Source organism: Bufo gargarizans, chromosome 6 (genome assembly GCF_014858855.1).
Source record: "Bufo gargarizans isolate SCDJY-AF-19 chromosome 6, ASM1485885v1, whole genome shotgun sequence".
NCBI classification, from domain to species: domain Eukaryota; kingdom Metazoa; phylum Chordata; class Amphibia; order Anura; family Bufonidae; genus Bufo; species Bufo gargarizans.
Genome location: NC_058085.1, coordinates 36327090 through 36604364, shown reverse-complemented (window position 1 = coordinate 36604364; position 277275 = coordinate 36327090). Strand labels below are relative to the sequence as shown.

The following is a 277275-nucleotide window of genomic DNA, read 5'->3' as shown; positions in this document are numbered from 1 at the left end:
TTCCAGCGTTCTGAGTGCAGGGACAGACGTGAGAAGGAGCTAGGGACAGCAGTTGGAAAAAGCAAATTGTGAAAAAAAAAAAATGAAAAAGCTATTTATAAGTGCAGGAAAAGGATAGGGAGGAATTATCTCACAGCATCTTAGTGCAGGGAAAGACGTCAGAAGGCGCTAGGGACAGTGCCAGAAAATCGCTTTACAAGTGCAGGGAAAGATAGTTTGGGGATCCAAATAGCCATTATACAGCTCTGTTATTCCAGCAATTTGTTCTTGGGGTGCAAGTGCTATGTTAAAAAGCCTTTTGTGGCTTATATCTGTGGAATTTTTTTTATATACGCAGTTTACTTCTGCAGTTACAGTATATGTGGTAAAAGCGTTAAGTGGCCTATTTCATTACAAAAAGAAAAATATATACGCAGTTCACTGTTGCCGTTATTTGCAGTAAAAGCATTCAGTGGCTGATTTCATTACAAAAAGAAAAATATATATGGCACGCAGTTCACTTCTGCAGCTACAGTACAATCTACAAATTGTAGATTCACACTGAAGGCATCAAAACTATGAATTAACACATGTGGAATTATATACATAACAAAAAAGTGTGAAACAACTGAAAATATGTCATATTCTAGGTTTTTCAAAGTAGCCACCTTTTGCTTTGATTACTGCTTTGCACACTCTTGGCATTCTCTTGATGAGCTTCAAGAGGTAGTCACCTGAAATGGTTTTCACTTCACATGTGTGCTCTGTCAGGTTTAATAAGTGGGATTTCTTGCCTTATAAATGGGGTTGGGACCATCAGTTGCGTTGTGGAGAAGTCAGGTGGATACACAGTTGATAGTCCTACTGAATAGACTGTTAGAATTTGTATTATGGCAAGAAAAAAGCAGCTAAGTAAAGAAAAACGAGTGGCCATCATTACTTTAAGAAATGAAGGTCAGTCAGTCAGAAAAATTGGGAAAACTTTGAAAGTGTCCCCAAGTGCAGTCACAAAAACCATCAAGCGCTACAAAGAAACTGGCTCACATGCGGACCGCCCCAGGAAAGAAAGACCAAGAGTCACCTCTGCTGCGGAGGATAAGTTCATCCGAGTCACCAGCCTCAGAAATCGCAGGTTAACAGCAGCTCAGATTAGAGACCAGGTCAATGCCACACAGAGTTCTAGCAGCAGACACATCTCTAGAACAACTGTTAAGAGGAGACTGTGTGAATCAGGCCTTCATGGAAGAATATCTGCTAGGAAACCACTGCTAAGGACAGGCAACAAGCAGAAGAGACTTGTTTGGGCTAAAGAACACAAGGAATGGACATTAGACCAGTGGAAATCTGTGCTTTGGTCTGATGAGTCCAAATTTGAGATCTTTGGTTCCAACCACCGTGTCTTTGTGCGACGCAGAAAAGGTGAACGGATGGACTCTACATGCCTGGTTCCCACCGTGAAGCATGGAGGAGGAGGTGTGATGGTGTGGGGGTGCTTTGCTGGTGACACTGTTGGGAATTTATTCAAAATTGAAGGCATACTGAACCAGCATGGCTACCACAGCATCTTGCAGCGGCATGCTATTCCATCCGGTTTGCGTTTAGTTGGACCATCATTTATTTTTCAACAGGACAATGACCCCAAACACACCTCCAGGCTGTGTAAGGTCTATTTGACCATGAAGGAAAGTGATGGGGTGCTGCGCCAGATGCCCTGGCCTCCACAGTCACCGGACCTGAACCCAATCGAGATGGTTTGGGGTGAGCTGGACCGCAGAGTGAAGGCAAAAGGGCCAACAAGTGCTAAGCATCTCTGGGAACTCCTTCAAGGCTGTTGGAAGACCATTTCAGGTGACTACCTCTTGAAGCTCATTAAGAGAATGCCAAGAGTGTGCAAAGCAGTAATCAAAGCAAAAGGTGGCTACTTTGAAGAACCTAGAATATTACATATTTTCAGTTGTTTCACACTTTTTTGTTATGTATATAATTCCACGTGTGTTAATTCATAGTTTTGATGCCTTCAGTGTGAATCTACAATTTTCATAATCATGAAAATAAAGAAAACTCTTTGAATGAGAAGGTGTGTCCAAACTTTTGGTCTGTACTGTATATATACAGTATACTGTCCTCTGTAAGATATATACACAGTATACTGTCCTCTGTAGTATGTATATACAGTATACTGTCCTCTATAGTGTATATATATATATATATATATATACACACAGTATACTGTCCTCTGTAGTATATATATATATATACACACACAGTATACTGTCTTCTGTAGTGTATATATATATATATATATATATATATACACAGTATACTGTCCTCTATAGTATATATATTGTGGGGATTTGCTCTGGTAGGCAGGTTAGCGGACGCAGTATAGATGCAAAGGACCAGGTTGTAAACCACTCTTCAGTGTTTATTCACACTTATAACATAACACAACAGTCACTTTTCAGGCTTGGTGCTTGTTCACACACAGAAAAACATAAAGTTCACCTGGTATCCTGGGTGTCAGTTCACACCTGGCTGAATGCTCAGCCTCAGAAAGTCAACTTGCAGGCTTTAGGGCGGCCTGCTCGCCTGACACACAGTCCTCAGACCTCAGCACAGAGATCTCCAGAGCTCCACTGTCAGAGGGAGGTAATCCACACCACCTGACAGTGCTGGCTATTTTTTATAAGCCTGCCAAGACCCGGCCTGGAACATGGGGCGTAGTCACCCACCCAGCACTTTGACTACTCACAGTAAGAGCCGTCCGGGATCAGCTATTTACAGCCATACTAAATAGCAAAGTGTTAATCAGCATTAGCTGCTGCTGACACATGAAAATACCAGATCTTACTTCAACGAGGCGAGGAACTTTGGTGACACATACCTACCATCAATGGTAACCCCTTGTACCTTCCTATATACCTCCCCCTTTGTTTAACCCTGAGGGGGTGAACACACATCAAACAGTGTACCCGGGACAGGGCATCCGTGCTTCCCTGTAACTAGCCTGCCCTGTGTTCCACCAAAAACTAAGTTTTGTAAAGAGAGAAACCAGCCGGTGACCCAGGCATTTCTGTCCTTGGCCTGGCTCATCCATTTGAGAGGGGAGTGGTCGGTCAACAGACGGAACTTTCTCCCCAACAAATAATAGCGGAGAGATTAGAGTGCCTGCTTGATAGCCAAGCACTCTCTCTCCACTATACTGTACCTGGTCTCGGCTGGGGTAAGCTTACAGCTGAGGAAAACAATGGGATGCTTCGTAGGCATCGGTCTGTACTATAAACTTCCTTTTGAAGTCGGGCGTCACCAAAACCGGGGACCCACATAGGGCCGACTTTAAATCGGAGAAAGCCTCTTCCGCCTGATCATCTTAGTGGACCATCACTGACTTGCGTCCCTTCAAGAGCCCTGTCAATGGTGAGGCCACCGTAGCAAAATGGGGGACAAACCTCATATAATATCCCACCATTCCCAGGAACGACTTTATTTGCCTAGTAGTGACAGGTCAGGGCCAATTCCGTATCGCCTCTATTTTGTTCACTTGGGGTTTGATGACTCCGCGCCCAATGACATACCACAGGTATTTTGTCTCCTCTAACCCTATTGCACTTTTTTGGGGGTTAGCTGTTAGTCCAATCTTTCGAAGGGAGTCCACTACAGCCCGTTCATTTGGTTGGTGACTTTCCCAGTCGGTACTGTGAATGACAATATCTTCCAGGTAAGCGGAAGCATACTGATGATATGGACGCAGCACAATGTCCATGAGCCATTGAAAAGTGGCGGGGGCGCCATGCAGACCAAAGGGTAACACCTTATATTGGTACAGCCCCTCTGGTGTGCTGAAGGCAGTTTTCTCTTTGGCAGCCTCCATCAAGGGTACCTGCCAGTACCCTTTGGTGAGGTCCAAAACAAAAAAATACCGGGCTTGGCCTAACCTCTCAATAAGTTCATCAAATTTAGAAATCTCATTTCGTTTGCGGAAATAGTTACAGAACCGCAACGTCCCGTCCGGCTTGGGTATTAAGACTATAGGACTGGCCCATTCACTGTTCGACTCCTTAATGACGTCTAGTTGTAGCATTAAAGGTAAATAGATAGACGGCTCTACCGCTTGGGCAAATGATAGAGGTGCAGGACTGCTTAATCTGACTCACCCAGTCAGGAGCATACAATTATAGGGAAAACAAGGGTAAGCAAGGGTAAACAAAGGACTACCTCATCATATAAGATATCTTTTATCAATTTTATCTTTTAAACAGTGGCCACCATCATATGGAAAACAGTTTATGAAAGACTCTATAGACTCATTTTTTCCAGACTAAAATTTTTCCAAGACTTCTTTTCCAGATTTTTTTCTTGATTTTTTCTTGATATATTTTTTCTTGATATTTTTTAGGGTACTCATTACCCAGTGGTGATCACCCACTATTCTATTAAAAGACTATTCTTTTAACTATACTTCTATTTTTAACTTTCTTCATTTCCACACTTATTTTTATACTTCCACCCATCTTATTACGAGAACTATAAATAAATTATTTAATTGTACCCAGATTTGAGTGTGCCTGCTTACCCTTGTTTTCCCTATAGTTGTAGCATTAGCTGCACTTCTTCCGAGATGGCTTGTCGCCGAGACTCAGGTACCCGGTATGATTTCAACTGGACTCTGGCCTGAGGCTCAGTGACAATGTCATGTTGGATGGTAGAAGTGCATCCAGGGGGGTCCGAGAACACATCCGTGTTCCTGCTGACGAACTCCCTGGCCTCCTGAGTCTGTTTAGAGGAAAGGCTGTCAGCAATCTTCACTGTGGCAACTGCTTCCCTTGTATCAGGGTCGCCCGTACTGGTCTCCCTATCTTTCTAAGTTAAGTAAATTCACATGGTACACATGCTCTGGATTTCGCCACCCTGGCTGGTGTACCTTGCAGTTTACCTCACCAACTTTTTTGAGTACTTCGTAGGGTCCCTGCCACCTAGCCAGGAACTTACTGTCCACCGTCGGTACCAGAACCAAAACCTGATATTCCGGGTTAAAGACCAGGACCCGAGCCTGCCAATTATAGACCCTACTCTGGGCTGCCTCTATATGTTCCCCAACATGCGGCAACACTGTCTCCATCCGCTCTTGCATCTGAGTTACACATTCAATTACACTTTTATACAGTGTGGGTTGTTGTACCCACACCTCTTTGGCTATGTCCAACAGACCACAAGGATGTCGGCCGTATAGCAGTTCAAAGAACAAGAACTCAGTAGAGGCCTGGGGCACCTCTCGCACTGCGAACATGAGATCTGCAGAAGAAGGTCCCAGTCCCTCCCATCCTTAGACACCACTCTTTTTAACTTGTTTTTTAATGTTTGATTAAACCTCTCTACCAGGCTGTCTGTTTGCGGATGATAAACGGACGTCCGTAGCTGTTTTGTGTGCAGTAACTTACAGAGTTCCCTCATGACCTTTGACATAAAAGGGGTCCCCTGGTCGGTCAGAACCTCTATAGGTAGTCCCACTCTGGAAAACATCTCCATTAACTCCTTAGCTATGAGTTTGGCCAATGTATGTTGCAGGGGCACCGCCTCCGGGTACCGAGTGGCATAGTCTAGGACGACCAAGATGTGTTGGTGCCCTCTAACGGACTTCGGTACTGGGCCTATGAGATCCATAGCAATTCGCTCGAACGGAACCTTGATAATCGGGAGAGGTACCAGGGGACTATGGAAATGTGGCTGGGGGCTAGTGATCTGGCAGGTTGGGCAAGACTTACAATATTCTTCCACCTCTCTGAACACACTGGGCTAGTAAAACCACTGTTGAATCCGGTCCTGCGTTTTCTGCCATCCCAGGTGTCCCCCAAGAACATGTTGGTGGGCTAGTTCCAACACGAGCTTGCGATACTCCTTGGGCACCACCAGCTGTTCAATATGCTCACCCCATAGTTGGTTTACCCGATACAGCATCTTCTGATGAACTACTAAATGGGGAAACATCGACTTGGCCCCCGGTTGTTGAGGTTCACCATCAACTATTACAACATTTTTCCAGGCTCAAGATAGTGTTAGGTCCCGGTGCTGTGCCAAAATTTTCCCTGAGACGTTGAGGTCTGCCAACTCAGGACCCGGCGGCAAAACCTCCATATCTCCCACCATTACACTCAGCGGGGTTGCCTCCCCCTCTTCCACCGCAGTGGCGACCACCCCTACCGCAGACCATTTGGTCTCAGGTTTTCAGGGTTCCGGTTCCCCCCTGAGCAAGGCCACTCTACTGGGGTTACACCTATCTCATGGGTATCAGTAACTTTCATATCAGGCCACAGTGCTGGGAAACCCGGGAAGTCTCTCCCAATTATAAGTTCATAATGTAAATTGGTGGCGACAGCCACCTCATGTGTCCACCTGCTGGCCACCGTGGACAGAGACACCAGGGTGGTGGGATAGTCCTTTATGTCTCCAAGGATGCACACGATCCCAGTATACTTGGCGGGCAGCTATTACCAGGGACCCCAGACTCCCTGAATCCAGCAGAGCCACCGCCAGAGTGTCTCCCACTTCCACCTGGCATAAGTGGCTATTGTCTATAGTCTCAGGGGTATCTGTTGCACACAGCTTCCTGGCATACAATGAGTGGCGGTAGCCATAGTTAGTATCCATGGGTTCGCCCCAATGGTGACAGTCGGCTCTTATGTGGCCAGGCCCCTGACACCGCCAGCAAACCATCAGAGCTGGGTTTACAGGGGTTACATCCCGTGCGGGTTTTGTTGGCATCAGCCGCCGGGTCTGGGGTGGAGATTTTCGGGGGTTTGACTGCCCTCCTCCCAAAAGAACCCTGTAGATTCCTGGTAGCTTCATAGCGCTCCATCAGGTTGACCATCTCAAGGGCATTACCAGGAGACACCTGGCTGATCCAGTGCTGGAGAGGGTATGGCAAAGCCCTCCAGAATACGTCAGCCAACAGATGGTCCAGCATAGCAGTGTAACTGAGCACGTCAGGCTGCAGCCATACAGAATACTGAGGTCTCGCAGGTTCAGCCGGGTTAAAATCCCAGCCGGGTTAAACCCCCAGTCTTGCCAGAATCTCACCCTTTACTGTCGTGTAATCGGCCACTTGATCATCCGGTAAGTCGAAAAACACCTGCTGGGTCTAGATGCCAGGAACGGAGCGACGACCTCAGCCCATTGATCTCGGGCTAGCTTCTCCCTTACGGCCACCTTTTCGAACACTGCCAGATAGGTCTCGACGTTGTCCGAGGGGGTCATCTTAGGGATCGCCACACGGACCACTTTCCGGGCATCTTAGACGTTCTGGGACGCTCCTGACGCTTTTAAAGCCATCACATGCTGCAATAGCAGCTGGTTGGTTTCCTGCTGCTGCTTATTAGCCTCCCACTGCTGCAAGTTAGCCCCTACGAGGGCTTTCACCACAGCCTCCATTTTGTCAAGGGACACGGGTTGTAATCTCGCTGGTTTGATATAAGACATACAACCGTACCTGGAAAAACAAAAAAAATGTCGGCCTTCAGGTCAGCCTCACTGCGTTGCCCACATCCTCCACCAATTGTGGGGTTTCCCTCTGGTAGGCAGGTTAGCAGATGCAGAATAGAGGCAAAGGACCAGGTTACAAATCACTCTTCAGTGTTTATTCAAACTTAAACATAACACAACAGTCACTTTTAAGGCTTGATGCTTGTTCACACACAGAAAAACAAAATAAAGTTCACCTGGTATCCTGGGTGTCAGTTCACACCCGGCTGAATGCTCAGCCTCAGAAAGTCAACTTGCAGGTTTTAAGGCGGCCTGCTCGCTTAACACACGGTATTCAGACCACAGCACAAAGATCTCCAGATTTCAGAGGGAGGTAATCCACACCACCTGACAGTGCTGGTTGTTTTTTACAAGCCTGCCAAGAACCGGCCTGGAACGTGGGGAGTAGTCACCCACCCAGCATTTTGACTATTTCCAGTAAGAGCCGTCCCGGATCAGCTATTTACAGCCATACTAAATAGCAAAGTGTCAATCAGCATTAGTTGCCACTGACACAAGAAAATACCGGCTTACTTCACCAAGGTCAGGAACCTCGGTGACACATACCTACCATCAATGACGACCCCTTGTACCTTCCTACAATATACTGTCCTCTGTAGTGTATACATAAATATATATGTATACAGTATACTGTCCTCTGTAGTATATATATATATACAGTATACTGTCATCTATAGTGTATATATATAGTATACTGTCCTTTGTAATATATATATATATACAGTATACCTTCCTCTGTAGTATATATACAGTATACTGCCCTCTGTAGTGTATATATATGTATTGTGAGACAGTGACAGGTCTCACGCAGGTTGGAGGTAAGGAAGGGGTGGATAGTGTGGTCCACACCCCTGTTCCACCACAGGTGAGAGAAGCTGGAGGTAATCAGCCTGGCATAAGGCACCTCCCAGAGTGTCAGAAAGGGGGGAGTGTGCCTGTGGACAGAGGCCTGGAGGCTCTGTGTGGTCCAAGCCAGGAGGGCTGAGAGACCACTATTCCCCATGTGTGCTGAGACACTGGACTGGAGGCAGTGGGCGTACTGTGCTCTGTACAGCCAGGAGGCTGTGGGACATTGGCTGAGAAAGCCGCTTGTGTTCACAGGGTGTGAACAAGGACTTAGGCGAGTCAGGAAACTCTGTGTTAGTTAGAGCCTAGCCGGGCAAGTGTTTATTATTTTATGTGGATGTCACATGTGTTAGGTGAAGCTGCGACTTCATGATAACCTGTATTGGTTGGAGTGTGCACAATAAATGCACGGTTTGGACCTGAAACCTTGTGTCCTAAAGTCGTATCTGTGAGAATGACCCCCAAATAAGAGGCGATCCCTTACAATTGGTGTCGGATGCGGGCAAGTTGTCCATGAGAGAAGGGCAGCGGTCGGTTGCTAGGGGCAACACTGAGACTGCAGGTGCTGCTAAAAGCTGTTTTTTGCCGTGTGTGGCGTTAAAGGAACGGAAGTTTTTTTTTTTGTCCAGTGGAGCAGGTGCTGCTCATAAGAGTGTGAACTATTTTGCTGTGGTGCAAGTAAAACTGCAGTGAATTAAAGGGCCAGTAGCCCAGCAAAAGTGGACTTGCGGCTGAAAGCTTTTCCTGCTACCATGGGTCTCGGGGAAGAGTACGTCCGGCAGCGCTGACGCATACAGCAGGCAGAAGAAATGGCCATAGCAATTGGCTACACTAAAAATGAATTGGCGAAATTTGATGCAGAGCGAGAGGCTTTGGAGGCACAGTTGCAGCTGGCCTTGAGAAATGGGTTCTCAACACTGTATGGACCCTGTACAGAAAGATCCTGCGAGTTGGTGATTGGGGGAATCCCGCTGGGGGTCACTCTAGATGCCCGGCAGCAGGTGTCTTGCGTCAGGCCTGAAGTGCTGGACTTTCTGGAGAGAGGGCCAGAGACAGATGTCACCGTGTCTCTGACCTTTATAACAGACTATGGCCCTGTGCAATGGGAGCTCTTAAAATGTGAGACCCTGGAAGTGGAGTTTGTGCTTGGCAAAGATTTCCCATTATTTTGGCAGCTGTGGAGCGGAGAAAATGCTACAAATTGTGTACCTGGAGAATCCGATGAACAGCAGATATATTCCGTTGCCAAGGGCAACCGTCGGGAAGACAAAGAGGTGGAGAGCAGTGCGGTTCTCAGGAGTGCATATCTTCCCTGCGACTGTGCCCGGAGTCCTAGAGAGGAAGTGCGGAGGTGCAGTAAAGCTGTTTCTAGGAGCAACCACAACCTTGATGAGTCCGCGGGAGAGAATGTCACTGCTTTACCAGAATGGTTGATTACAAAGGGTAAGACTGTTCCTGTTATTAACTATGTGGCAGAGCCAGTGACAGTGAGCCGGCGGCAGGGGATACCTGCTGGGCCGGTAGGTAATAAGTCACACAGAGAAAAAACGGTGTCTGGACAGGCGGATAAGCCGGCTGTGATGGCTCCCTCGCAGAAACCTGCAGGGGTGAAGGTTTCTGTGTTACCTCAGTTGCCCATGACCAAAGCTAGTTTTGGGATGACAAGGATCCGGGATCCCATGCTTGCCCGGGTGAGAGGTAGCACAATATTGAAACCAGAGACTGATAAAATATTAAAGGTGCTGGACAGTCGTGCGGAGAAGGACTATCCACTGATTTTCACTGAGCGTGAGACTCCAATGAGAACAGAGACTGATGAACTTGATGTTACAGATAAGCTTATGCATGAGGGAGTGTTGGGGTGTACGTTTCCCTTATGCTGGGAGTTGTGGAGTAATGGAGACACTTCTGCAGAGAGTGCAAAAACTCCTGCAGAACCTGTACCTGTCCCTTTAAGGGAGCTGCACTTTGACCTGCATGGGGAAAGAATATTGACCATTGGAAACAATGGTGCTGGTCAAATGCAAAGTGATGGTGACAAAAGTGCGAAAATGCATAAGGAAAATATGATGTCATATGAAATATGTGATAATGACATGCCTTTTCCTTTGCAGGCTGTGATTGGGGAAAAAGCTCCCCCTGTTGGTAAACATGTGTCTGATATAAAAGTGTTGATAAATGTTGAAGAAACACCGCTAGGAGACCCCATTGTAGACAATGTGGCGGGGCTAGAGGGTGTACCACACGGACCAGAGGTGGATGTGCAGTCTCCACAGGTTTCTATGATTAATAAAATGTCCCAGGTGGGGATTGACTCAGGGGTGCCCTTAGAGGCCAGGGTTAATAATGATTTGAGCAGTATAAGTGGCCTATGTGCCGTGACAGTTAGCAACTCCGAGAGTGAGACTACCATGTCAAGACCCAGCAAAACTAAAGTGGTTACTAGTAGCGAGTCTAGCGACCAGATGACAGTTATATCTGACGAGACGAGAGTTCAGTTGGGTGACAGCCTAGTGTCTGAAGCTCATATCCTGACAGTTGTAGATGACCTGACAGGACAGTACAGCTACAAACTTGAAGATGTTTTCGCTCGCTCTGCACAGTCCCTAGATACACTAGAGATGGGGCTAGCGGTTCTCGCAGAGCAACTGCAGGAATCTCCAGAGGAGTCACAGAAAGAGTTAAAGGAACTAGAGTCACTAATAGAAGCGGAAATTCTCCAACTTCAAGAGGAACTTGCAGCTTCTGAGCGATCCAGACTTCATGCAGAGCAGGAAAGAGATGAGCTGGCTGATGAGGTTCTAAACAGCGCCTCAGAAAAATCTGCTCTTTTGGAGGAGAAAAGACATTTGGAAGCCAGGATGGCTCAACTTGATCAAGAGTTATGTGATCGCAAGGTGGACCTGGACCACCAGAGACAAACTGTATCTAGATTGGAGAAGAAACAAAAGAAGTTTGACCAGCTCTTGGTTGAGGAGAAATACATATCGGCTCGATATGCCGAAGAACGTGACCGAGCGGAGGCTGATGCTCGGGAGAAAGAGTCCAAGGCCCTCTCCTTGGCTAGAGCCCTTGAAGAAGTGCTTGAGGAGCGAAATGAATTAGAGAGGCTGAACAAGCAACTCGGAGCAGAGATGGAAGCTCTCATGAGCTCAAAAGATGCCATCTATGAGGCGGAGAAGCCTAAGCGAGCTCCTGCACAGCAGGTGGAAAAAAGTGAGAAACCAGAAGAGGAAGATCCTCTGGAAGGTGCCAATAAGTCAGAGCCTGGGTCTGGAAATGGTGGTGCCAGGGTGCTGGCAAAGGCAGAGAAGGTGGAAAAGGTATCGGCTGAACCAGTTGATGGGGCTGATGTCGATGCAGAGGCCAAGAGTCTCATGACAGTGTGTAACCAGGACCAGGTCGCAAAAGACGTCCCCTCCGCCTACAAGGCCTTCCAAGTAGCCAGCTGCCTGCTGGGGAAGAAATATGAGGAGATGGACGACCAGTATGCAGATCCGGGCTATTATGATGGGCTGTCTCTCCTGACTCCTCCCCAAAAGGAGATCAGTGTCCAGGGTGAGCCTCTGGAGAAAATGACAGAAAACGAGGAGTCTGCTGAAGACCCTGGTGCCTCCTGCCTCGATGAGAAAGAGGGGGAGGGGTTAACAGGGCAAGTGTATGGTGCCATGTCCGAGAAGGATGAGAAGGCGGTCAAAGAGACTTCAAGAAGACAAAGACTGAAAAAGTTAAGGCCGATGTGTTGGTTGACATGAAGTCTCCTGGTGCTACAGAGACAAAGTTAAGCCAAAGGGAGCCGCGGCCGAAGAGGCAAAAGCCGCTAAAGAAGCAGAGGTCTCTAAAACTGCCATAGTAGCTGGGGTAACTACTGCTGGAAAAAAGGAAGTGGCCCAGATGCACGTAAAAGAAGCAAGTAGGGGCAAGCATTCTCTGCTGAAGGAGCCCTGCAAAGCAAAGGAGAAAGTGTCGGGATATGACCATGACTGGGAACAGTTCAGGCAAGAGCTGCAGCAGTCCAAGAAAGGACGTGAGGCGCATGTACAGAAGCCAGAGGATCTAAAAAGAGAAAGAGATCAAAAAAATACGACAGCGCATCATTATCACTCGGGAAAAAGTAGGAAAAGAGTATCTAGTCATGAGATGGGCATATGAGGCCTTTAGGCAGTTTCAGTTAGGCAAGATGTTGGTTTTGGTGATAAACCAAGCTCTGCTGGCGTGGGTCTGGCAGAACAAAGGGAAGGTACGTGTCACCGAGGTTCCTGGCCTCGGTGAAATAAGAACCGGTAATTTTCTGTGTCAGTGGCAGCTAGTGCTCACTGGCACTGTGTTACTTAGTGTGGCTGTAAAGCCAATCTGGCCCGGTTCTTATTGGGAGCAGCCAAAGAGCAGGGTGGGTGGCTGTTCCCCACGTCCAGGCCAGGTTGATACCCTCTCACCAGCCTCCCGTGGTTATGCAGGTGTTCACCCTCACGGGCTTGAACAAAGGGGGGGGGGGATATGTGAGACAGTGACAGGTATCACACAGGTTGGAGGTAAGGAAGGGGTGGATAGTGTGGTCCACACCCCTGTTCCACCACAGGTGAGAGAAGCTGGAGGTAATCAGCCTGGCATAAGGCACCTCCCAGAGTGTCAGAAAGGGGGGAGTGTGCCTGTGGACAGAGGCCTGGAGGCTCTGTGTGGTCCAAGCCAGGAGGGCTGAGAGACCACTATTCCCCATGTGTGCTGAGACACTGGACTGGAGGCAGTGGGCGTACTGTGCTCTGTACAGCCAGGAGGCTGTGGGACATTGGCTGAGAAAGCCGCTTGTGTTCACAGGGTGTGAACAAGGACTTAGGCGAGTCAGGAAACTATGTGTTAGTTAAGCCTAGCCGGGTAAGTGTTTATTATTTTATGTGGATGTCACATGTGTTAGGTGAAGCTGCGACTTCATGATAACCTGTATTGGTTGGAGTGTGCACAATAAATGCACGGTTTGGACCTGAAACCTGGTGTCCTAAAGTCGTATCTGTGAGAATGACCCCCAAATAAGAGGCGATCCCTTACAATACATATATACACACACACAGTATATTGTCCTCTGTAGTATATATAGTATATTGTCCTCTGTAGTATATATACAATATACTGTCCTCTGTAGTGTATATATATAGTATACAGTCCTCTTTAAGATATATATATATCTACAGTATACTGTCTTCTTCCATGTTAATTACTTTACACAGTTTAGTGTCATTGCCCAAAAAAATTATTTTTCTATGCAAGTCTTCTACAAGATCATTAATAAATATATTGAAAAGAATAGGGCTCAATACTGACCCCTGAGGTACCCCACTAGTGACAGTGACCCAATCTGAGTGTGTACTGTTAATAACCACCCTCTGTTTTCTATCATTGAGCCAGTTACTTACCCACATACAGACGTTTTCTCCCAGTCCGAGCATTCTCATTTCATATACTAACCTTTTATGTGGTACAGTGTCAAATGCTTTGGAGAAGTCCAGATACACGACATCCATTGATTCGCCGCTGTCAAGTCTAGAACTTACCTCCTCATGGAAACTGATTAAATTAGTTTGACATGACCGATCCTTCATGAAGCCATGCTGATATGGCGCTATTTGCTTATTTACGTTGAGGTCCTCCAAGATAGCATCTCTTAGAAAACCTTCAAACAGTTTACCCACAACAGATGTTAAACTTACCGGCCTATAGTTTCCAGGCTCTGTTTTTGGACCCTTTTTGAATATTGGCACCACATTTGCTATGCGCCAATCCTGTGGGACACTCCCTGTCAATACACCAATATCTAACAAAAGTGAGTACACCCTCACATTTCTTGTAAATATTTTATTCTAGTCAGTGTACAGCTTGTATAACAGTGTACATTGGACGTGCCCTCAAACTAACTCAACACACAGCTATTAATGTCTAAACTGCTGGCAACAAAACTGAGTACCCACCTAAGTGAAAATGGCCCAATTAGCCATTTTTTCTCCCTGGTGTCATGTGACTCATTAGTGTTACAAGGTCTCAGGTGTGAATGGGGAGCAGGTTTGTTACATTTGGTGTTATCGCTCTCACATTCTCTCACACTGGTCTCTGGAAGTTCAACATGGTTCCTTATGGCAAAGAACTCTCTGAGGATCCCCAAAAAAATTAATTGTTTCTCTATATAAAGATGGCTGAGGTTATAAGAAGACCGCCAACACCCTGAAACTGAGCTGCAGCACGGTGGCCAGGACCATAAAGCAGTTTAACAAGACAGGTTCCACTCAGAACAGGCCTCGCCATGGTCGACCAAGGAAGTTGAGTGCACGTGCTCAGCGTCATATCCAGAGGTTGTATGAGTGCTGCCATCGCTCACTAAGGGTCTGCCTATGACATTACTTTATTCTCTTAGGATACGCCCCTATGGGGAATTTACTTTTACATTCTGCACATAATCAGTGAATACATTGGAGAAAGAAATATTTAATACATTCACTTTCTCCTCCTCCCCCCTCATAGGGCCGACACCTTCAGATCTATACTTTTTACCATTTATATAATTGATGAACATTTTAGGGTTAGTTTTACTCTCTTTGGCAATGAATCTCTCTGTCTCCAGTTTGGCTGCTCTTATTTGTCTTTCACAAATTCTATATTTTTTTTCCCCCTTTTTCGGTGCTTCCTCGCTCCCCTCCTATTTTAGTGATTTAAATGCTTTCTTTTTGTCATTTATTGCTTTCTTTACAGTTCTATTTATTCACATAGTTGTTTTTTGTTCCGTAACTTAATCTTTAATTCTTCTAAGGTATGTACTGCTCACAATTAGATTTTAGGATGCTTTAAAAAATATCTTATTTTGTGGCTGCATTTTTTTTTTTTTGAGGACTTCGTCTCAATTAGTTAGGCCTGTGGCCAGTCTTAGCTGATTAAATTTAGCTTTTTTGTAGTTTGGTATTTTAGTGCCTCTTGAATGACAATTGGAAGGTTATTACTTTATGGTCACTATTTCCCAGGTGTCCCCCAACCTGCACGTCTGTTGTTCTGTCAAGCCTATTGGTTAATACTAAGTCCAGTATGGCCGTCCCTCTAGTCGGGTCCTGAATCGGTTGGGAAAGGTAGTGGTCTCCATCATGAGATCTAGAGGTTTCAGTTTCCCAGTCTATATCTGGGTAGGCGAAGTCCTCCTTATTAATGACCTCATTATGATTTGCCGCTTTATTTAGATTTACACACTACCGTATGTATTTTTCAGTATTTTGCGGTCTGTTTTTAATGGATACGTCGTTACGTTTTTCTGTTGTGTTTCCATTTCCGTTCTGTAGTTCCGCAAAAAATCTCTGTATGGTTTCCGTATGCGATCTGTTGTTTGCGTATCGCAAACAGAAACATCATTTTTTTTAATCAGTTATGTAATGTACAGTAATGTGTTTTAACAGTATAAACATGGGCAAAGTGGGCATAGATCTGCAAAAAACGGATGACATACGGATGTGTTCCGTATGCATTCCATATTTTTTGCGGACCCATTGACTTGAATGGAGCCACGGAACATTATTTGCAGGCAATAAAGGACAAGTTCTATATTTCAGCGGAACAGATATACGGAAACGGAATGCATAGGGAGTACATTCAGTTTTTTTGGACGCAAAATGTAAAAAATAAACGTTTGTGTGCAAGAGGCCTTAGGGTGCATTCACACGACCATATAATTTTATCTGCGTCCGATACGCATCCGTTTCGCATTTTGGGGAATAGATGCGGATCCATTCATTCCTATGGGTGAATAAAATGTTATGTTGTCCGCATCCGTGTTTCCGCATTTCTAGTCCGCAAAAATATGAAGCTTGTACTACTATTGTCCGCACAGATCGGTCCGCAGCCCCATTCAAGTCAATGGATCCGTAAATTGAGGATAACATACGGAATGATTTCTGTATGTCATCTGTGTTTTGCAGATCCGTTTCCGTATTATTGAAGGCCTTAATAAAAAAAAAAATTCTCTTTTTTTCCTTCCGTTTTTTGCGGATCATAAAAAAAACAGAAGACATACGGAACACAAACAGAAGTAATTTGTCCGCAAAATGCGGACACATGGTTCCGTTATTTGCGGACCGCAAAACGGAAAGTATTACACACAGTCATGTGAATGTACCCTTAGTAGTAGATTTTCTGTGGACTGGTATATTAGGGGCTTATAACAAACTCCTATTAGTATTTTACTACATTAAGGGTCCATTCACACGTCCGTAGTGCATTGCGGATCCGCAACACACCCGGCCGGCACCCCCATAGAACTGCCTATTCTTGTCCGCAATTGCAGACAAGAATAGGACATGTTCTATTTTATTCGGAAGCCGCGGACCGCAAGATCGGGGCCGCGCTCCGGAAATGCGGATGCGGACAGCACACTGTGTGCTGTCCGCATATCTTCTGGCCCCATAGAGAATGAATGGGTCCGGATTCATTCCGCAACATTGCGGAACAGACCCGGACCCATTCTATGGACGTGTGATGGACCCTTATTTCTACCCACAGTGACTCCACATGTTCATTCACCTCACTTATATCTGCTCGGCTGCCGGTCTACACTTGTGTTCCATATGGCTGCTGCCACTTTGCCCCTCAACCCCCCCTTCATTAGACTGTGTGTGTTTAAACATCTTCTGCCCCGGGTAAGGGACAATTTTTGGAAGCTTTGAAACCTGAAAAACATCTCCCGACACGCTGCATGTTAACGCCATCAAATGTGTTTACCCATAGCTATGTGTGTCAGTGTCACTCAGACATCATTTACTATTGCTGTACAGAGAGACAGCTCTGCTACATACACATCACACAGGGACAGCTACGCTACATACACATCTCACAGAGACAGCTCTACTACATACACATCACACAGACACAGCTCTGCTACATACACATCACACAGAGACAGCTCTGCTACATACACATCACACAGAGACAGCTCTGCTACATACACATCACACAGAGACAGCTCCGCTACATACACATCACACAGAGACAGCTCTGCTACATACACATCACACAGAGACAGCTCCGCTACATACACGTCACACAGAGACAGCTCCGCTACATACACGTCACACAGAGACAGCTCCACTACATACACATCACACAGAGACACAGCTCCTCTACATACACATCACACAGAGACAGCTCTGCTACATATACATCACACAGAGACAGCACCGCTACATACACGTCACACAGACACAGCTCTGCTACATACACATCACACAGAGACAGCTCCGCTACATACACGTCACACAGAGACAGCTCCGCTACATACACGTCACACAGAGACAGCTCTGCTACATACACATCACACAGAGACAGCTCCGCTACATACACATCACACAGACACAGCACCGCTACATACACATCACACAGAGACAGCACCGCTACATACACATCACACAGAGACAGCACCGCTACATACACATCTCACAGAGACAGCTCCGCTACATACACATCACACAGAGACAGCTCCGCTACATACACGTCACACAGAGACAGCTCCGCTACATACACATCACACAGACAGCTCCGCTACATATACATCACACAGAGACAGCTCCGCTACATACACATCACACAGGGACAGCTACGCTACATACACATCTCACAGAGACAGCTCTACTACATACACATCACACAGACACAGCTCTGCTACATACACATCACACAGAGACAGCTCCGCTACATACACATCACACAGAGACAGCTCCGCTACATACACATCACACAGAGACAGCTCTGCTACATACACATCACACAGAGACAGCTCCGCTACATACACGTCACACAGAGACAGCTCCGCTACATACACGTCACACAGACACAGCTCTGCTACATATACATCACACAGAGACAGCTCTGCTACATACACATCACACAGGGACAGCTACGCTACATACACATCTCACAGAGACAGCTCTACTACATACACATCACACAGACACAGCTCTGCTACATACACATCACACAGAGACAGCTCTGCTACATACACATCACACAGAGACAGCTCTGCTACATACACATCACACAGAGACAGCTCCGCTACATACACATCACACAGAGACAGCTCTGCTACATACACATCACACAGAGACAGCTCCGCTACATACACGTCACACAGAGACAGCTCCGCTACATACACGTCACACAGAGACAGCTCCACTACATACACATCACACAGAGACACAGCTCCGCTACATACACATCACACAGAGACAGCTCTGCTACATATACATCACACAGAGACAGCACCGCTACATACACGTCACACAGACACAGCTCTGCTACATACACATCACACAGAGACAGCTCCGCTACATACACGTCACACAGCGACAGCTCCGCTACATACACGTCACACAGAGACAGCTCTACTACATACACATCACACAGAGACAGCTCCGCTACATACACATCACACAGACACAGCACCGCTACATACACATCACACAGAGACAGCACCGCTACATACACATCACACAGAGACAGCACCGCTACATACACATCTCACAGAGACAGCTCCGCTACATACACATCACACAGAGACAGCTCCGCTACATACACGTCACACAGAGACAGCTCCGCTACATACACATCACACAGACAGCTCCGCTACATATACATCACACAGAGACAGCTCCGCTACATACACATCACACAGACAGCTCCGCTACATATACATCACACAGAGACAGCTCCGCTACATACACATCACACAGGGACAGCTACGCTACATACACATCTCACAGAGACAGCTCTACTACATACACATCACACAGACACAGCTCTGCTACATACACATCACACAGAGACAGCTCCGCTACATACACATCACACAGAGACAGCTCCGCTACATACACATCACACAGAGACAGCTCTGCTACATACACATCACACAGAGACAGCTCCGCTACATACACGTCACACAGAGACAGCTCCGCTACATACACGTCACACAGACACAGCTCTGCTACATATACATCACACAGAGACAGCTCCGCTACATACACATCACACAGAGACAGCACCGCTACATACACGTCACACAGACACAGCTCTGCTACATACACATCACACAGAGACAGCTCCGCTACATACACGTCACACAGAGACAGCTCCGCTACATACACATCACACAGAGACAGCTCTGCTACATACACATCACACAGACACAGCTCTGCTACATACACATCACACAGAGAGACAGCTCTGCTACATACACATCACACAGAGACAGCTCCGCTACATACACATCACACAGAGACAGCTCTGCTACATACACATCACACAGAGACAGCTCTGCTACATACACATCACACAGAGACAGCTCTGCTACATACACATCACACAGAGACAGCTCCGCTACATACACGTCACACAGAGACAGCTCCGCTACATACACGTCACACAGAGACAGCTCCGCTACATACACAGCACACAGAGACAGCTCTCCTACATACACATCACACAGAGACAGCTCCGCTACATACACATCACACAGAGACAGCTCCTCTACATACACGTCACACAGAGACAGCTCCTCTACATATACGTCACACAGAGACAGCTCTGCTACATACACATCATACAGAGACAGCTCTGCTACATACACATCACACAGAGACAGCTCCGCTACATACACATCACACAGAGACAGCTCTGCTACATACACATCACACAGAGACAGCTACGCTACATACACATCTCACAGAGACAGCTCTGCTACATACACATCACACAGAGACAGCTCCGCTACATATACATCACACAGAGACAGCACCGCTACATACACGTCACACAGACAGCTCCGCTACATACACATCACACAGACACAGCTCCGCTACATACACATCACACAGAGACAGCTCCGATACATACACGTCACACAGAGACAGCTCCGCTACATACACGTCACACAGAGACAGCTCTGCTACATACACGTCACACAGAGACAGCTCTGCTACATACACGTCACACAGACAGCTCCGCTACATACACATCACACAGAGAGACAGCTCTGCTACATACACATCACACAGAGACAGCTCCGCTACATACACGTCACACAGAGACAGCTCCGCTACATACACGTCACACAGAGACAGCTCTGCTACATACACGTCACACAGACAGCTCCGCTACATACACATCACACAGAGAGACAGCTCTGCTACATACACATCACACAGACAGCTCCGCTACATACACGTCACACAGAGACAGCTCCGATACATACACGTCACACAGAGACAGCTCCGCTACATACACGTCACACAGAGACAGCTCTGCTACATACACGTCACACAGACAGCTCCGCTACATACACATCACACAGAGAGACAGCTCTGCTACATACACATCACACAGAGACAGCTCCGCTACATACAGGTCACACAGAGACAGCTCCGCTACATACACATCACACAGAGACAGCTCCGCTACATACACATCACTGATCACAACTAGCACAGCAGCATCACCTGGTCATGTTATCCTAGACTCCATCCATACATGATCACATGGTCATGACCTCATCAAAGGTCCTTTATCTCCTTCATAACTACAACTTGACTCCTCCCACACACGGTCACATGGTCATGACATCATGAAAGGTCCTTTACCTTCAGTACCACAACTTAGATTCTGACTCCTCCCACACATGGTCATGACATCATGAAAGGTCCTCTAGCCCACTAGTCTTCCCCATATGTGTAGTGTAGAACTCGTTCACCTCCACATACAGCACTCACCTGCACTGATGTTTCCTCTGTAACCTGGGAGGCTCCGCCCATTACGCCAGACATTTCCTCATCTTCCTATGACAACATACCTACTGGGAGCAAGTCTATTCTAGTCACCACTGTGGAGGTATGTGTACAGTCACCGCCATTGTCAGGATTACTGGGGAGAGGTCATTAACCCCTTTACTACCAGCTCTCTGATCTAGAGTCTCCACCTGGTCACTATTCACACCAGGGGTTCTCCGAGCACAAATAGCCGGGCTCCCATCAATTGGCCAGCATGGCCTGACCGGCAGCCTGTGAAATGCCATACACGGCAATAGTATTCTACTGCAGTCTGTGGTACAAGTGATCAGAAAATCCCAGGTATAATTCCCCCAAGGGGACTAGAAATTACAGTGAAAGAAGTAAAAATGTGTAATGCTGTGTGCAAGAAGTAAACATGTTTTGTGTGCGATAAACACAGATATGGCGGCAGTTTTTGTTTTTTAAAGTAGTGAAACATGGCTGAATAGATTTTTATTTTTTCATTTCAACCCACAAAGAATTTATCCTGTTTTACAAGCTGTGATCAATTCAGTGGTAAAAATAAAAATACCAAATTGCACCGCAAAACAATATTACAGGAAATTAAAAAAGGTTATAGCTTTTGGAAGATACAAAAATTGACGGCGTCCTTAAAGGGATAGGCCGTTTTGCTATATTGATGACTTATCCTAAGGATAAATCATCGATATCAGATCATCGGGGGTCCGATTACTGTCATGATATGTGCAAGAAGTAAAGCACTTTTTATTCAATCGTCACACGCGTCCAACAGCCAACGCAGGGTCCCTTCTTCTGGCCGACATAGTGACCTGACTCGAGGTCTGTACGCTGTATGGAGTTCAGGTGAGCTTTGGTGACCTTTCAATAAATGGTTAATAACTCGAAAACGAAAGGAGATAGAATTGAGATTTAAACGGCACAAACCAGCACAAACGTAGCACTAACCATCCAGCAAGTGTCATGTCTTTTTGGTGTTGTAGGGGGGCTGGTGATGTCATCATCTTGAAACAAACCATTGCTATTAACTTTAAAATAAAAGCAGCACAAATGTTATTTTTTGCAGCCCAAACGTAGCACTAAAGAAACATACTGGAGTTTTTGTTTGTGCCGATTGAAGGGGGGCCAGCTTCGCCCAGCTACGCAGCGCTCGTGAAAGCCATGGCTGAAGAAGCTGCTTGTCGCGGTGTTTATCAGTAGATGTGAAGATAGAATATGTATCGGAGCCTCAGGTGTGTTATGTAGAAGACGAGATGGAGGCATCTCATGGTGGAGACTTGTAGGATGGTGTTGTTCGCTGTGTGGTATCCGACTATAAAACTGTTACTTTATTAATCAGAAAAACAAAAGGGAAGGGGGACTAACCTATATTAAAATTCTAGGACACCATCCATTCAGTATCGGGTCGATATGAGGACCTATAAGCCGCATACACGGTAAATGCAGCTGCGGATGGGGTCACTAGAAATGCCGCAGGCTAGTGCTATACTGCAAGTGAAAGCAGAGGGCCATGGGGCCGTGCTAATTGATTCCACAGAAGTAAGCACTAAGGTGCGGTCAGTGTGCTCTGAATCACTACCAGCTCATGGATCCCTCGACTAAAGTTATGGATAGACTAATCCAGTGATAAACATCTGCCTGCAGAAGCCGATCTCAATTGAATCCATCCGTTCATGTGAAACGGATGTCTAAGAATCGGCCCTGCAGACACGAATCACTGGATCTAAGCTAAGCTGGGTGAAACAGGCAGATCTGGATTGCTGTTGCTCATCTAACTGCAGAGGGCTGAGAACCGCAGACCTCAACTGCAGTGTGAGCGCAAAGCAGATACAAATGAACATTGATTCATCCCCACACCACACTCAACGCGTTTCGCCATAAGGCTCGTCAGGAGCGTGTATCTGTGGTTCGCAGGATAAATATTCAAAGCTGCTGAGCCTCCATTACAGAGGCTGCAGCTGTAAGTACGAGGTGGCCGAACGCGGCCGCTCAGGTGCACAGAATATGAGGAGAGTCCTCCTCCCCTCAACTGAGCCCCGCCTGCAGAACGGCCAATGAGGACGCAGGAGGCACGGCATCGCCGCATCATCCATCCCGCCCCCATTGTGCCGCCCCCTCGATGAGACCGGCCCAGATGAATGTAATAACATTCTACATTAAAGTTAGAGTAAATATATACGGCGACTTACTACCCTGGCAACGTTTGTATAGCTCCGATCGGGACAGGGATCATGAAGTGGTATGAACTGCATTGTATTTTATTTATTTTATTTATTTTATTTAATTAATTGAGGACATCAATCGGTGGTGGTGGAGACAATACAGGAGGGTCAGGAAGGACCCAGCAGCATTTTTACTAGATGGCAATACTGTGATCAGGCTGATTTAAAGGGGCAGTGTATGGTATAATGTGGTATAAGTAATCCACAACCAATAATTACACTATCACACCCCTGGTATCTCCTAGCCCCCTCAATTGCCTAGGTGATCTAATGACATAGAGTCATTAGTAGTCCATGCCGCTGAGACACACGGATCGTGGGCAGTATGTCATCACCCCTAATGTTCCCCCGTTGCACCTCAGCTCCAGGGATCTAGAGAAAACACACAAAGGAATTATACTCATTTAGTCCCTGGGGCTGGAGCGCACATAGGCGGTAAATCCACTGTGTCTCTTTTTGCAATAACCGCCTATCAAAGTCGCCTCCTCTTGGCGCTCTTCTGACCACCTCCACAGCCTGAAATTTGATGACATCCACATCACCGTTGTGCATGGTCGATATGTGTCTAGCAATCGGGGTATCCGCCCCTTTGCGGATGTCATTTAGATGTTCTGCTATTCTTCTACGGAATTCTCTTGTGGTTTTACCCACATATTGCTTTCCGCAAACACAAGTGGCCAAATATACCAGGCCTCTTGTTTTGCAATTGACAAATGATCTGATAGTAAATCTCTGTTCAGGTGACGCTACAGATAAATGTAGCGCCAGTCTGGATTGCAGGGCAAGCCACGCAGCTGCCACAGCGGAAGGTCCCTTTGAGGTTGGTACTCAGCCATGTGGATGTAGTCGGGCCCTGAAAAAAGCTGTGCACCAGGCGATCTCTCAAACTACGTCCACGTCTGTACGTGATTAGAGGTACATCGCCTATCATATCCCCAATATCTGGGTCTGATTTAAGAATACCCCAGTAGGTCGTCAGCAAGTCACGCACTGTGTTGTGTGCTTCATCATATGTGGCTATGATGCGCAACTGGTCCATTCCAGCCGATCCCGACCTAGGGGTAAGGAGGGCATCCCGGTTTTGTGCCAGTGAATGCTGGTACGCTTTAGTTAGTACATGTTGTGGGTACCCCCTACTCCTAAATCTGGTTCGTAGATCACTGGATGCCGTTCTGAAATCCGACATACTGGAGCAGTTACGCCTTACCCGAAGGTATTGCCCTTTTGGAATTCCCCTCTTCAGGGGCAGGGGGTGGCAACTGTCCCAACTAAGGAGGCTGTTTGTTGCAGTCTCCTTGCGGAACAGCCGTGTGCCAATATTGCCCATCCTGTCCCTGAAGATGGTTAAATCCAGAAAGTTGATTTGAGATTCCTGGATCTCTGATGTAAAAAATAATCCCATAGTGTTTATGTTCAGGTCTGAAACAAACCGATTGAAGTCCTCAACACTCCCAGACCATAAAATCAATACATCATCGATGAAGCGTAACCACAAATTAATGTGGTCAGCCCATCTCTGATTATCCGCGAACACAACTTCACGTTCCCACCAGCCCAGGTAGAGATTGGCGAAGGTCGGGGCACAGGGGCTCCCCATCGCCACTCCCCTGAGCTGGTGGTACATGCGATGATCAAAGATAAAACAGTTGTGCTCAAGGATAAATTTCATTAGTTCAAGAATAAATTCGTTATGCTGCCAGCAATGGGTGCCACGTTGACTAAGGAACGAGGCCACAACTCCACACCCCCTATCATGGGGTATGGAGCTGTACAAGGCCTCAACATCCAGGCTGGCCAGCATAACGTTCTCACCAAGATGTATTCCTTCCAATTTTTTGATTACATCCATAGAATCACGTACATACGAGGATAGGGACACCGCAAATGGTCGTAAAATCCTATCCACGTATGTACTGATTGGATGTGTCAAACTCCCAGTCCCTGACACAATAGGACGTCCCTTTAAGGGGTAAGTCCCTTGTGCACCTTGGGTAACCCATAGAAACAAGGGATCTGGGGATGTTTGGGAAACAAAAACTCAAATTCAGATCTACTGATAAGGGCATGATCGTGTGCTGTGTCCAAGAGGTCCTTCAATTGCCTCCTGAACATCTCAGTAGGATTTGATTCCAGCACACGATAACATGATTTATCACTGAGAATGTTCAGACACATGATCTTATATTGGTCACAGTTCATTACGACAATATTCCCTCCCTTGTCCGATGGTTTAATGACAAGGGAGTTGTCGCGTTCCAGTGAAATTAGGGCCTCAATCTCCCTTTTCCGGAGATTGGACTCAGTCCCCTTCAATGTGTCGAGCTTTCTCAGTTGGTCTGTGACGACCTTGAGAAAAATGTCAGGTGGTGTGCCATCACTAAGGGGCGGGTTTTTAGTAGAGGACAATTTGAGGTCCGTAAATGGACCCTCACCAATCTCCCTACTCCCTTCCTCCATAAGGGATGCCAGTAGTTGGATATCCGGCAGGTCATTTATGTCCACACCCAATTCATTGCACTGTTGTTGATTATGTGTAGCAAAGAATTTTTTCCATTTAAGTTTCCTCACGAATAAGGTCAAATCCTTGACCCATTCGAAGGAGCTAAAGGAACAGGTGGGAACAAATGATAGGCCCTTGCTAAGTAGTTCCAGTTCTACCTCCGTAAGTGACCTATCAGACAAGTTAATAATTTGTAACTTGTCCCTGGACCTGTTTTTTCCTAGAGGGTTTACAGTCTCGTAATCAGCTGCACCCATTCTATGATGGTGTACTATTGGTTCTTGCTGTTTCTGAGACTGTAGGACCTCGTAGTTTGGTTCCCTAAAAAACCTCCCCGTGATCTGGGGTTCCTACCTCTGCCTCCCCTTCCTCTAGATCCCTTATTAGAGGGTTGGAAGATGGGGTATTGGCTATTCTGGTAGGAGGTACCTTCCAATTCAGTTTCCCCCTCAGAGGATGAGGGTTCTGTCTCAACCTCAAGGGTCCTTGCAGTTTTAGTCGCAAAATCGAGAATGCGCCCTTCTTTAAAATCAGCTTTATCTCTCAAAAATTGAGAGTGCTTACGTTCTTTAAGCTGGGCCGTAAACCGTTCCACCGTCTGTTGCAAAAAGACCTCCTTACGCGTAAACTCAGAGTTACTGGAGAATTTGCTCACTTCTGCAATTTGCTCCTGCAACAATGTGGTGTTTTTAGTGTGCAGGGCCTTTTCCTCCTCCAGCAACAATGCCATAAGTCTGAGGGAGCTCTCAACGGCCTCTTTTTCCCACTTCTTACGGAACTCTGGGGACTGAATTCTGTTGGACGGAAGGAAGGGAATCCGCATACCCCTGGGGACTATTTGATGTTGGATATAGGTTTCCAGGGTTTGAATTTCCCACCACCCTCTGACTTGGTCTTTGTAAATTTTGGTGAGTAATTTAAATGAACCAGTGATACTTAATGCACGGTTGCTTGAGAGTAATGGCAGGCTTTTTGGCGGCAGGTATTTGCAGTGATAAATGGGATGAGGAAGCTAGAGTGGTTTTTTCTGAGGCAGATCTACCCCCAACCAACCGTGCATTAAGTATCACTGGTTCATTTAAATTACTCACCAAAATTTACAAAGACCAAGTCAGAGGGTGGTGGGAAATTCAAACCCTGGAAACCTATATCCAACATCAAATAGTCCCCAGGGGTATGCGGATTCCCTTCCTTCCGTCCAACAGAATTCAGTCCCCAGAGTTCCGTAAGAAGTGGGAAAAAGAGACCGTTGAGAGCTCCCTCAGACTTATGGCATTGTTGCTGGAGGAGGAAAAGGCCCTGCACACTAAAAACACCACATTGTTGCAGGAGCAAATTGCAGAAGTGAGCAAATTCTCCAGTAACTCTGAGTTTACGCGTAAGGAGGTCTTTTTGCAACAGACGGTGGAACGGTTTACGGCCCAGCTTAAAGAACGTAAGCACTCTCAATTTTTGAGAGATAAAGCTGATTTTAAAGAAGGGCGCATTCTCGATTTTGCGACTAAAACTGCAAGGACCCTTGAGGTTGAGACAGAACCCTCATCCTCTGAGGGGGAAACTGAATTGGAAGGTACCTCCTACCAGAATAGCCAATACCCCATCTTCCAACCCTCTAATAAGGGATCTAGAGGAAGGGGAGGCAGAGGTAGGAACCCCAGATCACGGGGAGGTTTTTTAGGGAACCAAACTACGAGGTCCTACAGTCTCAGAAACAGCAAGAACCAATAGTACACCATCATAGAATGGGTGCAGCTGATTACGAGACTGTAAACCCTCTAGGAAAAAACAGGTCCAGGGACAAGTTACAAATTATTAACTTGTCTGATAGGTCACTTACGGAGGTAGAACTGGAACTACTTAGCAAGGGCCTATCATTTGTTCCCACCTGTTCCTTTAGCTCCTTCGAATGGGTCAAGGATTTGACCTTATTTGTGAGGAAACTTAAATGGAAAAAATTCTTTGCTACACATAATCAACAACAGTGCAATGAATTGGGTGTGGACATAAATGACCTGCCGGATATCCAACTACTGGCATCCCTTATGGAGGAAGGGAGTAGGGAGATTGGTGAGGGTCCATTTACGGACCTCAAATTGTCCTCTACTAAAAACCCGCCCCTTAGTGATGGCACACCACCTGACATTTTTCTCAAGGTCGTCACAGACCAACTGAGAAAGCTCGACACATTGAAGGGGACTGAGTCCAATCTCCGGAAAAGGGAGATTGAGGCCCTAATTTCACTGGAACGCGACAACTCCCTTGTCATTAAACCATCGGACAAGGGAGGGAATATTGTCGTAATGAACTGTGACCAATATAAGATCATGTGTCTGAACATTCTCAGTGATAAATCATGTTATCGTGTGCTGGAATCAAATCCTACTGAGATGTTCAGGAGGCAATTGAAGGACCTCTTGGACACAGCACACGATCATGCCCTTATCAGTAGATCTGAATTTGAGTTTTTGTTTCCCAAACATCCCCAGATCCCTTGTTTCTATGGGTTACCCAAGGTGCACAAGGGACTTACCCCCTTAAAGGGACGTCCTATTGTGTCAGGGACTGGGAGTTTGACACATCCAATCAGTACATACGTGGATAGGATTTTACGACCATTTGCGGTGTCCCTATCCTCGTATGTACGTGATTCTATGGATGTAATCAAAAAATTGGAAGGAATACATCTTGGTGAGAACGTTATGCTGGCCAGCCTGGATGTTGAGGCCTTGTACAGCTCCATACCCCATGATAGGGGGTGTGGAGTTGTGGCCTCGTTCCTTAGTCAACGTGGCACCCATTGCTGGCAGCATAACGAATTTATTCTTGAACTAATGAAATTTATCCTTGAGCACAACTGTTTTATCTTTGATCATCGCATGTACCACCAGCTCAGGGGAGTGGCGATGGGGAGCCCCTGTGCCCCGACCTTCGCCAATCTCTACCTGGGCTGGTGGGAACGTGAAGTTGTGTTCGCGGATAATCAGAGATGGGCTGACCACATTAATTTGTGGTTACGCTTCATCGATGATGTATTGATTTTATGGTCTGGGAGTGTTGAGGACTTCAATCGGTTTGTTTCAGACCTGAACATAAACACTATGGGATTATTTTTTACATCAGAGATCCAGGAATCTCAAATCAACTTTCTGGATTTAACCATCTTCAGGGACAGGATGGGCAATATTGGCACACGGCTGTTCCGCAAGGAGACTGCAACAAACAGCCTCCTTAGTTGGGACAGTTGCCACCCCCTGCCCCTGAAGAGGGGAATTCCAAAAGGGCAATACCTTCGGGTAAGGCGTAACTGCTCCAGTATGTCGGATTTCAGAACGGCATCCAGTGATCTACGAACCAGATTTAGGAGTAGGGGGTACCCACAACATGTACTAACTAAAGCGTACCAGCATTCACTGGCACAAAACCGGGATGCCCTCCTTACCCCTAGGTCGGGATCGGCTGGAATGGACCAGTTGCGCATCATAGCCACATATGATGAAGCACACAACACAGTGCGTGACTTGCTGACGACCTACTGGGGTATTCTTAAATCAGACCCAGATATTGGGGATATGATAGGCGATGTACCTCTAATCACGTACAGACGTGGACGTAGTTTGAGAGATCGCCTGGTGCACAGCTTTTTTCAGGGCCCGACTACATCCACATGGCTGAGTACCAACCTCAAAGGGACCTTCCGCTGTGGCAGCTGCGTGGCTTGCCCTGCAATCCAGACTGGCGCTACATTTATCTGTAGCGTCACTGAACAGAGATTTACTATCAGATCATTTGTCAATTGCAAAACAAGAGGCCTGGTATATTTGGCCACTTGTGTTTGCGGAAAGCAATATGTGGGTAAAACCACAAGAGAATTCCGTAGAAGAATAGCAGAACATCTAAATGACATCCGCAAAGGGGCGGATACCCCGATTGCTAGACACATATCGACCATGCACAACGGTGATGTGGATGTCATCAAATTTCAGGCTGTGGAGGTGGTCAGAAGAGCGCCAAGAGGAGGCGACTTTGATAGGCGGTTATTGCAAAAAGAGACACAGTGGATTTACCGCCTATGTGCGCTCCAGCCCCAGGGACTAAATGAGTATAATTCCTTTGTGTGTTTTCTCTAGATCCCTGGAGCTGAGGTGCAACGGGGGAACATTAGGGGTGATGACATACTGCCCACGATCCGTGTGTCTCAGCGGCATGGACTACTAATGACTCTATGTCATTAGATCACCTAGGCAATTGAGGGGGCTAGGAGATACCAGGGGTGTGATAGTGTAATTATTGGTTGTGGATTACTTATACCACATTATACCATACACTGCCCCTTTAAATCAGCCTGATCACAGTATTGCCGTCTAGTAAAAATGCTGCTGGGTCCTTCCTGACCCTCCTGTATTGTCTCCACCACCACCGATTGATGTCCTCAATTAATTAAATAAAAAAAAAAAAAAAAAAAAAAATACAATGCAGTTCATACCACTTCATGATCCCTGTCCCGATCGGAGCTATACAAACGTTGCCAGGGTAGTAAGTCGCCGTATATATTTACTCTAACTTTAATGTAGAATGTTATTACATTCATCTGGGCCGGTCTCATCGAGGGGGCGGCACAATGGGGGCGGGATGGATGATGCGGCGATGCCGTGCCTCCTGCGTCCTCATTGGCCGTTCTGCAGGCGGGGCTCAGTTGAGGGGAGGAGGACTCTCCTCATATTCTGTGCACCTGAGCGGCCGCGTTCGGCCACCTCGTACTTACAGCTGCAGCCTCTGTAATGGAGGCTCAGCAGCTTTGAATATTTATCCTGCGAACCACAGATACACGCTCCTGACGAGCCTTATGGCGAAACGCGTTGAGTGTGGTGTGGGGATGAATCAATGTTCATTTGTATCTGCTTTGCGCTCACACTGCAGTTGAGGTCTGCGGTTCTCAGCCCTCTGCAGTTAGATGAGCAACAGCAATCCAGATCTGCCTGTTTCACCCAGCTTAGCTTAGATCCAGTGATTCGTGTCTGCAGGGCCGATTCTTAGACATCCGTTTCACATGAACGGATGGATTCAATTGAGATCGGCTTCTGCAGGCAGATGTTTATCACTGGATTAGTCCATCCATAACTTTAGTCGAGGGATCCATGAGCTGGTAGTGATTCAGAGCACACTGACCGCACCTTAGTGCTTACTTCTGTGGAATCAATTAGCACGGCCCCATGGCCCTCTGCTTTCACTTGCAGTATAGCACTAGCCTGCGGCATTTCTAGTGACCCCATCCGCAGCTGCATTTACCGTGTATGCGGCTTATAGGTCCTCATATCGACCCGATACTGAATGGATGGTGTCCTAGAATTTTAATATAGGTTAGTCCCCCTTCCCTTTTGTTTTTCTGATTAATAAAGTAACAGTTTTAACAGAAATGTAGCGTTCCAAACGACAGTGATTTGATTTTGATAGGTGGAACGTATACCATATATCAGTTATACCAGTGAAGTATCCGACTATAATCAGCTGTAACTTATTATTAGTGTTAAGCAAATCAAAGTCAAACAAATTGACTTTGATCCGAATTTCAGGAAAAAATGGATTCACAGCAAAGGCAAATTTCCTCGCTCTTTGTGGTAACGAATCAATTTTCCCTGAAATGGTGGTAAAAAAAATAAAAATCATACTCGCCTCATCCATTTGAGCAGGAAGAGGCTGTCGCTGCCTTCTTGATTAAAAATACCGCCCGGTGTCTTCAATCAAGATGACCGCCATGGCCTCTACATGATCAAATGGATACAGTGATAATTTTTTTAATTTTTTACCCTGATTAGCCTCTGAAAGGCCTAAATGGTAGCCTCAGATGCTGCGATCAGCAATTAACTCGGCATCACAGGGGTTCAATGATGGGGGGGCGGTTCATTCGATGTCCCACGTCATTGCGCCCACTACATACAAACAAATGCGCTTTGTGACCAAGTAATTTGTCACAAAGCGAATTTCTTTCTGAAATTTGGCGAAGCAGCCAAATCGAATTTTCCAAATCTTCTTTCATCTCTTGTGATTATAGGCTTATGTGAAGGTGTGACAGATTTGTCCTGATTTGTGGGTACTATCTCTCCTTGGGGAGAAAGAGCATTAATCGGTGTGAGGAGACTTATGGGCCATACATGCTTCTCTGGAATTCCAGGAAGAAAGGGCTGCAAATGAGCTCTTAACAATCTCTGCTTCTAATGCCACCAGATGTAAGGCAGCTATCCTATAGTACTCCCCAAATCCTGCCTTCTGGCCTCTCACCCAGTTAAGCCATTACTCTCTGCTCTGCACTGATAAGGGGCAATCGCCCCGAAATAGTGGTCTGCAGATGAGATGCTGGCTTAATTTAATATCCGAGTCATGTCTCAATGCCTATTTAAAGGGTCGAACATTGACTTATAGGATAGCTGCCTTAGATCTGGTGGCATCAGAGGCAAAGCTTGTTAAGAGCTCATTTCCATCCCTTCTTCCTAGCTTTGTCTTGAAACCTGGAGGAACTGCCTTCACTAGATATTCAGCATCTACACTTTATTATCTCCTCCGATGTCTCCTTATTATCTCCAGTAATTGTATTTTACATGGGATTTGTCTCATCTTCTCTCAATTCAGGTTCCTACAATATATGATCCGCTCAGTGGATATCTTCTATATAAGATCCTTCTCCTGATTGACCCATCAAGGATGGATAATGACAGGGAGAAGATGGCGGAGAGTATAATAAATCTCACCCTAGAGATCCTCTTCCGGCTTACTGGAGAGGTGAGAGATTCTGATGATGTCACATTACATCGTCTTATCTATGTTACTAACAGATGGACATGACTGGAGAGGTGAGGGACTCTGGAGATGTATGGAGTGATATTTATTACTATGTCTCTCCATCACTAGGGCTACACAGTAATGAAGAAGACCTCTAGTGGGCGCTGTGACAAGGAAATCAATAGAGAGAAGATTCTAGAACTCGCCAACAAGATGATTGAGCTGCTGACTGGAGAGGTGACACTGCTGGGACATTATACAGGAACGCTATGAAGGGATCTGGGTGATGACTGTATCATTGTGTTGTCAGGTTCCTATAAGGTGTCAGGATGTCAGCGTCTATTTCTCCATGGAGGAGTGGGAGTATTTAGAAGGACACAAGGATCTGTACAAGGTTGTCATGATGGAGGATCACCGGCCCCTCACATCACCAGGTAATAGACATGACTAAATACACATGTCCTCTTATTATCTGTATGTAAGGAATGAATTCAGACACTGGATGTGTTTCCTACAGTTAAGGAAGAGAGAAGAACACCGGAGAGATGTCCCAGTCCTTTTCTTCCTCGGGATGGGTCAGAAGAACGTCACAATGTTCCACTGGATGATCAGGTAGATGGAGCAAAGGACGTCATGATGGAGGATCACCGACCCCTCACATCACCAGGTAATAGACACGACTAAATACGCACGTCCTCTCATTATCTGTATGTAAGAAATGAGTTCAGTGTCTTTTCTACAGTTAAGCAAGAGAGAAGAACACCAGAGAGATGTCCCAGTCCTCTTCTTCCACGGGATGGTTCAGAAGGACTCATTTTACTGTCAGGTACTGGTGGAAGTTTGGTGGTGGTGGGGCTTCTTTCTGACAGATCCCCTTTACTAGTACACAGCTGCATGGGGTCCTGCAGTATTGACCAGAAGTTTAGGTTTATCATCTATCCTTCTAACGTCTATGAACCTTCTTCCAGCAGTACTTAGAGGCTTCACTTACACTTCTAAATCAGTATGAGCCTTATGGCAGAGCCATTACCACCGGGGCAGGGTAAGCAGGGGGAATAGAAAGATCCACCGCTGATCATTAGCAGCTGCCTGTCTGTCAGTAAAGATATCACAGTGTCCTGGAGTAAGGAAGTAATCACAGGAAAAACAATCCCCAGTGGTCAGTGACAGCCTGCTGTGGTGTTCTGCTCACCCCCTCCTGCTAAAGACTTCAGCGCTATATAAGGCCTCAAAATATCTGATGGCGGCTGTCTAATGGACTCCTTGTAGACACCTCAGGGAGCACATTGTGAGGATAGTCATGGTGTGACATGACAGCATATAGAATGATTGTATGTAAAGAGCGGTTTTATAGCTGAGCAGTTCTATATTTGCTGTGTTACTGAAATCCTGGACATAAATTCTAAACCCATTGGTGTTCTCCGGTTCTCACCCAAACAGGGAGGGGGAAATATTGCAGCCACCTACAGACTCCATTCTGTATCCAAAAATAACAAATAGTTGTCTTGATTTACTTTTATTTTTTTATTCAGATAAAAATGTTTTATAATTGTGTCACTGTATTACAAGTGCAACCATTATTAATAACCCATGAATCACACAAACCTTGTCGGCTACCTCAACAAATTTCACAGACTTTTCCATGTCCTCGAGGATCTCCGCACAAAACAATCTGTCTTGCACTGTCTTTTTAACACAGTTGCAGCCAATCGCAAATTACTAGACGTGAGCTTATTTCTTGATAGGTAGATTTGTCAAATTTATGAAAACATTTGATTCGTGGCTAATTTCTTTTTTACGTAACTTGATGTTGTTCCAATTGCCTTGAAAATTGTTATAAAGCACCTTTTTTTAGTAAAAGATGGATAAAAATGGATACAGCAAGCAACGAAACAAAAAAAGTCTAAATGGCCAATTCTTTGTTTTTTGTTGCTTCATCTCCCACAAAAAAATTATATTAAAAAAATTATCAAAAAGATTTAAACCCCCAATGGGACCAATAAAAAGTACAGATCCGCTGCAAAAAAAAAAAAAGAGCCCTCACACAACTACATACACACAACTACAAACAAGTTCTAGGGGTCAGAATATGGCGATGAAAAGAAAAAAACTTTTTTTCATATGTAGTATCGCCGTAATCGTACTGACCTGAAGATTGAAATTAACAGGTCAGTTTTACTGTAAACAGAATGCCGTAAAAAAATAAAATAACATTCAACTTTTGCAAAATGGCATTCCCCCCCCCCCCCCCCCCCCAATTTTACCCCATTTGGATTTTTTTCCAGCTCCCCATTACATCCTATGCAATATTAAATGGTGGAATTAGAAAGTGCAACTTATCCAGCAAAGAACAAGTCATGACACGACTATGTAAACAGAAAAATAAAAAGTAATGAGTGAAAAATGAAAACGCAAAAAACGGAAAACCCTCTTGGACTGAAAGGGTTAAAAAAGGGAAATTCCTCAGTGTTTGCAGCCAAATGTATTCTATCGGGTTGCCTATGAACTGTAGAAATATTTTTACAAAAAAAAAGGTGGCCAACTGCTCATACAGAAAAATGAGTTTTTGTAATGCAGAACGTGACATGAAACCACAGAGGCTATTATGACCGGCCATTCTACATCCATAAGCATTAATGAGGAGTTGTCTCTCCATTTGAAGTTAAACCATCTTACACTCTTCTGGGAAGGCTTTCTATGAGATTGTTCAGTGTCGCTGTGGGAATTTTTCCCATTCATCCATAACAGCCTGGTGACCTAACATCATGGTCTCCTGGTCATGGCTACTGGTAGATTGTGATCTGTTTTCTCACCACTGTCAGTCGATGATTGGATTTTGCTCCATGCTTTGTAATTTAAAACAAGGAGAGATGTCGAGCTTCCCATAAAAATGTGATAGCCTTTATTCTTTAAAGCGATAAAATATCCAATGACAAAGTAGCATGACTCATGTCATTTTAACATCTGAAACACATAGACACTAACACTGTGTGTCTGTACTGTGTCATTGGATATTTTATCACTTTTTTAAGGTAAGCTGGATGTCTCTCCTTGTTTTGGATTATACTCTGTGCCTGGTTCTAAGCTAATCTGTGCCTCCCCAAGTGATTGCAGATAAGCTGAGCCTTTTACTGCTGTTGAACTTTGTAATTTGTATGGAATTTTAATAGAAATATTATAATATATTAATATAATGTTATCTTTTTATTATTTTAAAATAAAAAGTAGTTTTATTCTTGGCAGATGACTGTACCAGGAGCTCAGAGAAACATCCGAAAGCTTCAGACTTTAAAGCAGATAATCATGGTTTCAAGCAAGATACATATGAAGAGCATGCCATTATCTCAGATAAACTCTCAGCCTTTAACAGCAAAGATCCATCATCTGATCCTTTGGATCAGTTCCAATCTTCTGATTCATCACTGCAAAATAAAAGTAACAGAAGGAGTGAACATGAAAGAACTCACACTGGGAAGAAGTCATTTTCCTGTTTAGAATGTGGAAAATGTTTTAACTATAAATCAAATCTTGTTAAACATGAGAGAATTCACACAGGAGAGAAACCATATTCATGTTCAGAATGTGAAAAGCATTTTAGCCGTAAATCAGCTCTTGTTATACATGAGAGAATTCACACAAGAGAGAAGCCTTATTCATGTTCAGAATGTGAAAAGAATTTTAGCCGTAAATCAGCTCTTGTTATACATAAGAGAATTCACACAGGAGAGAAGCCATATTCCTGCTCAGAATGTGAAAAATGTTTTCACCAGAAATCAGATCTTTTGAAGCATGAGAGAATTCATACAGGAGAGAAGCCCTATTCATGTTCAGAATGTGAAAAGCATTTTAACCGTAAATCCGCTCTTGTTATACATAAGAGAATTCACACAGGAGAGAAGCCATATACCTGCTCAGAATGTGAAAAATGTTTTCACCAGAAATCTGATCTTTTGAAACATGAGAGAATTCATACAGGGGAGAAACCATTTTCCTGTTCACAATGTGGGAAATTTTTTAATCGGAAATCACATCTTTTACAACATGAAAAGGTTCACACAGGTGAGAAGCCATTGTCATGCGCAGAATGTGGAAAATGTTTTAACTATAAATCAGATCTTATTATACATGAGAGAATTCACACAGGGGAAAAACCATTTTCCTGCTTAGAATGTGGGAAAAGTTTTAATCATAAATCTAATCTTGTTGCACATCAAAGAAATCACACAGGGGAGAAGCCATTTTGCTGTTTAGAATGTGGGAAATGTTTTACAGATAAATCACAACTAGTTAGACATAAGAGTGTCCACACAGGGCAGATGCCATTTTCCTGCTCAGAATGTGGAAAATGTTTTAGCTATAAATCAAATCTTATTAAACATGAGACAATTCACACCGGGGCAAAGCCATTTTCATGTTCAGAATGTGGAAGATATTTTAACTCTAAGTCAAATCTTGTTAAACATGAGAGAATTCACACAGGAGAGAAGCCCTATTCATGTTCAGATTGTGAAAAGCATTTTAGCCGTAAATCACATCTTGTTACTCATCAGAGAATTCACACAAGGGATAAGTTATTTTCCTGCTCAAATGTTGAAAAAGGTTTTAACCAGAAATTGGATCTTATTAAAAATGAGAAAATTCACACAGGGGAGCAGCCATTTTCCTGTTCAGAATGTGGGAAATGTTTTAAAAGTAAGTATTATCTTGATAGGCATGAGAAAATTCACACAGGGGAGAAACCATTTTCGTGTTCAGAATGTGAGAAATGTTTTAACCGCAAATCAAATCTTGTTGAACATGTAAAAATTCATAGAGGGGAGAAGGCGTTTTCTTGTTCAGAATGTGGGAAATGTTTTAACCGGAAATCAAATCTTGTTATACATCAGAGAATTCACACAGGGGAGAAGTAATTTTGCTCTTCAGAATGGGGAAAATGAATAAAAATCCTTCTCAACTCCAATCAGGCAATCAGAATAACTCCCTGGATCAACGACCCCTCTCTAATAACTATAAGCTGTAATATTATTGCACTCCAGAAATACATCTAGGCCACTATTGAACTCTTAGTGAATTGGCCTTCACCACCACCTCAGGCAGAGAGTTCCATATTCTCACTGCTCTTACCGTAAAGAATCCTCTTCTTTGTGTACAAACCTTCTTTCCTCCCCTCATCACAGTCCTGGGGATAAATAGATAATGGGAGAGATCTCTGTACTGACCCCTGATATATTTATACATCCTTATTAGATCTCCCCTTAGTCATCTTTTTTTCTAAATTAAATAACCCTAATTGATACCAAAAGGATCTCTTTTGGTGTCATCTCACCACATGACCTACTCCCATGCCTCCTCTGGATCATCCAGATGGTTATTGGCGAACTGCAAATGGGCCTGGGCTTGTGCTGGCATGAGCAGGGGGATTTTGCGTACCCTGCAGGATTTTAATCCATGATGGCATAGTGTTACTAACGGTAATCTTTGAGACTGTGGTTCCAGCTCTCTTCAGGTCATTGACCAGGTCGTGTAGTTCTGGGCTGATTCCTGACCTTTCTCTGAATCATCCTTACCCCATGAGGCGAGATCTTGCATGGAGCCCCAGAATGAGGAAGATTGACAGTCATCATGTGTTTCTTCCATTTTCTAATAATTGTGCCAACAGTTTTTGCCTTCTCACCAAGCTGCTTGCCTATTGTCCTGTAGCCCATCCCAGCCTTGTGCAGGTCTACAATTTTGTCCCTGGTGTCCTTAGACAGCTCTTTGGTCTTGGCCATGGTGAAGGGGTTGGAGTGTGTTGACAGGTGTCTTTTATACAGGTGCAATTAATACAGGTAATGAGTGCAGGGTAGGAGAGTTTCTTAAAGAAAAACTAACAGGTCTTTGAGAGCCAGGATTCTTGCTGGTTGGTAGGTGATCAAATACTTATTTCATGCAATAAAATGCAAATTAATTTTTTAAAGATCATACTTTTTTTTTTTTTTTTTAGGTTCTGTCTCTCACAGTTGAAATATGCCAACATTAAAAATTACAGACTTTTCCATTCTTTGTAGGTGGGAATACTTGCAAAATCGCCAGTGTATCAAATAGTTATTTTCCCCACTGCATAGAGTATACTGTCCTCTGTAGTATATACAGTATACTGTCCTCTGTAGTGTGTATATGTATATATTGTGATAGTCCGTTATTTAGCTTACCTTTCCAGAGGTTAAAAGGTAGTGGGATTAGTCCGATTATTTTGCACAAGGAGACCTCAGGGGACAGAAGTGCATTTCAACTGGCTTCCTGCCAGCTTTATTTCACAGGTTGCATTAAAACACAAAAACATAAACGGAACACCTAGCCTTGTCCAGGCTCTAACTAAACCAGGGGTGCACAACCTGCGGCCCCCAGAGCCATGGTTTGCGGCCCCCACCCTACTGAGCAGAAACACAGCTGATCCTGCAATCAGCTGTGTTTCTGCACAGAGCACCGCACAGCAGATGGATCACAGGTTTTGCTCCTGCACTGTAGCAGGAGCAGAAAGGGTCCCCGGCTATTAGTGAGAGCGGGGAAGCAGAGGAGAAGACAGAAGCGCTTTATTACTGCTTCTGCCTTCTCCTCTATGAGCACTCTGCAGTGTGGACCCAGCGATCATGTGATCGCTGGGTGTCTCGGGAACAGAGGAGCGCTGCCCTGGTACAAAGCCTCCGCAGCAGGCTGGTTTCCCTGTAACTGGGACTCCTTTGGATGCTCCAGTTACAGTGGTAATAGTACAAAAAAAAGTCACTTATTGTCTCCCAAAGGTCTTTCAGTGACCTCTTGGGGACAAATTATGTGGTAAAAATATATAAAAAAGTTAAAAAATTATTCCCAAAAATGTGGAAACTAAATAAATTAAAAAATAAAATAAAAAGGAAAAAGTGCTTAATAAAAGAGTGTTCAGTGTCCCACCACAGTCTTTTTATGAAAAAGTGCAAAATGTAAAAAAGTGACAGTGTGCCCCAAGGTCTTTTTATGACCTCTTGGGGGACATATTATGTAGCAGAAATATATTAAGTAAAAAAAATATATATACATAAAAGAAAAAACACCCACACCAATCAAAACAGTCACCATTACAGCTCCATTCACGTGAAACTTTTCATATTCTATAACAAAACGGCCTACACAAAATAGAGAACTAATTATAATAATTTATTTTGGTGTCAGTTTGCATATTTAAAGAATAAGGAGCTATAGTTTAAAAAAATATACTTTTTAAAAACGTTTTGTACAGTTTCCCCTAAATAAAAATAGTTGCAAAAATTATCTTGGTAGTCCAACAAATAAGATAGTTACAACCATTTGAACCACCACACGCGCTAAATCACAAAAAAGTGTTTGGTCCTTAAGGCCTTTTCGGGCCTGGTCATTCAAGCGTTAACCAATAGGCGCCTTCCCTACTAGCAAGGTAATGTGCTTACTGGTTACTGCAGGGCGCCTATAACTGGATTAGCAGGAGATGGTAGTAACCAGTGAGCTCCGTCCTCTGCAGTGAAGGAAAATGCTGATTTATAAATAGGAGGCAGGATGGAAGGAAATGTCGCCACTTTTCTGGTAAAAATTATTTTTAACAAGTTCCTGCAGCATGGCCTCTGAAATAGAAAATTCATAATTACCTGCTCCACTCCACTCTGGTCCTCTGCGCTGCCCCCGCTGCCTCCATCTTCCGATTCCTGCTCTGTTTACACCTGTCAGTGCATGGCCATGGTCACTTGCACAGCTCCAGTCAATGACTGGCTTCAGCAGAGACATGCTGCTTGTGGCCACATCACCGCCTAAGCCAGTCATTGTCTGGAGTGGTGTATGACCATGTCCATGCACTGCCAGGTGTAAACAGCGGAGGCAGTTCGAAGAACCGGAGAGGCGGAGAACAGGTAAGTATAACTCTTCGGTTCCAGGGGCTATGCTGCAGCACGATATTTGGGACAATTACTGGGAGCAAGTGTTCATAAGGAGCGCTCATATCTTATTTCTGGCCGGTATAATCGTGCAGCTGATCAGTCGATAAACAAGGAATTGCTCATTTGTCGACTGATTTGCATATTTTATCAGGATGAAAGATGTCCCATTATCTGCAGCACGACTGTGGCAGTGATCACTCCTTCCCAGTCACTTTGCACTGGCTTGTGTAATAGGCAGATGAGCGCCAATCAACATTTTTTTTATTTGCGGCCACTTGAAATAGAGCGATGTGACAATGCGCTCCCCAGACCAAAAAAGGTTGTGCACCCCTGAACTAAACAATAGGTCCCTCTCTAGGACTAAGATAAGCACACTGAAAAGGTAGGAGGCCACAGCAGCATATCCACGAAATCCTCTTTATTCAAATGAGCGCCTCACGACAAGGCATAAAATTAACAGCGACGTTTCGGCTATGACTAGCCTTTATCAAACATCATGTTTGATAAAGGCTAGTCATAGCCGAAACGTCGCTGTTAATTTTATGCCTTGTCGTGAGGCGCTCATTTGAATAAAGAGGATTTCGTGGATATGCTGCTGTGGCCTCCTACCTTTTCTATATACCTTTGGATCACGTTGGATCTGTGACCCCTTGCCCAGCTATTGCAAGACCACTAGATCGCCCTTCACAAGCCGTCTGCTGTGCTGCTCCTGACCCAATTTCTTAAGATAAGCACACTGTCTGAACAGCAACCTGTGCTACTTGCAGTTTGCAGGCTCTGGACCTTCAGGGTCCCTCAGTGAGATGTGGCTTCACTCACTCCCAGGAAGTTCTGAGCAAGTGTGTTGACAGCCCAGTTATCTAGCAACTCCCCAGGTGCAGCTCATCAGGACCCAGGCTTAGTTTTCTTTTTAACCCTTTCTTAAATAACTTTCTTCAGCATATGCTAAGAACCTGGGAGACACATATATCCCCCCAATTACTTCACCCTGTGAGATACCACAATAAATATACAGTACACTGTCCTCTGTAGTATATACAGTATACTGTCCTCTGTAGTGTGTATGTGTATATACAGTACAAACCAAAAGTTTGGACACACCTTCTCATTCAAAGAGTTTTCTTTATTTTTATGACTATGAAAATTGTAGATTCACACTGAAGGCATCAAAACTATGAATTAACACATGTGGAATTATATACATAACAAAAAAGTGTGAAACAACTGAAAATATGTCATATTCTAGGTTCTTCAAAGTAGCCACCTTTGGCTTTGATTACTGCTTTGCACACTCTTGGCATTCTCTTGATGAGCTTCAAGAGGTAGTCACCTGAAATGGTTTTCACTTCACAGGTGTGCCCGGTCAGGTTTAATAAGTGGGATTTCTTGCCTTATAAATGGGGTTGGGACCATCAGTTGCGTTGTGGAGAAGTCAGGTGGATACACAGCTGATAGTCCTACTGATTAGACTGTTAGAATTTGTATTATGGCAAGAAAAAAGCAGCTAAGTAAAGAAAAATGAGTGGCCATCATTACTTTAAGAAATTAAGGTCAGTCAGTCCGAAAATTGGGAAAACTTTGAAAGTAAGGGGTATTTGACCATGAAGGAGAGTGATGGGGTGCTGCGCCAGATGACCTGGCCTCCACAGTCACCGGCCCTGAACCCAATCGAGATGGTTTGGGGTGAGCTGGACCGCAGAGTGAAGGCAAAAGGGCCAATAAGTGCTAAGCATCTCTGGGAACTCCTTCAAGACTGTTGGAAGACCATTTCAGGTGACTACCTCTTAAAGCTCATCAAGAGAATGCCAAGAGTGTGCAAAGCAGTAATCAAAGCAAAAGGTGGCTACTTTGAAGAACCTAGAATATGCCATATTTTCAGTTGGTTCACACTTTTTTGTTATGTATCTAATTCCACATGTGTTAATTCATAGTTTTGATGCCTTCAGTATGAATCTACAATTTTCATAGTCATGAAAATAAAGAAAACTCTTTGAATGAGAAGGTGTGTCCAAACTTTTGGTCTGTACTGTATATATATATATATATATATATATATATATATATAGTACACAGTCCTCTGTAGTATATGTGTGTGTGTATATATAGTATACTGGGGCATCAGGAAAAAGGCTTGTCCGGAGAAGAAAAGATGAGCGCTAGCATCAGTCCTGTGTCATGCCAACAGTAAAGCATCCTGAGACCATTCATGTGTGGGGTTGCTTCTCATCCAAGTGAGTGGGCTCACTCACAATTTTGCCCAAAAACACAACCATGAATAAAGAATGGTACCAAAACACCTTACAACAGCAACTTCTTCAAACAACAGTTTGGTGAAGAACAATGCATTTTCCAGCACGATGGAGCACCGTGCCATAAGGCAAAAATGATAACTAAGTGGCTCATGGACCAAAACGTTGACATTTCGGGTCCATGGCCTGGAAACTCCCCAGATCTTAATCCCATTGAGAACTTGTGGTCAATCCTCAAGAGGCGGATGGACAAAAAAAACCCCACTAATTCTGACAAACTCCAAGAAGTGATTATGAAAGAATGGGTTGCTATCAGTCAGGAATTGGCCCAGAAGTTGATTGAGAGCATGCCCAGTCGAATTGCAGAGGTCCTGAAAAAGAAGGGCCAACACTGCAAATACTGACTCTTTGCATAAATGTCATGTAATTGTCGATAAAAGCCTTTAAAACGTATGAAGTGCGTGTAATTATATTTCACTACATCACAGAAACAACTGAAACAAAGATCTAAAAGCAGTTTAGCAGCAAACTTTGTGAAAACTAATATTTGTGTCATTCTCAAAACTTTTGGCCACTACTGTATACAGTATACTGTCCTCTGTAGTGTATATATACAGTATACTGTCCTGTGTAGTGTGTGTATATATATATATATATATATATATATATAAAAATATATACATAAATATATATATAAAAACTTTTGGCCACTACTGTATACAGTATACTGTCCTCTGTAGTGTATACATACAGTACACTGTCCTCTGTAGTGTATATATATATATATATACGCAGAAAAAGTAGGACTGCACTCCGAAATAGTGGTAAAGCACAAAAGTTTTATTCCCCCATGTGGCAAATCTTGCTACAAGATTTGCCACATGGGTGAATAAAACTTTTGTGCTTTACCACTATTTCGGAGTGCAGTCCTACTTTTTCTGTGCATTCTATTGGGGATTGCCGTTACCCCACCTTGGACCCTGCACCCACACCTTGGCTGGTGCTCCTGCTGGACTTTTCCTTTCTATATATATATATATATACACACACACACACACAGGATACTGTCCTATTCAGTGTTAATTACTTTATATCATGACTTCTCTGCAAATCCCTTTAGTCAGAAATCAGCTGTTGTAGACCATCAACTAACTAACAGAAAGGAGCAGCCATTCTGATGTGCAGTATGTGGGAAGTGTTTTAGCCAATAGTCCACTCTAGTTGGCCATCAAAGAACTTTATGTCCACAATGTGGGAAATGGTTTAACCTATAACCACATCTTATTAAATGTTACCCCCTTAAGGACCAAGTCAGATTTTTTTTAAATATGGTAGCTTTCCAAGATGTTTGGTACAACCTCACTGCCGTGTTCGTAAAATAGAATGTACAAACTGTGTGTCAGTGTATCTAGAAGAATTGGTGCTAAGGGCATTGTATGGTCACATCAAATATTTATTTGATTTCTCTTCTGTTTGTTTGTTTGTATGTTTTCTTTTTTATTAAATAGAGCTATTTGAATTATTTCTATAGAGTTTTTTTTATGCCATTTGGTCTCTCTCATGGCATAGTATGGTCAACCCCTTCCATATTCTTTTCGTATTCTTGGACACATAAAGGTTTTGAGATGGTGGTGGATGCTCCACGCTCTGGGACAGGGCTGCTGGCATTGTTGGGAAGGACAAGGACAACTTTTTTGTTATGTCGTGCCCTGCTTTCAACGCTTGTGAGCTTTTGCTCAAGAAAGGTTTTTGGGAGACCTCTTTGGTTTTGCTCAACAGTGACATTGGCCATGCATTTTTTTTTCTAACTAGGCACTTAAGAAGGGGGACACTTATTGGTGGATACAGAGGAGCCCATACTATTTTAGCATTTGTATCAAGAAAGAAAGGGCACTCTGAAGGTTTATCTGTGTATCATGGTCTTCATATGAAACATTTTGTGTACAGTTGGATTGACTTGAAAAAAATTATATATTTTAATGTCATCATTTTTAATTAATATGGGTAATACGGGTTCTGATTTTGCATTGTCTGCCAAAGTTTGGGTTGTCTGTAGGTGGACATTGTTCATTGTCACTGAAATGTAGGAATTTGAAAATTGCCTCAAATCACCTTCTTGGCATAACAGTACGATATAATGAGATGCCATAGAGTACATCTGTGGACCAACAGGACCTTATAGATGGATTTTTTATAAAGCCTATACTAAGGTGCTCAACAAATGTTTCAGCTGCATTTGTTGAGCACCAGGACTGGGTCATGCCATCATGGGATGCAGCGTTACTAGCTATAAATTGTTAAACATATACATTTGTTTCTGCTACCACTAAATTGATCAAATACATTTTATTTTTTCAATTTTCTGAAACCCGGTTGTATTTGTTTTACATGAGTGAAGTAATTGGTGAGACATTGTCAATTCTTGAAACTGAATTTGGCTTCAGTTCCGACTCATATCTCGGATCCGAAGCCAAGTTTGGTTTCAAGTTTTAAAGTGGTTTTCCATTTTAAAAATCAACTACCGAAGTTATTCAATGAAGTCACGCTCGACTTTGTGAATAACTAACTTCGGCTCATTGGAGCCTATACATTCTAATACTGTACGGAGACGAATACTGAAGTTTTGAACAAAGTGGCATTGGATAAAGCATCTGAAGCTCGTTTCACTCAACACTAGTTATGTTATCTGGAACTTTGTAGTGTTTTTTTGCTCATGTTATTTTCAAATATTTTTTATTTATTTGTAAGTTGCTAAGCCTGTCAATAAGTCTGTCACACTAATACACTTATATATATGGACCTACATCACTAAACCTGTCACACTAAGCTTATGCAAAAATATTGATTAAAATTACTGTAATTTTTCATTAAAACATACAATTTTTAGCAAGAAAAAAATTTGCCAAAATGCCTGTGACTTAGCCTACATGCAAGTGACATTGTAAAATGGCCCTGTGGCAGCATTTTTTTTATGGCTGTCACTTGGCCATTTCCAGAACCATTGCAGTCTATAGGGCTATTCACATGGCAATTTTTTTTTAACAGCCAGTGAAAAGCAGCCATAAAAAAAAGGACATCCTAATTTTGGTCGTTTTCATAGCCAGGTAGTTGTTTTTAGCAGGAAACTAAAAATCCACTTGCATATGCAGTCCCTCCTTTTTTGATTCTAAAAGACCTGCCATAGGACCTGCTCTCATGCGTGATCATAGATGGTCCTTCAGAATTGAGAGAGGAGCGACTGCCTCTGTACGTTCAAGTGGATGAGGTAAGTAGTTTTTTTAACAGCTATTTAAAACTGATGCAAACCGGCCAGACGTACAGAAAATAGATGATCTAATGGTTTAAAAAATATCCATTAAAAATTAGTTTGTCCCTTTTTAACAGCCTTTTTTTCCCACTGCCGTGTGCCTGTAGCCTTATAGTCTGCAGTCAGTGTGATGCAGCAGTGCCAGACCTCCCTGACTGCTCACATAACACTAAGAGTTGCAGCTGGCAGGGAAGTGTCCTAGCAGAATGTCATTCTGTGCTGGACTGTGAATGAGGGTGGTTGGATCTTACAGTGTCTGCCAGAAAAACAATCTTAGGGAGTCAGGGACTCTGAAAAAACAATTAAACTTGTAGTATTCTACTGCAAGGGAAAGTGAAGGGAAGGAATAGAATTACAAAGAAGAAGAATTGTGTGTACAGAATAGGGATAGTAGGAAAAGCTGTCAGCCAGGAAGGAAGAAGTGAGGATATGAGGCTAATTTTAACAGAAACCCTTTTTTTTTTTTTTACAACACGTGTTCTACCATCTTTCTAGCATAGCCTATTGAATACTGGTGTGAACTCTGTGTCAGGACATGTCACATAGTTGATTTCATTCTTTTTAAGTTTGAAAAACCATATAAAATATGCAGGATAGAGCACAAAAGCATCAGTGATTAATAACGTAATATTAGGGCTAAATCTGTTTATTTTTATTAGCTCCACACAGTTCACAAGCATAGTTACCTGTGAGTGATAACATGATATTAAGCGTCAAGCCTCAAACATCCATTTCTGTTTATTTCTTTCTCTACACGGTTGTAATTTTATTCTATTTTTTTCGGGGGGGGGGGGGGGGCGTTCAATTTAATTAAACCAGCATATAGGTGATCACTACACTAAAACACTGGGTAGTGCACCAAATTATCTGTAAGTGATTACCTGATATTAAGCTCCAGGCCTCTATCATCCATTTCCATTTATTTATTTCTCCACACGGTTGGAATACATTTTTTGGAGGGGGGTTTTAATTTAATTAAACCAGCATATAGGTGATCAGTACACCGATATACAGGGTATTGCACCAAATTATTTGTGAGTAATAATGTAATATTAAGCGCCAGGACTCAATCGACCATTTCCGTTTATTTGTTTCTCTAAACGGTTTAAAAATTTTCTTGGGGTTGTTTAATTTAAAGGGTTTCTACCACCAGAGATTTTTCGCTGACACTAGCGATCTGCTAGTGTCTGCACTACCTAACAGTGCTCTTGTATCACCTTTGTCTGCTGCCGTTAAGCTTAAAAACATACTTTTATTGATATGCAAATGAGGCTCTAGGTGCTATGGGGGTGTCTTTTCAGCACCTAGAGGATTTATGATTAACGGAATTTAAGGATTTAGGATTTATGATTAACGGAATTTAAGGAGATGTTTTAGTTAAATTCATGGGTCCCGAGGTGATTTCATATATATATTAAATGTAAGGAAGAAGTAATTTTTGGCTGCGCTCTCCTGGCGACATTAGGGCAACAACGAGCATATCAAATCAAACGGAAGTAATAGGGAAGGACAAAGACCATTAGGTTGAAACGTTGCTATACAAGGTGTAATAAAGAAATTGATTGGAATCCCTCTGGAGTGCCGTGGCTCATTCTACATTGTTCAGTAATAGGGAGGGGGGATTAGGGTTTAAAAATGTATGTTAATGTACATTATGAATGATAACTTTTTTTATTGTATTATACAAATGAATTGATTGTAAATATCAAGTAATGTATGAAAAATTTTGCTAAAAAAAAAAAAAAACACCGTGATAATCCCACAGGCAACTTCAGAGGAAGAGGAGGATGGCGGCAGCAATAAAGAGCAGAGGCCATGTACTTCCCAAAGAAATCTGCCCAAGGAAACGGTCTCAATAAGTTACACTCCAGTAGTTAAAGAGTCAGGCAGACTTAGTGTGTTCTCTTTTGTCCCAGAATGTAATTTGGTCAAGCGTATGAAAGGTAAAACAGCAGTGGAATGTTGTGAAACAATGAAAGTAAGTGATTAAACTAAGGTTTGTTGGTTATGAATTTTCTTTATTTTGTTTAATACAGATTATACACATGAAGAAACAGAGTGAAGATTAATTATTTCTTTCCCAGGCAAGTTGTTATTTATTAGGGAGGAATAAGTGATTTTAACCTTTTGAATACCGGAGGTTTTTACATTTTCATTTTTCTTCCCTGTCATCCCGGAGGCATAACTTTTTTATTTTTTGTTCACATAGCCATATGAAGGCATGTTCTTTTCCTGGAACGTGCCTTCATATGGCATAAAATCTTTCCCCTCTTTAAAATGGCAGACCTGTTTCACTGCAGGAATTCTTGTGCTTTTATTTCAGGTTCCACTCTTCGGAGGTTTGGATGCTGTCTGATCTGTAGACCGCTCTCCATAATGCAGCAGGAAAAAGCATTTTTGAAATCTGAGATTTGTAAATTAACTTTTAAGCAAACTCAAGCTGAGAATGTTGCAATGCCACTGCCACAGAGGCCCCCTATAAATGGAAGATGGGTTACTGCAGGTTCTGGTAGACTGAGAGTTGTTGATAGAAGACATGCCCCACAGTCTGTGGCTCTCCATAATTCATTTGCAGCACTTTCAGAGCGCAAGACCAACATGGAGGATCGTGCAGGCACAGTGGATGAAGAACAATCATCTCCCATGCCTAAAGTATGCAAGACTGCAGCCAAAGACAAAAAGGATAAGGTGAGGATAGTAAGCAGCTGTTGGTGGGCGATTCTATCATAAGAGGTGTGAAGTTTGAGGAAAATGGTTTTGTGAGATGTCTCCCTGGTGCTACCGCTAGCAGGGATAGACGGCGTATCCTTAATATTGTTAGGCAAGCAAAGCAGGAAAGGCAGGTGGATGTTATTGTCCATCTTGGGACAAATGATCTGGCTTGCAATGATGTTTCAAAGGTGAAGGAAGCTTTTCACACACTTGGAAATGATATACGGGAGGTTGCATCAACTGTTTCATTCTCTGCAGTTTTGCCTGTGCATAACCTTCAGCATGACAGGAAGATGCACATTAAGGAATTCAATGTATGGCTTGGTGAATGGTGTCTGAACCAGGGGTTTGGCTTTGTGTCTCATGTTAGCTCTCGTTGGAATGGAAAAGAACTGTACAAGAAAGATGGTTTGCATCTTTCTCTCAAGGGAACGAATGTCCTCAGTGAACAGTTCAAAGTATTTGCTAAGGAGCATTTAAACTAGGAAAGGGGGGCAAAAAAAGTGGTAATCCAGCAGTCCGACTGCCCCCCCGGAACAATGCCAGAAGATGCCAGTAGCACATAGGTTAAATAGGTTAAAAAATGACAAGCTCAGAGTCTTGTCTACAAATGCTCGCAGTTTAGGGAATAAGATCAATGAACTTGAGTCTATAATGGCATCTGAGAATATAGATTTAGTGGCTGTTACTGAGACATGGTTCAATGGGAGTAATGACTAGGATATAACAATACCAGGGTTCTCTCTATATAGGAAAGACAGAGAAGGCAAGAAAGGGGGAGGGGTGGCCCTGTATGTGAAAGATAGCATAAAATGTAATTTAATACAAGTTATCAAGACCAATTTAGAGCCAGTTTGGGTTACCTTGCAGCTTGATAATCATAAGGTAACTTGTGTAGGTGTGATATATAGACCACCTAGCCAAGTCAAAGAATTAGATGATCTACTAGTTGAGGAAATAGCTAAAATGACATTGAAAGGGGAAGTTATCATTATGGGAGACTTTAATCTTCCTGATCTAAACTGAAAAACCAAAATAGTTCTGCCAGGAGTACAAATATTCTAAATTCCCTACTGTGATTATCTCTAATGCAAGTAGTTGAGGAGCCAACCTGGAAGGAGGCCATTTTAGATTTAGTATTCACAAATGGGAATTTGGTATCTGATATTACTGTAGGGGAAAGCTTGGGATCTAGTGATCACCAGTGAGTGCGGTTTACTATAAGTATAGTGACTGAGTCACACCACACAAAAACAAAAGTTTTAGATTTTAGAAAAACTGACTTTTCTAAAATTAGATTAGTGGTATACGAGTCCCTATCCGATTGGAACAGTTTTAATGGAGTCCAGGAGAAATGAATGAAAAGGATCTCAGTTAGGAAGGACGACTAATGAATCTTTTGATGCATGTGTCTTTACAGCGGAAGAGGTTCTAAGTCAGCTGTCTAAAATTAATACAAATAAGTCACAGGGGCCTGATGGGATACACCCAAAGCTATTAAAAGAGCTTAGCAGTGAACTAGCAAAACCATTAAAGGGGTTGTCCGAGTTATGAAAAAAATAATATAGCACTGAAAATTTGATGGGCAGCAATATATACTAAGCTAAGCAAGTTTTATGCTAAAAAATATATATCTATTTCCTCATTTCCCTGGTTCTCTTCTGGCCCTTTGTTTACATGCAATAAAAACAATCTCTGCCCCTCCCCCTGCTCTGCTAAGGGAGTGGATACAAGAGCTGCCCTGAGTGCTGGGAGAATCAACAGCAACTTGTATGTATAGAACTACAAGTCCCACTTGTATAAGGACACTGCTAATACACACAGGACCTTCCCCCTACCTTCTTGTGCAATGCTCTCTCTAGTCTGTCAGCTCATGTGCCCAGAATTGTCACTGCTGCAGCTAGCCAATATGTGCAGCTGAAGGGGTTAAGAATCCTAAGAGAGAGAGAGCAGACTGCAGTGAAGGGGGCGTGGCCAGCACAGTGACGTCTCGTTTACAGGCTTGTAAACGACCTTTATTAGAGCAGGGAGAGAAGCTGACATTACAGGTCATGTGACCCTCAATCAAATCTGAGAAACCAGCCACTGGAGATAAAGTGAGTTAATTGGAAAGCTGTTACATTTGCTTAGTTAGGAACATAGAAAGAATAAAAAAATAACTCGGATAACCCCTTTAACAGATTTATTTAACCAATCACTGGTAACAGGAGTAGTCCCAAAAGATTGGAAATTAGCAGATGTTGTGCCCATTCACAAGAAAGGTAGTAGGGAGGACTCAGGCAACTATAGGCCAGTAAACCTGACATCAATAGTGGGGAAATTTATGGAAACCATACTTAAGGAGAGGATTGTAGAACATCTAAAATACCATGGATTGAAAGATGGAAAACAGCATGGGTTTACTTCAGGGAGATCATGTCAAACTAATCTTATAGATTTTTTTTATTGGGCGACTAAAATAATAGATGGCGGAGGTGCAGTAGACATTACTTATCTAGACTTTAGTAAGGCTTTTGATACTGTCCCACATAGAAGGCTTGTCAATAAATTGCAGTCTATGGGCTTGGACTCCCATATTGTTGAATGGATTAGGCAGTGGCTGAGGGACAGACAACAGAGGGTTGTAGTCAATGGAGTATATTCAGACCATGGTCTTGTTACCAGTGGGGTACCTCAGGGATCTGTTCTGGGACCCATATTGTTTAATATCTTTATCAGCGAAATTGCAGAAGGCCTCAATGGTAAGGTGTGTCTTTTTGCTGATGATACAAAGATTTGTAACAGGGTTGATGTTCCTGGAGGGATACACCAAATGGAAAAGGATTTAGGAAAACTAGAGGAATGGTCAAAAATCTGGCAACTAAAATTTAATGTTGATAAGTGCAAGATAATGCACGTGGGGTGTAAAAACCCAAGAGCAGAATATAAAATCAGTGATACAGTCCTAACCTCAGTATCTGAGGAAAGGGATTTAGGGGTCATTATTTCAGAAGACTTAAAGGTAGGCAGACAATGTCACAGAGCAGCAGGAAATGCTAGCAGAATGCTTGGGTGTATAGGGAGAGGAATTACCAGTAGAAAGAGGGAGGCGCTCATGCAGCTCTACACAGCACTAGTGAGACCTCATTTGGAGTATTGTGCAAAAGTTTTACTTTACTGAGAGAGTAGTGGGTGCATGGAATAGCCTTCCTGCAGAAATGGTAGCTGCAAATACAGTGGAGGAGTTTAAGCATGCATGGGATAGGCATAAGGCCATCCTTCATATAAGATAGGGCCAAGGGCTATTCATAGTATTCAGTATATTGGGCAGACTAGATGGGCCAAATGGTTCTTATCTGCCGACATATTCTATGGGCCAGATTTATCATTAGCTCAAGTCAGAATAATGGATTGAAAAAGTCGCAAATTTTTGCGCAATCGATTAAACTGCACAAAAATTTGCGACTTTTTTCTGCTCTGCACTATGCTCGCCAGTTTTCTGAAAGTGGGCGTGTTTTCTTATGTAAATGAACCTCTAGACAGATTTACTATTGGGACTATTTAAAAAGTCGCAAAAAAGTCGCAACTTCACTCCAGTGAGGACCATGCTTATCTTATGAGACTTTTTAATTGAACATGCGACTTTTTCATAAAAACGTGCGACTTTTGTAAAGCTGCTTACTGACGGATAAACTGCTACTGTCAAACCACATTTATTACAGTCTTAAAGGGCCGATCATAAATCTGACATTGGCTAAAACTGACTTTAGCCATATGTGAAAGTGGAGTGAGCTGTCAGAGTCGTGATAAATCTGGCCCTCTATCTTTTCTAAAATACGTGATCTCTGACCAGGGCCTGCAAATGGACCCAGAGAAACTGTCTGTTGTGCTCAAATGTTCTCATTTAACGCTTCTTGGGATTTACAAATAATATTGTGAGTTTATTCACCACCTCTTTTCTCTTGTCATACCTATTAATGCGCTAACCAAGAAACCTTAAGAACTGGACTCCTCAAGCTAAAGCCACCTTTCTAGATTTCCTGACACCACTAAGCCCTCCTTTATGGAAATGTATGCTTATTCTATATGTGTTGGGGCATTCACAAAACAGGAACAACCCTTAACTTTGGTTTCTTCTCTAAAGTATTTTTCTAGCAGAGTGAACTGATGACAGTCAAGTTGTTCCTGGAAGATTGAAGACACCTGAAGTTGCTAATCACCAAGTGACCATCTTCACAGACCAGAAACATTCACTATATTTGCAGTCCAGTCATCTATCACCACTCACAATGTGAATTTCCACTGACAGTTTGCCATGTTTCCAATTCATCTCTGCTATGAGTGCTCAATGACTCTACTATGTTACCTGACCACAGCCAGTTAGGCAATGAAAATTGACTCTATGGCTATTTTGAAGAGGCATTTTGTTCTAAGTTACCCAGATATTTATTAGATCGGTGGGGTTCCAACTGTTTCTAATTCAGACGGGGCTTAAAGGGGTTTTCCCATCTCAGACAATGGGGGCATATCGCTAGGATATGCCCCCCATTGTCTGATAGGTGTGGGTCCCACCGCTGGAACGCGCACCTACAATATGAACGGAGCGCGGAAAAGAACAGAGGGCGCACTGTGCAGCCACCCTCCATTCATTTCTATTGAGGCCGCTAAAAATAGCCAAGCCCTGGCTTGGCTATTTCCGTCTGTCCCAAAGAAATGAATAGGAGCAGGGGCCGAACATGCGCGGTGCACTCCCATTCACTTCTATGGGAGCAGCGCTTGGTGGGGGACGAACCCCAGGAAATCCAAGGTCCTCCAGCCACAGCTCTCCCCGCTCGGTTCTCGTTGTAGGTGTGGGTCCCAGCGGTGGGACCTGCACCTATCAGACAATGGGGGCATATCCTAGCGATATGCCCCCATTGTCTGAGATGGGGATCCCCCTTTAAATGGTGCTCAGGTTAATCTTGAGAGGGATAGAAATCTCAAGTCTAGGTCTCATCTGTCACTGTAAAAGACCTCATTAACCATGGATGTTAAGCTATTTTTCATGAAAAGCACTGAGGGCAGATATTTGATCTCCCAAGGTTTTAGGTCTGATGCCCTCATTAAACCCTTTCTGCAGGAATTTAAGAAGAACAGAAGTAGCTGTGTTCAGAATTAAGCAATCACATTCAAAATCATGTTAAATATGAGTCGGCATACACCTGCCATCATTTAAAGTGCCTCTGATTAACCCCAAATAAAGTTCTGCTGCTCTAGTTGGTCTTTCCTGAAATTATCTTAGTTGCATCCCGCAGCAGAAGCCATGGTCCACAGAGAGCTTCCAAAGCATCAGAGGGATCTCATTGTTAGAAGGTATCAGTCCGGAGAAGGGTACAAAAGAATTTCCAAGGCATTAGATATACCATGGAACACAGTGAAGACAGTCATCACCAAATGGAGAAAATATGGTACAACAGTGACATCATCAAGAACTGGACGTCCCTCCAAAATTGAAAACATCCAAACCAGGCTACATTTTGCAAAAACACATCTGAAGTCTTCCAAAAGCATGTGGGAAAAGGTGTTATGGTCTGATGAAGCCAAGGTTGACATTTTTGGTCATAATTCCAAAAAGATATGTTTGGCCCCAAAACAACACTGCATATCACCAGAAGAACACCATACCCACAGTGAAGCATGGTGGTGGCGGCAGCATCATGCCAAGGGGCTGTTTTTCTTAAGCTGGAACTGAGGCCTTAGTTAAGCTAGCGGGAATTATGGACAGTTCCAAATATCAGTCAATATTGGCACAAAACCTTCAGGCTTCTGCTAGAAAGCTGAACATGAAGAGGAACTTCATCTTTCAGCTGTTACGACCAGAGGATGTGGATCCTCTGTGTCAGCTGATAGAGGACTGGAATTAGTCCAATATCGCAGACTGCTGACTCTCAGAGACAGGACCCTGGTGTCTGCACCTGTTACCTTGAATGCAGCTACCTGCAGTAGTGTGAACAGAGTCCAACAAAGGCAGAATAAAGTAACAGATGGTCTTTACTGGCAGACAGTATTCAAAAAGTCACTTGACAGATACAGGCAACACAAAGTTCAGAGCAATATAGCATGCAGATATAAGCAGTCTCAGAGGCAGCGCAGGGTCTGGATCCAGGCAGACTTTACATGGGCAGATGCATAATCAGGCAGTGCAGATATAAGCAGTCTCATAGGCAGCGCAGGGACTGGATCCAGGCAGACTTACTGGAAGAGATGGACTGATGCGTTGTCAGGCAGTGCAGAGGTCTATAATCCAGGAGGTCCAATAAACAGACAGCAGGCAGATGTGTAGTCAAATGAAGCGGAGGTCAGAATCCAGGAAATCCAACGAACAGACACAGTGGAGTGCTTCAGCGGGAGTCCAGAGGTACAACAACCACGCTTGGGCACTTCATGATGAGTGAAGCTGCCTTAAATACAACTAGTCCCGCCTTTGGGTGGGGATGGTAATCAGGAACCAGCTGCCTACTCCTATAAGAAAGGGAGAGGTGCGCGCGCGCGTGCTATAGCTCATCAGATGACACCTGGCAAAGAGGACGGTATGCTGGCGGGCACCTGCGTCTCCTACAAGGTAAGCCAGTACTGGGACCCATAGTGCTGCAATGTGTAGACAGCGATCTGCCACCCTGCAGTGGAGATGCAGATCCCATACTGACAGTACCCCCCCCCCTCTTACGCCCCCTCCTCCACACGGCTGACCTGGATAGAAATTTCTTCAGCAACAGAGGGGCATGAATATTCTCTGCAGATTCCCATGACCTTTCTTCAGGCCCGTAGCCCTTCCAGTCCACCAAATAGAAGGTCTTACCTCTGATAATCCTCCTGTCTAGAATGTCCTTAACTTCAAACTCATCATCCATAGTGACAGGAGGAGGGTTCTGTGAAGTGCCTTTGCAAAACCTGTTAAAGACAGCTGGCTTAAGTAATGAAACATGAAATGAGTTGGGAATCCGCAAGGTAGCAGGTAGTTTGAGCTTGTAGGAAACAGGATTAATTTTCTTGATCACAGAAAAAGGTCCCAAGAATCGCGGAGCCAGTTTGTAAGAGGGAAGTCTGAGACGGATATTCTTAGAAGAAAGCCATACCTTGTCTCCAATGGCAAACTGAGGAGGAGGTCTGCGCCTCTTATCCGCAGACCTTTTCATCTGGTCCGCTGTTCTCCGAAGCGATACTTTAGTGTCAGACCAGACCCGAGACAGCTGCTCCACACAGGAATCTGCCGCAGGAACTCCAGAAGAAGGCCGCACAGGAAGAGGAACACTTGGATGTCGTCCATAGACCACAAAAAAATGGGGATTTACCTGTGGCTTGGTTGACTCTATTGTTATGAGCAAATTCTGCCCAGGGAAGATGCTTCACCCAGTCATCCTGATGGGCATTGGTGAAATGTCGCAGGAAGCTGACCAATATTTGGTTCATGCGTTCCACCTGGCCGTTAGTCTGTGGATGATAGGCAGAAGAGAAGTCCAAAGAGACATTCAGAGACTTACATAAAGATCTCCAGAACCGGGAGGTGAATTGTACTCCTCTATCCGAGACGATATGGAGGGGAAATCCATGAAGGCGGAAGATATGTAAAATAAATAGCTCAGCAAGACGAGGAGCAGATGGCAGACCTGGAAGCGGAATAAAGTGCGACATCTTAGAAAAACGGTCAACGACAACCCAAATGACTGTACAGCCCTCAGAGACAGGTAAATCGGTTATGAAGTCCATACTAATATGCTGCCAGGGGACCTCAGGCACCGGAAGAGGCAATAATAAACCTGCAGGTTTCAGTCTGGGAGACTTATTCTGGGCACACAAGGTACAGGAAGCCACAAAGTCTACAATATCCGCTGTTATGGATGGCCACCAGTAATGTCTGGAGATGAGATTCAAGGTCCCCCGTTGACCTGGATGGCCGGCAATCTTGGATGCATGCCCCCACTGTAAAACCTTCCTTCGTTTAGATTCCGGAACAAAGATCTTACCTGGGGGAACCTTGGACAGGTTAACTGGAGCCACTGGGACTACTTTATTTGGTTCAATGATAAACTGGGGTTAGTCTTCTGAATCTGTGGTTTCAAAGGACCTGGAGAGAGCGTCCGCTTTGATATTTTTGTCAGCGGACCGAAAATGCAATTGAAAATTAAATCGGGCAAAGAAGAGAGACCAACGGGCCTGACGAGGATTAAGTCGTTGAGCTGTCTGCAAATAGGTGAGGTTCTTATGATCGGTGTAAATTATGACTGGTAGGCTAGAACCCTCCAGAAGATATCTCCATTCCTCTAGAGCCAACTTAATTGCTAGGAGTTCCCTGTCCCCAATAGAATAGTTTTTTTCGGCAGCGGAAAATAACTTAGAAAAAAAACCACAAGGAGACATACGACCTGAGGCATTCTTCTGTGATAGGACGGCCCCGGCTCCCACAGAGGATGCGTCCACCTCCAAGAAGAACTGTTTGTTGGGTTATGGGCGTCTAAGGACTGGAGCTGAAGAAAAGGCTTGCTTGAGGGAGGAAAATGCTGTCTCAGCTTCAGGGGACCACAGTTTGGGATTGGCACCCTTCTTGGTCAGGCCAGAAATAGGAGCTGTTAGGGTAGAAAAATTACAGATGAATTGACGATAATAATTGGCAAAGCCCAGGAACCTTTGTATTGCCTTCAGGCCGGAGGGACGGGGCCAGTCGAGCACTGCTGCCACCTTTCCAGGATCCATTTTGAGACCATGATCCGAGATGATGTATCCCAGGAAGGGCAGGGACGACTTTTCAAAGACACACTTTTCCAATTTAGCGTACAGACGATTCTCTCGTAAGCGTTGTAAGACCATCTGCACATGCCTGCGATGAGTTCTGATGTCTCTGGAAAAAATAAGAATATCATCCAAATAGACAACAACACAAGAATAGAGCAGATCTCGAAAAATGTCATTGACAAACTCCTGGAAGACAGCAGGGGCATTACTGAGCCCGAAGGTATTCATAGTGGCCATCCCTGGTATTAAAAGCTGTCTTCCATTCGTCACCCTCACGAATCCGTATTAAATTATATGCCCCCCGCAAGTCCAACTTAGAGAAGATCCGAGCCCCACGCAGTCTATCAAATAATTCAGAAATTAACGGTAAAGGGTATTTATTCTTGATGGTGATCTTATTCAGGCCACGGTAGTCTATACAGGGGCGAAGAGACCCATCTTTCTTTTTCACAAAAAAGAATCCTGCCCCTGCAGGTGATGAAGACTTCCTGATGAAACCCCTCTCAAGGTTCTCCTTAATGTAATCTGCTGTTGCCTGCGATTCGGCAGGGGACAGAGGATAAACACGACCCCGAGGAGGAGAAGTCCCAGATAGTAAATCAATTGGGCAGTCATAGGGGCGATGGGGAGGTAGTGTCTCAGCCTCTTTTTTATCGAACACATCCGTAAAGGAATGATAGACCACTGGCAAGGCCTCCAGATTTTTAGGGGGGATATAGAGACCCTTCGTTGAATGGAACATAAGCACTTGCCTTGGCACAGCTGTCCCCATTGAAGAACCTCTCCAGAGCTCCACTCGATTACTGGATTGTGCATCCTAAGCCAGGGCAACCCCAGCAAAAGAGAATGGGACAGTTCAGGGAGCACATATAGAGAAATCTTTTCAACGTGTAACCACCCTACCTGCAGTTCCAACGGCTCAGTGATGAACCGGACTGGATCCGTCAGTACTTGTCCACTGACGGCAGTCACCAGCAGGGGATTTTGAAGCAGGCGTACAGGAATGTGGTATTGACTCACCATAGCTTGGTGTATGAAGTTCCCCGCAGACCCGGAATCCAAGGAAGCAGATATGGAGACCTTGATGCCCCCAAGAACCAGAGTCACAGGAATTTGGAGAGTGGAGCAGTTTTCGCCTAGAGCCGCCTCTCCCAAAGACCCTAAGCATTGGAGTTTCCCGACTTCTGGGGACAGTTGCGGACACGGTGACCCGAACCACCACAGTAGAGGCAGAGTCCAGAAGACATGCGAAGACGACGTTCCTCATCCGAGAGCCGAGTGGAATTCACCTGCATGGGTTCAGGATCCGAAAAGGAGGTGCGTAATGGAGGTTGAGACATATTAGACTTAAACAGTTGTTGTGTGTGGAAGTCTTTTCTCTTGACGGGCCTCCCGAGCTCGCTCCGAAAACCGTATGTCGATTTTAATAGCCAGAGAGATCAGAGCCTCAAGGGAGGTAGGCACATCACGACCTGCAAGTTCATCCTTAATACGTCCAGACAACCCTTCCCAAAAGGCCGCCACCAAAGCCTCCTCATTCCACAAAACTTCAGACGCTAAGGTGCGGAACTGAATGGCGTATTGGCCCACCGACCAGCTTCCTTGACGGACGTGCAGCAGAGAGGAAGCCGCAGAAGAAGCTCGACCTGGCTCCTCAAACACCTTCTTAAAAGAGCCCATGAATAGTGCCACATTATTGGTGATAGGACCAGATCTCTCCCATATTGGATTTGCCCAGGCCAGAGCCTCACCCTCGAGATGAGAGATAATGAACGCCACTTTGGCGCGGTCTGATTGAAAGTGATGAGGAAGCAGTTCAAAGTGAATTGTACACTGGTTAAGAAACCCACGACAGGCTTTCGGGTTGCCGCTGTAACGGGGCGGAGCAGATAAACGTGGTCCGGAAACGCTTGGCAGTGCTGCAGCCGCAACAGGGACAGCAGGAGCAGTAGGAGCCTGTGCAGACTGTGCTGTAGCAAGGGAGTCCAGGCGAGCAGCTACATGCTGCAAGTAATTTATCACCTGTTTCTGGGTGGTACGCTGTTGTTCAAGTTCATGTAGTACTTCAGACATTCCTGGTTTAGAGCCAGCGGGATCCATGGCCCAAGCGTACTGTTACAACAAGAGGATGTGGATCCTCTGTCAGCTGATAGAGGACTGGAATTAGTCCAATATCGCAGACTGCTGACTCTCAGAGACAGGACCCTGCTGTCTGCACCTGTTACCTTGAATGCAGCTACCTGCAGTAGTGTGAACAGAGTCCAACAAAGGCAGAATAAAGGAACAGATGGTCTTTACTGGCAGACAGTATTCAAAAAGTCACTTGACAGATACAGGCAACACAAAGTTCAGAGCAATATAGCATGCAGATATAAGCAGTCTCAGAGGCAGCGCAGGGTCTGGATCCAGGCAGACTTTACATGGGCAGATGCATAATCAGGCAGTGCAGATATAAGCAGTCTCATAGGCAGCGCAGGGACTGGATCCAGGCAGACTTACTGGAAGAGATGGACTGATGCGTTGTCAGGCAGTGCAGAGGTCTATAATCCAGGAGGTCCAATAAACAGACAGCAGGCAGATGCGTAGTCAAATGAAGCGGAGGTCAGAATCCAGGAAATCCAACAAACAGACACAGTGGAGTGCTTCAGCGGGAGTCCAGAGGTACAACAACCACGCTTGGGCACTTCATGATGAGTGAAGCTGCCTTAAATACAACTAGTCCCGCCTTCGGGTGGGGATGGTAATCAGGAACCAGCTGCCTACTCCTATAAGAAAGGGAGAGGTGCGCGCGCGCGTGCTATAGCTCATCAGATGACACCTGGCAAAGAGGACGGATGCGACGGTATGCTGGCGGGCACCTGCGTCTCCTACAAGGTAAGCCAGTACTGGGACCCATAGTGCTGCAATGTGTAGACAGCGATCTGCCACCCTGCAGTGGAGATGCAGATCCCATACTGACATCAGCATGACAACGACCCAAAGCATACATCCAAATCTACAAAGGAATGGCTTCATCAGAAGAAGATTAGAGTTTGAAATGGCCCAGCCAGAGCACAGACCTGAATCCGATTAAAAATCTGTGGGGTGATCTGAAGAGGGCTGTGCCCAGGAGATGCCCTCGCAATCTGACAGATTTGGGGGGTTTTTGCAAAGAAGAGTGGGCAAATCTTGCCAAGTCCAAATGTGCCATGCTGATAGACTCATACCCCAAAAGACTGAGTGCTGTGATAAAATCAAAAGGTGCTTTAACAAAGTATTAGTTTAAGGGTGTGCACACTTATGTAACCATATTATTTTTATATTTTTTCTTCCCTCTACCTAAAAGATTTCAGTTTATTTTTCAATTGAGTGGTACAGTTTATAGGTCACATTAAAGGTGGAAAAAGTTCTGAAATGATTTATCTTTGTTTCATTTTTTTACTTCACAGAAACCTGACATTTTAACAGGGGTGTGTAGACTTTTCATATCCACTGTATATGCTGGATGAAAGCTCCAAGGTTGTCCCAGCGCATCTTTCCCTGAGTTCTTGTCCCTCTGGTCTAGAGAATTTCTTCTGGATGAAAATAAATCTATTTCCAGGGTTCACCATTTCTGAGTCAGGGTCTGGTAAACCATCTGGTTGAGACTCCATGCAACTGGATCAGCCCGTCTCCTGTTCAATATGTCTACCTTTATGTTGTCCAGACCTTTATATGGACTCCAGATAGAGACATCACATTTACTTCTCCCGAGCAGAGAATTGTGTTTGTCAGGAATTGAAGTTGCTCCATGATCCTCCCTAATGATTTATATGTGATACTACAGTAATGTTGTGTATATTGTACAGTGCAGAGCTGTGTGTATAATGTACAGTACAGAGCTGTGTGTATAATGTACAGTGCAGAGCTGTGTGTGTATAATGTACAGTGCAGAGCTGTGTGTATAATGTACAGTGCAGAGCTGTGTGTGTATAATGTACAGTGCAGAGCTGTGTGTATAATGTACAGTGCAGAGCTGTGTGTGTATAATGTACAGTGCAGAGCTGTGTGTATAATGTACAGTGCAGAGCTGTGTGTGTATAATGTACAGTACAGAGCTGTGTGTGTATAATGTACGGTGCAGAGCTGTGTGTATAATGTACAGTGCAGAGCTGTGTATAATGTACAGTGCAGAGCTGTGTGTATAATGTACAGTGCAGAGCTGTGTGTATAATGTACAGTGCAGAGCTGTGTGTGTATAATGTACAGTGCAGAGCTGTGTATAATATACAGTGCAGAGCTGTGTGTATAATGTACAGTGCAGAGCTGTGTGTGTGTGTATAATGTACAGTGCAGAGCTGTGTGTATAATGTACAGTGCAGAGCTGTGTATAATGTACAATGCAGAGCTGTGTGTGTGTGTATAATGTACAGTGCAGAGCTGTGTGTATAATGTACAGTACAGAGCTGTGTGTATAATGTACAGTGCAGAGCTGTGTGTGTATAATGTACAGTGCAGAGCTGTGTGTGTATAATGTACAGTGCAGAGCTGTGTGTATAATGTACAGTGCAGAGCTGTGTGTGTATAATGTACAGTACAGAGCTGTGTGTGTATAATGTACGGTGCAGAGCTGTGTGTATAATGTACAGTGCAGAGCTGTGTATAATGTACAGTGCAGAGCTGTGTGTGTGTGTATAATGTACAGTGCAGAGCTGTGTGTATAATGTACAGTGCAGAGCTGTGTATAATGTACAATGCAGAGCTGTGTGTGTGTGTATAATGTACAGTGCAGAGCTGTGTGTATAATGTACAGTGCAGAGCTGTGTGTATAATGTACAGTGCAGAGCTGTGTGTATATAATGTACGGTGCAGAGCTGTGTGTGTAATGTACAGTGCACAGCTGTGTGTATAATGTACAGTGCAGAGCTGTGTGTGTATAATGTACAGTGCAGAGCTGTGTGTGTATAATGTACAGTGAACAGCTGTGTGTATAATGTACAGTGCACAGCTGTGTGTATAATGTACAGTGCAGAGCTGTGTGTGTATAACGTACAGTACATAGCTGGGTGTGTATAATATACAGTGCATAGCTGTGTGTATAATGTACAGTGCAGAGCTGTGTGTATAATGTACAGCGCAGAGCTGTGTGTATAATGTATGGTGCAGAGCTGTGTGTATAATGTACGGTGCAGAGCTGTGTGTGTATAATGTACAGTGCAGAGCTGTGTGTGTATAATGTACAGCGCAGAGCTGTGTGTGTATAATGTACAGTGCAGAGCTGTGTGTGTATAATGTACAGTGCAGAGCTGTGTGTGTATAATGTACAGTGCAGAGCTGTGTGTGTATAATGTACAGTGCAGAGCTGTGTGTATAATGTACAGTGCAGAGCTGTGTGTGTATAATGTACAGTACAGAGCTGTGTGTGTATAATGTACGGTGCAGAGCTGTGTGTATAATGTACAGTGCAGAGCTGTGTATAATGTACAGTGCAGAGCTGTGTGTGTGTGTATAATGTACAGTGCAGAGCTGTGTGTATAATGTACAGTGCAGAGCTGTGTATAATGTACAATGCAGAGCTGTGTGTATAATGTACAGTGCAGAGCTGTGTATAATGTACAATGCAGAGCTGTGTGTATAATGTACAGTGCAGAGCTGTGTGTGTATAATGTACAGAGCAGAGATGTGTGTGTATAATGTACAGTGCAGAGCTGTGTGTATAATGTACGGTGCAGAGCTGTGTGTGTATAATGTACAGTGCAGAGCTGTGTGTGTATAATGTACAGTGCAGAGCTTTGTGTATAATGTACAGTGCAGAGCTGTGTGTATAATGTACGGTGCAGAGCTGTGTGTATAATGTACAGTGCAGAGCTGTGTGTATAATGTACAGTGCAGAGCTGTGTGTATAATGTACAGTGCAGAGCTGTGTATAATGTACAGTGCAGAGCAGTGTGTGTATAATGTACAGTGCAGAGCTCTGTGTATAATGTACAGTGCAGAGCTGTGTGTGTATAGTGTACAGTGCAGAGCTGTGTGTGTATAATGTACAGTGCAGAGCTGTGTGTGTATAATGTACAGAGCAGAGCTGTGTGTATAATGTACAGTGCAGAGCTGTGTGTATAATGTACAGTGCAGAGCTTTGTGTATAATGTACAGTGCAGAGCTGTGTGTATAATGTACAGTGCAGAGCTGTGTGTATAATGTACAGTGCAGAACTGTGTGTGTATAATGTACAGCGCAGAGCTGTGTGTATAATGTACAGTGCAGTGTGTATAATGTACAGTGCAGAGCTGTGTGTATAATGTACAGCTGCAGAGCTGGTGTATAATGTACAGTGCAGAGCTTGTGTATAATGTACAGGTGCAGAGCTGTGGTGTATAATGTTACGGGCAGAGCTGGTGTGTATAATGTACAGTGCAGAGCTGTGTGTGTATAATGTACAGTGCAGAGCTGTGTGGATAATGTACAGTGCAGAGCTATGTGTTGTATAATGTACAGTGCAGAGCGTGTGTGTATAATGTACAGTGCAGAGCTGGTGTGTATAATGTACGTGCAGAGCTGTTGTATAATGTACGGCAGAGCTGCTGTGTATAAGGTACAGTGCCAGAGCTGTGTGTGTATAAGGTACAGTGCAGATGCTGTGGTATAATGTTACAGTGCAGAGCTTTGTGTATAATGTACAGTGCAGAGCTGTGTGTGTATAATGATACAGTGCAGAGCTGTGTGTACTAATGTACTAGTGCAGAGCTGTGTGTATAATGTACAGTGCAGAGCTGGTGTTGGTATATGTACAGTGCAGAGCTGTGTGTTGATATACTGTACGTGCAGAGCTGTGTGTATAATGTACAGTGCAGAGCTGGTGTGTATAATGTACAGTGCAGAGCTGTTGTGTATAATTTACAGTGCAGAGCTGTGTGTGTATAATGTACAGTGCAGAGCTGTGTGTATAATGTACAGTGCAGAGCTGTGTGTGTATAATGTACGGTGCAGAGCTGGTGTGTATAATGTACGGTGCAGAGACTGTGTGTATAATGTACAGTGCAGAGCTGTGTGTAGAATGTACAGTGCCGTAGCTGTTGTATAATGTACGCTGCAGTGCTGTGTGTATAATGTACGGTGCCAGAGCTGTGTGTATAATGTACAGTGCAGAGCTATATGTGTATTAATGTACAGTGCAGAGCTGTGTGTATAATGTACAGTGCAGAGCATGTGGTGTATACTGTACAGTGTAGAGCTGTATGTGTATAATGTACAATGCAGAGCTGTGTGTATAATTCACAGTGCAGAGCTATGTGGTGTCTAATGTACATGCAGAGCTGTGTGTATACTGTACAGTGCAGAGCTGTGTGTATAATGTACAGTGCAGAGCTCTGTTGTATATGTACAGTGCAGAGCTGTGTGTGTATAGTGTACAGTGCAGCGCTGTGTGTATAATGTACAGTGCAGAGCTATGTGTGGTATAATGTACAGTCAGAGCTGTGTGTATAATGTACAGTGCAGCAGCTGTGTGTATAATGTACAGTGCACGAGCTGTGTTGTATAATGTACAGTGCAGAGCTGTGTGTGTATAATGTACAGTGCAGAGTCGTGTGTATAATGTACAGTGCAGTGCTGTGTGTGTATAATGTACAGTGCAGAGCTGTGTGTATAATGTACAGTGCAGAGCTGTGTGTATAATGTACAGTGCAGAGCTGCGTGTGTATAATGTACAGTGCAGAGCTGTGTGTGTATAATGTACAGTGCAGAGCTGGTGTGTATAATGTACAGTGCAGAGCTGTGTGTGTATAATGTACAGTGCAGAGCTGTGTGTGTATAATGTACAGTGCAGAGCTGTGTGTGTATAATGTACAGTGCAGAGCTGTGTGTATAATGTACGGTGCAGAGCTGTGTGTGTATAATGTACGGTGCAGAGCTGTGTGTATAATGTACAGTGCAGAGCTGTGTGTATAATGTACAGTGCAGAGCTGTGTGTATAATGTACAGTGCAGAGCTGTGTGTGTATAATGTACAGTGCAGAGCTGTGTGTATAATGTACAGTGCAGAGCTAGTGTGTATAATGTACAGTGCAGAGCTGTGTGTGTATAATGTACAGTGCAGAGCTATGTGTGTATAATGTACAGTGTAGAGCTGTATGTGTATAATGTACAATGCAGAGCTGTGTATAATCTACAGTGCAGAGCTATGTGTGTATAATGTACAATGCAGAGCTGTGTGTATAATGTACAGTGCAGAGCTGTGTGTATAATGTACAGTGCAGAGCTGTGTGTATAATGTACAGTGCAGAGCTGTGTGTGTATAGTGTACAGTGCAGAGCTGTGTGTATAATGTACAGTGCAGAGCTATGTGTGTATAATGTACAGTGCAGAGCTGTGTGTGTATAATGTACAGTGAACAGCTGTGTGTATAATGTACAGTGCACAGCTGTGTGTATAATGTACAGTGCAGAGCTGTGTGTGTATAATGTACAGTGCAGAGCTGTGTGTGTATAATGTACAGTGATGAGCTGTGTGTATAATGTACAGTGCAGAGCTGTGTGTGTATAATGTACAGTGCAGAGCTGTGTGTGTATAATGTACAGTGCAGAGCTGTGTGTGCATAATGTACAGTGCAGAGCTGTGTGTATAATGTACAGTGTAGAGCTGTGTGTATAATGTACAGTGCAGAGCTGTGTGTATAATGTACAGCGCAGAGCTGTGTGTATAATGTATGGTGCAGAGCTGTGTGTATAATGTACGGTGCAGAGCTGTGTGTATAATGTACGGTGCAGAGCTGTGTGTGTATAATGTACAGTGCAGAGCTGTGTGTGTATAATGTACAGTGCAGAGCTGTGTGTGTATAATGTACAGTGCAGAGCTGTGTGTGTATAATGTACAGTGCAGAGCTGTGTGTGTATAATGTACAGTGCAGAGCTGTGTGTATAATGTACAGTGCAGAGCTGTGTGTATAATGTACGGTGCAGAGCTGTGTGTGTATAATGTACAGTGCAGAGCTGTGTGTGTATAATGTACAGTGATGAGCTGTGTGTATAATGTACAGTGCAGAGCTGTGTGTGTATAATGTACAGTGCAGAGCTGTGTGTGTATAATGTACAGTGCAGAGCTGTGTGTGTATAATGTACAGTGCAGAGCTGTGTGTGCATAATGTACAGTGCAGAGCTGTGTGTATAATGTACAGTGTAGAGCTGTGTGTATAATGTACAGTGCAGAGCTGTGTGTATAATGTACAGTGCAGAGCTGTGTGTGTATAATGCACAGTGCAGAGCTGTGTGTATAATGTACAGCGCAGAGCTGTGTGTATAATGTATGGTGCAGAGCTGTGTGTATAATGTACGGTGCAGAGCTGTGTGTGTATAATGTACAGTGCAGAGCTGTGTGTGTATAATGTACAGTGCAGAGTTGTGTGTATAATGTACGGTGCAGAGCTGTATGTATAATGTACAGTGCAGAGCTGTGTGTGTATAATGTACAGTGCAGAGCTGTGTGTATAATGTACAGTGCAGAGCTGTGTGTATAATGTACGGTGCAGAGCTGTGTGTGTATAATGTACAGTGCAGAGTTGTGTGTGTGTATAATGTACGGTGCAGAGCTGTGTGTATAATGTACAGTGCCGGCGGCACGGTGCACTAGCGGCCAGAACAGCCTGCCAGAGAAGTGCTAGTGCTAGTGTGAGAGTAACCTTACCTGCTCTTGAAGAAACACAGCCTGGAGCCTGACTCCTCCCACACATGCTCACATGGTCATGACATCATCACAGGTCCTTCTTTTACCTCCCTCAACAACACAGCCTGGAGCCTGACTCCTCCCACACATGGTCACATGGTCATGACATCATGAAAGGTCCTTTAGCCCACTATCTCCCCTTCTCCCATCCATGTAGTGTCCAGCGGTGGAGGTGGAGGTATGTGTACAGTCACCGCCATTGTCTGCCAGGATTACTGGGGCAGAGGCGTAATTAACCCTTTAATTACCAGCTCTCTTCCCTTTCCCTTTGAGGCAGACACTGTCCTCCAGCCCCTTCCTTAGTCTTTCCAGCAGTGATGGAGCAGTGGTGACCTGTATACACAGTGACCACCACCAGCTTTACTCACTGGATATAGACTGGTGGTGAGCTCCAGATCTATGACATCATCTACCAAATGAAAGCTTTATAATGACATCACTGCTGCTATCTATAATTGACTATAGTGGTAATGTGTGTGTGTGTGTGTGTGTGTGTGTAAGGGAGGGGGGGGGGGGGGGCATGCTTAGTCCTGAAGCTGCCTTTACTGGATATTCAGCATCTACACTTTATTATCTCCTCCGGTGTCTCCTCTTATTATCTCCAGTAAATGTATTTTACATGGGATTTTGTAGGATTTTACATCGTTTCATCTTCTTTCCATTCAGGTTCCTACAATATAGGATCCGCTCATTGGATATCTTCTTTATAAGATCCTTCTCCTGATTGACCCGTCAAGGATGGATAGGGACAGGAACAAGATGGCGGAGAGTATAATAAATCTCACCCTAGAGATCCTCTTCCGGCTTACTGGAGAGGTGAGAGATTCTGATGATGTCACATTACATCATCTTCTCTATGTTACTAACAGATGGACATGACTGGAGAGGTGAGGGACTCTGGAGATGTATGGAGTGATATTTATTACTGTGTCTCTTCATAACCAGGACTACACAGTAGTGAAGAAGACCTCTAGTGGGTGCTGTCAGGTCCCTGTGTCTGAAGGATGGAGAAGAACCCTGAGCCCAATCACAGGGCCTATACCTCACCCCCTGATACATGAGGAAATCAATAGAGAGAAGATCCTAGAGCTCATCAACAAGATGATTGAGCTGCTGACTGGAGAGGTGACACTGCTGGGAATGCTGGGACATTATACAGGAACGCTATGAAGGGATCTGGGTGATGACTGTATCATTGTGTTGTCAGGTTCCTATAAGGTGTCAGGATGTCACCGTCTATTTTTCCATGGAGGAGTGGGAGTATTTAGAAGGACACAAAGATCTGTACAAGGACGTCATGATGGAGGATCACCGGCCCCTCACATCACCAGGTAATAGACATGACTAAATGTACATGTCCTCTCATTATCTGTATGTAAGTAATGAATTCAGTCACTGGATGTGTTTCCTACAGTTAAGAAAGAGATAAGAACACCGGAGAGATGTCCCAGTCCTCTTCTTCCACAGGATGGTTCAGAAGAACATCACAATGTCCCACAGGATGATCAGGTAGATGGAGATAAGGTCTCATGAAATGTTCCCTATGATCTGTAGAAGGCTGTGAAGGTCTTGTGTTCAGTCTTGTTTTATCCACCAGTATTATATGTTTTATCCTTGTATAATGAGAAAGGTGGAGATGGCAGGAGTACATGGACATTACAAGTTGTCTGGATCTTCTCACAGTTTTCTAGTTATGGAGACTGCTGGTCGGAATAAGGAACCAACAGGTTGGATTTATACAAAAGATCTGAAGATATCTCCTGCTGTCATTTAATCACTGGTTGTTCTGCTAATTACTGATCTTTCTTATCACATAAAACATTCCATACGACTTCTCCAACCGCCTGATGACTTCTACAATATTTCTTTCACAGCTTCTGAATCCGGGTGAAGATCTGAACATTATATATGTTACAGAGACACATCTGAGGGGAGAGGAGCAGAGTATAGGGGACATTCCTACAGATAACCGCCCAGGTGAGTAGTAACCACTAAATAAAGCAGAGAAGACTCACAGATTCTGCTCCTTCACTGGATACCGATTCCTCATTCCACTGTCAGGTACTGGTGGCAGTTTGGGGGGCACATACTTTCTGACAGGTTCCCTTTACTAGCACACACTTTTTAGCACTACATGGAGTCCCACAGTATTGATCAGAACGTTGTAACTTCTATGATCCCTCTTTCAGCAGTAACTAGAGGATTTACTTACACTTCTGAATTTTTGGGAAATTTGGAAGAGCATTATGGCAGAGTCACTACCGGGAAAGGGTAAACAGGTGAAATAGAAGGATCCATCCCTGAGCTTTAGTACCCGTCTCAGTAAAGTTATCAGTGTCCTGGAGTAAGGAAGTAATCACAGGAAACCATCCCCAGTGGTCAGTGACAGCTTGCTGTGGTGTTATGCTCACCCACTACTACTGAAGACTTTAATCCTATCCTCCATCTTACTCCAGGGCTTTGCCCAATCTCACAAAATATCTGATGGCAGCTGTCTAATGGACCCCTTGTAGACACTTCAGGGAGCACATTGAGGATAGTCATTGTGTGACATGACAGCTGTGGGGGTTTAGCTCTTCTCCGGGGGTCATTCTTACAGGTTACTTCACCAGACACGGATATACTGTCCAAACTTTGCATTTATTGGGCAACACCAGCAACAACAAACAATAATATAAAACAAATACCTGCCCTGCTGGGCTCTAACTAAACATAGGGTAGAATCCCTGACTCACTTATAGAGTGCTGTTCAGACACAGTCATAACATGCGGCTTTCTTAGCTAGCCCAGCAGCCTCCAGGCTGTAGCAACCGCAAGTCCCTTTGGGGGATTGTGGTCCAGCAGTTCTCCCGACTCTGACCTTGTGGCCCTTGTACCGCAGGCATCACTGTGTCCCCACGTCCAGGCCAGGTCGATAGCCTCCCATGGTTATGCAGGTGTTCACCCTCACGGGCTTGAACAAAGGGGGGGGGGGATATGTGAGACAGTGACAGGTCTCACGCAGGTTGGAGGCAAGGAAGGGGTGGATAGTGCAGTCCACGCCCCTATTCCACCACAGGTGAGACAAGCTGGAGGTAATCAGCCTGGCATAAGGCACCCCCCAGAGTGTCAGAAAGGAGAAAGTGTGTTACCTGTAGACAGAGGCCTGGAGGCTCTGTCTGTGTGGTCTTAGCCGGGCTAGGCTGAGGGACCACGAGGCTAAGGGACAGTCTGGAATTTGGGGGATGCAGTGACGCCTGCGGCACAAGGTCAGAGTCAGGAGGACTGCTGGTCCACAATCACCCAAAGAGAATTGCATTTCCTACAGCCTGGAGGCTGCTTGACTATTGGGCTGAGAAAGCCGCATGTTATGACCGTGTGTGAACGGTCCTTTAGGTGAGTCAGGTTATTATATGTTTAGTTAGAGCCCAGCCAGACAGGTGTTTATTTTGTATCATTTATGTTTGGTTTGCTGAGGTGCCAAATAAAGTGATGTTTGGACCTGAAACTTGGTGTCTGGCGACGATACTTGTGTGAATGACCCCCGGAGAAGAGCTAACCCCCTACACAGCATATCGAATTATTGTATGTACAGAACGGTTTTATATGTTTCATTAATGCTGTTTTATGTGGTGACAGAGTCCCTTTAACTTTTATTATTGCAATGAAAATGTTTTATAACTGGGTATATTATACATAAAGTGCAACCATTATTAATAATCCATTACACACAGACATTGTTCGTGAACCCAACATATTTCAGAGAATTATGGGAGTGCTCAGGGATCTGCACACGGCAGTACGTCTGACACCGACCTTTCCACACGACTGCGGCCAATCACAAATGACCACAGAGAGACAAAAGAATGAGGATAACTTATAAGATGTATTGGTTTCTGATTTAAAAAAAATAATGGAAATCTCCATCAGATTTTACAGACACAGCGGCTACATTATCAGCAGATCCAACAATCACAGTCCTGTGCAAAGTAATTGGGACATGAAAGTGAATGTCATTGATTCTCATCGAGACGCTCATTGTGTTTTCCAAGATTTTTACTTTCTGGTGTAGAGATGGACATCACTCCCTTAAATGGCTCCATAATTTTTACCTTGAAAGAAAATACTGAATAGACGATTTAGGAAATCACAAAACTCGTTGTTGTGGGGAAATTGAGTGTTTTAAAAATTGTGAAACTGCAAAAAGAGCCAAGTACAGCATAGCCTTTCTAGAAAGTGCGCTGTGGAAGAAACAGGAATATAACTCCATGAGATGATGCTGTATCAGGAGAGAAATGGCATCCCATGGATTCGATGTCCATGCCCTGTGCGCTGGAATGTGGCCGCAGGGTTAGATAACCTGTCAAGAAGCCATTTTAAACTGCCACATTAACAGGTTGTAGTGGACATATGAACATTGATTGAATTGTCAAAAAGTGGCAAAATTTTCCTGATAGATCTCACTTTGAACTGCAATTACATCAATAAAAGTCCATTTGAGGCTCACCAAGAGATCCACTTCGACCTGACGCTATCTAACAAGTCCCAAATCACCCACCCAGACTGATGTATTGGGAGTGCTTTACAATTGCTGGACCAGAGACACTCCACCTCACTGAGGACCCGATGAACAGTGAAAAATATGTGCTTGTTCTGAAACTGCTAACAACACTGCAGACGTAGGTTTTCAAGACCTCAAGACCAGGCACCCTGCCAGGCAACCCATGGAGCACGTATAGGATTGAACTGGAAACTCGAAGAATTAACTGTAGAAAACCAGTGGGTTATTATGAAGTCATGGATAAGAAACATGGATTGTGCAACAGAAAAAAATTGCAGCTGTGATGAAAGTTACATATTTGTTAAGGTTGGAAAAAGACAAAAGTCCATCAAGTCCAACCTGTAATCCTGCTATATTGATCCACAGAACAAATCCCCTGGATCAATGTCCACCTTCCTTTTAAAAAGGGGTTGGGCCAAAGGGAAAGGGTGTGTAGAACAAGATTTCTATACATTGTTAGAAGCCTCAATGTTATTTTGAATTAAAAAGTCATCTAAACCTTTTCTGAAGCCATCTCCTGTATTTGCTGTGATCAGCTCCTGCGGCTATTCCAGAGATTCACAGCTCTTACTATAAAGAAAGCTTGTCACCTCTTATGACTGAATCTTTTTTTCTCCAGGCGTAGGGAGCGGCCGCTTGTTTTTTGAGTGGGTTTAACACAGAATAGCTTCCCTCGATATTTTTTTGTATGGTCCATTTATATAATCATGTGTGATCAGGTGAATTATTAACTGCAGCACGAAAGGAATTATCTATGTGGCCATGTGTAGCTGCGAGAAATGATATGTTGGGAAGACCACACAAGAACTATGTCAAACAGACTTTAACATATGAACTTATGGAAATTCCATAAGGTGGCGCTTGTAGAAGGTCACATCTTATATGAGCTACTGCTCCTGTCCCACATAGTGAGCTACAGGGCGACCTCCAGGTGCACCTGCTGGTATGATAAGATGTGGGCAAGGTCGTTGTTCATCCCGTAGTCCTGGCGACTGACAAATAACATGGCCTCCTCAAAGGGCCTGAGAAAACGGCAAGTGTCACGCATGAGCTGCCACTGTCTAACATCGAAGTTACACATGGGAGTACTCCTGTCCGCTTGGATCATTAAGAAATTGTTTATGGCCTTTCTCTGTTCGTATAGTCGGTCCAACATATGGAGGGTGGAATTCCAATGGGTGGAAACGTCACATATCAGCCTATGTTGGGGATGCCGTTCTGCCGCTGCAGCTCAAGGAGGGTGTGCTTTGCGGTGTACGAGTGGCTAAAGTGCATGCAAAGTTTCCTGGCTATTTTTAGGATGTCTTGCAGATGGGTGGAAGACTTCAGGAACCGCTTGACAACCAGATTGAACACGTGTACCATGCAGGACGCATGGCTCAGCCTTCCTTGACGCAGTGCCGTCCACACACGTTGGCGCTGCCGTGCACTTTGGCAGGCACCGACAGGCTCAAGGACTGGCCCACCTTCTGTTCTACGTACGTCTCCCGGCTGGTACTGACTTTTTGGCAAAGAAATGACGGCTTGGGACTCTCCACCTCGGCTCGGCACAAGGTGCTGAAAGGTGCAGAGTCCACCACTTAGAAAGGGAGGTACTGCAGCACCAGCAACTTGGCCAGGAGCACATTCAGCTTCTGCGCTGTTGGATGCGTGCACGCATGACGGAATGACTGATGAGGAGCAGGAGCATCAGGACCAGCAGATGATGGGAAGGACAGACAGCTCCCTTTAGCTGAGGTGGTGGAGTCTTGACTGCCTGAAATTGGGTGTGTGCCACTGGTTGATGCAGTGGTTGCTGCTGCAGGCCGTACCACCACATTGGAGCCACGGTTCTCCCAGGCCACTTTATGGTGACGCTGCATATGTTGACGCAGGGCCGTGGTGCCAGCATTGGCACCCTCGCCAAGCTTCACCTTCTGCCCACATATTCTACAAATGTCCATGTTCACCTCCTCCGGCGGCTTAACAAAAAACTGCCACACCGCCGAGTAGGTGACTTTACCCCTAACACTCCGCACTGACTGACTGCTACTGCTTTCGTGAACCCCTGCACCACTACTTTCTGGGCAGGTAGTGGGTGGTCTACCCCGGGCACGTTTGACTCGCGACCTCCCACTGCTGCCACCCTGCTGACTCCTGGCCATGCTAGCAACTTGCTGGCTCCACTGCTGCCTCACGGGCAAGCTGCCATTCTCTTCTCCCGATGATGATGAAGTCCCTAATTACCCCGGCTCCCAAGTGCGATCAGCTACATCATCATCATCATCAAGTACGGTCTGCACGTCACTGATGTCCTCCTCAATGGTCTCTGGGTCAGGAGCCTGACTGCTCGCAACACCAGCTCCCACGCCACTCTCCTCATCACTACTTGCCCACCTACCGGAGGAAGCGGCGGATGTCTCCTCCACATCTTGGCTGGCCAGTAGCTGCTGACTGACCTCTAGTAGCTCGTCCTCGCTGTATAGTGGAGCTGAGCCCACAGCATATAATACTTGTCTGGCTGAGGGAACAGAAAAGGACAGGGAGGCAGGTTGAGGACAGGTGAGGGCACAGGGCCTGCTCCCTGGGCCATGCCAACTAAAGGTTGTGTCTGGCGAACTCACCGACTCTTGGCTGGTGGTGTCTGATGTCACTTAGGACAAAGTAGATAACCGAGTCAACCATTCAAGAACTGCTGGGTTGCTGGTCAAGACACCACCGCTAGATGAAACTGGGAGCTCAATCCTCTCGCTGTGACTTCTGCTGCCAAGTCCCCTTACTCTGCTGCGACCTGTGCCTGCGCCAGAAACATTAAGGCCTCTCCCCTGTGCAGGGCCTGGCACTTCTCTGTCTGACATACTGTTAGATCAAATAAATAAAAAGGAAATTAAAACACCCCAAAAAAGTCTGTAATTTTCTAACTTCACCACACAATGCCCCCCCCCCCCCCCCCCCCCACTAATACATGGCAAAAAAGGCTTAAGAACATATAAATGCTCTTCTGAACGGCAAATAGGCCCTTACTTTTTTCCAATTATACACTCCACAAAAGGCTTTAGAACATATTATTGGACAGCTGAACGGCAAATAATATATATTTTTTTGCCACTAATACACGCCAAAAAGGGCTTTAGAACGTATAACTGCACCACTGAATGGCAAGTAATATATATTTTTTTTGCCACTAATACATGCCGAAAAGGGCTGTAATTTTCTCACTTCACCACACAACAGCTAATAAGCCCCTTTTTCCCACTAATACAAGCAAAAAAATGCTTTAGAACATATATCTGCACTGCACAAATGCAAATAAGACAGGCATATTTTCTTCTAATAAACCCTGTATCCTTTCCCTGAACTTCTAAACAGCAAAATAAAAGTTTTAAAGTATTTTCTAGCACTGTCCCTAGGTCCCACTGACATCTCTCCCTGCACTTAGTACACTGGAAAATGGCAGAACCCAAGATGGCTGAGGCTATTTATAGGGCTGTGAAATCACAGGGCTGGCTGGCTGCTGATTGGCTGCATGCGTGGCATTGTGGGTGGTCCCTTGTTCCCAAAGTTCCTTGCTCCATAGAACTCCAGAACTCCCATAGAAATGAATGGTGCGACCGCACGCATGTGCAATCGGCCGCAGGGGTTATGGGGCCTCCGTTCTCGTGATCTAGTAGGAATCCCAGTGGTAGAATCCCCACCAATCTAATAGTTATCACCTATCCTGTGGATAGGGGATAACTTGTACCTATCGGAATACCCCTTAGATGCTTTCTTTTTGTCACTTATTGCTCCCTTTACATTTTTATTTATACATATGATTTTTTTCTTGTTCCAATAAGATATGTACCTCTTACAATCAGGATGTAGAATGTTTTTAGAAATATCCAATTTTTAGGCTACATTTGTATTTTTGAGGACAATGTCCCAGTTAATGACACTAATGGCCTCTGTTAGCTGGTCATATTTAGCTTTTTGGAAGTTTGGTGTATTTGTACCCACCTGAAGAAATGTATGTGGCTCATAAAAGTATTCTGATTGCTAAGAAGTGTTTGCTTACTGAGTGGCTCTTAGCTGCACTCCATATTTATGTAAAATATCTGAAGCTGATAATCCATTGTTACATTTGCTCCAAAGTTGTGACTTCTTTGTACAGGACCATATGGATCCTTTCCTCTGCCCTGATCTGTGCTAAATGTATGTAGATGCCAGTGTGTGAGAACGGACCCCACTTAATAACACTGACTCACAGGTCCCGTCTTGAGTCTTCAATGATTATTTCACTAGAAAACAGTGGTGGTAGACACATTGAAACGTGAAACTATAAAGATGCTGGCTTCAACACAACTGTGGAAAAATATATGGGACAGCTTGATGACACAGCATCATGATCTACTGGTTCTGGCTACTGGTCTGCTTTCCCACCCGGATCAGGTGTTGAATTTTGTTCCATGCCTTGTAATTTGTGCAGACTTTTTATATAGAAATGTTATAAAATATCAATATAATGTTAAGGTTAGATTATCTAAAAATAATAAAAATCTGTTTTATTCTTGGCAGAGAGGAGCACAGAGGATACATATGAAAAGCATGTCACCATCTCAGATGTATTCTCGGCCTTTAACAGTAAAGATCTATCATCTGATTTTTTGGATCGGTACCAATCTTTTGATTCATCACAGACTGTTAAGCAAAATGAAAGTCACAGAAGGAGTGAACATCAAACACATTACACAGGGGAGAACACTTTTTCATGTTTACAATGTGGACAATGTTTTAACAAAAAGTCAAATCTTGTTGCTCATGAAAGAAATCACACAGGAGAGAAGCTGTATTCATGTTTAGAATGTGGAAAACAGTTTAACCATAAATCAAACCTTGTTAAACATGAGAAATTTCACACAGGGGAAAAGCCATATTTATGTTCAGAATGTGGGAAACGTTTTGTCTATAAATCAGATCTTATTACACATCTGAGAATTCACACAGGGGAGAAGCCATATTCATGTTCAGAATGTGAAAAACACTTTAACCGCAAAGCACATCTTGTTATACATGAGAGAATTCACACAAGGGAGAAGTCATTTTCATGCCCAGAATGTAGGAAATGTTTTATAGATAAATCAGCTCTTGTTACACATCAGAGAATTCACACAGGGGAGAAGCCATTTTCCTGCTTAGAATGTGGAAAATGTTTTAGCGATAAGTCAGCTCTTTTAAGACATAAGAAAATTCACACAGGAAAGAAGCCTTTTTCATGTTCAGATTGTGGAAAATCTTTCTACCAGAAGACAAATCTTGTTGCACATCAAAGAAGTCACACAGGGGAGAAGCCATTTTCATGTTCAGAATGTGGAAAATCTTTCAACCGCAAATCAAGTCTTGTTACGCATCACAGAATTCACACAGGGGAAAAGCCATTTTCATGTTCAGAATGTGGGAAAGCTTTCAACCAGAAAGGAGATCTTGTTAAACATCAGAGAGTTCACACAGGGGAGAAGCCATTTTCATGTTCAGAATGCAGTAAATGTTTTAACCATAAATTTGATTTTGATAAACATCAGATAATTCACACAGGGGAGAAGCCATTTTCATGCCCAGATTATGAGAGCCATTCTGATGTGCAATATATGGGAAGTGTTTTAGCCAATAGTCAGTTCTAGTTGGCTATTAAACAATTTAGAAAAATATTTTATGTCCACAATGTGGGAAATGTTTTATCCATACATCACATCTACTTAAATATTAAAGGGGTTATGTGAGCCTGGAAATGACCCCCCCCCCCCCCCCCCCATATGCCCAGGCCCTCACACTGACTCTACTTACCTGGCGCCCAGCGTTGCTCCTGGTCCCAGCATGGATGGCACCGCTTCTCCCCATGCGCGGATGAAAACATCCAGTGTTGGGGGCAGTTAATGGCAGGCGGTGATGGGGATGACGCTAGGGAGGTTCATCCCTGTCACTGCCTGCCATTGGCTAGCCCCCCCCCCCCCCCGATACTGGATGAAGCAGCGGCCGTGCAGGGAGCAAGGTAGGTAGAATCAGTGTGAGGGGCCCGGGCATGCGGGGGCATTTCCAGGCTCGGATAACCCCATTAACCCCTTAAGGAACAAGACAGATTTTGTAAATCTGATATGTCTGAATATATCAGGAGATGATTCTGTAACTGTTTTGTACATCTACAGTAAGTAATCCTTATTTTTTTTACATTGGGTAACATAGTTTTTTAAGGCTGACAAAAAACCCTCCATCTATCCAGTTCAGCCTGTTATCCTGCAAACTTAAACGAGAAAAAGCAAAAAAAACTTGGGGTAGAAGCCAATTTTCCTTATCTTAGGGGAACAATTCCTTCCCGATTCCAATCAATCAGAATACTCCCTGGATCAATGACCCATCTCTAGTAACTATATTATTACACTCCAGAAATATATCCAGGCCCCTCTTGAACTATTTTAGTGAGTTCACCATCATCACCTCCTCTGCCAGAGCGTTCCATAGTCTCACTGCTCTTACAGTAAAGAATCTCCTATTTTTGTGTAGAATCCTTCTTTTCTCTAGACTTAGAGGATGTCGCCTTGTCACAGTCCTGAGTAGAAATGGGAGAGATCTCTGTATTGACCTATGATATGTTTATACATGGTTATTAGCTGTACCCTTAGTCATTTTTTCTTCTAAACTAAATAAGCCGGAATTCGATAATCATTCTCGTTCTTTCGTTGTTAAAATATGTTTCTATGGTTTGCATTTATAAAATCTGAGAAATTGACCAAAATGTTTTTAAAAAAATAGTTTATATTGATTTTTAGAGAGGACCTGTCACCACAAAATGCAGTGCAATCTGCAGGCAGTTTGTTATAGATCAGGAGGAGCTGAGCAGATTCAGTACTAAGAAGATTCAGTAGAACTTTTTACATTTATATCTCTGCTGTTTCTGATTTAACTGTGCACAGGGAGGTGTCATCAGTGACTGACAGCTATCGCTGTATACATACTTACACATACAATTCTATCAATCACCGATAACAGCTCCTCTGGTCGTTCCATCCCTATACTGCGCATGCAGCAACTGCACAATATTTCTCCCTGTCATTTGGGTATGAAACTGAAGACACCACTAGGTTCATAAATTACATTTATGATTTCATTGTGCACAGGGAGGTGTCATCAGTGACTGACAGCTATCACTGTATACGCACTTACACATACAGTGCTATTAATCACTGATAAACACTCCATGAAAAATAAAGGCAAAAATAGCAGAGATATAAATTTATACATTTAAAGTTTTACTGAATCTTTTCCCACAATGATTGCATTGCATTTTGAGGTAAAAGGTCCTCTTTAAATGTAATCAGTACTGCAGTACTTCATAAATACTGTTGCAGATAAGGAGTCCAGATTATGTTTTTTTTTATTTTCCTACTGTCTCCCTTTCCCCCGCTGTGAGCACTCAAAGCTGTGTTGAAATACATTGGCAGGACTGCAGTGCATGCGCATGAGTCCGCTCGATTATGTTGACACTGCACAGCAGTCCGGACTCCAGACTGTGTATTTCAGTGCAGCTTTGATTGCCGATAGCGGGCACCTGGGGCAGTAGAAAATAAGAAATAGAGACTGGAGTCCTCACGTGCAGCACTTCTCATGTATTACTGCAGATAATCGTCCAATATCCTGGTGACAGATTTTCTGTAACAGCTATATGCCAATCATATATGTATATACTGTAGATTTAAAGTTCTGTCAAAGAGTTTTGGGCAGGTGTGGAAGGAACGGTGCACAAAAATGGAAGAGTTATGAGTTCACATTTGGTTAATTGATAAAAATAAAGCGAATGAGCAAAACAGAAATCTAAAATTAGTGTGACTGTCTTTTGCCTTCAAAACAGCCTAATTTCTTCTAGGTACATTTCTGAAGGAACTCGGCAGGGAGATTGTTCTATACATCTTGTAGAACTAACCACAGATCTTCTGTGGATGTAGGCTTGCTCAAATCAGTCTGTCTCTTCATGTAATCGCAGACAGACTTGATGATGTTGAGATCAGGGCTCTGTGGGGGGCCATATCATCACTTGCACAACTCCTTGTTCTTCTGTACGCTGAAGGTAGCTCTTAATGACTGTGTGCTTGAGGCTGTTTTCCTGCTGCAGAAAAAATTGGGATATAATAATATTCGCAAAGACAGGTGCACTCTGCGGTTTAGTTAAGACCACAGAGTGCACCTGTCTTTGCTAATATTATTATATTGTTAGACTGGTTATCACATCCACATAATTGCTGTCTTATGTAGGATGTCTATTGTGGTACTTGTGGTCCGTGGTCATCCTCCACAGTATGCATTTTTGCTGGGGATCGCCATTAGCAACGGGCCGCAAGTGCAGGAATTGCTCCCCTGTATATACACGCACAACTGCATATGGGTTTGAGCACTTCCTGCCTATTTAACACCACACCATTTTTTCTGTTTGTTTGTATATAGAAAAAATTTGGAGCCAATCGGAAGCCTCTCTGATGGTATTGCATGATGAATAAGTATCCACAAAGATGATAAAGTTTAGTCAAAGAATGGTATCTATAAGGACACCACATGTCACTGGGCCTTTACTTGAATGATTAATTTTATTTTCCATGATATTCTTCTCACCATGCCCATAACAGCCTCGCTAATTTTATTGTAATTTTTTTCATTACTGTTACATCGGCGTCTCGTGCCTGACACTACCCCACTACTTTGGGCAGGCACAGAAACCGCTCAATGAATCCTGTGTCTGTTACAGTTCCAGCACTTTGGCAGCAACCCTGGGCCAGCAACCTTGGAACATTCTTCATTGAACCTCACCTCATGCTGCAGGACTGCAAGGGTTAAACTCTCCTTTGATCTGTGTTCAGCTGCTATGCTTTTTCTGTTCGACTGATGGCTTGTGTCTACCGCTGTCCTGCTTTTATCCTTTTTTCACTCTCCATGTGTGTATTGGGACTAGTACTGAGTGACCTTCCTTTCAGAGCTGCAGGAGTTTATCCTTTACTCTCTGTCCAGCTGCTTATTAAGGTGCTGATCAGCCTTCCTATTTAGCTGGGCTGGTGGTTCCAACTCCTTGCCTGAACCTTAATGTTTTCTACAATTAACGAGCGAATATATGATTTCTTGTCTGACGACCCGTGTACTGTTCCTAGCCTGTCTACCAATTCTGTTCTTGATGCCTGCCCCAACCTTGGAATTTCTATCTGGATTATGCACATACTCAGCCTGCCCTGACTTTGGAATTATTTGGAATGTACTCGTACTCGGTCTGCTCTTACTTTGGACTGTTTTCATATTATGCCTTTTGCGTGATCCAATCCATTAGTGCTTTGCCCTAGTGTCTCTGATCCCCTCATGGGTTAGCAGCCAACTACACCAGGACTACCCCAGGAGGTAGTGACATGGTTGTTTCCCAGCAGCGAAGTCCAGATCCCTGTAGAGGTGTTAAAAGGTGAATACCAGGGAACAACTAGGACAATGCTTTTAGGTTTAGCCCCAAATCAGACTTGTTAGTTTGCACAGTGGGTCCACATCCACTGTCCATTACAGTAAGCTCAGGCCATGACTTTAACTAAAAAGGCCTCTGAGAATTATTTCAAAACATGGCTCAGCTGTGTGAAAGCCAGGAGCAAATACTTATATAATGGCAATGCCAGTCTGAATACCATGAGCCCTCTGTGGCAGCTGCAGTATCTGTATGAAAATCACAGGCTGTTTCCATAGGGATCCCAAAAAATACCGTAGGTTTATGAACCAGTGCACCCTGCATTTCGAGTTGCTGTCTCACCAGTTTCCGACCGACCGCTCCAAAGTTGCCTTTGTGATGTTTCTGGAGAAAAACTGGAATTGATAAACCCATTGTAGGAGAGAAACCTGGTCACTAATAGCCTCAGTAAGTTATTTTTTTCTCCTCACCTGTGCACTCATCACTCTCATATACGCACAGTTCTTCAGCGGTTAAAGATGTCTTTTTAAGAAGTCTTCCCTCTCTTTTCTTGGCTACATAATTTCTGAACAAGGCTTACTAATTGAATCCGAGAAGTTGCATGTCATGTTGAAGTGGCCTCACTCATCAGGATTGCATGCCATCCAGCATTTTCTAGGTTTCAGAAAACTACAATAGGCAGTTCATACTTTACTTTTCCATCTTGAGGGCCCCTATTTATGAGTTGACTTGAAAGGGAGCCATTGCTAAGAAGTGGACTCTAGAGGCAGAATTTGCCTTTCAGACCCTGAAGCAGGCCTTCACTTAATCTCAAAACCTTCATCGCCCTCACTAAGAATACTAAGACTAAGAATTAGTGGCCATCAAAATGGCTCTGGAGGAATGGTGTTACCTGTTGGATGATGAATGAAGCTACTAATCCTGTAGTGATCTATAATGATCACAAAAATGTGACCTACCTGACAGCACAGTGACTTAATCCATGACAATCCTAATGGCCCTCGTTCTTTGCCCGATTTGATTTTTTTTCTCCATCTCCATTGTGCAGATAAAAATGTTAAAGCTGACACTCTGTTGAGATCAGCAGGAAAAAAAGCAATGCCTCATTGATCCTGTCAAAATTGTAGCTGTGGCTCCTGTACAGGTGAGAGACATCCCCCTGGTAATACATTTGTATATATGTGTCCTGGGTACATCATTCCAAAGTAGCTGGTCACCCTAATCAATATAAAACCTAATTTAATCTCTTGGTATTTTGTTCATGCAAGCACCACATATGCTCAGAACAGTATTGATATTGCCTATTCCCAAACAACACGCCGCCATGCACTTTGTTATAGACTTGCTCTTGTCCAGTGGTTGTCCGGTAATTTGGATAGACATAGATCGTTTCTCCAAAATGCCTCATTTTGGTCCCATGTCTGGTTACCCTCCATTAGTCTGCTAAAAAAATCAATCATATCTTCTGAATCCATGGACTTACACTACATATTCTGGGTTCCATGGGTGGAGTTTTCTTATAAAAATCATGCCAGTGAGTCCACTGGCAAGTGTTTTTGTTATTGTTTATGACCGTCAACTCCAATTTTTTTTCTGGAGTTCCAAGAGCAGTCTCTTCACATGAAAATGTTTCCAAGGTCTGACAGGGTACTAAAGCTGCACTTGAAAGAGCCTCTGTTTGGAAGAAAAGGTTTGCTGATCTTACATAGTTACATAGTTAATATGGTTGAAAAAAGACACAAATCAGTCAGGTTCAACCAAGGGATAGGTGAGGACGTGAATCCCAGCAGGAAGTGAGACTCAGATTTCTACACATTTTGATAAGCATTAATTGTCATTTACTTTTAAAAATTCATCTAAACCCTTTTTAAAACTGTCCACTGTTCCTGCTGTGACCACGTCCTGAGGACGTCTATTCCACAGATTCATAGTTCTTACAGTAAAGAAGTTTTGACACTTCTGGAGACTGAACTTTTTCTTCTACATTCGGAGACAGTGCCCCCTTGTCTTTTGAACTGCATATTCCAGATGAGGCCACACGAGTTACATCCCTGCCCCGCGAGTCTATGCCTCGTTTAATGCGTGACAATATCCTGGTGGCCTTAGAAGCAGCTGATTGACATTGTATGCTATTATTTAATCTACGATCTACAAGGACACCCAAATCCTTCTCTATAAGTGACTCTCCCAGTGTTACATCCCCTAGGACATATGAAGCACAGAGATTATTACTACAAAGATGCAGAACTTTACATTTATCCACATTGAACCTCATTTGCCAAGTTGATGCCCAATCACTCAGAGTGTTCACGTCAGCTTGTAGTATATGGACATCTTCCATAGACTGCACAGTACTACATAGATTAGTGTCATCTGCAAAAATAGAAATGGTGCTATTAATCCAGTCCTCAATATCATTAATAAATAAATTAAATAATAGAGGGCCCAGCACTGAACCTTGGGGTACACCACTTATAACCCGGGACTATTCTGAATAGGAATCATTGACCACAGCTCTCTGGACACGGTCCTTCAGCCAGTTTTCAATCCAATTACAAACTATACTTTCCAAGCCTATAGACCTTACTTTACCTATTAAACGTCTATTTGCAAAATCCAGAAACACTACATCCACAGCCGCCCCTCTGTCCAGTCTTCTACTCACCTCCTCATAAAAAAAAATCAGGTTAGTCTGACAACTTCTGTCCTTTAGTAAACCCATGTTGGTTATTACTTATAATATTATTCACAGTCACATACTCCTGTATATAGTCCCTTAAGAGTCCTTAAAACATTTTTCCCACAATAAAAGTTAAACTAACAGGTCTAAAATTACCTGTGGAGGACCTGGATCCTTTTTTGAATATGAGCACCACATTTGCCTTGCGCCAAATGCCTTTTCCTTATCTTCTGTGACTAACCCCTCTTTACCATTATTTAGGGGACCTACCTGCTCAGACCTTGGTTTTTTAGCATTTATATATTTAAAGAATTTTGGGGATTTGTTTTGCTCTCTTTTGCTACCTGCTGTTTGTTTAGTATTTTTGCAAATTGTATCTCCTTTTTCAGATTTTGTTAAGCCCTTTGTACAGTTCAAAGGCTACATCCGACCCCACAGATATGTATTTTTTAAATGCTCTTTTTTGTCATGTATTGCCCCTTTTACAGTAGCTATAAGCCATGGGGGGGGGGGTTTAGTTTTAGTCATTTATACTTGTTACTAGAGATGAGCGAACTTCTGTTTTAAGTTCGGCGTCTAAAGTTCGGGTTTGGATTAGCGGAGAATCCCGATCTGGAACCGGATATGGATTCCGACTTCCGTTGTGGTCCGTGGTAGCGGAATCAATAATCGGCCATTATTGATTCCGCTACCACGGACCACAACGGAAGTCGGAATCCATATCCGGTTCCAGATCGGGATTCTCCGCTAATCCAAACCCGAACTTTAGACGCCGAACTTAAAACAGAAGTTCGCTCATCTCTACTTGTTACCTGAAGGAATAAAAAAATTTGTGCAATTACTCAATGTGGATTTAAAGCTCTCCCATTTATCCTCAGTATTATTATGTGACAGTGGCTGCTCCAAGTCTATGCCCTGAAATGCTGCCCTCAACCCAGGGAAATTAGCCTTTTTAAAATTCAGTGTCTTTGCTCTACCTGACAGAGTTTTCTTCTTATAGTTTAGGGGGAATATAATTATATTGTGGTCACTATTACCTAGTGTTTTTCGAACAGTAACATTACCAACAAGCTCTGCATTATTAGAGATTACCAGATCCAACAGAGCATCTCCCCTAGTAGGAGCTTCTACAAACTGGCCCATAAAGTGGTCCTGCAGCAAGCTGAGGAATCTTCTCCCCTTTGGGGTTGAGGCAGAGCCATGACCCCAGTCAGTGTCTAGGAAGTTAAAATCCATTATGACCACTGTACCAGCCTGTGAAGCCCGCTTTTTTTTTGTTATACAGTTGAGCTTCTATCTCCTCTGTGATGTTAGGGGGTCTAGAGATTACACCAAGTATTATTTTTTCAGTGTTTATATCCCTTTGAACTTCCACCCATAAGGTTTCCAGATCCTCACCATCCGCACCCACAATTGCCTCTTTCACACTTGTCTTCAGATCACTCCTCACATACAGGCACACACCACCGCCTTTTCTATTGACCTTGTCTTTCCTATATAGTGTAAAATCTTCAATATTAACAGCCCAGTCATGTGAAGAGTCCAACCATGTCTCAGCCACACCAACGACATCTATGTGTTCTTCTAGTACCATAGCCTCCAGCTCCCCTATTTTATTAGCTAGACTTCTGGCATTTGTGAAAATACATTTAAAATTAATATTACCTGTAAAGTGAATCTCTGCGATTTTTGGGTTACCTTGGTTGATGTTTGTATGTAACAGGCATGTAACAGGTTCTTGTTACCAGCAGCTCTATTTTTCATCGGTGTACAGTTCTGCCCAGTCTTTACTTACTAACCCCAGCCCCCACTAAATCCCCACTGTCCCCTCCTATATCCCACTCTCTATCTACATTATCTAACCCCTTATTAGTATGACCCCCCCACACCCTCCCCCCAGATCCTAGTTTAAAAGCTCCGCCAGCCGTCTAACCATTTTTCCCCCAGGGCAGTTGCTCCCTCCCCATTAAGGTGCAGCCCGTCCCTACTGTAGAGCCTGTAACCGACAGAGAAGTCGGCCCAGTTCTCCATTAACCCAAACCCTTCCTTCCTGCACCAGCTTCTGAGCCACTTATTTAACTCCCTAAGCTCCCATTGTCTCTCTGGTGATGCTCGGGGCACTGGTAGTATTTCTGAAAACACTACCTTGGAGGTCCTGGACTTGAGCTTCTCTCCTAGTTCCCTAAAATAATTTTTAAGGACCTTCCATCTCCCCCTGACTTTGTCATTGGTGCCAGTGTGTACCATGACCCAGCCCTACCCAGCAATCTGTCAATCCGATCCGCAATATGCGGAATCCGAGGACCTGGCAAACTTACTTTATATCCTTTAGCATTTTTATCAAAATCACTGCTGAGTTCTACAGTCCACTAACTATAATGCACGTACTCTCGGGTCTTGAGTTATTGTAAGAAAGCAAAGTAAGTGACCGGGGGATCGAGGCTGTAATCGGGGGATCCGTCACGAGTTCAGACTTTATATAACTGACTCAGAACATGTTGTACCAGTCGTTAATAAATATCAGTTTTTTGGACCAATGTCTCTTCTTTAGATGATGAGATTTTGCCTCAGAACCCCTGGAGATGAGGGAAAGCTGGGTAATGACTCGTCGTCAGTGTACTTCAGGTTAGTTATAAGATTGGAGCTGCTTTGTTAACTTATGCAAAATTTATGAAGCGCACACAGCTCTATTACCTGCTCATGAGGAAACACAGCCTGGAGCCTGACTCCTCCCACATAATCACATGGTCATGACATCATGAAAGGTCCTATACCTCCTCCAAAAGCACAACCTGAAGACTTGACTCCTCCTACACATTGTCACATGGTCATGACATCATCAAAGGTCATTTACCTCCTCCAGCAGCACAGCCTGTAACCTTACTCCTCCCATACATGATCACATGGTCATGACATCATGAAAGGTCCTTTACCTCCTCCAGCAGCACAGCCTGTAACTTTACTCCTCCCATACATGATCACATGGTCATGACATCATGAAAGGTCCTTTACCTCCTCCAGCAGCACAGCCTGTAACCTTACTCCTCCCACACATGGTCATGACATCATGAAAGGTCCTTTACCTCCTCCAGCAGCACAGCCTGTAACCTTACTCCTCCCATACATGATCACATGGTCATGACATCATGAAAGGTCCTTTAGCCCAGTATTCCCCCCTCCACTATACATGTAGTGTCCTGCAGTACAGATGAAGGTATGTGTACAGTCACCGCCATTGTCTGTCAGGATTAGGCCAAGTTCACACTTCAGTTATTCGGTCAGGTATTTCTATCAGTTAGGGCTCATTCAGACGGCCGTATGCTGTCTGCAAAAATACGGATCCGTTTTTTGGCAGACAGTTCAGCATGTCGTAAAAAAAACGGATTGCATTCTGTTTTTTTGCTGATCAATATACTTCAATAGGGCCATATCCTGATTTTCACTGACAAGTCTAGGACATGTTTCATTTTTCTGCTGAGCCTTGCAATGGAAGAAAAGGGCCCGATAGAAGTAAATGGGACAGTATCTAATCTGCAAAAAAACGGATCTGCGGACGGTGTGGCAAGAGATTCCTTATTGGACATTCGATGTGGGTTCTCACCATAATGCCCAATGTACGTTGTGGCTGTACAGAATTTTTGTTGCAGCAAAAAAATAAAAAAATTAAATACACATGCAATTTTTGAAACAATAGACCTGCGTGTATACTGTGTTTTCCTCCAGCAGACTTAAAGGGAACCTGTCATGTGGATATTTGATTATAATCTAACTAATTAATTATATACAGTCATTAACTGCTAAAAAGTACCTTAAATGTATTCACTTACTGGTGTGACAGATGGTTACCTCATAATATACACACAAAGATGCCGCATGCTAATGAGCTGATTTGAGTCCAGCGTGATGTCATTGAGTCCAGCATTTATTTAATTCAGAGCTATAGCCACTCCCCTGCCCACCTGCTGCTGATTCATATGGAAAATAACTGTCAATCAGCAGCCGGTGGGCGGGGAGAGTCAGGAGCTCATGAATATGAGCTGGAGCTTTTCAATACAAGATGTTGGCAGATTGACTGGGTCAATTAAAGAAAGTGACCCAGCATTTTGCTAAGAGAATCAATTAGTTAGGACACCATAATACTGGTGACAGGTTCCCTTTAAAGGGCATCTGTCAGCAGATTTGTACCTATGACATTGGTTGACCTGTTACATGTGCACTTGGCAGCTAAAGGCATCTGTGTTGGTCCCATGTTCATATGTGCCCGCATTGCTGAGAAAACTAGTGTTTTAATATATGCAAATGAGCCTCTAGGAGCAACGGGGGCGTTACCATTACACCTAGAGGCTCTGCTCTCTCTCTGCAACTGCACGACTTCTGCACACTGATTGACAGGGTCAGGCAGTGAAAATGTTGTCCAGCCTGGCCTTTTCATAAAGTTAATCAAAGTGCAGAGGGAGGGGCAGACCTTCTAGGTGTAGCGGTAACGCCCCCATTGCTCCTAGAAGCTTATTTGCATATAATAAAAAAAATACTTTTTCTTAGCAATGCGGGCACATATGTACATGGGACCAACACAGATACCTTCATAGGTACAAAACTATTGACAGATGCCCTTTTAATGACATTAATGTAATTCAGTTTTGCACTGTGTGATTAGCTTTTTTGCCTTTGCTGGAAGAAAATGCTCCATAAATGCAGGTCTGTTGTTGCAAAAACCATATCTGTAATATAATGTGTTTTTTTTGTTTCTTCTTTGCTGCACCAAAAACAAAGCACAGCCACAACATTCAGATTTTTGGATGCAGTTTTTTTAAAAAGGCTATGTACACCTTTGGGGGCATTTTTTTTATTATTGCATTGTATTCATTTTGAGCTAAAATATATATTTTTTTATTGGTCTTTATTACAAATATGGAGCCCTTTTCTCTTTACAGGGCTGAGATGCTCTAATAGAGAGATGTGAATTTTCTCTCTGCTTCATCAGCCAGCTCATCTGACGGCTACTTATCTCTGATCTCTGACGATATAAACATTCATTATAGTTCAGTTCTTATCTTACTGATAAGAATGTGGTTTAAATAAGTGTTTATGACCTCTTAGTAAATTAGAGATAAAGTTTATTAGATGACCAGCACAAAGTGAAAGTACCAGTTATACAGTTAGAAAAACTGTTAACCCTTTGTGACAGGCTAAATATTTTTAATAAAGACTGATTGAAAAAAAAAGATTTTAGCCCAAATTTAGTAAAATGCAATTATTAAAATAATCAGCCTCTGAAGGTGTACATAGACCTTTAAGTCAAAATCAGGAGTTGATCATAAAATGAGAGAAAGGATTAAGAAGAGATACAACTTTCTTCACTCCTGGTTTCAGTTTCAAAAACTGCTTAAAGGAGAATGTGTTTCAGCACCCCTATACTGGCATCACCTGTAATTGACTAAAGTGTCGTGTGAAGGGGGATATGCTTTGTCCTGAAACATGGAGGATCTGCCTTAACTAGAAATTCACATCTACATTATCTCCACTGATGTCTCCTCTTATAATCTCCAGGGATTTGGGGATTTTGAAGGATTTTACATCGTCTAATCTTCTCTTTATTCAGGTTCCTACAATATAGGATCCGCTCAGTAGAGATCTTCTATATAAGATCCTTCTCCTGATTGACCCGTCAAGGATGGATAGGGACAGGGACAAGATGGCAGAGAGTATAATAAATCTTACCCTAGAGATCCTCTTCCGGCTTACTGGAGAGGTGAGAGATTCTGATGATGTCACATTACATCATCTTATCTATGTTACTAACAGATGGACATGACTGGAGAGGTGAGGGTCTCTGGAGATGTATGGAGTGATAGTTATTACTGTGTCTCTCCATAACCAGGACTACACAGTAGTGAAGAAGACCTCTAGTGAGCGCTGTCAGGACCCTGTCTCTGAAGGATGGGGAAGAACACTGAGCCCAATCACAGGGCCTCCATCTCACCCCCAGATACATGAGGAAGTCAATAGAGAGAAGATCCTAGAACTCACCAACAAGATGATTGAGCTGCTGACTGGAGAGGTGACACTGCTGGGAATGCTGGGACATTATACAGTAACGCTATGAAGAGATCTGGGTGATGACTGCATCATTGTGTTGTCAGGTTCCCATAAGGTGTCAGGATGTCACTGTCTATTTCTCCATGGAGGAGTGGGAGTATTTAGAAGGACACAAAGATCTGTACAAGGACGTCATGATGGAGGATCACCGGCCCCTCACATCACCAGGTAATAGACATGACTAAATACACTCGTACTCTCATTATCTGTATGTAAGGAATGAATTCAGTCACTGGATATGTTTCCTACAGTTAAGGAAGAGAGAAGAACACCAGAGAGATGTCCCAGTCCTCTTCTTCCACAGGATGGTTCAGAAGAACATCACAATGTCCCACAGGATGATCAGGTAGATGGAGATAAGGGTATCATGATGGAGGATCGCCGGCCTCTCACATCACCAGGTAATAGTCATGACTAAATCCACATGTCCTCCCATTATCTGTATGTAAGGAATTAATTCAGTCCCTGGATGTGTTTCCTAAAGTTAAGGACGAGAGAAGAACACCAGACAGATGTCCCAGTCCTCTTCTTCTTCAGGATGGGTCAGAAGAACATCACAATGTCCCACAGGATGATCAGGTAGATGGAGATAAGGGTATCATGATGGAGGATCGCCGGCCTCTCACATCACAAGGTAATAGTCATGACTAAATCCACATGTCCTCTCATTATCTGTATGTAAGGAATGAATTCAGTCCCTGGATGTGTTTCCTACAGTTAAGGACGAGAGAAGAACACCGGACAGATGTCCCTAGTCCTCTTCTTCTTCAGGATGGGTCAGAAGAACATCACAATGCCCCACAGGATGATCAGGTAGATGGAGATAAGGTCTCATGAAATGTCCCCTATGATCTGTAGAAGGCTGTGAAGATCTTGTGTTCAGTCCTGTTTTATCCACCAGTATTATATGTTTTATCCTTGTACAAAAAGAAAGGTGGAGATGGCAAGAGTACAGTTGACCATAGACATTACACATCATCTGGATCTTCTCACAGTTTTCTGGTTACAGAGATTGCTGGTCTTAATAAGGAACCAACAGGTTTAATTTATATTGGAGACCTGCAGTTATTCAGGGCAGATAACTGCTACCGACATTTTATTTGTTGTCATGATAATAATTGATCTTTTTATCTAAAACATTCCACATGACTTATCCAACCGTCTGATGACTTGTACTATATTTGTTTTACAGCATTTCAACAATATTACTGCTAGAAAGACATATGTGAGGAGTGATGAGCAGAGTATAGAGGATGTTCCTACAGATAACCGCCCAGGTGAGTAGTAACCACTAAACTAAGCAGAGGAGACTCACAGATTCTACTTATTTACTGGATACTGATCACTCATTCCACTGTCAGGTACTAGTGCCAGTTTGGGGGGCACATACTTTCTGACAGACACTAGCACACGATTATTACCACTGTATTGGGTCCAACAGTATTGATCAAGAGGTTCTAACATTTATGAACCCTCTCTCAGAAATAGGTTTCACTTACACGTTAGAATTTTTGGGAATTTGGAAGAGCCTAATGGCAGAGCCACCACCGAAATAGAAAGATGCACCACTGATCATTAGCAGTCATTAAACATCTCAAAATGTCCCGGAGTGAGTGGAGTAAAGAAGTAATCACAGGAAACCATCCCCAGTGGTCAGTGACATTTGCTCTGCTATTCTGCCTCCCCTTCCTGCTAAAGACCTCAACACTATCCCTCATCTTCCCCTGGGGCTCTGACCAATCTCACTATATGGGGCCCCAAAATATCTGATGGCCGCTGTTTAATGGTCCCCTTGCTGACACTTCAGGGAGCAGATTAGTGAGGATAGTCATAGGTGTGACATGACAGCATATAGATTTATAGTATGTACAGAGCAGTTTTATAGCTGAGCAGTTCTATATTTGCCGTACATCATGTGTTACTGAATTCCTAGAAATAAATTCTAAACCCAGTGTTTCTCACCCATCTATTTAGGGGCTCATTTTATGTGAAGTGAGCTGTAGTTTTTATTGGTACCATATTTGGGTACATATGACTTTTTGATTGCTTTTTATTTCATTTTTTAGGAGGTGAAGTGGGCAAAAATTGCAATTTTTTATTTTTTATAGGGTCCTACGTGTGGTATATTTGATGATAATTTTACCACTTTTATATAATTAAATCACTTTTTATAAAAATATAGTCAATGTGATCACTTTATAGATACGCTTGTTAAGGATGCAGCAATACCAATTATGTGTAGTTTATTTAGTTTTTTCATTTTTATTAATCAATTTTAAATGAGCAGGGTCTGTTAGGCTTAGATACATGGCAAGCCCAGACGCCATTGAAAGACGTCCAGTTGCCATGGTAACCATTGGGCTGCTACTATTACCGCGCAAGGCCCGATGGGGGAGAGAGGGAGCTTTATGTTACAGCTGACACTCTCTGCTGATGGCAGCGGAACTGAGACATTGGCATAAAACCTTATTGCCGCACAGAGGTGGGGGGGACGAAGGGGGAGACAGATAAGGGCACAGTATATTATGCTACATGGGGGGCACAGGGGCACAGAGCATTACCTCCTTTCTTGCTCTGATCTCCATGGACAGGAGATCAGAGCCTGCAAACATACTTACGCTCTTTAGTACAGACTAACCAATCAGAGAGATCGCTGACAAGGGACCGCTTTGATTGGTCCCTTGCCAGCAGCCCTCGTGTCTCCTCTGTCAGGGAGAACGGAGGCTCCGGGACTGTGACACTTTATAGTGTTACAGCCTCCTGTAAAAGGTTGGGTGTAACTGTATGCCCAGGTGTGCGAACATAGTGCTCACCTGGATGTATAGTTACACCGAGGAGTGTGAAGGGGTTAATATGGCACAGCGAGATAACATTTCTCCTAGAAATGTCTCAGACTGGACTATTGGCTTTCCTCTGCCTCCATATTCCACAGAGTGAAAGAAGTTTCTATCCTCCCATCCATCATCTCAGACTTCTTCCCAGACTCCTCATCTAAAATGTGTTGGGTGGGGTTGAGGTAGCAAGTTCTTCCACACCAAATTCACCCAACCATGTCTTTATGGACCTTGCTTTGTTTTCTGGGGCACAGGTATGCTGGAAAAGAAAAGGGTCTTCCCCAAACTGTCACCACAAAGTTGGAAGCACAAAATTGTCCAACATGTATGTTGATTCCAGTAGTGGCGTGCTTTACTCCATTTCAGATTTTTTCTATTAAAGTTGGACGTAGATTATACAGTATTAGGTACTTCTCCTGAATTAATAAATGCATATAAAAAAAAATAATCTAAAACTGATAATCTATTGTTACTTGATCCAAAGCCGTCACGGCTTCTTTGTTCATGACCATACTGATCCTCTGTCGTGCTCTGTGCTGAAATGCATGTAGCCATCAGTGTGTGAGATGGACACCACCTAACAGCACTGACTCACAGGTCTCTTCATGATCCTCCACTGACCATTTCATTAGAAAACAGTGGTGGTTGACACATAGAAACATGAACCTATGAAGACGCTTCAAGACAAGAGTGGAAAATACAAGAGAACAGCCTGGTGACCTAACATCAAGATGTACTGGTCCTGGCTACTGGTCTGCTGTTAGGCTCCTTTCACACTAGCGTTCGGCTGTCCGCTTGTGAGTTCCGTTTGAAGGGGCTCACAAGCGGCCCCGAACGCATCCGTCCAGCACTAATACATTCTGAGTGGATGCGGATCCACTCACACTGCATCAGTCTGGCGGCGTTCAGCCTCCGCTCCGCTCAGTAGGCGGACACCTGAACACTGCTTGCAGCGTTCAGGTGTCCGCCTGGCTGTGCGGAGGCAAGCGGATCCGTCCAGACTTACAATGTAAGTCAATGGGGACGGATCCGTTTGAAGATGACACACTATGGCTCAATCTTCAAACGGATCCGTCCCCCATTGACTTTCAATGTAAAGTCTGGACGGATCCGCTCAGGCTACTTTCACACTTAGAATTTTTTTTAACAATATAATGCAGACGGATCCGTTCTGAACGCAAGTGTGAAAGTAGCCTTAGATTGCAATCTCTTTTCCTACCACTCTCAGTCAGTTGAAGATTGAATTTCGCTCCATGCCTTGTAACTTGTAATTCTATGTTAAAAGGCATCTGTCAGCAGTTTTGTACCTATGACACTGGCTGACGTGTTACATGTGCGCTTGGCAGCTGAAGGCGTCTGTGTTGGTCCCATGTTCATATGTGCTCACATTGCTGAGAAAAATAAAGTTTTAATATACTGTATTTTTTGCTTTATAAGACGCACCTGATGATAAGGTTTGTGAGGAGAAAAATAAGAAAACATTTTTGGGAACCAAAAGGTGTGCTTTTGGTGGGTTATGAACTAATGGTGGTCTGTGGATGACACTGTTATGGGGATCTGTGGATGACACTGTGATGGGGGATCTTTGGATGACACTGTGACGGGGGATCTGTGGATGACACTGTGATGGGGGATCTGTGGATGACACTGTGGATGACTTACTGTTATGGGGGATCTGTGGATGGTACTGTTATGGGGGATCTGTGGATGGTACTGTTATGGGGGATCTGTGAAGGACACTGTTATGGGGGCATCTGTGGATGACACTGTTATGAAGGGGATCTGTAGATGACACTGTGATGGGGGATCTGTGGATGACACTGCTTTGGGGAATCTGTAGATTACTTACTGTTATGGGGAATCTGTGAATGGCACTGTTATGTGGGCATCTGTGGATGGTACTGTTATGGGGGATCTGTGGATGACACTGTTATGAAGGGGATCTGTGGATGACACTGTTATGAAGGGGATCTGTGGATGACACTGTTATGGGAAATCTGTGGTTGACTTACTGTTATGGGGAATCTGTGGATGGCACTGTTATGGGGGATCTGTGGATGACACTGTTATGGGGGCATCTGTGGATGAGACTGTTATGGGGGATCTGTGGATGACATTGTTATGGCAATATCTGTGGATGACACTCTTATGGGGGATCTGTGGATGACTTACTGTTATGGGGAATCTGTGGATGGCACTGTTATGGGGCATCTGTGGATGAGACTGTTATGGGGGATCTGTGGATGACATTGTTATGGAAATATCTGTGGATGACACTCTTATGGGGGATCTGTGGATAACACTGTTATGGGGATATCTGTGGATGACACTGTTATGGGGGGAACTGTGGATTACACTGTTATGGAGGGATCTGTGTATGACACCTTTATGGAGGGATCTGTGGATGACACTGTTATGGGGATATCTGTAAATGACACTGTTATGAGGATATCTGTGAATGACACTGTTATGGGGGGATCTGTGGATGACACATATATAGCATCTTATGCTATACATGTGTCATCCACAGATCCTCCCCCATAACGGTGTCCCTGTGTAAATAGTGACCCCCAATACAGGGACTGGAGGCCGGCAACTAGTGTTGGAATCACGGCAGGGCCCGATGCAGTCACTGTGCTCTATTACACCGGGCCCCACTCATAGTAGTCTTTATATGTAAGTGTAGTTGTGGGTATCGCAATCCTCTGTAGTACTCACTAACTACCGTAGCAGGCAGGCCGGCAGCGTAACGTCACTCACTCCGTCACGCGCCTGCTCCACCTGCTTCATTAATAAAGTAGGAGGAGCAGGCGCATGAGGGAGTGAGTGATGTTATGCTGCCGGCCAGCCTGCCTGCTACGGTAGTTAGTGAGTACTACAGAGGATTGCGATACCCAAGACTACACTTTATATATGAAAACTGCTGTGAGCGGGGCCCGGTGTAATAGAGTACAGTGACTGCCACGATTCCAACACCTGTTGCCGGCCCCCAGCCCCTCCTCCCTCCCCGTTGATACATTGCAGGCCGCGCTGTGCATCATAGTGGCTGACGATGTATCAGCGTCACCAGAGTAAAAATGTGAGCGTTCACTTTATAAGACACACTGCCATCACCCCCCCCCCCAACTTTTGGGGGAAACAAAGTGCGTCTTATAAAGCAAACAATACGGTATGTAAATCAGCATTTGGAGCAATGGGGGGTTGTTGCCATTACACCTAGAGGCTCTGCTCCCTCTGCAACTGCCACACCCTCTGCACTTTGAGTGCATAGGGAGCGGCAGTTGCAGAGAAAGCAAAGTCTCTAAGTACAATGGTAACTCCCCTGTTGCTCCTAGAGGTTCATTTACATATATGAAAACTTCATTTTTCTCAGCTACCCAGGCACATATGAATATGGGACCAACACGGATGCCTTCAGCTGCCAAGTGCACATGTAATAGGTCAGGCAGTGTCATAGCTACCAATATTCTGACAGATGCCCTTTAAGGTTATACTATTTAAAAATAATAAAAATCACTTTTATTCCTGGCAGATGACTGTACCGGGAGCTTTGAAGAACATCTGATATCTTCATATTTTAAAGCAGATGATCATGGTATCAAGCAGGATACATATACATATGAAAAGCATTCTGTTATCCCATATGGACCCTCCGCCTTTTACAGTAAAGATCCATCATCTGATCTGTTTCATCAAGTCCAATCTTTTCATTTATTACAAACTGTTAAGCCAAATAAAAGTAAAAGAAGAGGTGAACATCAAAGAACTCACACAAGAGAGAAGGCTTATTCCTGTTCAGAATGTGGGAAACATTTTAACTATAAATCAGCTCTTGTTATGCATCAGAGAATTCACACAGGAGAGAAGCCATTTTCATGTTTAGAATGTGGAACACGTTTTAGCAAAAAATTTGCTCTTGTTAGACATCAGAAAATTCACACAGGGGAGAAGCCATTTTCATGTTCAGAATGTAGAAAATGTTTCAACCAGAAAGCAAATCTTGTTACACACCAGAGAAGTCACACAGGGGAGAAGCCATTTTGGTGTTCAGAATGTGGAAAATGTTTTATAGATAAATCACATCTTGTTACACATCAGAGAATTCACACAGGGGAGAAGCCATATTCATGCTCAGAATGTGGGAAATGTTATATAAATAAATCAAAACTTGTGAAACATGAGAGAATTCACACAGGGGTAAAACCATTTTCATGTTCACAATGTGGGAAAGGTTTTAACTGTAAATCAGAAATTGTTATACATGAGAGAATTCACACAGGGGAGAAGCCATTTTCATGTTCAGAATGTGGGAAAAGTTTTAAATGTAAATCACATCTTGCTAGACATGAGAGAATTCACACAGGGGATAAGCCATTTTTATGTTCAGAATGTGGAAAACATTTTAGCTGTAGATCACATCTTGTTAAACATGAGAGAATTCACACAGGGGAGAAGCCATTTTCATGTTCAGAATGTGGGAGGCGTTTTAACCAGAAAGCCCATTTTGATAGACATCAGAAAAGTCACATAGAGGAGAAGCCATTTTCATGGCCAGATTATGAGAAATGTCTTACTCATAAATCAACCTGATCATCAAATAATTCACAGAGAGGAGAAGCCATTCTGATGTGAAGTATGTGGGAAGTGTTTTAACCAAAAGTCAGCTCTAATTGCACATGAAAGAACTTACAGGGACGGAAAAATGTTTTCATGTCCAGAATGTGGGAAATTATTTATTCACAAATTATAAAGGGCACCATGTCAGTAGATTTGTACCTATGAAACTGGCTGACCTGTTGCATGTGCACTTAGTAGCTGAAGGCATCTGTGGTGGTTCCATGTTCATATGTGCCCGCGTGGCTGGGAAACATGATGTTTTAATATATGCAAATGAGTCTGTAGGAGCAATGGGGGCGTTGTTGTTACACCTAAAGCAGGCATGGCTAACCTGAGGTTCTCCAGCTGTTTCAAAACTACAACTCCCAGCATGCCCAGACTGCCTACAGCTAGCAGCCTACAGCATCGCATAGTGGGAGCTGTAGTTTTACAACATCTGGAGAGCCGCAGGTTGGCTATTCCTGACCTAAAGGCTCAGCTCTTTCTGCACATGCCACACTCTGCACTTTGATTGACAGGGTCAAGAAGTGGAAAGTCATTACAAAGTGCAGCGGGCGTGGCAGTTGCAGAGAGAGCAGAGCCTCTAGGTGTAAGGGCAACACCCCTGTTGCTCAAAGAGGCTCATTTGCATATATTAAAACTTTATCTTTCTTAGCAATGTGGACAGATATGAACATGGGACCAACAAAGATGCCTTCAGCTTCCAAGGGCACATGCAGCCAGTTTCATAGGTACAAATCTGCTGACAGATGCCCTTCAAAGGGATTTTTTCCACAAAAAATATTTTATAGTTTTTAAACCAGCGCCTAGATCTGAATACATTTGTAATTGCATGTAATTAAAAATTTATAATAGCTACTGAGTTATTCAATTAAATCTATCTGTATAGTGTCTCCTGCGGTTGGCTATTTCTCTGTCCTGCTTACTGAGAAGGAAGCACATGCTCCGTTCGATCCTTCAACAGCCACCAGCTGCAGCAGAAAGGGCACAACCCTGGGAAAGGACATGCCCTCTGAGCTGCCAGCTTGAAATTAATTTCGCAGAACAATTAGAGCAAAAATAAAATAAAATAAATAGCAATAAAAGAAATAAAAATGTGCAGTCTTTGATGAGAATCCTATTCCTTGAAGAAACCATATGATATTTCCTCATATACCCATAAATCTGCCCACCAGGCTTAAATTGTATCTAAATAGTCTTTCCTCAAATTTTTTTTTTTTCCAGAACCTAAGTCCGCGGCCCAGAGACTTTCCATTCCCTCAGCTCCCTAACTTCACAATTCATATCTTAAATTTGCCCAAGGAACCCTTGAGATCGGCCTGGCAGACCCATTAAGTGTCCTGAAAAGATCTCATAAGTTTCAGTATATCTGAACAGGAGTAGTGGGTTTCAATAAAGGATTTCCACTTATCAAAAAACTTCTATGGGGGGGGTGAGTCGAGGTCCAACCATTTATCTAGCAAGCTTCTAAGGGCTACCAGCCAGATAACATGAATGAGTGTATGATAGTTGACCTTGGGTTTGTCATGACCGACGGGGGTTCTTAGTTGGTGGAACAGTAGTGTTTGGGGAGTACACAGCAATTATAGTTGTCAAAATTTCTTGATGTAAGCAAAAATATCTTGCCATTAAGAATGGGTAGTTGTACCAGTCCATATTCCATGCCATAAATCAATTAAAGGTGTGTTACAATTAGGATAAGCTATCTGGGAAGGCCGAATATGGCAAAATGTTGAACCCATAAATTGTTGCGTGCATACGTTTAAAGTAAATTTCCCTTCACTTGTTGGGGTTGTTTTGAGATGCCATACTGAGTCTGTATTACTTGTGTGTGTGGTTTTGTATATGAATTTGGATGTATGTCCTGCTTTACTTGACTATATCTTGCTGCTTTTATTGTGTCATTTATGGCCACGTATTTGGTACCTCATCTGTGGTGTGTGTCAATACCTTATATTCGTTTTTTAATCGTGCATTATAATAAAGTATTTTAATTTTTACAATTATGTATGTAGAGTGCGTTCTTTTTCGGTGTTGCGAGTTTGGTATGTGCATCTGCATTGATTCCAATGAGCCCTATGTTTATGAGTATTCACAAGATCAGTTGTACCAGAAACCCCTGTTCTCTTTTGCCGTGGTGTTGAAACATCAGTGTTCAGAAATTGATTTCTAAATCTGTTATACAGGGAGTGCAGAATTATTAGGCAAATGAGTATTTTGACCACATCATCCTCTTTATGCATGTTGTCTTACTCCAAGCTGTATAGGCTCGAAAGCCTACTACCAATTAAGCATATTAGGTGATGTGCATCTCTGTAATGAGAAGGGGTGTGGTCTAATGACATCAACACCCTATATCAGGTGTGCATAATTATTAGGCAACTTCCTTTCCTTTGGCAAAATGGGTCAAAAGAAGGACTTGACAGGCTCAGAAAAGTCAAAAATAGTGAGATATCTTGCAGAGGGATGCAGCACTCTTAAAATTGCAAAGCTTCTGAAGCGTGATCATCGAACAATTAAGCGTTTCATTCAAAATAGTCAACAGGGTCGCAAGAAGCGTGTGGAAAAACCAAGGCGCAAAATAACTGCCCATGAACTGAGAAAAGTCAAGCGTGCAGCTGCCAAGATGCCACTTGCCACCAGTTTGGCCATATTTCAGAGCTGCAACATCACTGGAGTGCCCAAAAGCACAAGGTGTGCAGTACTCAGAGACATGGCCAAGGTAAGAAAGGCTGAAAAACGACCACCACTGAACAAGACACACAAGCTGAAACGTCAAGACTGGGCCAAGAAATATCTCAAGACTGATTTTTCTAAGGTTTTATGGACTGATGAAATGAGAGTGAGTCTTGATGGGCCAGATGGATGGGCCCGTGGCTGGATTGGTAAAGGGCAGAGAGCTCCAGTCCGACTCAGACGCCAGCAAGGTGGAGGTGGAGTACTGGTTTGGGCTGGTAACATCAAAGATGAGCTTGTGGGGCCTTTTCGGGTTGAGGATGGAGTCAAGCTCAACTCCCAGTCCTACTGCCAGTTTCTGGAAGACACCTTCTTCAAGCAGTGGTACAGGAAGAAGTCTGCATCCTTCAAGAAAAACATGATTTTCATGCAGGACAATGCTCCATCACACGCGTCCAAGTACTCCACAGCGTGGCTGGCAAGAAAGGGTATAAAAGAAGAAAATCTAATGACATGGCCTCCTTGTTCACCTGATCTGAACCCCATTGAGAACCTGTGGTCCATCATCAAATGTGAGATTTACAAGGAGGGAAAACAGTACACCTCTCTGAACAGTGTCTGGGAGGCTGTGGTTGCTGCTGCACGCAATGTTGATGGTGAACAGATCAAGACACTGACAGAATCCATGGATGGCAGGCTTTTGAGTGTCCTTGCAAAGAAAGGTGGCTATATTGGTCACTGATTTGTTTTTGTTTTGTTTTTGAATGTCAGAAATGTATATTTGTGAATGTTGAGATGTTATATTGGTTTCACTGGTAAAAATAAATAATTGAAATGGGTATATATTTGTTTTTTGTTAAGTTGCCTAATAATTATGCACGGTAATAGTCACCTGCACACACAGATATCCCCCTAAAATAGCTAAAACTAAAAACAAACTAAAAACTACTTCCAAAAATATTCAGCTTTGATATTAATGAGTTTTTTGGGTTCATTGAGAACATGGTTGTTGTTCAATAATAAAATTAATCCTCAAAAATACAACTTGCCTAATAATTCTGCACTCCCTGTACAGTTGGGAGATAGGCCAACCTTCCCGTAAAGTTACTATAATATCATCGAAACTTCTTGGGCTATATTTAAGGCTCTGGTTTTTCAAAAACGATGTATTTAGAGAAGTCTGGCAATTAGAATTGAGCTTTGATTTCTGTCCGTGACTTGTCTAAGGCCTTTCTCCTGCCATATACATATTTAGTTTCTGAGCCAATCTTGTGGACCATCCAGATGTCCCCAAAGTGACATATGTTTTAAAATCAAAAACAGTAGTTTTAAAAAATGTCCTAATTTCTTTCCATTTCATTTTCCATCGTGTCTTGCAAAAAGACCTAGGACCTCACCTGTGATAGAAGCTTTACATATCACGTATGAAGCAGAGCCTTAAGATCCCAAGCTCCTTCTAAATCCTTCACTAGCTCACGATTAGAGTATATGCATGCATCATGCATCCAATCCAAAACATGTCGAAATAGAGTAAATTATTGAGTCGGGGTGATGCAATGGGGGTACCAATTACTTTGGGTACTTCTAACACTACTTTCTGGGTATTAAAATTTTTCATTTTTCTTTTTTTCAGGCAAATCTCCGGCATCCTTGTATAATCTTAACTATCCACCCCTCATACAGAAAAATGATCCTTCAAGTGAAAAGATGGCACCACTTACCACTAACCTTTTTGAGTCTGTGTAATTTGGTTAAGATGCTTAACTTCCCCAAATTGTTATATCCCTTGCAAACCTTGCCCTTTTAACACATGTTGACATCCAGCGTCTTCAGTCAGCATTCACTACATTTATTTGGTCTGGGAAAGGGCTGAGAATTTCATTAAAAAAAAAAAAACTGACAGGGGGGTTAAACTTTCCAAATATCTGAGGTTACAATTTAACCGCTTTTTTCTACATTTACTGGCACCCGGTCAGCTGGCCAAATAAGTGAAAAGAGTTTTTGTGATGCATTACCAGATTATTTAACCACCTCAGCCCCCCTAGCTGAAACACCCTTAATGACCAGACCACTTTTTACACTTCTGCACTACACTACTTTCACCGTTTATTGCTCGGTCATGCAACTTACCACCCAAATGAATTTTACCTCCTTTTCTTCTCACTAATAGAGCTTTCATTTGGTGGTATTTCATTGCTGCTGACATTTTTACTTTTTTTGTTATTAATCGAAATTTAACGAATTGTTTGCAAAAAAATGAAATTTTTCACTTTCAGTTGTAAAATTCTTAAAAAAAAACGACATCCATATATAAATTTTTCGCTAAATTTATTGTTCTACATGTCTTTGATAAAAAAAAATGTTTGGGTAAAAAAAAAAATGGTTTGGGTAAAAGTTATAGCGTTTACAAACTATGGTACAAAAATGTGAATTTCCACTTTTTGAAGCAGCTCTGACTTTCTGAGCACCTGTCATGTTTCCTGAGGTTCTACAATGCCCAGACAGTAGAAAACCCCCACAAATGACCCCATTTCGGAAAGTAGACACCCTAAGGTATTCGCTGATGGACATAGTGAGTTCATAGAACTTTTTATTTTTTGTCACAAGTTAGCGGAAAATGATGATTTTTTTTAATTTATTTTTTTCCTTACAAAGTCTCATATTCCACTAATTTGTGACAAAAAATAAAACTTCCATGAACTCACTATGCCCATCAGGAAATACCTTGGGGTGTCTTCTTTCCAAAATGGGGTCACTTGTGGGGTAGTTATACTGCCCTGGCATTTTAGGGGCCCAAATGCGTGCAAAGTAGTTTGAAATCAAAATCTGTAAAAAATGGCCTGTGAAATCCGAAAGGTGCTCTTTGGAATGTGGGCCCCTTTGCCCACTTTATAATAACCTTTGAACAGAACATATAAACTTTATTTAACTTTTTGAACTGGACGTTAACTTTTTTGCTTACTGGTGATTTTTTTTTTGTTTTTTGTTTTTTACCTTTTTAGGACAAACCTCTCCTTCCCCATGGGACAATGTGCAAAGCGCAAATTGCCCAAAGATGTGGCGAAGTGCATTATGCACTTTGTCCCAGGTGAAAGGAGAGGTTTGCAGCAGCTGTGTGTGAATGGGCCCTAATAGCCCTGTGTGCCTGTCCTGGTGAGATGTGATCCCTTTGCTAAGTGTACCTGTGTGTGGTAATTCCGGAAACATTCCCCTAAGCATAGGGCAGGGTGGTCAGGGCAGTCAGGACAGAAATAGCGGGTGTCACGCCTTATTCCACTCCTGCTACAGACACGACATTTTTTTCGGGGTTGCGGTCGGTTTGAGGTACCAGGAGCGACACTGGGGAAATGTCGCTCGTGTAGACGGCTCACTACACTGGTGGTTGGGGCCACGGAACCTCCTGGATGCAGGAGGTTCTCGATGATCTCTTCCTGAAATTTGAGGAAGGATCCTGTTCTCCCAGCCCAAGGCTACATTCACACGACCGTTTTTAATCCGTTCCGTTTTGCGGCTCCGCAAAAAACGAAAGAGTGGCTTCCGTATGTCATCCGCAAAAAACGGTCCGTAAAAAACGGATGAGTTTAAAAAAAAGGAGGAGAGAATAAAATATTATAATATATTCATAGTTGTCTAGGAAACTAGAAAAGTCACATGCTCAGAAATTCAGGTGCCATTTTATGTGCTTTTCTAGTCGGATAGAGCAGTGTGTAGCTTGTGCCTTGCTGGTATTGGATTCTCACTGTTTTCTGTGCGCTAACGATGGCAAATTACTTTGAACGTGAACTGCTTCTACGCTGGCTACTTTCTCGGCGCTTTGGAAGTAATTCGCAAATGCTGGAAGAAGAACCAAGGAGGAGACGGAGGCAATGGGTGCATCCTATTGTCTCACAAAGGCTCCAGAAGGGACACTTCCATTCTTTATATGCAGACCTGCGGCAGGACCCTATGAAATTTCACCAGTTTTGTCGTATGTCTGTGGAGTCTTTTGATCGCCTGCTTGCATCTCTTCGTCCGTACCTAACCTTTCAGGATACGAACATGAGGCGCAGCATTGGACCTGAGGAAAGACTCATTGTCACTTTGAGGTAAATTAATTAATTTTTTGTTCTCGAACTATTGTTTTTAATTAGTATTTTATTAAATTTTCCTTTTTTAAACTTAAAAAAAAAAGGGAATAGGTTTATGATATAATACTTTAAAAATATTCCTAGGGTACCGTGTACTTGAACACTTGAGGCAGAGTGATCCCACAAGCAGTTAATTTGCTGGAACTGGCTGCTGGATTCCGCAATATGCTGGCAGACATAAAGCATTTGTAGACTGATCCGGATATGGATCCATCTCACAAATGTATTGCAAATGCGGACCTGTCTCTCCGCTTCTCATGTGGACAGATAGGCATGCCAGATCTCTCATTGTAGTTTTTTAAATGTGGCATCTGGCACCTGCACTTTAAAAAAACTTTAATTTTTAAGTCTGTTATGTAGTGTGAATGTGTATTCCAAAAATAATGTTGTTTTTTTTTAGATAAATTGGTTTTTCACATCTCAAACAATGTGGGCATATAGCTAGGATATGCCCCCATTGTCTGGTGGGTGTTGATCCCACAGCTTGGACCAACAACTATATTGAGAACATAGCACACAAAGTGAAGGAGGGCGCACAGCGCATGTGCACCCACCATCCATTACTTTAATGGTCCTGACAAATATAGCCAAACCCAGCTCAGCTATTTCCATCAGCTGATATAAAATTTTTAAGGAACATGGGTAACACGCTCCAATTAAGTTTTAAGGAAAAGATGTTGTTAAGAGCTTGGTGGTGGACCTTTCTCGATATTGGTGTGCTTTCAAGAGGTGGGATCCGCAACTATCATACTATGAGATGAGAATAGCCCTTAATACTTTATGATACATTTTTGACATACATTTTTTTTTTTATCTTACAGATTTCTGGCAACTGGAAACTCCTTTGCTTCGCTGCACTTCGAGTTCCTGCTGGGAGTCTCTACTATCTCTGGGATAGTCAGCCAAACGTGTGAAATCATATGGCAACATCTCAGGGAAGCGGTGATGCCCACCCCCAAGGCGGTAGATTGGCTACGTATCGCCGAGGGTTTTCAAGATTCTGCGCAGTTTCCAAACTGCCTTGGGGCACTTGATGGCAAACACATACGTGTTAAGAAGCCTGCTCACTCAGGGCCCCGGTACTTTAATTACAAGCAGTACTTTTCTGTGGTGCTGTTAGCCTTGGCGGACAGTAATTACAAGTTTGTAATTGTCGATATCGGGGCCTATGGAAGTACATCAGACTCCCGCATCTTTTGTGCCTCCAGAATGGGTGAGCGACTTCGCGCCAATCAGTTAGCCCTACCAGAGCCCAGAACACTACCCGGATCAGCAGGTCCCCCGGTTCCATTTGTAATTGTGGCTGATGAAGGGTTTGCATTATCACCCAATATGATGCGGCCCTTCCCCAGACGCGATTTAGACAACCGAAAGCGCATATTCAACTACCGACTGACTCGTGCCAGACGGTTTGTTGAGTGCGCCTTTGGTATACTTTCTGCTAAGTGGAGAGTATTTATGTCGTCAATGCAAATGGATCCGGAAAATGTCACCTTGGTGATCCAAGCTTGTGTCGTTTTGCACAATTTCACCAGGATCCACGATGTTCCCTTGGATGCAGAACAGCTTCAAAATTTGACGAACACACCTGTCAATTTTGAACCAGTCCGACATGGAAGACCTGGAACAGCTGGACTAGCTGTTCGGGAACGCTATGCGGACTACTTTTGCAGTCCAGAAGGTTCATTGCCGTGGCAGATGGATGCCATCCGTGGTGGTCGTTGATTTGATCTGGTCTCTGTGAAAAAATTTCTAAATTTTGAATTTTTTTTTAGCTAGTTAGTTCCCTTTTAAATTTTTTTAGATAGTTTAGGGACTCGCAAGACAATGTGGACCCTTGACGTGGGCTTGCGGGCTGGGGTATTTTTTGTAATATTAGCGTTTAAAATATTTATTTAAACTATTAATGGCCTATATTTACTTTTTTAATTTATCTACCAATATAGACCATGTAATATTTTAAAATGAATTTGACTAGAATGTTCAAAAAATTACAGAAATACCCTCTAATACCACATTTCCCAACCTATTTTTTTGGGGGAATTTTAATTGAAACCCTAAAAAACTCATTTTATGTAAAGTGAAGTCCCAATTTTTTTTGTGATTATTCCTAAAATACTAATCTTTTATTTTTTAGAAAGCGCGTGTCATATATACCTTTATTGGCTATTGACTACACTACTTCTCCCAAATTCACTAAATACTAAAATATTACTAATATAATCATTCTCCCAGAGACACAACCAACCCCATACTGGAGGGTATATGAGATTGTGTAGAAAACCTAATTTGGAGGAGTACACTAATACCGGTGTGACCCTCCCTAGAAGATCCAGACCTTTGAATTTTGTCTTAAAAATTTTTTTGGGGGAAAATTAATATTTCAAGATAAATAAAAATAATGACACAACATAGCAAATTTCAAATAACTGTTTATGAAAATACAAAGCAAAAACAACAAAAAAATTATAAATCAAAAAGCTCCCTTGTGTAGGGACCTGTTCCCCTGAAAACTATTTGCGGGGTGGAAGAGCTGCCAGGAAGTGTGGGTCCTGGACCTTGAATATGTGCCACACTCTCTGAAGGTGCCATTGGTGACCTAATTTGTCCCCGCATATGGGCTTGCCTTAGTTTCTCCTTGTCGATATATTGAATAACATCAAGGGGAATACTATCCCCCTCAAAAAGATATAATAATGAGGCAACGGAAGACAGCATCAAAGAATGCCTTTCTGGAGGCACTCTCGACAACGCAGGAGCCAGGCTTCGCAGAATTTTCTCCTCCGGGGTCTCAGCTTTGTTTTTATTCAGATACTCAAAGACCTGGGAGTCTATCAAATCCCTCCGAGCCATCTGCGCAGCTTGTTGGCCAGAAGATCCTCCCCTCCTTCGCGAACTTTGGCGCCTGGATGGCTGAGGCGGAGAAATCTCCTGCTGGCTTTCCTCCTCTGGCCTTTCCTCAGCCTCTGAAGGTCCAGCATGAGGTATGAAAGATGCAGCAGGGGTACTCGGCTCATCCAGGTTTGTGGACGAGGAATCTTCTTCCGCCTGCAGATTGTCCACTGTCCTGAAATAGATCAAAAGTACTTGTAAGTATTTTATACATAAAAAAGCTATTGATAGATCTACCCCAATCCACACTATTCAGCTGTTTGACAAGGCCGTGACACTTCAGCCTTTTCTATGTTTCACTATTGTCTAATGTTGTAATTACTATGAGGTCAGATTTAATAAAGTAATATGTCATCACGCTACTCTAGTGACTTTTTAAAAAACTGAAGAATATCATATGGGAATGATCTATGCAGATAGGGTAACAATAGATCTGCATCAATTTTTAAGCCAAACGCAAATGACCTTTGAACACGGATGTGAGTGGCCCTTGGTATTCCAACCTGTGATCCTACATAGAGCAGGACAGCATGTTGGTTTATTGTTTTCAATAACGCCATGCGCTTCGTGAGCCCCCTGCAGTACAGTAATACACTCGTATATATCACTCGTGTATTAGTGTACTGCAGCAGTTGCACAAAGCGCACAGCATCATGGAAAACAATGACGCTGTGCGCTAAAACTCTCAGCAGGATGCCAGGTTAGGATTCGATGGACTCCTTACAGCCATGTTCCCCAGTTTCCATACAGTAACTGAAAACTTACGGTCGCAGGTCCATTACAGGCAGGAGGAACTGCAAGTCCTTAGTGTACATATACGGCTTCTTCCTGGGCTTGCCGTCTCCACTATGCCCTTTGCTCGCATTAAATTCCCGTCGGAATTGATCCCGACAGGAGTTCCATTTCGTCTTGATTTGTTTGACTGCCAAAAAAAAATTTACATTTTTTAATTTTCAATGATTTTCATGGTTTACAATATTTAAAAGACATCTTCCATTTCATACAACTTCTAAGGATAGAAAATTGAGCTCCATCATTGCAGACATGTGCACAAGAAATAGCAAATTTTTAAAATGTGTAGAGATGCATGAGGCTACTTTCACTCTTGTGGCAGAACGGATCCAACAGGCTGTTCACCATGTCGGATCCGTCCTTCCGCTATTTTTTCAGACTGCCGGTCTGTCCCTATTGACTTAATGGGGACGATCAGAGCTCTGGCGCAGCCCGGCGGTGCACGGCATAAGGCCACAGGACTAAAAGTACCGCATATCCAACTTTTTAGTCCTGCAGCTTTTGCCATCCACCGCCGTGCTGTGCCCGAGCTCCACCCCCGTCCCCATTATCGTCAATAGGGACAGAGCGGCGGTCTGCCAAAATAGCGGAAGGACGGATCCGACATGGTGAACAGCCTGTTGGATCCGTCCTGCCGCAAGTGTGAAAGTATCCAATCTAAAAAGTTATAGGCCTCAAAGGATTTAAATTTTCAAAAAGTCTGCTATGTCACTTTGCAAGGTCACTTTGCACCATAGCTATACCCATAGTTCCCCATGATTACTTTTGCAAGGTCAGTGCTCCATCCTTGCAGACGTGTGCACAAAGGCCAGGCAAAGTGACACAGGACAGTTTGCAAATGTGCAGAGATGCATTTTTTTAAAAGTGATAGGCATCAAAGGATTTTGCAAAACAAATAAGTCGGCTGTGTCACTTTGCAAGGCCCAATGTACATTTCAGAAACCCATCTGTGATTACTTTGCAGAAAGTTCATATGAGACAGAACCATAGCTAGTCCGATAGCAACCCCTGATTACTTTTGCAAGGTCAGGGCTCCATCCTTGAAGACGTGTGCACAAGACATAAACAAAGGCCAAGCAAAGTGACACAGGACAGTTTGAGAAATGTGCAGAGATGCATTACATAAAAAGTGATAGTCACCCTTGGATTTTGGATAAAAAAGTCTGGTGTGTCACTTTGCAAGGTCACTTTGCACCATAGCTATTCCCATAGTTCCCCCTGATTACTTTTGCAAGGTCAGGGCTCCATCCTTGCAGACGTGTGCACAAGACATAAACAAAGGCCAAGCAAAGTGACACAGGAAAGTTTGCAAATGTGAAGAGATGCATTACATAAAAAGTGATAGACATCAAAGGATTCTGCAAATTAAAAAAAAAGTCTGCGATGTTACTTTGCAAGGCCCATGCTAATTTCTAGTGCAGACGTCTGAACACTGCACTAGAGATTGCAATCAGGGATGCTACAGGACTTGATTTTATACACAGAATGATATTACATGAATATATTAAAATGTACACTTACTAATTCCAGATCGCTTTTCGGATCTGCATCTGGCCCAATCTTCAGCCATCAGCTCCTGCGCCACCTCTTCCCATGCCCGGTCCTTCCGTACCCGATCATGGTACTGATCTTTTCTGGAATCCCAGATTTCTGGCCTCTCTTGGATAAGGACAATCAATTTGGACACATCTACCCTAGGCATGTTGTTTTTAGGGGGCTCCCAAATCGTTATGGCTAGGTAGATATGAATTTTTAAGCCACCACCCCAGAGGGCAGAGCCTACAATAAATTATGTTAATAAAAAACGGAAACGGATCCGCGAAAAACGGAACACATACGGAAATGTTTCCGTTTGTCTTCCGATTTTTGCGGATCCATTGACTTGAATGGGGAATCGGACCAAGATCTGCGGTCAATAGTAGGACAAGCTTCATATTTTGACAGAACATAAAAACGGTACAACGGAATCGGACAACATACTGAACGTTGTCCGTACATAATTTTAGACCATTGAAATGAATAGATCCGCATGTATACCGCGAAAATCGGAAACAGATGCGGATCGGAAACGGAAAAAAAAAACGGTCGTGTGAATGTAGCCTTACTGTAGAGAACAAAACTATTATATGCAGCCAATTGAATTAAATATACAGACACCTTCTTATACCAGCGTCTGGTCCTGCGGGAAAGGAGATAAGGAGCCAACATCTGGTCATTGAAGTCCACCCCTCCCATGAGCAAATTATAGTCGTGGACACAGAGGGGCTTTTCAATGACACTGGTTGTTCGTTCAATTTGGATTGTCGTGTCTGCGTGAATGGAGGAGAGCATGTAAACGTCACGCTTGTCTCTCCATTTCACCGCGAGCAGTTCTTGGTTACACAAGGCAGCCCTCTCCCCGCTTGCAAGACGGGTGGTAACGAGACGTTGAGGGAAGCCCCGGCGACTAGGTCGCGCGGTGCCACAGCAGCCAATCTCAATCTGTTCTAGGAACAAATGCCTGAAGAGGGGCACACTTGTGTAGAAATTGTCCACATAAAGATGGTACCCCTTGCCAAATAAGGGTGACACCAAGTCCCAGACTGTCTTCCCACTGCTCCCCAGGTAGTCAGGGCAACCTACCGGCTCCAGGGTCTGATCTTTACCCTCATAGATCTGAAATTTGTGGGTATAGCCTGTGGCCCTTTCACAGAGCTTATACAATTTGACCCCATACCGGGCGCGCTTGCTTGGGATGTATTGTTTGAAGCCAAGGCGCCCGGTAAAATGTATAAGGGACTCGTCTATGCAGATGTTTTGCTCAGGGGTATACAAATCTGCAAATTTCTGGTTGAAGTGGTCTATGAGGGGCCGAATTTTGTGGAGCCGGTCAAAAGCTGGGTGGCCTCTGGGACGAGAAGTGCTGTTGTCACTAAAGTGCAGAAAACGCAGGATGGTCTCAAATCGTGTCCTGGACATGGCAGCAGAGAACATGGGCATGTGATGAATTGGGTTCGTGGACCAATATGACCGCAATTCATGCTTTTTGGTTAGACCCATGTTGAGGAGAAGGCCCAGAAAAATAAATAAATTCGGAAACTTGGACGGGTTTCCACCGGAAAGACTGGGCATAATAGCTTCCCGGGTTGGCGGATATAAATTGAGTGGCATATTGGTTTGTTTCTGCCACAACTAAGTCCAAGAGCTCCGCAGTCAAGAACAGCTCAAAAAATCCCAGGGCCGAACCGATCTGAGCTGTCTCAACCCGAACTCCAGACTGGGCGGTGAAAGGGGGAACTAATGGTGCGGCTGAAGTTGGGGACTGCCAATCAGGGTTTGCCAGCACCTCAGGGACTCTAGGGGGTCTACGGGCCTGTGTGTGCGGTGGCTGCGACGGGCAAACTATTGCACATGCCACCGTACCAGCTTCAACTGCCCTTCTGGTGCTCGCCACTTCACCATGTTGTACGGCAGTGCTGGTACTAGGTCCAGGATGGGCTGCGCTGCTGGTGTATGCCTCACCACGTAACCTGACAGCGCCATCCCCACTCTGCTGCCCTTGAAGCGGATCCTGCGCAACCTGTGGTCTAGCGACATGGGGCCGGGTACGCCTGGTGCTATCAGGGACCTCAACCTCCTCGTCCGAACTTTGGGTCAGACTGCCACTGCTTTCTACAGGTTCATATTCTGACCCGCTAGATTCATCAGATGAGGGTTCCCATTCCTCATCCGACTGGGTCAGAAGCCTGTAGGCCTTTTCAGAAGAATACCCCATGTTTGACATTTGGGCTACTAAATTTAGGGGTATTCCCTGAGACTACCCAAGAAAAAAACCAAGCCTGTCTTACAAATGGCAGGCTAGCGAAGTACCGGTGGCTGCTGCGATTGATAAATATCAAAACGGATTTTTTTTATCGCCGCATCGCTTGTAAAGTGATTGTGCAGTGATCAAAAAAATAATAATTTTTTGTCACTGCGGCGGGGCGGGTGTGGGTGAACGCACGTGTGGGCAACCGATCAGGCCTGATCGGGCAAACACTGCGTTTTGGGTGGAGGGTGAGCTAAGGTGACACTAATAGTATTATAGATCTGACTGTGATCAGTTCTGATCACTTACAGATACTATAAAAGTACAAATGCTGATTAGCGATACGCTAATCAGCGAATCAGTGACTGCAGTGCGGTGGGCTGGGCGCTAAACGATCGCTAAACTACCTAACCAAGGGGCCTAAACTATCCTAAAACTATCAGTCAATACCAGTGAAAAAAAAAGTGACAGTTTACACTGATCACTTTTTTCCCTTTCACTAGGTGATTGACAGGGGCAAGAAGGGGTGATCAGGGGGTTAATTGGGGTGCTGGGGGGTGATCTGGGGCTAAGTGTAGTGTTTGGTGGCTACTCCCTGTGAAGCCTGCTCCTCTGCTGAGACCAACCGACGAAAAGGACCAGCAGAGGAGCACAGCAGCCATTTAACACTTTATATTTACAAATATAAAGTGTTAGCTGGCTTGTGATTTGATTTTTTTAAAATCACCAGCCTGCCAGCCACGATCATTGGCTGGCAGGCTGGTGACGAAATACTCCTCTAACTTTTGCCGACCCTAGATGCGCATGCGCGGGTCGGCTTTGACCGAAATCTCGCGTCTCGCGAGAGGACGCGCCGGCGCGTCCAGGAGGAATAACAGGGCCGCCGCCAGGACGGTCCTATAGCGGTTAAGAAATGGACATCATCCACAAACAACACCATTTTGACTACTTTCTGTCCTATCTGAATCCCAGAATAAAGATCAGAGTCTTCGAAGTACCGTGCCATGGGCTCTATAGCAGGTCAAACAGAAGAGGGGATATGGGACACTCTTGTAACGTTCTTTTTGACAGCTCAGATAGAAAGCCTGGTAAATGAATTCTGGCTATAGGATCCGAATAGAGTCCCTGTAGATAAGCCCATAAAAGCCCAGTGAAATTCATGGTGACTAGTACTGACCCCAGCCAACTCCAGCGCACATAATCAAACACTTAAACAGGATCTAACATTAATAATATGGGAGCTTCATGTCTGATGGGATTACATTTGACCCTATGCAGTACTGTTAGCACCTTCCTTATATTTAGTACTGCTATTCTCCCTCTGATATACCCCCTTGTGAAAATCAGCTGCTTCCAAGTGAGTTTTATTGTAATAACACTATGTCCGGGTGCAGACATTTTAGATGTCGTAGGATCCCGGATCATTTATTTGGAGACCTAAGCCCCTGTCACATTCCACGTGATACTATTCATAGTTTTGTTTTAGGAGGAGATCGCTGATCCCTGACAGCACTCAGGAGAATTCTGGGTCGGGCTTGTAATAGTAACATGTTGGCGGATAACAAACCTATTAGAGAACAAGCTTGGCAAAGACAATTGCACATCAGAAAAGAAAAAAAAGGATAAAAAAAAGAAGAGAACATTGAAACACAGAAATTGCAATTATAAACAGAAAAGAAAACATAAGCACTAGAAGGTGATAACCCTAAAAACAGTCACCCAATGGAGGTGTAGAGCTCTCTTTGTTCCAAGATAGTGAGGCCGTCTCTCTCCCTCCACCCAGCCATCAAAAACAACTCTCATGGAAAAGGCATATAGTCCTCAAAAACATGTCATATAACTTTGTTAAGGTGATAACTCCTGTCCCTACATCACATCAATAACACAAACAAAAATACTCAGTGGCATAAAACTTAGCGAGTCTCGTAAACATCTTGTCTGTGTAGGAAGAGTCCAGTTTTCCTTCTGGTAGATACTTCATCCTGTCTGGTAGATCTTCTTTGGCTGTGTTTGCCAGGTGGACGTTTGGTGCCAGATTACCGTGGAGAAGGTGGGAGCTGCTGATGATCAGTTCCAGAGACATGCTGGGTCTGTGACTGAGCTTTCTCTGTCACGTCCGCAGATGTGAAAGAAGACAACTTCCCATTGTAATGGAAGATTTTAAAAATCACTGGGTATTGTAATTGAAACCATTTTTTTGGCTTGGAATAAGAAAGTGAACACCTTTCTGAAGGTGGTCCGTCTCCTTGCTACTTCAGCTGAAAAGCTATAAAAAAAAAGACCTTAGTCCCTTTCAAGGTGAGAGTTTCGGTTCTCTTTCTGTATGATTTCGCGGAACCATCCCTAATCTATGTGGTCAACCCCACCATTCTCAAGTTATTTATGCGTTTGCGATTTTCTATGTCGTCCACTTTATCATGCAACCAGGTGTTGTCTTTAAGAGCCTGTTTCAAGTGCTGTCTTATAACATCATAATCATCCTCCAAAAAGTATAATCTTTCAATGCTAGCGGTGTTGTTCCACGGAGTTGGGTGACGAAGCGACGCCTGGGAGGGTCGCAGGGCTATAGTCAGGCGGACTACTAATCCCCAATCCCCCACAATAAACACTGAACTGTAGACAGTGGGCGTACTGGACTCTGTACAGCCAGAAGGCCGTGGGACATTGGCTGACAAAGCCGCATGGGTTCACAGGGTGTGAACTGCGACTTAGGCGAGTCAGAAACTTCATGTTTAGTTAGAGCCCAGCCGGGCAGGTGTTTATTTTGTATTATTTATGTTTGGTTTGCTGAGGCACAATAAATGCACTGTTTGGACATGAAACCTGGTGTCCTGAAGATGATTCTTGTGAGAATGACCCCCGAATAAGAGACGATCCCTTACACTAGCAACTTGTAATCTATGATAATAGTACTTGGATTTGGGGAGTGTGGGGAAGAGAGGGTTGCTTCCTCCATAGTTAGCCCTGGAGATGTGCTCATGATTGGACTGTGTGGGGCCTCAGAGCCTCTGGAGAATTCAACACTGCGAGCCTGGGAACAAGAATCGTCTGATTTTTGACTGCTGCAAAACAAGTATTGCTCCATTGACTTTAAGGGAGAGAGAAAATAATTTAAGTATGATGAGTATTTAAAGTACACAACAATTGAAAGTATCAGCGGGAAAGCTAAAGCACAGAGTATAAAGATATAAAGTTCTCTCACCACAAAGACTCCCTGTTTTACACAGCAGATACTTATGATGCACACTCAGATGTGGTGTTAGGTGTCCACTTTTCCCACCTTGTAAACGCTGCCGTCCCAATTGATTATGGCAGCACACCTTGAAACTGGAGGCCTCTGGTCTTGCATTCCTGGAGGGTGCCAAGTGATAATAGCCCTCCTTGTGTCTTCTGCCACATGCTGTGTATGGTCTGGGCGTGTGGTATTCGACGGACTGTGAGCCGAGCAGGCCCATCAGTTAACAAAGTGGGCATGCTGCCAAATGTTAAGATGGAGGCTTCTCCTCCTCTCCTTCATGCAATGGAAGTGTTTTTTTCTCCCCTATTTTTAAAGAGTACCTATCACCACAAAATACAATCTGCAGGCAGTGTGTTATAGAACAGGAGGAGCTGAGCAGATTGATATACATTTTTGTGGGAAAAGATTCAGTAAAACTTGTAATTTAGACATTTATCTCACTGCTATTTCTGCCTTTATTGTTCAAGGGGAAAAGTTTTAGACAGGTGTAAAAAAATGCTGCTTCTAGGTACACTTACACACAGTTTTTAAGGAACTTAGCAGGGAGGTCTTTCCAAACATCTTGGATAACTAACCACATATCTTCTGTGGATATAGGGTTGCTCAAATCTTTCTGTCTCTTCATGTAATCCCAGACATACTCGATGATATTAAAATCTCAGGGATTTGTGGTGGTCATATCATCACTTCCAGGACTCCTTGTTCTTCTTTATAATGAATATAGTTTGTAATGACATTGTGTCACGGACGGTGTACAGGAAACAAGACAAAGCAACATGCATATATGACTGAGTGGATCCAAAGCTAAGGAACCAAAAGGGAGACCCCTGCACAAGACCTGAGACTTTCCCTGGCTGCTCAGCCTATGCAAAGATCCCAGAGGTGGAAGGTTGCATATCCACGTACCTCGACTATATAACCCCTGAACACCCTACAATAGTGAGGGGACACGACCACCGGCTCCCTACACCAGACACGGAGGGAGTCAGGGTCACCTGGGATCCAGCAAACAGAAAATAACAGATAAATGTTCAGCACTTAACTTTGTAGCAGACTGGAAAACAAGATCAGCATGCACACACACTCACTCCAGGAAGTAGTATAAGCCGCCCAGTAATGCACCATGGGGAGGAATTTAAAGGGAAGCAATCAGTCCAACTCCATGACAGCTGAGAGAGGCTAACGAGATGAGGAACTGAACAGCACAACAAAGAGAACTCAAGGAGGAGGTTCTGAAAGGCCTCTGTCAGAGCTTCTCAGCTGTCTGGTTGTGACACATTGGCTGTATGTTTGGGGTTGTTGTCTCGCTGCGCAATACATTTGGAGCCAATCAGACGCCTTTCTGATGATATTGCAGGATGGATAAGTTTCTGCTTGTATTTCCTGAGGACACCGTTAATCATGATGAAATTCCCAACTCCGCTTGCTGATATGCAGCCCTAGATATGCAAGGAACTTCCTCCATGCTGCACTGCTACCTTCAGACACTCAATATTGTAGCACTTTACAGCCCTTAAGTGAAGAAACTGCCTTCTATAATTTTGACTTATCAGTCCTTAGCACCTGTTGCTATTTATTTACACCCCAGTTCCTTTATTTGTATGCAGTGTTAAATCTCTCGAACTTGTTTCCATGTCCATGTTCAAGATGTGGCTTTTTGGCCACAATTCATCAATGAAGACCACTGCTGGTAAAACTTCTCGAATAAGTAGATGTGTATACCTGGGTCTCACTAGTTTCTGCCATTTCTGAGCTAAGGCACTGCTGGACATCTTCCAGTTTCAAACGGAATTAAGCAGGATATTCCTTTGTTTTGTTTTTTGGCATCTACAGTAATGAACATGGTCAAGTAGCCTACTCAATGCTGAGAAATACAGGCAGATAATTATCCATCATACAATGCCATCAGGGAGGTCTCTGATTGGCTCCAAGTTTATTTTGCAGCTGGACGACTCCAACCATCCAGCCAATGTCATTAAAAACAAGGATTCCTGGAAGTGATTAAATGGCCAACACAGAGCCCTGATCTCAACATCATCGAGTCTGTCTTGGATTACATGAAGAGACAGAAGGATTTGAGCAAGCCTTTATCCTGCATTTGTTGTTAGTTCTCCACAATATTTGGAACTACTTCCCTTCTGAGTTTCTTCAAAAACTGTGTGCAAATGTAACTAGAAGACCTGATGCTGTTGTGACGGCAAAGGGTGGTCACACCAAATATTGATTTGATTTAGATTTTTCTTTTGTTTATTCACTTTACATTTTGTTTTTGAATTGAAGCATCATTTGAATTAGGTGCACAGAAAGTTTTTCCATCATCCTCTGTTCTTTCTCATGGTGCGGTATGGTTTAATTATTTGATCAAATCAACCCCTCCCATATTATTATTGTATTCTTGGATACATACACAAGTGTGGTACTATGTTAGCCAGTAGAAAACAGGTTTATTTGTCTCATTAAAGGGAACCTGTCACGTTGAAGATGGTTTCTGAGCTGAAGACAGCATGTTATAGAGCAGGTGGAGCCGAGCAGACTAATATATAGTTTTAGGGGAAAAGATTCAGTGAAACTTGTAATTTATTCATTTTTTTTCATGCTTATTCTGTCAAGGAGGTGGTCCTATCAGTTATTGACAGCCTTCTCTCTATGACTGTGTATACAGAGACATCTGTCAATCACTGATAGGACCGCCTCCTTGACTTCAAAATCCATAATGATAAGGTACATAAATTACACGTTTTACTGAATCTTTTCTCTCAGAATTTTTTTCCTACTGAAAACTATATATCAATCTGCTCAGCTCCTCCTGCTCTATAACATCCTCCCTGCAGATGAATTTGCATTTTGATGGTGACAGGTTCCCTTTAAGAGAAACAAAAAAGAGTCTTGCAGGTCTGATACCCTTTAAAGGGAGTCTGTCACCACATTTTAGCATGTTAGACCGATCAAATAGGGTTATGTGATCCACCCAGAACATAAAAACGGTACCTTTGTTGTAGAAAACTGACTTTTCTTTTTGCCGAAAATGAACTTATAAGATTATGTTCTGAGCCCTCTCAAGTGCCCAGGGCGGTCTCTCAATCCTCGGAGCCCCAGGCAGCACCTCCTAAACGGCTCATAACCCCGCCCTCCGTGCGCCTCTGCCCGCCCGTTTACTCCCCTCCCCTGTCCTTTTCCACTGTGGCTGTGCGGTCCAAATCGTAGCGGGCGCATGCGCAATGCGATGCCCGCTCCTGGCAGGGCATCGCAATACCTACTGCGCATGCGCCCGCTACGATTTGAACCGCACAGCAGCAGTATATATACAGTATATATATTAGGCAAGTTAAGTATTGTGTGTGTATATATATATATATATATATATATGTATATATATATATATATAGTATATACAAAGGATAGAAAACTTACATCACTGATTGAGTTAAAGGGGTTGTCTCATCATGGACAATGGGGGGCATATCGTTAGGATATGCCCCCATTGTCTTATAGGTGCGGGTCCCACCACTGGGGCCCGCACCTATATCGAGAACCGAGCCCCGCAAGGTGGTGGCTGGAGGACTCCGATCTGGCCACCACCAAGCCAGCTCCCCATAGAAGTGAATAGGAGCGTACCGCGCATACGCGGCCCCCCCTCTCATTCATTTCTATGGGGCCGACGGAAATAGCCGAGCCAATGCTTGGCTATTTTTACGGCCCCATAGAAAATGAATGGAGGCTGCATGCGCAGTGTGCCCTCCTTCACTTGCAGGGCTCAGTTCTCGATATAGGTGCGAGACCCGCACCTATAAGACAATGGGGACATATCCTAGCGATATGCCCCCATTGTCCATGATGAGAAAACCCCTTTAACATCATCTGACAGGGACACATCAGCTGGGGAGTCCGTTTCAGTGACAGCGGTCAAAGTCTCAATCGGGAAAACATTTGTACGCAAACTGTCCTTTTGTAGGTGAACTTCCACGGCTGACTGAAAAGTTCCAGCTTTTCTACTGTTTTAATCAAAGATCTTCACCCCATTGCGGAATTTAGCCAGCTTATATAATCTATAATGGTCACTGTGTATATCTTGTTTATCTGTTATTATTCTGGACCTTGGAGGCCGATTCACAAAGACACCCTATTACCATCTAGTATCCTAAGTTATATTACAGTAGGGAGGAGGTACATCTAATTAAACATGCAAGAAGTTACCTTTGGAAGCATACTGACAGGAATTTCAGTCATTATTTTATCAGAGTAAACAGGTCATGGGAGTAAATTGGGTATTCCAATGTTTGCTTTACCTACACCTATCCATGTCATGGCTATTGATGCTACTCCCCTGATTGGTGGTACAGTGAGGTCATGTAACTCTGAAATTTCTCTAACCATGGGTCTGTGTCACTCTGAGAGATGTTCTCTTTTAGCCCTGGAGAACCTACCGGTTGAGGTGGTACTAGGGTTGCCTTGGCTCCGTTTACATAACCCCACAATAGATTGGTCCAAAGGAGAGTTGGTGAAATGGGGACCTATGTGTGACTCATGCTTGTCCGTGGTCCAGGCTGGGGTTTCAGTAAGGTCTAATACATTACCCTCAGTTATTAAGGAATATTCTGATGTATTCTCATCCTCTACTCCAGAGGTTCTACCCCCCCCATAGACCTTATGATTGCGCCATAGAGCTAATAGAGGGTGCCAAATTTCCTAAAGGGCGAATTTATAATCTTTCTAAGCCCAAACGCAAGGCTATGGAAGATTATATTAAGGAGAGCCTTGCTAAAGGGCATATTAGACCTTCAGTCTCTCCTATAGGAGCTGGGTTTTTCTTTGTTAAGAAGAAGGATGGTGGTCTTAGGCCTTGTATTAATTACCGGAGATTAAATAAAATCACTGTCCAAAATAGATACTCTCTCCCATTGATTCCGGATTTATTAAACCGAGTTCTGGGGGCAACCTGGTTTTCAAAGATTGACCTAAAAGGGGCATACAATCTAATCCGAATCAAGGAGGGAGACGAATGGAAGACAGCGTTCAATAATCCGATAGGACACTTTAAATATCAGGTGATGCCTTTTGGACTCAGCAATGCCCCAGCTGTGTTCCAAAACTTAATGAACGATCTTCTTAGGGAGTTCTTAGGTAATTTTATTATTGTCTATCTTGACGACATTTTGATCTTCTCTCCTGATTTCGAATCTCAAGTGTCTCATGTCAAACAAATATTAGAGGTGTTAAGGGAGAACCAGCTATCCGCTAAGCAAGAGAAATGTGTCTTTGGTGTACAGGAGATACTGTTTCTAGGGCATGTGCTGACTCCTCACGCCTTTAAGATGGATCCTGGTAAGGTTTTGGCAATTAAGAAATGGGTAAGGCCTTCATCCTTAAAGGCCTTACAACGTTTTTTGGGGTTTCGCTAATTACTATCGTAAATTTATCATGAATTTTTCTGTAATTGCTAAACCATTGACCGACCTTACTAAGAATGGAGCGGATTTGGAGAATTGGTCTACCAAGGCCATTTCTTCATTTGAAACATTAAAAAAGGCATTTAGTAGCGCTCCCATTCTGATCCAGCCTGATCAGGAGAGACCCTTTATTGTGGAGGTGGATGCGTCCGAGGACAGCGCAGGAGCAGTCCTTTCACAAGGTCCTGCTAGCCTCACTAACCTGAGACCATGTGCCTTCTTCTCCAGGAAATTCTTTCCCACGGAGAGAAACTACGACATAGGGAATAGGGAGCTGGCGGCTATTAAATGAGCATTTGAGGAGTGGAGGCATTTTTTGGAGGGGGCAAGGCATCGGGTAACTGTTGTCACTGACCATAAAAACCTAATGTTTCTCGAGTCTGCTAAGAGGCTGAATCCCCGGCAAGCCCAAAGGGCTCAGTTTTTTGCCCGTTTTAATTTCTCCATTACGTTCAGGCCGGGAAGTAAAAATGTGAAGGCAGACGCATTAGCTCGGAGCTTCCATGCTTTTCAACCCACTGAGGCACCGCCTGAATCCATCCTACCAGCAAACATCTTCTTAGCGGCTCTAACCCAGGATATCTCGGCTCGCATTAAGGCTGAACAACATCTGGAACCGGCATCCACCCCAACAGTTAAGTTGTTTGTTCCCGTACAATTTCGTCTCCAGCTGTTGGGGGAGTGTCACGATTCTGCCTTTTGTGGACATCCTACGTGTCAGCCTGTGAGGTTTGTGCCAGGTCTAAGACACCTAGGACTAGCCCTGCTGGTAACCTACGACCCCTACCCATTCCCAGTTGCCTGGTCCCATATCTCGATGGACTTTATAACTGACCTACCGCTGGCGGAGGGTAAGACTGTGGTTTGGGTAGTGGTCGATAAGTTTGGCAAGATGGTTCATTTCAATCCCCTGTCTAAACTTCCGAATGCAAAAACCCTGGCGTCTATTTTTGTGAGAGAGATTGTTCGTTTACATGGCATCCCGGAAAATATTGTTTCTGACAGGGGTGTGCAGTTTGTGTCCAAATTCTGGAGGGCCTTCTGTCAAAGATGTAAAATTGAATTGTCTTTTTCTTCCGCCTACCATCCTGAGAGTAATGGGCAGACTAAACGCCTTAATCAGTCTGCGGAACAATTTCTTGAGGTTGTATGTTGCTGATGACTAGCAGTTACGGGTCAAATTCCTTCCGTTGGCTGAATTTGCTTTGAATAACTGTGTCAATTCTTCTGCTGGGGTCTCCCCTTTCTTTTGTAACCATGATTTTCATCCCCGTTTTCATTCTGGGTCGTCCGTCTCCTCCTCTAACCCTGAAGTGAATAAACTCTCCTCCGAACTGTGCACAGTTTGGGCCCGGGTTCAATCGAACCTAGAAAAGGCTCAAAGTTCTTAAAAACTGAAGGCCAATAGGAGACGTTCAAGGGGGGTAAACTTTAAGGTTGGGGATAAAGTATGGTTGGCCTCCAAGAATCTATCTCTCAAGGTAGCTTCTCGAAAATTTGCTCCTCGTTTTATTGGACCGTATAAGATCACGGAGGTGATTAATCCGGTATTGTTTAAGTTGGAGCTGCCCGCGTCCATTCATAATGTATTTCATAAATCTCTACTTAAAAAGTATTTTGAACCTGTTGTACCATTGAAAGCCTCGCCTCCACCGGTTCTTGTTAGTGATGCTGTCGAGTATGTGGTGTCTAAGATAGTGGATGTCAGGAGAGTGTGTAATTCCTTACAGTACCTGATTCACTGGAAGGGGTATGGACCCGAAGAGATAGCTTGGGTACCCGCCAGGGAGGTTCATGCTCCTAGACTTGTTCGAAAATTTCATTTAGAACACCCTGAAAGACCATTGCCTGAAGTCTTGGGTCCAGTGGCCCCTCGTAAAAGGGGTGTACTGTCACGGGGCGCCAAAGGTGCACTCGGTCTCCCATCAGCCACAGACCTGCTGCTGAGCTTCGGGAGCGAGGATCTGTGTTTGGCCTCATTCCCATGACGGCTTTGCTAGCTGGGAGGCTCCCTGCTCCTAGGTCTGCCTTGAGCGCTGAGCTGATCACTCGGTGCTCGACTTGTCTGTCTGTCGGTCATGTGATGCTGGCCACGTCACATGACCCTCAGACCTCACTATAAATTCTGTCAGCCTGCTGGCCACAGGTTGCCTGTTAATTCTAGGTTCCTGGCTATTTGTTGGACTACTGAATACTCACCTGATCCTGTTCCCGGACGATCCTTTGCCTGCTCCTCCTGGTATTGTGACCTCGGCTCCTACCTAACTACTCTTTGCAGACTCCTCTGGTACTTCTCTACTCCTCTGGTACTTCCAAGGACAAAAAAGATAAAGTGAAGTCTCAAAGGAAGCAGCTGTTCCTGGGTGATTCAATCATAAGAAGTGTGGAGCTTAAAGAAAATGGTTTTGTGAGATGTCTCCCTGGGGCTACTGCTAGAAGAGATAGAAGACGTATTATTAATATTGTTAAGCAAGCAAAGCAGGAAGGGGACGTGCATGTTCTTGTCCATCTAGGGACAAATGACCTGGCTTGCAAAGAAGTGTCAGAGGTGAAAACATCTTTTATCACACTTGGTAATGACGTACAGGATTTTGCATCCACCATTTCATTTTCTGAAGTTCTGCCTGTGCATAATGTTCAGAATGATAGGCAGAGGCGCATAAAGGGGTTCAACATATGGCTTGGTAAATGGTGTCAAGAGCAAGGATTTGGCTTTGTTTCTCATGATAGCTCTACTTGGAATAGAAAGGAACTGTACAAAATAGATGGTTTGCATCTTTCTCTCAAAGGAACAAATGTACTTAGTGAACAACTCCAAGAATTTGCAAAAGAGTATTTAGTATTTAGTATTTAGGAAGGGGGGGGCAAAAGAGTGAAAATAAAAGAGTCCAATTGCCCCCCGAAACAAGGTCAGAAGCACAGAGGTTAAGAAATGATAAGCTCAGAGTCCTGTCTACAAATGCTCGCAGTTTAGGTAAAAAAATCAATGAACTTGGGTCAATAATGGCATCTGAGAATGTAGATTTAGTGGCTGTTACGGAAACATGGTTTAATGAAAGAAATGACTGGGACATAACCATACCAGGGTACTCTTTATACAGAAGAGACAGAGAAGGCAAGAAAGGAGGAGGAGTGGCCCTGTATGTGAAAGAAAGCATTAAATCTAACCTAATACAAGTTGGTGAGTCCAACATAGAGTCAGTTTGGGTTACGTTGCAGTTTGCTAATCATGCAGTAACTCGTGTAGGTGTGATATATAGACCACCTGGTCAAGTTAAAGAACTAGATGATCTACTAGTTGAAGAAATAGCTAAAATGACAATGAAAGGAGAAGTTATCATTATGGGAGATTTCAATCTTCCAGATATAAACTGGAAAACCAAAATAGCAAGTTCTACCAGGAGTACAGATATTCTAAATTCCCTACTGGGGTTATCCCTACAACAAATAGTTGAGGAGCCAACCCGGAGGGAGGCCATTTCGGATTTGGTATTCACAAATGGGGATTCGGTATATGATGTCATTGTAGGCGAAACCTTGGGATCTAGTGATCACCAGTCAGTGTGGTTTAATATAAGAACTGTGAAAGAGTCCTACCACACAAAAACAAAAGTTTTAGATTTTAGAAAAACAGACTTTTCAAAAATGAAATTAGTCATAAATGAGTCCTTATCAGACTGGAACGGATTACATGGAGTCCAGGAGAAATGGGACTACTTAAAAGGTGCATTATTGAAGGCAACAGAAAATTGCATTAGACTTGTCAGTAAAAGCAAAAAAAGGAAGAGACCACTGTGGTACTCAGCAGAAGTGGCCCAAATCATTAAAAAATAAAAAGCTAGCATTTTGTAATTATAAAAAAGAGCAATGAAGATAAGGAAATCTACAAGATTAGGCAGAAAGAGGCCAAGCAAGTTATAAGAACTTCTAAAGCGCAGGCAGAAGAAAAACTAGCTCAGTCTATGAAAAAAGGGGATAAGACATTCTTCAGATATATAAATGAAAAAAGGAAATTAAAACAAGGAATAACTAAATTAAAAACAAAGGACGGAAGGTATGTAGAAGAGAATAAAGGGCTAGCCGACTGCCTTAATGAATACTTCAGTTCAGTTTTTACAAAAGAAAAAGAAGGAGAAGGACCTCCACTAGAAAGGATGACTAATAAATTGTTTGATGCATGTGTCTTTACAGAGGAAGATGTTCTAAGTTTGCTGTCTAAAGTGAAGACAAATAAGTCACAGGGGCCTGATGAGATACACCCAAATTATTAAAAGAGCTTAGTGGTGAGCTGGCAAAACCGTTAACAGATTTATTTAACCAATCATTAGTAACAGGAGTCGTCCCGGAAGATTGGAAATTGGCAAATGTCGTGCCCATTCACAAGAAAGGTAGTAGGGAGTAATCGAGCAACTATAGACCAGTGAGTCTGACATCAATAGTAGGCAAATTAATGGAAACCCTATTAAAGGATAGGATTGTGGAACATCTAAAATCCCATGGATTGCAAGATGAAAAACAACATGGGTTTACTTCAGGGAGATCATGTCAAACAAATCTTATAGATTTTTTTGACTGGGTGACTAAAATAATAGACGGTGGAGGTGCAGTAGACATCGCATATCTAGATTTTAGTAAGGCTTTTGACACTGTCCCACATAGAAGACTTATCAATAAACTGCAGTCATTGAGCATGGACTCCCATATTGTTGAGTGGATTAGGCAGTGGCTGAGTGACAGACAACAGAGGGTTGTAGTCAATGGAGAACATTCAAAACAAGGTCATGTTACCAGTGGGGTTCCACAGGGATCTGTACTGGGACCAATTTTGTTTAATATCTTCATAAGTGATATTGCAAAAGGCCTCGATGGTAAGGTTTGTCTTTTTGCTGATGACACAAAGATATGTAACAGGGTTGATGTTCCTGGAGGGAAACGCCAAATGGAAAAGGATTTAGGAAAACTAGAAGAATGGTCAGAACTCTGGAAACTGAAATTTAATGTGGATAAGTGCAAGATAATGCACCTGGGGCGTAAAAACCCAAGGGCAGAATATAGAATATTTGACACAGTCCTGACCTCAGTATCTGAGGAAAGGGATTTAGGAGTAATTATTTCAGAAGACTTAAAGGTGGGAAGACAATGTAATAGAGCAGCACGAAATGCCAGCAGAATGCTTGGCTGTATAGGGAGAGGTATAAGCAGTAGAAAGAGTGAAGTGCTTATGCCGCTGTACAGAACACTGGTGAGACCTCACTTGGAGTATTGTGCGCAGTACTGGAGGCCATATCTCCAGAAGGATATAGATACCTTTAGAGAGAGTTTAGAGAAGAGCTACTAAACTAGTGCATGGATTGCAGGATAAAACTTACCAGGAAAGGTTAAAGGACCTTAATATGTATAGCTTGGAAGAAAGAAGAGACAGAGGGGATATGATAGAAACTTTTAAATACATAAAGGGAATCAACTCGGTAAAGGAGGAGAGCATATTTAAAAGAAGAAAAACTACCACAAGAGGACACAGTTTTAAATTAGAGGGGCAAAGGTTTAAAAGTAATATAAGGAAGTATTACTTTACTGAGAGAGTAGTGGATGCATGGAATAGCCTTCCTGCAGAAGTGGTAGCTGCAAATACAGTGAAGGAGTTTAAGCATGCATGGGCTAGACATAAGGCTATCCTTCATATAAGATAGGGCCAGGGACTATTCATAGGATTCAGATATATTGGGCAGACTAGATGGGCCAAATGGTTCTTATCTGCCGACACATTCTATGTTTCTATGTTTCTTACTCTCCTGGCTTCTCCTGACCATTCTTTGCTTAAGGGCGTATTACCTGTGAAAGAACCATCGCAGCGGTACATGGCCATGTACTAAAAGTTCATCCACCTACTCACGTAAGACCAAGAAGCGCTGTGAAATTCACGTAAGTGAAACAGCTGACATAGGTCTCCCACGAGAGTGCAGACGGGATCCACACAGACAACTGGACCCGACACTAATACAGCGGGGAAAGACTGAAGCGTGGGACGCCACGACAGAAAACCTCCCGCAGACCTAACCGAGTGAATTCACACGGGAAACAGTGAGTAACATTAACTCAAGTGGAACCATACTGAACCGCTGTACGCAAGGCGGTATATGCACGGCGACATCAGACGTGCTGGACTAGTGACTTTCCCACCTCCAGTTTACTCAGAAATTGAGATCACTATAGGTGATGGATAATTGAACTCAGCTCACCTTTAAATACCTTTTCTCTACCCCATACGGTGGCACAAGTTTTTATTTACATGCATTTAAGCTTATGTGAAATTTATATGTGAATAATACCTGCGACTATTCCAAGCACAATATTCAACAAGTTCTGTGTAGCTCCGTCACGGACGACTGTGATCCAATAGCCTACCCAATTGGGGGGACACGGATGCAGCCCTCTGTGCGTAGCACTTCAGACCTCTGTGCCTTAAGAATACTCCACTCGCTTGACTAACATTGAGATATATGCTTTTTATTATATTTTTTATATATTTTATATGAATTTTACCTTGGTGCATCCAATATATAGTGTTGATTGTTTAATAAATTTTTATTCAACTTCCACATGCAATCCGATTGTTTTGAGTGCCGGTTCCATCCAGTCTATATTACATTGATCAGAATCAGGGGGTTCTTCTTTGAACCTGTGCACCTGTCGTGTCGAATCACAGTGAGCCACCTGCACAGCATCCTTTGCAAACATTCTTTGCTTAACTCTTTGTACTGTGTAGCTCTCTTGGTTCTGACCCGGTCCGTTCACGTTCCGTATTTTGTCTTGTCTGTCTTCCCTGCACATATCCTAAGTAAGGGACTGTCGTCCAGTTGTCCCCTGTCATCAGGACTCGTGAGGCAAGTAGGCAGGGCCAGGGGTGAGGGTGGAGCGCAGTGGTCACTATCCTTCCCCCTGTGTGTGTGTGTGTGGACGTGACCGTTACACCCGAATAGCAATTATAGTAACTCCATGATCACCATGTAGTTCATGCATGTCATACTCACATATCCTAATTAGATGATTTATTCATATAATTGTGTAATAGAGAACTATATAATATTTCATTATGCACTTGTATTTGCATACTTTCTTCCATATACCAATACATATTGACACTCAAGTTTACTAAGTTTGACTATTATTCTTAGACTTTAACTTTTGGGAGACATGAGTATGCCTTGACCATCTTTGGTCATCACTCCCGTATAAACAAAACATGAGAGGTCTACCATAAAGTAACTTAATAATCTTGAAAACCTTACAAATTTAGTAGGAATACATATAATATTCATTCACATTAAGACCAAAATAGTACTATCATGTATAAAATATATCATATCTTCCTATATATGAGGATATAGTTCTATATGTGTGTGTAGTATCAATAATAAATCATTATTTATAAATATATAGAACCTAGAACCACTTTCGAAAAAACAAAAATAAAACAATCTTATAAAAAGTAAATCCCATAAAAATATTACCATAAAACATTTGTAAATTAAATTGAAACATTTACCTGTGGATCTTTATGATTCTATATACTGGATCATCAAATATTTAACTTAATCTAACATAATGTTATAGAACCTTCAACCTGTAACACTAGGATCAAGTGTCTTCTTGTACATGTGTGGCAGAAACTGAAAAGAATGGGGTGGTATTAAACAAGCAGGAAGTGCTCAAACCCACATGCAGTTGTGCATATATACAGGGGAGCAAATCCTGCACTTGTGGCCCGTTGCTAATGACGATCCCCATCAAAAATGCATACAGTGGAGGATGCCCGCAGAAAACCACAAGTACCACAATAGACATCCTACACAAGATAGCAATTATGTGGATGTGATAATCTATATAACAATATAACAAAATAATAGCAAAGATAGGTTCACTCTGCGGTCTTACTAAACCCTCAAACTGATTTTAAAATTGAGAGATTAGCCAACATGTCCTACGGTGTAGGACATGTCTGAGCCCGAGCACCGCGTCAAGGTTTCTCAAGTAGCTCGGGACCTAACACTCACTCCCATTGCTAGCATGGTTACAATGGAGGTAATTGGAGGTAACTGGTGAGTTGTCAGTGAGTCGGCCTCATGCTCCTGTAATTTGCCCACTGGCTCCTGGTAATGCCCGTACGGCACAGATAGGTGAGTGTTAGGTCCCGAGCTACTTGAGAAACCTTGGCGCGTGTTCGGGCTCAGACATGTCCTACACCGTAGGACATGTTGGCTAATCTCTCAATTTTAAAATCAGTTTGAGGGTTTAGTAAGACCGCAGAGTGCACCTGTCTTTGCTATTATTTTGTTACATGTGTGGCACATTACTATTATAAGGTCTCAATATTATCCATATTCTTAACACTATTTAGACAAATTTCCTTTATCTTATTTCCAGTATAAATGTTTAGATATATAATTGGTTAACACAAATAATGAAATATGTTATATAATCCTACAATATATCTAATATGTAATTATAAATAATATGACCTCTTTTAACTACTTAAAGAGGATCTTTCACCTGGCAAAAAATTGTGAACTAAATATGACATATACAGCGGCGCCCAGGGATCTCACTGCACTTACTATTATCTCTGGGTGCCGCTCCGTTCTCCCGCTATGCCCTCTGGTATGTTCTGGGACTTGGTTATAGTAGGAGGAGTCTGCCCTGGTTCTCCTAGGCGTCTCCTCCTCCTAGGCTTGTAGCGCTGGCCAATCGCAGCACAGAGATCACAGCCTGGGAGAAATGAGCATTATAAAAGAAATTTCAGTTATAAACCTGAAATACTTCATTTGTGGACCACAAATAAACAATAATTTAGTATTTTGCTTAAACTTAAGATCTTTGAATTTCTAGAATTTGGCCTTTCCATACCATTAACCTATTCTTAGACAAAAGATCACCAATGTCATTATGTGCTCCTGTCCATCAACTGAACACAAGAACCATGCTTCACAATGTAAGTTCAAACATTTTATTTTCTTATATTTAGTGTTATTCTGGTAGTCAAAAATTATTACATGGATTAACAGTTTCATTACTAGACATTCCATACAATTCTGAAAGTTATTTAGTAATGTGGAGAAAATAGCTATGAAAGGAAAATTTTGATGTCAGTCAAATGCTGCTTTTCAAGAAAATTTCCACTGGAGAAAATATAACAATTGAAAATAACATTAGATACAACAGAAACATATTTCCCAACAATATTATCTGTATAAAGAATATACAAAAATCTTATTCTTCTATTCTCTGACCTCCTGCAGTATAGAGAGAGGATTGTCTTTAGACAAAATAGAGAATAGGATCCTGTTACTTCTATAATTAGCTTCTGTCTTCTATACCATAGAATTCCAGCTACTAAAACTTTATACATTTTATTTCTTGTTGCCTTTAACATATATATATAGAATCAACCTCTACGTGTCCTTGTACAAAAATAGAAAAGAGAGGATGGAGCCATACTTTAAATGTTTTATCCTACAATGTGCTAATCTTACAAGAAGAATCACATTCCTCTGTATACTGTACACTTATGTATACCATATAATAATTATGCCATACATTGTCTAATAACTAATTATAACTTTTATGTAGCTAACTGTAATGGGAAAAATGAAATCTTATCCTTATCCAGGCCAAAACCATCACCAATATGTCTGTCTTTAATAGACTTATTTCTAGCCAATGCTTAAACCTCTTCTTATAACTTCTCTGTTGATGAGATCCCGGAATATCCTGCTCAATGTGACTGTTTTAGAAATTTCTAAAACTTTTAGTTCATTTAAGAAATCCATTGACTGCATTTTCTTAAATTTTTCATCAATAATGGCAGGATAATCACATTTAAAACCCATCTGGTTTTCAATGTCTTTACCTTTGGTCTCTAGACTTATATTTCCCTTAGATATCTGAGCCCTCTGTAGATCCTGCTCTGGAGTCGGTCTATTTGTAGATGGCTGACACTAAGAGTTATGTTCATTTACAGTTGGCATCTGTGTATTTGTATCTGTGACTGGTTTTATCATATGACAGGGTTTAAACATTACATGTAATTTTCTGCATTTATCATAAAAAGTATCTTTGCTTTTTTAATATGTATATGATATTTGAGTCTTCTTAGGCCGGATTCTGATTTTTACATCTACCGGTGTTCTATCTATACTTCTGATATGTGATGGAGACATGTTCTGCCTCATTTGTTTCCTCATAATGTCCAGAAACTTTGCAGCCTGAAATAATGATTGTTTCTCTGAAGCCAACATTAATATAGAAGGCTCTAAAATGTTTTACTTTCTGACAAACATGTGGATGATATATGAAGGTTTGGCATTCTCAATCACCACTTTGTATGTCCGTTCAAACATGGACATAAATCCAAATGTGGATTCCTTTCTGCCAATTTTTAATTCCTTTAGAATTTCATATGTGGGCATGCTGTCACTACTAGTGCACCAAATAAACTCTTTTAATCTTTGAACATCATTATGAAAAATCCACAAGTTTGAATCATTATCATCAACCTGCTTCATTGTACTCTAATGTATATCTTGTACCTATATACCATGCATGGAACCATAACACAAACCCCTATGTAAACACTAGAACACCACACAAAATGGTAAGCAAAAACTTTATTACATCATCCAACATGTGGACATATACATATAACATGAATAATAAAAAAACATATACTGAACAGAGTGCGAGGATTTGGAGGATAGATCCCTCCAACCACAGGGACAGATATTCATCAATAATGAGGCTCAACAGTCACAGTAGTGCATGATAAACACAGGCCCACAATGCTGAAGTTAAAAGGTGCCAGCAGGCATCCTCCGAAAAAACATATCACTGAAGATATCAGCAATAAACCCACAATGGGAACTGCCAAGTCAACCAAATATAGACTAAGAGCTATAATGCAAAAGATAACACAGACCCAGGTTGGAGGGAGCAGCCCAATGTCCGTTTCACAGTTGCACTTTTTCACAGGGCCCTGTGAAAAAGCGTGACTGCGAAACGGACGTTGGGTCGCTCCCTCCGACTTATTAAAGCTTGATAAATCTTTTTGAGTTCACTCTTTCCCCTCTTCAAGTTTTATATAGCAGTATTGTGGCTCGCCAATTGTAATATCATGCAAAATGTTATATAATTATGTATGAAAAATATAAAACTCATTTGATAATTCTCTCCAAATCTAGAGAATTTTGAGTAAGGAACACCCGGAGGACTCATTCACCAGGATTCAACTAGAGTTCTATAAAAAAAATAATACGATTTATTTTCAGTCTTCATAAACGTTGATTACTTACAAAAATAGTTTAGGAAAAGTCTAAATCTATTGTCCATGTGTGAATATGAAAGTCCATAGGCCAGAAATCCTCTTCCAAGGCTCCACGTGTTTCCCCCACCATCCTCAGCAGCAACCACCCCCAACAGAGTGAGTGCAAGAAGACGACCCCCTTGTCTGTCTCTGTCAATCATTTATACCATAGATACAGGCGTGTCTTACTAATGTATGGGCTTCACATTGTCATATATGGAGACTACAAATATAGGTCTTGACATCCTCATACAGTCCTCCCATCGCCCTTGTGTATCACTATAGATGGTGTTAGAGTGTAGTGCAATAAATCCTTTATATTAAATACCAATTAATTTTATCACATATTATTTAACAAAATGCCACAGTCAACACCGACCACAGCATCTAAGGGTCAAATGGCTGGGATTTAGTACCTATGTGATCACCTTGACTTTCAGGTATGCCGTTTGGTGAGAAATCCTTTCCCGTACATGCACATAGAAAAAGGATTAACCAATAATACATGGACAGATTATACTGTATATATAGTGCATCCGATACACGTGAAATGTGCGTGTGTGTATATACAGACACGCAGACACGGAACCCTTGCGGTCGTGGGCATAAGCCCTTAGTTAGTAACTTCATGGTTGTTCAGCTTTCTGTCTCTCCCAGCAGTCTACAAAACCGGCTTATTTACAATGCTGATCTTGCCCCTACACAGGGATAACATACCCTGACAGCCATAGTTTATGCATTCTTTGCAATCAGGAGGTGGGAGATGAAAGTGTGCCGGTCTCCAGCGTCATACACAGCAGTTAGAGGCATGCTGGTGAAAGACGTACCGGGAAGTTGATACATCATGTGCGCTGATCTGATCGGTCATGCAGAGCCCCTCTCGGCTGATTCACTCCATGCTCTCTGCCCTCATCTTCCTGCTCTGAGCTGTTGTCATCGGTTATGTAGTTACAGTTAGTCATAGCAGATCTCCAGGCTTAGAACCAAACTGTTCATTCATTTATGATACCCCTGGCCAGTGCAGGGAGAATGACGTAGTGCTGCTAGGTATACCGAGAGCTTCCTGCTCAGCTGTCTGGTGGCGACTCTTTCGGAGGAGTTGGCTGATTAGCATATGATGCCAGGACATTGTAATTACCCTGTTTTCTTTTTTTCTTTTTTTTCTTTTTTATTAATTATATTCAGGAAGGTTCTTATTTGTTTAATGGCCTTTAGTTAGGTCTCTTTAACTCTCTTCCACAAACATTTCAGACTTTAAGTCTTTGTTAATTTACAGGTCATAAGAATTCTAGCAATACCCGGCACAAACATTTCAGACAAGTCTTCATTAACAGGTCAGGATAGCTTTATTAGATACAGTAAAGTCCAGAGGATCAGATCACTGCATCTTTACACTTTAGATAGATACCTGTGTTAACCTCCTCATGGAAGTATCCAGTGAAAGGTATAGCTGCAAGACCACAGAAGCGCAGCACAGAAAGAGTTGATACAAACTGAAGGTAAAAGTGTGAAGAGGAGCAGAACATTCACTTAGGAGGCCTGTAGGGTGATAATTATCAATGACATCAGGCGCTTGTACTGATCACCAGACAACAAGGCACGACGGACATGGGGGCAGTCCTGTAGGCTAGGTTGTAACCACAGCACTCGTCCGTTTATGGCTCTAATGGGTGCACGTCTCTAGGTGGAAATCCCTCTATCTTGGGGATCAGTGAGTATCCTTATCACAGTATTCGAGACAGCACGCCAATGACGTATTTTATTGCTTGCTTTATTAGTACATTTCAACACCAGTGGCACATATTAGTGCTTAGTGCAACGTTTCGGGCCCAAATCTGGTGCCCTTCTTCAGGCTGTCGACAAGGCCGACCATGTGTGGAGCTACAGACATGGGGGCAGTATTAGTGTGCAAAGGGGTGGAGCACTGCTTATGACAGTTACCACTACTCCACATCAAGAAGACCCAAAAGGTGTACCCCAGGAGCAGCCGATGCTGGAGATTTCACCACTTCCTAGATTTTGTGCAGAGCTGTGTAGAGCAGGCAGCATAAATGTTGAGATCTCCTTAACCACCTCAGCTCCCCTAGCTTAAACACCCTTAATGACCAGACCACTTTTTACAATTCTGCACTACACTATTTTCACAGTTTATTGCTCGGTCATACAACTTACCACCCAAATGAATTTTAACTCCTTTTCTTCTCACTAATAGAGCTTTGATTTGGTGGTATTTCATTGCTGCTGACATTTTTACTTTTTTTGTTATTAATTGAAATTGACCGAAATTTTTGCAAAAAAATGTCATTTTTCACTTTCAGTTGATTTTTTTTCAAATAAAACTACATTTCTGTATATATATTTTTCTCAAAATTTATTGTTCTACATGTCTTTGATAAAAAAAATGCAATAAGTGTATATTTATTGGTTTGCGCAAAAGTTATAGCGTTTACAAACTATGGTACAAAAATGTGAATTTCCGCATTTTGAAGCAGCTCTGACTTTCTGAGCACTTGTCATGTTTCCTGAGGTTCTACAATGCCCAGACAGTAGAAACATCCCACAAATGACCCCATTTCCGAAGGTAGACACCCTAAGGTATTCGCTGATGGGCATAGTGAGTTCATGGAAGTTTTTATTTTTTGTTACAAGTTATCGGAAAATGTTTTTTTTTTTTTTCTTACAAACTCTTATATTCCACTAACTTGTGACAAAAAAATAAAATTTTACATCAACTCACCATACCCCTCACGGAATACCTTGGGGTGTCTTCTTTCTAAAATGGGGTCACTTGTGGGGTATTTATACTGCCCTGGCATTTTAGGGGCCCTAAAGCGTGAGAAGAAGTCTGGAATCCAAATGCGTAAAAAATGCCCTGTGAAATCGTAAAGATACTCTTTGGAATTTGGGCCCCTTTGCGCACCTAGGCTGCAAAAAAGTGTCAAACATGTGGTATTGCTGTACTCAGAAGAAGTAGGGCAATGTGTTTTGGGGTGTATTTTTACATATACCCATGCTGGGTGAGAGAAATATCTCTGTAAAAGTCAACTTTTCACATTTTTTATACAAAGTTGTCATTTTAGAGAGATATTTCTCTCACCCAGCATGGGTATATGTAAAAAGACACCCCAAAACACATTGCCCAACTTCTCCTGAGTACGGCGATACCACACGTGTGACACTTTTTTGCAGCCTAGGTGCGCAAAGTGGCCCAAATTCTAAAGAGCACTTTTAGGATTTCACAGGGCATTTTTTACGCATTTGGATGCCAAATTACTTCTCACGCTTTAGGTCCCCTAAAATGCCAGGGCAGTATAAATACCCCACAAGTGACCCCATTTTGGAAAGAAGACACCCCAAGGTATTCCGTGAGGGGCATGGCGAGTTCCTAGGATATTTTTTTTTTTGGGCACAAGTAAGCGGAAAATGATATATTTTTTTTCTTACAAAGTCTCATATTCCACTAACTTGTGACAAAAAATAAAATTTTACATGAACTCGACATGCCCCTCACAAAATACCTTGGGGTGTCTTATTTCCAAAATGGGGTCAATTGTGGGGTATTTATACTGCCCTGGCATTTTAGGGGACCTAAAGCGGGAGAAGTAGTTTGAAATCAAAATGCGTAAAAAATGCCCTGTGAAATCCTAAAGGTGCTCTTTAGAATTTGGACCCCTTTGCGCACCTAGGCTGCAAAAAAAGTGTCACACATGTGGTATCACCATACTCAGAAGAAGTAGTGTAATGTGTTTTGGGGTGTATTTTTACATATACCCATACTGGGTGAGAGAAATATCTCTGTAAAAGACAACTTTTCCCATTTATTTATATATAGAGATATTTCTCTCGCCCAGCATGGGTATATGTAAAAAGACACCCCAAAACACATTGCCCAACTTCTCCTGAGTACGGCAATACCACATGTGTGACACTTTTTTGCAGCCTAGGTGCGCAAAGGGACCCAAATTCCAATGAGTATCTTTTAGGAGGGCATTTTTAGACATTTGGATTTCAGACTTTTTCTCACGCTTTAGGGCCCCTAAAATGCCAGGGCAGTATAAATACCCCACATGTGACCCCATTTTGGAAAGAAGACACCCCAAGGTATTCCGTGAGGGGCATGGCGAGTTCTTAGAAGATTTTATTTTTTGGCACAAGTTAGCGGAAAATGATTTATTTATTTTTTTCTCACAAAGTCTCCCTTTCCGCTAACTTGGGACAAAAAGTTCAGTCTTTCATGGACTCAATATGCCCCTCAGTGAATACCTTGGGGTGTCTTCTTTCCAAAATGGGGTCATTTGTGGGGTGTTTGTACTGCCCTGGAATTTGAGGGTCTCCGCAATCATTACATGTATGGCCAGCATTAGGAGTTCATGCTATTCTCCTTATATTGAGCATACAGGTAATGAGATTATTTTTTTCGAAAGAAAAAATGAACGGTACAGATTTTTTCATTCGCGTCGATCAATGTGGATGAAAAAATCTCTGCCCAAAAATGTGCAAAAAAAAAAAAAGGAAGGGAAAGGCGTCTGCCAGGACATAGGAGCTCCGCCCAACATCCAAACCCACTCAGCTCGTATGCCCTGGTAAACCCGATTTATCCATTCACATCAATCAATGTGGATGAATAAATCATTGCCTGAATATTATTATTTTTCTTTATACAAAGTGTTTGCCAAAACATATGAACACCGCCCCTCAGCTCATAAGCCTCGGCAAGCGTATCTTTTTTACTGCAGAGGAGAAATCTCGTCTTGCAGCGCCGCATACACCGACTTTTGTGTAATCTGACAGCAGCGCAATGCTTCTGTCAGAATGCACATCAGTGCTGCAGCTGGTTCATCGGTTTGTCCACCTAGAAGGTAAAAAAACAAAACAGGCCACAATGCAATAAATTTATTAACATTAACATTATATAACATTTGAAACAGAACATTAACTTTTATCAACTTTATTGAACTTTTGGAACATTAACTTTTTTGCTTACCTGTGATTTTATTTTATTTTTTACCTTTATAGGACAAACCTCTCCTTTCCCATGGGACAATGTGCAAAGCGCAAATCGCCCAGAGATGTGGCGAAGAACATTATGCACTTTGTCCCAGGTGAAAGGAGAGGTTTGCAGCAGCTGTGAGTGAAAGGGCCCTAAGACCCCTGTGTGCCTGTCCTGTGTCACGCAATCCCTACACTAAGTGTACCTGTGTGTGTTACCTCCAGAAACACTCCCCTAAGCATAGGGCAGGGTGGTCAGGGCACTCAGGACAGAAATAGCGGGTGTCACGCCTTATTCCACTCCTGCTACAGACACAACATCTTTTTCGGGGTGACGCTTGGGTTGAGGTACCAGCAACGACATTGGGGAAATGTCACTCGTGTAGACGGCTCACTACACGGGTGGTTGGGGCCACGGAACCTCCTGGATACAGGAGGTTCTCGATGATCTCTTCCTGAAATTTGAGGAAGGATCCTGTTCTCCCAGCCTTACTGTAGAGAACAAAACTATTGTACATAGCCAATTGAATTAGGTATACAGACACCTTCTTATACCAGCGTCTGGTCCTGCAGGAAAGTAAATAAGGAGCCAACATCTGGTCATTGAAGTCCACTCCTCCCATGAGCAAATTATAGTTGTGGACACAGAGGGGCTTTTCTATGACTCTGGTTGCTCGTTCAATTTGGATTGTCGTGTCTTCGTGAATGGAGGAGAGCATGTAAACGTCACGCTTGTCTCTCCATTTCACCGCAAGCAGTTCTTCGTTACACAAGGCAGTCCTCTCCCCCCTTGCAAGACGGGTGGTAACGAGCCGCTGGGGGAAGCCCCGGCGACTAGGTCGCGCGGTGCCCCAGCAGCCAATCTGTTCTAGAAACAAATGCCTGAAGAGGGGCACACTTGTGTAGAAATTTACCACATAAAGGTGGTACCCCTTGCCAAATAAGGGTGACACCAAGTCCCAGACTGTCTTCCCGCTGCTCCCCAGGTAGTCAGGGCAACCGACCGGCTCCAAAGTCTGATCTTTACCCTCATAGACATGAAATTTGTGCGTATAGCCTGTGGCCCTTTCACAGAGCTTATACAATTTGACCCCATACCGGGCGCGCTTGCTTGGGATGTATTGTTTGAACCCAAGGTGCCCGGTAAAATGTATCAGGGACTCGTCTACGCAGATGTTTTGCTCAGGGGTATACAAATCTACAAATTTGGTGTTAAGGTGGTCTATGAGGGGCCGAATTTTGTGGAGCTGGTCAAAAGCTGGGTGGCCTCTGGGACGAGAGGTGCTATTATCACTAAAGTGCAGGAAACGCAGGATGGTCTCAAATCGTGTCCTGGACATGGCAGCAGAGAACATGGGCATGTGATGAATTGGGTTTGTGGACCAATATGACCACAATTCATGTTTTTTTGTCAGGCTCATGTTGGGGAGAAGACCCAGAAAAGTTTTAAATTTGGAAACTTGGACAGGTTTCCACGGAAAGACTGGGCATAAAAGCTTCCCGGGTTGGCGGCTATAAATTGAGTGGCATACCGGTTTGTTTCTGCCACGACTAAGTCCAAGAGCTCCGCAGTGAAGAACAGCTCAAAAAACCACAGTGCCGATCCGATCTGAGCTGTCTCAACCCGAACTCCAGACTGGGCGGTGAAAGGGGGAACTACTGATGCGGCTAAAGTTGGGGTCTGCCAATCAGGGTTTGCCAACACCTAAGGGACTCTAGGGGCTCTACAGGCCTGTCTGTGCGGTGGCTGCGATTGGGGAACTACTGCACGTGCCACCGTACCAGCTTCAACTGCCCTTCTGGTGCTCGTCACTTCACCATGTTCTACGGCAGTGCTGGTACTAGGTCCAGGATGGGCTGCGCTGCTGGTGTATGCCTCACCATGTAATCCGACAGCGCCAGCCCCACTCTTCTGCTCTTGAAGCGGATCCTGCGCAACCTGTGGTCTAGCAACACGGGGCCGGAATTTAAGTCAGACTGCCACTGCTTTCAACAGGTGATCCGCTGGATTCGTCAGATGAGGGTTCCCATTCCTCATCCGACTGGGTCAGAAGCCTGTAGGCCTCTTCAGAAGAATACCCCTTACTTGCCATTTGGTCAACTAAATTTAGAGGGTATGCCCTGAGACTACCCAAGAAAAAAAGCAAGCCTGTCTTACAAATGGGAGGCTAGCGAAGTACCGGAGGCCGCTGCGATTGATAAAAAATATCAAAACAGATTTTTTTTTTATTGACACAGCACTTGTAAGGTGATTGTGCAGTGATAAAAAAAATAAAAAAATTTGTCACTGCGGCGGGGCGGGCGTGGGTGAACGCACGTGTGGGCGACCGATCAGGCTTGATCGGGAAAACACTGCGTTTTGGGTGGAGGGCGAGCTAAGGTGACACTAATACTATTATAGATCTGACTGTGATCAGTTCTGATCACTTACAGATACTATAAAAGTACCAATGCTGATTAGCAATACGCTAATCAGCGAATCAGTGACTGCGGTGCGGTGGGCTGGGCGCTAACCGATGCTAACTACCTACTAAAGGGGCCTAAACTATCCTAAACCTAACAGTCAATACTGGTGGAAAAAAAATGTGACAGTTTACACTGATCACTTTTTCCCTTTCACTAGTGATTGACAGAGGTGATTAAGGGGTTAATTGGGGTGATGGGGGGTGATCTGGGGCTATGTGTGGTGTTTGGTGTACTCACAGTGATGTGTGCTCTCTGCTGGGACCAACCGACGAAAAGGACCCAGCAGAGGAGCAGAGAAGCCATTTAACACATTATATTCATGTGTTAAATGGCTTCTGATTCGATTTTTTTTAAAAGTCTCCAACCTGCCAGCGCTGATCATTGGCTGGCAGGCTGATGACGAACTTCTCCTGCGACTTTTCCCGGCCCGCATTGCGCATGTGCGGGCCGGCTATGCTCGAAATCTCGTGTCTCGCGAGATGGCACGCCGATGCGTCAAGGAGGAACAAACCGACCTCCCGCAGGACGCATCCCTGCGTTAGGCGGTCGGGAAGCGGTTAAAGACAACAGCTATGTATGGAGACTTCTTGGAAGTGCTCCATGGTATGGAGTCTTACAGGTAATAACCCATGGTAAAATAATCTGCAAAGAGGCAGTGTCAGACTGAGGTGCCTAGGGCCCACCAGTGAAATTCATTCTGGGGGCCCACTATAAAGCTACATGCATATACTACCTGCCCATACTAACCAGTTTTTATATGGACATAGGCAATGTAGTGTATAGCATCTCAGCCAGCCGAATTATATGTCAGTCTACTGTGCCACTTGTGCAGGGAGTGGGGGACTACGGGCTCACCTTGCACAGGGACCCATCGGGGGATTCACCTGTGCCCCTGTGGGCCAGTCCGAGCTTGCAAAGAGGTATCTCCCAAGGAAAGAGAACCATCTCACTAGTGCCACCCTGTGGAAGTGGCTCCCTATGAGTTAACATGACAAAAGGCAAGCACCACAAAACAGCTGTCCACGGATGGATATCCGCCATGGCTTATTAAAAAATTGGATTCTGACTCATAGGGAATCATTTCCACAGGGTGGCGCTAGTGAGATGGATCTCCTTCCTTGGGAGAGACCTCTGTGTATATCAGGCTCATGAAGCGCAAGGATCTCTATTGCCTGCTCATAAGGGAACAGAGCCTGGACTCTGACTCCTCCCACACATGATCACATGGTCATGACATAATGAAAGGTCCTTTAGCCCACTAGCCTCCCCGTCCCCCATACATGCAGTCTCCAGCTGTGCAGATGGAGGTATGTGTACAGTCACCGCCATTGTCTGTCAGGATTACTGGAGGCGTCATTAACCCCTTCACTACCAGCCCTCTCCCTGGATCCGCTCTCCCTCTGGGGCTGACACTGCCCTCTAGTCCCTTCTTCAGGCTCTTTCCAGCAGTGAAGGTGCAGTGGTGAGGCTGCCTCCCAACTGTCCCAGATCCGGTGGGACAGTCCCAGAACGGCTGAGGTATGTCCTGCTGACAACTGTTTCTGTGCCGCAGTGCGCTATCCTCCCGTCTGGTCTTCTCCCTCATCAGGAAGTGAGGTGAGATGTAGACATGGCAGAACATTCCTCAGACAACCATTAATAACCTCACTGATAGCGGCCGAGGTGTGTAAGTGCGGGGATTTCTCCGCCTGGAGCTCATACTCCATACTGAATACATCCAGAGGTTTTGAATATTTAGTTTCCATTTTTTCTCATTTGCATATCATTAACATATCTGTCCATCCTGTGATTTCCAGAATTCCACCACTTTTCCTTCTTGGTGTGACAATCTCAGTGCTGAGGAGTCTATGTATAATAAGCCCAGGACGATCTGTATTTGGGGTAAATCCTGAGATCCCAGCTGATAGGATGAGGGTAGTCTCAGCTCTGGATCTATGACGTCACCTACCAGATTACAGGTAAGGGTGCTGACTTCACGGTTGTGCTGCATTTTCTTCCAACAAAAGAAATCACAGCAGACATAAATAACATTGATCTAATTCTATTTTATAATTAATGTCATTCAGTTTTGCTGTGTGTGTGGTTTGCATGATCTCTTTTTGCTGGTAGAAAAGATGCCATAAATGCAGGTACGTTGCTGCTAAAAACACATTTTTTTATGTGTTTTTTGTTGGTGTACCAAAAACGAGCAAAGTGGCAACATGTGGCAGCATCCTTATCCTTGCATCACCGTTGCTAGCGGCAATTGACTATAATATGTAGTATGGAGGTGTAACATGCTTTGTCCAGAAACCTGGAGGAACGGCCTTAACTGGATATTCAGCATCTACACTTTATTATCTCCTCCGATGTCTCCTCTTATTATCTCCAGCAATTGTATTTTACATGGGATTTTGTAGGATTTTACATTGTCTCATCTTCTCTCCATTCAGGTTCCTACAATATAGGATCCGCTCAGTGGATATCTTCTATATAAGATCCTTCTCCTGACTGACCCGTCAAGAATGGATAGGGACAGGGACAAGATGGCGGAGAGTATAATAAATCTCACCCTAGAGATCCTCTTCTGTCTTACTGGAGAGGTGAGAGATTCTGATGATGTCACATTACATCATCTTATCTATGTTACTAACAGATGGACATGACTGGAGAGATGAGGGACTCTGGAGATGTATGGAGTGATATTTATTACTGTGTCTCTTCATAACCAGGACTACACAGTGGTGAAGAAGACCTCTAGTGAGCGCTGTCAGGACCCTGTGTCTGAAGGATGGGGAAGAACCCTGAGCCCAATCACAGGGCCTCCACCTCACCCCCTGATACATAAGAAAATCAATAGAGAGAAGATCCTAGAACTCACCAACAAGATGATTGAGCTGCTGACTGGAGAGGTGACACTGCTGGGAATGCTGGGACATTATACAGGAACGCTATGAAGGGATCTGGGTGATGACTGTATCATTGTGTTGTCAGGTTCCTATAAGGTGTCAGGATGTTACCGTCTATTTCTCCATGGAGGAGTGGGAGTATTTAGAAGGACACAAAGATCTGTACAAGGACGTCATAATGGAGGATCACGGGCCCCTCACATCACCAGGTAATAGACATGACTAAATCCTCACGTCCTCTCATTATCTGTATGTAAGGAATGAATTCAGTCACTAGATGTGTTTTCTACAGTTAAGGAAGACAGAAGCACACCGGAGAGATGTCCCAGTCCTCTTCTTCCACAGGATGGTTCAGAAGAACATCACAATGTTCCACAGGATGATCAGGTAGATGGAGATAAGGTCTCATGAAAGGTTTCCTATGATCTGTAGGGGGCTGTGAAGATCTTGTCTTCAGTCTGGTTTTATCCACCAGTGTTATATGTTTTATCCTTGTATAATAAGAAAGGTGGAGATGGCAGGAGTACAGCTGACCATAGACATTACATGTTGTCTGAATCTATTTACAGTTTTCTGGCTATGGAGACTGCTGACTGGAATAAGGAACCAACAGGTTGGATTTATACAGGAGACCTGCAGATAATTGTGTGTAACAAAGCGGATGTGGATCCGCTTTGTCTCTTACAAAGATTTGACTAGGAGCAACTCCTAAAGGCATTATCCAAGTGGCCCCCTGGTTTTCACCCTTTAACTCCTGTACAAGGATCTGGACTCTGCTGCAGAGGATCCACCAGGACTCTAACTCTTGAATTAGTTTCTGTAAAAGTGCCCCCACTGTGGTCAAGGGACACTTGTAGAACCATAGTCAGGGAGAGGCTGAGGGCAGGCAGAGTACATGCAATACGGTAAACAGTCAGATGTCAAGGCAGGCAGCTCAGGGTCAGAACTGAGATCAGGCAGGGGTCAGGTCAGACAGCTAAGGGTCAAATCTAGAAGTCAGGCAGAAGACCATAGAGAAAACAGGCAAGCAAGCTAATGTCTCAACTTTAGTTTACTAGAAACTATTGCTCAGGTGCCTTCCCATGGCTGTGAGAGATTATTGTGCATGTGTGCTTAACCTTTATGAGTTGGTGAAAACATGTGCATGTGCCTTATGAGCAACAAGTGCCACTGTCATCAGGAAGCAGACATCAGCCTATATGGGAGGACAGCGTTTCTCCAGCAGCCAGAACCACTAGGCAGGGGGAGAGGAACTCCAGTGGGACAAGACTCTAGAGCCGTGAAGCTTTAAATTGGGTGAACAGGGCAGCAGGCATGCCCACCAACAGAGGAGTGTCTGTAAGCATATACTGCAACCATAACAGAAGACTGCTGTCATTTTGGTTTTCTGGTCATATAAAACATTCCACTCAACTTCTCCAAATGTCTGATGACTTTTACAATATTTATTTAACAGCTTCTGAATCCGGGTGAAGATCTGAACAATATTAAGGCTACAGAGACATATGTGGGGGGTGATGAGCAGAGTATAGAGGACATTCCTACAGATAACCGCCCAGGTGAGTAGTAACCACTAAATAAAGCAGAGAAGACTCAGAGATTCTACTCATTCACTGAATACTGATTTCTAATTCCACTGTCAGGTATTGGGGGGGGGGGGGGAGTTTGGGGGGCACATACTTTCTAACAGGTTCTCTTTACTAGCACATAATTCTTACCACTACATGGGGTCCCACAGTATTGATCAGAAGTTTGGGTTTATCATCTATTATTCTAACTTCTATGAACCCTCTTTCAGTAGTACTTAAAGGATTCACTTACAATTCAGAATTTTTGGGAATGGGGCAGAGCCTTATGGCCTTGGGTATAGGGCAGAGCCCCCCGCCACCGGGGCAGGGTAAACAGGGGGAATAAAAAAGATCAACCGCTGATCATTAGCAGCTGCCTGTCTGTCAGTAAAGATCTAACAATGTCCTGGAGTAAGGAGATAATCACAGGAATCAATCCCCAGTGGTCAGTGACAGCTTGCTGTGGTGTTCTCACCCCCTCCTGTTAGATTTCATTGCTATCCCCCCACCCTCCTTCTGTGCTCTGACCAATCTCACTATATGAAAATATCTGATGGCAGCTGTCTAATGTCCCCCAGATGACACCTCAGGGAGCACATTGAGGATAGTCATGGTGTGAAATGACAATCATATAGAATTGCTGTATGTACAGAGCAGTTTTATAGGTGAGCAGTTCTATATTTGCCATCCACCATGTGTTACTGAAATCCTAGAATAAAATTCTAAACCCAGTGATGTCATCGGGCTATCACCCAAACCGGGTGGGCATGCTGGGGGATCTATAATAAAAAAATAAATATGGAAATCTGCATCAGATTTCACAGAAATGGGGGCTACATTATCAGCAGATAACATTACAGTCGTGTACATGAAAGTGATTGTCACTGATTCTCATTGAGATGGTCATTGTATTTTCCAAGATTTTTAACTTCTGGCGTAGAGATGGATATTACTTCCTGAAAGTGCTCCAAATGTATTACCTTGAAAGGAAACACTGAAAAGTTGATTTGGAAAATCACAAAAGTAGTTGTGGGGAAATCGAGTGTTTCTTTAATTGTGAAACTGCATAAAGAGCCGAGTACAACAAAAGCTTTCTGGAAAGGACGCTGTGAAAGAAATAGGAAATCAATTTCATAAGATGATGCTCTATGAAGAAAGAAATGGTTTCACATGGGGTCAATGTCCATGCCTCGTGTACTGGAATGTGGCCAGAATGGTAATCATAGACAAGAAAACTTCAAGACTAAACTATGAAAAATATATTTTTTTCTCTTGACAAAACTCACTTTGAGGTGCAAGGGCGTAAATCAAAGTTCATTTGAACTTCAACCTCACCACATCCAACAAGCCCCAAAACACCAACCCACCAAGCTGATTTGGGAGTGCTTTACAACTACTAAACCAGTGAACACCAATTGAGGACAAGATGAACAGTGAAAAACTGTTACCAACACTGGTAGAAGTGGGTTTCTAAATGATGATATGGAATCAACACCAGGTGCCCTTCCAGATACATCAAACAGTTTTTGAGCAAAAACAAGCTTGGAAACCTTGGCATGGAAAGTCAAAGGATACCAGTGGGGTATGGTGGCATTATGAAGGCATGGATAGGAAACATGGATTGTGTAACAAAAATTATTGCAAGTGTGATGAAAGTGCAGTTCCAGAATTAAGAGATTAAAGATGTGCAGAAAACTGGTGGAATTGATGCATAAGAGTCCAACAATTTACAAATTCAATGGATATAAAGATCTGTATTATCAGGTAGATTATTAACTGCAGCACGAAAGGAATTATCGGAGTGGCCATGTCCAGCTGTGAGAAATTATATGTTAGGAAGACCACACAAGAACTGTCGAAGAGACTTCAAAAACTATACTATATGGAGAAAAGTATTGGGACACCGACACCTCCAGGATCTAATATGACATCCCATTCTAGATTTATAGGCATTTTTATGAAGGCGTTTTCCCCTTTGCAGCTAAATTAGCTTTCACACTTCTGGAAAGGTTATCTACAAGATTTTGGAGTGGAAATTTTTGCCCACTCATCCAGAAGAGCATTTATGAGGTCAGACAATGATGACGGCTCGAGATCTTCATCAGGGCTGTGTGTGGCCAGTCAAGTTCTTTTAAACCAAACTCGCCTAACCATGCCTTTATGGACCTTACAATAATAATTGCCAAAACTCTCAATAAAACAGCAATGGACATGGGTTACTAATATTGTATACAAAAATATTTATTATGTGGGTCTTAACATAGTTGCTGTTTACACCTTTAGACCTGCATTTTGTATGTAATGGTTTTCACTACAGAGCAGGATATCTTTACGATAGAGTGGGTATTACATCCATTCAGGCAGCTTAAGCAACATAAAGTACCATCGGTGTCAGTGCTGAGAAATCAGAGACAACACTACGAGATGCTAAGCCAAAGACCTGCAGTCTGGGAGCTATCCTAAGGTGAAGAGCCGTGCCATAAGCTGTAGGACCATATAGTAAATGCACAGTGTGGTGAGAAGCGCTGAGCACTGACATGTTTGTACAGTAACTTAATAATATGGCATATCGAAAGCTATTTATTTTCACCTTATGTGAGCTCGTATGACCACGCAAGAACTGAGTGGCCAGGGATGCTCTTGTGCTGGTATACTTGCTTAATACTATACAACAGCAACAATATTGATTCTCGGTATTGCTTTTGTGCTGGTACAGTTATAACAAGATACAGCGTCTGGAATTTATTATCAGTTCTCATTCACTGCCAAGCTGTATGTCGCGTGTTTTATGAGCTAGGAGATCTTGCTTATAGAAAAAACAGGCACAATTTATGGTGGTTTAGACAGCTGATTGTTGAGCAGATTATCAGGGACAGATGTTCCTACAAACACTTGTTCTCGATAGTCTACCTATCTAAAGGTGCAGCCAAGGAATGAGATTGTTATTTAAAAATAATAAAATATGTTTTATTTCTGACAGATAACTGGACCAGTATCTCAGAGGAACATCTGATATCTCCATATTTTAAAGCAGTCGATCATGGTGTCACAGAGGATACATATGAAGAGCATGCCAATATTCGAAATGTGCCTTCGGCTTTTCACAGCAAAGATCTAACATCTGATCCTTTGGACCAAGTCCACTCTAATAATTCATTACGGACCATTAGGCAAAATAAAAGTCAGAGAAGGAGTGTTCAACATCATAGAACTCACACAGGGAATAAACCATTTTCATATTCACAATGTAGGAAATATAGTGCTAAATCAACTCACAGAGAGTTGACACAGGAGAGTACTCACACAGGGGAGAAGCCATTTTCCTGTTCAGAATGTGGAAAACGTTTCAACTATAAATCACATCTTGTTAAACATCAGAGAATTCACACAGGGGAGAAGCCATTTTCCTGTTCAGAATGTAAAAAAGGCTTTATCCAGAAATCAGATCTTGTTAAGCATGAGAGAATTCACACAGGGGAGAAGCCATTTTCCTGTTCAGAATGTGGAAAATGTTTTAACCAGAATTCACATCTTGTTGTACATCAGAGAATTCACACAGGGAAGAAACTCTATTCATGTTCAGAATGTGACAAATCTTTTAACCGCAAATCAGATCTTGTTAAACATCAGAGAATTCACACAGGAGAGAAGCCATTTTCATGTTCAGAATGTGGAAAATGTTTCACAAATAAATCACATCTTGTTACACATCACAGAATTCACACAGGGGAGAAGCCATTTTCCTGTTCAGAATGTAAGAAATGTTTTGCAACTAAATCACATCTTCTTAGACATGAGAGAATCCACACAGGTCCAAAACCATTTTCACGTTCATAATGTGGCAAATGTTTTAAACGCAAATCATATCTTGTTAAAGATCAGGGAATTCTCTTATGTTCTTACATGCAGCACAATTTCCACCCCTGTGTTCTAGAAGTACAGATGGAATTTTTTATTTAATCAAATTAATTACTAGATAATCAAACCCCTGAGACTATTTAAGGATACCTAGCCCCTCCTACCCTATGTTTTTTTTTAATGTCTTTTGTGGATTTTGACAGATGATTAGCTTCTGGTTTTCTTGTCATGTTTCTGTTTTTATTCAGTATGCTGGACTTCCTAGATTCTGGGAGGTGTTGAAGGGGTTGCATTAACCTTATACTGGTTTTTGAACTTTGAGAGATGCAGCTGCCTTCTATTGAGTATTTAGTTTGTACTAATACACTTACATTTCCTAGCCTCTAGGCAGCCTGATTTAGCGTCCCTGTTGGGGTGAAAGCAGCATTTCTCAGATAAACATTACTGAGAAGATCGGTGTGTGTCTGTATTGTTAAAAATGCCTATCAATCTGGGAACTCCGTTTTCTTTGGTGAGCATGCTACAAGTGAAGCTTCGACACTCTAGCTCCTGTTCACACTGTATACACTACTTCTTTGAGGGCAGTTTATACTTAGTTTTATAATTTTATACGTAATTTTATTTTCTTGGTATACATTTGACATTAATAATTTGTTTTCAGCATGCCCTGGTGAGGTTTGGAGGGAAGGAAAGCAACTTCCAAATGAAGGCATCTTGCTGCATCGATTATGATATATTTCTGTCTAATAGCTAATTTCTAAAGCCCTCGAATGTCACATTTGTGATCTTTCTATGGACCATCTCTGCATTTTTGACTGATTTTAAAACCCAAAATGACAGGAGTCAGTCTCCATTCTTTCAGGAAAGAGGGGCATATTCATTCTGAGGGACGAAAACAAAAATAGAAAGTGTCGATGTCCATCAGATCAAGGGACCAGGAAGTTGACTAGAGGAAGCTCAGATCTCCACCTCTAGGGGCCTAGGGCCTTCAAAGTGATTGAAGCTTTGAAAAAAAGCTGTAATGGCAGAATGGAAATATCCTGGAAAAGATCATTACTAACCGATTTAGTCCAGATTCACTATGGACACCATCTTAATTCTTAACAGGTCTAGCTCTGCCTAATGTGGGAAGCCAAGCATAGAGGGCCTGTAATCTGGTCTAGATAGGGGATCTAAACCTCTATTAAGCAGATGTGGTACTTGAGAGAAAAGGCCAGAAAGTCATCTGCTCACTTTTCTGTGGTGTAAGTGTATACTTCATCAGATCTTTCTTCTGGCTAAAGTGAATCATCTATTGAGGTGAATGTGTCTGCCCTTATTGGAGTGCAAAGTACAAAGCTTGAGGCCTGTAAAGCACAACTTAGCGGGGTCCTTCTAATATTTATACATCTATAGCCAGATTATCCTGGAATTCTATTGCACCTGCTGGGGGGCTAAGAGTTTGATGCTTCTCTGTGGGTCGCTTCTCTGAGCTGAGAGTGCTCTTAGAGAACCCTACCTTCAAGTTCCTATGATTGCTTATAATGACTCCAAAGCCATAAGGGAATGAATCCTTCAGGTCTACAGTTCTAGCTATGATACATTTGCATTGATGAGCTGTCAGCAAAATCTTTGGACTAGATTACCATTGGTAACTTTCTCTCTGGCTTAGACCAGTTAAAATTCTTCCAGGTAAACATCTGTAGGTTAGAGTAATAGTCAAGTAGACACTCTGAACCAGGGTCAATTAGACTTTTTGGTTCAAAGCTGGATAAGATACTGTAATGGAGATCTTATCTGATATGAATTGAGAATCATACAGGGAGCATACAGTCAGCGGGCTTTTGGAGTCTCTTGAAAGGTCTTAAACCTTAAAGAATTTAATGCTATAGAATATGCTATCTCACCCCACAGACTCAAGGGAAGCAATCTGTGTGAGAATGGACAACATTACAAGCAGAGAATCAGAAGGTCAGAATTCCTTAAGGAAGTGGGAAGGATCATGGCATGGACAGATTTGAATCTGACTATCTGTCTACTATACTTATTTGAGGCTCCCTCAACATGGTTGCTGACCGACATGGTCAAGTTCTAACAGTTCCAGAAGAATGGTCTCTGAATCTAGAGATCTTCAAGCAGATTGCCAAGTTTTGGAGGTACAAGAGATTTATCTCAAGGCAATCAAGTTTCATGCTAAGATGGAAACATTCCTTTCCCTTTATAAGGAGGACAATCCCTTGGCAGCAGATCCCCTGTACATTTCTCGGAGGTTCAGACTGGCCTATATTTTCCCTCAGGTTTCCTTGATACCTAGGATACTGATAAAAATCAGGCTACACCAGGCCACTGTACAGCCATCATACCATTTTGGTCTGAAGAGGTCATGGTTCCCAAATCATTCAGATGAGTCAAGAGTGTTACTGAGACTTCCCCCAGTGCAGATCTTGGGTGTCTAGGGCACTCAACTATGCCAAGATCTAATAATTCAGTCCGACAGCCTGAAGGTTGACTAAACTCTATTACTACATAGAAGCCTCTCTGATACAGTAATAAAGACCTTGTCACACTTTGGGTCTCAATCTACCAAAAGGTCATGTTTCCTAGCTCATTCTGATAAGTCAACGGTTCATCTGAAGACTTCTCCCAGTGCAAATCGTGTGTGTCTAAAGAATTCAACTCTGCCAGGACCTGGTGAACTGGACAGCCTCTATAACAATGTATAGGCCTCTTGGACGTAGTCATGAAGAGCTTGTCATAGCCAGGTCTCAATGCACTTAAAATGCTTACACAAGAAGTGGATAGTTCCAAACCACAGATTAGCAGCCTCGTGGGCTTCCTACAGAAATGACTTGGAAATAGCTTGGGTGTATTGACTTAAAAAGTCTGAACTGCTTAGGTTTATTCAAGTTTATCCTTGTCACAAAAGTCCTTGATTAAAGGGTTTCTGTCATCAGTAAAATCGTTAAGCAGCTGGCTGACATTAGCGATGTGCTAATGTCAGCAGAACATAACTATATGACTTATATCTTCCTGCCTGCCGCCGTTCGCGCTAAATAATGACTTTTATAATATGCAAATGAGCCTCTAGGTGCTAGTGGGGAGTTGCTGCAGCACCTAGAGGCTCTGTCCTCTCACCATTTGGCATGCCCTTGTAAAGGTGATTGACATCCTCGGTCTCCTCTGTGCCCTGCAAATCCCGTGCCTGCGCCATCCATTTTAGTATTATGCGCAGGGGCAGTGAGTGAAGGATGCTCGCCTGCTGCTGTCCTTCACGCACTGCGCCTGCGACTAATCATAAAATGGACGGCGCGGGATTTGGGGGGAACGGAGGAGACCAGTAGCACCTAGAGGCTCATTTGCATATTATACAAGTCATTCTTTAGCGCGGCAGACAGGGAGATATAAGTTATACAGTTATGTTCTGCTGACATTAGCACATCGCTAATGTCAGCCAGCCACATAACCATTTTTCTGATGACAGAAACCCTTTAAAAGGTTCTTGAAAGGTTTGCTATGCTCAGATCTGTGTCAAAATAGGACTTGGCCTCAGTCCTTAAAGTTTTAACCTCATCTACCTTTGAAACTCTGGATGAGGACCCACATAAATACCTAGCCTAAAAAGGTTACCTCCATCTGGCTATGACATCTGTCATGAGAAGAGAAAGATCCTCAGTGGATCTGTTCTTCAGATTTTTCTCTGACAAGGTTTCTGCCTCACCTACTAGCTGCAGAGAGCCTAGCCTGATTCGGCCCTCACAGCTTGAGGAGTTGGCCTCCGGAAATGACTCCAAGACACTGGCTCCTGATATAAGAGAGACGTTAACTGACACTTGGTCCGTGATTTTGCAAAAACTCCATAATGCAGTGGCACAGCCCCATCCATAGTAGTAATGCCCATTGCGATCCTGTTATAGTAGTAATGCCCTCTGTGACCCTTTACAGTAATACTGCCCATTGTGCCTTCTTTGTATTAGTAATGCCCTCTGTGCCCCCTCCATAATAGTAATGCCCATTATGCCCACTTTATAATAGTAATGCCATCTGTGCCCTTTTACAGTAGCAATTCTGTCTGTGCCCCCTTAATAGTAATAATACCCTTTGCACCCCTTTGTAGTAGTAATGCCCCCTGTGTCTCCTTCACAGTAATAATGACCATTGTGCCTCCTTAATAGTAATAATGCCCTCTGTGCCCCTTTGTAGTAGTAATGCCCTCTGTGCCTCTCCAAAGTAATAATGCCCATTGTGTCCCCTTAATAGTAATAATGCCCTTTGTGCCCCTTTGTATTAGTAATGCCCTCTGTGCCCCCTCCATAATAGTAATGCCCATTATGCCCACTTTATAGTAGTAATGCCATCTGTGCCCTTTTACAGTAGTAATTCCCTCTGTGCCCCCTTAATAGTAATAATACCCTTTGTAGTAGTAATGCCCTCTGTGCCTCCTCCATAGTAATAATGCCCATTGTGCCACCTTCAAAGTAATAATGCCTATTGTGCCCCCTTAATAGTAATATTGCCACCTGTGCCCCGTGTAGTAGTAATGCACTCTGTGCCCCCTCCATAAAAGTAATGACCATTGTGCCCCTTCCATAGTAGTAATGCCCATTGCTATTGCACCCACTTTATATTAGCAATGCCCTCTGTGCCCCCATTATAGTAGTAATGCCCTCTGTGCCCCTTCACAGTTATAATGCCCATTGAGCCCCCTTTATAGTAGTAATGCCCTTTGTGCCCCCTTTGTAGTAGTAATGCCCTCTGTGCCCCCTCCACAGAAATAATGCCCTTTGTACCCCTTTGTAGTAGTAATGCCTTCTGTGACCCCTCCAGAATAGTAATGCCCATTCTGCCCTCTCCATATTGGTAATGCCCATTGCACCCCCTTTATAGTAGTAATGCCATCTGTGCCCCATTTATAGTAGTAATGCCTTCTGTGCCCCTTTACAGTAATAATGCCCATTGAGCACCCTTTGTAGTAGTAACGCCCATTGAGCTCCCTTTATAGTAGTAATGCCCTCTGTGCCCCTTAACAGTAATAAAGCCCTCTATGCCCCTTTGTAGTAGTAATGCCCTCTGTGCCCCCACCATATTAATAATTCCCATTGTGCCCCATTCAAAGTAGTAATGCCCATTGTTCCCCCTTAATAGTAATAATGCTCTCTGTGCACCTTTGTAGTATTAATGCACTCTGTGCTTCCTTCATAATAGTAATGCCTATTGTGCCCCCTCCATAGTAGTAATGCCCATTGCACACCCTTTATATTAGCAATGCCCTCTGTGCCCGCGTTATAGTAGTAATGCCCTCTGTGTCCCCTCCATAGTATCTGTATTGTTAATGGGTGCGCGTTGTTGAGATGAAGTGTGGCCGTTAACAATGCAGACTGACTAAACACTGCGATCTTCATTCGTTTAACAAGAACCAACTGCAGACTGGTTGCAGGATACTTGCGTAGCTGAGTTGCAACCACGACGTGACTGTACCATGTGGTTATCCTCTTAAATGCCACAGTCAACACCGACCACAGCATTTAAGGGTCAAATGGCTGGGATTTAGTACCTATGTGATCACCTTGACTTTCAGGTATGCCGTTTGGTGAGAAATCCTTTCCACGTACATGCACATAGAAAAAGGATTAACCAATAATACATGGGCAGATTATACTGTATATATAGTGCATCCAATACAGGTGAAGTGTGTGTATATACAGACACGGAACCCTTGCGGTCGTGGGCATAAGCCCTTAGTTACTTCATGGTTGTTCAGCTTTCTGTCTCTCCCAGCAGTCTACAAAACCTGCTTATTTACAATGCTGATCTTGCCCCTACACAGGGATAACATACCCTGACTGAGGTGGGAGATGAAAGTGTGCCGGTCTCCAGCGTCATACACAGCAGTTAGAGGCATGCTGGTGAAAGACGTACCGGGAAGTTGGTACATCATGAGCGCTGATCTGATCGGTCATGCAGAGCCCCTCTCGGCTGATTCACTCCATGCTCTCTGCCCTCATCTTCCTGCTCTGAGCTGTTGTCGTCGGTCATGTAGTTACAGTTAGTCATAGCAGATCTCCAGGCTTAGAACCAAACCGTTGATTCATTTATGATACCCCTGGCCAGTGCAGGGAGAATGACGTAGTGCTGCTAGGTATACCGAGAGCTTCCTGCTCAGCTGTCTGGTGGCGACTCTTTCAGAGGAGTAGGCTGATTAGCATATGATGCCAGGACATTGCAATTACACAGATTTATTTTTATTTTTTATTAATTATATTTAGAAATGCTCTTATTTGTTTAATGGCCATTAGACCCCTCGAGTCTTCACAGTACCCCTGATGGTGGGAATAGATTTTCCCGAGGGGAACACCAGGTCGCTACGTCTTGAGGAGGATAGGACATGAGACAGCTGGTCCAGGCGGACCAGGAAGTATCTGAGAAAGGTACCAGAAGTACAAGCGATGTCAGCAGGCAGGGTTGTTACTAGAAGCAACAGTGCACGACCGAAGGATAAGGAAGAGGTATAGTCAGACAGGAAAAAGGTCAGGGCAGGCGCCACAGGTACAGGTCAGGCAATCTGGGCAACAGGAGAGTCAAGGCAAGCAGGCAGGAATCAGATGGGTAGCAGAATCCAGGAACACAATACGAGTCAGGAACCCAGGAACACAAGTGGCTATCAGGAACTAAAGCAGGACACAAGGACCTTGACACTGAGGCATCTGTGAAGGGAGCTGGGCCACTTATGTATGTGCAGCAGGGCTAGGATTGATCAGCGAGGTCACATGACCTCACCCATAAAGCCCAGGAAATGAAGCGCTCCGGCCCTTAAGGAAGTGCTGCAAGAAGCAAGCAGCCAGCATACTGTAGCCAGGGCTGAGAGGAAACTGTGGAGCGGATCCCAGAACCACAGTACCTACAGCAGGCATGTCCAAACTGCGGCCCTCCAGCTGTTGCAAAACTACAACTTCCAGCATGCCTGGATAGCTTACAGCTATTAGGGCATGCTGGGAGTTGTAGTTTTGCAACAGCTGGAGGGCCGCAGTTTGGACATGCCTGACCTACAGAGACAGAGCCCAGGACTGCAGCGGTGAATGGGAAGCACTGGCCTCAGATCACCGCTGAACACAGTGCCCAGGACTGCAACGGTGAGCAGGGGAACAGCGGCGCACAGCAGCCGCTGTTACAATTAGTGCTTAGTGCAACGTTTCGGCCCCAAATCTGGTGCCCTTCTTCAGGCTGTTGACACGGCTGACCATGTGTGGATCTACGGACATGGGGGCAGTAATAGTGTGCAAAGGGGTGGAGCGCTGCTCATGACGGTTACCACTACTCCACATCAAGAAGACCCAAAAGGTGTACCCCAGGAGCAGCCGATGCTGGAGATTTCACCACCTCCTACATTTTTTGCAGAGCTGTGTAGAGCAGGCAGCATAGATGTCAAGATCTTCTTAACCTGTTGGGGACACATGACGTACCGGTACGTCATGATGCCCTGGTACTTAAGGACACATGACGTACCGGTACGTCATGTGTATTTATGATCACTGCCGCGCACGGTTATCAGAAAAGAGTGCCTGCTGAAATCATTTGGCAAGCACGCTTGACAATGCCGAGGGGGGTCCTGTGACCCCCCCGTATCGGCGATTGCAGCAAACTGCAGGTCAATTCAGACCTGTGGTTTGCTACGTTCCCGGGTTATTAGGGTCTCTGGTGACCCGATAACCCGGAATAGGATGGCAATCGGTGGTGTGATAATACGCCGCCAGGCGGAGCATAGGGACTGCCATGCCAGGGACCCTGTGGCCCACACTAGTACGAGCAGTTCTGGGGCTTGTACTAGTTTTCCGGCCCACCAGATAAGTCCACCTGAGAACCCTACCGGTGAACTTGCATGGTGTACCCCAGAGGATTTTGAGCCAGTGATTCCTAATTTTGTTGGCCAACCAGGAATCCAGATTCCCAACAGTGGGCTTCACTGAATATGACTATTTTAGTATTTTTTTCAGTGACCACTTTGTGAATCTGATGGTGGAGCAAACTAACTTGTACGCCCAACAGTTCATTGCTCAACACCCGGGCTCCTTTTTGGCTAAGGCCGGTGGCTGGACTCCGGTCAGTGCAGCCGAGATGAGGACGTTTTGGGGCCTCGTGCTGCACATGGGCCTAGTCAAAAAACCCAGTGTCAGGCTGTACTGGAGTGGGGACGTCCTCTACCAGACCCCACTTTACAGTACGGCCATGACACGCTCCCGTTTTGAGGCCATTCGGAAATGCCTGCATTATGCAGATAATGCAGCATGTCCCCCCCAAGGTGATCCTGTCTATGATCGCCTGTACAAAATCAGGCCAGTCATCGATCACTTTGGGGCCAAACTTTTGGAGGCCTATGTACCTGGGAAGGTAGGTCGCGTTTGATAAGTCTCTCATTGCTTTCAAGGGGAGACTCATTTTCCACCAGTATGTTCCCTCTAAGCAGGCGAGGTATGGCGTGAAGCTGTACAAACTTTGTGAGAGTACCTCAGGGTACACTTAAAAGTTTTGTGTGAAGGAGGGGCGAGATTCCCGTATTGAACCCCCAGAATGTCCCCCCACTCTGGGTGCTAGCAGGAAACTTGTGTGGGACCTTATGCACCCACTACTAGATAAGGGTTACCACCTGTACGTAGATAACTTTTATACTAGTATCCCCTTGTTCCAGTCCCTCGCCGCCAGATCCACGTCCGCTTGTGGGACCGTGCGGAAAAATCTATGCGGCCTCCCAGTGCCCTTACCAGTGGAAACCTGTTGCTGGTCAGATAGAAGAACAAGAGGGATGTCCTTGTACTGTCCACAATTCACGATAATGGCATCACCTGTGTTCCTGTGCGAGGTACTGCGGCAACGGACCTCAAGGTATTATTGGTGGCCCCGGCATTATTGGTTGCTTCAGGGAGTACCACACTTCCATGGAGTACTACATTTATAATCCCCTTCCCCAATTCAAATTCCATTTAAACACTAACAATTAAAAAAAACTATGGTTCTCAGACTTGAGACACCAAAAAAAAACAAAAAACTTTTTTTTTTCAAAAATGATATTTTGTAAAACTAAAATAAATATTAAATTTTACATATTAGATATTGCCACGTCTGTAAGAATCTGCTCTATAACAATACCCCATGACCTAACCCCTCAGATGAACACGGTAAAAAATAAAAAAAAAACTGTGCCAAAACAGCAATTTTTGGGCAAATTTTCCATTTTAATCCATTTTTTCTAGTAACAAAGCAAGGATTAACATAACAGCCAAACAAAACTTAATATTTATTACCCTGATTCTGCAGTTTAAAGAAACAACCCATATGTGGTTATAAACTGCTGTATGAACAAACGGCCGGGCGCAGAAGGAAAGGAACGCTATATGGATTCTGGAAGGCAGATTTTTTTTTGGCACCATGTCCCATTTGAAGAACCCCTGATGCACTCTAGAGTAGAAACTCTATAAAAGTGACCCATCTAAGAAACTACACCCCTCAAGGTATTTAAAACTGATTTTACAAACTTTATTAACCCTTTAGGTGTTCCTCAACAGTTTATAGCAAATGGAGATGAAATTTCAGAATTTCTATTTTTGGTAACCTTGCCTCACAAAAATGTAATATACAGCAACCAAAAATCATATGTACCTTAAAAATAGTCCCAACAAAACTGCCACCTTATCCCATAGTGGTCCCTTTTATGGAGTTTCTACTCTAGGGGTGCATCAGGGGGGCTTCAAATGGGACATGGTGTAAATAAACCAGGCCAGCAAAATCTGCCTTCCAAAAACAAAACGGCGCACCTTTCCCTCCGTCTGCCCGTACAGTAGTTTACGGCCACATATGGGGTGTTTCTACAAACTATAGAATCAGGGCAATAAATATTGAGTTTTATTTGGCTGTTAACCCTTGCTTTGTTACTGGAAAAAATGGATTAAAATGGAAAATTTGCCCAAAAATTAAAATTCTTAAATTTCATCTCCAATAACTCTTGTGGAACACCTAAAGGGTTAACAAAGTTTGTAAAATCAATTGTTGTTTTTCAACAATAATCTTTATTTGAGTTTTCTGAGTTTGTCAGTAAGCATAAATGCACCAAAAATAGAGCAACTACAATGTAATAAGTCGGCAACACAGTGCCTGTACAAATCATATACAGTTATCACATGTAGTAAGAGTACTGTCGCAGGGAAATGATGAAAATGGAGATTTGATCAAATCCCTAAGGGAGATTATGAATTTACGGAAAATGTTTAAAATAACATCTCTGTGGGGTGATTTCCCTAAAGAAAGTAAGTGATTTGGTTCAAGTAGAGTCCTAGAAAAAAAAGAAAGCAGTCGAAGGACCTTTGATTACCTCATAGACATGTGACCAGTAATGTGACCAGTAATATTGCTATGTTACTAGTCACATGGTGATGATGTCATCAAGGTCCTTTATCACATAGCTCTCACAGTTGCTGATAAAAGGCCCTAGCGACCCCCTGATTCTAGGTATATACTATTTTGGCAGGGGGACACCGCCAGGCATATCTCTGTGGGGGCACACTCCTGGTTGTGTTTCAATAACTATTGTTGTATTACCTACTCTACATTTATTAATGCATGGTTGACTAAATAAATACTTTTAATATCTACACAATATTATTTCATATTATTATATTATCAACAATATTAAACTTTTCACTAAAACAGTTAAGGGATTTGATGATCAAATCACTTACTTTCTTTAGGGAACATCATCTTCTGTGAATTGATCATGTCCCTTAGGGATTTGATCAGATCTCCATTTTCATCTTAGGGATTTGATCAGATCTCCATTTTCATCATTTCCCTGCGACACATATACTACCTGCCCATACTAACCAGTTTTTATATGGACATAGGCAATGTAGCGTATAGCATCTCAGCCAGCCGAATTATATGTCAGTCTACTGTGCCACTTGTGCAGGGAGTGGGGGACTAGGGGCTCACCTTGCACAGGGGCCCATCGGGGGATTCACCTGTGCCCCTGTGGGCCAGTCCGAGCCTGCAAAGAGGTATCTCCCAAGGAAAGAGAACCATCTCACTAGTGCCACCCTGTGGAAGTGGCTCCCTATGAGTTAACATGACAAAAGGCAAGCACCACAAAACAGCTGTCCACGGATGGATATCTGCAATGGCTTATTGAAAAATTGGATTTTGACTCATAGGGAATCATTTCCACAGGGAGAGACCTCTGTGCAAATCAGGCTCATGAAGCACACGCATCTCTATTGCCTGCTCATAAGGGAACAGAGCCTGGAGCCTGACTCCTCCCACACATGATCACATGGTCATGACATCATCATAGGTCCTTTACATCCTCCAGCAGAACAGCCTGGACTCTGACTCCTCCCACACATGGTCACATGGTCATGACATCATGAAAGGTCCTTTAGCCCACTAGTCTCCCCCTCCCCCATCCATGTAGTGTCCAGCAGTGCAGGGTGGAAGTGGAGGTATGTGTACAGTCACCCCCATTGTCTGTCAGGATTACTGGGGGCAGAGTCGTCATTAACCCCTTCACTACCAGCCCTCTCCCCCAGATCCACTCTCCCTCTGGGGCTGACACTGCCCTCCAGTCCCTTCTTCAGGCTCTTTCCAGCAGTGAAGGTGCAGTGGTGAGGCTACCTCCCAACTGTCCCAGACCCGGTGGGACAGTCCCAGAGTTTGGTGGTTTTCCTGCAGTCCCAGAACGGCTGAGGTATGTCCCGCTGACAACCGTTTCTGTGCCGCAGTGCGCTATCCTCCCGTCTGGTCTTCTCCCTCATCGGGAGGTGTGGTGAGATGTAGACATGGCAGAACATTCCTCAGACAACCATTAATAACCTCACTGATAGCGGCCGAGGTGTGTAAGTGCGGGGATTTCTCCACCTGGAGCTCATACTCCATACTGAATACATCCAGAGGTTTTGAATATTTTGTTTCCATTTTTGCTCATTTGCATATCATTAACATATCTGTCCATCCTGTGATTTCCAGAATTCCACCGCTTTTCCTTCTTGTTGTTACAATCTCAGTGCTGAGGAGTCTGTATAATAAGCCCAAGACGATCGATTTGGGGTAAATCCTGAGATCCCAGCTGATAGGAGGAGGGTAGTCTCAGCTCTGGATCTATGACGTCACCTACCAGATTACAGGTAAGGGTGCTGACTTCACGGTTGTGCTGCATTTTCTTCCAACAAAAGAAATCACAGCAGACATAAATAACATTGATCTAATTCTATTTTGTAATTATTGTCATTCAGTTTTGCTGTGTGTGTGGTTTGCATGATCTCTTTTTGCTGGTAGAAAAGGTGCCATAAATGCAGGTACGTTGCTGCTAAAAACACTTTTTTTTAATGTGTTTTTTGTTGCTGTACCAAAAACTAGCAAAGCTGCAACATGTGGCAGAATCCTTATCCTTGCATCACCGCTGCTAGCGGCAATTGACTATAATATGTAGTATGGAGGTGTAACATGCTGGAGGAGCTTCCTTCACTGGATATTCAGCATCTACACTTTATTATCTCCTCCGATGTGTCCTCTTATTATCTCCAGTAATTGTATTTTACATGGGATTTTGTAGGATTTTACTTCTTCTCATCTTCTCTCCATTCAGGTTCCTACAATATAGGATCCGCTCAGTGGAGATCTTCTATATAAGATCCTTCTCCTGATTAACCCATCAAGAATGGATAGGGACAGGGACAAGATGGCGGAGAGTATAATAAATCTCACCGTAGAGATCCTCTTCTGTCTTACTGGAGAGGTGAGAGATTCTGATGATGTCACATTACATCATCTTATCTATGTTACTAACAGATGGACATGACTGGAGAGGTGAGGGACTCTGGAGATGTATGGAGTCATATTTATTACTGTGTCTCTTCATAACCAGGACTACACAGTAGTGAAGAAGACCTCTAGTGGGCGCTGTCAGGACCCTTTTTATGAAGGATGGGGAAGAACCCTGAGCCCAATCACGAGGCCTCCACCTCACCCACAGAAACATGAGGGAATCAATAGAGAGAAGATCCTGGAACTCACCAACAAGATGATTGAGCTGCTGACTGGAGAGGTGACACTGCTGGGAATGCTGGGAAATTATACAGGAACGCTATGAAGGGATCTGGGTGATGACTGTACCATTGTGTTGTCAGGTTCCTATAAGGTGTCAGGATGTCAGCGTCTATTTCTCGATGGAGGAGTGGGAGTATTTAGAAGGACACAAGGATCTGTACAAGGACGTCATGATGGAGGATCACCAGCCCCTCACATCACCAGGTAATAGACATGACTAAATCCACACGTCCTCTCATTATCTGTATGTAAGGAATGAATTCAGTCACTGGATTTGTTTCCTACAGTTAAGGAAGAGAGAAGAACACCGGAGAGATGTCCCAGTCCTCTTCTTCCACAGGATGGTTCAGAAGAACATCACAATGTCCCACAGGATGATCAGGTAGATGGAGATAAGGTCTCATGAAATGTCCCCCATGATCTTTAGAAGGCTGTGAAGATCTTGTGTTCAGTCTTGTTTTATCCGCCAGTATTATAGGTCTTATCCTTGTATAATGAGAAAGGTTGGGATGGCAGGAGTACAGCTGACCATAGACATTACATGTTGTCTGAATCTATTTACAATTTTCTGGCTATGGAGACTGCTGACTGGAATAAGGAACCAACAGGTTGGATTTATACAGGAGACCTGCAGATAATTGTGTGTAACAAAGCGGATGTGGATCCGCTTTGTCTCTTACAAAGATTTGACTAGGAGCAGCTCCTAAAGGCATTATCCAAGTGGCCCCCTGGTTTTCACCCTTTAACTCCTGTACAAAGATCTGGATTCTGCTGCAGAGGAACCACCAGGACTTTAACTCTTGAAGTAGTCTCTGTAAAGGTGCCCCTACTGTGGTCAAGGGACACTTGTAGAACCATAGTCAAGGAGAGGCTGAGGGCAGGCAGAGTACATGCAATACAGTAAACAGTCAGATCTCAAGGCAGGCAGCTCAGGGTCAGAACTGAGATCAGGCAAGGGTCAGGTCAGACAGCTAAGGGTCAAATCTAGAAGTCAGGCAGAAGACCATAGAGAAAACAGGCACGCAAGCTAATGTCACAACTTTAGTGTACTAGAAACTGTTGCTCAGGTGCCTTCCCATGGCTGTGAGAGATTATTGTGCATGTGTGCTTAACCTCTAAGAGTAGGTGACAACACGTGCGTGTGCCCTATGGGCAACGAGTGCCACTGTCATCAGGAAGCAGACATCAGCCTATGTGGGAGGACAGCGTTTCTCCAGCAGCCAGAACCACTAGGCAGGGGGAGAGGAACTCCAGTGGGTCAAGACTCTAGAGCCGTGAAGCTTTAAATCGGGTGAACAGGGCAGCAGGCATGTCCACCAACAGAAGAGGAGTGTCTGTAAGCATATACTGCAGCCATAACAGAAGACTGCTGTTATTTTGGCTTTCTGGTCATATAAAATATTCCACTCGACTTCTCCAAATGTCTGATGACTTTTACAATATTTCTTTCACAGCTTGTTAATCCGGGTGAAGATCTGAACATGATATATGTTACAGAGACATATGTGAGGGGGGATGAGCAGAGTATAGAGGACATTCCTACAGATAACCGCCCAGGTGAGTAGTAACTAGGGTTGAGCGAACCCGATCTGTAAAGTTCAGGTTCATACCGAACTTTAGGATTTTTGGACCCCGGACCCGAACCCAAACTTTTCCGTAAAAGTTTGGGTTCGGGGTTCGGCGCTTTCTTGGAGCTTTTTGAAAGGCTGCACAGCAGCCAATCAACAAGCGGTTAACTGTCTGACCTTAGAAGCTACTAATGCATGGCTGTGATTGGCCAGAGCAGCATGTGACCCAGGCTCTATATAAGCTTGAGTCACGTAGCGCTGCACGTCACTCTGCTGTTACAAGTGTAGGGAGAGGATGCTGCTGAACTTGTGATTTCAGGGAGAGAATAGGAGAGAATCTAACTCAGCGATCTACAGAGAAATAGTTGTGTGGGTGCAGGACATTCATTTTACCCTGCCCTTAGGCCATTGACCAAAAAAAACAACTTTTGTAATTCTGTTGTTAGTTAGGTGGGTGGTGGCGGCCATTTTATGCAAGCTCATTGCACCAGCACTTCATCTGAGCTTTTGGGACATTGCAAATCACCATTTTTTGGGCAAACTACAACATCTGGATTAGTCAGTGTCCAATTTAAGCTAGAAATACACCCATCATTTTCTGGGGTTTGAAAAAACACTTTTTTTTTTTTTTACAAAAAACACTATTTTCAGGCCTTGCAGCATCAGCACGTGTGAAATTACAGGCTTATATACTGCTGTCAAATTCAGTTGTTAAAACAAACACTCGTTTGCACAAAAAATTTAGTTGGCAGCATTTGATGCAGATGTCATTGTGAGATACACCCTTAATACATTTGGGTTAAATTCAGAGATTTTAAATACCGCAATTTGGTGCGCCAATATTGAATTCAGGCCTGCACTGGTTCAGGCCCTGTGAGATACACCCTCTACATACAGGGATCTGAAATACAGCCATTTGAAATGCAGCCATTTAGGGCAAAGAAATATTTAGTTCAGGCCTACACTCGTTCAGACCGTGTGAGATACCCCCTCTACATACAGGGGTTTGATTTAGGTATTTGAAACACAGCCATTTTGGGCAAAGAAATATTTTATTTAGGCCTACACTGGTTCAGGCCTTGTGATATACTCCCTCTACATACAGGGGTTTGAATCAGGCATTTGAAATACAGCCATTTTGGGCAAAGAAATATTTACGTCAGGCCTACACTGGTTCAGACCATGTGAGATACCCCCTCTACATACAGGGGTTTGATTCAGGGATTTGAAATACAGCCATTTTGTGCAAATAAATATTTAATTCAGGCCTACACTGGTTCAGACCGTGTGAGATACCCCCTCTACATACAGGGGTTTGATTCAGGGATTTAAAATACAGCTATTTGAAATGCAGCCATTTAGGGCAAAGAAATATTTAGTTCAGGCCTACACTGGTTCAGACCGTGTGAGATACCCCCTCTACATACAGGGGTTTGAATCAGGCATTTGAAATACAGCCATTTCAAATACAGCCATTTTGGGCAAAAAAATATTTAATTTAGGCCTACACTGGTTCAGACTGTGTGAGATACACCCTTTATACACGGTCTTTCTATTCTACTATTATGTAAACACCCATTTATGGCAAGATCCTAAATTTGAAAAATATGAGGAGAGCGTCAAATAAAGGACGTGGCCCAGGTCGTGGTGCTGCTGGTGGAGCTCCTGTTGCAGGGAGAGGACGTGGTCGATCTGTGCCAGCTACACGCACAAGTGAAACCCCTTCCTCAGGTGCGAGTAGGCGACAAAACCTGCAGTGGTATTTGGTCGGGCCTAATGCTGCTCTACGAATGGTGAGGCCTGAACAAGTACAGGCGATAGTAGATCCAGTTCCTTCACGTTGTCTCCCACCCAGTCTCCTGCTGAAAGACCACAGTTGGCACCTGCAGCCGATGTCCATCAGTCTTTCACCTCACACCCTTGCAAATCAGCCAAGCAGTCTGAGCCCCAAGTCATGCAGCAGTCTCTTCTGCTTTTTGATGACTCTATAAGCAGGGTTTCCCAGGGCCATCCACCTAGCCCTGCCCCAGAAGTGGAAGAGATTGAGTGCACCGATGCCCAACCACTTATCTTTCAAGATGAGTACATGGGAGGACCATCGCAGCATGTCTCGGATGATGATGACGAAACACAGGTGCCAACTGCTGGGGCTTTCTTAAGTGTGCAGACCGACAAGGAAGGCAAGGGTGAAGACTGGGTGGAAGATGATGTGGAGGACGCTGAGGTCCTCGACGCCACATGTAATTAAGGTCATGTGAGTGACCTATGTAGTTCGGAGGAAGAGGCGGTGGTCGCACAGAGCCACCAGCACAGCAGAAGAGGGAGCAGGGTGCAAAAGCTGAGCGGCCGTCCTCTAGACAATACGCCTCCTACAAGGGACCGAGCACACCAAAACCAGCTCCAAGGAGTTCCCTGGCGTGGCAGTTCTTCAGACAATGTGCTGACGAGAAGACACGAGTGGTTTGCACTCTGTGCAATCAGAGCCTGAAGCGAGGCATAAATGTTCTCAACCTGAGCACAACCTGCATGACCAGGCATTCAATTTTATAGCACGAGCTGCAGTGGAGTAGACACCTCAAAAACCAAGAAAGGTCTCTGGCTTCTCCTGCTTCCTCTTCTGCTTCAGTCGCGGCCTCTTCATCCACCTCTGGAGTGACAGTGCCACCTGCCACCCCGCAAACAGAGGATCTGCCAGCAACACCAACACCTGGGTCACCAATAATCTCCACAATGCCCCACGCAAGCGTTCAGCTCTCCATATCCCAAATGCTGGAGAGGAAGAGGAAGTACCCGCCTACCCACCCGTGATCCCTAGCCCTGAATGCCAGGATTTCTAAATTACTAGCCTTTGAAATGCTGTCATTCCGTTTGGTGGAGACGGATAGTTTTAAAGGCCTTATCGTGGTGGCTGTCCCACAGTACATTGTGCCCAGCCGTCACTACTTTTCAAGGCGAGCCATCCCTTCCATTCACAACCAAGTAGGGGAAAAAATCAGGTGTGCACTGCGCAATGCCATCTGTGGCAAGGTGCACCTGACTACGGATACGTGGACCAGTAAGCACGGTCAGGGCCGTTATATCTCCATAACAGCACACTGGGTAAATACAGTGGCGGCTGGGCCTGAGGCGGATAGCAGTTTGGCGCATGTCCTTCCACCACGGAGGATTGCAGAGCACTTCAGTTTGCCTCCTGTTGCTTCCTCCTCCTACTCTGTATCCTCCTTCTCTACCAGCTCCTCATCCGGTCAGCGTAACACCTTCAGCACCAACTTCAGCACAGCCAGGGGTAAACGACAGCAGGCAGTTTTAAAACGTATCTGTTTGGGGGACAAACCCCACACCACGCAGAAGCTGTGGACGGGCCTTGAACAACAGACCGATGAGTGGTTTGTGCCAGTCAGCCTCAAGCCCGGCCTGGTGGTGTGAGATAATGGGCGAAATCTCGTAGCAGCTCTGGGACTCGCCGGTTTGACGCACATCCCGTGCATGTGCTGAATTTGGTGGTGCAGATATTCCTTAAAAATTACCCCAATATGTCAGAGCTGCTGCATAAAGTGCGCCGTCTGTGCGTGCTTTCAGCGTTCTCACCCTGCTGCTGCTCGTCTGTCAGCGATGCAGCGTAACTTCGGCCTTCCCGCTCACCGCCTCATATGCGACATGCCCACAAGGTGGAATTTCAGCTGCATCACGCACGGGTGAGTCGCTCGGCGGACAGCACCACTTCACCACCAATGACTGGGCCTCCATGTGAGACCTGTGTTCCTTGTTGCGCTGTTTCGAGTACTCGACCAACATGGCCAGTGCCGATAACGCCGTTCTCAGCGTTACTATCCCACTTCTATGACTCCTTGAAAAAACGCTCCTGGCGATGATGGAAGAGGATGTGGCACAGGAGGAGAAGGCGATAGAGGGATCATTTCGTAGGGTTTCCAGCCAGTCATTCCCAAGTGGCTCCGAGGGTGGGTTCCTGCACCCACAAACCCAAGGTACACAATTGTCCAGCCAGGGCACAGTTCTGGAGGATGAGGAGGAGGAGGAGATGCAGGAGGAGGAACCATGTTCACAGCAGGGTGGCACCCAGACCAGCTCATGGCCATCACTGGTGCGTGGATGGGGGGATACAGAGGAGACAGACGATACACCTCCCACAGAGGACAGATTTTCGTTGCCTCTGGGCAGCCTGGCACACATGAGCGATTACATGCTGCAGTGTCTCTGCAACGACCGCCGAGTTGCCCACATTCTAACTTGTGCTGATTACTGGGTGGCCACGCTGCTGGATCCCCGTTACAAGGACAACATACCGTCCTTAATTCCATCACTGGAGCGTGATTGTAAGATGCACGAGTACAAGCGCACGCTGGTAGACGCGCTGCTGGTGGCATTCCCACCTGACAACGGGGGCACAGTGGAAGCACAAGGCAGAGGATGAGGAAGAGGTCGCCAATGCAGCTGGGGCACCGCCAGCACCTCAGAAGGCAGGGTTAGCATGGTCGAAATGTGGAAAAGCTTTGTCAGCATGCCACAACAACCAGCACCACCAGCTGATATGGAACGTCTTAGCAGGAGGCAGCATTTCACCAACATGGTGGAGCAGTATATGTGCACACGCCTACACGTACTGAATGACGTCTGCCTCCTTCAACTTCTGGGTCTCCAAATTGTGCACATGGCCTGAGCTTGCCCTTTACGCCTTGGAGGTGCTGGCCTGCCCTGCAGCTAGTGTATTGTCTGAACGTGTGTTTAGCATGACTGGAGGGGGTTATCACAGGTTATATTTCCCAATGTTTTGGGGTGTACCCTAATTTTAAAAATAAGATTTAAAAACAAAAAGCAGTGTAGGCTACCTCCTCCTCCACTGCTGCTTTCACCTACACCACCACATCCACCGCCTCCTCAATCTCCTACTACATATGGACCTGGTCCTCCTAGATCAAGATTTTTTTTACGCATTTTATGTTAGTTTAAGTCATTTCCCTATCCACATTTGTTTGCAGAGCACTTGCCATGCTCTTAACCACATTTTGACGCCATTTGCAGCCCTTTAGCCCTTTCCATTACATTTTTACAGCCATTTTAGTGCTCAAAAGTTCGGGTCCCCATTGACTTCAACTTTTTTCCGAAGTTCGGCCGAAACCCGTCAAACCCGAACATCCAGGTGTCCGCTCAACTCTAGTAGTAACTACTAAATAAAGCAGAGAAGACTCACAGATTCACTAAATACTGATTCCTCATTCTACTGTCAGGTACTGGTGGAAGTTTGGGGGGCACATACTTTCTAACAGGTTCTCTTTACTAGCACATAATTCTTACCACTACGTGGGGTCCCACAGTATTGATCAGAAGTTTGGGTTTATAATCTATTATTCTAACTTCTATGAACCCTCTTTCAGTAGTACTAAAAGGGTTCACTTACAATTCAGAATTTTTGGGAATCGGGAAGAGCCCTATGGCAGAGCCACCACCGGGGCAGGGTAAACAGGGGGAATAAAAAAAGATCCACCGCTGATCATTAGCAGCTGCCTGTCTGTCAGTAAAGATCTAACAATGTCCTGGAGTAAGGAGATAATCACAGGAATCAATCCCCAGTGGTCAGTGACAGCTTGCTGTGGTGTTCTCACCCCCTCCTGCTAGACTTCATTGCTATCCCCCCACCCTCCTTCTGGGCTCTCACCAATCTCACTATATGAAAATATCTGATGGCAGCTGTCTAATGGTCCCCCAGATAACACCTCAGGGAGCACATTGAAGATGGTGTGACATGACAATCATATAGAATTACTGTATGTACAGAGCAGTTTTATAGGTGAGCAATTCTATATTTGCCATCCACCTTGTGTTACTGAAATCCTAGAATAAAATTCTAAACCCAGTGATGTCCTCGGGCTATCACCCAAACAGGGAGGGGTAAATATTGCAGCCACCTATAGACTACATCCAGTATACAAAAAAACTATTCATCTCTAACTGTTGTCTTGCATGAAAATGTAACTTTCATTATTCTAGTAAAAATGTTTCATAACTGTCTGGTATATTACATATAAAGTAAAATCATTATTAAAAATCCAATAATTACACAGACACACTCAGCTAAGGGTACTTTCACACTAGCGTTTTTCTTTTCCGGCATAGAGTTCCGTCACAGGGGCTCTATACCGGAAAAGAACTGATCAGGAATATCCCCATGCATTCTGAATGGAGAGTAATCCGTTCAGGATGCATCAGGATGTCTTCAGTTCAGTAGTTTTGACTGTTCAGGACGGAGATAATACCGCAGCATGCTACGGTTTTATCTCCGGCGAAAGAAAACTGAAGACTTGCATGAATGAAGGATCCGGCATTTTTCCCCATAGGAATGTATTAGTGCCGGATCCGGCATTCAAAAAGATCCGCGCTGATCAATAGCAGCTGCCTGTCTGTCAGTAAAGATCTAACAATGTCCTGTAGTAAGGAAGTAATCACAGGAATCAATCCCCAGTGGTCAGTGACAGCCTGCTGTGGTGTTCTGCTCACCCACTCCTGTTAGACTTCATTGCTATCCCCCCACAGTGGCGGATCCAGAGCCTGGTCTCGGGAGGGGCACTTTCAGATTATTTTCTGTCCGCCGCCACAAAACAATGGTACTTATAGAACAGACTACACAGTGTAGCGGTATACTGTACATTGTGGGGCACAGTGTAGCGCTATACTGTATATTGTCGGGCACAGTGTATGCTATATGTGTATAACAAACATATTTCACATGAAAACTTACAATTACTTGACTTGACCCTTGGGGATCTCGGACGCCACTTCCACACTTTGGCCGGGGGCTCGGCGGAGCTGATGTTGTGTTTTATCTTAATGAGAAAGATTTCATAATAAGGATTTGGAGAAGGGGCAGAGGGATAGGCCGGTGCTGCTACTAGGGGGTCATACCATGGGGGAGTAATAAAGCCCACCATAATGCCCCCCAGTAGAAATAATTCGCCTTATAATGTGACAGTGCAAAAAATACCCCCTTGTAATGCCCCAGTTGAGCTAATGTCCCCATAGTGCCCCCATAATGTGCCAGTATAAAATACCCCTATATAGTGCCCCTAGTAAATGACCCCATAGTGCTCCACACCCAGTAATAAGAGCCCCCCTGTGCCAGTAATAACAGCCCCCAGTGATAACAGCTTCCCAGTGATAACAGCCCTCCTTTGCCAGTAATAACAGCCCCCAGTAATAAGAGCCCCTCTGGGCCAGTAATAACAGCCCCCAGTGATAACAGCCCCTCTGTGCCAGTAATAACATCCCCCAGTAATAACAGCCCCCCTGTGCCAGTAATAACAGCCCCCCTGTGCCAGTAATAACAGCCCCCTGTGCCAGTAATAACAGCCCCCAGTGATAACAGCCCCCTGTGCCAGTAATAAGAGCCCCCAGTGATAACAGCCCCCCTGTGCCAGTAATAAGAGCCCCCAGTGATAACAGCCCCCCTGTGCCAGTAATAAGAGCCCCCAGTGATAACAGCCCCCCTGTGCCAGTAATAAGAGCCCCCAGTGATAACAGCCCCCCTGTGCCAGTAATAAGAGCCCCCAGTGATAACAGCCCCCCTGTGCCAGTAATAAGAGCCCCCAGTGATAACAGCCCCCCTGTGCCAGTAATAAGTGCCCCCAGTAATAAGAGTCCCCATTGATAACAGCCCCCCTGTGCCAGTAATAAGTGCCCCCAGTAATAAGTGCCCCCAGTGATAACAGCCCCCCTGTGCCAGTAATAAGTGCCCCCAGTAATAAGTGCCCCCAGTAATAAAAGAGCCCCCAGTGATAACAACCCCCCTGTGCCAGTAAAAAGTGCCCCCAGTGATAACAGCCCCCCTGTGCCAGTAATAAGCGCCCCCAGTAAAAGTATTGTATATAATAAAAAATAAAAAAAACACATACTTACCTCCATGTCAGCGATGCGATGCAGCCTCTTCTGGCCTGTGTCTCACGCTGTATGGCGCAGGCAGCGCGATGACGTCATCGCGCCGCCTGCGCCGGCCTCTGATAGGCTGCAGGCACTTGGCCGGCAGCCTATCAGAGGAAGGGAAAGGGACACGCCTCTCCCTCCCTGCCGCAGCACAGGCAGGCATCTGTATTGCTGTCCTGAGGACAGCGATACAGATGACTGGAGATGAGCGCTTCCACAATGGAAGCGCTCATCTCCCTGTGCCCAGCCGCCGCAGCCCGCCGCCAGCTCGGGGGGGGGGGCAATTGCCCCGTTGCCCCCCCCCCTGGATCCGCCACTGTCCCCCCACCCTCCTTCTGGGCTCTCACCAATCTCCCTATACAAAAATATCTGATGGCAGCTGTCTAGTGGTCCCCCAGATGACACCTCAGGGAGCACATTGAAGATGGTGTGACATAACAATCATATAGAATTGCTGTATGTACAGAGCGGTTTTATAGGTGAGCAGGTCTATATTTGCTGTTACCTTGTGTTACTGAAATCCTAGAATTAAATTTTAAACCCAGTGATGTCCTCGGGCTATCACCCAAACAGGGAGGGGAAATATTGCAGCCACCTATAGACTACATCCAGTATACAAAAAACAATTCATCTCTAACTGTTGTCTTGCATGATAATGTAACTTTCATTATTTTAGTAAAAATGTTTTATAACTGTCTGGTATATTACATATAAAGTAAAATCATTAATTACACAGACACTGTCGGCTAACCCAACTTATTTTGCTGAATTTTCAGCATGCTGGGGGATCTATAATAAAAAAAAATGGAAATCTGCATCAGATTTCACAGAAACAGGGGCTACATTATCAGCAGATAACATTGTGTCCCACAATTACAGTCGCGTACATTAATTGGGACATGAAAGTGATTGTCACTGATTCTCATTGAGATGGTCATTGTGTTTTCCAAGAATTTTAACTTCTGGTGTAGAGATGGATATCACTTCTTGAAAGTGCTCCAAAATTATTACCTTGAAAGGAAACACTGAAAAGTTGATTTGGAAAATCACAAAAGTAGTTGTGGGGAAATCGAGTGTTTCATAAATTGTGAAACTGCATAGAGAGCCGAGTACAACAGAAGCTTTCTGGAAAGGACGCTGTGGAAGAAACAGGAAATCAATTTCCTGAGATGATGCTCTATGAAGAGATAAATGGTTTCACATGGGGTCAATGTCCTTGCCTCGTGTACTGGAATGTGGCCAGAATGGTAATCATAGACGAGAAAACTTCAAGACTGAACTATGAAAAAGGTTTTTTTTTTTCTCTTGACAAAACTCACTTTGAGGTGCAAGGGCGTAGATCAAAGTTCATTTGAACTTCAACCTCACCTGATCCAACAAGCCCCAAAACACCAACCCTACTAAACCAGTGAACACCCATTGAGAACAAGATGAACAGTGAAAAACTAAATGATGATATGGAATCAACACCAGGTGCCCTTCCAGATACATCAAAGAGATTTTGACCGAAAACAAGCTTGGAAACCTTTGCATGGAAAGTCAAAGGATACCAGTAGGGTATGGTGGCATTATGAAGGCATGGAGAGGAAACATGGATTGTGTAACAAAAATTATTGCAAGTGTGATGAAAGTGCAGTTCCAGGATTAAGAGATTAAAGATGTGCAGAAAACTATATTTGGAGATGTAATATGTATATACATTATGCTCCCTTTTTATGTATTTGTATATTGCTCCTCCTGGTGAAAAAAAATAAAATAAAGAAACTTGGAATAAATAAAAAAAAGATGTGCAGAAAACTGGTGGAATCGATGCATAAGAATCCAACAATTTACAAATTCAATGGATATAAAAATCTGTATTATCAGGTAGATTATTAACTGCAGCACGAAAGGAATGATCTGAGTGGCCATGTCCAGCTGTGAAAAATGATATGTTAGGAAGACCACACAAGAACTATGTCGAAAAGACGTAAAAAAATATACTATATGAAGAAAAGTATTGGGACACCGACACCTCCAGGATCTAATATGACATCCCATTCTAGATTTATAGGCATTTTTATGAAGGTGTTTTCCCCTTTGCAGCTAAATTAGCTTTCACACTTCTGGAAAGGTTATCTACAAGATTTTGAAGTGGAAATTTTGCCCACTCATCTAGAAGAGCATTTATGAGGTCAGACAATGACATCGAGATCTTCATCAGGGCTGTGTGTGGCCAGTCAAGTTCTTTTAAACCAAACTCGCCTAACCATGCCTTTATGGACCTTACAATAATAATTGCCATAGCTCTCAATTAGACAGCAATGGACATGGCTTACTAATATTGTATACAAAAAATATTTATTATGCGGATCTTAACATAGTTGCTGTTCACAAAATCGAAAATAGTCTGAGTGGCACTGCATTTAGCTTCCTCCGCCTATACTTGCTATGTCATTTTTTGCAATTGGGGTATTTACTCTAGCAACCTGGCGAAAGTAAACTTGAAAAGATACAAAAAGAAAATGTGTAGGCGGCACTCACCAATCAGTGCAATCTTCTTTTATTTCCTCCAGAGCTGGGTACATCATAGCTGAATACATCATTGCTGAATACACACGGCGGCGGACGGTGATAAGACGACGGCCGTTTCGCGCCTAAGCGATTCTTCAGGCCAAACAACATAGTGGCAAGAAATGAGTGGCCAGGGATGCTCTTGTGCTGGTATACTTGCTTAATACTACACAGCAACAACAATATTAATTCTCGGTATTGCTCTTGTGTTGTAACAGTTATAACAAGAAACAGCGTCTGGAATTTATTATCAGTTCTCATTCGCTGCCAAGCTGTATGTTGTATTTTTTATAAGATAGGAGATCGTGCTTATAGAAAAAACTGACATAATTTATGGTGGTTTAGACAGCTGATTGTTGAGCAGATTATCATGGACAAACATTCCTACAAACGCTCGTTCCCGATAGTCCACCTATCTAAAGATGCAGCCAATGAATGAGATTATATTATTTAAAAATAATAAAATGTTTTATTTCTGACAGATAACTGGACCAGGATCTCAGAGGAACATCTGAAAACTCCAGATTTTAAAGCAGGCGATCATGGTGTCACAGAGAGTACATATGAAGAGCATGCCAATATTCGAAATGCACCTTTGGCCTTCAACAGCAAAGATCTATCATCTGATCCTTTGGACGAAGTCCACTATAATGATTCATTATGGACCATTAGGCAAAATAAACGTGACAGAAGGAGTGTTCAACATCAAAGCACTTGCACAGGGAATAAACAATTTTCATTTTCAAAATGTAGGAAATATAGTGCTAAATCAACTCTGGTTACACATCAGAGTACTCACACAGGGGAGAAGCCATTTTCATGTTCAGAATGTGGAAAATGTTTCAACTATAAATCATATCTTGTTAAACATGAGAGAATTCACACAGGGGAGAAGCCATTTTCCTGTTCAGAATGTGAAAAAGTTTTTATCCAGAAATCTGATCTCGTTAAGCATGTGAGAATTCACACAGGGGAGAAGCCATTTTCCTGTTTAGAATGTGGAAAATGTTTCAACTATAAATCACATCTTGTAAAACATGAGAGAATTCACACAGCGGAGAAGCCATTTTCCTGTTCAGAATGTGAAAAAGTTTTTATCCAGAAATCAGATCTCGTTAAGCATGAGAGAATTCACACAGGGGAGAAGCCATTTTCCTGTTCAAAATGTGAAAAAGCTTTTATACAGAAATCAGATCTCGTTAACCATGAGAGAATTCACACAGGGGAGAAGCCATTTTCCTGTTCAGAATGTGGAAAATGTTTCAACTATAAATCACATCTTGTTAAACATGAGAGAATTCACACAGGGAAGAAGCTATTTTCCTGTTCAGAATGTGAAAAAGGTTTTATCCAGAAATCAGATCTTGTTAAGCATGAGAGAATTCACACAGGGGAGAAGCCATTTTCCTGTTCAGAATGTGAAAAAGGTTTTATCCAGAAATCAGATCTCGTTAAGCACGAGAGAATTCACACATGGGAGAAGCCATTTTCCTGTTCAGAATGTGGAAAATGTTTCAACTATAAATCACATCTTGTTAAACATGAGAGAATACACACAGGGGAGAAGCCATTTTCCTGTTCAGAATGTGAAAAAGGTTTTATCCAGAAATCAGATCTCATTAAGCATGAGAGAATTCACACAGGGGAGAAGCCATTTTCCTGTTCAGAATGTGGAAAATGTTTTAACCAGAATTCACATCTTGTTGTACATCAGAGAATTCACACAGGAAAGAAACTCTATTCATGTTTAGAATGTGACAAATCTTTTAACGGCAAATCAGATCTTGTTAAACATCATAGAATTCACACAGGGGAGAAGCCATTTTCATGTTCCGAATGTGGAAAATGTTTCACAAATAAATCGCATCTTGTTACACATCAGATAAGTCACACAGGGGAGAAGCCATTTTCATGTTCAGAATGTGGAAAACGCTTTAGCAAAAAATTTGTTCTTGTTAGACATCAGAGAATTCACACACGGGAGAAGCCATTTTCCTGTTCAGAATGTCAGAAATGTTTTGCAACTAAATCATATCTTCTTAGACATGAGAGAATTCACACAGGACCAAAACCATTTTCATGTTTATAATGTGGCAAATGTTTTAAACGCAAATCAGATCTGGTTAAACATCAGGGAATTCCCTTATGTCCTCACCTGCAGCATAATTGCCACCCCTCTGTTCTAGAAGGACAGATGTAATTTTTTATTTAATCAAATTAATCACTAGATAATCAGACCCCTGAGACTATTTAAGGATACCTAGCCCCTCCTAACCTATGTTTATTTTTTTATGTCCTTTGTGGACTTGGACAGAATATTTGCTCCTGGTTTTCTTGTCATGTCTCTGTTTTTATTCACTATGCTGGACTTCCTAGATGGAGGAAGTTTAAGGGGTTGCATTAACCTTATACTGGTTTCTGATCCTTGAGAGATGCAGCTGCCTGCTATTGAGTGTTTAGTTCGCACTAATGCACTTACATTGCCTACCCTTTAGGCAGCCTGATTTAGCGGCCCTTGGGACTTTACACATGTTGGGGATAAAGCACCCTTCATTTTCAGCATTTCTCAGATAAACATTACTGAGAAGATCACTGTGTGTATTGTTAACCACTTCCAGACCGTGCCATTTATCCCCTTCCTGACCAGGCCTAATTTTGCTAATCTGACATGTTCACTTTATGTGGTAATAGCTTTGGAACACTTTTATTTATCCAAGTCATTCTGAGATTATTTTCTCATGACACATTGATAGTCATAAATTTGAGCCAATATATTTCACCTTTATTTATGAAAAAATCCCCCCCAAAAAAAAAAAAGGAAATTCACAATTTTCTAAGTTTTAATTTCTCTTCTTTTAAAACAGAAAGTGATACCTCATAAAATATTTATTACTTAACATTCCTCATATATCTACTTTATGTTGGCATAATTTTGTAAATGTTATTTTATTTTTTTAGGACGTTAGAAGGCTTAGAATTTTAGAAGCAATTGTTAAAATTTTTAAAAATTTCCAAAATCCACTTTTTAAGGACCAGTTCAGGTCTGATGTCACTTTGTGGGGCTTACACAGTGGAAACCCCCCATAAATAACCCCATTGTAAAAACAACACCCCTCAAGTTACTTAAAACTAATTGAATTTTGTTTGCCCTTTAGATGTTCCACAAGAATTAAAGGAAAATCTAGAAGAAATTCTAGAAGAAATTTCTAAATTTCACTTTTTTGGCAGATTTCCATTTTAAGTCATTTTTTTCTTTATCACATCAAGGGTTAACAGCCAAACAAAACTCAATATTTATAACCCTGATTCTGCGGTTTACAGAAACAACCCCATGTGGTTGTAAACTGATGTAAGGGCACACGGCAAGGCGCAGAAGAAAAGGAGCGCTATATGGGTTTTGGAAGGCATATTTTGCTGGGCTGGTTTTTAGATGCTATATCCCATTTGAAGCCCCCCTGATGCACCCTTGCAGTAGAAACTCCCTAAAAGTTACCCATTTTGGAAACTAGAGTATAAGGTGCCAGTTTTATTGGTACTATTTTGGGTTACATATTTTTTACAACATTCATCTGACAGGGTAGATCATGTGCTATTTTTATAGAGCAGGTTGTTACGGATGCAATGATATCAAATATGTCTACTTTATTTGTTTGTTTCAGTTTTACATAATAAAGCATTTTGGAAAAAAAAATATGTTTTTGTGTCTCCATTTTCTGAACGCAATATTTTATTTATTTTTCTGCCGATCGTCTTGTGCAGGGGCTTGTTTTTTTGCAGGAAGAGTTGATGTTTTTATTGGTACCATTTTTGAGTACATAGGATTTTTTGATCATTCATTATTACACTTTATGGGGCAAGGTGACCAAAATATTTGTTGTTTTAGCACAGTTTTTATTTATTTCTACAGCGTTCACCTGAGGGGTTAGGCCATGTGACATTTTTATAGAGCAGATCACTACGGACGTGGAAATACCTAATATGTATACTTTTTCTTATTTAAGTTTTACACAATAATAGCATTTTTAAAACCAATAAATTATGTTTTAGTGTCTCCCATAGTCTGAGAGTCATTATTTTTTTTTTTTTTTGGACCGATTGTCTTAGGTAGGGTCTTATTTTTTTGTGGGATGAGGTAACTGTTTGATTGGTACTATTTTTGGGGGGCATATGCCTTTTTGATCACTTAGCTTTGCAATTTTGGTGATGTAAGGTGACAACAAAAGGAATTTTTTTGTCACTTTTTATTTTTTTTACGGTGTTCACCTGAAGGGTTAGGTCATGTGATATTTTTATAGAGCTGGTTGTTACGGACGTGGCAATACCTAATATGTATATTTTATTTATTAATTTCACCTTTTTTAACAAATATCTTTTTATTTGTTTTTCACAAAGAAATTATATGCGACACTTGCAGCGTTACAAAAAAGAGAAGAATTACATGTTCAGATTCACATAGTTGCTAATGTAACACCATGTATAAAGAGTTACTTGCATAACAATCGTATAACAATATAAGTTCTTTGATAATATAGATGAATATTGGACCCGTATATTATTATCACACTTGGACCCGTACGGGTCTTAAACTGCTCAAATATCACGGTTGTTGTTATATTTAGACTAAAGATCTTTGTCACAAGATGACAGTACAGGGAGTGCAGAATTATTAGGCAAATGAGTATTTTGACCACATAATCCTCTTTATGCATGTTGTCTTACTCCAAGCTGTATAGGCTCGAAAGCCTACTACCAATTAAGCATATTAGGTGATGTGCATCTCTGTAATGAGAAGGGGTGTGGTCTAATGACATCAATACCCTATATCAGGTGTGCATAATTATTAGGCAACTTCCTTTCCTTTGGCAAAATGGGTCAAAAGAAGGACTTGACAGGCTCAGAAAAGTCAAAAATAGTGAGATATCTTGCAGAGGGATGCAGCACTCTTAAAATTGCAAAGCTTCTGAAGCGTGATCATCGAACAATCAAGCGTTTCATTCAAAATAGTCAACAGGGTCGCAAGAAGCGTGTGGAAAAACCAAGGCGCAAAATAACTGCCCATGAACTGAGAAAAGTCAAGCGTGCAGCTGCCAAGATGCCACTTGCTACCAGTTTGGCCATATTTCAGAGCTGCAACATCACTGGAGTGCCCAAAAGCACAAGGTGTGCAATACTCAGAGACATGGCCAAGGTAAGAAAGGCTGAAAGACGACCACCACTGAACAAGACACACAAGCTGAAACGTCAAGACTGGGCTAAGAAATATCTCAAGACTGATTTTTCTAAGGTTTTATGGACTGATGAAATGAGAGTGAGTCTTGATGGGCCAGATGGATGGGCCCATGGCTGGATTGGTAAAGGGCAGAGAGTTCCAGTCCGACTCAGACGCCAGCAAGGTGGAGGTGGAGTACTGGTTTGGGCTGGTATCATCAAAGATGAGCTTGTGGGGCCTTTTCGGGTTGAGGATGGAGTCAAGCTCAACTCCCAGTCCTACTGCCAGTTTCTGGAAGACACCTTCTTCAAGCAGTGGTACAGGAAGAAGTCTGCATCCTTCAAGAAAAACATGATTTTCATGCAGGACAATGCTCCATCACACGCGTCCAAGTACTCCACAGCGTGGCTGGCAAGAAAGGGTATAAAAGAAGAAAATCTAATGACATGGCCTCCTTGTTCACCTGATCTGAACCCCATTGAGAACCTGTGGTCCATCATCAAATGTGAGATTTGCAAGGAGGGAAAACAGTACACCTCTCTGAACAGTGTCTGGGAGGCTGTGGTTGCTGCTGCACGCAATGTTGATGGTGAACAGATCAAAACACTGACAGAATCCATGGATGGCAGGCTTTTGAGTGTCCTTGCAAAGAAAGGTGGCTATATTGGTCACTGATTTGTTTTTGTTTTGTTTTTGAATGTCAGAAATGTATATTTGTGAATGTTGAGATGTTATATTGGTTTCACTGGTAAAAATAAATAATTGAAATGGGTATATATTTGTTTTTTGTTAAGTTGCCTAATAATTATGCACAGTAATAGTCACCTGCACACACAGATATCCCCCTAAAATAGCTAAAACAAAAAACAAACTAAAAACTACTTCCAAAAATATTCAGCTTTGATATTAATGAGTTTTTTGGGTTCATTGAGAACATGGTCCTCAAAAATACAACTTGCCTAATAATTCTGCACTCCCTGTATTAGTGACACAAAAAATAACTTCTGGAGGAATATAAAACCTCCAAGGAATGGAAAAACAGAACACATAACATGGGCTGTTCCCAGATCCGTTACCTATTGGACTATGAGATGTGTTTTGTAGATTTTTGATTTGTATATTTGTATACCATGACTGACAATTTCAACTCACGTATGGAGGAGTATTTGTTCTCATTACATTTTACATTTTATACCAGAGAGGCGTTCACAGAGATAGGTGGGACCGTGAAAGATGCGTGTCTGTATGGAATGTGTATCAAATCTCAATTCAAGGGCCTATCAGTATCCATTAAGTTTATATTTTTCTGTATTCGATCCATGATTTCCACAATCGGAGGAATATGGAATGTGAGCGGTTGGCCCAGCTGCTAAGTTCTTCCATGAGATAAAGTTGGTCTACTTTGGCCTTCCACTGGGAGATGGTAGGAGGATCTGGGTCAAGCCATCGCAGCGGTATAAGTGACCTAGCTGCTTGGACTAGCCATGTGGCCAGATCAAAGGATTTAGGGGACCAACCCTTCGATGGTAGCCATAGTAGCACTGAAGTAGGGGTAAGCTTAAGGGTGGTGCCGCATATACTATTTATTTCGGTCTCAATAAGCGACCAAAATCCAATGAGTTTTGGCCATGACCACATTATGTGGCCTAGGGTACCTTCACTTTGGAAACAGCGCCAGCACACGTTTGTCTTTGATAAACCCATTTTTTGGAGTTTGCTAGGATTGTTATACCACCGAACCATTGTTTTGTAGGAATGTTCTTGGATTTTTACACATCTAGAGAATCCATGGGATCTTAAATGTATTTGGTCTATCTCCTCTGCACTGAATGATACTCCCAGATCCTTCTCCCATCGGGCAATGCAGTCTGGTTTATTCTGTTTGCTTAAATGCAGTAGATTCCTGTAAATATTGGAAATTGTGTGTTTAAGAGTCTCTTGTCCTTGCACTATTTTTTCAAACCAGGTTGTTTCCTTGTCTGTCATGTATTTGTCGTGCAGTTTAGAGCACGTATCTTTAAACACTTTTATGTCTAAAAAGTTATCCTGTTTCACATGGAGGGAGCTTAGTGCATCCCTTGCTATTGTTGTATTTGTCTTATCCAGTAGTTCCCTAACAGTTATGTCCTTAAATGAGTTCCAGAAATCTGGGGGGTTTGTGATGTTAGGATAAATCAGGAATGGGCCCAACGGAGAAGGAAGAAAACTGGGGGGTTCAGAGAGCAATTGTGTGTGCTTGGATAGAGTATTGAAAGTCAAAAAAATCCCTTTAGTCAACCCATCGATTGGGGAAATAGATTTTTTTATGCCCCATAAACTTGCTAGTTGGCACTTAGTTAGGGAAAGGAGCTCTATGTCGGAGCCTAAGATTCTAAATTTAGGGATGCACAGTTGCAACCACCTTTTTAATTGGATTACTCTGTAGTAAGTCTGGGCATCAGGTAGACCCATACCTCCTTGTGATCTGTCTCTAATCAATTTATCGTATGCTAGGTGTGATTATTTTCCCTTCCAGAGGAAGGAGGAGAATAGTGAGCGTGTTGTAACAAAGAAGGATTGCGGCAGGTGGATGGGGACCATTTGAAGAAGATATAACGGTTTAGGCATAATATATGTCTGAAGGAGATTTTTCCTGCCTAGCCATGATACAAAGGGAAGAGATAATGAATTCAGCTGATCCCTGATTTTTTTCAGTAAGGGAATGTAGTTCCTGGAGTAAAGAGTCTTCGTATCATTTGTTAAGAAGATACCTAGATACTTAATTTTTTCTTGCTGCCATGCGAATGGGTAGGAAGAACGTAGTAATTGGACTTGGGATGATGGGATGGAAATATTGAGTGCTTCTGATTTAGAGTAATTCATTTTAAAATTAGACAACGTTCCGAATTGTTCAAATAGAGTCATCAGTGGTGGGAATGCTTGGATGGGATTTGTAATCAGGAGTAGAAGGTCATCCGCAAAAGCGGTGCATTTATGCTCTTTTAGGCTGGTTTTTATTCCTTTAATCAGTGGGTTATCTCTTATTGCCTGCAATAATGTTTCCATGGTATGGTGATAATGAAAAGAGTGGGGGACAACGGGCAGCCCTGGCGTGTACCATTGCTTATGCTGAATGAGTTTGATAAAGTGCCGTTGACCCTCACTCTTGCACTAGGATGATGGTAGAGGGACATGATCGCAGTAATGAAGAGGGAGGGTATACCAAACCTATACAGAACCCTTTGCATGTATAACCAATCAACACGGTCAAACGCCTTCTCGGCATCTGTACTGAGAAGGATGAGAGGGTGTTTTTTAGTCTTTGCTAACTTAATTGCCCTCTCTACCTTTCACAAATCCAGCTTGATCTTGGTGAATTATTTTTGGGACAATTTTATTAAGTCTATTCGCTAGGATCTTCGCCCATATCTTAACGTCTAGATTAAGAAGAGAAATTGGTCTATAACTACCGCATTCCGTCTCTTTTTTGCCCTCTTTCGCTATGACTGTAATAGTAGCTTCTAAAGTTTGTTTTGCAGGGCGAGTACCTGACATAAGTGCTTGGCACCATGCTGTAATATGAGGGAGTAGTACCGGGAGCAATTTTTTATCGTATCCAGCGGGTAGTCCATCTGGGCCTGGAGCTTTCCCATTAGGGAGTGCTTTGATAATATCCGTGAGTTCATTCACGGTCATAGGAGCTAACAAAGATAGACTATCTTCTTCGGGAATGGTGGGAAGATTAAGTTTGAAAAGAAATGCATCAATTTTTTGTAGTTTCATGTCTGTTTGTGTGTTCAAGGTGATGTTATACAATTGGCTATAAAAGTAGCTGAATTCAGCAGCAATGTCCCTCGTGTCATTAGCCAGGTTGCCTGAGTGTGTTTTAATACATTTAATGAACTGGGCATCTTTCCTTTTTTTGATTAGGTAGGACGTTAGCTTGCTCCCCCTGTCTCCATGTGCATAATGTTTGAATTGTGCATACTGGTACGCTTTGGCAAATCTAATGTTGAGCAGTTCTTTTAATTTATTGCGGAGTGAAATCAGGTCTTCTTGCATGATTTTTGCTTTGGAATGTTTCTGGATAGATTCCAGAGACGCTATTTGTGACAAAAGGGAATTTATCATTTTTTGTCTGTCATTTTTGACTTTTGTACCAAGGGCTATTAGTTCTCCCCTAATGAAAGCTTTGTGTGCCTCCCAAACTATGGTCTGAGAGGTGTCTGACGATTTGTTTTCTTGAAAATAAAGGGACAATTTTTTAGATAAATCTGTCAAGGAGCAGTCTGAGTCCAGCAAAGTCTCATTTATCCTCCACGTCCATTCCCTCACTGGAAGGGAGGAAAGGGACATGCACGCCGAGACTGGTGCGTGGTTTGATATTGTAATAGACCCAATCTCTGCCTTTTCAAGGGTGCTTAAGTGAGTATCTGAAATGAATATGTAGTCTATTCTTTGGAAAGAGTGATGGACTTGTGAAAAATAGGAGTAGTCCTTAGCTGAGGCATTAAGGGTTCTCCATGTATCTATTAAATGGGTTTTAGCTAAAAGTATTTGAATGCTTCCAAGAGTTCTTTGTGATAGAGCTGATACACCTTTGGAGGTATCCCAACTTGGATTAAAGGATATGTTCAAGTCCCCTCCTATTAACATTAGACCTTCTGCAAACATTTGGAATTTTTCAAGTGTGGTTTTAAGCCACAGATATTGATTTTTGTTTGGTGCGTAAATGCTTGCTAGAGATATTAAGGTATGTCCTATCCTACCTTTGAAAAAAATATATCGTCCCTCTAGATCTGAGAGTGTTAAGATGGGTTCAAAGGGTATGTGTTTAGCTATTGCTATGCTAACTCCTCTGGCTGCTTTTTTTGTATGTGGAGTGGAACTATTTGTCAAAATGTATGTGTGGTAAGTTAGGGATTCTATTCGTTTTTAAATGGGTCTCTTGAAGAAAGCAAATGTCCGAATAGTAAGGGAGGGATATACGGCTGGGTGGTTAGGGGGGGTGATCTCTTAGGGGAGATGTAGGAATGGCTTCTTAATGGTGGAGTAGAATTAAACATTTAGTGTTAATAATTATTCACTTCGATGGTGATCAGCAAGAGGTCCTGGTATACCCGAATCGTAATATACTAGTGCATGACCTTTGTGCTTGGATATACAAAAAGGTAAAGACACCGATAAATCTATTGCCAACTGTGACTATATGTGCTGCAACAAGTGGATCTATTACATGTCACCTATCGCAGACATACATAATTCTGTAGCAAGTAGCTATAAAATTATGTTGGATCTATGGCAAGGCATGAGATATCAATTACAGAAAAGAATTACAGATAAGAATTAAGAGATAAGTAAAGGTAGAAACAAGTAAGTGGGCGAGAGTGTAGTGGTGTAGCTGAAGAAGTACAGTATATGAGATAGAAGGATTAAATGGGGGGGGGGTCAAAAAACTGAAATCATTAAAGTGAAATCATTAAAGTGAGAAGATGAGAAAAGGGGGGGGGGGGGAGCGGAGATAAGGAGAAGAAGAAGGGAGGGAGAGAAATAAAAGAGATAAGAGATGATAGGGTAGTAGAAGATGAAAAGACATCAGATGAGAGAGGAGAGAAGAGAGCGCAGTATGTGAGCGATATTGCTTTTACAGCATTGTAGGAAGAGGAAGATTAGCAGCGAATGTATTGACAGCTTCACTAATCAGGAACGCAATACTCATTCAAGCTGGTATTCTTGGTAAGTGTCCTCTCCTGAATCCGGAGCATGTCTCATCTTCTGCCGGATCTTGAATTTCTGTTTCTGGCAGGGGTCGACCACGGTTCCATTCGTGGTAGTGGGGACAACTGTCTAGTAGAGCTGTCCACAGGCATCCATGAGTCCACTGGTATAGGATCAATGCCGAGGTGATCCCATATTTCAGGTAGGTCCGCTGGGGTTTGGATCGTGTAGCGTCGGCCATCTTTGCTGAAAGTGAGACCGAAAGGAAAAAGCCACCTATATAATATCTTCTGGTCTCAAAGGTAGTCCGTTAGTGGTTTCAGTAGCCTTCTTTTGTACAGCGTGGACGGGGCTATGTCTTGATATAAGGATATTTTCGTACCCTTGTAACGCAGCTCCTTCCTTTCTCTCGTCGCTTGTAGTAGGGCCGCGGTGCTCTTAAAGCTGAGTAGGCCGCAGATAACGTCGCGCGGCGGTTCCCCTTTCTTTGGAACTGGGCGCAGGGATCTGTGGATCCTTTCGATAGTAATGTCCTGAGCTTTGTCTGCCCCCAGTATGTCAGTAAATAATTGCTCAGCAACAGCTTGAAGGTCCGCACTATTCACTGATTCTGGTAGTCCTTTGAATCGGATTCTTTTTCTCCTGCTCCGATTCTCCTGGTCCTCAATTAACATCAAAGCAGTATTAAGCGATTTTGCTTGCACATCCAGGAGATCGGATACTGCAGACGCTCGATTAGTCAGCAGACTCTGGTTCCCTTCCAGGGATTCGACTCTGTGGCCTAGGGATTTCATGTCTTCCCTCATGTCTCTCACTTCCTGGAGCAGCGGCGCCATTGCTTGAGCTAAAGAGTCTTTGAGGAAGGATCTCGTGAGGATGGTGTTGTTGTCATCCGATTGTACGGTGTCGACCTCTTCTCTTCCTCCCTCGGCACCCACGTACTCCTCTCCGTCATCCTCCTCTGAGTCTGGTAGCGAGGGCTGCGGCGCCATTTTACTCAGTCGCGCCGGTGAGAGCGCCAACTTCTTTCTTATAAAACGGTCCATCCCCGTCTGCCCCTTTTTGTGTTTAGGGGTTGCCTGATGGTCTCTGGGCTTATCTCTTCCAATTTTGACCATATTTGTCAGGGTCTGGGTGTCTTTATGTGCTGAAACACGGGTCTAAACGGCAGGAGCTCTGTCTCAGACCTCCATCACGCTCAGCGGTCAGGCTCCGCCCCCTATTAATTTTACTTTAACACAATAATAGGATTTTTGAAACAAAAATGATGTTTTAATGTCTTCATGTTCTGAAAGCCATATATTATTTTTAGCGATTGTCTTATGTAGGGATTTATTTTTTGTGGAATAAGGTGACTGTTTTATTGGTACCATTTTGTGGGAGACACGTCTTTTTGATCACTCGGTGTTGCCCTTTTTGTCATGTTAGGTAACAAAAATGGCTTTTTTTTTAACACCGTTTTTTATTATTATTATTTTTTATGGTGTTTATCGGATGGGGTGGATAATGTGATATATTTATAGAGCCGGCCGTCACGGACACGGCAATACCAAATATGTCTATTTTATTTTATTTTTCTATTTTAATTTTTTTTTGTTTATTACTTAATTGGGTATTTTTTATTAAATTTTTACATGTGAAACCTTTTTTTTTTATTTAATAAAGCACTTTTTTTTATTTTTTATTTTTTATTTTACACTTTGCATCCCACACAGGGTCATACAATACCTCTGGGGGACATTAACTTAATTTTTTTTTTTTCACTATTGATTTCTCCTGTAACTGGGGCTGACATAGTAGCCCCAGTTACATGGGAAATAAACCCCCAGAGAGGCTGTACAGCAGTATACTATGCTGTACAGCCTCAGTGCAGGGCTAATTGAGTACTGTGGAAGACCCGACAGCTCCTGCACTCTCCCGGCCCCGACGGTCACATTACCACCGGGCCGGGAAGCGCATAGCGCTTCCTGATCTGTATACACAGCGCTTGTTGAGCTCTGTGTATACAGCGATCTAGAAGGCTGGAACACCGAGGAACGGTCCCTGCCTTCTTCTTGGGCTGCCCTGCTGTCACTGACAGCGGGCCCCCCGCTCAGCAGCTGCACGATTAGCGTGCAGCTGCCATCTCTGAATAGACGTTCTAAAACGTCCATTCAGAGTTAAACAACCGCCCATAGGACGTTTATAGTCTATGGGCAGTCATGAAGTGGTTAAAAATGCCTATGAATCTGGAAACTCGGTTTCCTTTAGTGAGCGTGCTGCAAGTGAAGCTTCACCACTCTAGCTCCTGTTTACACTGTCTACACTACTTCTTTGAGGGCAGTTTATACTTTGTTTTATAATTGTATATGTATTTTTCTTTTCTTGGTATATACAGGTCCTTCTAAAAAAATTAGCATATTGTGATAAAGTTCATTATTTTCTGTAATGTACTGATAAACATTAGACTTTCATATATTTTAGATTCATTACACACCAACTGAAGTAGTTCAAGCCTTTTATTGTTTTAATATTAATGATTTTGGCATACAGCTCATGAAAACCCAAATTTCCTATCTAAAAAAATTAGTATATTTCATCCAACCAATAAAATAAAAGTGTTTTTAATACAAAAAAAGTCAACCTTCAAATAATTATGTTCAGTTATGCACTCAATACTTGGTCGGGAATCCTTTTGCAGAAATGACTGCTTCAATGCGGCGTGGCATGGAGGCAATCAGCCTGTGGCACTGCTGAGGTGTTATGGAGGCCCAGGATGCTTCGATAGCGGCCTTAAGCTCATCCAGAGTGTTGGGTCTTGCGTCTCTCAACTTTCTCTTCCCAATATCCCACAGATTCTCTATGGGGTTCAGGTCAGGAGAGTTGGCAGGCCAATTGAGCACAGTAATACCATGGTCAGTAAACCATTTACCAGTGGTTTTGGCACTGTGAGCAGGTGCCAGGTCGTGCTGAAAAATGAAATCTTCATCTCCATAAAGCTTTTCAGCAGATGGAAGCATGAAGTGTTCCAAAATCTCCTGATAGCTAGCTGCATTGACCCTGCCCTTGATAAAACACAGTGGACCAACACCAGCAGATGACATGGCGCCCCAGACCATCACTGACTGTGGGTACTTGACACTGGACTTCAGGCATTTTGGTATTTCCCTCTCCCCAGTCTTCCTCCAGACTCTGGCACCTTGATTTCCGAATGACATGCAACAGTCCAGTGCTGCTTCTCTGTAGCCCAGGTCAGGCGCTTCTGCCGCTGTTTCTGGTTCAAAAGTGGCTTGACCTGGGGAATGCGGCACCTGTAGCCCATTTCCTGCACACGCCTGTACACGGTGGCTCTGGATGTTTCTACTCCAGACTCAGTCCACTGCTTCCGCAGGTCCCCCAAGGTCTGGAATCGGTCCTTCTCCACAATCTTCCTCAGGGTCCGGTCACCTCTTCTCGTTGTGCAGCGTTTTTTGCCACACTTTTTCCTTCCCACAGACTTCCCACTGAGGTGCCTTGATACAGCACTCTGGGAACAGCCTATTTGTTCAGAAATTTCTTTCTGTGTCTTACCCTCTTGCTTGAGGGTGTCAATGATGGCCTTCTGGACAGCAGTCAGGTCGGCAGTCTTACCCATGATTGCGGTTTTGAGTAATGAACCAGGCTGGGAGTTTTTAAAAGCCTCAGAAATCTTTTGCAGGTGTTTAGAGTTAATTAGTTGATTCAGATGATTAGGTTAATAGCTCGTTTAGAGAACCTTTTCATGATATGCTAATTTTTTGAGATAGGAATTTTGGGTTTTCATGAGCTGTATGCCAAAATCATCATTATTAAAACAATAAAAGGCTTGAACTACTTTAGTTGGTGTGTAATGAATCTAAAATATATGAAAGTCTAATGTTTATCAGTACATTACAGAAAATAATGAACTTTATCACAATATGCTAATTTTTTTAGAAGGACCTGTATACTGTCCTCATACACGTTAGCACGGTGTGTAATCTGACATGTAGCTAAACCGTCTCTGTCTTGATAAGAAGAGAAAACTGTACTGCTTTACATTTCTCTTTATTGATAGTAGATTGACAGAAAAGGTGACACTAGAGAATAAAACAGTAGTATTTTAGAACATAAATATCCATGGTACAGACAGAATAATCTGCTATACATTCAGTTCATGAGATAATACAATGATAGTGAGTTATCAATACAAGAAACATATGCTTGAAAACAGGTTGAATAACAGATGATGGGGCAGGAAACCAGTAAGAGAGTGTGGATCCTGAGACACAAGATGGTTGTTGCTTGCAATATACCAGCACAAGACTAGAAAGAACCAGGAACTATCCACAATGCCCTGGGACTCCCATAATGCATAGGAAAAACAGGCTGGATGAGATACATGAACTCATCAGTAGATGGTGCTGTTACCATACAATAATGCACATGAATTACAACACAGGTAATGCAATGTCAAACTGTTAACACACAGAAAGAACTGGATCTGCATCTGGGGACAGAAAACTCCCCGCTTGACGTCAATCGACGTCACTATTGTATTCGTTGGGTGCAAACAGTAAAACGAGTTTTCCTACTGATCTGAAGAACAATTTGGTCTCTCCCTGTCTCCGTATTTTCAATTCTACTTTCCGTATAATTCCGTCCTTACTTGGGAATGTCTTAGTCACAAGACCTAACGGCCACTCGTTTCTTCGTGACTGGCAGTCTTTCATTAGGACTACATCGCCGGACTGGAGGTTAGGCTTGCTGGTTTGCCACTTTCTCCTCGGTTGCAGAGTGGGAATATATTGCTTCCACTTGTCCCAGAATGAGTTTGAGAGACTCTGTACTTGTCTCTATCGATTCCTGTAAAGATCTTTGGAACTAAATTCTCCAGGTGGAGCACAAATTTGTTCAGTCTTTTGGATAAACAGTGTGGCGGGTGTGACAACTGTTGGGTCTACTAGTTCGAACATGGTAGTTTCTGCTGTGTTGGGCGTCGGCTTATACAAAAAGGTGGGGCCATCCAAGTGGTTCTTTCCTTCAAAGAAAGGGGAGTATCCTAGTTAGACCCTTCTCTGATGAAGTCTCTTAACATAGCTTTACCTTCGATGAGTATAGGAGCTGCAAATCCCAGTGCGTCATATAAACTGCTTATGGCCAACAGTACTCCTCTGCGAGTAAAGGGTTTTTCTTCTCTGCTAACTTTTAAAATGAAAGTATCAGCTTTTATGCCCCATAGTAGGCCAAGGCTCCGTTGCATCGGAGGTGAGTCACAGCCTAGATCTAAATCCTTTAAGTCTTCTGAATGGTCCTGAGAAGGAAAGGCTTCCATCAATTTCTGGCTGTTAGAAGCGATCTTGTGTAGCCTCAGGCTAGACAGAGACAGCATCTCCTGGGTTCTCCTAAGAAGACTGATTGCAGTCTCATCTGACTGCATTTATTTCAGACAGTCATCCACATAGAAGTCCTTCTCTACAAAGAGTCTGACATCCGCTCCGTACTTTTCTTCTACTTTCTGAGCTGTGCGTCTTAATTCATAGATGGCAACTGCAGGAGAAGGACTATTGCTAAAGATGTGAACTTTCATATGATACTCTGTAACATCTTTAGAGGAATTGTTGTCCTTGAACCATAGTAATCTCAAGAAATTTCTATGTTCCTTCTTAACTAGGAAGCAATGGAACATCAGCCGTGAATGCAATGGAGTCTGTGAAAACGGAGAAGCACTCCTATGAGTTTGTTGTTTAGATCCGGGCCTGACCGCAAAACGTTGTTCATACTTGGCGCTTGAGTCAAACACCACTCTGATCTGACCTGGCTTCTTTGGGTGATACACCCCAAACATGGGCAGGTACCAGCGCTCTTCCGAGTCCAAAAGTACAGGTGCTAGCTCTGCATGACCATTCCGGAATATCTTTTCCATGAAGGTAAAGAAGTGATCTCTCATCTCAGGCTTTCTTCGTAAGTTGTGCCTGAGAGAGGCTTAAAGGGTAGAGGTGCAACCCAGCTTCTTGTTTCGTCCTGCACCATTCCCTGCTCCATTATATCTAGGAACAGCCTATCTTCGAATGACATCGCCATACGATTGTCCTCTTTAGTCTTGTGGAAGACTGTGGATCCCAGGTGGTCTTGATTGCCATCACAGATAAGGTCATCGTAGGCAGGACCTGCAAGGGCACCTGATGATGAAGTGCTTTGAGGCAGTTCCTTAGTGAAGAAGTGATTTTCGCATGGTTGGAGACGAGATGGGCATCCATTCTGAAGTGTACTGGTAAGCATGCTGTTGGTTTGTGTACACCTCCGAAAAAGTGGACAATATTCCTTTATAGATGAACTTCACTATAAATCAATTACAATAGCACAAAAATAGTGATTATTGGTTATATTAAAACATAACATTTACTAATGAATGAAATTAAAAGATAGGCCCAAAATGTAAATATAATAAAATTAAGAGAGTGGCGGTATTACAGGTCAATGTGCACGGCGGCACCCAAACAATTGATGAATAAAGGTAAAGTGCTCAGCGGCACCTGAAATGAAGGTGCCGCTGAGTCGTCAACACCCAGGGTGGAGGATGCAGGGTGCATCCTGATGACACCGGAGTGAATGTCTCCAAACCGGACGCTCAGCTGCTGGAAGCGGCGGGGTCGAAACAACCCTGATTTGACCTTATGGTATAGTCTGAGGCTTGCCCTAATAGCTAATTAGGGGTAGCAGCCTAACCACAGGGCACTCGTCCTTAAAAAGGCGACCCTGCCAGGAACCTCTCCCTGTGAACTGGCCCTGTGTGCCCCTAATCGATTAGGGTGCTACCCCTAATTAGCAGTAGGAGTACGGTTTTCATTTCAGGTGCCGCCGAGCACTTTGCCTTTATTCATCAATTGTTTGGGTGCCGCTGTGCACATTGACCTGTAATACCACCGCTTTCTTAATTTTATCAAATTTACATTTTGGGCCTATCTTTTAATTTCATTAGTAAAAGTTATGTTTTAATATAACCAATAATCACTATTTTTGTGCTTTGTCTACACCTCCCAAACAGACTTCTCCTACAATGACCCATCCTAGGTCAAGTCTCTGGGCATATGTAGCGTTGTGAGGTCCATTGATCTGCTGTCTAACCTTGTGGACCTGTAGGATATCCCTCCCAAGGAGTAAGACTTCAGGATCAAGGTTCGGGATCAGGTGTCTTATACTCTTCAGGTGAGGCTAATGCGCTGCTACTTCTGGCGTGGGTCTCTTGGACCTATTGTCGGGAATCTGATTACATTCCAGTATAGTTGGTAAAGGCAGATGCACTTGACCTTCGCTGGACTCAACTATGTAGCAGCTTGCCCTCCTTCCGGCTGTTTCCACAGTACCAGCACAAGTTCTTAGAGAGTAGGGGGCATCGGGTCCTCTGATGTCAAAGCTATCAAAGAAGACTTTGCTAACGGCTTGTTACTTTGATCGTCTAGAATTGCATACACTTTGATGGCTTTAAAGAAAAAGGGGGTCAGTCAGCACATCCCAATGCGCAGGGGCACGTTGCTAATGCTGAAAACAACACTGTGAAACTAAACATGCAATGCAACAGCTCTCTGCAAACCAAATAAAGTACAAAAATGCATAATTATTGCTATACTTATAAATTAGAGATGCTTTGCAAATACATTTTATACAAAATTATTCAAGCCCGTCTGCCGCACGCCAAGGCGATCTCTGAAAGAGGGCTCCTAACACTAAATACTACCCTTTATGCGCCATGACGGCTACCATACAATTCAGGGAGTGTAGGTCCCACATGCATGCTGGGCCTGCTTTAATTTCTGTCATCTATGGTGCCAAAATGGCGTCCATTATATCCAAGGAATGCAGGTACCAACATGCATGCCGAGCCCACTCCACACCTGGCCTATTGGGCTCGGCATGCATGTTGGTACCTGCATTCCTTGAATTTTATGGTAGCCATCATGGCACATAAAGGGTAGTATTTAGTGTTAGGACCCGTCTTACAGAGATCGCCTTGACATGCGGCAGACGGGCTCAAATAATTTTGTACAAAATGTATTTGCCAAGCATCTCTAATTTAAAAGTAAAGCACTAGCAATTATTATGCATTTTTGTACTTTATTTGGTTTGCAGAGAGCTGTTGCATTGCATGTTTTGCTTTACAACTTTGAGGGCTTTGCTTCGATCGTCTGCTGGGTAAACCTTCACTAGGGAGATTTTAGAGCAGGATCTGGCTCCTCTGAGGTCTCTGCAAACCTCTGTACATTAAGAAGTAACTGCCAAAGTGTCAGTATTTGTGTCCTTTCGCTCCCCGCTATGCTCTTGGGTTTTGGGTGAAGCCCACGGTGCCGGCCCAGGGTGTAGAGCTGTGTTATGATCTGTGCTGTCACATTCGGCACACTTTGCATTGATAAATATATTTTGAACCAAAATCACAATTATAGGATTTCTGTGCAAATTGTGTTACCCCATGTGGTCACTCAGGTTTGGTATAATTCTTGAGCAAAAGTCAATTGTAGATGTGGTATCCCGTATTTTCATTCAGGGTTGGTGAAAAGGGTTAGTAAAAAAAAGTTAAGGTTAGTGTATAGATCTTGAGCATAAGTCAATTGTACTTTGTATCCACCTAATAGAAGTCCCAATTGATGGGTAGAATAGCAAAATAGTATTGGTATCGAACGTCTCTACTCACAAGAGACTTTTGTATTTTCGGCTGGAGTCGGGGGCGTCCCACCCGCTACACAGCCACTCATCCGTCCTGATGTATCTGCGCCGGCTCTGTGTCTTTCCGTCTAATAGTTTTGTGTAGCTGGCCTCGCTACACTGACGGCGTCTCACGTGATTTCGGGTTGCTCATGTGATAGTACGATAAGTCACGTGTTATTCCTTATTCGCAAGATTCCGATTTTTTTGTTATACTTGTAACAGAGTATTCGAATTGTTTGAAAATTACATAGTCTCTGACTTTAAAGGGAACCTGTCATCGGGATTTTGTGTATAGAGCTGAGGACATGGGTTGCTAGATGGCCGCTAGCACATCCGCAATACCCAGTCCCCATAGCTCTGTGTGCTCTTATTGTATAAAAAAAACTATTTGATACATATGCTGCTTATTTACAATGCTGATCTTGCCCCTACACAGGGATAACATACCCTGACAGCCATAGTTTATGCATTCTTTGCAATCAGGAGGTGGGAGATGAAAGTGTGCCGGTCTCCAGCGTCATACACAGCAGTTAGAGGCATGCTGGTGAAAGACGTACCGGGAAGTTGGTACATCATGAGCGCTGATCTGATCGGTCATGCAGAGCCCCTCTCGGCTGATTCACTCCATGCTCTCTGCCCTCATCTTCCTGCTCTGAGCTGTTGTCGTCGGTCATGTAGTTACAGTTAGTCATAGCAGATCTCCAGGCTTAGAACCAAACCGTTTATTCATTTATGATACCCCTGGCCAGTGCAGGGAGAATGACGTAGTGCTGCTAGGTATACCGAGAGCTTCCTGCTCAGCTGTCTGGTGGCGACTCTTTCAGAGGAGTAGGCTGATTAGCATATGATGCCAGGACATTGTAATTACCCTGTTTTCTTTTTATTTTGTATTAATTATATTTAGGAATGTTCTAAGGCCTCTTTCACACTTGCGTTGTCCGGATCCGGCGTGTACTCCATTTGCCGGAATTACACGCCGGATCCGGAAAAACGCAAGTGAACTGAAAGCATTTGAAGACGGATCCGTCTTCAAAATGCTTTCAGTGTTACTATGGCACCCAGGACGCTATTAAAGTCCTGGTTGCCATAGTAGTAGTGGGGAGCGGGGGAGCAGTATACTTACAGTCCGCGCGGCTCCCGGGGCGCTCCAGAGTGACGTCAGAGCGCCCCATGCGCATGGATGACGTGCCATGCGATCACGTCATCCATGCGCGTGGGGCGCCCTGACGTCACTCTGGAGCGCCCCGGGAGCTGCACGGATGGTAAGTATACTGCTCCCCCGCTACACTTTACCATGGCTGCCAGGACTTTAGCGTCCCGGCAGCCAAGGTAACCATTCAGAAAAAGCTAAACGTCGGATCCGGCAATGCGCCGAAACGGCGTTTAGCTTAAGGCCGGATCCGGATTAATGCCTTTCAATGGGCATTAATTCCAGATCCGGCCTTGCGGCAAGTCTTCAGGATTTTTGGCCGGAGCAAAAAGCGCAGCATGCTGCGGTATTTTCTCCGGCCAAAAAACGTTCCGGTCCAGAACTGAAGACATCCTGATGCATCCTGAACGGATTTCTCTCCATTCAGAATGCATTAGGATAAAACTGATCAGGATTCTTCCGGCATAGAGCCCCGACGACGGAACTCTATGCCGGAACAAAAGAACGCAAGTGTGAAAGAGCCCTAATTTGTTTAATGGCCATTAGACCCCTCGATTCTTCACAGTACCCCTGATGGTGGGAATAGATTTTCCCGAGGGGAACACCAGGTCGCTACGTCTTGAGGAGGATAGGACATGATGCAGCTGGTCCAGGCGGACCAGGAAGTACCTGAGAAAGGTACCAGAAGTAAAAGCAATGTCAGCAGGCAGGGTCGTTACCAGGAGCAACAGTGCAGGACCGAAGGATAAGGCAGAGGTATAGTCAGACAGGGAAAAGGTCAGGGCAGGGCAGGCGGCACAGGTACAGGTAAGACAATCCAGGTCAGCAACAGGAGAGCCAAGGCAAGCAGGCAGTGATCAGATGGGTAGCAGAATCCAGGCCCACAAGTGGTTATCAGAAACTAAAGCAGGACACAAGGACCTTGACACTGAGGCATCTGTGAAGGGAGCTGGGCCTCTTATGTATGAGCAGCAGGGCTAGGATTGGTCAGTGAGGTCACATGACCTCACCCATTAAGCCCAGGAAATGAAGCGCTCCGGCCCTTAAGGAAGTGCTGCAAGAAACAAGCAGCCATCATACTGTAGCCAGGGCTGAGAGGAAACTGTGGAGCGGATCCCAGAACCACAGTACCTACAGAGACAGAGCCCAGGACTGCAGCGGGAAGCACTGGCCTCAGATCACCGCTGAACACAGTGCCCAGGACCGCAACGGTAAGCAGGGGAACAGCGGCGCACAGCAGCCGCTGTTACAATTAGTGCTTAGTGCAACGTTTCGGCCCCAAATCTGGTGCCCTTCTTCAGGCTGATGACACGGCTGACCATGTGTGGATCTACGGACATGGGGGTGGAGCGCTACTCCACATCAAGAAGGCCCAAAAGGTGTACCCCAGGAGCAGCCGATGCTGGAGATTTCACCACCTACATTAGAGCTGTGTAGAGCAGGCAGCATAGATGTCAAGATCTCCTTAAAGACAACAGCTATGTATGGAGACTTCTTGGAAGTGCTCCATGGTATGGAGTCTTACAGGTAATAACCCATGGTAAAATAATCTGCAAAGAGGCAGTGTCAGGCTGAGGAGCCTAGGGCCCACCAGTGAAATTCATTCTGGGGGCCCACTATAAAGCTACATGCATATACTACCTGCCCATACTAACCAGTTTTTATATGGACATAGGCATGTAGTGTATAGCATCTCAGCCAGCCGAATGATATGTCAGTCTACTGTGCCACTTGTGCAGGGAGTGGGGGACTACGGGCTCACCTTGCACAGGGGCCCATCGGGGGATTCACCTGTGCCCCTGTGGGCCAGTCCGAGCCTGCAAAGTGGTATCTCCCAAGGAAAGAGAACCATCTCACTAGTGCCACCCTGTGGAAGTGGCTTCCTATGAGTTAACATGACAAAAGGCAAGTACCACAAAACAGCTGTTCACGGATGGATATCCGCCATGACTTATAAAAAAAATGGATTCTGACTCATAGGGAATCATCGCCACAGGGTGGCGCTAGTGAGATGGATCTCCTTCCTTGGGAGAGACCTCTGTGCAAATCAGGCTCATGAAGCGCAAGCATCTCTATTGCCTGCTCATAAGGGAACAGAGCCTGGAGCCTGGAGCCTGACTCCTCCCACACATGATCACATGGTCATGACATCAACATAGGTCCTTTACATCCTCCATTAGCACGCCATGTAACTAGACTCCTCCCACACATGATCACATGGTCGTGACATCATCATAGGTCCTTTACATTCTCCCTTAGCACGCCCTGTAACTAGACTCCTCCTCTCACACATGATCACATGGTCATGACATCATCATAGGTCCTTTACATCCTCCAGCAGAACAACCTGGACTCTGACTCCTCCCACACATGATCACATGGTTATGACATCATGAAAGGTCCTTTAGCCCACTAGCCTCCCCGTCCCCCATACATGCAGTCGGAGGTATCTGTCAGGATTACTGGGGCAGAGGCATCATTAACCCCTTCACTACCAGCCCTCTCCCTGGATCCACTCTCCCTCTGGGGCTGACACTGCCCTCCAGTCCCTTCTTCAGGCTTTTTCCAGCAGTGAAGGTGCAGTGGTGAGGCTGCCTCCCAACTGTCCCAGATCCGGTGGGACAGTCCCAGAGTTTGGTGGTTTTCCTGCAGTCCCAGAACGGCTGAGGTATGTCCCGCTGACAACCGTTTCTGTGCCGCAGTGCGCTATCCTCCCATCTGATCTTCTCCCTCATCGGGAGGTGAGGTGAGATGTAGACATGGCAGAACATTCCTCAGACAACCATTAATAAGCTCATTGATAGCGGCCGAGGTGTGTAAGTGCGGGGATTTCTCCGCCTGGAGCTCATACTCCATACTGAATACATCCAGAGGTTTTGAATATTTAGTTTCCATTTTTTCTAATTTGCATATCATTAACATATCTGTCCATCCTGTGATTTCCAGAATTCCACCGCTTTTCCTTCTTGGTGTTACAATCTCAGCGCTGAGGAGTCTATGTATAATAAGCCCAGGACGATCTGTATTTGGGGTAAATCCTGAGATCCCAGCTGATAGGAGGAGGGTAGTCTCAGCTCTGGATCAGCGATGGCCAGTTCGCATTGTTCGCCCGCGAACACGTGCGGGCTGCCATCTTTTCTCACAAGTCCAGCGAGGCACAGGTAAGCCCTTACCTGTGCCCGAGCCGATCTGTAACAAATGCGGTCACAGGGAGCAGGCAGTTCCGAGAACAGCAACCGGAGGCCTTCATCGGGCTGTTCTCGGAACTGCCTGCTCCCGGTGACCGCATTTGTTTTCACACCGGCTCGCGGCACGGGTAAGGGCTTACCTGTGCCTCGCCGTACTTGTGAGAAAAGATGGCAGCCCGCATGTGTTCGCGGGCAAACAATGCGAACTGGCCATCGCTGATCTGGATCTATGATGTCACCTACCAGATTACAGCTAAGGGTGCTGACTTCACGGTTGTGCTGCATTTTCTTCCAACTAAAGAAATCACAGCAGACATAAATAACATTGATCTATTTTGTAATTAATGTCATTTAGTTTTGCTGTGTGTGTGGTTTGCATGATCTCTTTTTGCTGGTAGAAAAGATGCCATAAATGCAGGTACGTTGCTGCTAAAAACGCTTTTTTTTAATGCGTTTTGTTGCTGTACAAAAAACGAGCAAAGCTGCAACATGTGGCAGAATCCTTATCCTTGCATCACCGCTGCTAGCGGCAATTGACTATAATGGTAGTATGGAGGTGTAACATGCTTTGTCCAGAAACCTGGAGGAATGGCCTTAACTGGATATTCAGCATCTACACTTTATTATCTCCAGTAATTGTATTTTACATGGGATTTTGTAGGATTTTACTTCTTCTCATCTTCTCTACATTCAGGTTCCTACAATATAGGATCCGCTCAGTGGAGATCTTCTATATAAGATCCTTCTCCTGATTGACCCGTCAAGGATGGATAGGGACAGGGACAAGATGGCGGAGAGTATAATAAATCTCACCCTAGAGATCCTCTTCCGGCTTACTGGAGAGGTGAGAGATTCTGATGATGTCACATTACATCATCTTATCTATGTTACTAACAGATGGACATGACTGGAGAGGTGAGGGACTCTGGAGATGTATGGAGTCATATTTATTACTGTGTCTCTCCATAACCAGGACTACACAGTCGTGAAGAAGGCCTCTAGTGAGAGCTGTCAGGACCCTGTGTCTGAAGGATGGGGAAGAACCCTGAGCCCAATCACAGGGTCTCCACCTCACCCCCTGATACATGAGGAAATCAATAGAGAGAAGATCCTAGAACTCACCAACAAGATGATTGAGCTGCTGACTGGAGAGGTGACACTGCTGGGAATGCTGGGACATTATACAGGAACGCTATGAAGCGATCTGGGTGATGACTGTATCCTTGTGTTGTCAGGTTCCTATAAGGTGTGAGGATGTCACAGTCTATTTCTCCATGGAGGAGTGGGAGTATTTAGAAGGACACAAATATCTGTACAAGGACATCATTATGGAGGATCACCGGCCCCTCACACCACCAGGTAATAGACATGACTAAATACACCTGTCCTCTCATTATGTGTATGTAAGGAATGAATTCAGTCACTGGATGTGTTTCCTACAGTTAAGGAAGAGAGAAGAACACCGGAGAGATGTCCCAGTCCTCTTCTTCCACAGTATGGTTCAGAAGAACATCACAATGTCCCACAGGATGATCAGGTAGATGGAGATAAGTTCTCATGAAATGTCCCCCATGATCTTTAGAAGGCTGTGAAGATCTTGTGTTCAGTCTTGTTTTATCCGCCAGTATTATAGGTCTTAGCCTTGTATAATGAGAAAGGTTGGGATGGCAGGAGTACAGCTGACCATAGACATTACATGTTGTCTGAATCTATTTACAGTTTTCTGGCTATGGAGACTGCTGACTGGAATAAGGAACCAACATGTTGGATTTATACAGGAGACCTGCAGATAATTGTGTGTAACGAAGTGGATGTGGATCCGCTTTGTCTCTTACAAAGATTTGACTAGGAACAACTTCTAAAGGCATTATCCAAGTGGCCCCCTGGTTTTCACCCTTTAACTCCTGTACAAAGATCTGGATTCTGCTGCAGAGGAACCACCAGGACTTTAACTCCTGAAGTAGTCTCTGTAAAGGTGCCCCTACTGTGGTCAAGGGACACTTGTAGAACCATAGTCAGGGAGAGGCTGAGGGCAGGCAGAGTACATGCAATACGGTAAACAGTCAGATGTCAAGGCAGGCAGCTCAGGGTCAGAACTGAGATCAGGCAAGGGTCAGGTCAGACAGCTAAGGGTCAAATCTAGAAGTCAGGCAGAAGACCATAGAGAAAACAGGCAAGCAAGCTAATGTCACAATTTTAGTTTACTAGAAACTGTTGCTCAGGTGCCTTCCCATGGCTGTGAGAGATTATTGTGCATGTGTGCTTAACCTTTAAGAGTTGGTGAAAACACGTGTGTGTGCCCTATGGGCAACGAGTGCCACTGTCATCAGGAAGCAGACATCAGCCTATGTGGGAGGACAGCGTTTCTCCAGCAGCCAGAATCACTAGGCAGGGGGAAAGGAACTCCAGTGGGACAAGACTCTAGAGCCTTAAAGCTTAAAATCGGGTGAACAGGGCAGAAGGCATGCCCACCAACAGAAGAGGAGTGTCTGTAAGCATATACTGCAACCATAACAGAAGACTGCTGTCATTTTGGTTTTCTGGTCATATAAAACATTCCACTCGACTTCTCAAAATGTCTGACTTTTACAATATTTCTTTCACAGCTTGTGAACCCGGGTGAAGATCTGAACAATATTAATCCTACAGAGACACATGTGAGGGGCGATGAGCAGAGTATAGAGGACATTCCTACAGATAACAGACCAGGTGAGTAGCGACCACTAAATAAAGCAGAGAAGACTCACAGATTCTACTCAGTCACTGGATACTGATTCCTCCTTCTACTGTCAGGTATTGGGGGGAGTTTGTGGGGCACATACTTTCTAACAGGTTCTCTTTACTAGCACACAATTCTTACCACTACGTGGGGTTCCACAGTATTGATCAGAAGTTTGGGTTTATCATCTATTATTCTAACTTCTATGAACCCTCTTTCAGTAGTACTTAAAGGGAACCAGTCACCAGGATTTTGTGTATAGAGCTGAGGACATGGGTTGCTAGATAGCCGCTAGCACATCTGCAATACTCAGTCCCCATAGCTCTGTGTGCTTTTATTGTGTAAATAAACCGATTTGATACATATGCAAATTAACCTGAGATGAGTCCTGTATGTGAGATGAGTCAGGGACAGGACTCATCTCAGGTTCATTTGCATATGTATCAAATCGGTTTATTTACACAATAGAAGCACACAGAGCTATGGGGACTGGGTATTGCGGATGTGCTAGAGGCGATCTAGCAGCCCATGTCCTCAGCTCTTTGCACTAAATCCCGGTGACAGGTTCCCTTTAAAGGTTTCACTTACAATTCAGAATTTTTGGGAATCGGGAAGAGCCCTATGGCAGAGCCACCACCGGGCAGGGTAAACAGGGGGAATAAAAAGATCAACCGCTGATCATTAGCAGCTGCCTGTCTGTCAGTAAAGATCTAACAATGTCCTGGAGTAAGGAGGTAATCACAGGAATCAATCCCCAGTGGTCAGTGACAGCTTGCTGTGGTGTTCTCACCCCCTCCTGTTAGACTTCATTGCTATCCCCCCACCCTCCTTCTGGGCTCTCACCAATCTCACTATACGAAAATATCTGATGGCAGCTGTCTAGTGGTCCCCCAGATGACACCTCAGGGAGCACATTGAAGATGGTGTGACATAACAATCATATAGAATTGCTGTATGTACAGAGCGGTTTTATAGGTGAGCAGTTCTATATTTGCTGTTACCTTGTGTTACTGAAATCCTAGAATAAAATTCTAAACCCAGTGATGTCCTCGGGCTATCACCCAAACAGGGAGGGGGAAATATTGCAGCCACCTATAGACTACATCCAGTATACAAAAAACAATTCATCTCTAACTGTTGTCTTGCATGAAAATGTAACTTTCATTATTCTAGTAAAAAATGTTTTAACTGTCTGGTATATTACATATAAAGTAAAATCATTACACAGACACTGTCGGCTAACCCAACTTATTTTGCAGAATTTTCGGCATGCTGGGGGATCTATAATAAAAAAAATCTGCATCAGATTTCACAGAAACAGGGGCTACATTATCAGCAGATAACATTGTGTCCCACAATTACAGTCGCGTACATTAATTGGGACATGAAAGTGATTGTCACTGATTCTCATTGAGATGGTCATTGTATTTTCCAAGAATTTTAACTTTTTAACTTCTGGTGTAGAGATGGATATCACTTCTTGAAAGTGCTCCAAAATTATTACCTTGAAAGGAAACACTGAAAAGTTGATTTGGAAAATCACAAAAGTAGTTGTGGGGAAATCGAGTGTTTCATAAATTGTGAAACTGCATAGAGAGCCGAGTACAACAGAAGCTTTCTGGAAAGGACGCTGTGGAAGAAACAGGAAATCAATTTCATGAGATGATGTTCTATGAAGAAAGAAATGGTTTCACATGGGGTCAATGTTCATGCCTCGTGTACTGGAATGTGGCCAGAATGGTAATGATAGACAAGAAAACTTCAAGACTGAACTATGAAAAAGTATTTTTTTTTCTCTTGACAAAACTCACTTTGAGGTGCAAGGGTGTAGATAAAAGTTCATTTGAACTTCAACCTCACCTGATCCAGCAAGCCCCAAAACACCAACCCTACTAAACCAGTGAACACCCATTGAGGACAAGATGAACAGTGAAAAACTGTTACCACCACTGCGAAGTGGGTTTCTAAATGATGATATGGAATCAACACCAGGTGCCCTACTAGATACATCAAAGAGTTTTTGACCGAAAACAAGCTTGGAAACCTTGGCATGGAAAGTCAAAGGATACCAGTGGGGTATGGTGGCATTATGAAGGCATGGAGAGGAAACATGGATTGTGTAACAAAAATTATGGCAAATGTGATAAAAGTGCAGTTCCAGGATTAAGAGATTAAAGATGTGCAGAAAACTGGTGGAATCGATGCATAAGAATCCAACAATTTACAAATTCAATGGATATAAAGATCTGTATTATCAGGTAGATTATTAACTGCAGCATGAAAGGAATGATCTAAGTGGCCATGTCCAGCTGTGAGAAATAATATGTTAGGAAGACCACACAAGAACTATGTCGAAAAGACTTCAAAAAATATACTATATGAAGAAAAGTATTGGGACACCGACACCTCCAGGATCTAATATGACATCCCATTCTAGATTTATAGGCATTTTTATGAAGGTGTTTTCCCCTTTGCAGCTAAATTAGCTTTCACACTTCTGGAAAGGTTATCTACAAGATTTTGAAGTGGAAATTTTGCCCACTCATCTAGAAGAGCATTTATGAGGTCAGACAATGACATCGAGATCTTCATCAGGGCTGTGTGTGGCCAGTCAAGTTCTTTTAAACCAAACTCGCCTAACCATGCCTTTATGGACCTTACAATAATAATTGCCATAGCTCTCAATTAGACAGCAATGGACATGGGTTACTAATATTGTATACAAAAAATATTTATTATGTGGATCTTAACATAGTTGCTGTTCACAAAATCGTGATAGAAAATACAAACTGGATTCCAAAAAAGTTGGGACAGTAAACAAATTGTGAATAAAAACTGAATGCAATGATGTGGAGATGGCAAATGTCAATATTTTATTTGTAATAGAACGTAGATGACAGATCAAACGTTTAATCCGAGTAAATGTATCATTTTAAAGGAAAAATACATTGATTCAAATTTTCACGGTGTCAACAAATCCCCCAAAAGTTGGGACAAGTAGCAATAAGAGGCTGGAAAAAGTAAATTTGAGCATAACGAAGAGCTGGAAGACCAATTACACTAATTAATTAGGTCAATTGGCAACATGATTGGGTATAAAAAGAGCTTCTCAGAGTGGCAGTGTCTCTCAGAAGCCAAGATGGGTAGAGGATCACCAATTCCCACAATGTTGCGCAGAAAGATAGTGGAGCAATATCAGAAAGGTGTTACCCAGCGAAAAATTGCAAAGACTTTGCATCTATCATCATCAACTGTGCATAACATCATCCAAAGATTCAGAGAATCTGGAACAATCTCTGTGCGTAAGGGTCAAGGCCGTAAAACCATACTGGATGCCCGTGATCTCCGGGCCCTTAAACGACACTGCACCACAGACAGTAATGCTACTGTAAAGGAAATCACAGAATGGGCTCAGGTAAACTTCCAGAGACCATTGTCAGTGAACACAATCCACCGTGCCATCCGCCGCTGCCAGCTGAAACTCTACAGTGCAAAGAAGAAGCCATTTCTAAGCAAGATCCACAAGCTCGGGCGTTTTCACTGGGCCAGGGATCATTTAAAATGGAGTGTGGCAAAATGGAAGACTGTTCTGTGGTCAGACGAGTCACGATTCGAAGTTCTTTTTGGAAATCTGGGACGCCATGTCATCCGGACCAAAGAGGACAAGGACAACCCAAGTTGTTATCAGTTCGCTCAGTTCAGAAGCCTGCATGATTGTATGGGGTTGCATGAGTGCGTGTGGCATGGGCAGCTTGCATGTCTGGAAAGGCACCATCAATGCAGAAAAATATATTCAGGTTCTAGAACAACATATGCTCCCATCCAGACGTCATCTCTTTCAGGGAAGACCAGAGCTGGGTACATCATAGCTGAATACATCATTGCTGAATGCACACGGCTGAGTACATGATGGCTGGATACATAAAAGCTGAGTACATAAGATGGTTGGAGGCGGACTTGCATACATGCAGTGCTGACACGGGTGATAATGCGATGGACGTTTCTCGCACCTAAGCGGTTCTTCAGGCCAAACAACATTGTGGCGTCACTGCACCAGCCTTTGAATACCGGGGCTCTTCTCACATGCGTGACGGCACCAGCGGCGCTGGGGTGCAGCGCCCGCTGATGACGTCACCACGAGCCCAGCATTCCTTACCATGTTACAAAACACACAATTTTAAAAACAAAACCCTGCATTATGACATACTAAATACTATAGAAACACTCCCATATCGATTTTTTTCATTTAAACTTAGGGCGCCCATTGCGCATGAGCGCAGAATCCACTTGCTCTCTCTCCTGAGAAGCTCTTTATGTCTGTCTCCCCATTGTGGGGGGTGCGGTATAATTTCTATGCCTGCAAACTTTAACATATCACTGTTTCCTCCATGTTCAATATTGATATGGTTAATAAGGCGTGGACACCCCTTTCCTGTAGCAATTGAATTTATGTGTTCACTGATTCGTACAGACATCTGATAGTTTTCCCTATATAAAATCTACCGCATATACACAATATCAGGTAAACCACAAATTTGCTTTTACTTGTGATCAAAGTGTTGACATGGTGTTGTAACCCAACAAAGGACAGAACTTTCCACTGGGGGTTAAACTTACAACAAGAGCGGGGGGGCGGAGCCAGCGCCGGTCTGAGATGGCCGCTTTGTTCTGAGCTCCGTGGAAAGCCTAGACACAGCACGAGCAATCAGTAGCTACAGACCCCAAAATGGTTAAAATCGGCAACCCTAAAGCCGGGGAACATCCGAACTCTACCAAGAACCCTGTTCCAGGCGGTGAGATGGATAAGTTTATTAGAAAAGCGGCTTCCTCGTTCGTTGCACGAGATCCCAAGATGGCGCCGGCCCCTCCACAGAAGGCCGCACCGCAAGATAAATCGGAGGACGACAGTGAACCGGAGGAGACGCAGGGCAGGGGAGCGCTGCCGATTACCAGGAACTACCTGAAGTCCACACTAAGCAAGGCCCTGGAACCGCTCCTAAGTGAATTCGCTGCGCTGCGACAAGACATGAGGCAGGTGGGCGACCGGGTGGAGGTACTGGAGACGCATCAAGTACAAATACTGGATCACCAAAGAGCCGTTACATCCTCATTTCAGAAGTGCAGTGCCTACCTGAACGATCTCCACACAGCATTTGAGGACCAAGAAAACAGGGGGCGCCGGAACAATCTGCGCCTCAGAGGGATTCCAGAGACCGTCCCACCGGGTGACATCCCAGCGGCAGTCATCTCCCTCTGCACCATGCTGTTAGGCCCTGAGTTCCCACTGGAAATTGTCATTGAAAGACCTCACAGAGCCCTGCGCCCGAGGCCCAAGCCAGAAGATCCCCCTAGGGATATTATCTGCAAGTTCCTGAACTTCCAAGTAAAGTCGGCCGTTCAAGAAGCTGCAAGGAACAGATCCGACATCATTTTTGAAGGGGCACAAGTGTCCGTCTACCAGGACCTAGCCCCCTCCACCCTGAGAAAGCGTAAATCGCTTAAGCCTCTGACGGAATGGCTGCGCTCCAACAAAATCTTATATAAATGGAACTTTCCCTTCGGACTTTCGTTTTCTCATGGAGGCCGCCGTCTCAACATCACTACTTATGCGGACTTAGAAGCTGTCTATGAACACCTGCAGATACCCCCCATGCAGATTGATAATTGGGACTTATTCCAGGACCTCGCTTCGCTGCCAGAAGTCCCCACTGTGGCTGCCTTCACTGTGCTGCATACTCCCAAAGCACACAAAGTGGGTAAGAGGAGCAGGCATCTGACTCCCAAGAGACTCTCTCAAGATTGAGGACTTCACAGGATCAGGTCTTCCACATGTTAGCCCCTTTCCTGAGGTCCTATTTTGTCTCACAGTCTCTTCCCATCACATGTTTGTGTCTGTCTCAAGTGATGTAATCCTTATGGTGATGGGCCCTGAGGTCTGTGCATAACCCAATTGCCTACTAGCTCTAGATCTCTATTGCTCCCTTTTCTTTCTGTTCTTTCTGTTCTTGTTCTCCTTCTGCTCATCGTCTCTGCCTCATCTGCAACCCTCCCCCCTTGTCATTACTTACATGCTTTGCCTCCCCTTGTCTTCTTGCCTCCCCCTCCTGGGCCTCGAATGTGTTTTTCTTACTATCCTGCCTCCCCTGGCTTCAGACTAAGCTTTAATTTGAGTTTACATTGCATACTCAGCCCTCACGGGTTATTATATACAATGCTGTCTGGCTTATTCTCTGGTCCATTGGCCACACTACCCCTATGTTCTATGGTATTGTGCCGAGATATTCACAATACTATTTTTTGGTTACATATCTCAATCCCAGTTCCTCCCCTATCCCTTTGTTTTTGTTCAGGTACCAGATACGAACGCTTGTACTAGCTGATACAGGTTTCCAGGAACCAGTGACCTTTGACCTCCCTCCAGACGTGACCAGTTCATCTCAAACTGTAAGTGCCCTCCCCTGGGGGACCAGCACACCACACCCTTTTGCTCTACATTACTTTTTGCCATGGTTGATATTAAGGTAGCTTCCTATAATGTAAAGGGCTTCAACTCACCCTCCAAAAGAAGCCAAATATTTTCTATCTTACGTAAAGAGGGTTCAGATGTGCTGCTCCTCCAGGAGACACACTTTAGGTTTAACCATTATCCCAACTTGAAATTCTCACATTATCCGCTCTGGTTTCACTGTGGTGGGAATTCTGCTTCGTCTGGGGGTGTGAGCATCGGTTTTAAAAGAAAGGTTCCTTTTAAGTATGCCACGCACCTACAAGACCCAGAGGGGCGATATATTATGGTAAAGGGATCTATTGGTTCCCAAACATATACCATCATTAATCTCTACGCGCCTAACCACAGACAGGTTCCTTGGCTTTCGTCCATAGCTCAGACTATCTCCTCATTCAAGGAGGGTATAGTTATTTTGGGAGGGGATCTCAATGTAGCCCTGAATCCTCGTGTTGACTCATCCTCACATAAATCCTCTCATTCCAACCGCTCTTTAAAGCATGCCAGAAGCATCCTGTGGGATCTACACTTAATCGATGTCTGGCGAACACTCTGCCCTGACACTTTGGACTATACTTTTTACTCCCATGTCCATAACACGTATCACCGCATAGATTACCTTTTTGTTTCCAAGGAACACCTCCAGTTATGTTCTGAAGCAACAATAGGCTCTATCCACATTTCAGATCATGCCCCAATCTATCTTAAAATTTCTTCTCCTATACAGGGTTTTAATTGGAGGTTGAATGAATCTATCCTGGGACATACGGACTCTATCAAGAAAATAACCCTATCCCTGGAGGAATACTTTAAAATGAACACACTCCCTGACCTTTCCCCTCAAACTATATGGGATGCTCACAAACCCTTTATTAGGGGTGAATTTATAAGTATTGGCTCACATTTAAAAAAGACTAGAGAGAAACACATAAATGAACTCCTACTAAAAATAAACAAGTTAGAGTCAGACCACAAACGCGCCCATTCTACATCCCTATTACAAGAGCTTTCTAATGCTAGAGCGGAGCTAAAAACCTTGCTGCAAGCTAAATCAGCCAAATATTACCTCAACTCACAGTTTAAATATTATGCCCATGGCGACAAGGCCACAAAATTTGTTGTGAACAGAATTAAAAATAGAAGAGCGGATAACTATATACACCAGTTATCCTCCCCTACAGAAGGCCTGATATTTGCCTCATGCAAAATTGCTAGGCAGTTTAGAGATTTTTACGAAAATCTATACAATCTCCCTTCCCCTTCACCATCGGATGTGCACTCCCCCTTAATAGCGGAGTTCCTAGCCTCTGCTTCTTGCCCTTCGCTATCGTTAGAACAGAAACAATCCTTGGAGGCCCCATTCACCATGGACGAACTCTCTTCAGCCCTTTCCCAGATACCCCTGGGTAAGAGCCCGGGCCCGGATGGTCTGCCCGCATCCTATTATAAAACCTTTAAAGCTCAGCTACTCCCACACCTCCTCTCTGTCTGCAATCAAACCCTATTGGGTTCGCCCTTATCTAGAGACATGACGATGGCCCACATAGTAGTGATTCCTAAGGAGGGGAAAGACTCAAAATCTTGCGCAAATTATAGACCCATATCCCTCCTAAATCTAGATCTCAAACTTCTGGCTAAACTGTTGGCTAATCGCCTAGCAAAGCTCCTCCCTTTACTGGTGCATATGGATCAGGTAGGCTTCGTCCGCAATAGAGAAGGTAGAGATAACACAGTAAGGGTCTTAAATGCTCTCTGTTATGCTAGACAAGCTTCTTCCCCGTTGCTACTCCTAAGCACAGACGCTGAAAAAGCGTTTGATCGCATAGATTGGAATTACTTAAGCCTTGCTCTAGAAGCTTTCGGCCTACCTGATCCATATATTAAGGCAGTCTTTGCTATGTATACACAGGCCACAGCTCGAGTCATGGTGAATGGGGACCTTTCCTCCCCTTTTCAAATCCATAATGGAACGCGTCAAGGCTGCCCCCTTTCCCCCCTTTTATTCATACTAGCTTTGGAAGCCCTTCTGTCCACATTGCGCTCGGACCCTGGTATCAGAGGATTAGACATTGGGAGTCACACCCACAAAATTGCAGCATTTGCCGATGATGTCATGATAATGACTACTAACCCCAAAACCTCCCTCCCTAAAATTCAAGAACACCTGAAGACCTATAGTGCACTTTCCAATTTTAAGATTAACGAAAATAAATCCATCATTTTATGCGCAGGTATCTCTCCCCAACTCAAACTCTCTCTAAAAGTTAACTCTCCATTCAACTGGTCATCCCCTACTATAACATATCTCGGAGTACAAATTAGCCCCAACATCTCAGACCTCTTTTCTCTAAATTACATCCCCTTAAGAGCCTCAATGTTTAATGCTATCGACAAGATTAGTAAAGCGGTCCCAACTTTATCTTGGTTCGGTAGGAAAAATCTCCTTATGTCTCTCATTATCCCTCGCCTTACATATCTCCTACAGGTCCTCCCCATCCCAATAGCCAAATCCTACTACGAGTCTCTTAGACAAAAATTCAGATCATTCCTATGGAACGGTAAAAGAGCAAGACTTTCTTACTCCTTTCTGTCCAAACCCTACCATTTAGGTGGCATAGGTCTCCCAGACCCAGAACTATATGGCAAGTCCGTTCTGCTATCCAGAATTGTGGACTGGCTCAGAGACTCAACGAACAAATCGTGGGTGACGCTGGAACAAAGCATCCTAGGAATGCCAGCCAGATCGTTTTGCCTGGGCCACTGTATTCCACCTAACATTAATTTACATAACTTCCCAGTAATTAAGGCCACATTGGAAGCCTGGAAATGGCTGAACCAATCGCACTCGTCTGTCCCCTTCCCATCTCCCCTCGTCACTATAAGCGATTTATTAGGTCCTACTTCCACTGGACTACGCCATAGTACCTCCAATCTACCCAGACTGTCCACGATCCCGATCTCAAGTCTCCTTGACCCCCCAGGCTTACCTCCTTCGTCGAAAGCCCTGAAAACCCTTTTAAACCCGAGTCCATGCGACTTCACCCTTGTTTATCTTATAAAATCTTTTATTCATAAGAATAATACGAAAGGTGAGCTACTACGCCCGTTAACATGGTTTGAAACCCTAATCTCAACTACCAAACCCCCTAGAAAGCTTATTTCACGAATTTATACCAAACTTAAAACTCCCCCCATGACCAGTAAACCTGCTTTCATTAGATTGTGGGAAAAAGATACGGGGGTTGATATCCCGTTTTCACACCTACCGGCACTTTTGGAGACGCCCCATAAATCATCCAGATGCACCAGAATTCAAGAGAACGGGTACAAAATTCTGTCTCAGTGGTATATCACCCCGATTAAATCCTCACGCTTCTCCTCGTCTTCTTCTACATTGTGTTGGCGATGCCAAGAGACAGAAGGCTCATTTCTTCACATCTGGTGGCTTTGTTCCCCAATAAAAAAATGGTGGTCCGAGGTCTTCCTGATATCTAATCTTATCTGCTCCACAGCAATAAGCCCATCTCCTTGTGGAGCTCTATTATCTTATTATGGTGGAGACGTCACTTCCTCCCCTTCACCCCTCTTTATACAACTAATAATGGCGGCCCGCCTTCTGATTCCTAAATATTGGCTACAGACTACTGTACCTACGGTAGAACAATGGAGACTGAAAGTCGACCAGTTACACCGATTTGAAGAAATGGCTTCATGGCAAGCTCGCACTCACCTTGCATTTACTAAAAAGTGGGCCCCTTGGTCAACATATAGGTTCAATAAGACTTAAGTCTCAGCTGGCATGCCGAGATCGAGTCCTGTCTCATCAGCCCTCTAGATGGCTTCGTGGCGACAAGATACGAGACCCGCTAGGTGCGACCTCATGTGTCGAATCGTTAAAATGTCTAACCATTTAACCTGGTGACTGTTTAATTTCCTAAAAAAGGTGTATAGGGATCTTACTCCAGGAAATTCCTGTCTGTGGTTAGCCCCCATTCTGAATTACGTGATTACGTGATTGTCCCTCTCTTCTTATCTCATCTCTTCTGTTAAGCTATGAGTGTGATGGGAGTGGTTAAGCCTTCTTGTGTCACTCAGTTACTAGCATTATATCATTGGTCCAATTACCTGTATCTATTGAAGAATCAATATGTACTCTCTCCAGTTATGCCTCTTCCAGAGGATATATGTCTGATACCGACTGTTATACCGTTGTTGTTATGATGTATATGCCATGTCTGTCTTCATACGCCTTTAAAGGTGTAGTGCTTACATTGTATATTTTCTGATTATGAAAGTATAATAAAAAAAACAAAAAAAAAAAAAAAAAAACTTACAACAAGAGCAATTGCCACACCGGCGATTTCCTTGTGGTCGCCAGCCTTCTAGCCATGTATTAGTTTTACTCTCTGTAAAACGGCTCCGGACCAACCTATCTTTTAATGTGTGACATCTCCTGAATGCTATTATAGGATGGGTCCCTTTTATATCTCTGAGGTTATCATCACTTTCCAACATATCCCAATTATCTGATTATTCTTTTAATTTGATCAGCCGTGGGGCTATAGGAAAGAAAAACACAAAGGGTGGTGAATTGGCCTACTGATATCCCATCTTACTATCCCTCACTCTGACATTTTTTTATTTTTTTGTGGACCTAAGTTTGTGGCCTCTGTCATTGCATCATTTAATAGGTTTTATGGGATAACCTCTGCACAACAGGCGTCCCTTTTAAGTCTAGGGCCTGCCTCCTAAAATCCTCCTCTATTTTGTTGATACATCTCAGTCTCACAAACTGACTGTATGGAACCGCTTTTTTTAACGCTATATGGGTGATAGCTGGAATAGTGTAATAACGAGTTGTTGGCTGTGGGCTTACGAAACCCCTCAGTCACCAGCTCATCAGCCCTCACTGTTATTAATACATCCAAGAACTCGAGCTGTAAGCCCCCAAATTTAGTGAACAGTATATTCATCTTGATTAAGGTACTCTACAAAATCCCTGAAGATAGTTTCTGTACTTGACCACACTTTGAATATATCATCTGTAAACCTAAAATATGTTTTTATATAGGGAAGGAAGGGATTGGTGGTTGAGTATATGTACTTATCCTCAAATCTTGCCAGATATAAGTTAGCGAATGTACATGCGACAGGGGTACCCATAGCGGTACCAAACTTTTGCCTGTACCACCTATCCCCAACTATTAGATGCCTGTATGAAAGAATTCGTGAACACAACACATAAATTCCATTGCTACAAGAAAGGGGTGTCCACGCCTTATCAACCATGTCAATATTGAACAGTGATGTGTTAAAGTTTGCAGGCATAGAAATTGTACTGCACCCCCCACAAGGGGGAGACAGACATAAAGAGCTTTTCAGGAGATAGAGCAAGTGGATTCTGCGATCATGCGCAATGGGTTCCCTAGGTTGGGTGTGTTTCTTTCTAAGGAATGCCGGGCTCGTTGTGACGTCATCAGCAGGCGCTGCCCCCCAGCACCGCTGGTGAGGTCACGCATGTGAGATGAGCGCCGGTATTCAAAGGCTGGTGCAGTGACGCCACTATGTTGTTTGGCCTGAAGAAGCGCTTAGGCGTGAAACGGCCGTCGCCTTATCACCTGCGTCAGCACTGCATGTATGTAAGTCCGCCTCCAGCCATCTTATGTGCTCAGCTTTTATGTATCCATCTATCATGTACTCAGCCATGTGCATTCTTCAATGATGTATTCAGCTATGATGTACCCAGATCTGGATAAAATTAAAGAAAATTGCACCGATTGGCGAGTGTCGCCTACACATTTTCTTTTTGCATGTTTTATATTTGCTGTTCATACCTGAGACCTGCATTTTGTATGTAATGGTTTTCACCACAGAGCTGCATATCTTTACAATAGAGTGGGTATTACATCCATCCAGGCTGCTTAAGCAACATAATGTACCATCAGAATTTATTATCAGTTCTCATTCGCTGCCAAGCTGTATGTTGCATTTTTTATAAGATAGGAGATCGTGCTTATAGAAAAAACAGACATAATTTATGGTGGTTTAGACAGCCGATTGTTGAGCGGATTATCATGGACAAACGTTCCTACAAACGCTCGTTCCCGATAGTCTACCTATCTAAAGATGCAGCCAATGAATGAGATGATATTATTTAAAAATAATAAAATATGTTTTATTTCTGACAGATAACTGGACCAGGATCTCAGAGGAACATCTGAAAACTCCATATTTTAAAGCAGGCGATCATGGTGTCACAGTGAATACATATGGAAAGCATGCCAATATTCGAAATGCGCCTTTGGCCTTTCACAGCAAAGATCGATCATCTGATCCTTTGGACCAAGTCCACTCTAATGATTCATTATGGACCATTAGGCAAAATAAAAGTCACAGAAGGAGTGTTCAACATCAAAGCACTTACACAGGGAAGAAACCATTTTCATCTTCAAAATGTAGGAAATATAGCGCTAAATCAACTCTGGTTACACATCAGAGTACTCACACAGGGGAGAAGCCATTTTCCTGTTCAGAATGTGGAAAATGTTTCAACTATGAATCAAATTTTGTTAAACATGAGAGAATTCACACAGGGGAGAAGCCATTTTCCTGTTCAGAATGTGAAAAAGGTTTTAGCCAGAAATCAGATCTCGTTAAGCATGAGAGAGTTCACACAGGGGAGAAGCCATTTTCATGTTCAGAATGTGGAAAATGTTTTAACCAGAATTCACATCTTGTTGTACATCAGAGAATTCACACAGGAGAGAAACTCTATTCATGTTTAGAATGTGACAAATCTTTTAACAGCAAATCAGATCTTGTTAAGCATGAGAGAATTCACACAGGGGAGAAGCCATTTTCTTGTTCAGAATGTGAAAAAGGTTTTAGCCAGAAATCAGATCTCGTTAAGCATAAGAGAATTCACACAGGGGAGAAGCCATTTTCATGTTCAGAATGTGGAAAATGTTTCACAAATAAATCGCATCTTGTTACACATCAGAAAAGTCACACAGGGGAGAAGCCATTTTCATGTATAGAATGTGGAAAATGTTTCACAAATAAATCGCAGCTTGTTACACATCAGAAAAGTCACACGGGGGAGAAGCCATTTTCATGTTCAGAATGTGGAAAATGTTTCGCAAATAAATCGCATCTTATTAGACATCAGAGAATTCACACACAGGAGAAGCCATTTTCCTGTTCAGATTGTGGAAAATGTTTTAACCAGAATTCACATCTTGTTGTACATCAGAGAATTCACACAGGAAAGAAACTCTATTCATGTTTAGAATGTCAGAAATGTTTTGCAACTAAATCATATCTTCTTAGACATGAGAGAATTCACACAGGACCAAAACCATTTTCATGTTCATAATGTGGCAAATGTTTTAAATGCAAATCAGATCTGGTTAATCATCAGGGAATTCCCTTATGTCCTCACCTGCAGCACAATTGCCATCCCTCTGTTCTAGAAGGACAGATGGATTTTTTTATTTAATCAAATTAATCACTAGATAATCAGATCCCTGAGACTATTTAAGGATACCTAGCCCCTCCTACCCTATGTTTTTATTTTTATGTCCTTTGTGGACTTGGACAGATGATTTGCTTCTGGTTTTCTTGTCATGTTTCTGTTTTTATTCAGTATGCTGGACTTCCTAGATGGAGGAAGTTGAATGGGTTGCATTAACCTTAGGCCTCATGCACACGACCGTTGTTGCCGTTTTCAGTTTTTTTTCGCGGACCCATTGACTTTCAATGGGTCCGTGGAAAAATCGGAAAATGCACCGTTTTACAGCCGAGACCGTGATCCGTGTATCCTGTCCGTCAAAAAAATAAGACCTGTCCTATTTTTTGGACGGACAACGGTTCACGGACCCATTCAAGTCAATGGGTCCGTGAAAGAACACGGATGCACACAAGATTGGCATCCGTGATCCGTGGCCGTAGGTTACTTTCATACAGACGGATCCCTGTACAGTTAACTACAGGGGAGGGAGGGGGGGGGGCCCACTGGCCACCAATGAGTTAACTACGAGGGAGGGGGGGCCCACTGGCCACCAATGAGTTAACTACAGGGGGGGAGGGGGGGGGCGGCCGCACTGGCCACCAATGAGTTAAAAACAGGGAGGGGTCTGCCCCCTGCTGCCTGGCAGCACCTGCCAGGCAGCAGGGGGCAGTCATGTGCACAGTTTTTTAGTATATTCTAACCTGAAGCATCACCATGGGAACGCCTCTGTGTTAGAATATACTGTCGGATCTGAGTTTCACGATCTAGCTCATATCCGACAGTATATTCTAACATAGAGGCTTCAAGTTAAAATATACCATTGGATTGGAGAAAACTCTGATCCGATGGTATAAAAGGGACTCCTGACTTTACATTAAAAGTCAATGGGGGACAGATCCGTTTGCAATTGCACCATATTGTGTCAACGTCAAACGGATCCGTCCCCGTTGACTTGCATTGTAATTCAGGACGGATCCGTTTGGCTCCGCACGGCCAGGCGGACACCAAAATGACTTTTTTTTCATGTCCGTGGATCCTCCAAAAAGCAAGGAAGACCCACGGACGAAAAAACGGTCACGGATCACGGACCCCGTTTTTGCGGACCGTGAAAAAATACTGTCGTGTGCATGAGGCCTTATACTGGTTTCTGATCCTTGAGAGATGCCTGTTATTGAGTGTTTAGTTTGCACTAATGCACTTACGTTTCCTACCCTTTAGGCCTCTTTCAGGCGGGCGTTGTGGGAAAATGTTCTGGTGCGTTGCGGGAAAACGCATTTTTCCACGTGAGTGCAAAACATTGTGATGCGTTTTGCACTCGCGTGAGAAAAATTGCGCATGTTTAGTACCCAAACCCGAACTTCTTCACAGAAGTTCGGGCTTGGGATCAGGGTTGTGTAGATTGTATTATTTTCCCTTATAACATGGTTATAAGGGAAAATAATAGCATTCTGAATGCATAGTAAAATAGTGCTGGAGGGGTTAAAAAATAAAAATAAATAAATTTAACTCACCTTAATCCACTTGCTCGCGATGCCGGCATCTCGTCTGTCTCCTTCTTTGCTGAACAGGACCTGTGGTGAGCATTCATTGCAGTAACAGGACCAGTGGTGACGTCACTCCGGTCATCACATGATCCATCATCATGGTAAAAGATCATGTGATGACCGGAGTGACGTCACCACAGGTCCTGTTCCTGCAATGAATGCTCACCACAGGTCCTGTTCAGCAAAGAAGGAGACAGACGAGATGCCGGCATCGCAAGCAAGTGGATTAAGGTGAGTTAAATTTATGTTTTTTTTATTTTTAACCCCTCCAGCGCTATTTTACTATGCATTCTGTATTCAGAATGCTATTTTCCCTTATAACCAAAATAATAATGATCGGGTCTCCGCCCCGATCGTCTCCTAGCAACCGTGCGTGAAAATCGCACCGCATCCGCACTTGCTTGCGGATGCTTGCGATTTTCACGCAACCCCAGTCACTTCTGTGGGGCCTGCGTTGCGTGAAAAACGCTGAATATAGAGCTTGCTGTGATTTTCACACAACGCACAAGTGATGCGTGAAAATCACCGCTCATGTGAACAGCCCCATAGAAATGAATGGGTCAGTATTCAGTGCTGGTGCAATGCATTCAACTCACGCATCGCATCCGCACGGAATACTCGCCCGTGTGAAAGGGGCCTTAGGCAGCCTGATTTAGCGGCCCTTGGGACTTTACACATGTTGGGGTGAAAGCACCCTTCATTTTCAGCATTTCTATGATAAACCTTACTGAGAAGATTACTGTGTGTATTGTTAACCACTTCCAGACCGTGCCATTTATCCCCTTCCTGACCAGGCCTAATTTTGCAAATCTGACATGTTCACTTTATGTGGTAATAGCTTTGGAACACTTTTATTTATCCAAGCCATTCTGAGATTATTTTCTCATGACACATTGTACTTCATGATGGGGTGTTAGGGCATGTGACATTTTTATAGAGCAGATCGCTAAGGATGTGGAAATACCTAATATGTATACTCTTTCTTATTTAAGTTTTACACAATAATAGCATTTTTAAAACAAAAAAATTATGTTTTAGTGTCTCCATTGTCTGAGAGTCATTGTTTTTTTTTTGTTTTGTTTTTTGACTGATTGTCTTAGGTAGGGTCTCATTTTTTGGGTGTTCATCTGAAGGGTTAGGTCATGTGATATTTTCATAGAGCTGGTTGTTACGGACGCGGCAATACCTTATATGTATATTTTATTTATTTATTTCACTTTAACACAATAATAGGATTTTTTAAACAAAAAATGATGTTTTAATGTCTCCATGTTCTGAAAGCCATAGTGGTTTTTTTTGTTTTGTTTTTTGAGCGATTGTCTTATGTAGGGGCTTATTTTTTGTGGGATGAGGTGACTGTTTTATTGGTACCATTTTGTGGGAGACACGCCTTTTTGATCACTCGGTGTTGCACTTTTTGTGATGTTAGGTGACAAAATGGCTTTTTTTTTTTACACCATTTTTTTATTATAATTTTTTATGGTGTTTATCGGATGGGGTGGATCATGTGATATATTTATAGAGCCGGCCGTCACGGACGCGGCAATACCAAATGTTTATTTTTTTTTCTATTTAATTTTTTTAAAATTACTTAATTGGGGATTTTATTTTATTTATTTTTTACATGTGAAACCTTCTTTTTTTTTTATTTCTATTTTATAAAGCACTTTATTTTTTATTTTACACTTTGCGTCCCCCACAGGCTCATACAAGACCTCTGGGGGACATTTAACTTCAAATTTTTTTGTTTCACTATTGATTTCTCCTGTAACTGGGGCTGACATAGTAGCCCCAGTTACAGGGGAAATACACCCCTCAGAGAGGCTGTACAACAGTATACTATGCTGTACAGCCTCAGTGCAGGGCTAATTGAGGTCTGTGGAAGACCCGACAGCTCCTACACTCTCCTGGCCCCGGCGGTCACATTACCACCGGGCCGGCATAGCGCTTCCTGATCTGTATACACAGCGCTTGTTGAGAGCTGTGTATACAGCGATCTAGAAGGCCGGGACACGAGGAACGGTCCCTGCCTTCTCCTTGGGCTGCCCTGCTGTCACTGACAGCGGGTCCCCCGCTCGGCAGCTGCACGATTAGCGTGCAGCTGCCATCTCTGAATGGACGTTCTAAAATGTCCATTCAGAGTTAAACAACTGCCCATAGGACGTTTTATAGTCTATGGGCAGTCATGAAGTGGTTAAAAATGTCTATCAATCTGGAAACTCGGTTTCCTTTAGTGAGCGTGCTGCAAGTGAAGCTTCACCACTCTAGCTCCTGTTTACACTGTCTACACTACTTCTTTGAGGGCAGTTTATACTTTGTTTTATAATTGTATATGTATTTTTCTTTTCTTGGTATATATACTGTCCTCATACACGTTAGCACGGTGTGTAATCTGACATGTAGCTAAACCTTCTCTGTCTTGATAAGAGAAAACTGTACTGCTTTACATTTCTCTTTATTGATAGTAGATTGACAGGAAAGGTGACACTAGAGAATAAAACAGTAGTGTTTTAGAACATAAATATCCATGGTACATGGCATAAGACACAGAATAATCTGCTATACATTCAGTTCATGAGATAATACAATGATAGCGAGTTATCAATACAAGAAACATATATTGAACTACAGTAAATGTCACAAGATGGTGTCCTTACCGACTATGCTTGAAAACAGGTTGAATAACAGATGATGGGGCAGGAAACCAGTGAGACACAAGATGGTTGCTGCTTGCAGTATACCAGCCCAAGACTAGAAAGCACCAGGAACTATTCACGATGCCCTGGGACTCCCATAATGCATAGGAAAAACAGGCTGAATGAGATACATGAACTCATCAGTAGATGGTGCTGTTACCATACAATAATGCACATGAATTACAACACAGGTAATGCAATGTCAAACTGTTAACACACAGAAACAACTGGATCGGCATCTGGGGACAGAACAGTATACATTTAAAATTAATGAATTGTTTTCAGCATGCCCTGGTGAGGTTTGGAGGGAAGGAAATCAAATTCCAAAGGAAGGCATCTTGCTGCAAGGATTATGGTATATTCCTGTCTGATAGCTAATTTCTAAAGCCTCCGAATGTCACCTTTATGATCTTGCTATGGACCATCTCTGTATTTTTGACTGATTTCAAAATCCAAAAAGACAGGAGTCAGTCTCCATTCTTTCAGTAAAGAGGGGGATATTCATTCTGAGGGAAGAAAACAAAAATAGAAAGTGTTGATGTCCATCAGATCAAGGGACCAAGAAGTTGACCGGAGGAAGCTCTGGTCTCCACCTCTAGGGGCCTAGGGCCTTCAAAGTGGTTGAAGCTTTGAAAACGCCCAAGCCTCGTCAGTTAATCATGAGATATCTTGACTATTGTGACAAGGAGTCGATTCTGCGGGCGTTCAGAGCCAGGAAAACCCCCCTGACACTAAAGGGTCACGCCACACTGCTATTTGCGGACTATTCTGCTTCTGTGGCAAAAAAGCAGAGGTAACTCAGCCGAATATTCTCTGCCTTGTACAAAAGGCAAATAAAATTCCATCTCCAATACCCGGCTTATCTGCTGGTGATCCACAAAGATGGTACAGCAACAACTTACCACAACCCGTCCACGGCGGAGGACTTATTGTCATCGATACTGGGCACAGATGGAACGGCTCAGCAGCGCACTCCCCCCAGAAACCCTGAATGAAGAAAAGAAGAGGACAGACCTGAATGGGAGACAGTACCCACAGACGGACGCCTTCCCAGAAACGGCAGGGCCTTCACTGCAACTCTGTAAATGTTTTTTCTAGGCCTTGGTGGGCTGGGTCATTGATGCCCTAGCCAGTTTATTTTACCAAAACTTGCTTTATCATATGTAGAGGGGCAATTGCCCCCTGATCTTGGGAGTACGTATGTTGTATTGGGTTTCGGTTATGTTGGGAGTTGGAGGGGCGTTACTGCCCTAGGTTTACCATGTTTTTTACCTGGCAACCTTGCTTGAGACAACTGGGCAAACAGGGTTTAAGGGTCTAAATATGTTAAAGGTTAAGGTATTCTTTATTGCGACACTGAACCAATGCCCAATGGCACAATAGATCTAAAAGTCATTAAGTGAGGAGGGGGAGATTGCAACCCAGAAAAAAGGCAGTAGAGTAAGCAGAGTGAGACCAGGAAAGACACGTTAGCCTGATGGGGGTTTTGTTTTAAAAAAAAAAAGCGGGGGAGACACATGGGTTTGGTGTTTCAGTCTAGAGGGTTTGCAGCCTCTCCGGGGTCATTGTACGGGTCCGGGTCCTCCCGATATAGGCAGAGAACGAGTTTTCTTACTGCTATATGAAAGTAATCTAAATAAAATGTTGTTAAGGGGTTACGATCCCCACATAAACGATGGATGGTGCTCTGGAATCTTAAGAAATATAAACCTGACATAGCCCTATTACAAGAAACACATTTAGAATCCAGAGATTTTGATCGCATGAAAAAACTGTGGGTTGGGCAGGTGATTGGCTCTTCATCAGATAAGCAGAGGGCGGGTGTTTTAATTTTGATCAACAAGCAGCTTTATTGCCAAGTCCTGGGGTTTTCTGCAGTTAGGGACGGTGGGCACAATTGTCCATATTGGTTCAGAGGATCCAATACAGTATCTATAACATATATGGCCCTTATTCGAGCAACGCATAATTCTTTAAAGAATTAGGGGATACCCTGCTAGCAGATCCCTGTGCTCATAAAATAGTGGGGGGAAACTTCAACTCGGTGGTCTAGATGAGTGAGGATAGAAGACAAACTATACAATCGTCAGGTGACGGGGGAAGCACATGATAGGGTTCTGGGTCTGCTGATGGCTAGCGTAGTCTGCCTTGGAGGACCCATGGTGCCTGCTAAACCCAGACAACAGAAGCTTCACCTTTTATTCCCACTCCCGTGGTCCAGAATTGATAACGCTCCGGCCATGCTACAGCTGAAGGACACCTACCCCAGAGGTCCAGATTACTTGTGGCACTTCCCTGCCCATTGACTTCTAATGCAGACTTTGTGAGTAAGCTGATAGGATGGTGGTAGGAATATTGTGGGGACAATTCTGTTCATGTAGACTCGCCCGATCTCTTCTTGAAAGCCTCTAAGGCCATCATGAGAGGCAGAATCATGAACTATGGGCCAGATTTATCACGACTCTGACAGCTCACTCCACTTTCACATATGGCTAAAGTCAGTTTTAGCCAAGTCAGATTTATGATCGCCCCTTTAAGACTGTAATAAATGTGGTTTGACAGTAGCAGTTTATCCGTCAGTAAGCAGCTTTACAAAAGTCGCACGTTTTATGAAAAAGTCGCACGTTTTATGAAAAAGTCGCATGTTCTATTAAAAAGTCTCATAAGATAAGCATGGTCCTCACTGGAGTGAAATTGCGACTTTTTTGCGACTTTTTAAAAAAGTCCCAATAGTAAATCTGTCTAGAGATTCATTTACATAAGAAAACACGCCCAATTTCAGAAAACTGGCGAGCATAGTGCAGAGCAGAAAAAAGTCGCAAATTTGTGCGCAGTTTTAGCCTTTGGGACTTTTCTGAGACTTTTTCACTCCATTATTCTGACCTGAGCTAATGATAAATCTGGCTATGTCTTTTGGCATGAAAAAGAAGACATTGCTTCAGTTAGATCAGGTGAGTCAAAAAGTCAGAAAAGTGAACTTGGCATTCACCAGTATCGAATCGCGAATTTTAATCGTGAATATCGCCACTTCGAGAATTTGCGAAGATTTAGAATATAGTGCTCTAGTATATATTCGTATTCGAGAATATTCTAGATTTTTTTCATCTGAACCCATGATCCCTCCCTGCTTCTTGCTTGTGGGCCAATGAGAAGGCTGCAATATCTTTGTCAGAGCTCAGCAATAGTGTTTAGCGCGAATATTCGAATAGAGAATTTTTCTCACGAATATCGGCACTTCGATAACTTGTGAATATTGTAGGGGAGTATCTGGAGTGGTAGTGGACAGAAGATACGTGCCACCAGGGGTAGCGGCCCCAGTGGAGTAAGAGCCGGGTCTTTTGTGTTTTGTCAGCAGTGAGTGCTGTTCACACAGCGGTCCGGGCCGGCTCTTACTGGAAATAGGCAAAGAGCAGGGTGGGTGTCTGTTCCCCACGGACCACCACGGTTTTCGGTTGTTGGTGTCAGTCTACACTGATCCGGGCAGGTTGGTTTCTCTGGCCCTAGTCGGGTAGTGAAGGAGTTAATCCTTCACTATGCTCGGTGGGTGTGGTCTTCCTGCTACACCCAGAGCGTGTGAATATAGGTTTGGTGTTCACTGACTGTGGCTGCTGATGTAGTGCGGTCTCCTGTCTCTCTGCAGGAAGCTGTACGGGAGGCTGATCGGAGGGTCAGGCTGAGCTCTGTAGTCCGCTCCGTCTAACAAAGACTGCACAACTGATGCAGGCGCAGAGAAGGACCAAAAGAGGGGATCCTGTTGCTGGAGCCAATCCCTTGTCCAGGCCGACACGTGACCTGTCTACCTTGCATGAACTTGGACGAACCTGCCCCACGACAAGTTGTAGTACCGATTATTGGTGGGAGATACTGTGTGAACAGGCACCGAGACGCCTGCAGCGTTTGGGGCTCCGTTGTAGGAGGTGGGGTTTCTGAACATTGCTATTGTGTGAACTGCACAGTTTTTGATGTGATGCACTGGAGTGAATAAAAGAGCACGGTTTGGACACAAAGCCTGTCTCCTGAGCCTCTGTACTGCCACCGCTACCGCCCGCCTACCAGAGCAAAAACCCCACAATATTTAGAATATATTGATTTATATTCGTTAAAACAAATATTAGTTGTTTTTTTTCTCATCTGAATACATTACAATGGTACTTGTGAAAATCAGGAGTTTGAGCAGCTCTCACCTGCCAAGGATTCCACTGATATAGCGCGGACCGGCTCCTTCACCCGAAGTAGGAGAAATATAGATATGAGGGAAAAAAGGAATTGTTGGTCCAGCTTGTATTCGTGGTAATCCAAAGCTTTATTCAATATTCAGTAAAATCCAGGTACAGGAATGCAGGTCTACATGTTTCAGGCACAATAAAATCCTAGCCCTTACTCATGAGTAAGGGCTAGGATTTTATTGTGCCTGAAACATGTAGACCTGCATTCCTGTACCTGGATTTTACTGAATATTGAATAAAGCTTTGGATTACCACGAATACAAGCTGGACCAACAATTCCTTTTTTTCCTCATTACAATGGTACTGGCACATGAGGGGGGGGGGGCTCTTGTTACTGGCACATGAGGGGGGCTCTTGTTGATGGCACTTGAGGGGGGCTCTTGTTACTGGCACATGAGGGGGGCTCTTGTTACTGGCACATGAGGGGGGGCTCTTGTTACTGGCACATGATGGGGGGATCTTGTTACTGGCACATGAGGGGGGGGGGCTCGTGTTAGTGGCACATGATGGGGGGATCTTGTTACTGGCATTTGAGGAGGGGCTCTTGTTACTGGCACATGAGGGGGGATCTTATTACTGGCACTTGAGGGGGGGGGGGCTCTTGTTACTGGCACATGAGGGGGCTCTTGTTACTGGCACTTGAGGGGGGGCTCTTGTTACTGGCACTTGAGGGGGGCTCTTGTTACTGGCACTTGAGGGGGGCTCTTGTTACTGGCACATAAGGGGGGGCTCTTGTTACTGGCACATAAGGGGGGGCTCTTGTTACTGGCACATAAGGGGGGGGCTCTTGTTACTGGCACATGATGGGGGGCTCTTGTTGTTGGCACATGATAGGGAGATCTTGTTACTAGCACATGAGGGGGGCATTCCTGTACCTGGATTTTACTGAATATTGAATAAAGCTTTGGATTACCACGAATACAAGCTGGACCAACAATTCCTTTTTTTCCTCATTACAATGGTACTGGCACATGAGGGGGGGGGGCTCTTGTTACTGGCACATGAGGGGGGCTCTTGTTGATGGCACTTGAGGGGGGGCTCTCGTTACTGGCACATGAGGGGGGCTCTTATTACTGGCACATGAGAGGGGCTCTTGTTACTGGCACATTAGGGGGGGCTCTTGTTACTGGCACATTAGGGGGGGCTCTTGTTACTGGCACATGATGGGGGGGCTCTTGTTACTGGTACATGCTTGGGGGGATCTTGTTACTGGCACATGATGGGGGGGGATCTTGTTACTGGCACATGAGGGGGGGCTCTTGTTACTGGCACATGATGGGGGGGCTCATGTTAGTGGCACATGATGGGGGGCTCGTGTTAGTGGCACTTGAGGGGGGCTCTTGTTACTGGCACATGAGGGGGGGCTCTTGTTACTGGCACTTGAGGGGGGGCTCTTGTTACTGGCACTTGAGGGGGGCTCCTGTTACTGGCACATAAGGGGGGGCTCCTGTTACTGGCACATAAGGGGGGGCTCCTGTTACTGGCACATGAAGGGGGGGCTCTTGTTACTGGCACATGATGGGGGGGCTATTGTTACTGGCACATGATGGGGGGGATCTTGTTACTGGCACATGAGGGAGGCTCTCGTTACTGGCACATGAGGGAGGCTCTTGTTACTGGCAAATGAGGGGGGCTCTTGTTACTGGCACATGATGGGGGGCTCTTGTTACTGGCAGATGATGGAGGGGGTCTCTTGTTACTGGCACATGATGGAGGGGGGCTCTTGTTACTGGCACATGATGGAGGGGGGCTCTTGTTACTGGCACATGATTGGGGGCTCTTGTTGCTGGTAAATGATTGGGGGTCCTCTTGTTACTGGCACATGATTGGGGGCATCTATGGGGGCACATTTTTGGGGGGCATCTATGGGAGCATTTATTTCTGGCACATTATTGGGGGCACTCATTACTGGCACATTATTTGTGGGCATTAATGGGGAATCTACTGAGGCCACAAAAAAGGGATATTTTATATGGGGGCTCTGTACAGTAGCATTTTATACTGGGACACATTATGGTAGGTACTTTGGGGTCATCTACGGGGGGGCACTAAGAAGGGGTATTTTATACTTGCAAATTATGGGGGACACTGAAGGGATCTACTGGGGCACTATATATAGGGCATTTTATACTAGTACATTATGGGGGGCACCATACGATCTCTGGGAGATCTATCTACTTTATCTAACTGTCGACAGAGTGATTTTTTTTTGTACCAGGGGTACATGTAAGAGAACAGTCTCAGGGAGACTGACCCACCTTGATTTGACGCATACCTATATTTAGAGTATAAGATACATAGAGTGTTAAGATTCATCTGTTTGTGTGAGAGCTATTGTTCTGGTGGTAAGTGTAAGAACATATCTCACTGTAATATTATCACTCTGTCATTTGGTGAATTTTCTTACTGTGGGTGGAGGAAAATCTAAGTGTGAGTTTCCCCCTCCCAACCAGGGACTGCAGGCTGCAAATAGTGACAGCCTAGTTCTCCTTCCCAATCTCATGCTGACTGTTAAACCAGAGCGTTTTCTCATGGACCTCAGACAAAATACAAGACTTTGAGAAACATTTATATGAGAAGGAGGCAGCGGGATGCTTTGAGATCAGGAAGATACAGACCCCCACACATAGTAACAAAAGTTCAGGAGCCAACACATGAGTAAACAGAGACAGCCAAGACATTTCTCAGTTGCTCTCACTCATCACTGCAGATGCTGTCTGTTTCAGCGTGATAGACGTGAACCTATCCCGGTTGACAAGTAGACCAGACTCTTTTTGCTTTTCCCTTTGAGGGTCATCAACTTACCTGGTGCAGGATGCCCCAGGGATATGCTGATTCACCTGTAGTGTACAGCATTGTCCTCCAAGCCAGTTTAAAACCATGGCACCCCCCCCCCCCCAAGGTTCTGTGCTCTTGCAATACGTGGATAATTTGGTATTGTGTAGTATGTCAGAGGAGGCCAATGTAACATATGGTTTATCTTTGTTGAAATGGTTGTCTGAATATGGACATAAGGTGTCACGCAAGAAAATGCAATGGTGTAAAAAGCAAGTGGAATACTTGGGCTTTGTTCTCACAAAGGGAGAAAGGAGAATCAGCACAGAAAGAGTCCAGTCTGTTGCGGGCCTGGTCACCCCGCACACCAAGAAAGAAATGTTAAACTACTACAGACAATGGATTCCTGATTGCTCCTACTATGACAATGTAATGAGACAAGCCACTCTGGCAGACATGCCAGATCTCATCAGGTGGTCTGAGGAAATGTTTAATGCATTTGATTATTTGAAATGTTCTTTAATGACAAGTCAGGGTTTGGGCCTCCCTGACTACAGACTCACATTCCACGTATATGCTTGACAAAATAGTAAAACCATCGTGGGTGTGCTGACACAATATCTCGGAGGCGAGTTACGTCCTTGTGCCTTTTTCTTAAAGGTGGTTCTGGTATCCGTCCAAGGAATGTCTGAGATCTCTTGCAGCCTGTGCTATGATGGTTGAGCTTGCAACACCACTCACAATAGGACATGAGACTATCCTGTACACCGCACATGATGTAGTAGGCCTTCTCAAAGGCATACACACACAGCACATGTCCTCACAAAGACTATCTGGATATGAGATTCTACTCCTCAGCAATCCCTCCCTCCAAATAAAATACGCGACACACACCTCAGGTCCAGCACCTATCTTAAATGCCCTATTAGGACTTAAAGGACCTGAGGATCACTTGACAGAGGCACATGATTGTATACACGCCATACAACATGACACACACATTGTCCTGGAAGCCAGACCCATCACATACCAATCTGCACAAGCAGCAGAATTGATTGCACTCACGAGAGCATGCATACTACATGAAGGCAAGCCAGTCAACATTTACACTGACAACAGGTACGCACATGAAGTGGTCTGGGACCATGGGGTCATTTGGCAAATGAGAGGATTCATTGCAGCTGATGGTAAGCACATCTCACATTCAAAACTTGTCATACAACTTTTAGAAGCCATAAGATTTCCTCACAGATTGCAATTGTCCACTGCAGGGTGCACACTGGTGGTAAAGATCATGTGTCCCAAGGCGATGCCCTGGAAGACGCGGAGGCCAAGAAGGCTGCACTGATGGCCCCGGCCACATTGCAAATGGTGAAATTAGTACCTCCTTTACTTGAGTTAACTCATATGCTTGTGGATCTCCAGTAATCAGCTACTGACGATGAAATGGCCGATTGGTGTTATTTAATCTTGCAAAAGAATCCTAGGACAGGATTAATCTGCAAAGAGGGGGAACCATGCATACCACAGCACAGCTCCCCTCTATTCATTGTACTTTTTTTATGGAGTAGGACACAACAGCATTCAAACAACACACATGCTGCTAGCACAGAATTTCTATATTACAGGCATTAAACAGTTAGTGTCAGATTATGTGGGAAGGTGTATCACATGTTTGAGGAACAACCCAAACACCAATGTAACCAGATTGATTAAAGAAATTGAAGAAAAAGTTGCTTGTAAGTCTCCTTGTCTTCAACAGGAACCAACTCACCCATTCCAAGTGGGAGATATCGTGCTGATAAAGAAATGAAAGAAAGGAAAATTCGCAGGAGACTTCACCTACGGACCACCGACTACAGTGGTAGCCGCGACCCGCACAGCAGTACTCACGGAAGAAGCACCTACTTGGATCCACGCCACCAGAGTGAAACTGCTAAAGGAGGCACCCCAAAAGGAGGTAATAACGGGGAGCAGACAGCTCTGACCTCGAAAAAGGACAAAGTGAGGTACTAACGGGAGCAGACAGCTCTGACCTCCACCAGGATGCACTCCCTCAATTCTGGAAGATCGGACAGACAATCCACTTAGACTGTGGGATTACTGATGATCCTAATGACTCTGCTGGAGGATAACAAAGCTGAAGTTGCTATAACTCAGAAAGGTGGAATCACTACCTTCTGGTACAATTCCTCCAGTACTCAAGTTGCAACTTACTCCTTCTGTTTATGCAGCATAATGAAGTGCAGTCCTTCCATGAGATGCGGCAATCACTGTAAGAATGGACATACCCTTAGAAACAAACAAACCCCCTCAAACCCTGTATCTTAACTTTTAACAATATGAGAGCAATATCTGACCCTACCTATGAGGAGGCTCTTGCAGCAAAAACTGGGTTCTCTGATGCCAACCTATGGTTAGAATGGATGAAGTACAGCGCTGCTTCAGTAAATAGAAGTAATTGTTATATATGTGGAACCGCTAAGCCTCACCTAGGTACTGTGCCCTTATTATTGCCCTCTAGTGTTGAGGAATGTTTTTTGCAATTATTCTCAAATTTATCTAGTAACCAGTCTGCATGTGAAGAATGGAATCAGAAATACTCACTCCTCATAAAAACTCCCCGCCCTGGTGCAGGTATACATATCTATCATGGAAACTATACCTGCCACAGAGGGGGAGATCAAGAAAGATCCCTGGGTAATTTCACTGAAGGATACTGTGCAACTTACAGTGAAACAGATACCTCCCTCACACAGAATCAAGTATACTCGATTGGAGATGTATATTGGATCTGTGGGGATGGAAAGATAAGATATAGGTTTAAAGGGTTCCTGGAAAGGAGAATGCGCCCTTACTAAAGCCATCATGAACATACACATCTTCACTGAAAATGAAAAAGACTCCAACACACATATACACAACCGTCGCACCCTCCCAAAAGGTAGTTTTGATCCTCGTGTATATAGACGCAATCAGGGTCCCAAGAGGGGTCCCTGATGAATTCAAGGCCAGAGGTCAGGTGGCAGCAATATTTGAATCCATAATTCCCCACATAACAAATCAACAAAAATGTAGACTGGATCAACTATATTTACTATAATCAACAAAGGTTTGTAAACTACACCAGGGATACGTTACAGGGTGTAGCAGAACAGTCACAGGCAGATTCCATTATGACATTTCAAAACCGCATGGTACTCGATATGATACTTGCAGAAAGAGGTGGTGTCTGTAAGGTATTGACAGACCCCTCATCCTGCTGCACGTTCATACCCAACAACACCGGCCCTAATGGTAAGGTCACACTGGCAATAAAGAAACTCGAGGATTTATCAATCGAGCTCAAAAGAAACTCAGGTATCGATAACCCTTGGGATCAGTATTTTGGCTGGTTCACTACCTGGAAACAGGCACTTTTACAGTTGGGAATCATTATCCTGATAATTATTATAGTAATAGCATTAGTTGCAACATGAATCATACCATGTGTACGGAAACTGATAATGAAAAGAGTATCAAATATGTCATTTTATGAGACTCTGCTGCCTCGTTCTGAAGACAACTCACATGAAGGATATAGAAAATATCTGGCGGTATACAGGGAAAAGGGCAAAGGGAAAAGGGCAAGGGTAAGAACCATATTATCTAAGAAATTTGGTTCTAAGAGGGGATTGAAGGGAAATGTGACTCCATCTTGTCTTGTGATTCCACCTCTTCTCTTACATGTACAGAATTGTTATAATATCTTACCCACGCACTTCACAAAAGGTTGATAATCCAGCAGTCCGACTGCCCCCCGGAACAATGCTAGACGAAGCCAGTAGCACATAGGTTAAGAAATGACAAGCTAAGAGTCTTGTCTACAAATACTCGCAGTTTAGGGAATAAGATCAATGAACTTGAGTCTATAATGGCATCTGAGAACATAGATTTAGTGGCTGTTACTGAGACATGGTTCAATGGGAGTAATGACTGGGATATAACAATACCAGGGTTCTCTATATATAGAAATGACAGAGAAGGTAAGAAAGGGCCCTGTATGGCCCTGTATGTGAAAAATAGCATAAAATCTAATTTAATACAAGTTAGCAAGACCAATTTAGAGTTAGTTTGGGTTACCTTGCAGCTTGACAATCATAAGGTAACTCGTGTAGGTGTGATATATAGACCACCTAGCCAAGTCAAAGAATTAGATAATTTACTAGTTGAGAAAATAGCTAAAATGACATTGAAAGCGGAAGTAATCATTATGGGAGACTTTAATCTTCCTGATGTAAACTGGAAAGTAGCTAGCTAGTTCTGCCAGGAGTACAGATATTCTAAATTCCCTACTGGGATTATCTCTACAGCAAGTAATTGAGGATCCAACCCAGAAGGAGGCCATTTTAGATTTAGTATTCACAAATGGGGACTTGGTATCTGATATTACTGTAGGGGAAAGCTTGGGGCCTAGTGATCACCAGTCAGTGTGGTTTACTATAAGTACAATGACTGAGTCACACCACACAAAAACCAGAGTTTTAGATTTTAGAAAAACTGACTTTTCTAAAATTAGATTAGTGGTATACGAGTCCCTATCAGATTGGAACAGTTTCAAATGAGTCCAGGAGAAATGGGACTACTTAAAAGTGGCACCATTGAAGGCAACAGATAATTGCATTAGGCTTTTCAGTAAAAGCAAAAAAAAAGGAAGAGGCCACTGTGGTACTCAGCAGAAGTGGCCAAAATCATTAAAAACAAAAAGATAGCATTTAGTAATTATAAAAAAATAATAATGAGGATGACAGGAAAATTTATAAGATTAGGCAGAGAGAGGCCAAACAAGTTATAAGAGCTTCTAAAGAACAGGCAGAAGAGAAATTAGCTCAGTCAGTGGAAAAAAAAGCTATAGGACATTCTTAAGATACATACATGAAAAAAGGAAACTAAAACAAGGAATTACCAAATTAAAAACAAAAGAAGGAAGGTATATGGAAGAAGATAAAGAACTAGCTGGCTGCCTCAATGAATACTTCTGTTCAGTTTTTACAAAGGAAAATGAAGGAAAAGGACCTCAGTTAGGAAGGAAGACTAATAAATCTTTTGATGCATGTGTCTTTACAGAGGAAGAGGTTCTAAGTCAGCTGTCTAAAATTAATACAAATAAGTCACAGGGGCCTGATAGGATACACCCAAAGCTATTAAAAGAGCTCAGCATTAACAGATCTATTTAACCAATCACTTGTAACAGGAGTCGTCCCAGAAGATTGGAAATGAGCAAATGTGCTCATTGACAAGAAAGGTAGTAGGGTGGAATCAGGCAGCTACAGGCTAGTAAGCCTAATATCAATAGTGGGGAAATTAATAGAAACCATACTCAAGGAGAGGCTTGTGGAACATCTAGAAATCCCATGGATTGAAAGGTGAAAAACAGAAATTACAGGTTGACTTCAGGGAGATCATGTCAAACTAATCTTATTGATTTTTTTGATTAAGTGACTAAAATAACAGATGGCGGAGGTGCAGTAGACATCGCTTATCTAGACTTTAGTAAGGCTTTTGATACTGTCCCACATAGAAGGTTTATCAATAAATTGCAGTTTTTGTGTTGGACTCCCATATTGTTGACTGGATTAGGCAGTGGCTGAGGGACAGACAACAGAGGGTTGTAGTCAATGGAGTATATTCAGACCATGGTCTTGTTACCAGTGGGGTACCTCAGGGATCTGTTCTGGGACACATATTGTTTAATATCTTTATCAGCGAAATTGCAGAAGTCCTCGATGGTAAGGTGTGTCTTTTTGCTGATGACACAAAGATTTGTAACAGGGTTGATGTTCCTGGAGGGATACACCAAATGGAAAAGGATTTAGAAAAACTAGAGGAATGGTCAAAAATCTGGCAACTAAAATTTATTGTTGATAAGTGCAAGATAATGCACGTGGGGTGTAAAAACCCAAGAGCAGAATATAAAATCGGTGATACAGTATCTGAGGAAAGGGATTTAGGGGTCATTATTTCAGAAGACTTAAAGGTAGGCAGACATTGTCATAGAGCAGCAGAAAATGCTAGCAGAATGCTTGGCTGTAGAGGGAGAGGCATTACCAGTAGAAGAGGGAGGTGCTCATTCCGCTCTACAGAGCACTAGTGAGACCTCATTTGGAGTATTGTGCGCAGTACTGAAGACCATATCTCCAGAAAGATATTGATATTTGGGAGAGAGTTCAGAGAAGAGCTACTAAACTAGTACATGGATTGCAGGATAAAACTTACCAGGAAAGAATAAAGGACCATAACATGTATTGCTTGGAAGAAAGACGAGACAGAGGGGATATGATAGAAACATTTAAATAAATAAAGGGAATCAACAAGGTAAAAGAGGAGAGAATATTTAAAAGAAGAAAAACTGCTACAGGAGGACATGGTTTTAAATTAGAGGGGCAAAGGTTTGAAAGTAATATCAGGAAGTATTACTTTACTGAGAGAGTAGTGGATGCATGGAATAGCCTTCCTGCAGAAGTGGTAGCTGCAAATACAGTGAAGAAGTTTAAGCATGCATGGGATAGGCATAAGGCCATCCTTCATATAAGATAGGGCCAAGGGCTATTCATAGTATTCAGTATATTGGGCAGACTAGATGGGCCAAATGGTTCTTATCTGCCGACACATTCTACAGGGTGGGCCATTTATATGGATACACCATAATAAAATGGGAATGGTTGGTGATATTAACTTCCTGTTTGTGGCACATTAGTATATGTGAGGGAGGAAACTTTTCGAGATGGGTGGTGACCATGGCGGCCATTTTGAAGTCGGCCATTTTGAATCCAACTTTTGTTTTTTCAATAGGAAGAGGGTCATGTAACACATCAAACTTATTGGGAATTTCACAAGAAAAACAATGGTGTGCTTGGTTTTAACGTAACTTTATTCTTTCATGAGTTATTTACAAGTTTCTTACCACATAAAATGTGTTCAATGTGCTGCCCATTGTGTTGGATTGTCAATGCTCTCCCACTCTTCACAGACTGATTATGTGTTTCCCTCTTTATGCACTGAAGCTGGCACATTCCCTGTTTTTCCAGCAAGATGGTGCACCACCACATTATGGGTGTCAGGTCCGAGCATTCCTAGATGAACAGTTTCCTGGAAAGTGGATTAGTCGTCGTGGGCCCGATCTGACCCCCTTAGACTTCTATCTTTGGGGTCATCTGAAGGCAATTGTCTATGCTGTGAAGATACAAGATGTGCAGCACCTGAAACTACGGATACTGGAAGCCTGTGCTAGCATTTCTCCTGCGGTGTCGATATCAGTGTGTGAAGAGTGGGAGAAGAGGGTTTCATTGACAATCCAACACAATGGGCAGCATATTGAACACATTTTATAAGTGGTCAGAAACTTGTAAATAACTCATGAAAGAATAAAGTTACGTTAAAACCAAGCACACCATTGTTTTTCTTGTGAAATTTCCAATAAGTTTAATGTGTCACATGACCCTCTTCCTATTGGAAAAACAAAAGTTGGATTCAAAATGGACTTCAAAATGGCCGCCATGGTCACCACCCATCTTGAAAAGTTTCCCCCCTCGCATATACTAATGTGCCACAAACAGGAAGTTAATATCACCAACCATTCCCATTTTATTAAGGTGTATGCATATAAATGGCCCACCCTGTATGTTTCTATTATTCTATTACAAGACCTTTCAAGGAACACTTTTACATTATTTACTTAAAGTCTTATCCGCAACTATAGTAGCTGTACCAAACCTGAAAAAACACCAGATAGGCCACATTTTAGACCCATTTCATTACTGATTACAGACCTGAAAATATACGTGAAAACACTAGCACTTAGACTTTCAACACTTCTTCCTCCTTTGCTTGAGACAAATCAGGTAGGGTTCATAGAAGGCCAACAGATCACCAATACCTGAAAAGTCCTCAGCATCTTAGATTTTTTTAGAATTAAATAGACAAGAGGCAGTCGTGGTCACCTTAGACACTGTGGATGGGATTAACCACTGGTCCTTTACCTTCTCAGTACTGGAAACCATGGGTATCTGTAACATGTTTTTGACAGTCGTTAAAGCCCTGTACTCCTCACCAACAGCTAGGGTGTTTGCCAGTGGAACATTATCCAATGAGTTTTCTATAACTAACAAGTCTTGTCTATTGACTCAAAATGGTGGCTCACCTCAGGCAGGGTTCTGGATCAGGTGCTACTAGCCCAGTAAAGAGGCACACCCCTCCTCTGGTAGTGGAAAATGGCTAAAATCAAAATCAGGGCGAGCACTCAGCACTTGGTACCAATTGGTTGTAGATAAAATATTTATTAAATCACAATAATAACGCGTATATTAGAAATGTAAACTAAAAACTACCAATAAAATACATAACAATTCACATAAATAAGAAACTGTTACTAAAATCCAAAATCACTGGTGCAAATGTGATCAATCTGGGCAGTTAATGACAAAATTGTATATCAATTTCCCATGTGCACTTTGAAATAGTTCATAAATATCGCTCCAATATTAGTGATGAGCGAATAAATCAGGTCGTGCAAATGTAGCCAATCTGGATAGTTGGTAACAAAAAGTGCGCTTCAATTTTCCATGCGCAACTCAGAACAGTTCACGGATATCACTCCAATGTTAATAATAAGCAGGCGAATCAGGCCGTTCCTGTATAAACACGTACTTTGGTATCTTAGGTAGCGATGGTATAATCAAGTACCATGTAGATTTTGCAAGATACAAATATGATGTTCCTACCTTCCACTCCGATCTTAAGAACGCCTCTATGAGCGTGTTGGATAGTTCAGCGGCAGAAAGCAGCTCCGGCGTCTAGCTTGTAGCTATTGTGATGCGCTGTTCTCTGATCTCGCGGGATTTCGCGGAGTTTCGGAGGAGGTATACGTCCTGAATGATACACAGGATTCTGTGCTCGGCGTCTTGATAATTCAAATTCTTCTGCTTATATTAATACTTGCATGGCCATGCATAGGTTGCGGAGATTTCTTTCACAGGTGTGTGCCCAGACGCGTTTCGGGAACTCTATCCCTTCGTCAGTGGTACAGCAACACCTGTGTTTCTCCGCTTTTTATGTCCAAAGGTTGCACCAAATCCTGGATAACTGGAATAACTTTCAACTTGGAAGAAAACGCATGCGTTTCTTTATATGTATTTTTGATGCGTTTTTTTTCGCATACATGCGTTTTTCATCTTATAGATTCCTTTTAACATTTTCTATACTTTGCAAAAAACCAATTTGAAATTGCAGGTTGCATATACAAGTTATTCTCATTTTTCTGGATAAGTAACATATAATGCTACAATAATGATATTTATGCTAAAACTTCAGTAATAAAAATACTATAAATAAATTCTATTTCTTCATTTTTTCTTAGTACATATATTAATCTAAACCCATCATTCATTTAAATATCCAATTTTATATAACAATTTAAAATAATGAATAAATGAAAATAATGGTATACTATATATGTAAATAACATAAATAAAATTCATAAAATGTAGAATATACTTTAAAAAATATAAAAAATATATATAAAAAACTTTTGAGCGAGAAAAATATTCAAATATTTTATATTAAGATAAAAATGCACATTCCATTCAGACTATATAGGTATTGAATGTAGATCTCGACTGATCAGTCGAGATCTACATTCAATACCTATATAGTCTGAATGGAATGTGCATTTTTAATTTAATATAAAATATTTTAATATTTTAATATTTTTCTCGCTCAAAAGTTTTTTATATATATTTTTTATATTTTTTAAAGTATATTCTACATTTTATGAATTTTATTTGTGTTATTTACATATATAGTATACCATTATTTTCATTTATTCATTATTTTAAATTGTTATATAAAATTGGATATTTAAATGAATGATGGGTTTAGATTAATATATGTACTAAGAAAAAATGAAGAAATAGAATTTATTTATAGTATTTTTATTACTGAAGTTTTAGCATAAACATCATTATTGTAGCATTATATGTTACTTATCCAGAAAAATGAGAATAACTTGTATATGCAACCTGCAATTTCAAATTGGTTTTTTGCAAAGTATAGAAAATGTTAAATGGAATCTATAATATGAAAAACGCATGTATGCGAAAAAAACCGCATCAAAAATACATATAAAGAAACGCATGCGTTTTCTTCCAAGTTGAAAGTTATTCCAGTTATCCAGGATTTGGTGCAACCTTTGGACATAAAAAGCAGAGAAACACAGGTGTTGCTGTACCACTGACGAAGGGATAGAGTTCCCGAAACGCGTCTGGGCACACACCTGTGAAAGAAATCTCCGCAACCTATGCATGGCCATGCAAGTATTAATATAAGCAGAAGAATTTGAATTATCAAGACGCCGAGCACAGAATCCTGTGTATCATTCAGGACGTATACCTCCTCCGAAACTCCGCGAAATCCCGCGAGATCAGAGAACAGCGCATCACAATAGCTACAAGCTAGACGCCGGAGCTGCTTTCTGCCGCTGAACTATCCAACACGCTCATAGAGGCATTTTTAAGATCGGAGTGGAAGGTAGGAACATCATATTTGTATCTTGCAAAATCTACATGGTACTTGATTATACCATCGCTACCTAAGATACCAAAGTACGTGTTTATACAGGAACGGCCTGATTCGCCTGCTTATTATTAACATTGGAGTGATATCCGTGAACTGTTTTGAGTTGCGCATGGAAAATTGAAGCGCACTTTTTGTTACCAACTATCCAGATTGGCTACATTTGCACGACCTGATTTATTCGCTCATCACTAATATTGGAGCGATATTTATGAACTATTTCAAAGTGCACATGGGAAATTGATATACAATTTTGTCATTAACTGCCCAGATTGATCACATTTGCACCAGTGATTTTGGATTTTAGTAACAGTTTCTTATTTATGTGAATTGTTATGTATTTTATTGGTAGTTTTTAGTTTACATTTCTAATATACGCGTTATTATTGTGATTTAATAAATATTTTATCTACAACCAATTGGTACCAAGTGCTAAGTGCTCGCCCTGATTTTGATTTTAGCCATTTTCCACTACCAGAGGAGGGGTGTTCCTCTTTACTGGGCTAGTAGCACCTGATCCAGAACCCTGCCTGAGGTGAGCCACCATTTTGAGTCTACAGATTTATATTTACCAAATCACCCTTGTGTGAGCTCCCTCGGACAGGACTATGGACATTTGGCACCATTTGGAAACAAAGAGGCTGAGAGCTGAGACTTTTAAATTTAATGATGCTAAAAATGCACATCCAGAAGATAGAGATATGTCGGATATTTTTCGTGAATTAGAAGGACTTTTACAAAAACAGCTTAAACAACATTGGGAAATCAGGTCCCTCCAACAATATTTAGAGAATGGGGATATACCAAAAGGTCTCCTATGTAATAAAATCCCTGCACAAGATTTAATTAGCGACAAATTTGATGAGGAATGGAATGCCTTATTGACTTCACACTCAATGTCGCTTATTAAATTAATTATTAAAAGAAGAATGGAAATATTGGGTGATCTCAATACTAAAATCACAACCCTTAAAGAACAGGTTGAGAAATTGCCAAAAAATGAGGAATTTGAGAATTGGCAAGAAAGATTATGTAGGGGTTTGGACAGGGTAGAAAATGAAATAATAAATAGAAAAGGAAGGAAACACCAAAATTCCCAGAAGAATTCCCAGAAGAATCACCAAATAGAAAAAAGTAGGGACCACCCAAATGTATTTGAGGAGAACCCCTTTAATAATAAAGAAATAGAGGAAGATAATATACAAAACAGATATGCGGTAACGGTTAATAACAGATATGACCAACTATCCAATGAACATTTTTTAGACCATACCCCAGCACACCACAAGACAAGAATAAGACACAGAGAGCACACTCCCCCAACTCACATTCAGGAATCACCGACACACAGATACAACCTGAGACACAAGAATCATTATTCTACACAGAATGTAGAGAATCACCAACATCACAATCCCCAAGGCAGAGTTTACAACACATATCCCTTAAGGAACCAAAGGGACTCCCGGAAAAATTATCACCAAGATCACACGGAGGCAAGAAAAAAACCAGAAGAAGTTCAAGAAAGAACAAGATATCACAGGAGACATTGATAAATAAAAACACTACAATAATTAATTTAAGTTCAATTAATCTTAGTAACTCACAAATAAAACTATTGGAAAAAGGTCTGAAATTTGCGCCAACTGAAAAACTGGATAAATTTTCCGCATATATAGGGATTCAAAAATATATAAGAAACATATGTTTAAAAAAGCATTTTTTTAAAAATCCAATAATGAAGAATACACCGACACAACCGGATAGATCCATATTAAAAAATAAATCCACTTTTTTTCCCAGACATGAAATTAGTGCTGAAATGGCTACGTTTCAAAGAAATGTGGAAGAGGATATACGTAAATTGAAAGTAGGATTTACATGCCAGGATAATCTAACAAGACAGGAACATCATGCTATTAGACAATTACAAAAAAATGAAGCCATCACAATACGACCCGCAGACAAAGGGGGGGCAGTGGTCGTTTTGAATACTGTAGATTATAATGAAGAATGCCTACGCCAACTAACTGATAGCGAAACATATATTCAGTTGAAAAATGATCCACTAGATGGCTTTGAGCAAGACCTGAAACTATTGTGTTTGAAAGGTCTTGAACGTACAGTAATCTCTAAACAAGAACATGATTTTATTTTGGGGACACAAGGGAGACTACCAGTCTTCTATTGTCTCCCCAAAGTACACAAAAGTCTGGACAAACCACCAAGCCGACCGATAGTTTCGGGTATTGGCTCAATATCGTCTAATTTATCTAAATATATAGATGTACAGATGCAACCGGTAGTGAAGAAAACAGCCTCCTACATTAAAGATACAACCCACATAATCAAAATATTAGAAGAAATGCAAATTGAAACAGGGTGGATTATGGGCACTCTTGATGTCCAGTCACTATACACTGTGATTGACCATCAACAAGGTATATCAGCAGTAGGGGAACAATTAAGAAGAGATGGAACAATGGACGAAGCTTGTATTGAATTCATTTTAGAGGGTATCAATTATATCTTGACCCATAACTATTTTTATTTTGAAGGTAATTTTTACCTACAAAAGTGCGGAACCGCCATGGGAACCAGATTCGCCCCCAGCTATGCCAATTTGTTCTTGGCAGAATGGGAATATAATATCATCAAGCCCCGGCTGGGGGTGGATCTGGTCCTATGGCGGAGATTTATAGATGATGTCATCTTTATTTGGAATAAAAGTAGAGAAGAATTAGATTCATTCCTAGAAGAAATTAATCATAACCAGCTAAACCTGAGATTTACTGCAAGTATTGCAAATGAAACAGAATTTTTGGATCTTAAAATTAGAACAAAAGAACAAAGGTATATTTGCAATACGTTCTCGAAGCCCACCGCAAAAAATAGTTTCATACAGTTTTCCAGTTGCCATCTGCCGACCTGGTTAACCAATGTGCCCTATGGCCAGTTCCGTAGGATAAAAAGAAACTGTACACAAGATGAAGATTTTGAGGAGGAAGCGGTTAGGATGAAAGATCAATTTATAGAAAGACAATACCCCGAAAAAGTAATCAATCTAGCTCTGGAAAAAACTAGGAAATTAGACAGAAGTACCTTTTTCACGAATAAAACAAGTAAGACTGAGGTAATACAAGACAGTGAGGTCATTAATAACAAAATCATTTTTCCATTTAATAATAGCCATAAACGGCTACAGAAAATCATTAAAACCCATTGGCATCACATTTTAAGTGACAAAAAGATAGGCCACCTACTACCAACTAATCCGGCATTAATATTCACCAAAGTGCCTAATTTAGGTCTAAAAATAGCCCCATCAATTAAAAACCACAAAATAATGAAAAAGGAGAACACAATTTTAAGGCTTTTTTAAATGCGGGAAGTGCATGGCATGCAAGGTTAATCCCATGTGTAGAAAAACTACTATTATCTCTTCAACACAAAACAAATATACATGGGAGATCAAAGATTGCCTAACCTGCAACACAACAGGAGTCGTCTACCTTATTCAGTGCCCCTGTAGGAGATAGTATATAGGGAGAACTAAATGTCCCTTGAAGACCAGGCTAGCTGAACATATAGCCAATATTAGAAAGGGATATGACAAGCATTGTCTATCGAAACATTACAAAGATATACATAATAAAGATCCCACAGGCCTGGTATTCACGGCACTGGAAAAGGTAGACAGACACTGGCGTGGTGGAAACTACATCAAACAGATGTCTAGGACAGAATCCAAACACATCTATCAATTTGGATCTCTGTTGCCAATGGGCTTGAATGCTGAATTAGAGATTTTTGGATTCTTGTAGACTGGGTGCCCCCAGTCCGACTCTTGCGACTCAGTCAGGCCGTTTATCGACACTGAGTCGTGGACTCGGCTGCGGGCCCCTAGTCGTACACCCTATCAGTCGAGATCTACATTCAATACCTATATAGTCTGAATGGAATGTGCATTTTTATCTTAATATAAAATATTTTAATATTTGAATATTTTTCTCGCTCAAAAGTCTTTTATATATATTTTTTATATTTTTTAAAGTATATTCTACATTTTATGAATTTTATTTGTGTTATTTACATATATAGTATACCATTATTTTCATTCATTCATTATTTTAAATTGTTATATAAAATTGGATATTTAAATGAATGATGGGTTTAGATTAATATATGTACTAAGAAAAAATGAAGAAATAGAATTTATTTATAGTATTTTTATTACTGAAGTTTTAGCATAAATATCATTATTGTAGCATTATATGTTACTTATCCAGAAAAATGAGAATAACTTGTATATGCAACCTGCAATTTCAAATTGTTTTTTTGCAAAGTATAGAAAATGTTAAAAGGAATCTATAAGATGAAAAACGCATGTATGCGAAAAAAAACGCATCAAAAATACATATAAAGAAACGCATGCGTTTTCTTCCAAGTTGAAAGTTATTCCAGTTATCCAGGATTTGGTGCAACCTTTGGACATAAAAAGCGGAGAAACACAGGTGTTGCTGTACCACTGACGAAGGGATAGAGTTCCCGAAACGCGTCTGGGCACACACCTGTGAATGAAATCTCCGCAACCTATGCATGGCCATGCAAGTATTAATATAAGCAGAAGAATTTGAATTATCAAGACGCCGAGCACAGAATCCTGTGTATCATTCAGGACGTATACCTCCTCCGAAACTCCGCGAAATCCCGCGAGATCAGAGAACAGCGCATCACAATAGCTACAAGCTAGACGCCGGAGCTGCTTTCTGCCGCTGAACTATCCAACACGCTCATAGAGGCATTTTTAAGATCGGAGTGGAAGGTAGGAACATCATATTTGTATCTTGCAAAATCTACATGGTACTTGATTATACCATCGCTACCTAAGATACCAAAGTACGTGTTTATACAGGAACGGCCTGATTCGCCTGCTTATTATTAACATTGGAGTGATATCCGTGAACTGTTTTGAGTTGCGCATGGAAAATTGAAGCGCACTTTTTGTTACCAACTATCCAGATTGGCTACATTTGCACGACCTGATTTATTCGCTCATCACTAATATTGGAGCGATATTTATGAACTATTTCAAAGTGCACATGGGAAATTTATATACAATTTTGTCATTAACTGCCCAGATTGATCACATTTGCACCAGTGATTTTGGATTTTAGTAACAGTTTCTTATTTATGTGAATTGTTATGTATTTTATTGGTAGTTTTTAGTTTACATTTCTAATATACGCGTTATTATTGTGATTTAATAAATATTTTATCTACAACCAATTGGTACCAAGTGCTGAGTGCTCGCCCTGATTTTGATTTTAAGTCTTGTCTATTACCAAAAACAAGGGTAAAATTCCTGGGAGTTCTTTTAGATTTCACAAAACAAACCTCCTTCCTGCCAGTAGAAACGATAGGAACTATGCAAAAAGCTGTCAGAGTTCTTTTAAAAAGGAGATTTTATTCCATCATGGAGACAATAAGTCTCTTATGGCAGATGACAGCCTGTTTTGTTGCAGTTCCATGGTGTCAGGTTCACTACAGAACCATCGAAGCTTGGATTCTGAAGAAGTGGGACAAGCGCCAAACATCACTAGACCAAAGGATTTGGATCCCAGGACATGTAAAAAGCTCCACACTCTGGTGGTTGGATAAAAAAAAAAAATCGAAGGAAAGGTGTAGAATGGCAGAAAACACAAGCAAAAATTATCCACACTGACACAAGAGGCTCGGGATGGGGAGCAAAGGTCAACACAAACTTCTATCAGGGAATCTGGGCAACAGAAATAGCAATGCGATCCTCATACTATCGAGAACTCAGAGAAGTATGGGAGACCTTGAAGCCAGCCTCGGCAGAAATAGAGAACAACCACATAAAAATCTTCTCGGACAACGTTACAACAGTAACCTATTTAAAACATCAGGGTGGTACAAGATCAGTAAAACTACAGAATCTATCTGCTACAATATTCTCCTGGACAGATAAGAAAGTAAAATCTGTCTCAGCCATTCACCTAAAAGGATAACAGAACTTGATAGCAGATTTCCTGAGCAGGACCACCATAGATCAGGAAGAATGGTCCTTAAACATTGAGACCTATAGAAACATCTATAGACCTATTCGCATCCAAACTAAACGCAAAAATCCTATTATTTTGCTCCCTGAGCCCAAGGGACAATCCTTGGGCAATAGATGCGTTTTCCCAAAACTGGAATTGGGACCTCGCTTATGCCTTTCCCCCATTCTAGCTAATACCCAGGGTTCTACAGAAAGCCATGCAAGAGTCAGCAAGGCTAATCTTAATAACCCCGTTTTGGCCCAAGAGAAGTTGGTTCTCCATACTAATGAAACTATCTCCACAGAGACCATTAATTCTCCAACTCAAGAAGGATACCTTGGTCCAGGGCCCGATCTCACATCCACATCCGGAGCTCTTCAAGCTAAAAGCACGGATCCTGACTCCGACATCCTAAGACACAAAGGCCTTTCTAAAAAGGTAATATCTACACTCAAGGCAAGTAGAAAAAAAGTAACTGCTTCAAAATATGGAGAAAATTATGTACCTGGACTGGAGAGGAGACACCTAACCATTCAGAGCCCAATATCCAGAAGATCCTAGACTTTCTTCAAAGGGGTCTAGAGCTGGGCCTCAGACCATCTACCCTGAAGTTTAAGATTTCAGCCCTAAGTGCCTTCTTTGACATTGAACTGGCCAGTCATAGATGGATCAGGAGATTTATTAGATCCGCATCTAGACTAAGACCTTCAATCAGACCCCGGATGCCTTCCTGGGAGTTGAATACTGTTCTCAAAGGACTTACAGGGGCTCCATTTGAACCATTGGAGGTTAGCGCTTTAAAAAATCTTTCACAGAAAACAGCTTTCCTGATAGCTATATCATCAGCCAAGAGGTTAAGCGAAATCCAGGCCCTTTCAATTCGTGAACCATACCTCACTATACAAAAAGACAGGATAAACCTCAGACTAGATCCAGGGTTTTTACCCAAAGTAATAACTGAAGAGAAATGTGACTCCATCTTGTCTTCTCTTACATGTACAGAATTGTTATAACATCTCACTAACACACTGTTTCACATCCCCCCGCTGTGAGTTAGGTTCACTTATCTGTCTTAGGACAGATTCTGGGAATAACCTAGAACTAGAATAAACGTTCTTGTTTTATTCAGGGTCATTCGGCACAACTACATTCATATATGTGACTGATTAAAACCTATTATTTCTACTCATTGCACGTATACATACCATAAAAGGATGTTCCGGTAGTATGTGTGTGAGCACCAATGTTTATCTTTATGATTGGTTTAAACGCTGTTGTTATGCAAACTTTTCTACTGCCTATATAAGGCCATGCTATGGCACAATAAAGTTCTCAGTGATACTTGTGTGTGTCTGTTATTGCCAATTGAGAAACATCTCTCCTGACGTCAGTGACATCAAACCAAGGTGGTCGTAGAGGTCCAGAAAGGTCCAAATCCTTTCAGTTTGCGGACTCCGTCTGGGATAGAGAAGGCCATCCTCGTGTCCGGTAAGAGATACACCCCTTTTGTCCACTGCCCGGTCCGAGGGCACTGGCCACATCTCTACCCGTGAGTTTTTATTATGTATCCGGGATACATTGTTAAGCCTTAAAAATAGACTCCGGGAGTTCGATTTCCATAGAGACCAAGAAATAGTATTACCTTCCTTCTGTACAAACCCTAAAAATCCTGGGGAGGAGCAATTCCACTCCCTGGATATCAGAAGAACTGTCCTCAAATACCTAGAGAACACCAGGGATCTACGCCAAGTGGATTATTTACTTTCCAATTCCGAGTGAAAAATAGGGGCAAAGCAGTATCAAAAGCAACCATCGCTAAGTGGATCAAACTTCTTCTTCATATGCAGAAAGAGCAGGGGCTTCTCTGGAACAGATATGCAGAGCAGCCACTTGCTCTAGTATGAATACTTTTGTAAGACACTATAGATTGGACTTATCCAGATCCTCGGATCTTTCATTTGGGCGTAAAGTTTTACAAGCCATAGCCCCCCCTTAATGTTAGTAATCTGGTGGTGAAATGGAAATCCGGAATTAGACTTACCGGTAATTCAATTTCCATGAATCCACCATGATGGCACAATAACCCCCCCAGATGTCAGGGGTCAACCTCTCATGTGTGCCGTCATGGTGGATTCATGGAAACTGAATTATCGGTAAGTCTTATTCCGTTTTTTCTTCATATAACACTGCCGCCTCCGCAGCAGATAGTCCATGTACAAAACACGTGTTGAATAAAGTATCACAAAATGGCGGTATGCATAAGATGGTGGTTCAATCTTGTCATTCAACATACAATGGTAGATATATTTCTCTCTTGTACTCTCACTTTGTTATTTAAGCACTTTATGATCTCTCTGAGAGGTATATCTGAGGTCTAATAGCTCACTTGCTGAATTTGGTCTCAATTTGCAGTATGCAGTTAGCAGTAACTATTTGCAGATTGGTTGAGTATGATCTGGTATGGTTGTATGTAATTATGATTGCAACATGGAATTTGAATTGTGAACTTTGTAGTTTGCAATTGTATCGTATTTGGAATTTGTTCTCAATTGGTGGAACTGTAAGTAAACACACATATAACTGGTTCAGTATGCAGTTATAGTCACTATATTAACAGTAGAAACATTATAGAACTGTTTTAAATACCTATTTTGGCCTCTCTGCTTCCATAAAACACAGCTCTTAGTTGAGTGGATGTCTGTTTAGCTTCTCTCTTCTGGTGTAATAATTCTAGCAGCTCCTGTTAGGGGGATTTCCCACACAGACTGTGTGTGAGGCTGGCTGTGATTGGTCAAAACTCCTGCTGCGTGTTATGCTGGCTGTGATCAAGATTCCTGCCCAGCAACAACAGTTTAACTCTATGCTTTCTATTGTTTCTGCCGTGTCATTAATCTTACCTCACATCCATATAATGAATCTTAAAGGCATTGTGAGGAATATGGATTAATATTTACTGTCAGCCATGTCCTCACCCCCCCATTTGCTGACAGATAGCAGAGGTAGTGAACTCCACAAGAGGGCCCTGCTTTAAAGCCCCAGCCCTGATTGTCATTTGATTCCCCTCTTGGCATGTTCATCAGTGTACATGCAAAATAAGTTTCCACCCCCCAGTCATCTGAGAGTCAGCTGGCAAGGAAGAAAGTCCCAGGGGTCCAGGCTTCAAGGAGGCCCCAGGTGGAGAAAGTCACACCTCAGTCTGGAGGCAAGCTAAATCCTGCAGGAAAACCCCCCAGCAGGAGGTATCAGTCCTTGCCAGGATCAAGGATACCTTCCAGACATGTTGGCACCTACATTTTATAAGGAATTATGAATCGCCCGGCCATTGCAGGCGCAAACTGGATACATATTTGTGTCCCTGACCGCGATGTACGTGCCCGTGGGCTTTATTTAATGGGGGCATGCCAGGGAAAGGAGATATCCATATCTCCCCAAAGAAACCACATAATGGAACCAGGTTTGGACTCTACTTGTAGCCGGAACCCAGGCAGGTCCGTTGGTCCCAGAACCATCTCCCTGTGACCCTCCGGTCTGGAGCTCTGAACCCTAATGGGTTTTGTGGGTCATTTGCTGCCAGCCCAGAAGAGGGGGAGTGGACCCCTCCCTGAGGCCGGGAGCGGAGGGGCCGGCTACAGGCTAAAAGGCTTGTGCAAGCAAGAGGGTGTGTCTTTCTCTGAAAGGGGGTCACATCGTGCAAATGTGTTTGGAGAGACCTGGAAACCGCTGACATCACCGCCCCCACATGACTGAAGCCAAGGGCTATTCCACCCTTATGGCCCAAAGGAACTTTCATCTACCCGGTAACTGACTTTTACACTGCTTAACCCTGTTGTACCCAAATAATCTGTATCTGTAACCTCAGACCACTTTATATATTCTCTGTGTATATTGTGTTAAATCTAGTGTCCCCTTACGGCGAATAAATATATATTGGTTTCACACCCTATATAATCCATTTAGCGGACCGGGCTTATATCAAACGAGAAGCTGGTGGCAGATTTCCTGGTCTGAGACAGCGCTGTTTTCACTGCGGCAGTGAAAAGGCTCTCTCAGCTTGTTGCCTCTCTGTGCCCACGTGGACAGGAGGTGTGTGTGTGTAAACTGTACCAACCTGACCTTACCTGCTCCTCTGGAGGGCGTAACGTCATGTTTTTGGTAACCCGTGACTATACCGCGTCTCGTGAGCGCGGATCAGGTGACGTCGAGCAGGAACGAGGTGTGGTATTCGTCACAGGCATATTATCTTTTCTGCTTCTGTAAACACAATATATAACAGTTATGACATCCAAACATGAAGCCACTGTAAAGAACTCTGCTTTTGTCTTTAACACACAAACATAGGAACTGTATTAAGGTTATTGGCAGGTTTAGCTATATAAACATATAAGCCATATTAGCAACCTAGGACAGGTCTTAGCTGACCAGCTACATCTGATCCCGCTGAGGCCAGTGATTGGCTGCAGGCAGTGTCAAACTGTACGCTTTCAATCAATGGAGCACAGCGGAGCATTGCAGGCCTGGAGGAGGAGCAGGGTACCAGCGCCGGGAAGCAGGTAATTATGCTTCCCTTTACAGGTCCGACTAAGTTGTGGGTTTGCCTGAACCCCCCCATTCTTGAACAGCCCTTTTAACTCTGCACAATATCTTATCATCTAAAGTGACATCGGCCCAAAAACAAGATCTTTATCAAAAACTGTAATTACATGTTTTGAGGAAATTATGAACTAGTGATGGATCCCCCCATTACAGCGTCACTTACTTGGTTTTGTGCACTAGTCAGGACCCGAGAGCACGTGCATTATATTTACTCTAGAGCTCACATTCCTCTGCAGCTTCTCAACAGTGATTTTGAAAACTACTGAAGGAAACAAAGTAAGTGATGCTGTACGGCCTCTAGTGGACATATAGGTGTGGTATCTGCATTTTAATTGCTGCCCATACATAATATGACCTCGCAAACGGGATCTACATGCAGCTCACTGTTAACTACCATGCAGCACTTATACATTTAATTAGCAAAATTTAAGATATACAAGACTTTATTTCTGATTAAAACATTTCCCACAATCTGTACATACAAATGGTTTCTCCTCTGTTTGACCTCTTTCATGAGTATCAAAATTTGACTTTTTGTTTCCCAAATTCTAAAAATTAAAATGACTTCCCTGTATGAATTCGTTGATGTTTTACAAGAGCTGATTTATCTGTAAAACATTTTCTACATTCTGAACAGGAATATGGCTTCTCCCCTGTGTGAATTCTGTGATGTATAACAAGTTGTGATTTCTGCTTAAAACATTTCCCACATTCTGAACATGAAAATGGCGACTCCTCTGTGTGAATTCTCTGATGTCTAATAAGATCTGATTTATTTCTAAAACTTTTCCCACATTCTAAACATAAAAATGGCTTCTCTCCAGTGTGAATTCTCTTATGTGTATTAAGATTTGATTTATTTATAAAACGTTTCCCACATTCTGAACATGAAAATGGCTTCTCCCCTGTGTGATTTCTCTGATGTATAACAAGATTTGATTTACTTATAAAACATTTTCCACATTCTGAACAAGAAAATGGCTTCTCCCCTGTGTGAATTCTCTGGTGTCTAACAAGGGCCGATTTAACACTATAATATTTGTCACATTGTAAACATGAAAAAGTCTTCTTCCCTGTGCGAGTTCTTTGACGTTGAACACTCCTTTTGTGACTTTTATTTTGCTTAACAGTCTGTAACGAATCAGAAGATTGGAACTGATCCAAAAGATCAGATGTTGGCTCCTCACTGTGAAAGGCTGGGGGTAAATCTGGGGTAATTACATGATCTTCATATGTATCTTGCCAGATACCATGATCATCTGCCTTAAAATCCAAAGATATCAGATGTTCCTCTAAGCTCCCGGTATAGTGATCTGCCAAGAATAAATCAGATTTTTATCATTTTATAAATAATATAAATTAATGTTTTATAACATTTCTGTATAAAAAAAAATTCCCATACAAATTACATTGAATGAATCAACACTCAATTATCAACTGACTATGACAGTGGTGGGAAAACAGATCACAATCTAACAGTAGACCAGTAGATCATAATGTTAGGTCACCAGACTGTTCTCATGTACTTTCCTCTCTTGTGTTGAAGCCAGCATCTTTACAGGTTAACGTTTCCATGTGCCTACCACGACTGTTAGGCCTTATTCACACAGTCAGTGTTCGGTCAGTGATTTCCATCAGTGATTTTAAGCCAAAACCAGGTGCGGCTCTAAACACAGAACAGGCGCAGATCCTTCCCTGATACCTTATGTTTGTGGAGGCTCCAATCCTGGTTGTGGCTCACAATGACTAGTGGAAATCACTGACCAAACACTGACGTGTGAATGAGGCTTTACCTAGTAAAAGGCTCAGTGGAGAATCATGAAGGGACCTGTGAGTCAGTACTATTAGTTGGTGTCCCTCTCACACTCTGAGGGGTACAAACATTTCAGCGCAAGTGGGGAGCAGTAAGGTTATGTTCAAAGAAATCACAGCTTTGGAATAAGTGTAACAATGGATTATTAGTACTAGATTTTTTATTTACATGTTTATTTTTTCAGTAGAAATACTTTATACTGTACAATATTCTTGCAGCTTTAATTGAAAAAAACGAAACTTTGAATGGTATAAAACACGTCACACCTGGACTCTGGAGCTGTGGAAATGTGTTCTGTGGAGTGATAAATCACACTTCTCTAATTAGCAGTCAGATGAACAAGTCTGGGTCTGGTGAGTGACAGGAGAACGTTACCTGCCTGACTGCACTGTGCCAACTTTAAAGCTTTGATGTTTTTTTTTTTGTTTAGATAAATACCTTTCCTTGCAGGGTAACCCCGCTGATGCTGCCATCCTGCCTGTTTTTTTTTTCTTCAAATATCGCTTCTACGCCCCGCTGTGCCCCCCTGCAGTTTTCCCTCTCAGTATGTTAATATTGAGCATTGGTACAGGCAGGAGGACACGCCAGGGTTTCTCAACGACCGTTGCCTTCTCCCTGGCTGTGCTGCAATCCAATCACAGCGGAGAGCGTCATCGCCAGGGACAAGGTGAGCTTTTTTTTTCTCCCTGGCTGTGATGCATTGAGAAACCCTGGCGTCTCCTGCTCCCTGTACCGATGCTCAGTATTAACATACTAAGCGGGAAAACTGCAGGGGGGACAGCAATATTTGGAAGAAAAAAAACTGGTGGCAGCATCAGTGTAAAGGTATTTATCTAAACTAAAAAACATGAAAGGTCCTCTTTAATGCTTCAACAGACCAAGAAATTTTGGACAGTTGTATGTTTCCACTTTATGATAACAGTTTGGGAAAGATCCTTTTCTTTTCCAGAATGATAATGTTCCCCTTGTGCACAAAGTAAGCTCCATGAAGGCATGGTTGGGGGGAGTTTGGTGTGGAACAAGTTGACTGACCTCAATCCCATCCAACACCTTTGGGTTCAACTAGATTGGAGATCGTAAACCAAGCCCTCTAATCCAACATCGTTGTCTGACCTCGTGATTGCTCTTCTGGAAAAATGGGCAAAAATTCTCACAGACACACTGAAAATGTTGTAGAAACCCTTTCCAGAAGAGTGGGAGCTGATTTAGCTGCAAACAGGGAAACAACTGGTATCCAAATTTCCTTAATGAACTGAAGTCCCCAAAAATTTTGAACCTTCTGATCTTTTCATTGTATTTGAGTTTAAAAAAATGTGAGAAAAAAAACAAACAATTAATTATCTGCCCTAAACGATGGACCCCAACTGGGTGACAGTCTCTAACTTAACTAAGAGTAGGGGTCTAAACCAAAAAGAGGTAAAAAGACATACTAACCAAGACAGAACTAGAAAGTAAATGATAGAACCGAAACAGGATATAAAGAGCCAAATAACAGGCAGGGTGAATACCAGGATTTAATCAGTATTGACCCTGCCTGTTATTATAATCGATAGTCAGAGTCAAAATTTACAAACGGTAGTGTGGAAACAAGGACCGATCACAGGCAACTGTGAAAGAGGGAGAACAGCAAGAACATAATGCTGGCACCGAGCCTGTTTGGCCCGATATCCCTGCTTCCTGATAGGCTAATTGGCCCCAGCATCATCAGAGCTGGTTTCCACAGTAACTGAACTGTGGCGCCACCATAGCGAGGCCAGGATCGCCTGGGATTGCAGGCAGTTAAGTACATGACAGTATGAACCCCTGGAAGCTCAGTAACCAGTTTTGAATAAACAATCCAGTTCTCCACATTGCACAAAGAGCGGTTAAAGAAATGAAAGAATGATCTCAGTGCTGACTTTTACAACAGGTGTTTAATCAGCTGTTCTTTCAGAAACCAGTTGGTGAATTGAAAGCTCTTCTGGTGGTCTCTAAAAAACACTTGGTTCATTTCTCTTTATCAAGCAGTGTCTTCATCCGGTCCATTCTTTAAAAAAAAAAAAAAAAACTTTGCTGGAAGCAAGATGGTCCTGGAAGATTATTGGGGATGAGTGTTTGTATAAATGCCCATTCCCAATAATTGCCTGTGTAAAATGTTGTTCAGCTGCTACCCAAAATCATTGTTCCTGTGCAGCAGATCTAAACAGCTCTTTACTGCTCAGGACAACGATTTACTATGGGCACGAGTGATAGCTGCATCGATTGCTTGTTCTCTTAGGCCTCTTTCACACGGGCGTTGCGGGAAAAGGTGCGGGTGCGTTGCGGGAACATGCGCGATTTTCCTGCGCGAGTGCAAAACATTGTAATGCGTTTTGCACTCGCGTGAGAAAAATCAGCATGTTTGGTTCCCAAACCCGAACTTCTTCACAGAAGTTCGGGCTTGGGATCGGTGTTCTGTAGATTGTATTATTTCCCCTTATAACATGGTTATAAGGGAAATTAATAGCATTCTGAATACAGAATGCATAGTAAAATAGCGCTGGAGGGGTTGAAAAAAAAATAAAAACTTTAACTCACCTTAATCCACTTGATCGCGCAGCCGGCATCTCCTTCTGTCTTCTTTCTTTGCTGTGTGGAGGAACAGGACCTGTGGTGACGTCACTCCGGTCATCACATGATCCATCACCATGGTAAAAGATCATGTGATGGATCATGTAATGACCGGAGTGACATCACCACAGGTCCTGTTCCTGCACACAGCAAAGAAAGTAGACAGAAGAGATGCCGACTGCGCGATCAAGTGGATTAAGGTGAGTTAAATTATTTATTTATTTTTTTAACCCCTCCAGCGCTATTGTACTATGCATTCTGTATTCAGAATGCTATTTTCCCCTATAACCATGTTATAAAGGGAAAAAAATAATGATCGGGTCTTCATCCCGATCGTCTCCTAGCAACCATGCGTGAAAATCGCACCGCGTCCGCACTTGCTTGCGGATGCTTGCGATTTTCACACAACCTCATTCATTTCTATGGGGCCTTCGTTACGTGAAAAACGCACAAAATAGAGCATGCTGCGATTTTCACGCAAAGCATAAGTGATGCGTAAAAAAATCACTGCTCATGTGAACAGCCCCATAGAAATGAATGGGTCGGGATTCAGTGCGGGTGCAATGCGTTGAATTCACATCCGCGCTGAATACTCGCCCGTGTGAAAGGGGCCTCAGAGCTGAGGTGAATTCTGCATTTAAATGCATCCATCTCAGCTGAAGGCAGTTATCAGGAGCACCAGCTTCATTCCTGATAATCTGCCAGATCACTGGTCTATGTAAAGGGACCTAGTCCTAGTTCACACTTCAGTTATTTGGTCAGTGATTTCCATCAGTGATTGTGAGCCAAAACCAGAAGTGGAGCCTCCACAGACATAATGGTGGTGTCATGGAAAGATTTGCACAATTACTGATGTAAATCACTGAAGTGTGAACTAGGCCTTAGAGATGGTGTTGAGGGTTGAGCCCATAATTGCAACTAACTTCAATTGAGACCAACAAGATAATAAGGAGATAAGAATAAAAGTACAAAAGGGAATTTATTTCAAAAGTACATGATGTACCTGTTTCATCTTTTTTTGAATCGATTCTACAAGTTTTCTGCACATCTTTCACCAATTTTATCACATTTAGGCAACAAGGTTTGTTGCACAATTCATGTTTTCCATCCGTGACTTCATGATAACTGATTTTCTTTTGCGTTCGTCCTTCGAGCTTCCACTCCAGTAACACAGGCTCATGTTCTAACTCCTGGCAGGGTGCCCGGTCTTGATGGAACATGTCATCATCACTTGAAAACCCACTTTTGCAGCGTTGGTAGCAGTTTCATCTATGCCCTTGCACTTCTAAGTGCGTTCCATCAGGAAAAAAAATAAATCACTTTTTTCCTCTCACAGTTCAATCTTGATCATCCTCCATGCACAACAAGCACTTTGTCTTGATATGGCAGTTAAAAGTTGCTACTTGACAGGTTGTCTAACCACGTGGCCACATTCCAGTAGGGCTGCAGTAAACGATTACTTTAGAAATAGAGTATTCTATCGATTATTTTTACGATTAATCGAGTATTCTAAGAAGAAAAAATGTATAGACTGTTTTCCTTTATAAAAACTTATCAGACCCCCTGCCATCAGTCCCCAACACCCTTCGTTCCCCCTTGTGATCAGCTTCAAGTGCTTCAGTCAGTGCCATCAGGTCCACTATCCCCCAGAGCCAGCAGCTCTCCCCCTTGTGCCAGCAGCTTCCCCTCCTTGTGCCAGCAGCTTCCCCCCTTGTGCCAGCAGCTCTCCCCCCTTGTGCCATCATCTCACCCCCTTGTGCCAGCAGCTCCCTCCCACCTTCTGCCATTATCTCACCGCCTTGTGCCAGCAGCTCTCCCTCCTTGTGCCATCATCTCACCCCCTTGTGCCATCATCTCTCCCCCCTTGTGCCATCATCTCTCCCCCCTTGTGCCACCATCTCTCCCCCACTTGTGACAGCAGCATTCCCCCCTTGTGACAGCAGCATTCCCCCCACCCCTTGTGACAGCATTCCCCCCCTTGTGACAGCATTCCCCCCCTTGTGACAGCAGCTCTCCCCCCTTGTGACAGCAGCTCTCCCCCCTTGTGACAGCAGCTCTCCCCCCTGGTGACAGCAGCTCTCCCCCCTGGTGACAGCAGCTCTCCCCCCTGGTGACAGCAGCTCTCCCCCCTGGTGACAGCAGCTCTCCCCCCTGGTGACAGCAGCTCTCCCCCCTGGTGACAGCAGCTCCCCCCCCCTTGTGACAGCAGCTCCCCCCCCCTTGTGACAGCAGCTCTCCCCCCTTGTGACAGCAGCTCTCCCCCTTGTGAAATCATCTCCCCCCCTGCTCCTCCTGACACCTGGAGTCATTGGTTGCTACGACGCTGTGCACTCAGGGAGCCCGGCCTTAGTCACACTAACTTACCTTTCCAGCAGGGGCGCCGCCGACACTCCATTGTTCAGGGGAGCCGCCAACACTCTATTGTTCTGCGCTGCTCTGCGTCTGACGTCACACAGCGCGTCAGGTCACGGCGTGTGTACGTCAGGAGGTCCGTGCAGCGCGGGACCATGGACTTGCTGTGGAGTGTCTGGAGGCCCCCCGCTGGAAAGGTAAGTATTGCGGGCCAGCGGGAGACCGTGGAGCGGGAGAAATTGCAAGCGCTTTACTCCTGCTCAGATGTCACGTGACACAAATGAATCTTCGATGGAAAAAATTTGCATCAAGGATTTTTTTGTGTCGAATTACTCAATTTAATCGAGTAATCGTTTTAGCCCCACATTCCAGCACACAAAGCATGGACATTTACCCCAAGTGATGCCATTTCTCTTGATATTCCCAACTTGTTCCTTGAGGGTTGATGATCTCCAAATTAGAGCATCGTCTCATGTAGCTGTTTCCCTTAAATTCCCCGCAACGACTACTTTTGTGATTTCATAAATCGCCATTTCAGTATTTTCATTCAAAGTAATAATTTTGGAACGCTTCCAGGGAGCGTTATCCATCTCTACACCAGAAGGTATAAAGCTTGAAAAAACCAATGACCATCTCAGTGAGAATCAATGGCAATCACTTTCATGTCCCAATTAATGTGCACAGGACACGGAGTTAATATAGCCGCGGTTTTTGTAGAATCTGATGGATATTTCCAGCTTTCTTTGTAAATCATCTTATTATTAGTTATCCTCATTCTTCTTTTTCGTTGGCTGTAGCCGTGTGGAAAGATCAGTATCAGACGTACTGCCGATAATTGTCCTAAATATGTGGGGTTAGCCGACAATGTCTGTGTGATTAATGGATTATTAATAATAGTTGCACTTTATTTTTAATATACCCAGACAGTTATAAAAGTTTTTCATTGGAATTAGGTTTTCATGCAAGACAACAGTTACAGGAGAATTATTTTTTGGACCCTGGATGAAGTCTGTAGGTGGCGGCAGTACTTCACTGTTCCTCTGAACCCGAGGACACCATTGGATTTAGAATTTATGTCCAGGATTTCAGTAACACATGATGTATGGCAAATATAGAAAAGCTCAGCTATAAACTGCTCTGTACATACAATCATTCTATATGCTGTCATGTCACACCATGACTATCCTCAATGTGCTCCCTGAGGTGTCTACAAGGGAACTATTAGGCAGCCGCCATCAGATATATTAGGTCCCCAATAGTGAGATTGGTCAGAGCCTGGGAGAAATTGTGTTAAAGTCTTTAGCTGTCACTGACCACTGGGGAGTGTTTCCTGTGATTACCTCCTTACTCCAGGACATTGTGAGATCTTTACTGACAGACAGGCAGCTGCTAATGATCAGTGGTGGATCTTTATTCCCCTCGTTTACCCTGCCCCGGTGATGGCTCTGCCATAAGGCTCTTCCCGATTCCCAAAAATTCTGAAGTGTAAGTGAAGCCTCTAAGTACTGCTGGAGGAAGGTTCATAGAAGTTAGAAGAATAGGTGATAAACCCAAACTGGTTCTGATCAACACTGCAGGACCCCATGTAGTAGTAAGAATTATGTGCTAGTAAAGGGAACCTGTCAGAAAGTATTAGAAAAGAGAAGTGGCGCACTGGACTGGTGCTGACACAGGAGGTGCTCACAGTAAAAAGGATATCACCCTTCCTTTGAATAGAAAATCAATAATAAAAAGATACTGGGCACTCTCTAACTAATGGAACCTAATAGTTTAATAAAAATACACCATATACACTTCAATACATTAAGCATAAAAATACATACAATAACAATAAAAATAGATTCCTCCACCTATTGGTACCAATTAAAATCTAATATTTAAAATAGAATAAAATGGCTTCTGGGTGTTCGGGGTATAGATCAATCCTTAAAATATGTGTCCTTAGGGAGAAAGACTTTGTATATAATTCCGCAAGAACAAGTTATTGCAATCAAATATTGGTGCAGTGATTGTATTGAGCGGCGTCCCGCTTTTACTCACTGTTACACTACAGCATTAAGCTCCGCTGTTGTGGAAGTCCTTTGGATCAGGGATTTCTCCGGCAGTCCGCGGTTCCCCTGCTGTTTCTCTAGCGTCGCTCCGTAGGTGAAAGAGCCGGCGCTTAGATAATTTTCACAGCCTCCTTTTCTTGCGCTACACTCGTGGTGCTGGTGAGCGTGCTCAGATTTTGAAATCCGCTCCCAGAGAGTGCGCGTCAAGGCTGTTGTTGCGGCAGCAAAGGTTCCAATAGCAGCGGTATAGTAATCCAAGGCGTCCAATTGTAACGGGGGTCCTGGCACCAAACGCGTTTCGGGGTCTATTGTTACCCCTTCCTCAGTGGTAATGCCTCCCCCTTCTGAATCTCCTTATAAAGTCTTTACTGATTAGATGACGCTCATCAGCTGGGTGGGTTGGTTTCTTTTTTCAAAACCTGGTATGGCCCCGAAAAACACCTATTTATCAAGAGAATATTTATCTTCGCCGTCAGTCCTTTATTCACATATATACTCTTATATTGAACTTTATATTGATACTTGCTGGCTAGAAGATGTTTGATTGGCGTGGAACAGACTCCCAAGTCTGCGCAAGTTTGTTACACCCTGTTCGGCTTTGTATGGTATTTTCTTTTTACCGCAATCTCATCTGCGGTATTCATGCGGTTTTGGAAAGGATTGAGGTTATCCCCCCTAACCGTGTAATTGTAAATTTCCACATACCAAATAAATTCCATTTACATGTACATCAAAAGTATTATAAAATATTTATATAGGAATAAAAAACTTTTTTTTAATATATATCTAAAAATTCATAAAAGAATAAAACAGACAAGAAAAATGGTGTCTTTCTAGATACAATATTTTTATTAACCTTCATTACATCCTTGGGATGTCATTTTTTGCTTATTTTTGTTGTGAGTTTTCTCAAATATTCTCCAATTAAGTTCTTCTTTACATCTGTTAACTTGGTGTATTGTATAGTTTTTTATGGAGGTAGGGGCAAATTGTTATTTCTGATGTTAAACATATATGTGTTATTATTAACATAGTCAAATTTACATGTAAGAAGGATGGTATTGTGGATACACATCACGTATGCGCTCTGTGGATCCACAATACCATCCTTCTTACATGTAAATTTGACTATGTTAATAATAACACATATATGTTTAACATCAGAAATAACAATTTGCCCCTACCTCCATAAAAAACTATACAATACACCAAGTTAACAGATGTAAAGAAGAACTTAATTGGAGAATATTTGAGAAAACTCACAACAAAAATAAGCAAAAAATGACATCCCAAGGATGTAATGAAGGTTAATAAAAATATTGTATCTAGAAAGACACCATTTTTCTTGTCTGTTTTATTCTTTTATGAATTTTTAGATATATATTAAAAAAAAGTTTTTTATTCCTATATAAATATTTTATAATACTTTTGATGTACATGTAAATGGAATTTATTTGGTATGTGGAAATTTACAATTACACGGTTAGGGGGGATAACCTCAATCCTTTCCAAAACCGCATGAATACCGCAGATGAGATTGCGGTAAAAAGAAAATACCATACAAAGCCGAACAGGGTGTAACAAACTTGCGCAGACTTGGGAGTCTGTTCCACGCCAATCAAACATCTTCTAGCCAGCAAGTATCAATATAAAGTTCAATATAAGAGTATATATGTGAATAAAGGACTGACGGCGAAGATAAATATTCTCTTGATAAATAGGTGTTTTTCGGGGCCATACCAGGTTTTGAAAAAAGAAACCAACCCACCCAGCTGATGAGCGTCATCTAATCAGTAAAGACTTTATAAGGAGATTCAGAAGGGGGAGGCATTACCACTGAGGAAGGGGTAACAATAGACCCCGAAACGCGTTTGGTGCCAGGACCCCCGTTACAATTGGACGCCTTGGATTACTATACCGCTGCTATTGGAACCTTTGCTGCCGCAACAACAGCCTTGACGCGCACTCTCTGGGAGCGGATTTCAAAATCTGAGCACGCTCACCAGCACCACGAGTGTAGCGCAAGAAAAGGAGGCTGTGAAAATTATCTAAGCGCCGGCTCTTTCACCTACGGAGCGACGCTAGAGAAACAGCAGGGGAACCGCGGACTGCCGGAGAAATCCCTGATCCAAAGGACTTCCACAACAGCGGAGCTTAATGCTGTAGTGTAACAGTGAGTAAAAGCGGGACGCCGCTCAATACAATCACTGCACCAATATTTGATTGCAATAACTTGTTCTTGCGGAATTATATACAAAGTCTTTCTCCCTAAGGACACATATTTTAAGGATTGATCTATACCCCGAACACCCAGAAGCCATTTTATTCTATTTTAAATATTAGATTTTAATTGGTACCAATAGGTGGAGGAATCTATTTTTATTGTTATTGTATGTATTTTTATGCTTAATGTATTGAAGTGTATATGGTGTATTTTTATTAAACTATTAGGTTCCATTAGTTAGAGAGTGCCCAGTATCTTTTTATTATTGTCAGAAAGTATGTGCTCCCCAAACTGCCATCAGTACCTGACAGTGGAAGGAGGAATCAGTATCCAGTGAATAAGTAGAATCTGTGAGTCTTCTCTTCTTTATTTAGTGGTTACTACTCACCTGAGCGGTTATCTGTAGGAATGTCCTCTATACTCTGCTCATCCCCCCTCACATCTGTCTCTGTAGCCTTAATACTGTTCAGATCTTCACCCGGATTCACAAGCTGTGAAAGAAATATTATAAAAGTTATCAGACGGATGGAAAAGTCGTGTGGAATGTTTTATATGACCAGAAAGATCAGTAATTAACATAATGACCAGTGATGAGATGACAGCAGTTTTTTGTTATAGTAACAGTCCATGCCTACAGCCGCTCCTCTCCTGCTGGTGGGCATGCCCGGTGTGCTGCTCACTTGCTCCATAGTTTCAATACTCCGGCAGTGTTCCTTCATGCTTCATGCCCATAATAGCTCTTTCTGCCCCTAGGTCATGTGCACTCACTCTCAGCCCCTTAAAGACCAAGCACGAGCACAACCTAATCTCTTCCAGCCATAGGAAAGTGCCTGAGCAATAGGTTCTAGTATGCTAGTTTTCTGCAAAGGTTTGCCATTAGCTTGTTTGCCTGTTCTGTGCACTGACTTCCAGATTTGACCCTTCACTGTCTCACCTGATGATTGGAGTAGACAGAAAGGTGCAGACGGTGGACAGCCTGAGACGTTCTGACACCTCTTGGCGTAAGCACAACCACAATGAGATTGAATAATTTTTCTTTATTTGTAACCTTGGTTTTAAAACTCCTTTGTCAAGTCTAAAAGGGCATAAAACTATGTACAGAACAATATACTGTCACGTGATGATTGTCTTATTTCCATTCTGAACCTGAGCTGCCTGCCCTGCACATAGTCTGCCTATCCTGACCTCGGCCTGTCCCCGACTACAGTTTTCTCTGGTACTCACATGGTTAAACACAGTCACTTTCACAGAAACTACTTCATGAAATAGTGGCTTGGTGGTTCCACTGCAGCAGAGTCCAGATTCCTGTCAGCTAGGGTTGTTTCAAAAGCAAAATTTAGATTCGGTTTCGATACCACAAAAAAGTATTGCGATACTCGATACCATGCGAAAAAATTGTGATTTATTCTTAATATTTTGGTGTGTTTTTTTTTTTTACTTTTTATTTAATAATTATTTCCACCCTTAGGGGCTACAACCTGGGATCTTTTAATCCCTTGTCTATTCACTCTCATAGAGCTCTATTAGGGTGAATAGGATCTTACACTGTCCCTGCTGCCCTGTGCATAGTACACACAGCAGCAGAGAGATTACCATGGCAGCCAGGGCTTCAGTAGCGCCCTGGCTGCTGGCTGCCATGGTAACCGATCGGAGCCCCAGGATTACACTGCTGGGGCTCCGATCAGAAGCTGCCACTGCACCAATGAGAGGAGGTGGGAAGAATCTGTGGCCACTGCCACCAATGATTTCAATAATGAGGAGGGGGTGGGCGCACTGCGCCACCAATGTTTTCGATACTGGGGAGAGAGGGGGGTTGGGGGGAGGGCGCACTTCGTCACCAATGATTATTAACATTTAATATACAAATACAGCCGTCGGCAGAAACAAATTGCTGGCACCCGACCTCTGACAGGGCGATGCGATCTGCGTCAATTAACCCCTCAGGTGCGGCACCTGAGGGGTTAAATGCCGCGGATCACAGCGTCCTGTGAGAGGACTGGTGCCGGCAATGTGTTTCTGCAGCCGCCTGCATTTGTGATGTATTAAACGTTAGTTATCATTGGTGGCGCAGTGGGTACAGCCCCTCCCCTCCTCCGCCCCTCTGCGCTCTCATTGGAGGCAGCAGCAGCACAGGGGGGAGGGAGAGACTGCTTCCTTCTTCCCTATGCTGCTGAGAGCAGCGCGATCCATATTCTCTGATGCTAGGCTGTGCAGTAGCACAGCCTAGTATCGATAAAAGACAAATCCCGGTATCGTATTGCTACCAGGCTAAAAGTATCGATTGGGTATTCGATACCCGAAACAACCCAACTGTTAGCTGTAATCCTGCCACCTCCACCTTTCTCATTACACAAGGATAAAACATATAATACTGGTGGATAAAACAAGACCGAACACAAGATCTTCACAGCCTTCTACAGATCATAGGGAACATTTCATGAGACCATATCTCCATCTACCTGATCATCCTGTGGGACATTGTGATGTTCTTCTAAACCATCCTGTGGAAGAAGAGGACTGGGACATCTCCGCGGTGTTCTTCTCTCTTCCTTAACTGCAGGAAACACATCCAGTCACTGAATTCATTCCTTACATACAGATAATGAGAGGACGTGTGTATTTAGTCATGTCTATTACCTGGTGATGTGAAGGGCTGGTGATCCTCCATCATGATGTCCTTGTACAGATCCTTGTGTCCTTCTAAATACTCCCACTCCTCCATGGAGAAATAGATGGTGACATCCTGACACCTCATAGGAACCTGACAACACAATGGTACAGTCATCACCCAGATCACTTCATAGCGTTCCTGTGTAATGTCCCAGCATTCCCAGCAGTGTCACCTCTCCAGTCAGCAGCTCAATCATCTTGTTGGTGAGTTCTAGGACCTTCTCCCTATTGATTTCCTCATGTATCAGGGGTTGAGGTGGAGGCCCTGTGATTGGGCTCAGGGTTCTTCCCCATCCTTCAGACACAGGGTCCTGGCAGCGCTCACCAGATGTCTTCTTCACTACTGTGTAGTCCTGGTTATGGAGAGACATAGTAATAAATATCACTCCATACATCTCCAGAGTCCCTCACCTCTCCAGTCACGTCCATCTGTTAGTAACATAGATAAGATGATGTAATGTGACATCATCAGAATCTCTCACCTCTCCAGTAAGCCGGAAGAGGATCTCTAGGGTGAGATTTATTATACTCTCTGCCATCTTGTCTCTGTCCCTATCCATCCTTGACAGGTCAATCAGGAGAAGGATCTTATATAGAAGATCTCCACTGAGCGGATCCTATAGTGTAGGAACCTGAATGGAGAGAAGATGAGACGATGTAAAATCCTACAAAATCCCATGTAAAATACAATTACTGGAGATAATAAGAGGAGACATCGGAGGAGATAATAAAGTGTAGATGCTGGAGGCAGGTCTTTCATGTTTCAGAACAAAGCATGTACCCCCTTTACATTCTACCCCAGTAAGGCTAAACACATGCGGCAGAGAAAAACTGACATGTGTTGGACGTTTTTGTTTTTAACTACAGTCACACTTCTGTTACGAGAACAATGGTAATTTATGGACTTATTCACACAGCAGTTTTTTTGACGGCCAGTAAAAAACAAAAATGGTCTACCTTGTCCGCTTTCACTGACTGACAGCCCCCATAAAATAGAATGGGACAGTTTTTTCCGTCCGTTTAAAAAAAAAGGCATCAATGAAAAAATTTCTATTAAAAACTGACAAAGACCATGTCTGTACACATACCTCCATCTGGATATCTACAGTACATGTATGGGGGGGGGGGGGGATTAGTGGGGCTAAAGGACCTTTCATGATGTTATGACCATGTGTGGTTGGAGTGAAGCTACCCTGTCAGAGGAGGTAAAGGACCTATGATAATATCATGACCATGTGACTATGTGTAGGAGGAGTCAGGGTACAGGCTATACTGATGCAGTAGGTAAAGGACCTGTGATGATGTCATGACCATGTGACTGTGTATGGGAGGAGTCAGGCTCCAGGCCACATTTCCTAATGAGTAAGAAACAGAAATGTGTGGAGCCTAAGACAAAAACATCTGCCTGGTACGTTATACACACACAGCTCTGCACTGTAGACTATACACAGCTCTGCACTGTACATTATACACACAGCTCTGCACTGTAGACTATACACAGCTCTGCACCATACATTATAGACACACAGCTCTGCACTGTACATTATACACACATAGCTCTGCACTGTACATTATACACACAGCTCTGCACTGTACATTATACACAGCTCTGCACTGTACATTATACACACAGCTCTGCACTGTACATTATACACACAGTTCTGCACTGTACATTATACACACAGTTCTGCACTGTACATTATACACACACAGCACTGCACTGTACATTATACACACAGCTCTGCACTGTAGACTATACACAGCTCTGCACTGTACATTATACACACACAGCTCTGCACTGTACATTATACACACACAGCTCTGCACTGTACATTATACACACACAGCTCTGCACTGTACATTATAGACACACAGCTCTGCACTGTACATTATACACACAGCTCTGCACTGTAGACTATACACAGCTCTGCACCATACATTATAGACACACAGCTCTGCACTGTACATTATACACACATAGCTCTGCACTGTACATTATACACACAGCTCTGCACTGTACATTATACACACAGCTCTGCACTGTACGTTATATACACACACAGCTCTGCACTGTACATTATACAAAGCTCTGCACTGTACATTATACACATAGCTCTGCACTGTACATCATACACAGCTCTGCACTGTACATTATATACACACAGCTCTGCACTGTACATTATACAAAGCTCTGCACTGTACATTATACACACAGCTCTGCACTGTACAGTATACACACACAGCTCTGCACTGTACATTAAACACACACATCTCTGCACTGTACATTATACACACATGCTCTGCACTGTACAGTATACACACACAGCTCTGCACTGTACATTAAACACACACAGCTCTGCACTGTACATTATACACACAGCTCTGTACTGTACATTATACACAGCTCTGCATTGTACATCATACACACAGCTCTGCACTGTACATTATAAACACACTGCTCTGCACATTATACACACAGCTCTGCACTGTACATTTAAAACACAGCTTTGCACTGTACATTATACACAGCTCTGTATGTACATTATACTCACAGCTCTGCACTGTACATTATACACATACAGCTCTGCACTGTACATTATACACACAGCTCTGCACTGTACATTATACACACACAGTTCTGCACTGTAGACTATACACAGCTCTGCACCATACATTATAGACACACAGCTCTGCACTGTACATTATACACACAGCTCTGCACTGTAGACTATACACAGCTCTGCACCATACATTATAGACACACAGCTCTGCACTGTACATTATACACACATAGCTCTGCACTGTACATTATACACACAGCTCTGCACTGTACATCATACACAGCTCTGCACTGTACATTATACACACAGTTCTGCACTGTACATTATACACACACAGCACTGCACTGTACATTATACACACAGCTCTGCACTGTACATTATACACACAGCTCTGCACTGTAGACTATACACAGCTCTGCACTGTACATTATACACACACAGCTCTGCACTGTACATTATACACACAGCTCTGCACTGTACATTATACACACAGCTCTGCACTGTACATTATACACACACAGCTCTGCACTGTACATTATAGACACACAGCTCTGCACTGTACATTATACACACAGCTCTGCACTGTAGACTATACACACAGCTCTGCACTGTAGACTATACACAGCTCTGCACCATACATTATAGACACACAGCTCTGCACTGTACATTATACACACATAGCTCTGCACTGTACATTATACACACAGCTCTGCACTGTACATCATACACAGCTCTGCACTGTACATTATATACACACACAGCTCTGCACTGTACATTATACACACAGCTCTGCACTGTACAGTATACACACACAGCTCTGCACTGTACATTATACACACACAGCTCTGCACCGTACATTATACACACAGCTCTGCACTGTACATTATAAACACACTGCTCTGCACATTATACACACAGCTCTGCACTGTACATTATAAACACAGCTTTGCACTGTACATTATACACAGCTCTGTATGTACATTATACTCACAGCTCTGCACTGTACATTATACACATACAGCTCTGCACTGTACATTATACACACACAGCTCTGCACCGTGCATTATACACACATAGCTCTGTACTGTACATTATACACACACAGCTCTGCACCATACATTATACACACACAGCTCTGCACCATACATTATACACACAGCTCTGCACTGTACATTATACACACAGCTCTGCACTGTACATTATACACAAACAGCACTGCACTGTACATTATACACACACAGCTCTGCACTGTACATTATACACATACAGCTCTGCACTGTACATTATACACATACAGCTCTACACTGTCCATTATACACACAGCTCTGCACATTATACACATAGCTCTGCACTGTACATTATACACACCCAGCTCTGCACTGTACATTATACACTGCTCTGCACTGTACATTATACACACACAGCTCTGCACTGTACATTATACACACAACTCTGCACTGTACATTATACACACAGCTCTGCACTGTACATTATACACACAGCTCTGCACTGTACATTATACACACACAGCTCTGCACTGTACATTATACACACATTGCTCTGCACTGTACATTATACACACACAGCTCTGCACTGTACATTATACACACAGAGCTCTGCACTGTACATTATACACACAGAGCTCTGCACTGTACATTATGCAACTCTGCACTGCCTTCTGACATATACTGGCCCCACCCGGGCCCCTTATTCGCCTGTCAAGTCATGTGTCATTATGGACAAGTATGTTAGGAGCTTTTCCCGATGCAGACGCTAAGCAGGGATCACTGATAAAGCCTAAGACTCTGTTCACATCTGCCTCTTGGTCTCCCTGTATTATCTATTCCAGTTCTATAGCAGCTGCCCCCGCATTACCCTATTAATGTTTAATGGAGTCCATCAGGTTGTAAGAAGAATTCATGGTGTGGACAGAATAATCTTCCTGTATGCCGCACTAATTCCTCTGAAAACTGGTGGAATCTGTCACTGAGGCTCCAAATGACGGAGGAGAATTAAACTTTATCTCCATTTCTCGGCCTCCAGGTCTTAGGCTACGTTCACACTAGCATTTTTACTGGATCCGGCAGGGTTCAGCAAAAAAGCTTCCGTTGCTGATAATACAACCATCTGTATCCGTTATGAACGGATCCGGTTGTATTATTTTTAACATACCAAAGATGGATCCGCCATGAACTCCATTGAAAGTCAATGGGGGAGGGATCAGTTTTCTAGTGTGTCAGATTGTGAAAACTGATTCAGCTCCGCATCCCATGACGGAAAGAAAACCGTAGCTTGCTGTGGTTTGCTCTCCGGAATGAGTGCAGAATGTATTTTGGAGCATTTCGTTCTGTTCAGTTACGTTTTGTCCCCCATGACAATGAATGGGGACAAAACGGAAGTGTTTTTTTTCCGGTATTGAGACCCTATGACGGATCTCAATACCGGAAAATATTAACACTAGTTTGAAAGTAGCCTTAGAAGAATCAACATGACTGAATCCATAAATTCTCCAGAATCTGCTGTAAATTGTAGAAATAATTCCTGCGGTTACACAGGATTTTATTACTGGCAGAAGATGCCGTCATCAGGCCAAGCTCAGCTTTCATCTTACAGAAGACTTCAGCACAAGAATGTGGATTCTTAGGTGGATGCAGCAGAGACAACAGGAACATGGAGTTTGGGAACAGGACAGGAAGTCACATCACCAGATCATCCAGGAAGTGGCTGGAAGCCTCAGCAGAGCAGAATCCGTTTCAGAGCTGAATCTGTAATTGTGGAGCAGGGACAAGACATGGAGCACTAGGGACACAGATGGGAAGCAGGAACACAAGCCTAGGAGATTCCATGAGCCACAAACAGTAGTAGATCTAATGTGGTACCAATAAAAACTGGGAGCTGCAACTAGGAATAGGTATTGGATTAAGCTAGGAGACACCGGAAACGGCGACCAGGTGAACTCCTCAAACTCAGAACCAGTTGATATTGCAGTGTAGAGGAACAGCTCAGGTTTGGACCCAGTAGATACCAGGAACAGCAGCCAGGAGCAGGCTTCATTAGGACAATGGAGCAAGGTCACAATGCTGAGGCACGGTCACAGTATGGATGTGTGGAACGCAACTAAGGAGAAAAATTCAGGAACCAATGCAGTAAGGCATGAGTGAGGTCAGAGATAGCCAGTAGTCAGTTAGGTCTCATTTATGGGCTCTTTCTACATTAATCCTTTTATAGTGGAACAGGAAGGTCGTCTACTAGAGAAAGTGATCCTAATCTATAGTCATCCAAAGATTGGTTGGAGCCCAGGAACAGCTTAGAGTTAGGTGTTGAATATTGGGGTTCAGAATCAAACCAGAATGTTCTGAAACTGTAGGGAACTGGGTGGGTGTTGTATGGGAGCCATTGGAAACATTTTCCACATATCTATCTATCCGGCCAGAAGGTTCAGATCTGGTCCAACAACATGACTGTAGTATTACACGTAAATCATTAGGGAGGATCACGGAGCAACATCAATTCCTGGCAGACAAAATTCTTTCCTGGGAAGAAGTAAATCTGATGTCTCGATCTTGAGTCCATGTCAAGGTCTGGACAGTGATGGTTTACGTTACTGACTCCGAAATGGTGAACTGCATCCAAAAGAAATTCAAAGCTTCCACGGTTTATTTTCTCTAGGCCACACAGAATATAAAACTATAGGATGCAATGTTAGTTAAACCACTGCTCACTCCAAGGTACTATGCAATTTAAGGTAAAGGTTTATTCCAAAGGAACAACTTAAAGGGGTTGTCTGGGTTCATAGCTGAACCCGGACATACCCATATTTTCACCCAGGCAGCCCCCCTGATGCGAGCATTAGAGCATCTCATGCTCCGATGCGCTCCCTTGCCCTGCTCTTGATCGCGCAGGGCACGGGTTCTTTTGTTTACAACACACCGCCGGGCAGAAGCTTGCGCCCAGCAGTGTGTTCGGTGACGTCACCGGCTCAGATGGGCGTGCTTAAGTGCTGCCCTAGCCGTTTTACTAGAGCCCGCCCATCAGTGACGGTGATGTCACCGGGCTTCCTGGCAGCCCCATGGAGAGCCCGGTACGTCCCCAGAACTCTTGAAAATGCCTTTGCCCTACGTGATTTAGCGCAGGGCAAAGGAGAGCATCGGAGCATGAACTGCTCTGATGCTCAAGTCAGGGGGGCTGTCTGGGTGAAAATGTACGTATGTCTGGGTTCAGCTCTGAACCCGGACAACCCCTTTAATCTACATTTGTAGAGGAATATGATGCTTTGAGTAGTGTGACCAAGACGGAGAGCCTGCCCACAGTGACACGAGATGCAGCTGTGACGAGGTGTAGCTTTAATTGTGGTATGCTGCAGTGGTGGGAACTTTGAGGGCATGCCAATGTCATCCAGGCCTAGCACAGCGCTGAGGACATACTGTAGCAGGAGAGTATCTCAAGTAGAAAAACTAGCTGCCCACCACCTCCGTTTGTCCTGCTGTTGTCACCTATTATCTCCCTCCTGGCCCCCACAGACTGTCTTCTTTAATGCCACCCCCCACTACTCTCCCTACAGATTGACTGCAGCAATCTGTGGCCCCCTGTTCCACTCTGGTGCACGAATCTAGTAAGTAGGTAGTAAAACCAAAGCAAAACATGTCAGTTCAGCACAAGGATAAAATCAACTCCGGGCAATAGCTCATCATCTAAAGAATAAAAAGACATTGCCCCAAAAAACATATTTATTAACGACTGGTACATGTTCTGAGACACAGTTATATAAAGTCTGAAAAAACGGGTAATGGATCCCCCCGATTACAGTGCAGGGCCACTTACTTGGTTTTGTGCAGTAGTCAGGACCCGAGAGTGCGTGCATTATATTTAGTAGACTGTAGAGCTCAGGTCCCGCTGCAGCTGCTCAATATTGATTTTAATAAAACTACTGAAGAACACAAAGTAAGTGACGCTCTCTCAGGGCAGCTATACCCGGTGACACATTGTCTTCACTGGGAAATGCACATGGTGGATATATAGATGTTATCTAGATTCTATCTGCTGTAAGAGATAACAGACATGTATTGGTAATTGCATACATTTCTTAGGCTGCCCGTTCATGATGCAACCTCGGCAGCAGGATCCACATGCGGCGCTTGTACAGGGTATTAAAAACAATCAGCATGTAGAGGAGCCGGCCAACAATTACAGGGGAGTCCGGGCAATTAGCAGTAAGCCACATGGGCATCCCACTGCTAGGGTCGTATTATAGCCTTAACCGCCATTTAGTGCTCTTAACTGATTTCCCTCACTCTTCTATAATACATGACTTTACTTTTCTGGTAACTACTGTCTTTTTTCTCATATTATTCTTTCCAGTTGTTTAAAGGGAGTCTGTCCCCAGGAAATTCACTGGTACACCAGGCACAATGCCTTGTATGTCTAGCTCAGCTGAATGTAATGATACCGTTCACTAACAGATCAATTTCTTCATTCTAGAGAAGAACTTTTAATCCATTTGCAAATGAGCAGTTAAGTGCACTGAGGGCAGACTTAAGCACTGTGCACCCTTGCTCTTCCTGTTTCCTCCACCAGCCCCTCCCTTTACTTTAGAATTGACAGGACCAAGTTCCTGCCTAGTCATCTTGCATAGCCCTATCAGCCAACAAACACAGGGAGGTGTATACTGAGGAACACAAGGGCCACCTTCAATCCACTTAACTTCTCATTTGCATATTAATTATAAGTACCTTTTCTCCAGAATGAAGCAATGCATCCCTAAGTGAAAGTTATTAAATTCGGCTTAGCTAACCCTTCAAGGCATTGAGCCTGGTTTATCAATACATTTCCTGGTGACAGACTCCCTTTAATGTTTAAGAAGATGTGATTTGTGGATAAAACATTTCCCACATTGTGGACATGAAAATTATTTTCCTGCATCATTTCTTTGTTATGTCATTAAAGTTGACATTCAGAACTGGAAAATGGCTTCCCCTCTATGTGAATTCTCTCATGTTTAACAAGGCAGGATTTCTGGTAAAAACATTTTCCACATACTAAACAAGAAAATGGCTTCACCCCAGTGTGACCTCTTTGATGTGTGACAAGGCTTGCTTTCTGTTTGAAAGATTCCCCGCATTCTGAACATGAATATGGCTTCACCCCTGTGTGAATTCTCTGATGTGTAACAAGATGTGATTTCTCAGTAAAACGTTTCCCACATTCGGAACATAAAAATGGCCTCTCCCCTGTGTGAATTCTCTGATGTTTGGCAAGATTTGATTTCTGGTTAAAACATTTTCCACATTCGGAACATGAAAATGGCTTTTCCCCTGTGTGAATTCTCTGATGTTTAACAAGAACTGCTTTATCACTAAAATGTTTTCTACATTCAGAACATGAAAATGGCTTCTCCCCTGTGTGAATTCTCTGATGTGTTACAAGATGTGATTTATCTGTAAAACATTTTCTACATTCTGGACATGAAAATGGCTTTTCGCCTGTGTGAATTTTTTGATGTTTAACGAATTGTGAATTATCTGAAAAACATTTTCCACATTCTGAACATGAATACGGCTTCTCCCCTGTGTGAATTCTCTCATGTACAATAGATCTGATTTTTGTTTGAAACATTTAGCACATTCTGAACAGGAAAATGGCTTCTCCCCTGTGTGAATTCTCTCATGTTTAACAAGATCCGATTTCTGGTTAAAACGTTTTTCACATTTTGAACAGGAAAATGGCTTCTCCCCTGTGTGAATTCTCTCATGTTTAACAACATCATATTTGTGGTTAAAACATTTTCCACATTCTGAACAGGAAAATGGCTTCTCCTCTGTGTGAAATTTCTCATGTTTAACAAGATGTGATTTCTGATTAAAACATTTTCCACATTCTAAACAGGAAAATGGCCTCTCCCCTGTGTGAATTCTCTCATGTTTAAAAAGATTTGATTTATGGTTAAAACGTTTTCCACATTCAGAACATGAAAATGGCTTCTCCCCTGTGTGAATTCCCTGATGTGTAACAAGAGCTGATTTAACGCTATAATATTTCCCACATTGTGTGTATGAAAAAGCATTCTTCCCTGTGTGAGTTCTTGGATGTTGAGCACCACTAATGTGACTTTTATTTTGTGTTATAGTCTGTGATAAATCAGAAGCTTGGAACCAATCCAAAGGATCAGATGATGGATCTTCCCTATGGCTGGTGAAGGGTACATCTGGGATAATGGCATGCTCTTCAGATGTATCTTGCTTGAGACCATGATAATCTACTTGAAAATCTGATGATATCAGATGTTCCTCTGAGCTACTGCTGCAGTCATCTGTCAAGAATAAATCAGATTTTATTATTTTAGATAATATAACCTTAATATTATATTAATAGTTTATAACATTTACAAAGATTCCAAACAAATTACAAGCCACGGACCAAACTTCAATGACTGTCAATGCCAATGACAGCAGTGTGAAAACAGATACTCTCAAATGTGCTCTCTGGAATTCTCAGTGGCTGTGCAACAAACTCCTCACTAGCCATGACCTCTTCCTTTCAAAATGTCTCAATTTGCTGGCCCTTGCAGAAGCTTAGCTTCAACATCCCAATACCACTTTCCCTGCTGCTCTATTCTATGGTAGGCTACACTTTTCCTATCTCCCTAAACATGATGACAGGTATGGCAGACTATTTTCCCCACAGTGCACGTTTCAAATCATTTCCCTTTACCCTTTTTCACATTCCTCTTCTGAGGTTCACACAATCAGAGACTTCCTCTCACACCCACTGTGAGTTTCTGTTGTCAATTGTCCCCCAAGCTCACCCTATCAATTTGGGGCTCACTTTGCTGCGTGGTTTCCTAATTTCCTATCATTTGAATAACCAAATCCTATTATAGGGGATTTTAACATCCTCATTAACGATCGTTTTCATTTTTATAACCTCATTTCCTAGCTTCTTACAACTTACTTCCGCTGCCACACAAAGACAGAAAAAAGCTCGATCTAGTCTTTTTCCATCTTTGCTCCTTCTCTGACTTTACCAACTCACTGTTCCATTTTCTGACCACAATCTTCTTTCTTTTACTATAAAGATCTCTCACTCTTCTCATGACATTCCTACTTTTCACACATACAGAAACCTACACACCGTTAACTTTCAGAAACTTATGGGCACCCTACAGTTAGCACTGGCCCCAATCTCTTCCCTCTCTTGTTCGGATCTGGCTGCCAATCATTACAACTACACCCTCAAGACCTCCCTGGAAGAAGCAGTTCCCATTACACTCCGACAACTTTTTGATACTTTTTACTCTCTTCTAAGCTCTAATGTTACAGTGCTCATCACTGACCGCTGTGCTGAAGACATGGCCACTTACTTCAAAGATAAGATTGATAACATCCAGCAGTAAATAATATCCCAGTCTCCAACCAATTTTGATCCCCTCCCTCCCACACATTTCTTTTTCTTCTCTCTCTTTACTTGACCCTATCTTCATATCAGAAAAAATATCTAGGCTCCTATCGTCTTCTCAACTCACGACTTGCAGCAGAATCCTATTCTCTCAACTCTTCCAGTCCCTCTCTTCAGCTGTCATTACTCACCTAACTACAATATTTAACTCCTCTCTCTTATGGGTTCTTTCTGTCCTCTTTTAAACATTACATTTTAATCCCACTACAAAAAAAAATGGCTCTTGACCAACCTGGGCTGCTAATTACCATATTGTCTCTAACCTCCCCTTTATCTCTAAACTGCTGGAACATCTGTTCTACTCTCACCTAATAAATTACCTTTCTGCTCAATCTCTTGTTAACTCCTTACAATCTGGCGTTTGCCCTCTACACTCTATAGCAACAGCCCTTATTAAAGTGTCAAATGATCTCCTGACAGCAACAAGGAATGGCAACTATTCTCTACAGATTCTTCTGGATCTCTCTGCAACATTTTGTATGGTAGCCATTCTTCTCACCATGCTTCACTATATTGGCCTTAAGGACACTGCTCTTTCTTGGTTTTATTTCTATCTCATTGGCCGTTCTTTCAGTGTACCATTTGCTGGTTCTACATCCTCTCTTCCTTTTGGGGTTCCTCAGGGTTCAGTTCTAGGTCATCTACTCTTTTCTATCCACAGCCCCGATCTGACAGACCAACAGGAGATTTGGTTTTCAGTACCATCTCTATGCTGATGACATATACTCTCTCTATCTGAAACTGAAGCTCTCAAAAACTTAATTTGTCTTCCCCCATCTACCAACCGAGCTAAAACTTATATCTAAATTTCAGTCAGTGGTACTACCATAACTCCTGGGCAGCAAGCCCGCTAACTTGGGGTTATGTTTGATTTCCATAGTCAACTTGCACGCTCTTGTCGTCTGCATCTGTAGAAATGGCTAAAACTCTTGTTGCTTCGATTAACTCTCACCTTGACTACTCCAGGCTTATGGTTCCTAATCTGATAATTCTCTATTTAATCCCCCCCATTCTTCAAGACGTAGCTTTATCTTCTGACAGTTATCTACACACCCAATGCACTAGCTGATGCAGCTCCATTTGTACCATTATCTCTAATACAAAGATGGCTGGACCACTTTTTAAAACAACCAATTTTACCTTTTGTGCCACCCTTATTTCCTTATAGATTGTAAGCAGATCCCTTACTCCTAGCGTTTCAGTTGTATATCAGCCTATAACTCTGGCATGTCTGTTTACATTTGTACATGTACCCTCTGAATTGTAAAGCGCTGTGGAATATGGTAGCGCTTTATAATTATTATTATATTATAATAATTATTAGTATTATAATGAGGAGTCTGGGATTGGCAAATGCCAGGAGAATGTCACCTGCCTGACTACATTGTGCCAACTGTAAAGTATGATGGAGGAGGGAATAATGCTGTGGGAGTGTTTTCAGGGCCTAGGCCTCTTAGTTCCAGTGAAGGGAAATGTTAATGTTTTCAGCATAGCAAGACATTTTGGACAATTGTATGCTTCCAACGTTGGTTGGGAGAGTTTGGTGTAAAAGAACTTGTCTGGACAGGCTGCACAGAGCCCTGATCTCAGCCCCATCCAAAATCTTTGGGATGAACTACAACAGAGATTGTAAGCCAACATCATTGTCTGACCTCACAAATGCTTTTCTGGATGAATAAGCAAAAATTCCTAAAGACACACTCCAAAATCTTGTAGAAAGACTTCCCAAAGTCCTCATTCAGGCCTCCTGGGCTCAATGCACACAGCTGATAGAGTCATCTGGCTTCATCTTTTAGAATAAAATTATCCAAATTTTCATTTTTTTCTGGGGGCTAGTTTAATTAGCTGAAGTCCTCAGAAATTTGGAGCCTTTGGAGCCTTTGGACCACCTTAATGGTAATATCTAATGTGGTAGTGAAACAATACTGTGAGTCAGTATGACACGCACATGACCAGTGTCACTCTTAGAATCACTGAACACTTCACTTATTTAGGCAGTAACGGGGACAAAACTGACCAAATAACTCTTAACTCAAGCGTGAACTCAGCCTTACAGGTCGATGTTAGCGCCAGGTATAACGAACTGTGCAGAGGCCCAAGATCCTACTGTAGCGTGAAAAAGCGCACTCTTTTTACACTGTCACCAGCTGATTCCACATAGATGTCTACATAACCTGTTTGCTTATACAAGTAGAGACCCCCTGACAGAGTGGAGAGGGTGTCAGCAGTAAGTTTGTGTTGACGTCACTAATTCTTTTCCCCTTCCTCTGAACAATAACCCCCCAAAAAACGGATCCTGTCTGTTTAGCATCCACCTTCACTCAGCATTTGGTCAGTAATCCATCAGTATTGCTAAAGCCAAAAAAAAACAGGAGTGGATCCAAAACAGAAATGACATGTGAATTGAATATTTGCATGTCTTCTGTGTTTTGTACCCATTCCTGCTTTTGGCTACCACATCATAAGCTAATTCGGATGAGACCATAGAGGCCTTACAGCTGCTACACAAGACAGGATCCGTTGTGAGTCTCATTTTTTCTTCCTTCTGACAGATCAGAAGGGTCAAATTGATTATGTCAACCAGACCAAAAAGGCAAAATAGTGGCCCAGTCATGGAGTGGGGAGGGTCAGAGAACAGCTTGAAAAGTTTACAGAGTGGCCCAATGACAGTGTTGATGTAGCAGCAGCATGAGGAGACCACAGAGTTGCCCAGTGACATAGTGGGAAAGTGGCAGCAGCAGCATCATGAGAAGACCACAGAGTGGCCCATTTACATAGTGTTGAGGTGGCAGCAGCATGAGGGAGCCACAGAGTGGCGCAGTGACATAGTGTTGATTTAGCAGCAGCATGAGGAGACCTGAGTGGTGAGGTGGCAGGAGCATGAGGAGGCCACAGAGTGGCCCAGTGACATAGTGTTGAATTAGCTGCAGCATGAGAAGGCCACAGTCTGGCAAGGTGACATAGTGCGGAGGTGGCAGCAGCAGCATGAGGAGGCCACAGACTGGCAAGGTGACAGTGTGGAGGTAGCAGCAGCATAAGGAGGCCACAGGAGGCCACAGAGTGGCACAATGACAGAGTGTGGAGGTGGGTGGCAATAACAGTACCCGCTGACGATGGTGGGTGTAAGAAGGAGCACTTGGCATCAGATGTGTGGAATCAGGTGGGTGGCGGCATCAAAACAGTAGCTGAGGCAGGTAGCCAGAAGAAACCGGTCTCTTTTCTCAAGGTTTGGGTGAGGCAGCATGGATGATCTAATCTGATGCATCAGGCATTGGTGGGTGGAAATCCTGGCTGATCCACGCCTAATTCATCTTGACAAAGGTCAGTCTCTGCGTATTTTGGGTGGACAGGCAAGTTCTCCTTGGGGTAACTATGGCCCCCGCCGCACTAAACACCCGCTTTGATGCCATACTACTGGCCGGGCCAGTATTTTCGAGGGCAAACTCGGCCAGTTGCGGCCATAAATCCGCTGGACTACTGGGTAGCCAAACTGGACCTTCAATGTGGGGTGGCAGGGTGCTGTCCAAGTATGCCACCACTTGCTGGTTCAGGTTCTGCTCCAGGTCTAGCTGCTGCTGGTGAGTAGTTTCTTCACTAGGTGGGTTAAGAAAGGTGCTCATCATCGACTTTTGACTCAAGCTGCTGCTGATGGAGCTGGTACTGCTCCTATCCCCCCTCCCACCCCGCCACAGCAGGAACCAGAGAGCAGAGGGCCTCCCCGGTCAGACCTACGAGAGGATGGACGATGGCGCAGATAGGCAGTGGCCAACTGACTACATAGGATGTCTCTATAGTAGTTTAGTTGGTCCTCCCTCTCAGCGGGTGTAAAAAAGGCCCCCATTTTGAACCGGATGCGATGGTCCAACAAGGTGGAGAGCCAAAAGTCATCCCTCTGCCGAATGGTAACAATTCAGCTGTCACTACCCTAGCAAGTGAGCATGCAGCGGGCCATTTGCGCAAGGGACTCGGAGGGACTCCCTGCCTCCATCTCCACTGCATACTGCCACAGTGTGCCTGGGTCATCTGCCTCTTCTTCATCATCTCCCTCTTGCTCCTCCGGCTGTTCCTGCTCCTCCTCTCCTGTCACCTGTGTAGGTAAACCACCCATTTCCCCACACATTGCTTGTACCCCAATGTCCTTGTCCTCCTTCAGTTCAGCCCCCACAGGGCTCATGTGGCCATGAGATCTAGGCACCACGTCTGCAGTCCCCTGACCATCCAGATTTACCAGCATCTGTTCCAGGATATGAAGCAGTAGAATGACACTGTTCATCCTGTAGTCCTGGCGACTGACAAATAACGTGGCATCCTCAAAGCAAATGGCAGGTGTCACACATAAGCTGCCACTGGCTGACATCGAAGTTACACAGGGGAGTACTCCTGTCCGCTTGGATCATCAAGAAATCGTTTACGCCTTTCTCTGTTCGTATAGTCGGTCCAACATACAGAGGGTGGAATTCCAACGAGTGGAAACGTCAAATATCAGCCTATATTGGGGGACGCCGTTCTGCCGCTGCAGCTGAAGGAGGGTATGCTTGGCAGTGTACGAGTGGCTGAAGTGAATGCAAAGTTTCCTGGCCATTTTTAGGATGTCTTGCAGATGGGTGGAAGACTTTAGGAACCACTTAAACATAGAAACATAGAATGTGTCGGCAGATAAGAACCATTTGGCCCATCTAGTCTGCCCAATATATCTGAATCCTATGAATAGTCCCTGGCCCTATCTTATATGAAGGATAGCCTTATGCCTATCCCATGCATGCTTAAACTCCTTCACTGTATTTGCAGCTACCACTTCTGCAGGAAGGCTATTCCATGCATCCACAACTCTCTCAGTAAAGTAATACTTCCTTATATTACTTTTAAACCTTTGCCCCTCTAATTTAAAACTGTGTCCTCTTGTGGTAGTTTTTCTTCTTTTAAATATGCTCTCCTCCTTTACCGAGTTGATTCCCTTTATGTATTTAAAAGTTTCTATCATATCCCCTCTGTCTCTTCTTTCTTCCAAGCTATACATATTAAGGTCTTTTAACCTTTCCTTGTAAGTTTTATCCTGCAATCCATGTACTAGTTTAGTAGCTCTTCTCTGAACTCTCTCTAGAGTATCTATATCCTTCTGGAGATATGGCCTCCAGTACTGCGCACAATACTCCAAGTGAGGTCTCACCAGTGATCTGTACAGTGGCATAAGCACTTCACTCTTTCTACTGCTTATACCTCTCCCTATACATCCAAGCATTCTGCTGGCATTTCGTGCTGCTTTATTAAATTGTCTTCCCACCTTTAAGTCTTCTGAAATAATTACTCCTAAATCCCTTTCCTCAGATACTGAGGTCAGGACTGCGTCAAATATTCTATATTCTGCCCTTGGGTTTTTACGCCCCAGGTGCATTATCTTGCACTTATCCACATTAAATTTCAGTTGCCAGAGTTCTGACCATTCTTCTAGTTTTCCTAAATCCTTTTCCATTTGGCGTTTCCCTCCAGGAACATCAACCCTGTTACATATCTTTGTGTCATCAGCAAAAAGACAAACCTTACCATCGAGGCCTTTTGCAATATCACTTATGAAGATATTAAACAAAATTGGTCCCAGTACAGATCCCTGTGGAATCCCACTGGTAACATGACCTTGTTTTGAATGTTCTCCATTGACTACAACCCTCTGTTGTCTGTCACTCAGCCACTGCCTAATCCACTCAACAATATGGGAGTCCATGCTCAATGACTGCAGTTTATTGATAAGTCTTCTATGTGGGACAGTGTCAAAAGCCTTACTAAAATCTAGATATGCGATGTCTACTGCACCTCCACCGTCTAATATTTTAGTCACCCAGTCAAAAAAATCTATAAGATTTGTTTGACATGATCTCCCTGAAGTAAACCCATGTTGTTTTTCATCTTGCAATCCATGGGATTTTAGATGTTCCACAATCCTATCCTTTAGTAGGGTTTCCATTAATTTGCCTACTATTGATGTCAGACTCACTGGTCTATAGTTGCTCGATTCCTCCCTACTACCGTTCTTGTGAATGGGCACGACATTTGCCAATTTCCAATCTTCCGGGACGACTCCTGTTACTAATGATTGGTTAAATAAATCTGTTAACGGTTTTGCCAGCTCACCACTAAGCTCTTTTAATAATTTTGGGTGTATCTCATCAGGCCCCTGTGACTTATTTGTCTTCACTTTAGACAGCAAACTTAGAACATCTTCCTCTGTAAAGACACATGCATCAAACGATTTAATAGTCATCCTTTCTAGTGGAGGTCCTTCTCCTTCTTTTTCTTTTGTAAAAACTGAACAGAAGTATTCATTAAGGCAGTCGGCTAGCCCTTTATTCTCTTCTACATACCTTCCGTCCTTTGTTTTTAATTTAGTTATTCCTTGTTTTAATTTCCTTTTTTCATTTATATATCTGAAGAATGTCTTATCCCCTTTTTTCATAGACTGAGCTAGTTTTTCTTCTGCCTGAGCTTTAGAAGTTCTTATAACTTGCTTGGCCTCTTTCTGCCTAATCTTGTAGATTTCCTTATCTTCATTGCTCTGGTTTTTTTTATAATTACAAAATGCTAGCTTTTTATTTTTAATGATTTGGGCCACTTCTGCTGAGTACCACAGTGGTCTCTTCCTTTTTTTGCTTTTACTGACAAGTCTAATGCAATTTTCTGTTGCCTTCAATAATGCACCTTTTAAGTAGTCCCATTTCTCCTGGA

General features: G+C 43.2%; 2 protein-coding genes, 3 long non-coding RNA genes and 1 pseudogene across 6 annotated transcripts in view; 5 read left to right on the top strand and 1 right to left on the bottom strand.

Moving 5' to 3' along the window:
* The first annotated feature begins 33048 nt into the window (after positions 1–33048).
* On the top strand, positions 33049–77570 carry LOC122941949 (zinc finger protein 271-like). Its single transcript, XM_044299445.1, has 8 exons — positions 33049–33103; positions 33187–33336; positions 33412–33495; positions 35913–37575; positions 40515–40561; positions 68693–68787; positions 69153–69255; positions 76352–77570. Exons 1-8 carry the CDS (start codon positions 33070–33072, stop codon positions 77452–77454), a joined length of 3279 nt encoding a protein of 1092 aa, XP_044155380.1. The 5' UTR covers positions 33049–33069; the 3' UTR covers positions 77455–77570.
* A 12611-nt stretch (positions 77571–90181) lies between these two features.
* LOC122941948 lies at positions 90182–213633 on the top strand (annotated as a pseudogene).
* LOC122941484 lies at positions 140534–142024 on the top strand. 2 transcript variants are annotated; one of them, XR_006390459.1, is made up of 4 exons: positions 140534–140772; positions 141051–141212; positions 141687–141836; positions 141966–142024. It is a non-coding gene; the product is annotated as an uncharacterized LOC122941484 (long non-coding RNA). The 2 variants fall into 2 exon arrangements; XR_006390458.1 differs by lacking the exon at positions 141051–141212.
* LOC122941481 lies at positions 142289–143654 on the top strand. Its single transcript, XR_006390455.1, has 3 exons — positions 142289–142351; positions 142435–142529; positions 143599–143654. It is a non-coding gene; the product is annotated as an uncharacterized LOC122941481 (long non-coding RNA).
* On the top strand, positions 159007–160771 carry LOC122941480. The gene is made up of 5 exons (XR_006390454.1): positions 159007–159272; positions 159551–159708; positions 160170–160319; positions 160449–160628; positions 160711–160771. It is a non-coding gene; the product is annotated as an uncharacterized LOC122941480 (long non-coding RNA).
* A 32646-nt stretch (positions 213634–246279) lies between the features above and the next one.
* Positions 246280–277275, bottom strand: part of LOC122941947 (gastrula zinc finger protein XlCGF26.1-like) — a 59511-nt gene continuing 28515 nt past the window's right edge. The window contains exons 3-6 of the mRNA XM_044299443.1: positions 268700–269413; positions 268192–268532; positions 254158–254162; positions 246280–246856 (exon numbers count right to left, since the gene is read on the bottom strand). Coding sequence (XP_044155378.1) covers positions 246403–246856; positions 254158–254162; positions 268192–268532; positions 268700–269413 — 1514 coding nt within the window. The 3' untranslated portion in view covers positions 246280–246402. The remainder of the gene's footprint in view (positions 246857–254157; positions 254163–268191; positions 268533–268699; positions 269414–277275) is intronic.

What these genes read in the sequence shown, in the direction of transcription:
- LOC122941949 (XM_044299445.1), top strand. Translation starts at nt 33,070, where the DNA reads ATGATGGAGGATCACCGGCCCCTCACATCACCAG. An exon ending in CCGGCCCCTCACATCACCAG is followed by an intron (nt 33,104 to 33,186) that starts GTAATAGACATG and finishes TGTTTCCTACAG; the next exon opens with TTAAGGAAGAGAGAAGAACA. An exon ending in AGGACTCATTTTACTGTCAG is followed by an intron (nt 33,496 to 35,912) that starts GTACTGGTGGAA and finishes TATTCTTGGCAG; the next exon opens with ATGACTGTACCAGGAGCTCA.